Below are 214,582 nucleotides of genomic sequence, written 5' to 3' on the forward strand. Positions count from 1 at the left end.
ACATTGGTGAAAGAAATTTTAAGTTTTAGATAAATGGAATGATATCCCATGTTAATGGATTGGAAAACCAAATATTGTTAAGATGGCAATATCCCCTCAGCTAATCTACAGTTCAATGTGGTCTCTATAAAAATAGCAGTTGGGGGACTTTCCTGCTGGTCCAGTGGCTAAGGCTCTGCACTCCCAATGAAGAGGACCCGGGTTCGATCCCTGGTCAGGAAACTAGATCCCACATGCTGCAACTAGTGTTCCCACATGCCACGACTAAAAGATCCTGCACACGGCAATGAAGATCCCGTGGGCCGCAGCTAAGACCCGGCACAGCCAAATAAATAAATAGATAGATAGTTTTAAAAAAGATAAAATAGAAGTTGTATTCTTTGCAGAAACTGACAAACTGATTCAAAAATTCTTATGAAAATAGAAGGACTGAGAAAAATTTTTTAAATCTTGAAAAAGAACAAAGTTGGAAGACACACACATCAGGAAAGTGTTTTTAGGATGGAGGGAATATGCCCACATTTATAGGTGAAGGGGAAGAGCCACGTGAGAGGGAGGGATTAGATACCCTTAAGAGAGTCTTGGGATACCTTAAATGTAAATGGATTAAATGCTCCAACCAAAAGACATAGACTGGCTGAATGAATACAAAAACAAGATCCATATATATGTTGTCTACAAGAGACCCACTTCACACCTAGGGACACATACAGACTGAAAGTGAGGGGATGGAAAAAGATATTCCATGCAAATGGAAATCAAAAGAAAGCTGGAGTAGCAATTCTCATATCAGACAAAATAGACTTTAAAATAAAGACTATTACAAGAGACAAAGAAGGACACTACATAATGATCAAGGGATCATTCCAAGAAGAAGATATAACAATTGTAAATATTTATGCACCCAACATAGGAGCACCTCAATACAGAAGGCAGATGCTAACAGCCATAAAAGGGGAAATCAACAGTAGCACAATCATAGAAGGGGACTTTAACACCACACTTTCACCAATGACCAGATCATCCAAAAAGAAAATAAATAAGGAAACACAAGCTTTAAATGATACATTAAACAAGATGGACTTCATTGATATTTCCAGGACATTCCATCCAAAAGCTACAGAATACACTTTCTTTTCAAGTGCTCATGGAACATTCTCCAGGATACATCATATCTTGGGTCACAAATCAAGCCTTGGTAAATTTAAGAAAATTGAAATCATATCAAGTATCTTTTCTGACCACAACACTATAAGACTAGATATCAATTACAGGAAAAAATCTGTAAAAATACAAACACATGGAGGCTAAACAACACACTACTTAATAACCAAGAGATCACTGAAGAAATCAAAGAGGAAGTCAAAAAACACCTAGACACAAATGACAATGAAAACACGACGACCCAAAACATATGGGATGCAGCAAAAGCAGTTCTAAGAGGGAAGTTTATAGCAATACAATCTTACCTCAAGAAGCAAGAAACATCTCAAATAAACAACCTAAACTTACACCTAAAGCAATTAGAGAAAGAAGAACAAAAAAAACCCAAAGTTAGCAGAAAGGAAGAAATCATAAAGATCAGATCAGAAATAAATGAAAAAGAAATGAAGGAAACAATAGCAAAGATCAATAAAACCAAAAGCTGGTTCTTTGAGAAGATAAACAAAATTGATAAACCATTAGCCAGACTCATCAAGAAAAAAGGGAGAAGACTCAAATCAATAGAATTAGAAATGAAAAAGGAGAAGTAACAACTGACACTGCAGAAATACAAAGGATCATGAGATCCTTTGTATGCCAATTAAATGGACAACTTGGAAGAAATGGACAAATTCTTAGAAAAGCAGAACCTTCCGAGACTGAACCAGGAAGAAATAGAAAATATAAACAGACCAATCACTAGCACTGAAATTGAGACTGTGATTAAAAGTCTTCCAACAAACAAAAGGCCAGGACCAGATGGCTTCACAGGTGAATTCTATCAAACATTTAGAGAAGAGCTAACACCTATCCTTCTCAAACTCTTCCAAAATATAGCAAAGGGAGGAACACTCCCAAACTCATTCTATGAGGCCACCATCACCCTGATACCAAAACAAGACAAAGATGTCACAAAGAAAGAAAACAACAGGCCAATACCACTGATGAACATAGATGCAAAAATCCTCAACAAAATACTAGCAAACAGAATCCAACAGCACATTAAAAGGATCATACACCATGATCAAGTGGGGTTTATCCCAGGAATGCAAGGATTCTTCAATATATGCAAATCAATCAATGTGATACACCATATTAACAAACTGAAGGAGAAAAACCATATGATCATCTCAATACATGCAGAAAAAGCTTTTGACAAAATTCAACACCCATTTATGATAAAAACCCTCCAGAAAGTAGGCATAGAGAGAACTTACCTCAACATAATAAAGGCCATATATGACAAACCCACAGCCAACATGATTCTCAATGGTGAAAAACTGAAAGCATTTCCTCTAAGATCAGGAACAAGACAAGGTTGCCCACTCTCACCACTATTATTCAACACAGTTTTGGAAGTTTTTGCCACAGCAATCAGAGAAGAAAAAGAAATAAAGGGAATCCAAATTGGAAAAGAAGAAGTAAAACTGTCACTGTTTGCAGATGACATGATACTATACATAGAGAATCCTAAAGATGCCACCAGAAAACTACTAGAGCTAATCAATGAATTTGGTAGAGTTGCAGGATAAAAAATTAATGTACAGAAATCTCTTGCATTCCTATACACTAATGATGAAAAATCTGAAAGAGAAATTAAGGAAACACTCCCATTTACCACTGCAACAAAAGGAATAAAATACATAGGAATACACCTACCTAAGGAGACAAAAGACCTGTGTGCAGAAAACTATAAGACACTGATGAAAGAAATTAAAGACGATACAAACAGATGGAGAGATATACCATGTTCTTGGATTGGAAGAATGAACATTGTGAAAATGACTATACTACCCAAAGCAATGTATAGATTCAATGCAATCCCTATCAAACTACCAATGGCATTTTTCACAGAACTAGAACAAAAAATTTCACAATTTTGTATGGAAACACAAAAGACCCCGAATAGCCAAAGCAATCTTGAGAAAGAAAAATGGAGCTGGTGGAATCAGACTGCCTGACTTCAGACTATATTACAAAGCTACAGTAATCAAGACAGTATGGTACTAGCACAAAAACAGAAATATAGATCAATGGAACAAGATAGAAAGCCCAGAGATAAACCCACGCACCTATGGTCACCTTATTTTTGATAAAGGAGGCAAGAATATACAATGGAGAAAAGACAGCCTCTTCAGTGAGTGATGCTGGGAAAACTGGACAGCTACATGTAAAAGGATGAAATTAGAACACTCCCTAACACCATACACAAAAATAAACTCAGAATGGATTAAAGACCTAAATGTAAGGCCAGACATATAAAACTCTTAGAGGAAAACATAAGCAGAACACTTTATGAGATAAATCACAGCAAGATCCTTTTTGACCTACCTCCTAGAGAAATGTAAATAAAAACAAAAATAAACAATGAAACTTAAAAGCTTTTGCACAGCAAAGGAAACCATAAACAAGATGAAAAGACAGCCCTCAGAATGGGAGAAAATATTTGCAAATGAAGCAACTGACAAAGGATTAATCTCCAAAGTATACAAGCAGCTCATGCAGCTCAATATCAGAAAAACAAACAACCCAATCCAAAAATGGGCAGAAAACCTAAATAGACATTTCTCCAAAGAAGATATACAGATTGCCAACAAACACATGAAAGAATGCGCAACATCACTAATCATTAGAGAAATGCAAATCAAAACAACAATGAGGTATCATCTCACACCAGTCAGAATGGCCATCACCAAAAAATCTACAAACAATAAATGCTGGAGAGGGTGTGGAGAAAAGGGAACCCTCTTGCACTGTTGGTGGGAATGCAAATTGATACAGCCACTATGGAGAACAGTATGGAGGTTCCTTAAAAAACTAAAAATAGAACTACCATACGACCCAGCAATCCCACTACTGGACATATACCCTGAGAAAACCATAATTCAAAAAGAGTCATGTACCACAATGTTCATTGCAGCTCTATTTACAATAGCCAGGACATGGAAGCAACCTAAGTGTCCATCGACCGATGAATGGATAAAGAAGATGTGGCACATATATACAATGGAATATTACTCAGCCATAAAAAGATATGAAATTGAGTTATTTGTAGTGAGGTGGATGGACCTAGAGTCTGTCATACAGAGTGAAGTAAGTCACAAAGAAAAAAAGAAATACCATATGCTAACACATATATATGGAATCTAAAAAAAAAAATGGCTATGAAGAACCTAGGGGCAGGACAGGAATAAAGACGCAGACATAGAGAATGGACTTGAGGACATGGGGAGGGGGAAAGTTAAGCTGGGAGGAAGTGAGAGTGGCATGGACTTATATATACTACCAGATGTAAAATAGATAGCTAGTGGGAAGCAGCTGCATAGCACAGGGAGATCAGCTCAGTGTTTTGTGACCACCTAGAGGGGTGGGATAGGGAGTGTGGGAGAGAGTCCCAAGAGGGAGGAGATATGGGGATATATGTATATGTATAGCTGATTCACTTTGTTATAAAGCAGAAACTAACACAACCTTTGTGAAGCAATTATACTCCAATGAAGATGTTAAAAAAAAAAGTTAGCCTAGGTACCCAACTAACACACACACACACATACACACACACAAAACAGAGTCTTGGGAGTGGACAGAATAAAGAATAACAACTGGTAGAGTTAGGCTTGGAAATAAAGTGAGGAACTTCATCTGTGAAGCGGGGGGAGAATTATAGAACATAAAAAGATATTTTTTGGTGGAGAGAAGTTGAGCCTCCATCCAGGGGTGAAATATAAAATATTTAACAACCAGGGCTTGGTGGACACCAACTGTCCAGACACCGCTATGGAGGCCGTCTCCTTCCGTGTTAACTCTTTAGTTGCTAGTCAAGGCGAAGTCTCAGGGTAGAGGCTGGGGCAGACAGCAGAGTGAGACAACAAATACTCTAGGGCTGAAACAACATCTCCTAGCAAGAGCTTTAAAAGACTGAATACAAATGATCTAAATTCCTCAAAAACAGTCACCCGTGACAAAAAGAATATCATACCATAAAATGATTAATCTTTAGCTCTCTGATTTAGGAGGGCTTTTTCTTTCTGTTTTTTTATCAAATAAATAATGGATGCCTTTCATAAACACAGTGCATATTGGCAAAAGGTCCAAAGAGAGGAGATTAATTGAAATAAAAATTGTTCACACTCTTTTGGCTTATTCTCTTGTAGTAAAGGACAGTGTCGTAGTTCAAGGGGGGATAATGGGGTTACAGTGAATTTCAGAACACGGAATCTGGTATTTATTTGAGGTTCTTCCTCTGAGCACCAGCCACAGACCTCTTTCAGACTCTGCTTTCCCACTGGAGGAGGAGAGTGAGATGATAATACCTAGCACTCAAGAGAACACAGTGAAGGGTTCGGGGTTTCCCAGATCACAACTGCCAAGTGCATAATACGGAAACTGTCAGCAAGGAAATCATATCAACCTCAACCACACGTTGGTCTCCAAAGGAAGGCACCCCTTTACTTGTCCGTCTGCATTTCAGAAATATTTCTCCCTTATCACTGCAAAGCACTGCAGTCCTCTAGGACCAGATATGCTGGTCTGAGTGCTGCTGGCCCAGTGGAGCAGACCCTGAAGAATTCATTGGTCCCTGATCTAGGGCAGGCTGTATGTGCTGTAGCCTCTAGAAAATTCTAGAAAACCTAGAATTTTCTGACTAAAAGAGACCTTTTATCTAATCCCAGTCCCCTAGATGGGGAAACCACAGCAAAGATTAAACCAACATATAGATCCATTTGGAACTTTTAATCCAGTATTCTTTCTTCTTTCTTGTTGAGAAGCTTAAGTTATCATTTATTACACGTGAAGGGAGTTTCTTGACACATTTCACTTATTTGCAATTCAGGTAAGATGCCAGCTTGACACATCCCCAGAGGTTTTAAGGTATAATAGGGAATGCATTATATTTGAATATATAGCTGATATGTTGACCCGGCGGGACTCATGGTATAATCAGAAAACAGCTCTATACTCCTCTGTCATGCCTGTTCAAACCTGCTCTGTGGGGCTAGTTGTTTTCCCACCCCTTGAATAAATTAATGTGTAGGTGTTATGACTTTTGGGGTCACTCTGAAATAATAAAAAAGCCTCTGAGCAAGACAAATATCATACGATATCACTTATATGTGGAATCTAAAAAAATGATACAATGAACTTATTTACAAAACAGAAAGAGACTCACAGACATAGAAAACAAACTTATGGTTACCAAAGGGGAAAGGGGGAGAGGAGGGATAAATTAGGGGTTTGGGATTAACATCTACACACTACTATATATAAAATTGTATTACTGTATAACACAGGAAACTGTATTCAATATCTTGTAATGACCTATACTGGAAAAGAATCTGAAAAAGATTCATGTATATGTGTAACTGAAACTTTACTGTACACCTGAAGCATTTTGAATCAACTATACTTCAATTTCAAAAAGAAACACAAAACAAAACAAAAGGCCTCTGGTTATTGGTAGTCAAAAATAGTCTTATATCAGTGATTTATACGTCTAGTCTAGTGTAATAATAAAAAGCCCACACTTCAGTGGCAAAGGCGCGTAATGGTAGGCTCTCGCTGTATTTCTGCAGCCTGGCTTCTCTCCTCCTTGCACATCAGGAGGCTGTCTAACTCCTCCAGGACTGAAGTGGGAAAGAGAGACAGCTAAGGAGGCAGAAAGCTGGCTCTAGGTGGGCCTGGCTTCCTGCAGCCATGGAGCTGACACTTCCTCTCACCGGTGCTCTCATGGCTTTGCTGGAGCCACCAGCACCCTGCTGGGCAATCTCTCACCACCTTGGCCCACACAAGTTCATTTTGCCTCTGATGGTTGCCTTAGATTTTTCCGCCCCCAGGGCATCCAGAGGCTAACCTCTGGCTTCTATATGCTGAGGTCTCTTTGCCCTTCCAAGCAGTCCTCCTGGGTAGATCAAAGTCAAGCCCACACTGTCTGTCTCACTACCTTAGACTTGTCTTCCGTGGGAGTAAACTACTTCCCCTACTAGAGTCCCTACCCCGCTGTGTTCAGGCCACTTTTGCTAGCTCTGGCCCTTTAGATTTCTCAGGCATGAGCCAGACACTGGTCCATGGCATTTCCCAAACTGCAGGGGACACATCTCAAGCTCTCCAAGAGACCGGCCTGAAGTCCCTCTCATCAGACTCAAGGTGAGAGAAGAACACCCTTCGCCCTCGCCCTGGGGGCTGCATAGGAGGGGTCTCTTAGAACACCTACAACTTCCACAGAAACCCTTCTTCATCCACAGCACTTCCGGCAGCCTCCACTTCAACCCTTTTATACCTTCAAAGCAAGTGAAAGGTCAGGCAACACTCCTTTGCAAGCCCTACTTGGTGGTCCTGCAACTTGTTTGGAACGTGAGAGTGTTTGGCAACCATTATCTGGGGCCCCTGTCAAAATGGAAATAAAATAATAGCTCCCGTTTAACATCCTGTTAAATGTCCACTTTCCAATTACCCCGTGAGGTTTTCTTTAATAGGTAGATGTTGGTAGAGATCAAATGCCATTTCAATGAACTTTGTATGGTTTTGCTGCTCACCAGAGATGAATCATCAGTTGGGTTGGATAATTCAACCGATAAGGCTTGGTAATGATTGGATAAGGCTGGGAATGATTTTGTTATACAGAGATTATTATTACAAAGAGATTCACTGCAATTGGACCAGCAGCAGGGATTCCCAGAATCCCAGGAGTGTTATTTATGAGTTGTGCTTCTCAAGTCTGTTTTGCCAGCTGAACAAAGGAACTGACTTGAATCTTAAACAACAATAAAGTGGCCGCAGGGAGAAAGAAAATGAGAGAATATAGAATTTCTTTGTGATTCTAAATGTTCTGTAGTGGTTTCAGTTGGGTAACAAGTTCACTTATATCAGAAAAGCCACCACCCCTACTCAGATGGAGGGATACCTGTGCTGTGAGTTAGGTCAGTGGACTTGGTAGAGCACCATGGTGTCAGAATCATGGCCCCTCATCGTGGTCCTGTGGAATGATTCTATCCCTGCGTACTGATCACCATCCTACCCACCAAGTTTGTGGCTGGCCTTTCTTTCCAGGTCTTAAACCCTGTTTGATCTGTACTTGGCCCTTTCCTCAAAGCCTGAAGCATTTTGGAACATTGTCAACAGATCATTTTAGAATACAGGATAGATCTTTATATACATTTTTAAAGAAGAGAACCAGCTCCAGGATAGTCTTTTGCTCTTACATCCATACATGATTTAATATATCTAAGATTGTACTGAGTACATCGTGGATGAATTTTAATGGATGGGATACCAAGACCAATAAAAGCAAAATCAAAGCATGGATAAACTTATATTTAGTTTGTCTTCAGTTCTCTTGAAGCTTCACTAGAAGTCTCATGACATTAATGGAATCCGTTTATAACAACCAACTCTCCTTCATGGCTGGGATTTTAACATAATCTTTCAGCTGTCAATATCACTGTCAGGAATGTAATTTATTCCACTCTTTGAGTTTATTTGGATGGACGTTTTAGAGATGAAGGTGGCGATGATTTAGCGCTGCTGACAAATGGCACCGAGCCTGCTATCTTCACAAATTCAAGTTTGTTTCTTAAGCACAAGTGGGCCTGGCTCTGAGTGAAAATGAAAATGTTCAAATAAATTTAACATAGTGCAAGGGTTCTCAATCCTTCCATAAAGACAAGGAAAAGTAAGGACATTTTACAAATAGGGAACCCTTCTCCCAAGAAAGGCAGTGATTTAGTCATGGGCATGTCAGAATCACCTGTGGCTCTTTGTAAAAATACCCTTGTTTGGATCTCTCCTCTCTGCTCAACACTCCCTGCCCTCGGGTTCTGACTTAGGGGGTCTGAGGTAGATCCAGGCATTTGTATTTTTTAAAGCTCCCACTGGTGATTCAGATACGCAGACAGAGTTAAGAAGGACTACTAATTGTATGAATCCAGAAGTTTTAAAAGAATGAACTGGAAGCAGGTGTAGCTAGAGGGTGCCTTCAGTCATCACAGACAGAAATGAATGGTATAGAAGGGATGGAATGGGGGAGGGGGCGGTCCTCGCCTCAGAGCTGAGGTTCATTCACCGACTGGCCTCAAGCAATTCTTCACTCTGGGGAGTCACAGATCACTGAAGATCTGATGAAAGCAGTCGTCACTCTCCTCAGAAAGAATGGGCATAGGCTATCCTCCACAAAATTCAGCAGGGGATCTAGATTAAAGTTTTTGTTTTTGCTGTTTTAACCAGATGTTTGAACCTGAAGGGAAGGTAAACAGAAGAGGCCAGGTCCCTGGCCTCAAGAAGCTCGCAGTCTAGTAGCCAGGAGAAAGCAGTAAAAACATATCAATACACACATAATAGTGTATTATGGGGGAATAGTACATCGTGGGGGAAGGAAGAGTTCTGGAATGTTGAATTGGAGAATTTGAACCGTGTGCTTTGAGAGGCAGCAGATGAGAAGAGGCAGGTGTGGTACGGGGGGGGGGCCCTAAAAGAATGGAGGTCAGCCTAAGGCAGGTGGATAAAGGAGGTCCTCCCGTGAGAGCCCCGGAAGGCTGCGTTTGGAAGAGAAGTTAACGGTGAGCGTGAGATAAAAATAGCCTTGATCCACGCTGCTGCCAGAGGTCACTGACATGGTGCCACTGATAGGCTGCGGTCTGCGGTGCGGAAAGCTACTCAGATGCCGATGAATACAGTTTTATAACAGACTCAGACGAGACACTGGCAGGAAGAGAGCAACCTGGCGCTGGGAGGGCGGCCTTGGAGTCTCCGCTCATTGCCAGGGTCAGAAGTTGGCCCTGTGTTTGCTCTTCACGATGAAAGAAAACCGCGGGAGAGCGCTGAGCGGCGGAGAACTGCATTCAGCCAGTGGGCACGAAAATGAGTTTTAGCTGCTCTGTGCAAAAACCCTAGGTGTGTGGACAGAAGGGAGCCGACCAGAAGGTTACAACAGGTCAGGAATAAATAACCACCAGGCGGAGGATCCCAGATTCAGTCCTTCCTTTTGTTGAGTGAGGAGCGAGCGCCAGGCAATCGCGTTCACAAAGGCTTTGGAAAGAAGCGGTTCCACCGTCCCCGCTCGGCTCCAGCCCCGGGTAACTATGCGGGGCCCCGAGGGGTGGTGGAAGCCGGAGACCCGGGGTTGGGGGTGTGTGTGGAGGGGGGTCACTCTCCCCGGGAGGCCTGGAAGCCGGGACCCCAGAATAAGTCGGGGGCGGGCCGCGGCGCAGCGGGCGGGCAGATCCCACCCCTTCCTGAAGGAAGCGCCCTCCTCGCCGCGACTGCCGCCGCCGCCGCCGCTGCCGCCGCCGCAGGTCACGGCCCCGCCAGGCGACCGCGGCCCCGCCGCACCGGAGCAGGTAGGCGCGGCGCCCCCTCCTCCGCGCGGGGCCGCCGGGCAGCCAGGGGCATGGGGTTCGGCTCCGCGCCCAGCCCGGAGGCGGAGAACAGGGGACGGCGGGAGCCGCAGCGGGGCTCGGGCGGCGGGGTCCTCCCGGCCGCGGAGCCCTGCTCGGCGGCGGCCCCCGCCCCGGAGCGCCCCGGGCGCGGCGCCGCCTCCCGAGCCCCCGCGGGTGCACTGCCGGAGCGAGGCGCGGGGGCTGGCGGCGTTCGGGAGTCCCCGCCGCCGCCGCAGTGCCGTCAGCCGAACCCCTGCGCCTCCCGCCCGCTGCGGTTCGGATCCCGTCCTTTGACAGGTGTCACCCTCCCCCCTCGCCGCCCCATCCGATACCCAGGCCTTTTGTTGTCGCGGGACTCGGAAACAACCCCAAGTTTGGCCTCCCGGTCTCCCTGCCGTTCGCCGTTCACCGTTCACTTTCCCGTTAGCCGAGACAGGCTGGCGGGGGCAGCAGGGGAGCCGGGAGGGAGGCACTAACTTGCCTTGCCCTGTGCGCAGCCCTCCGCTCTAAATGAACAATCTCGCTTTCCTCTCCTGGGTGCACACTTGGGAAGAAATGGGATTTTCGGTTTCTCCGGCGAGATGCCGGTGAGTGGGCGACCGACCGAGGCTGTTTGACCACCCATTGCAATAAAAGAGTGATTAGCTTTGGGTTCTGGAGAGAGCCCTTGTCGAGTGATTTTCTCCTCCTTAAACGAATCAAATGGAGAACGAGAGGGTTTTTCCCATTCTAGATTCATATTCCTTTTCTCTCTACTCACCCCTCTCCTCCGTCCACCCCTACCTCCACAGCACTTTATTATATCCCAAACACTTCCCTGATTTTTTTGGTCAGGTTTATTCCGGTCAGACCGTCTTTCACGTTTGAGCCAAGGACTGTTGACTACAAATGTGAGAACACAGCCCAGTTGGGATGGAAACCCCTCTCCTGGAGTGAACCTGGTCCCACTTCCTGTGGGAGACCAGGAGAGGTCCTGTTAGGCAACCAGATATACTAATAACATGGGTTTTTTAAAAAAGTTCTTGGATCTATTACAATAACACAGCCTAAACGGTAATATTAGTTTCTGCTTCTTCATTTCTCTGCTTGAATCAAAGGCAGATTTTTAATAATTCAGGGTTGTAACTCCATTCCGGGCTGCAGTTCATCAAAAAGATAGGCAGATGTGGATGTGTAAACTCCATGGTAACAGTTAATAAGTTGACCTACTTAAAGTTTTCAAGGAAAAATTGTTAGGTTCATACGTGTGGTATTTGCAGATCATAGAATTTTACATTCTCAGCTCTCGTGCATTAAATAATCCCAAACTTTTTCTTCTGTGCGTCCCAGACGCACCATGTTTCTACGATTAACTATAGCTACCATCTCTTAATGAGCTAGAAATGTGAGTTTAATCTTCAAGGCATAAGCATAAGAATTTTAATGGTGTCTTTTATTTATACAGCATTTAATAAATATTTTGCAAGCTCTCAAAGTTGGAAGTTCAAAAACTGGACATGGTAAATAAAAGGATAAAGAAGTTTTGCTAACAATAATGACAGTTGGTAGATGTTACAACATTGAACAAACACATTAAAGTGTTTGGGAAACGCATGTTTATTATAATCTGCCATTAGCTGAAGGAAATTTGTTTGTATTATTTAAATTGACCTTAAAGTGTCCTTATAGCAATTACTTAACTCATGTGTTTCTCATCAAATGCCTTTTACAGGTTGCTTGCTTTTGGGGAGATAGTTTACTCCGTGGAGTAATTTTTTCTTTTTTTTTGTATGAACATAGTAATGCCTTATGTTTAGGCTTTGTTCTAGAGATACCACAGTCGTGCTTACTATGACCTTGCAAGGTTTTCTTGTACTCACTTTATCTGCTTTGTGGTCATCAAGAGTGACGACACTTGACTTTGCACTCCTGTGTGTCCTCCTGCTTTGTTTCCCCTGTGACCTAGACACACCTCTGCAGTACAGTGGCCAGATTAGCAGGGCAGCCTGGAGTCACGAAGAACGAAAAGCTAGCTGGCCCCTGCAATCCTAGCCATTTGGTTTCAACGTAATCCGGCCACTTAGGATCAGTTCAGTACACAATTAAGCAAGACAGACACTGACAAGATAACGTATTACCCCTCAATCTTCCCCTTCACAAGAAGAATCTACAGCATTCAGAATCCACGCTATAACAGTGATTAGGTGCTGTGAGGCTCAAATGATATATCTGCGAAATTTCTCAAAATGTGATACAAAGACCAAACGTTACAGAATCTGAGTCTAAGTTCATGAAAAAGCTAGGAAAAGACCCAGGTGTGTAATATACATTTTCTTTATCCTAAGGGCAACAACAGATGTGCATCCCGACTTATTTTAACTCTAAACTTTTATTCCCGGAGCCGATGGTGCCATATATCTTTATGTTGTTTTTTTCTTAATTTGCTCTAAGCACTAGCTCATAAATTAGCGGAGCTTAAGCAAGTTACTATTATCACCAAACATCATTTCCTAGCATGTTTGGATTTTGAAAGATAACTTGTGGCAACTGAAAGACTTAATGTAAAGAGATTTCACACTGGCCAACTGCAATGGTATTTTGAAATAATAATGAAATCTTTGGCAGTAGCCTTCAAATTCAACCCGGTGGTACTCTAAGTCAAACCAGCTCTGCTAGGTAGCGCTTGGAACTCTTCGATGAAGGGAGAAATGAACAATTTTCTTTTTAGCATCTGTGAATGGCCTTTCTCTAGATCAGTGCTGTCCAATGAAACGTTGCACAGTGATGGAAATGTTCTATAGTCGGCACAACACGGTAGCCATGAGCCACATGTGGCTCTTGAATCCTTGAAATATGTCTAGCATAATGGAGGAACTGAATTTGAAATTTTATTTAATTTTAATTAATTTAAATAGCCACATGGGGCTAGTGGCTACCATACTGGACTGTGCAGCTTTAAATTCTCTCCACCCATTTCCTGCAGAGATAGCACTTAATGGCAATTATCCTTAATTAGAAGAAAGTGGAGATTGGCATTGATAGAACTAGGAATTAAGATTTCACTTTGTAACCCTGTTGTTATGAAAAACTAGTTGCAATTACTGTGAAGAAGGTGTGTTATGCTGAAGTTCAACTCGATTCTAAAAATAGTTTCCCTTTTTAATTTCCATATGTCTGCTAGCCACAAAAATAAGCATCACCCAGAGTTGTTTAGATGCTTGGCCCCATGTGTCTGTGTTCTTGAACTTGTTTTATTATTTGCTCTTTTGCACATTATAGAATCATTCATTCTTAGAGTCAGTTTCTGCACTTTTCAGTATTTCAAAGGGAGGGAGATTTAGAGGGGCAGGAAGTTGATGATGAGGTACAAGCAGCCCCCCTACCTCTCCTGCACTCACAGAGACCCTATGAAAAGTCTGACAAGTGAGTGCCCCTCAAGGAGTGGCTGAAGCCTCTGCCTTCCTTGGGCCCTTCTTGTCTGGTTTCTTTCCCTTAGCCTTCAACCCAGACCCTCCCACCTAGCCCAGCCCCTATGGATGAACAAATCCACTTAAAAAATAACCTACCTTTATTATAGTAAAACCATTAGAATGGGATTTTATTTAACATCTACTATGTTGTTTCAATTTTTTAATTAAGTTGGCTTTCATTAAAGCCATCATTTTAACCATTGAGAGGGACACTTTTTTTTTTAACATCTTTATTGGAGTATACTTGCTTTACAATGGTGTGTTAGTTTCTGCTTTATAACAAAGTGAATCAGCTATACATATATATATCCCCATATCTCCTCCCTCTTGCGTCTCCCTCCCACCCTCCCTATCCCACCCCTCTAGGTGGTCACAAAGCACTGAGCTCATCTCCCTGTGCTATGCGGCTGCTTCCCACTAGCTATCTATTTTACATCTGGTAGTATATATAAGTCCATGCCACTCTCTCACTTCGTCCCAGCTTACCCTTCCCCCTCCCCGTGTCCTCAGGTCCATTCTCTACGTCTGCATCTTTATTCCTGTCCTGCCCCTAGGTTCTTCATAACCATTTTTTTTTTTTAGATTCCATATATATGTGTTAACATATGGTATTTGTTTTTCTCTTTCTGACTTACTTCACTCTGTATGACAGACTCTAACTCCATCCACCTCACTACAAATAACTCAATTTCGTTTCCTTTTATGGCTGAGTAATATTCCATTGTATATATGTGCCACATCTTCTTTATCCATTCATCTGTCGATGGACACTTAGGTTGCTTCCATGTCCTGGCTATTGTAAATAGAGCTGCGATGAACATTGTGGTACATGACTGTTTTTGAATTATGGTTTTCTCAGGGTATATGTCCAGTAGTGGGATTGCTGGGTGGTATGGTAGCTCTATAGTTTTTTAAGGAACCTCCATACTGTTCTCCATAGTGGCTGTATCAATTTGCATTCCCACCAACAGTGCAAGAGGGTTCCCTTTTCTCCACACCCTCTCCAGCATTTATTGTTTGTAGATTTTTTGATGATGGCCATTCTGACTGGTGTGAGGTGATACCTCATTGTAGTTTTGATTTGCATTTCTCTAATGATTAGTGATGTTGAGCATTCTTTCATGTGTTTGTTGGCTATCTGTATATCTTCTTTGGAGAAATGTCTATTTAAGTCTTCTGCCCATTTTTGGATTGGGTTGTTTGTTTTTCTGATATTGAGCTGCATGAGCTGCTTGTAAGAGGGACACATTTTTAATTAGACTTTTTCTCGAGACACTGTCTCTCATATTTCTTGGGTGAGTGACCCTCCTTCACCTACGTATCCCAGCCTAGGTACCTGGGATACCTCTCCCCAGGCCAGAGCTCACAGTCCTGGGCGTTCACCTTCTCCGGGAAGGAGTCTCCCTAAATCAGTTATTTGGAAATTTGTCAAAGGTGTTTGTGCATACTAAAATATAAATTAAATTAACCCCCAAATTGTCTCTGCCCTTAAGGTGTTAACACTGTAGGATAACATTTCCCAAATTAGTGTCCATTCCACGAGGGGATGGAGATGCTTGAGTAAATTTAGGAACTATTCCGTTTAACCACCCACCCCACCCCCCGCCTTCTTTTTTGAGATTTATGATGCACTATAGCATAGTAAAGTCTCTAAAATGAGATACGTATACTTATTTTGCTTTTATATTGTTGACGTTTTTCAAAAAATTTTTCGTACAACACTTATCATAATATTTTTCAAACCATGTGTCCTGAGTTATGAAATCAATTTAACAGGTTAGAATCAGCATTTTTTTTAATGAAATGGGATATATAATAGAATAGGAATTATTATCACTGTGAATCCCTCTTAGTGAGGGTTACTAGTGTTTGATGAAATGTTTGGTTCCCCCATGCATGCAAGTGCAAGGCCACGAGGCAGTGGCGAGTGGTGGTCAAGAGCACTGCAGAAACAGGACCCCTGGGTTCCAATTCTAACTCTCCATATACAATAAGCACTATATAAACTTGGTCATTATTCGTTTTTTGTTGTTTTTTTAAATTAATTAATTTATTTATGGCTGTGTTGGGTCTTCATTTCTGTGCGAGGGCCCTCTCCAGTTGCGGCAAGTGGGGGCCACTCTTCATCGCTGTGCGTGGGCCTCTCACTATCGCGGCCCCTCTTGTTGCGGAGCACAGGCTCCAGACGCACAGGCTCAGTAGTTGTGGCTCACGGGCTTAGGTGCTCCGCGGCATGTGGGATCTTCCCAGACCAGGGCTCGAACCCGCGTCCCCTGCATTGGCAGGCAGACTCTCAACCACTGCACCACCAGGGAAGCCCCCATTTTTTTATTATATAAATGTGTGTGTATACTGGATCATGATGTAAAATACTACCTCTGCAACTAGGCTTGAGAATCACTTTGGGAAACACCGATCTAAGACAGGACTCCATGCTAAATGCTTAACCTGGGAAATCTGCTGACCGAGCCCACAAGTTCAACAATTTCAGCTCCCATATTGCAATGCAATAGTGATACATAGATGGACATCTGCAGACCCATGAGACTCAAACATTGTACAGCATTGCAGAAGTGTGGAAATGAGCTGATGACAGTTGTTTTCTGTGTAAGATGAGGCCTGATGAGTGAGAGGGGAGTCATTGCACATTTAGGCTGGAAGAGACCTCACTGCTGCCAGCCTGTGGCCTCTGAAGGTTAATGCCCTTGGACAGGCAGCCTGGGGCCCAAAGAAACCCAAATATCCCAGAGGCTAAGAGCTCAGTCTTCCTTCCCTCCTGACCACTTCCTAACTTCTGCATACTGATTTCTAGCAAATAGTCACAAAAGTCTGAATAGATATGTCCATCGCATAAATCCCCCACTTTTTACTTCATTCTAAATTATTTGTTTTTCAAAATCACTTTCTGCCTGTTAGTGCTTCATGATCTATTTTCAATATGATAAGTGGAAAACAATGTTGCTTCGAGAATTTCATATAAAAGGAGATGTCTTAAAATTGAGGCTGGGAGTCTCCCTGCCCCGACCCAGTGCAATCTGGAAAGTAAAACTAATTTCATTTTGGAAGTAGAGTTCAGTTTTTCTTAAAGGTCAAACTAAACGTGAGCAACCACTTGTCCATAGACTTTGTCAGTTAGAATAAAAAAGGCAACAGCTTGTCATCATGGTTACAGAGGCTGTGTCTAACATACTAAAAATTCGTACGATATGCAGATTTTGTTCAAGGCTTCAGAATCATCCATATCCGAGGACAGTGATACAGACTCTATCTGTGAAATGCAAAGGAGTGAGATGAAGTGTCTTTGACAAAACATTGAAAGTCATGTAATACTTTTAGGCTAATGTAGACAAAGCTTAAAAAGTAAAAAAAAAGAAGAAGAAGAAGTAATTGTGATTAACTATGGCAGTAGAGGAAATTAGCCTGTAGTTTAAATGGTGTTATTTAACAATGAAGTAATTATAATGAATTATAATGGTTTTCAACTGAATGTAAACATAAATGTCTCCAAAAATAGCATAGCCTTATTATTCATCAAATATTTCATTTATTAACAAAGTAGATATCTTCCTGGGTTTTTTTACACTTATGATGACTTAGCTGCCCAAGAAATATTTTAAATGGTAATAATTGGAAGTTTTAAAGCATAAATTAAAACTGACTCTACATAGCTAAAATAAGTGATGTATTTTTTTAACTGGGCTGGTTAATAAAATAGTCTTCAAATTATTTTTTATTCTATTGATTTGTGAGTGAAAAGGTGTTAATTAAGAGATATTGATACCATTGTAAAGCAATCCAAATAGAAATATAATTTTTTACTTAACTTGGAGTGTTTGTGAATTATAATTAGAATTCTGTAATGTAATTGTCCTGGAGTTTCAATGGGACTATATCTCCTGGAATTTCTAAGTTCTACTTTTCACTAAAACTTAAAGTGTATTTACATAGAAACACTAGTAACTAAAATATATCTCCATGCAGTAGCAGGAATATTAACTTACGGGTGACAGTTTTTCTTCCTTGTGGTATTATGTTCCCGTGTAGCCTAGACTTCAAAAGTATGTCGTTTTGGGGCTTCCCTGGTGGCGCAGTGGTTGAGAATCTGCCTGCCAATGCAGGGGACACGGGTTCGAGCCCTGGTCTGGGAAGATCCCACATGCCACGGAGCAACTGGGCCCGTGAGCCACAATTGCTGAGCCTGTGCGTCTGGAGCCTGTGCTCCGCAACAAGAGAGGCCGCGACAGTGAGAGGCCCGCGCACCGCGATGAAGAGTGGCCCCCGCTCGCCGCAACTGGAGAAAGCCCTCGCACAGAAACGAAGACTCAACACAGTCATAAATAAATAAATAAAAGAACGTGAATTTCTTTAAAAAAACAAACAAACAAACAAAAAAAGTATGTCGTTTTGAAAAATTTGCCAGTCTTGTCAATGACAGCACAGTGTTTACAAGAACCATATTTATCTCCCTGTAATTTTAGCAGCTAATAGAATTGTTCTTGAGAAAGCTATCTTTTCTATGACATTTTGATTGGCATTTTTCCATTTTAATTTGAGCTTATATGTGACATAAAAATTGATTATATGAAAAAGAGTGGGTTGCCATTTGTATACCAAAATTTTGATTGTATAAATAAGAAAAATCTTAAGTAAACAACCTAACGTACCACCTAAAAGAATTAGAAAAAGAAGAATAAACAAAATTTTGATTGTATATGTATGCATGTAAAAATAAAGACAAAAATTTTCCAGTAACTGATTTGGGGGAAGGATACCGTTGTGGTCAAATAGTGGTACATCGTGTTTTTTTTAAGATCAGGCCACTGACCCAAGTGAGTGTTCACTTACAGAGCCATAAATTTGGCAATTCAGAAATGGTATTCTTTATTAGCTATTGGGCAATATTTGTGAAATCCCTAGAATGGTCCCTGGCCCAGGGTAACATTTTTTTCACTGTTACTTCCCCCTTATTCGTAACATAGGTTTTAACTCATGTCATCACATGGAAAATTAAAGAGGATTGTTTTGGATAACTGGTCCCCTACTGAGCATCTACGAGCTAGAAAAAGCCTTTGGAAGTCACATTATTTCGTAGAGTCTTGGCATGACCCCAGTCATCCCAGAGAGATGATGTGTGGACTCCATTCTACTTTTAGTCCATGAATATTTTACATTAGTTCTTGACATACTGTTTATCCAGGCTGACTTAACAGGACTCCGACATAGAACCTAGGCTCGCTTCAGTTTCATATAGCTCCTGGTTTGCTTGCTTGTTGCCTATTTACCTTGTTTTTCCAATTAAATCATTGGGTTTTCTGTGTGTAGAAATTACTATGCCATTTTTTTTTTTTTTGGTATCCCACTGGGCTATCTGAGAACAGGAGTTAGCAAACTATTTTGAAAATAAAGTTTTATTGGAACACAGCCATGCCCACTGGTTATGTATTACCTGTGACTGTTTCTGCACTCCCACCACAGAGCTGAGTAGCAACTAAAACAGAATCCATGTGGCCCATAAAGCTGAAAATCTCTACTCTTTGGCCCTTTATAGAAAAAGCTTGTCAACCCCTGTTCATTTGATACTCTTCCTATGGAATTCTTGAAGAAAATGTGAAAAGAAATGGTCTATTACAAATTATATATGGCTAATTGCTTTCTGTAGGGACAAATTTCAGACCTGAATGACTAAATGAATGACAGCTCTCTTCTCTCTTCCTATTTCACTGTCCATTGGCTATGAAAGAAGGTGGTATCAGCCTAGGCTTAGGTGTCATGTAGACCTGGGTCACTAGCTGTGTAACCTTAAATAAGTTACTTAATCCTCTTTAAGTCATTGTTTCCTCGTGTACAAAATGGGGATAAGCATGGCACCTACTGCTGGGGGACAGTTCTCCGTGCGCCCCATGCACTTCAACAGGTTTTTCAAAGAGAGGCACTGACTGCCCTTTCAGTCTCAACTGTCTTTTTAAGGATGTTTGTGTAGTAAATGGTCTTGGATGATAGACATAGTGTCGCCCTCAGAAGCCCAGAGCAGGCATGCTTATATCCAATATAATAGATTTAAGTTCTCGCAGTTGAGTTCCTCTCCAGTCATGCTACTCACTGCATGTGCAGGTGTTACATGGCCCTCTTTTGATGCCCTACAGGACTTGGAGTTGGGGAACTAGTGCAAGGAAATGCTGATACTCTGGCTACTGCTGTTGCTGTGATAAAGTCCTTTGTCTCCGACCCAGAAGTCTTGCATCTTCTGCCAACAGCCAGGAAACTGTGGTAGGCTAACTTGTGCAAGTAAAATCTCAGCCCTTTCATAGTTCCTGGACAACTATTTTATGGAGTTACTGTGAGAACTGAATAAGGCAGTGAATATAAAACATTTAACACAATGCCTGGCATATAGTAAGTGCCCAATAAATGTTAGCTATTAATTATTATCTAGCTGGCTATTAACTCTACAGTGTGAAATTGAGTCTCAGTTTTGTGTGGGCAACTTCTATCTTAAGGTAGTGGTTTTTCAAGCTATAGGCCACCAGAGCTATGAGAACAGTTAAGTAGGTTTATTTTTCTTTAAGGAAACAGAAAATAGAATATAATAGAATTATAAAATATCCAAGTGCAAAACATGTAGTAAGGATAAATATTGATGTGTAAAACTTGTAATTTCTGTTATATACATGTATATCTGTATACAAGGTTGTGATAGAAAATATATTTTTTACTGTCACACACAGTCAAAAAAGTCGGGAAGCCACTGATGCCCTAATACATAGATGGGACTTCTCAGAAAAACCTTTGTTCATGATAGCATAGAATTCCTTTCTTTGTTCTTTTTCCCGAAAAGGGGTAAAGAGTCACCATCAGTCATCTGAGAAAAAATGACCAGAGATTCAGTGTGTTCGCCCTCTGCATACCATGTGGCTCATTTTGCCCATGATTAGCAGAAAATGAATATAAGCACCCAGATTATTTTCAGAAGAAAAGGATATTTTTATATTAGCAGTGTCCAACGGAACTTTCTATGGTGATGGAAATGTTCTATGTCTGAACTGTTCAGTTCAGCAGCCACTAGCTACTGAGCACTTGAATGTGCAGCTGGGGAACTGGACTTTTAATTAAAACAATCTCAAATTTGGATTAGTTTAAGTTTAAATAGCCACGTGTGGTTATTGGACAGCGTGGCTTTTGCTTGAACACCCAGCTATGGTTTTCTCACAGCTAACTGCATGATTTGCCTTTTATTAAGTCCTAAGGGATAGCACCCTCCCCTTGGGGTGTTCAAACAACCGCTGACCTTTGCCCATGGAGGGCTTGGGCAGACATTGGGGTGAAGAAGTGCTTAATGAGCTGCTACCTTGGACAGCGCCACAAGTCAGGGGAAAATGGCAAAGAGCCAGAGGGCAGAGGTTCTCAACCCTAGCTGTGCAATAGAATCATCTGAAAATCTGTAAAAATCCAGGCTGCACCCCAGATCAGTTAAATCAGACATATTCACAAAGCTCACCGGGTATTCTATCATATTCTGGCAGCTGGGCAGCACCACAGGTGGGCAAGGCAACCCATGCACTTTGATGATGCACTACGAGAGTATCACAGACATGCCCAGGATCAGATGGACAGGGGAATGGGCACGTGAAAGACAGTGGACCCCTCTTATTTAAACAGAAAGACTCCAATTTACCTTTGGTTTTGGAAGCTGAGCTTTTTTGCCACCTGATTGCCGTGGCAACTGCGGCCCCCTTGTTCAGTGGTGCCAAAGTACAAATTCGTGTATGGCAGGGTTGAGCTTCAAAGAAGGAAAAGTACAGGCTTTTATTGACCAACTCACACGTCCAGTGTTCTCCATTTGTATATTCGGCACACGTGTATGGAGTCCCTACTGGGTGTTGGAGATACGCTGTTCTTGCTCTGTCCAGTTGGGGAGACCAACATGTAAACAGTCATCATACAGTAGGGTGTAAGCATAGTAATAGAAGAATCTTAGGGTGCCTTGAGAGCACTGCAGAGGAGACACTGGGGGGGCTTCCCAGAGGTGGTGACACCCAAGCTGAGTCTTGGAGAATCGGAAGGAGTAGTCACGGGAAGAGGGGGAAATGAAAAAAAAGAGCAGATACAGCTTGGGAGGAGGCCCTGACCGACATTTTCCATCCCTTCAGGACTGACCACTGTAGGATATCTGCCTCCTGGCGAAGACCCTCCCTGCCGTTTTAGCAAACCTCATGGGATATCCTTATCCTAACGGGCCTTTATCATTTATTCATTCACTCATTCATGCATTCATTCAACAAGTGTGATTTATTGAGCCATTGCTATGTGCAGACATGATGTAGGTGCTGGTGATAGAGCAGTGAACAAACAGACAACATTCCTGCCCTCAGGGAGCTTTATATTCTAGTGGAGAAGACCGACCAAAAATATACGGGGAAATAGTATAGTGTATGGCTAATGTGCTAAGGAGGAAAATAAGTTATGGTAAGGAATTTGGAGATACTGGAAAATGTACTCTGTGAACCAGAAGTCTCATTGTGTCCCTCTGCAAACTTAGTAGCAGTTCCTGACACTTTTCTAAGACTGGACTTGGGTTCCGCAGTCATTTTCCCTCCTTTGTTCAAGCCTGGCCATCCACCTATGTCCATAACCCCATGTCCTTCTGCCTCCTGTAGGACCATAACTTGTGCCGACACGACTTCCCATACCCACCTCCCCACCCACGTGTGTCATATCTTGTATTTTCACTCCCTCTTAGCGTTTTCACTTCCAGTCCTCTGTTGATTTTCCCCCACTCTTTTCTTCTTCACCCCAGGGGATCAATGGTTAATAAAGTTCTCGACCTTTTGGCTGATTGCTCTGTCACCCTCCTCTATGGGTCACTGCATGAAAAGGCTTGTCATCCTCAACTTTGAGGCTAAATGTGGTAAACCACCTCTCACCGTTTCTCATCACTACTCTCCATCCAGCTCCCAGTCACTTTCATTTGTTTCTTGAAGAACTGAAGACCTGGTCTTCCTGTACCTCCCTTTCCTGACTCTTGTCATCATAACCCTTGGTCAGATCATCTAGGTGGCATCCTAGATGATCTGACCATGAATCTGGCCTCGAAATCATTAGATACCTTCTCAGTGAGTTCTCTGGCACTAAACCACAGCTACTCACTCTCAACCCTCCACCCAGACCCTCGTCCAGCTGGTACTTTTTCACCTCAGAAATTTTAACCTCCGTGTCTTATTCTCTGAACATAGCTATGTATCCTTGCAACTCTTTCATACCCTACTTCTCTACCACTTTATCTTCATTAAGATGTCATCTCTTGACTTCTTCAATTTCCCAAAGTCTTCTTTACACATGCAAATCTATTCATACCCATCTTCATTTCCTTTCCTCAGAGGATGTGGTATCCATTTTTCCCCGTGTTTCAGGTTAGCCCATTACTTGAACCCCGAATGCCATCTCCTCATGCCTTCTTTGGAACCTTTGCTCTATTAATATCCCTCTCTCTTCTGTGGTCTTGCATCTCTCTCTGCTCTTTACTGGCTCCATGCCATCAGCCAAGTGTCACTGGCTCCTTCCTATCAGCCAAGTGTTTGCAGATTTCTTCCATCCTAAAAAGTAATTCTCCTGGGTTAAATAAATTAAGGTAGATCTCTGCAATAGAATACTATGCAGTTTTCTGAAATATTGATGGCGGAGTATGTATCTCGCGTGGAAAGGTGATCACAAAAATAAGAGGAAAAAGTATTAAAATAGCTTTATCAAGTGAATTTCTTTTTTATATTTTATTTACTTATATGTTTTATTTTAAGTGTGGTTAAAAAAAAACACACATAACATAAAATTTACCATCTTAGCTATTTTTAAGTATACAGTTCAGGGGTGTTAAGTATATTCACATTGTTGTACAGCCAATCTCCAAAATCTCATCATCTTACAAAACTGAAACTCTGCACCCATTAAACAATAGCTCCCTGTTTCCCCCTCCTCCCCCAGCACTTGGCCACTGCCATTGACTTATGTCTCTATGAATTTGGCTACTCTAGGTACGTTATATAAGTGGACTCATACAGTATTCGTCTTTTTATGATTGGCTTATTTCACTTAGCACAATGTCCTGATGGTTTATCCATGTTGTAGCATGTCAGAATTTTCTCTTTAAGGCTAAATAATATTCCATTGTGGGTATATATCACATTTTAAATGATTTCATTTTTGAAGAAAAATATATTTGTTAGCATAGGTACGTATATATAATATATAAATACACATACATATATATAAAAGATTGTACATCAAAATGTTAACAGTGGTTATCTCTAAACTGTGGGATTTTGCATACTTTTCATCTTCTTTTTCCTGATGTGTACCTTCTACGGTATTTGCAATGAGCACACTTCCCTGGTGTAAATGCCAAACAAGGAAACAGACATTCAGCGGCGCTGCATCAGCTACGGTGTAGCCATCCCTGTGCCAGGCACCTGCCCTCCCCCTCAGCCCATCACTCACCACTCACTGCCTTACCCACTGTGCTCTGAGCACCACAAAACTCTGGTTCCTGCACGCACAGGGGTTGGATGCCTTGGTTGCATGCCCCGCGCACGCCACCACAGCCGCATGGGAAACCTCCACGTCCCTGAAGACTCAGCCCAGGGTCATTTCCTCCTTGCTTGCCCTCCCCCTGCCTTCCATGCTGGGTTACCTTCCTCCCTTCAAAGCTCCCTAATCCCTGTACCAATCTGGTGCTGCGCTTGTTTCCTGATTGTCTGTGAGCTGCCTGGGGGCAGGGGACAGTGTAGTCATCCTTGTATTTGCAGCCCTTAGCGCAGAGCCTGGGTAACAGAGCTGGGCAGCTTGGGGAGCCACTGGTTGTTCAGAGGGGCTGGCTCACTGGATGCTCAGAAATGAGGCTGGAAGAGGACGTGGAAGACCTCCCCCAAGGCCCTTCATTCCACTACACCCTGCTGCCCCTTGCGCGAGCAGTGTGAAGATGTGAAAATACTTTACATTTTACTAAACATAAATTAGATATTAAAATTATTTAAAGCACTACGTTTCTATCTTAATGATACTGGTGAACTCTGGCCCCTATCCTTGGTCACATGGGCCATGCCTGGTCTCCTGTTGTGTTGGGCTCATAACACACATTTGGTAAATACCTGTTAACCTCCTTAATGACCCTAGTAGCTCCCTGTGATCAAACCTCTCTTCCGTAAATTTAGCTACTTTGACAGGCTGGGATAGGGTTTATTTAGGGGCATGGGAGGCCTTTATTGTCACCCTCCAAGTCATGTGATAGTGACTAGCTACCTACACTACATGTATGGTTGATCCCAGTCAGGACCCTTTTGAGAAATAAAAAAGAAGCAAAAAGATCTACTACTGGCATGGCTTGAGTGCTGTGTTTAAGCATCCTGTGGGTAAAAGCAACTAATGAATCCTTGCTGCACTTGATGTTGCCAGTTAAGCCTGGACCAAGAGGGGCTTAAAGTCATATGGTGAGTGATAGTAGTTCACTCTGAAAGCTGTAATGGGCCAAGTGTGGTAAAACAAGTTTTGCAGGCCAGTACAGTTAGGTAGTTTGGGACAATTCTCTTACATATAAAAAAAAGGATCCTAGGCCTCCTTTAGGGATCATTAAAAGAGCAGAAGGAAAAATGAAAAATAGTTTTAATTACTGTGGAACTGAGTTATTTGGGGTCATCTTCAGCATATCAGACCACAAGGATTTATCTTGGTTTTCCTTGAGGACAGTGGCCCAATGTAAGTGATTCACCCAAAGTATCTGAAATATTTTTAGCAAAAATTATTGATGACAGGACATTTAATGTTTGAAATGATAGGTTTTTCAGCTGTTGAAACGATATGTAGTTTATTGGCATAGGTGGTCTGTGCTGTTTGCATCAGAATCACAATAGCTTAGTTTAATGTTTCCTGCTTACCAAGATCAGACTCTTTTTGTAGAAGTTTGGTTAGACTAGATAGTCCTGGTTATGATACTGTTGTTTTGTTTTCTTTCTTGTTTTTTTAAATATTCATTTATTTATTTGGTTGCCCTGAGTCTTAGTTGCAGCAGGCAGGCTCCTTAGTTGTGGCTCTCGGACTCCTTAGTTGTGGCATGCGAACTCTTAGTTGCAGCATGCACGTGGGATCTAGTTCCCTAACCAGGGATCGAACCTGGGCCCCCTGCACTGGGAGTGCGGAGTCTTAACCACTGTGCCACCAGGGAAGTCCCTGTTTTGTTTTCTTTTGTTTTTCCCAGTAGGCCAGAAAAGGATGTAGCAACATTACTCAGAATAAGTATTAGACTTGGAGATGTAAATGGCAGCATTTAAGCCCTGGCCTGACCACCCTCTAGCTGGCTGTGTGCTTGAATAAGTTATTTAATTTATGGAAGCCTAGAGTTTCTGTTGTTCATCAGTAAAATGTGGGTTTGTCTGTCTTGCTCACTAGACTGTAAGCTTCTTCAGAGCAGGGGTGGTGTGGCTCATCCATCATTGGAAACTCGATACATGGGATGCGGCCCGGCAGGTAAGAACTCTATAAATATTTGTCAGGTAAAGCAGATTCATCTTACTTACTTTATAGGTTGTTTGAAAGAGCAGGTAGGATGAGCAGCAGTAGAGTATAGTGCTCAGAGCTCAGCCCCTGGGTCCCAATCCCGGCTCCAGCAAGTGACGGTGGGTGAGTAATTATTCTCTGGGCATCTGTGAAAGTGGATGGTGGTACCTACCTCCTAGGGTTGTATTAGATGCGCCTGTGCACAGTAATTGCTATATACATACCAGCTATTTTTTTTTTAATTCTGCTGCCTTCAGTAACATAATCGTCTGGTTTTTTTTTTTTACTTTATTTTTTATTTATTTATTTTTAATTAATTTACTTATTTATTTATTTTTGGCTGTGTTGGGTCTTCGTTTCTGTGCGAGGGCTTTCTCTAGTTGCGGCAAGAGGGGGCCACTCTTCATCGCAGTGCACGGGCCTCTCACTATCGCGGCTTCCCTTGTTGCGGAGCACAGGCTCCAGACGCGCAGGCTCAGTAGTTGTGGCTCACGGGCCTAGTTGCTCCGCGGCATGTGGGATCTTCCCAGACCAGGGCTCGAACCCATGTCCCCTGCATTAGCAGGCAGATTCTCAACCACTGCGCCACCAGGGAAGCCCCATACCAGCTATTGATGTAACGTGTGAATGGGTTTTAAAAAGTGCTATTCACATCAAGGTAGTACTTTTCAATGATGTCTTACCAAGTGTTGGACGCACTGTGAAATACTTCCAGTACTGGGTCTTTCCTTATCTTAACTAGTGGTAATTCAGTTGCATTTCACATTTTCTAAAGCCCTCTTACAGTGTCTTTCACCTGGGCCCTTTTAGTGACACCCATGACCACCTGAATGCAAAGTATAAGTTCAGAGAAGGCCTGACCTTGGCTGCCCTGGCCTGGCACTGCTGCCTGCTCTCTTTTTCCACTGTTTGCTATGTAGAAATAACTCTGGTCAGTTCCCAGGCAGTAAAGATTGTTAAGATTATGCTAAATAATTCTGACTTCATATGTGCAGACACTGTAGTAGTTTCCACTCTGGTTTCCCTGCCTCCTGCCTCTTGGCCACTAGAGCCTCATGTGCGCAGTGCTGTCTGCCTCATCTTGCCGTTATTTCACTCTCGTAAGGTCTCCCCAGCCCAGGAACCCTCTTGAGATAGTATCTTATTATAGGACCAAATCCAAGCTACCGGTGTTGCCTTTCAAGGCCATGCATAATCTGAGCCCTTTTTAAAAAAAATTTCTTTATTTTATTTATTTATTTTTGGCTGTGTTGGGTCTTCGTTGCTGTGCTCGGGCTTTCTCTAGTTGAGGCGAGCGGGGGCTACTCTTCGCTGTGGTGCAAGGGCTTATTGCAGTGGCTTCTCTTGTTGCGGAGCATGGGCCCTAGGCGCGTGGGCTCAGTAGTTGTGGCTCACGGGCTCTAGAGCGCAGGCTCAGTAGCTGTGGCGCATGAGCTTAGTTGCTCCGCGGCATGTGGGATCTTCCCGGACCAGGGCTCAAACCCATGTCCCCTGCATTGGCAGGCGGATTCTTAACCACTGCACCACCAGGGAAGTCCCCTCTGAGCCCATTTTATCTGTCCATGTTTTACTTCCAATTCCTCTCTAATGTAGACTTTTACTGCCCACTCACTGGGGTGTAGTCTTGTCTTTCTTTCATTTTCATGATTCCCCACACTGAACCTCCCTGCCCATTCTATTTATTTACATTTGCCCATGGATTTAAGGCCCCCCTTTTTCATAAACCCTATCTCTTCCTGAACATTAATTGGGCTCTCCTGTATTTTTACATTTGGTTATATTTAATATAGAGCTTTCTTAGGTGCCATTTTGAAAATTAGTATCTTCTCATTAATGACTCAGATGTTAACTTGATAGTATTAAAATTATTATAAGCTTACCAGTTACACATTCAGGAAAATTGTACTAGTTTCTTAGTAGTGTAAGTTTTAAAAAATTTAACTTTTTCCTCTTGGGAGCTGTAATTACACCGCACCGCCTATAAATAAAGCCCCGGAGTCCAGACCATATGCAGTAAAACAAAATAATATAGTTGAGCAAGGCAGGGCTACTATTCCTAGTATGGGACTCATAAGTCTCTATTTCTTGACTTTTATAATACATGAGACTTTGGCTGTTTCCGTATATCAACATTTCTTCACTATTAAGCCATGGATAGGTGATAGAATTAAGAGCCAGAACCCTGATATCATTTAAGTACATAGTAAGAATTCAATAACTGTTGTGGACAGATTAGTTTGTGGTTTATTTTTGGCTCCTCAATGATTTAGTCTGATTTGTACATGTCAATTCACTTTTCTATACTAATTTAGTAGATCCTCTAAAATATTACAATTTTATTAAACTTAAGATATAATGGACTTCCCTGGTGGTGCAGTGGTTTAGAATCCACGTGCCAATGCAGGGGACACGGGTTCGAGCCCTGGTCTGGGAAGACCCCACATGCCGTGGAGCAAGTAAGCCCGTGCACCACAACTACTGAGCCTGCGCTCTAGAGCCTGCGAGCCACGGCTACTGAGCCTGTGTGCCACAACTACTGAAGCCCACGCGCTTAGAGCCTGTGCCCCGCAACAAGGGAAGCCACCGCAATGAGAAGCCCGTGCACCACAACAAAGAGTAGCCCTCACTCGCTGCAACTAGAGAAAGCCTGCGTGCAGCAACGAAGACCCATTGCAGCCAAAAATAAATAAATAAATAATAAAATAAAAGATTTAATGAAATAAAATTTTATTGCTAGAGTACAAACATACTACATATGTCATGAGAATCAGCTTCATCTTCCTTCCTTTCTTCCTCCCTCTCTTCCTTCTTTTTCTTCTCTTCTTTCACATCAATGGGCATCTGAAATGCAGAGAACATTGGGCTAGAAGGAGCTGTGTGAACAAGTGGATGAGTAAAACATTGCCTTCTCCCACTAAGAAGTCACAGCCTAACACTGGAGACACATGTGAATAACTATGGTCTAACGATAATATGAGATTGAATTAAATAAGCATAAATAATTGCATACTCATACTGGGTAAATACAGAGAAAGAAGGCGAAGCTTAGAAAGTACAATGTATAAACACAGTAAATCACACTTACTAAGTTTCCAGTATGAGCTAAGCTCTGTGCTAGGTCATAATTATGTTACTGTATCCTCACAACAAATATTTGAGGTAGGTATTTTAATCTACTTTTCAGAAATAAATAAATGGGAGCACACTGTGAAAGAGGCAGAGCTGTGATTCAAATCTAGCCCACTATTTTACTATACCAGCCTGTCTTTATGCCAGTATAAAAATAAAGTTTAATATGTAAATATGAAGGTTTTGATGGGTACTTCAAAATAACCACAAAGCTTTGCAGAGGTTGGCATTTCCCCAGAGGAAATTAGCCAGGACAAAAGGGAATAAAGTACGTAACATATAATGTACAAGGGAAAAAAAAAACCCTTTAAAGAAAATACCCTTCAGTTTTGAAGCCTCCCAAGTAATGAATGGTAATCTCTTCTTTATTAATTTGACCACTAAAAGAACAGGTAGAGATATGGAATGATTATTTTGTGAATCTTCAAATAAAACTTTCTGTAGGGTTATTACGTAGATTGCAAAGGGGACTTAGGCACAATTTTTATATGTAGTTATGTATTACAGCAGTTATTCCAGATGAACGTTAAAAACACTGTCAAATTCCAAATTAATCCCCTTGAGTTTTTTCTGTTGAATTCTTTGATATCTCTAAATTAATTTGGCGAGAGTGGCTTTCTTCACAGCATTCTAATTACCCTCCAGGAGCATTTATTCAAGTTTTTTTGTGTCTCTCAGAGTTTTGTGGGTTTTTTTCATGTACATTTTTCATTACAGATAGTCCTAGATATTTCATGGGTTTTGTTGCTATTGTAAATCTATTATGTTTCTATTTTTTTCCTGTATAATTAAAAGCTGTTTGAATTTCCATCTTTTATCCAACCCTTTATATGAACACTCATTAATTCCAATAATATTTTAATCGTCTCTGGTCTTACTGTTGCAGATAATAATTCCATTTCTGTATTTCTTATAACTAGACCCCTTATTTCTGTTTCTTTTTTATTGAATTGGTAAAACCTGCCCGAACAGTGTTAATAGTTGTTAAAAAAAAAAAATTCAACTGAGTAAAATTTAAAGATCTTACTGGCTTTATTTAACGACTCGTGAATCGGGCAGCATCCCATCTAGCAGATAGAAAGGAGTTCCTAGAAGCTGTAGAAAATGGAAGACTTTTATAGGCAGAAGGAGGCGGGGCAAGGAATTTATTCTAGCAAAGAGTGGATTTTTTTCAGGCAGTATCCCCTTCCTTTAGGGGAAGACAGGGGTCTCTCAAGCAGATTACCTCATTAGTGCTGACCAAGTAGTTTCAGACCGACTGATTACATCCTGGGAGAGGCTAAAACAGCAGTTAGGTTAGGTATTAACTCTTGGTTTGGTGATATGGGCTTAGTACAAGTGACTCCATTTGGGGACTGTTGTCTCATTTAACATAATCATGGTAATCTATTCATTCATCTTGGTTTCGTTTAATCAGATAGCTCTCTTTTTACACCAAAAAAATGATATTGGCTGATGGTAATAATGAGAGGTACTTATTATAAAACCCTTCTATTCCTAGTTTCCCAGATATTTTGCAAGGAATGAGCACTGAATTTGGTCAAATGCCTTTTCAACATCCTCATAGGGTTTCCTTTATTTGACTTATTATTGTGTTATCTTCATAATAATAATTATATATTTCCTGGGATAAACTCTCCCATGCCATGGTTTATTTTTCTTTTAGTATGCTGTTGACTTTATGTGCTGTTTTCTATTTAGGACTTTTTACTCATGTTATTCGTCAGCATTATTCATACTCATAAGTATGCATATTATATGCAGTTGCATTTGGGGATCACATTGTACATATGCTTTTGTATCCTGAATTTTATACTTATATACCATAGCATTTTCCTATGGCATTAGAAATTCTTCAAAACATATTTCAATGGCTGTACAATATATTATGGGTTATTTTAACTTCCTTAATCTTCCTGTTTTTTTATTTGCTTTAAGTTTTTCTGATTTTTTACTGCTATAAATAATGCAGGGATGAACATCTTTATATATAAAAGTTTGTTCATATTGCTGATTGTTTCTGTAGTGTATTAGTTTCCAAGGGCTACCACAACAGATTACACAAACTTAGTAGCTTAACACAGCAGAAGTTTATTCTCTCATAGTTCTGGAGACCAGAAGTTCAAAACCAAGGTGTTGGCAGGGCCATGCTCCCTTTGAAGGCTCTATAGGGAGAGGGAGAATGATTCCTTGCTTCTTCCATCTTCTGGTGGCTCCTGGCATTCCTTGGATTGTGGCAACATCAATCTCTGCCTGTCTTCACATGGCCTTCTTCTCTATGTGTGGTCTCTCTGTGTCCTCTCCTTTTCTTATAAGGACACCAGTCATTGAATTTAGGGCCTACCTTAAACCCATGATTATTTGTTTTAAGATACTTTGTTAATTATATCTGCATAGGCCCTGTTTTCAAATATGGTTACGTTCACAGGTAACGAGGGGTCGGACTTGGACATATCTTACTTGAGAGGGACAATATTTAACCCACTACACTTTCTGTGAGTAGAAATACAAAGGGAAAGGACAGGAACCTTCTTAGCCTCTTGATACTTATTACCAGATTGTTTTCTGAAATGTGTAAAAGGCCCTGGTTCATCAGCCGTGTAAAGAGCACTCGTTTATCTACATCTTCACCTGCATTAAGTATTTTTTTTAATAAATGTTTATCAAGCTCTCACTTTGTGCCCACATTGTTTATCTAAAAATCGCCATGTGCGTCTTTTTTTTTTTTTTGGCCACTTCACATCATGTGGGATCTAGTTCCCCAACCAAGGATTGAACCTGCACCCCCCTGCATTGGAAGTGCGGAGTCTTAACCATTGGACCGCCAGAGAAGTCCCTAAGTATTACCATTAAAAAAAAACAAAACACTTTGTCTTTTGGATAGAGTAAAAATGGAAACTGATTTTTAAAATTTCATTTCATCAATTGCTCGTGAAGTTGACAATATTCTGTGTACTTAATATGAACATTTGTTTTTCTGTAAAATCTTTATTCATGTCTTTTGCCCATTTTTCTTCTGATGCATTTGTTGTTTTCTTATTGATACAGTCATTATAGATGAAGAATATTATCCCTTTGTTGTATTGCTTATAAATGTTTTCCCAGTTTGTCATTTACCTTTTAATTTTACAGAAGTTTAGCCTTATGTGGTCAAGGATATCAATATTTTCTTTGTGGTTTCTTCCTTTGTTTCTAAACTTCAGAAAATGCTTCCCTATCCAGACGTTAGCTGAATATTAGCTAATGTTTAATTAATATTAGCTAAGACTTCTAGCCATGTTATAGTTTCAAGTTTTATATTTTACTCTTTATTTCACCTGGATTACGTGTATGATATGAGATAAGGATCTAAATAGATGGAGTTTTTTCCCCCATTTTAAAGTTGATTTTCCCAGCACATGTATTAAATAATGTGTGTATTCCCCGTTAATTCCTTAAAAGCTGTGGTTCTCAGCCAGAGGTGATTTTTGCCTCCTAGGGACATTTGACAATGTTGGGAAACCTTTTTGGTTGTCATAGCAGGAATGGGAGTGCTACGGCCATCTAATGGGTGGAGGTAGGGATCATGCTAAACCTCTTAGGATGCATAGGGCAGCCCCCTCACAACGAAGATTTATCCAGCTCAAAATGTCAGTGGTGCCACTGTTGAGAAACTTTAACGTTTATCTTAGACTAGTAGACCTTCCCCATATTAGATATTCGATGTTGTTAAATATACAACTATGCTGCTACTCACTCCAGAACCTACTACACAGAGCTGCCCATGTGAGAAATAGCTCAGTCTCAGGTTGGTACTTACATTTCCTGGGGCTTTCCTTTTTTTTTCCCAACTCAGAGGCCCTTTCTGATTTTTTTACATGTTTTTACATATGGAACGCGTCACCTGACTGGGAATTGCATAGCCTCTCCCTGTTCTGGTTTCCTGGCACCTCTGAGGTGTACTGTATTTTAAATTTTTAAAACTTCCTATTTTCCTGATGCCTCAACATCCCCACAAACAGGCTGTGGACACCCTGCCCAGATGACCCTGTCAGTGTGATAGGCTGGTCCTGCCACAAGGTCCCCTCTGGACCTCCCCTGATTGTGATCTCATGACGGTCAAACATGCCAGTGAAATCCCCTGGCACATTTTGCATGTGCACCTTCCCCTGACCCCCCGTAAAGGCACTGCCCCGGGGCCGCTCACTTTCCCTGCTGCCACCTGCTTGGTTGAGCCGCTCCCAGGCGCTCCTCCCACGTGGTCCCCTACGCGTCCCGCAGCGCCTCCCTCTTCTAGGGCCCGTGCATATAATCAAGCTCTTTCACTTTCATACCCCTCTCCCCGGCGTTATTTCCGTGTCTGCTTCAGACCGATCATCCATAAACAAAAACCACCCCGAACAACATTTTAAGTCACATAATTACTCCTTGCAACACAACTGGCGAGGAGGATGGGGTGATCGAAGTCACGGACTGCGCGTGGCTGGTGAGTGGGCTGCGGCGCCTGGGCTTCAGCATTTGGGAGGCTCTGGGTCTTGGCATTCAAGCGCGCTGCCTTGTGTCGCCCCTCCGAGTGCCGCCAAGACTCCCCACCCTAAAGGGCGGACCTTGCCTCAAGCCCAGCAGAACTTCCCAGGATCCCATTTCCCAGCCGTGAGCCTCGCAGGAGGGGTCAGGTCGTCCTGGGGCTGCCCGGACACAGAGCCGCTGGGCAGCTTGCCTGTCACTTCGCCTGCGGTCCCGGAGCTTGGACTAACTAGGGAAGAACCCCTGTCTGTGTCTTGGTTAGGGCACCGCAGAGTGGCGCCAAGCGCTGCGTGTTAGCGCCCAAAACGGAGGGGTCGGTGTGACCCGGTCCACACCGCCCTTGTGACTTTGAGTGACACCGTGGAGGAGGAGTACTGATCCCTTCCCATTCAGTGTCGGGAGATCCCCGCCTCGGAGTGTCGGCCGTGGGGTCCTGTAAGGGTCAGTGCTGCTGGGGTTGGCGACCCCTTGTCTGCTACCTCCCTCTTGCAAATCCCAAGCCCCTGGGTTATCAGGGATCCCATCTATGCAGATGGGTGGCTCAATTAAAAAAAAAAAAAAAGATGGGGGGGTGGTGAGGGGGCGGAGCACATTAATCCTGCTCCCCCAAAACACCTCCCCCAAAACACCTGAGGCAGTTTCTCGGTTTGCGTGAGGTGACAAATCTCCCGGTCAATTTTAGCGCTACTGACAGGCTAATAGTCTCCTTAGAATTAAATTGTCACAAAACAAAGAATTTAGAAGACAAAGTTGAGGCCCTGTTGATCTCCTACTTGGAGACCCCAGCCCCTCTAGAGGGAGGTTGAAGGGGACCCTCTAGAGAGGGGGTCTCCTGCCCCCTCCCTCACAGCAGCCGTCACTGGGGACCACCAGGAATTTGTCCAAAGAAAGGAAAAAAATTTAGCTGCCTAGAGATACCAAACACTCAAACAGATTTTTAACAAAACAGAGAAAAAGAAGGGTTGGTGGGGGGCTGTCCCAGAGAGAGGCGTCTGCCTAGAGTTATGGTGGTCCTTCCTCTTTGCCCTTCCCTTTTATTAAAACTAAAGACCACTGCTTTCAGGTGGCTAAATGAATAAAGCCGTTGGGTAGAGAAACTGCCACTTTTGGTGGCTACAAGCCCAAGGATAAAGAAAGGAAGGAAGGGAGGGAGGGAGGAAGGAAGGAAGGAACTGTAAACCTTATGAACCCAGCAAAGACCAGGTGTAGCAAACATAATCCTAGTCCTGGATTACTTGCTGATTAAACCAACAATGACAACAAAAAAAACCCTAAATAGAGGACAAATAATAAATAACAGGTAATTAAATAAATTATATATGTATATGTGTATATATAACTAAGTTAAAACAAGGGTCCATATTTGATCCAATTGGAAATCCAAAATTTATGTACAATTTTTGTATACTGAAGAATATCTGTAACAAAAAGTTGAAAAGGGTGCTGATTGGCATTTGTGCCTCGGCAACCTAGAGGTTTAACTTTGCTAAAATGCACCAGCTGACAAAACTTCCTGAACCTAATGATAATACTGGGGCTCAAATTAGAGTTATACCTGGGCATCCCAGTAAATTTAAACATTGTGCCACCTATAACCTTAAAAAGGTAACTAAATATCCATATAAAAGAGAGGAAAATATAGGTATATGCCACACTTTAACTATAGCCTTTAACTGTAACCCATTGCACTTTAACTCAATTTAACTGTAATCCCTTGCCCTAAAATATTCCATGTTAGCCATAGTTGCTCTAATATCATGAATAATAAATTAAAATCAATGTAAGTTTCGGGCACTTACAAATTGGCTTGATAAATGGAACCCTATGTATCCCAGTTAAAATAGTTAATATGGCCCAAAATAAATTAAGACCTTCAAAGATGAAAACTTATTGTATAAAACCCAGTAAATAAAGGAATGATTATCCCCCCTGCTTCTCTATTTGACAGCCCAATTTTGTCTGTTCCTAAATCTGAAGAATAAATAAGTGAAGGTGCCTTGTGATGGAGTACTACAACCTTGATGCTGTGCTCCCATCCATCAAGGCCCCGATACCCAGTACCCAATGTTATTGAAATGACCGATTCTATTCAATTAATAACAAGTAAAAACTTTGCTCTTCTAGATTGGCTGTCATGTCCCACTCAGTGCCTATTTCAGCAGCCTCTCAGCTGCAGTTTGCCCCCACCTCCAAAGGGACACGATACACCTGTACCACGGGGTACCTCAGCTGTGCCATCACACACAGTCTTTGCAGACAAGATCGTGATTACCTTCGCCTTTCTGCAGGAGCACAGGTATGACAGTACATTGATAACCACCTCCTCCAAGGACATTCATAGGACGCACATTAGTGTGTGTTAATAACTAAACATCATTTAGTCCTTTTTGGATTCTGGTGACAGCATGTTTCTCATTTATGAATTTTACTTACAAATTGAAATCCACAGGCACTCCTGTTAGTGTCTTCAAAAACTTCACTATAGGGGCTTCCCTGGTGGCCCAGTGGTTGGGAATCCACCTGCCAATGCAGGGGACACAGGTTCGAGCCCTGGTCCGGGAGGATCCCACATGCTGCGGAGCGGCTAAGCCCGTGTGCCACAACTACTGAGCCTGCACTCTAGAGCCCGCGAGCCACAACTACTGAAGCCCGTGTACCTAGAGCCCGTGCTCTGCAACAAGAGAAGCCACTGCAATGAGAAGCCCGTGCACCGCAACAAAGACCCAACACAGCCAAAAATAAATTAAATAAATAAATAAATTTATAAAAAACAAAAACAAAAAAAACTTCACTATAGAGGCTTTGGCAACCTCTTCTCATGCCTCCTGGAGTCTCTGGACCACTTGTAATAGCCACTGGTTGCCCCAGGGCTTCTGATGCAAGAAACTGCCCCTTGGTCTCGTGCTATACACCATTAAAACAAGTGACTGGCTACTTACTGAGCTTTCCTGGAAATAGAGGTTCTCACACACCCTGAGCCTGTGACCCTCCACACCCAGCTGTCCCTTATGCTTTGGATCATGAAAATGACACCTCACAAGCTCAGCATGGTTACCAAGGCCTCCTTAAGACAAGATGGAGCCAAACCTGGACCCTCTGGTGTATTCCACCTGCAGGAGGGGGTGGCTTCCCTTGTCCTCAGTCCCTTGCAAGGTGCCAAGGTGCTGGAGGAGGTCACCTGTCCCCCAGAACACTTGGCTACCTGGGGAGCATCTTTGGATTGACTGAGTGAAGAGCAGTGGGAGTTCCTATACTGTTGCAGACAGCACTGCTAACCATCATGTGTGATGGAGCTCCGTGGAATGTTGCTACTTTCCATCCCTGAGCCACATTGTCCCCGGTAAAGGATGGGATCCCAGAAACAACATACTCAGCCAAATTCCAGGCAGTCATCTCAGTGTCTGGAAGCCCTGGCCAACAATGACCCCATTTCATATTGATTATAAACTGTTGGGCCATTGCCTAAACATTATCCCCTTCAAGGTAAAATGTTTTAGAACTCTCTTGCCTCACAGGTACCCAAAATATAAATCACAATTGCACATGCCTCTGCATATACTAAGGCCAGGTCACTCCTTATTCCCTTCAGACATTACTGGCAGTAACTAAGACACATATTTTCACTTTTCAAAATACACAAGACTGGACTCTAGGAAGAGGTAGCCAACAGAACTTTTATGTCCCTGATAGGTCCCAAATAACCAACTGAATTGAGAGACATACGGTCTCTCAAACAACCCCTTTTCAAATTCTAGTACAACAAATAGTAAACTCTAAAGTTCTCTATCTTGCCCCAAGCCTTAACTTATTTTTATAAATTTTCAATCTTACCTCTCATCCCTTAGGGCTGGGGATCAGGTCAAGGGCACATACTTTCCTAGGGCTCATTAACCACAGATTGTTCCACAGGCCGGGCAGCTGCTCATCTGATACAGGACCCATCTGAACCAAAACTTCCACCAAAACTAAAACAAGAACCTGTCAGGTGCAGCTGTACACCATTCTGTTGACTGTTGGTCTTATTACTACTGGTCTGGGTGTTTTCATTGGTTTACAATCTGGAAGCCCACAACAACTCGAGTGGGTACCAGTTTGGAAAGGATCCCCCAATCCCGCATCCCAGACCACATTGCCTGGCCCAGAATCTCACGGCTGGAGACGACATCGCTCCAACCCCAAGACCTTGCCATTGGAGATGGCTTCACCCCCTGTGCCTGAGGTGTCTTCACCTCTCACACTAAAACCTCCACCCAGGGACACTCATGGACCCCCTCTCCCATGGCACAAAGTGGACACGGGACATTCTTGCTTTTCTTCCTGAGCCTGCAGTCCACTTAGCCCACAATTCTAGTATACTCCTTGCTCTCTGCCAAAACATACACCCTATGCTTCCTTGCCTAAAGGGAAATCAGAGGTTGCTAAAATTAATGGAGATTATTGCTTTCTCCAGGAGGCACCCGTCTTATGTCAGCCAACCCTTTGACTTCCTGGGGAGAGGACCACCCACTCCCTGATGCCTTTTCCTGTACCGCCCACCACCCTCACCCAGTTTGCCACCACAGTCTCTTGCCTTTTGTCTCTGACCATGACCACCATGACCACTCTTCCCCCTTGGTTAAACACAACACCACATTCTCACCAGTACATTGTGCTCTCGAAAATGGCATCTTCAGGTACTATTGTGGCCCAGACTCATAGGCACAGCACCTTATATATTTTTTCTTGTTGGCTCGCCCATCTTTTCCCTAATGAAACCATACCCCAGGGTGCAACGCTTACACTAGGGTTTCCCAGTTCTTTATCTGCCAGGTGCTTCCCGCTTTCGTCAACCCAAGGACAATATTTATTCCTGTCCCAGTAAGACTTGCCATAGACCTCAGGAGCAGCCAGCATTGGCACCAGTATAGCCTTTCTCAAACAAAATCAAATCATAACTGCCAACCAGCGCCTCTCTGTGGCCCTTTCAGATCAATCAGAGGCTGGACAAAATATTGTCCCTTACGCAACAAGCCCATGAGTCTCTAACCCACATGGTGATGTATAACAGGCTGGCTCTTGACTACTTACTAGCCAGGGAGGGAGGGGTTTGTGCCGTTCAGGGTGTGTTCCCCCAAACCCTGGAGCTGGTGCATTACATTAAGAATATGCAGATCATGACCAGCTGAAAGAGGAGGCACGAGCCATCCACACTGGGTCGGCAGGTGGTTCCCTCAGCATCCGAGCTCCCACTTTGGGGAAGTGAAAACCTAGGTCCTTTTGTTTGAAGGCACAGTTTTAATACAATCACACAAAGAAAGTTAAGTTACAAGATTTATCGCTTACAGATCCCAGAAATGGGGGTGCGCAGTGAGCTGGGGGAAGGGCAGCCCTCCATCAGGGGGGAGCAGAAGATAGAGAGCAGGGTAGCAAGCACCTATGACCTATAAGGCAGTCGGGTCTGAGGTCACTAACTTTTCTGGGGCTCAACTCTAAATGGTTATTTTTAAAGGTGCCCCAGGAAAATCAAAGCAGGCACTTGAGGCAGGAATCCTAAGTTCAGGTCCTTGTCTGAATGTCCAGACTCTGGGTGTGAGCAGGGTTATACTGTAAAATGCCTAGGATATAAAATATACTATAAAATGCCTAGGCAGCAACTCAGAATAGCTGTTTTCTCATCACACAGGGTACTTCCTGCTGTACAACGTTATTAACTCTGCACAGGTACAGGCCAAACTACAAGGAATGGGCCAAGAGGTAAAGATCTCTCATACCAGCCAACATCTTCCAACAGATTCACTTAAAATCAGAGATGCTTGGCCTGTTCTCTTCTTGCCTATTGCCCACAAAGTGGGGTGCCTAGCTGTGCGACTGGGTTCCAAACTCTTGTCAGTTGCTTAATAGGACTCTTCCTAATTGTCACCTGTATCAAAGTTTCCCTTCCATGGCTAAGTCAAGCTGTCCCACTCACCTTTAACATCTCCACAACTAGGGAGCAAGTGTCATCTAACCCACTTGGTATTGTCAGTGATGTGGAGGCATCACAGGGCCAATTGTATTATAAATTTTTAAAACTTCATATTTTCCTATTGCCTCAACATCCCCACAAACAGACTGTGTGCACCCTGCCCAGGTGATCAAGTTAGTGTGATAAGCTAGTTCCTACCACAAGTTTCCCTTCTTGACCTCCCCTGATTGTGACCTAGTGACATTCAAAAGCACCAATGAAATCCCCTCCTGTCTTTTGCTTGTGTACACACCCCGACCCCCGTGAAGGCACCTGACTATGGATTCTTTCTCTCTTTCCCTCTCTCTGCTCCCCATCCTGCTTGATTGAACCCACTCAGTGACTGCTGGTCCCTCCTTCCATGTGGTCCCCTGCCATGCCTCTCCCTTCTAGGACCTGTGAGTCTAATCCATCTCTTTCACTTTCGTACACCTCCCCATGGTGTTAAACCAGGTCTGCACCAGACTGATCATCAACAAAAACCCATTTTAAGTGACGTAATTATTCCTTACAACACACGTACCTGTGGCGTCCCCAGCCAAATTACTTCTGGTGCACGTAGCCTCAGATCATTCCAAACAAAGCCTCCAAAGTGGGTGAAAAAAGATGCAGCAGTTTTCTGGTGATGTAATAATTAACACAGAGAAACAATTATACTTCTGTAACTTAATGTAGGAATTTCTCTTGGGACTACTGTTCAGTTGATTTGTTTGCTGTTATTTTGCAAAAGACCACATTATGTTTATTACTGAAGCTTTCGATGTTCCTTATGTGTATACTTTAAGTTTATAATATACTTTAACATACGTTAGGGCAGCCCCCTTCTTGGTTCTCATTCCAGATGAAGTTGGTATCTTATTGAAGTTTTATGAAACCTACATAAAACTGTGGTTGGTAAACTGTAATGTGTATTAGAATCACTTGGGGAACTTGGTAAGAAGACAGTTTCCTTCAAAACCTACCTTCCCCCTCTTGTGGTTCTGTGAAGTCTGGGCTCAGCCCAGGAATATGAATTTTAATAAGCATCTGAGGGGTTTTTAAGGCAGTAATCCCTAGACCCCATTTAGAGATACGTTGCTGTGAGTAATTTGCACAGAACTGACAACTTCTTACTGTCTCTCCATTTATTTAGGTCTTCTTTTTATCTTTTAGCAAAGTTTTCCCTCCACATATTACATGTTGCACATTGTGAATGGAGTATTTTTCCTGTTATATCTTGTAATTGCTATTGCTAGTGCACAGGAAAGCTATTGATTTTTAGATGTTTGTTTTGTATCCAGCCACTTTGCTGAGTTCTCTTGTTAAGTCTAATAGTTTTTCAGTTAAACCTTTTATGAGGATGAGGGGAAGGCGAGATTGGTAAACCAGCCCGGCACCTGGGAACGCTTGATTTTTACTTCCTCCCTTACAACAGTATATTTATTATAGCCCATTATATCTAGTTTATGTGTCACTACATTGTCCAGAGCTTCCAGAACACTGCTAAATAAACACTCATAGGATTCACCCTTAATTTATTCCTATTTTAAGGGGAATGCCTCTATTATGGTTTCATGGTTTAGGATAGTCATGGTTCTGACTATTGCTTTTCCATAAACCTTTTACAAATTATGTTAAGGAAATAGCGTTCTATTCCTACTCTTCTTAAAGCTGCCTTAAAAAAGAAAATAAGGAATGGGTGTAGAATATGTAGGAAGGAAAAATTCTTTTTCCTTCTACCCTCCTAGGTCTCCAGCTGGGGCCTTATAAATTGGACTGACAAAAGACAGATGAACAAGAGAAAACAAACAAGTTTATTAGCGTGTGCATCCTGCTTACACCTGGGAGCCCCCAGAGATGAGTAACTCAAAAGGGTGGTTAGGGACTTCCCTGGTGGCGCAGGGGTTGAGAATCCACCTGCCAATGCAGGGGACACAGGTTCGAGTCCTTGTCCGGGATGATCCCACATGCCTCAGAGCAACTAAGCTCCTGAGTCACAACTACTGAGCCTGCGCTCTAGAGCCCGCGAGCCACAACTACTGAAGCCCGCACGCCCAGAGACCGTGCTCCGCAGCAAGAGAAGCCGCCGCAATGAGAAGCCTGCACACCACAACGAAGAGTAGCCCCCGCTCGCCACAACTAGAGAAAGCCTGCACGCAGCAATGAAGACCCAACACAGCCAAAAATAAATAAATAAAATGAAATAAATTTTTTTTAAAAAGGTGGTTAGGATTTGGGGCCTAATATATTGTTGTATGTCAATTATACCTCAAATAATAAAAAGAATTCGGGATATATACATAACTTCCTAGGGGAGGGGGAGAAGGGGAACTTAGGGAAAAGCAAATGATTTTTCCTAAGGAAAAATCCTTAGGGAATGGGCCCTTCCTAGGGAGAACAGACGGTGTGACAATATCTGACTTTTCTTCTGTGCAAAGAGATTAGAGTTGCTCCTGAAGGGATTTAGAACAACTGAGTTCCTTTGGGGAAGCTCTTCTTTTAGGCAGATGAGGGATTTCAGGAACTACAACACCTTTACTTCAAAATAGTTCCGTATCAAAGGGGCATGTTTTGAGGTAGCATATCCTGATCCCCTCAAATCTCACACAGTGCCTTTTCAGTGTCTATTTAAGTGATAATTTTTTTTCCTTTTTTTTTAAATGTATGTTAATAAAATTCCCAACCCATCTTCACGCTTCTGAAATAATTCATATACCTAGTTGTAGCTTATTCTTTTCATGCACTCTGAATTTTATTCCTTACAAAAGCAATCTCTTCAACTGTGAGAATTTTAGTTCTAAAAAGTAGCTTGCCTGGCAAAACTACAGTTGTCAAAACCAAGGTTTTAAAGGAGACTGAGGTAAGGAACCAACTTCAGTTTCGAATATGGAACTGAATTCAGTAAAGGGAAAGTTCTAGGTGGTAACCTCTTCCAACAAAAACCAGATTTGATACTAAAACCTGTGTTGATAGGTAACTTTTTTTCTGATTCACATTCTTTAGTTGATCAGAAAACATTTCTGTGGTTTTCTAATTCATTGAGAGACTGAATATGCTTTGGACTTGAAGTCTCCCTTTTTTGTTTTTACAAATTTGGCTAAATACTCCTTAAACTCTTGTCATTTGAGGGGATTATTAGAGTACTTACTGGAATGTTCGGGGAGGTTCCCTAATGGTCAATCCATCAGGGAGTCAAAGAGATCTTTCTGATCCACTCAGGGGACTCACCCACAAGATCCAGGGACAGAAATGATTGCTGTCCTTTTTTTTTTTTTTTTTGTATAAGGGCATAAACTGTGGATATGTGAAAAAAATGAAGAATTTATAATTTTTGATAAAGAATTATAAAATTTCATCAAATCAAAACTGAGAGTTGGGGCTTCCCTGGTGGCGCAGTGGTTGAGAATCTGCCTGCCAATGCAGGGGACACGGGTTCGAGCCCTGGTCTGGGAAGATCCCACATGCCACGGAGCAACTGGGCCCGTGAGCCACAATTGCTGAGCCTGCGCGTCTGGAGCCTGTGCTCCGCACCAAGAGAGGCCGCAACGGTGAGAGGCCCGCGCACCGCGATGAAGAGTGGTCCCCACTTGCCACAACTAGAGAAAGCCCTCGCACAGAAACGAAGACTCAACACAGTCATAAATAAATAAATAAATAAATAAATAAAAGAACGTGAATTTCTTAAAAAAAAAAAAAAACTGAGAGTTGATGTCTTTTGTTTTTAATCAGAAATGAAATTGGTCTATAGTTTTTTTTTGGAGATAATGCTTTTCAGTTTTTGGTATCAGAAATATCCTATTTTCCAAAAACTTTGGGTAGCTTCCCATCTTTTTCATGTTCTAATATATTTAGCTTTAAAATTAGCTTTTCCTTAAAATTTTGAAACTGTTAAAAAATAACATTCAGAAAAAGGAAAATTCATGACTCTCACACAGATATAAAAATGAACATGTGTTATAGACTTTATTGTACTCAGTAGTCAGTGAGGGAAACAGGCAGATGTTATAACCAGTTCAAAGAGAATTTTTTAAATGGACACACTTACAGATCAACAATACTGAATTATAGATAAGCAATATTGAAATGAATGAATAAATGTGCAAATGAAAACAAAAGCTTTCACAGGGAAGAGGAGAATCAGTTGAACTTCTACCAGACAGAACAGAATTTGCATGTCTATTGATAAGAATTATTTTGCACTACTCTCAGTTACCTATAATTTACAATTGTAAAATAGCTTTCATAGAATCAGATAACCTGGAAAGTTGTCCTCTAGATGATACAGTTTTCCACTGCACACAACTTTTTTCCTACAAAAAAATGACACATTAGTAAAGCTAAAGAAATCATACATTTATTCAACAAAAGTTTGAATTTCTATCCAGTGTCAATTTCTTTCTGAATTTGATCCATTTGGATTGCCTATGTTTAGATTCAGTTTTGGAAATTCGAATATTTCCAGAATATAGTCTATTTCATTGCAATTTTCCAATGTATTAGCATTCAATTGCTTATAATATTCTCTTATGATTAAAAAAATCTGTATTTTCTAGAACTTTCTTTGAAATTATTTTTGAATTCCTATGATTCAAATATCAAAAATTAAGTTATATGGTGAAGTATATCTTTCCTATCTTTTCCCCTATCTGCCTAATTCCCACTCCTCCCAACAAGTAACTACTATTTGTTTTATATGTGTGTGTGTATATAAAACCGTACACATATGTGCATATATATATATTTAAAAAAACCCACACAACATGAGAGCTGTGAGTTCAGTTTTACTGGGGGCTGGCTGAGGACTGTGCCCGGGAGACAGCCCCCTTAATAGCTCCAAGCAACTGCTCTGAAGAGGTGCAGGTGGGGGGAGATCAGTATGCATGTGATTTTGGTGAAGGGGGCACGTGCGTCAAGCACACGTTTTGGCAGAGGCTTGCTGCTAGTCACGAGGAGCAGATGTCTCCGTTAATGATTTTAGTGCTTTTCTACGTGTGAGAAGGTGAAAGAATTTGTGTTCATAAAATTTCCTCCTGAAAATATCTAACTATCAGAAGGCCCGTTCTGCCACTTTTTCCCAGAACACAGAGTGCCTCCTTCCTCATCTCTGCCCTGAATTCCTTTCAGGGTGTGTTGGAGGTCAGAGCCTGCAGTGGTTAATGACCTAATCCTTGTAGAGCCAGATGGGAAGCACCGCTCTTTAGCTGGCAGCACCAATCAATGTAAATACACATGGTAGATATTTTCTAATAGTATTTTTGCATATTTTTATTTTTAAGATATTTGATTTATCAAATTTTCTGTGGTGGAGGTAGCTGGTTTAAGAACCAGCTCTTGGGTTTTTCTTTATGTTAATTTGCTCTTTTTTATAATTTGTCGATTGTTGCTCTTAACTTTATTATATTCTCCCTCTTAGTTCCCTTACATTTGTCCTTTTTTTTCCCCTAAATTCATGAAGAGAATTCTTCTTGTATTCTTCCTTCCTTTTTTTATTTTAATGAAAATATTTAAGGTCACCCATTTATTCCTGAGTGTAACCTGGGCTGCATCTTCCTACATACAATATTTGACAAATTCAGAAAGATTATGCCGATATGCGTTATCACCAGCACTAATTCTTGTCATTTTTATTAAAATTTTGCTGACTTCATAAGCAAACATGTTATCTCATTGTCTTACTCATACTCTTTTATAGGTTCTCCACTGGATTCTTATTCTCAGCCTATATAAACCATTGTGCTCAGTCTTGCCATAGTTCCCATCCCCAAAGATCTTTGATCCTGGCTCTTCTTGGAACTATTGCTCCATCTGTCTGTTTATAGCCAAAGCCCTTGAAAGAGTACCCGCTGCCTCACCGCTTTCTCAACCCAGTTGTACTCTAGCTTCTGAGCCATACTCTATGAATACCATTCATGCCAGTGTCACCAACGGTTTCTGAATTGTCAGATCCAATGATTCCATGTTGTTTCTGGTCTTTGCTGAGCTCTCAAAACATTTGATGTTGTTGACCATCTCTTTTCTAACAATATATTCTCTCCTTTTGCTCAACCTCCATGACCACTTTTTCAGCCTCCCTTCCTCCATTGCCCTCTAAACATGAGTGTTCTGCATCCTTTCTTCTGTAAAATAAAATTCATATTTTATGGCAAGACAAGAAAAAAAAATTTTTTTAATAAATTTATTTATTTATTTTTGGCTGCATTGGGTCTTTATTGCTGCATGCGGCCTTTCTCTAGTGGTGGCGAGCGGGGGCTGCTCTTCGTTGTGGTGCACAGGCTTCTCATTGGGTGGCTTCTCTTGTTGCAGAGCATGGGCTCTAGGTGCATGGGCTTCAGTAGTTGTACCTTGCGGGCTCTGGAACGCAGGCTCAGTAGTTGTGGCACGTGGGCTTAGTTGCTCCGCAGCATGTAGGATCTTCCCGGACCAGGGCTCGAACCCGTGTCTCCTGCATTGGCAGGCAGATTCTTAACCACTACACCACCAGGGAAATCCCCAAGACAAGAAAAATAAAAAATTTTCTCTGCCGTTTGGCCTCCTCTCTTCCCTCTACCATGCATTGTGTATCTGCATTATGCATGGACCAAACCTCCCCCATCAGCAGAAATACCTGCTCAACCATAAACAGCAACATTCTCCCAGCATCAACAAGACAACTCCTTAAAAGATAACATTCCTCCTTGATCTTGTAAGGGACCACAATGACGGTTAGGTCTGGATTGTGTAAAATGTCAATAATATGTCATCTAATGTACAGCCCTTGGTCTCAGAAAACTTATATAACTGTGTTTTGACTTCCAAGGGGCAGAACAGTTCTTGGAGCTTTCTGAGATGCTGTCCCCGGGTTATAATCCTCAAATAAAAATTTTCATTTCTTTCTTAGATTTCTTTCTTAATTTTCCGTCAACTCTTCTCATCCTACACAGTATGTCTGAGTTATTGCAATGGCTACCTTGGCTTGAATTTTCAATCTTGGCTTGACCCTCTATGCAGCTGACTCCCAAACCTCTGTCTTTAACTTCACCCTCACTTCTGAGATATGTACTTCTTTTCTGAATGTCCCAAAGGCATCTCAAATGCAGCTTGTCCAGACTATCAAATTTGTTTGCTTCCTTGGGCATCTTGATTCTCCCTTTGCTACTCCTGTCTTAGTTAATAAAACCTTACTTGTCACTAAGTCTTTGCCTTTGCTCCCTTGAGTTCTGCTGCAGCTGCCCTGCCTTGGATCCATCAGCTAGCCGGCTTTTATGCGTTTATATATTGTCTGATGATCACTGATGAAGAAAACTCTAAGGCAGCGGTCTCCAACCTTTTTGGCACCAGGGACTGGTTTTGTGGAAGACTGGACGGGGGTGGGGGATGGTTCAGGCAGTAATGCGAGCAATTGTGCAGGCGGTAATGCACACGAGCGATGGGGAGCGGCAGGTGAAGCTTCACTAGCTCACCCGCCGCTTACCTCCTGCTGTGCAGTGAGACAAATTCAGGATCTCCAGCCTAATTTAGGCCTTCAGGTGTGGAGTTGGATGGTTTTTATAAGTCTGCTCACTCTCCCAAAACCTCAAAGTGATTACCCTCTCCAGGCCCCTTATAGCCCACTGCCTTTTATTTTTTTTAAGTCTTTATTGAATTTGTTACAATATTGCTTCTGTTTTATGTTTTGGGTTTTTGTTTTTTTTTTTGGCCGCGAGGCCTGTGGGACCTTAGTTCCCCAACCAGGGATCGAACTGCACCCCCTGAGCTGGAAGGTGAAGTCTTAACCACTGGACCGCCAGGGCAGTCCTGCCCACTGCCTTCTCTTTCTGTCTCTCTCAAGAGATGTACTTTGCTTTGGCTTTCTACTTTCACAGGAAAAATAGTGGAAATTATCAGGCGTGAACTAACGGAGATGTTCACGTTCCTGTCTTTCACCACCTCCCTTCTGTGGCGGATCATCCTCACCGCACTCTTGAGCCAGTCCCGCCCCTGCAGGATCTGGAGCGACTGTATACTGCGTCTCTACCTCCGAGCGTTTTCAACCTTCTGTTTTATTCCCCATTGGCCATAAAATATGCTTGAATCTCTGTTTTTTTGAAAAACAAGCTTCTCTCTTGACCTTTATCTCGATCTGCTTTACTTATGGTCGCATACCTTTCCTTTCCTAGCCAAGCTTCTCTGCAAGGTAGTCCACGTCACTTTATCTATTTCTTCACTTTCCTTTCATTCTACATTGTTGCATTGAGACTTCTCCCTCCACAATTCTGCTGAAACTGCTCAGATAAAGACCATCACTGATCTACGAATTGGCAAATCCCTCGGCCTTTGTTCATCCCGCGACTTGACCTCCTTGCCTTTGAGAGAGTTGACCGTTCCCTTCTTCTCAAAACCTTTCCCTGGCTTCCATAACAAAACTCACTCTTGTTCTTCTGTATGGCTGATTATTCCCACTCACTCTCCTTTGTCCTCCCACTTGTGGTGTGCCTGGACCCTCTGTCCTTGGCCCTGCTGAGCTCTGCTCTGCTCTCTTCCCCTTCCCTCCCCACTCGCTCATCTCCTGCCCTTTGCGCACTCTCCTTGAGTGATATCTCCCCTGCACTTCATGGCTCCCCCCATCACCAGGACGTTTAACTCCCAAATCAATATGTCCAGCCTGACTGCTCTCCTGAACTCCAGCCCTGGATCATCTCTTGCCGTCATGCCTCAAAGACACCGTAAAACTTGACTCATCCAGAATAGTGGGCCAAGAGGGCAAAGAAAGTATTATAGAAATAGTAAGAGAGAAGGGAGAACAAGAGGGAGGGTCATGGGAAGGGGAAATAAATTGTCAATGAATTTTTATGTTTCTCCCACTGTGCTTCTGCTGTGTCAAGGATGCTCGCCACCCCATCCCCACTTTTCCACACTAGAGCCGTAGTTTTCAGAGTGTGGTCCCCAGGCCAGTAGTGGCAGCATCACTTGGAAACTTGTTAGAAATACAGATTCTCAGGCCCCTCCCCAGGCCTACTGAATCAGACACTCAGAGGTGAGGCCCAGAAATCTGTGTTTTAATGAGCTCTCCAGGTGATTCTTATGCCTGCACTAGTGAATTCCCTATTCATTCTTCATGGCCCAGCGTCAGTGTTGCCTCATCTGCAGAGCCCTCCCCAATCCTCTCAGACAAAATTAATGACTTCCTCCTCTGTTTTCCATTGTACTTTATCCATGCCAATTATATAGCACTTATTCTATTGTAGTTAGCTCTTTAAGAATCCTTCCTCCCCCACAGATTATAAGGTCCAGGGTTATTATTGATCTTTATATTTCTAGCACCAGGCATGGTGCCTGGTATGAAGTAGACATGTTACATTATCACAAATTACTTTTATTTTTTCTGCTCCCATGACCCCTTGTCACTCCATTCTTACCTGTTCTTTTTCTTCCTTTCCTTGAACCTGGCTTCTGGGTATGAATAAATCATCACAGTGAGATCTTACCATTTAAAGGCAATGTTTTCATTGGATTCAAGCACTCAACCCTTTCATATCTATCAGGCAGTGTTCAAAGAGAGAAGCAGAACCACAAATAGAGATATTTAAGGGTGTGTGTGTGTGTGTGTGTGTGTGTGTGTGTATGTGATTGGATGATTGGTTACAGGGATTTGAACTTAACACGATTATATGCTAGTGAAACTGTCTGTGCTTCTAAGTTGGAGCTTGAGTCCACTTGGTTAGACATTTGGGAAGGGAAAGATAGATGAAAAAAGGGGTGTGTGGGGAGAGCAAAGGAAAACTGGATCCCACAGCACCTAGTGGAGCTCATGAGCATGAACTAGAACCCAAGGACAGACTGGAACCAGTCAGTTCTGTCTCCAACCTTGGTGACATGGATGTCCCACCAGTGTAGCGAGTGCCTGTGTCACGGAGCTAAACACGCTCCCCACCCAGCAGTTGGAGGCGCTGACGGAGAATCCGGGAAAGGGGAGCGGCTGCAGGCCCAGCGGCTGCCCCTCACTGAAGAGGGAGCCAGCAGATAAACAACTGCGTGTGGGAGCCACAAAAGCGCCTGCCCCAACCTTCTGAGTGTGAAAACAAATGCTTCTGTGCACCTAAAAGTACTCCAAAATAAACTTTTTTTAAAAATGGCTGCTGCTTCACTTTCACCTCCAAATCTCATATGAAAATATCCCTGTGCCCCATTCTCACCAGGAACATATCGGGAAGGAAATTCTGGAAAACATAGTTCAGGCTAGCAAGTTGACACCTTACATAGCCACCACAATATCCATGAGTCTGATTCTGAAATACCTGAGATTTACTCTCTGAACTGTAAAATCTGAGATATGGGCAATATTTTGCAAGAAAACCCAACTATGGGCTGGGTGGTGGAGGAAAACTCTTCTTAGATTGGCTGGCAGTGGAACTGGTTCCAGAAAGATCGATAAGAATTACATGGGGGAAGACTAGGACATCCCAGGGGAGACAAATCATGATTCTCAACAGAAGACCCTCAGTCACCACTGAAAGGCATAATTATGCTGAGGACATTATCTTTACTGAGGTAAGATAGATTTTAGAAAGATTATCAGTAAGAATTAAAAGCAAAGCCATCTAAATTTAATTAATTAGAATATCCTTCATGCATTATAGTTTATTGAGGTCTTTTGTACTAGTGAGTGTAATAAAGGATAATAGAGTTTAGTAGAATGTAGTGGGCGAGAGCCTGGACTCCCCACTTACTACCTCTGTGACCCAGAGCAATGTATTATACTTCTGCAAGCCTGTGTATTCTCGTTTGTAAATGGGCACTAATAATAGTCTCTACCTCATAGAGTTATTGTGAGGACTTAATGAGAGAATCCATGTAAAGTACTTGGCAGAATACTAGGGACATAGTATGTTACTTGCTGCCATTGTCTCATCATCGGTGCTGTTGATGTTGTTACTGATAATGCTATTATTTCTCTAGGAAATACTTCCCAGGCAGGTTGGTTCCAAAGGTTCAGTCATACCTTTACCACTCTAACTATGAAGCCCATTTAGCAGACAGGATCCAGCATTGTTATCAGAAGAAATTTGCTCTCCTTCTATTTATCTTTTCTTTGGATTCAAATATAGTTGCTCTTATCTCCTCAGCCTCAACTTCAAAATGTATCCCTCCACTTTCCTGTAAAAGTTCTCTTTCCTTTGCCTAAGTAATGGGCTTTGCAGCTTTTCTCCACTACCTGTGCTACCAGGCCTTGGGCAAGGATGGTTTGAGAACCCAGGGTACAATGGCTGGAGCCCCAGCCTGCCTGCCTGTTCACGAGGGGGGTGGCTGTGTGCACACCACCCATGGTTGGTCACCTGACCCACCCTCAGGTGCTAGCAGGAAAGAATGGGATGTGGTTAAAGCAATGTTATGGTCTCCCTGTAGCAGAGTACAGAGACTTGTTTTGTGGGGACAGGGAGAAACAGGCTGAGTCCGCCCACAGCCATGGGTATCAATTTATAACCATAATCAGAAGCTGTTAAGCCTTTTTCTGCCTAAGGGAAAGTCCTGCATATCTCTTTATCTTTGTTAAACAATAAAAAACAATGAATGGAATGTTATCCTTTAATTAAAGCCTCTTTTTTAATCTTGATCATTTTTGAGTTTTCATAAATCTCTATCTCTGTCTGTAAATCTTCAGTCTCATCCTCTCCCCCCACCCCTCCCCATCTTTAATTAGATTTTCTGGTTTTTGGCCACTTTAACTGGAGAAAAATCATTGAAGTACAATTTGAAAATAATACAGTCCCTTCTGGTTTTATTACTCATTTTCAGTATTGGTTGGATCCCCAGAATGTACTTTCATTTACATACTTCTCTTTTAAAACAAAATCTATGGATCCTATCAAAGCAATACTTTTTTTCTTCTTTACCAAGCCCAAACTGACTTTACTCCAATTACAAAAATTCCCTCAGTAGAATAAATTAAAGGGTTCCTAGTCATTGAAATGTGTATTTTGCAGGCCCTGTCTCAGCTATGTTTCCAAGAATGAAATGCCTCGAGCATTGTTTCTGCTTTCACGTCCCACCTTCAAAGTATTTCTTGAGTTCATCTCTTTCATGATGTCTCAACTGCTACTGCTTTGGTTCAGGATATCAGTGTCTCTGCAGGACAGTGCAAGAACTCCCCCAGTACCTCAGCCATACTGAAATCCTCTTCATTGGTAAAACAGGTTCATAATCGAATCGTGTTTCCATGGCTTTGTTCAAGCTGTCCCTCTGCCCACCATGCCCTTTTAGCTTTGTCTGCCTGATGAATTCCTTCAAGACCATCTGAAATGTCACCTCCTCTATTTATCTCTCCCCAGCTTCCTCAGTCGGATTATGCATGCCTTACTTTGGGCTTGGTAGAGCTTCTTTGTATTACAAAAGTCATTACATTTGCGTTTGTAATTATTTGTGTCCATCTCCTCCTCTAGACACTTTGAGGGCAGAATCCTTGCCTTCTTCATAATTGTAACTTCCCCACTACCTAATATAATACCTGATCCAGGGAAGGCACTTGGTAAATAGTTGCTGAGAGAATGAAAATGCAATCTCCTTTTTTAAGGTTGGTATATAAAGAAGAAGAAAAAACATAATAAAGAAGACAATTACTTAGATATTTTTCTGAAGAAACTAGAGAAAGCCACAAGTAATTTGTTTGTAGTTTAAAAGAAATGGGCTATTCCTTCACAGCCAGAGGATAAAAGGCAGGGTTCCCAAGATAATCTTCTCTCTTTTTAGAAATGTATAGTATCTACCTAAATGTACAATGAATGTCTGTAGAAAGAAAAAAACAGATTTTTTTTAAATTTTTTAATTAATTTATTTATTTATGGCTGTGTTGGGTCTTCGTTTCTGTGCGAGGGCTTTCTCTAGTTGCGGCAAGCGGGGGCCACTCTTCATCGTGGTGCACGGGCCTCTCACTATCGCGGCCTCTCTTGTTGCAGAGCACAGGCTCCAGACGCGCAGGCTCAGCAGTTGTGGCTCACGGGCCCAGTTGCTCCGTGGCATGTGGGATCCTCCCAGACCAGGGCTCGAACCCGTGTCCCCTGCATTGGCAGGCAGACTCTCAACCACTGCGCCACCAGGGAAGCCCAAAACAGATTTTTTTATTCAAAAAAGATCAAAGAATAAAATGGTACATCTGAGATAATTTAGTCTCTGCAACTGAATTTTGTTTTTGTTTTTTAAATTAATTTATTTTTATTTTCGGCTGCGTTGGGTCTTCGTTGCTGCATGCAGGCTTTCTCTAGTTGCGGCGAGCGGGGGCTGCTCTTCGTTGCGGTGCACAGGCTTCTCATTGTGGTGGCCTCTCTTGTTGCAGAGCAGGGGCTCTAGGCTCACAGACTTCAGTAGTTGTGGCATGCGGGCTCAGTAGTTGTGGCTCATGGACTTCAGTAGTTGTGGCTTGCGGGCTCTAGAGCGCAGGTTCAGTAGTTGTGGCACACTGGCTTAGTTGTTCCGCAGCATGTGGGATCTTCCCGGACCAGGGCTCAAACCCGTGTCCCCTGCATTGGCAGGCAGATTCTTAACCACTGCGCCACCAGGAAAGTCCCCCAGTTTTGAAGTATGGTAATGTTTTTAGTTGTTGTGTTTTAATGAAGTAGGTTATTTTGACCCTACCTCGTCTTTCTTCTCACTTTTTTATTATCATATAGAGTGCTTCAGGACCCTACAGTTGGATATCTGATGCCTCTCAGAGCAGTACACTTTTTGATTTCATGCATTAAGGTGCCAAATTTTCTTTGCACCCCAAATAAACCTAGAAGCATCTCTTTATCTTTGTAAATCCACCATTTAACTCAACAGGAAATAAAATTTTGCATGCTACTGACCCCTAACTGATTTTCAGATTATGTTCTGTGATGTTTTGTTGGAGCTTACTTCCATCATGTCAAAACCATTTCAAGAATAGTCAACGTTTTGGTTTCTCCACATTGTTTCATTTGGTCAGTTGTGGATTTTGGTAACAAGGACGGGGCATGCCCAGGCTAGTTCACCATTCTTAACCAGAGAACTCCCAAGGCAGAGACGTGTGATTAGAACATGGAAATGGCAGGCAAAAAAAAAAAAAAAAAAAAAAATCCATATCCTCATGGAGCTTACATGTAGCCAAAGAAGAAAGACTGCTAATAAAATGGATAAAATACAGTGCTGGGTACTGTGGAGGAAAATAGAGCTAGGTGGTTCAGGGAATTCTGGAGGTGAGGCGTGAGGGTGATTTAAATTGGGTTTTCAGGGAGGGCCTCCCGAGGGAGGTCCCATTTGGGTGAAGATTTGCAGGGGTGAGGGGGCAGTCATGTGCATTTCTGGGGGGCAGCGTAGGGAGGTGCTGGGGGTATCCAAGGTCCGCCTGGAGGCCAGAGTGGCCAGAGCCAGGGGAAAGACATGGACAAAGTCAGAGAGGAGTTAGCCTTCGGAGGTAGGGGTTGGTGTTTACCCTTAGCAGGAGTTGAGCTAAAGAGTGATCTGATCTGACCTGTGTTTTAAAATGATCAGACCACTGTGGTGAGAAGTGGCTAGGCTTAGGATCTCTTTTGGAACGGGATTTCCTGGCACACTGAATGTAGGGTGTGTGAGAAATTGAGCCATTTAAGGCGACCCTAAGGATTTCAGCTTGAGAAACAGGAAGGATGGATCCACCATTAATGAGGAGTGGAGACTCCAGGTTTGGGGCAACAAGGTCAAGAGGACATCTGTGTCTAGTGATGTATAAAGCTGCCCATGGTGTGTTAAGTAAAAAATTTCACACTTATACGTATGGTGGGGAAAGCCTGGGAAGATGTATGTTTAAGTGCTAGCAGTTAACTGTTTAGGACGTGGCATTACTGGAGACTTCACCTTCTATTTTTCAAGTGTATACAATGCACAAGTCCAGGTGATATGAGGGGTACAAAAATGCATAAGACATGGGCCTGACTGCAGTGCATGTGAGAAGGCAAAGAGCAGAACTGGATAAGGTAGGGCGATCAGACCCGGTGAGTCTACCCAGGTCCAAGCTCTAAGCTCTCAGCTTTGCAGGTTTCCTTCATCATTCTCCAGAAGGTGCTCAAATTCTGAAGGCCAACTCACACCAACAAATTCATAAGACATTTCTAAATCAGAATAGAAATGTATTCACAATGGGTTTAAAGTAATATTAATTGTTTGCTTAGGAAAATCCTTTCTTGTGAGTAACTCCATTCAGAAAACCATATTATAAGCCAAAATGTGACTTGGTAAATATACATTTAGAACAATAGAAGTGAGGATATTTCTACCAAGCAAGACTACTTTGGCAAATTGCTATTCTTTTCTGTCGAGTTGTTTCTTTCCAGAAAACTAATCATCCTCAGAATCAAAGAAACTTTTCCCCAATCCAACACTATTCAGACACACTAAAAATTCTAACGCATCAACTTGCTCAGTTCACGAATCTGCCCTTAATTCACACCAGGCAAGGTACAATTCAAGATATTAAGGGGAGTGTAGCTGATTTGAGAATCTGAATAATATGCTAGAAATTAGTTATCTACAGAGAGAGAACAGGTTATCTATTTGCTGATGAGCTATTTCTAAAAGAAAACTATTTTCTCAATCTGTTTTTTGTAAGGGGACCAATTACTGCAGAGCCATTAAAGGAGAATTTTGCAGATGCCATAGCTGGAAGGAAAAGTAACACGGGCAGGTGGCAAGTCTTGAAAAGTAGAACAGTACTAGTCCAGAAACTGGGCAGCCAAATCACAGTCAGAAAGAGACTTGGTCTAGGTATGGTAGAGGGAACTGTCAAAAGTTTAGGAAGAAACAACAGAAGTAAAACCAGTGAATCACTGAAGTAATCATACTAGTTTAAGTTTATTGTGAACACACCAAAAAGATAGTTTGCAAGACAGGAACGCTGAAACCAAAACATGGTATGAGGCTCAGAGGTATATTGCTCTAAAGCAGCTGATATAGTACGGAGGCATTGGTTGTTTATTCTTCACAGTGATTGGTTACAATATTAGAATTTTCTTAAATGAAAGGAATTGGTTCGTGATGACCTCATATCAATTTGAGAGAACAATTTTAGTTTCACTTATGATTTTCAGAGGCATAAGCAAGAAGTGACCCAGGTCACGTTAGCATCGTTTGGCTTGCAAAATAAGCTAAATTAAGCTTTGCTTTTATAACTAAACTGGTTTTGTCTGCTCAAGGAATTTTCAAGTCTAGTCTCCATTTGTGTTTGATTTTAACAGTCCCCCCCCTTTGGTCATTCTCTCAGCAAGCTCAGAGTGTGAACAACTTGTATAGCGTTACTCTTGGTTACCGTTGTTGCTGTAGTCAGGCTGAAGAATCACATATTCGCTGTATCCAATATTTGTCAGGACAGAGGGTCACGCAATTGCTGTTGCCAACAGTTGCATCGTCATCATAGACCTGGGAGGTCAGATCACTGAGTTCCTCAAGTTGTCTAATCTTGATGGATATCACTGATGTGTGTATGGCTGCCAAAAGGTATTTAAAACCCTTAAGAGGAAACAGCACGCTGAAAAGGTTAATATGAGGACTATAAGGAAACTAATAGCCAAGGACTGAAAAATTCCCCCGAGCAGAGATTTCCAGAGGCCAAGATTTAACCAACCAAACAACTCAAATGGATTATAATCAGATTCAGACTTTACCTTTCTAAGTCCATCTACATTTCTATTTTGAATGATTTATGTAGCACAACATGATGTATTAACAATCACATATTCTCATGATTACTTAGGACAGGATGAATGTGAGGACGTTTTATTTCAGGAGGTGGTGCTGCAGGTGAGTTTTCACCTAAGTTAGGCCTCTATATGATGTGAGCAATCGGGTAATTTAGTAAGAGACATTTCTATGGAAAGAAAAGGAAAACAAAGGGTAATAGTTTCAGCAGATTATACATTCAGTTTCTGAATTTGGAGAACAGCTAGTTGAGAAAATTTCTAGTTTTGAGTTCGGAGCATCTCTAGCAGATGGAATGAGGATGGCAGTCTCAGTCTGATGGATTTCCCTGGTTTGCAGTTTGACTGTCTTTGATGAAGTCATCAGGTGTTCTATTGAACTTTCTTGAGTGGCCCATATAGCAACAGGCATGAAGTTTCCATATGTGATTTACTGTAGTAATTTCTCTGAAGTTTAAAGTAGATAACAAAACCTCAAAGATAATGAACTGGACCAGAATCTGAGAATAGGTATGCTACAGTTTTGTATTGAGGTACAATTTTTATAGTAACCCATTTTTATCAAAAATATTTACAGTGAAACTAATTTGTTTGTAAAACAAAATAATAAGTCTAGTCTTATTATTTACATAAATGTAGTAACAATAGTAATTCTATGCATATTCTCAAATATGACATTTCAGCCGAAGTTTTGGTAATATTCAAGGGGCTTTATTGATAAAGTCAACCGTAGGTCTTTAATGTTGTCTGGTAATAAGCAATCTCAGATTAGACCTTTAAAGTCTATTTAAGATAAGAAGCCAAGCTAAGGACTTGTCTAGTTGTGTCCTGTTACAAGGAGAACAGATTCTTATTGAGCTTATACAAATACATATATTGTCATGAAAAATAAAAATATTTAATAAGGGTTTCTGAATTCTGGGGGGATTGAATAGGGAGAAAAAGAGAAATGTTTCAACTTTTGTTTACAAAAGTATACTTTATCAAATTGCTGTAAGGTATAAATAGCTTTTTTAAAATAGAGGAGGGGGCTTCCCTGGTGGCGCAGTGGTGGAGAGTCTGCCTGCCAATGCAGGGGACACGGGTTCGAGCCCTGGTCTGGGAGGATCCCACATGCCGCGGAGCAACTGGGCCCGTGAGCCACAACTGCTGAGCCTGCGCGTCTGGAGCCTGTGCTCCGCAGCAAGAGAGGCCGCGATAGTGAGAGGCCCGTGCACCGCGATGAAGAGTGGCCCCCACTTGCCACAACTGGAGAAAGCCCTCGCACAGAAACAAAGACCCAACACAGCCAAAAATAAATAATAAATAATAAATAAATTCAAAAAAAATAAATAAATAAATTAAAAAAAATAAAAGGAGGAAAGAGGCTCTTTAAATCTGGAAAACAAAACATTAAAAAAGCAGCAATGTTTTCAATGAAGTCATAAAAATTGTAGTCATCTTCATCAGTTCATTCAGTCTCCTGTAATTAATTTTTGTTTTGCTTCATCTTGGGTTTGAAGCTTTATGAATCTATCAGTTTTCCATTAGCATTTAGAAATTCTTACTCAGTTCAGTAGTATGATGTTAAAGTTATCAGAAACCTGTACTTGTCAGCGTCTTGGCCTTGAATCTCTTTGAAGATGAAGAGATTTTTGCCTGTAGTTGATTGTAAATGCTTTCAGAGAAGAATGGAGAGTAAAACAATAACTAACTGTGAGTGACAAAAGACTTAAATAGCCATCGTTAAAGACCTGGTGAGAGAAAGTTCACCTAAAATGATGCAATTGAGAAGCAAATTATTTTTGTGATACACAAGATTGTAAAATAATAACTGGAATTATGACTGATAGCATTATACCAGGACACATCAGATTTTTAGGAATTTTGTATAATTTCTGGAGCACTTATATAACCATGTAAATATAATCTAAGAAGGTTAAACATTACTTTTTATTTGACCTTGTTTCCCATGTAATTTAACATATCAAATAAGCCTAAATAAATTAACATTTTTCTTTTATAAGGAGAGAGAGCAAATCTTTTGAGATCTTCCCTCGGCCCTCTGGAAAATCCCAAATTTAGTTTGAGGTCAAAAAGACTTCATTCAGAATTTGATTTGGGGAAGTTTGTCCAAAATGTCAAACAGTTTAAAACACTTGATCAAATAGGATCACAGGTCACTGTGAAACAATACCTAGTTATCCATTCAACCAAAGTGACAATTAAAAGATTTCAAAGGCTAATAGAGAAAGTTATATAGTTGTAAAAAACCTTAACTCTTTTAATACGGAAAACTCAGTTTTCTTAATCAAAGACATGATGAAGACAACGTGAAGCCCCAGAAATTATTTTGATAAAACACAGAGTCTTTGTTTTCTAGGCAGCTTACTTTAAGGGTAAAGAAAAAGCTTGCAGAAGCTTATCAAGAGCAGACCAATGGGGCTTCCCTGGTGGCGCAGTGCTTGAGAATCTGCCTGCCGATGCAGGGGACACGGGTTCGAGCCCTGGTCTGGGAAGATCCCACATGCCGCGGAGCAACTAGGCCCGTGAGCCACAACTACTGAGCCTGCGCGTCTGGAGCCTGTGCTCCGCAACAAGAGAGGCCACGATAGTGAGAGGCCCACGCACTGCAATGAAGAGAGGCCCACGCACTGCAATGAAGAGTGGCCCCTGCTCGCCGCAACTAGAGAAAGCCCTCTCACAGAAACGAAGACCCAGCACAGCCAAAATAAATAAATAAATTTTTTTAAAAAAAAGAGCAGACCAATGGTCCAATAAGTTTTAGTTTTACATAAGGACACTACTTATTAAAGCTTATTTTTTAAAATCCTTATAACAAAACCATTCAATTTTAGCCAGCTTTGACTTCACAACATAAAATTTCTTTTCCACAAACATGTAACTTTCTATATCCGTTTAGGTTTTGTCTTATTCTTTTCCTTTCTTAATCTAGAACAACTAGTTATTTTATTTTAGACAGCATTACTCTCTTTTTCCCTGACAAACTCATTCTATATTCCTTGCATACTCTGCATATAAAAATACATCCCATTTTCTTCCCATATTTTGTATGCAAAGTTGTTTCCCTTCACTCTTATTGTTTCTTATAGTTTTGTTTTTATGTATTGATTATAAATTTTAACCATTAGTAAATTTTACCTTCCAGTGAAAACTGGGAAGCAGGCAATTGTGGACTGTCTATCACATATTAGCATCCAGTAGTAGATTAGCAAATTTATAAATATATAATTATGAAAACATTCTTTTTAGAGACATGTTTTTCATAGTATAATTTTTAATGTGGTAAAAGATATTTATTAATAAACCTAAATATATTTGTCTCTCTGTAAAAATTAAAAAACCAAAAGTAGATAAACTTATGTTTAGCAATCAGTCTCAGTATATTATCTTATTTGAATATCTAGATATCAGTGAATATCCATTATTTAGTTTAACTTAGTATAAACTTTTATCTCGTTTGTTTATTTAAATTACTTTTAAAATTTACCTTTAACAATCATGCTTAGATTATACATCAAGCAGCTAAACATTATCTTAAGTTATTTTTCTTGTTGACAAATTTTGTAACATAGAGATAGCATGAGCTTACGTGACAAGCAAACCCAGGTAGGAAAAGTTGTGTTTGTATTACATTTAATGTTGACAATTCTGAAGACATGTCTGTTTTTATTAAACCAACAAACTTAAACTAGTTTTTTTTCCAAATTAGTTGTTCTTTTATTTAAAAATTTTTTTTAAGTTTTTATACAATTTTTCAAAGTTACTTTCCATTTACAGTTATTACAAAATATTGACTATAGTCCTCAAGTTGTACAATACATCCTTGAATCCATCTTACACCTAATAGTTTGTACCTCCCACTTCCCCACCCCTGTGTTGCCCCTCCCCTGCCCACTGGTAACCACTAGTTTGTTCTCTCTAACTGCGTCTCCTTTTTTTTGTTATATTCACTAGTTTGTTGTGTTTTTTAGATTCCACATATAAGTGATATCATACAGTATTTGTCTTATTCTGTCTGACTTATTTCACTTAGCATAATGCCCTCCAAGTCCAGCCATGTTGCTGCAGATGGTAATATTTCATTTTTTTATAGGTGAGTAGTATTACATTGTATATGTATACCACATCTTTTTTATCCATTCATCTGTTGATGGACAGTTAGGTTGCTTCCATATCTTGGCAATTGTAAATCATGCTGCTATGAACATTGGGGTGCATGTATCTTTTCAAGTTAGTGTTTATGGATTTTTTTGGATATATACCCAGGAGTGGAAATGCTGGGTCATATGGTAGCTCTATTTTTAGTTTTTTTGAGAAACCTCCATACTATTTTCCACATTTGCTGCAATAATTTACATTCCCACCCACAAATGTACGAGGGTTCCCTTTTTTCCACATCCTCGCCAGCATTTGTTATTTGCGTCCTTTTTGATGATAGTCATTCTGACAGGTGTGAGGTGATACCTCATTGTGGTTTTGATTTGAATTTCCCTAATAATTAGTGATGTTGAGCATCTTTTCACGTGTCTGCATTTCCTCTTTGGAAAAATGTCTATTCAGTTCTTATGCCCATTTTTTAATCTGGTTGTTTCTTTTTTTGTTGTAGAGTTGTGTGAGCTGTTTATACATGTTGGATATTAATCCCCTATCAGTCATATCATTTGCAAATATTTTTTCCCATTCAGTAGATTGTTTTTTTCGTTTCATCAATGGCTTCCTTTGCTATGCAAAAGCTTTTAAGTTTTATTAAGTCCGATTTATTTATTTTTTCTTTTATTTCCTTTAAGAGATGGATCCAAAAACATATTGCTGCGATTTATATCAAAGAGTCTTCTCCCAATGTTTACCTCTAGGAGTTAAACTAGTTTTTATTTATCAAATATTATCCCAGATCATGTGAACTTGAAAAACATTTGGGTTAGATTTTACATTTCTGAGAGATTTAGGAATCAATTTATATGAGCATTTATTTTTCTTTAAGTCAATTAATAGAACTCTTAAAAATATCACACGTACATAATATACATACATACATACATACATACATACTCATAAACATACAGACAGACAGGAAGAGAGATCTTGTAGCCTTCATTTAAAAATTTTAGCCACGTTGGGAATTCCCTGGCAGTCCAGTGTTTAGGACTCCAAGTTTTCACTGCCAAGGGCCCAGGTGCAATCCCTGGTCGGGGAACTAAGATCCAGCAAGCCACATGGCGCGGCCAAAAATAAATAAATAAAAATTTTAGCCATGTCTTAGGTACAAGACAAAAAAATAACTGGATCCAAATTGTGTTTTTGGCAGGTGGACTAAGTTAAGATAAACTGCTCAGTTGGACAAAGTTATTTACAAAAGATTTTTTTTTTGCATTCTGTAAGGATTCTTTTAGAGAAAATATTTTTGGAGTCATTTTGTCTTTTAGAAGCTCCTGCACGCCAGTCAAAGAATGCATTCCATTATCTCTGAGAGGTTTGGGATCCTCTCTTTTCCAGGGTGTCCCTTAAGGTGGACTTACCTAAGTTAAAATTTCCCCAAAGTGGCCACTGCAATTCCAAATTATTCAAAAGTTCACCCATTTTTCCATAAAGGCACAAGATCCTGGTCCATAGTGGGTATACATATAAGAAGCAGGAGTCTTTTAAGGGAGAAGGAGGAGCTTTAGATCAAGTAGACCCCCTCTCTGCCTTTAGATTCCCCGAAACAAATAATCTATGGGGGGCCAAATAATCCTACGGCTGCCTAAACCCCAGGGAATCACGGGTTTCTCCCCTTACAGACAGAAGGGTGACTTAGCGAGAAGCTTCAACAAACAGAAACAGAGAGCAAGTGTGCACAATAAGGTTGGAGAACTCAGAATGCAAAGAGAGGAAAGCTTAGACCCAAGAGAGACTTAACCCCCAAACTCCAGGGTCTGCGAGAAAGCAGTGAGTGCAGTGGGCTGTAGGTCCTGACTCCTGATTGCTCACCAGCCTTGGAGTCACTGGGGGAGTCTTCTTTGGATCCCACTTCTGAAGCTATGAACATGCTATGAACATGCTTTTCATGCTATGAAACATGCTATGAACATGCTTTTCATGCTATGAAAAGTTCGGAAAAAAGCAAAAGTAAAACCAATGAATCACTGAAGTAATCATACTAGTTTAAGTTTATTGTGCACACACCAAAAAAGACAGTTTGCAAGACAGGAGCTCTCAAACGAAAACATGGAATGAGGCACCGAGGTGTATTGCTGTCTTGCTCTAAAGCAGCTTATATAGTACGGAGGCATTGGTTGTTTATTCTTCACAGCGATTGGTTACAACATTAGAATTTTCTTAAATGAAAGGGAATTGGTTAGTGATGGCCTCATTATCAATTTGGGGGAACGATTAAGTTTCACTTTTGACTTTCCCAGAGGCAGAAGCAAGAAGTGACCCAGGTTGGCCTTGCTTGTCTTGCAAAATAAGCCGAATTAAGTTTTGCTTGTATAACTAAACTGATTTTGCTCAGGGAATTTTCAAGTCTGGTCTCCATTTGTGTTTGATTTTAATGAAACAAAAAAAGAGACACTTGGGAGAGACGGCATGTGTGTCCTAGGGGATGATTCCTCCGCCTCCACCCTGCCCCTCCCTTCCACTCTCGGGAACTGGGTATCATGTATGATCACGTACGATCCATCTTCACAGGGAAGCAGAGATGGGCCGCAGAAGGGAGCTAGCATCTGAGCTGTGAAAGGGGCAATTGGGAGAGCATTGACCTAAAGAAGTAACCCAGGACCAAGGCCAAAGCATCCTGGGTCTGGTGAAGGACACTTGAGCCTTTGGAGAACCACCAAGGGGCACAGCGGCTGGGCCCAGCACACTGAGTGGTTCAGAGTTCCAGTTTCACGCCAATCGCTACTTTCTGAGAGTTGGGAAGCATGCCAGTCTCTTAGCAGGATGCTTGTAAGTCGTTGTTCAGATGTGTTACTGCTCAAAGTGCTTAATTTCATTGGTTCACTATGGAGCCATCTTTGTTGGTGATTTTGCTGATTTTGCTCTTAATTCTGCAGGCACACCCTTATGTATACCCTGTAGCCTTCTAAGTGCTTAAAATTAACGTGCAGTGACATCATCTGTGGGAATGAGGATTTGAGGAAGACAGAAGAGGTTGATGATTTATGAGGTCTATTCCAGGTTGTTTTTTGTACAAGGGAACTGTATGAAATGAGAAACTGCATTAGGTCACCTTTCACAAGGCGTGTGGAACGCCAGCTGGGTGTGGAAGACCCAGCTGTGCATCAGGCAGTAAACTACATTTTATTAATCCCTGCTTTCACTGGTTTTTATTCTGGTGATGTAGTGGTTCTGAGTGTTCGGGGGAGTTCAGGTTCTGAGTTGCTGATTAGTTCCTCTGGCCTTGAGAAAGATGCAGGATGATGTACAACCTTCTTCAGTGCACATCTGAGCTCCACAAAGCAACCTCTGGTCTCATATATTTCATGTGGTTTTTTGGTCCTTCCAAAGAAGTCATCAGCATAATTTCTAGGAGACAGTTTGAAGGATTTTTGTACAAGGTCATACCCTGCTTCACCAAGAGAACATTAAAAGCCTACCTTACTTTCTCTTTCAGGTTCCTCACTGAATTCCTAAACTAAGCAGTCACTGTTAAGCTAGAATAAATCTGCACATTTCTACTTTCTTTTTCTGGACCACAGATGGGTGGGCACTAGTGATATTAAGACAGCAATTTATAATAATAGGCTTCCAATTATTGAGCTCTTGCCATATACTTATCAAAGAGCCTTACATGTTTTAACTTCCTTAATCCTCATGGCAGCCCTAGGAAGTAGGTATTATTATGATCCCATTCTATAGATGAGAAAATTGAGGCTTAGAGAGGTTAAGCGATTTGCACAGCATCAGCCAGCGACTCTGTGGCAGAGCCTGGATTTAAAACCAGAGACTCTGGATCCAGGACACATGCTCAGGGATCCAGCTCTATTCTGTGTTCCCACTGTAATGGAGAGTGGAAGAATTATCATTTTGACTCTCAGTTTTGGTATATCACATCCACTGAACAGCTGCCAGTTTGTTGGATGAGGAGATACAAGTTCAGTGCTTGGGGCCTGATGGTCATGTGCAGTAGTAGCCTAGCATTTTTCGGCCACATAAGATTCTACTGGAATTTCCTTCTCAGATCCCCATGTCTTGAACTTACCGAACTTACCTATCCTTTGGGGATTTCTTTTTTGCTCTTGTTTGCTTCACGTTTGTTTCAGGCCTGTGGAGTTGGTGTCAGAGCCCAGCAAGAGAGCGCCAGCATCATGAGGAGCCGTCGTTTGTTTTGGCACTTGGGGCTGTGACTGTGGGTCAAGAGGGGTTGTTGTGATGCTGTTTCAAAGCTCTGGATCTGGATCAGGGACTCCCGGGCACAAGGATTTCATTTCCAGTTAGCCTGTGGTCAGATGGCTTTATAGTCTTTTTTCGTGTTTGTTTTTTGCCTTGGGGATAGGAAGGCACATGAAATAATTGCATGTGGCAAAGAGTCTAGAAAAGATTCTTTAGAACTGGTGAATCAGGAATGTTAAAAGCAATGACTTCATTGTCATCTATAAAATAAAATTAATAATATTACCCAACTTTTTTATACCTCCCAGGATGCCCTGAGGATTCATTTGATTCCAGATCTATAAAATACAACTAGCTCTTTAGGAAAAACATATGTTTGTGTATTTGTAAAGTCTTTTTGAAAATTATATGTAAAATATTGGTCACTGCTAAGTGAGGAAGATGTCCCCTGGCCTTAATTATTCCGTGTACTTAGAGAAAACACCTAGTCACTTGGAATGCTTGGGTATCATCTGATTCATCAGGGCAGGATTCTCTTAAATTGTTGTCACCTAAGAATCCATGTACTTCTCCAATAACTCGTGGACAGAGTGACTTCATCATTTTTATGGGAAATGATGGCAGGTATCAGATAAGATATTTGGCCTGCGGTGAACAGAGTATCTGAATGTATTCGCTGTGGTAAAAGGTTCAGCTGCTGTAAAAAGAAACCCAACAATAGTGTGGCTTAAAAATGAAGTTTGTTTTCTCAAGTATCATTCCCGGGCGGGTGTCCCATATCAGCAGGAGAGGAGAGATTCATGACAGGCTGTGCTCAACGTAACTTCTTTCTTCTGGTCACCACCGTCTCAGCCCATAGGAAATGAGTGTTTGAGAGACGTGTGCGCCGGGACAGGAAGTGGCACCCATGTCTTCTACTCACATTTCATTGGCAGGAATTCAGTCCCAGTGCTACTTCACATGCAGAGGGGGCTGGGCAGCCAAATGATGCCTAGTTATTCTTTTAACACAGTGGAAGAAGGGGAAAGTGGATTTTCATAGACAGCTAGCTAACAATCTTTTGAAATTTTTATTGAAATATAGTTGATTTACAATGTTGTGTTAGTTTCAGGTGTACAGCAAAGTGACTCAGATATATATATAGATTCTTTTCCACTATAGGTTATTGTAAGATACTGAATATGGTTCCCTGAGCTATACAATAAGTTATTTATTTTATATACAGTAGTGTGTACATGTTAATCCCAAACTCTTAATTTATGCCTCCCCCACTTCCCCTTTGGTAACCATAAGTTTGTTTTATATGCCTGTGAGTCTCTTTCTGTTTTGTAAATAAGTTCATTTGTATCATTTATTTAGATTCCACATATAAGTGATATCATATGGTATTTGTCTTTCTCTGTCTTACTTCACTTAGTATAATAATCTCTAGGTCCATTCATGTTGCTGCAAATGGCATTGTTTCATTCTTTTTTATGGATGAATTAATATTCCATTGTATGTATATACCACATCTTCTTTATCCATTCATCTGTTGATGGACACTTAGGTTGACAGCTAACAGTCATACGATATTTGTCTCTGTCTGGCTTACTTCACTTAGTATGATAATCCCTAGGTCCCTCCATGTTGCTGCAATGGCAAATTTCATTCTTTTTTATGGCTGAGTAATATTTCATTGTATATATATATACCACATCTTCTTTATCCATTCCTCCGTTGATGGACATTTAGGTTGCTTCATGTCTTGACTATTGTAAATATTGCTGCAATGAACATTGGGGTGCATGTATCTTTTTGAATTATGGTTTTCTCTGAATATATGCCCAGGAATGGGATTGCAAGATCATGTGGTAACTCTATTTTTAGTTTTTTAAGGAACCTCCATACTGTTTTCCATAGTGGCTGCACCAGTTTATACTCCCACCAACAGTGCAAGAGGGTTCCCTTTTCTCCACACTCTCTCCAGAAGTTACTATTTGCAGACTTTTTAATGATGGCCATTTTGACCAGAGTGAGGTGATACCTCACTGTAGTTTTGATTTGCATTTCTCTAATAATTAGCAATGTTAAGTATCTTTTTTAGTGTGTGCTTTTTAAAATTTTTTTTTATTTTTAATAGATTTTTATTGGAGTGTAATTGCTTCACAATACTGTGTTAGTTTCTGTTGCACAACAAAGAGAATCAGCCATATGCATACACGTGTCCCCATATCCCCTCCCTTGTGAGCCTCCCCCCCATCCTCCCTACCCCACCCCTCTAGGTCACTGCAAAGCACTGAGCCGATCTCCCTGTGCTATGCTGCTGCTTCCCACCAGCCAACTATTTTATATTCGGTAGTACATGTCGATGCTACTCTCACTTCGCCCCAGCTTCCCCCTCCCACCCCATGTCCTCAAGTCCATTTTCTATGTCTACCTCTTTATTCCTGCCCTGCAACTAGTTCATCACTACCATTTTTTTTAAGATTCCATATATATGCGTTAGCATATGGTATTTTTTTTAACATCTTTATTGGAGTATAATTGCTTTACAGTGGTGTGTTAGTTTCTGCTGTATAACAAAGTGAATCAGCTATACATATACATATATCCCCATATCCCCTCCCTCTTGCATCTCCCTCCCACCCTCCCTATCCCACCCCTCTAGGTGGTCACAAAGCACTGAGCTGATCTCCCTGTGCTATGCGGCTGCTTCCCACTAGCTATCTGTTTTACATTTGGTAGTGTATATATGTCCATGCCACTCTCTCACTTCGTCCCACCTTACCCTGCCCCCTCCCCGTGTCCTCAAGTCCATTCTCTACATCTGTGTCTTTATTCCTATCCTGCCCCTAGGTTCTTCAGAACCGTTTTTTTTTTTTAGGTTCCATATTTATGTATTAACATACAGTATTTGTTTTTCTCTTTCTGACTTACTTAATTCTGTATCACAGTCTCTAGGTCCATCCACCTCACTACAAATAACTCAATTTCATTTCTTTTTATGGCTGAGTAATATTCCGTTGTATATTTGTGCCACATCTTTTTTATCCATTCATCTGTTGATAGACATTTAGGTTGCTTCTGTGTCCTGGCTATTGTAAATAGTGCTGCAATGAACATTGTGGTACATATCTCTTTTTCAATTATGGTTTTCTCAGGGTATATGCCCAGTAGTGGGATTGCTGGGTCATATGGTAGTTCTATTTTTAGTTTTTTAAGGAACCTCCATACTGTTTCCCATAGTGGTTGTATCAATTTACATTCCCACCAACAATGCAGGAGGGTTCCCTTTTCACCACACCCTTTCCAGCATTTATTGTTTCTAGACATTTTGATTATGGCCATTCTGACTGGCGTGAGGTGATACCTCATTGTAGTTTTGATTTGCATTTCTCTAAAGATTAGTGATGTTGAGCATCTTTTCATATGCCTCTTGGCCATCTGTATGTCTTCCTTGGTGAAATGCCTATTTAGGTCATCTGCCCATTTTTTAACTGGATTGTTTGTTTTTTTGATATTGAGCTCCATGAGCTGTTTGTACATTTTGGAGATTAATCCTTTGTCTGTTGTTTCATTTGCAAATATTTTCTCCCATTCTGAGGGTTGTCTTTTTGTCTTGTTTATGGTTTCCTTTGCTGTGCAAAAGCTTTTAAGTTTAATTAAGTCCCATTTGTTTATTTTTGTTTTTATTTCCATTACTCTAGGAGGTGGGTCAAAAAAGATCTTGCTGTGGTTTATGTCAAAGAGTGGTTTTTCCTGTGTTTTCCTCTAAGAGTTTTATAGTGTCTCGTCTTACATTTAAGTCTTTACTCCATTTGGAGTTTATTTTTGTGTATAGTGTTAGGTAGTGTTCTAATTTCATTCTTTTACATGTAGCTGTCCAGTTTTCCCAGCACCATTTATTGAAGAGGCTGTCTTTTCTCCATTGTATGTTCTTGCCTCCTTTGTCATAAATTAGGTGCCCATATGTGCATGGGTTTATCTCTGGGCATTCTATCTTGTACCATTGACTATATTTCTGTTTTTGTGTCAGTACCATACTGTCTTGATTACTGTAGCTTTGTGGTGTAGTTTGAAGTTGGGGAGCCTGATTTCTCCAACTCCGTTTTTCTTTCTCAAGATTGCTTTTGCTATTCGGGGTCTTTTGTGTTTCCATACGAATTGTAAAAATTTTTGTTCTAATTCTGTGAAGAATGCCATTGTAGTTTGATAGGGATTGCACTGAATCTGTAGATTGCTTTGGGTAGTATAGTCATTTTCACAATATTGATTCTTCCAATCCAAGAACATGGTATATTTCTCCATCTGTATATGTCATCTTTGATTTCTTTCATCAGTGTTTTATAGTTTTCTGAGTACAAGTCTTTCACCTCCTTAAGCAGGTTTATTCCAAGGTATTTTATTCTTTTTGTTGCAGTGGTAAATGGGAGTGTTTCCTTAATTTCTCTTTCTGATTTTTCATTGTTGGTGTATAGGAATGCCAGAGATTTCTGTGCAATAATTTTGTATCCTGAAACCTTACCAAATTCATTGATTAGTTCTAGTAGTTTTCTGGTGATATCTTTTCTGGTGATATCATAGTATTTTCTATACTATGTATAGTATCATGTCATCTGCAAACAGTGACAGTTTTACTTCTTCTTTTCCAATTTGTATTCCTTTTATTTCTTTTTCTTCTCTGATTGCTGTGGGTAGGACTTCCAAAACTATGTTGAATAAGAGTGGTGAGAATGGACATCCTTGTCTTGTTCCTGATCTTAGTGGAAATGCTTTCAGTTTTTCACCATTGAGTATGATGCGTGCTGTGGGTTTGTCATATATGGCCTTTATTATGTTGAGGTAGGTTCCCTCTATGCCCATATTCTGGAGAGTTTTTATCATAAATAGGTGTTGCATTTTGTCAAAAGCTTTTTCTGCATCTGTTGAGATGATCATATGGTTTTTATTACTTAATTTGTTAATGTGGTGTATCACATTGATTGATTTGCATATATTGAAGAATCCTTGCATCCCTAGGATAAATCCCACTTGATCATGGTGTACGATCCTTTTAATGTGCTGTTGGATTCTGTTTGCTAGTATTTTGTTGAGGATTTTTGCATCTATGTTCATCAGTGATATTGGTCTATGATTTTCTTTTTTTGTGATATCTTTTTCTCGTTTTGGTATCAGGGTGATGGTGGCTTTACAGAATGAATTTGGGAGTGTTTCTCCCTCTGCAATTTTTTGGAAGAGTTTGAGAAGGATTGGTGTTAGCTCTTCTCTAAATGTTTGATAGAGTTTGCCTGTGAAGCCATCTTGTCCTGGGCTTTTGTTTGTTGGGAGATTTTTAATCACGGTTTCAATTTCATTACTTGTGATAAGTCTGTTTATATTTTCTAATTCTTCTTGGTTCAGTCTTGGAAAATTGTACCTTTCCAAGAATTTATCCATTTCTTCGTGGTTGTCCATTTTATTGGCATATAGTTATTTGTAGTAGTCTCTTACAATCCTTTGTATTTCTGCTGTGTCAGTTGTTATTTCTCCTTTTTCATTTCTAATTTTATTGATTTGCGTCCTCTCACTTTTTTTCTTGATGAGTCTGGCTAAGGATTTATCAATTTTGTTTATCTTCTCAAAGAACCAGCTTTTAGTTTTATTGATCTTTGCTACTGTTTTCTTCGTTTCTATTTCATTTACTTCTGCTCTGATCTCTGATTTCTTTCCTTCTACTGACTTTGGGTTTTCTTTGTTCTTCTTTCTCTAGTTGTTTTAAGTTTAAGGTTAGATTGTTTATTTGAGTTTTTCTTGTTTCTTGAGGTGAGATTGTATTGCTGTAAACTTCCCTCTTAGAACTGCTTTTGCTGCGTCCCATGGGTTTTGGGTCATCGTGTTTTCATTGTCATTTGTTTCTATGTATTTTTTTATTTCTTCTTTGATTTCTTCAGTGATCTCTTGGTTATTTAGTAATGCACTGTTTAGCCTCCATATATTTGTGTTTTTTACAGTTTTTTTTCCTATAATTGATTTCCAGTCTCATAGCGTTGTAGTCAGAAAAGATGCTTGATACAATTTCAATTTTCTTAATTTTTCTGAGGCTTGATTTGTGACCCAAGATGTGATCTATCCTGGAGAATGTTCCATGTGCACTTGAGAAGAAAGTGTATTCTGCCACTTTTGGGTGGAATGTTCTATAAATATCAATTAGATCTATCTGGTCTATTGTATCATTTAAAGCTTGTGTTTCCTTATTTATTTTCTGTTTGGATGATCTGTCCATTGGTGTAAGTGGGGTGTTAAAGTCCCCTCCTATTATTGTGTTACTGTTGATTTCTCCTTTCATGGTTGTTAGCATTTGCCTTATGTATTAAGGTGCTCCTATGTTGGGTGCATAAACATTTATAATTGTTATATCTTCTTCTTGGATTGATCCTTTGATCATTATGTAGTGTCCTTCTTTGTCTCTTGTAACAGTCTTTATTTTAAAGTCTGTTTTATCTGATACAAGTCTTGCTACTCCAGCTTTCTTTTGATTTCCATTTGCATGGAATATCTTTTTCTATCCCTTCACTTTCAGTCTGTAAGTGTCCCTAGGTCTGAAGTGGGTCTCTTGTAGGTAGCATATATATGGGTCTTGTTTTTGTATCCATTCAGCCAGTCTGTGTCTTTTGGTTGGGGCATTTAATCCATTTACATTCAAGGTTATTATCGTATATATGTTTGTATTACCATTTTCTTAATTATTTTGGGTTTCTTTTTGTGGGTCTTTTTCTTCCTTTGTGTTTCCCACCTAGAGAACTTTCTTTAGCATTTGTTGTAAAGCTGGTTTGGTGGTGCTGAATTTCTCTTAGCTTTTGTTTGTCTGAAAAGCTTTTGACTTCTGCATCAGATCTGAATGAGATCCTTGCTGGGTAGAGTAATCTTGGCTGTAGATTTTTCTCTTTCATCACTTTAAGTATATCCTGCCACTCCCTTCTGACCTGCAGAGTTTCTGCTGAAAAATCAGCTGATAACCTTATGGGGATTCCTTTGTATGTTCTTTTTGGTTTTTCCCTTGCTGCTTTTAATATTTTTTCTTTGAATTTAATTTTTGTTAGTTTGATTAATATGTGTCTTGGTGTTTTTTTCCTAGGGTTTATCCTGTATGGGACTCTCTGTGCTTCTTGGACTTGGGTGACTATTTCCTTTCCCATGTTAGGAAAGTTTTCAACTATAATCTCTTCAAATGTTTTCTCAGACCCTTTCTTTTTCTCTTTTTCTTTTTGGACCCCTATAATTTGAATGTTGGTGCGTTTAGTGTTATCCCAGAGGTCTCTGAGATTTTCTTCAATTCTTTTCATTCTTTTTTCTTTATCCTGTTCCTCAGCAGTTATTTCCACCATTTTGTCTTCAAGCTCACTTATTCATTCTTCTGCTTCAGTTATTCTGTTATTGATCCCTTCTAGTGTATTTTTCATTTCAGTTATTGTGTTGTTCATCTCTGTTTGTTTGTTCTTTAGTTCTTCTAGATTTTAAAGTATCTTTTCATGTGCCTTTTGGCCTGTATGTCTTCTTTGGAGAAATGTCTGTTTAGATCTTCTGTGACATTTTTTTTGTGTCTGTTCTTTTTTTTAAAAATTGTGGTAAAATATCATGTAAAAGTTACCATTTTAAGTGTATAATTTAGTGGCATTAAGTACATTCACATTGTTTTGCAACCATCACCTTCATCCATCTCCAGAACTCTTCTCATCTAGCAAACTCTGTAGCCATTAAACACTAACTCCCTATCCCCTTTTTCCCCCAGCCCCTAACAACCACCATTCTACTTTCCAACTCAATAAAGTTGATTACTCTAGGTACCTCATATAAGTGGAATCACACAGTATTTGTCCTTCTGTGACTGGCTTATTTCACCTAGCATTATGTCCTCAAAATGTCCATGTTGTATAGTATGTCAGAATTTCCTTCCTCCTTAGGCTGAATAATACTCCATTGTATGTTTACACCACATTTTGTTTATCCATCCATTGATGGACACTGGTTGCTTCCACCTTTTAGCTACCTTGGAAAATGCTGCTGTGAACATGGGTGTGCAAATATCTCTGAGTCTCTGCTTTCAGTCCTTATGGGTGTGTATCCAGAAATGTGTTACTGGCCCGTATGGTAATTCTGTGTTTAATTTTTTGAGGAACTACCACACTGTTTTCCATCGCAGCTGCCCTATTTTACATTCCTGCCAATACTACACAAGGGTTCCAGTTTCTCTCCATCCTCACCAACATTTGTTATTTTCTGGGTTTTTTTGGTTTTGGTTTTGATTTTGGTAATAGACATCCTAATCAGTGTGATGTGGTGCACCTTTTCTTGATGATGTAGTTTTTAAAAATTATTTTTCTATTATGGTAAAATATATATAACATAAAATGTACCATTTTAACCATTTTTAAGTATACAATTCAGTGGCATTGATTAGATTGCCAATGTTTTATAACCATCACCACTCTATTTCTAAAATTCTTTCATCACCCCATGGATGAAGTTTTTAAAAGTGAATTTTAGACACTATGATAATTAATCCCCAAATACTTCAGTGTGCATCTCTAGAAAATAGATACCTTTTCCTATATAATACAATATTTTTATTGTAAGAGCCTTCACTCACATTCCATTGGACAGAACTTACACACAGGGCCACACTCACTTGAAAGGGAGGCTGCTAATTATAGTGTAGTTGAGCAGCCACTTGCCCAGTTATAATGGAAGAAGGGAGAGCGGATTTTGATGCTATACCAACCTACAGTAATAAAGCAAAGCAATGAAGACTTAATTGGTTCACATTACAAGAAGTTTGGGAGCTGGTGATATTGGGAATTTAGTACAGTGTCTAATGATATTATCAAGGAGTCACTTCTTTCCATCTGCTACTCTGCCATCCTTAGTATTTTGGCTTTGGGTCCTTGTGTTTGTTGTCTCATGGTTACATGATGGCTGCCATAGCACTAGGTATCATACTTTCACAACAGCATCCCAAGTGGGAAAGGAGAAGAGTGGGCAGAAAAGAGGCTTTCCATTGCATCTCATTGGCCAGGTGCAAGGGAGTCTGGAAAGATATTTGTCTAAGGAAAATGAGATAACTATGATTGACTTATACTGGCCATGACTTATACTCTTGGGCTGAACACTTTGCTGTCCTGGGTAAAACTAGATTCTGTTAGCTAAGAAAAAGAGGAGAAATGATTGTTGAGTTGGCAATTATATCTGCCATATGTGGGAAATATTTTTATTATTGAGGATATAAATGGACTCTGAGGAGGATCTCGGCATAGAAATTCTAAGAGGTTATTATTGAATTGAAATACTGGAAGAAGGGACTTCCTTCTGGGATTATTCCATGAATGGTGTGAGGACAGTATGTTCCATCTATTTCTGAGAAAAAGAATCATTTGGGCCACTAGCGTGAATGGATCCCTATAAGTCATTTGTCAACTGAATGAAAGTGATTGATTTTAGAAATCAAGAGCCCATTGAAGAAAAACCAGTCACCATTCGTTCTACATAGAAACTATCATATTCTTTTGGAGATGGCAATATTTTAAAGAATTCCGTTATTAATTAATATATTGTTTCTTTCCAGTGCTCGTGGAAATTATTTTGGCTCAAAATTGACCTCATAGCTTGAATAGTATTGTTTATATCTGTATGATTAAAGGAAGTCATATATTTTTATATGACACCAAGTCACTCAAGCTATCATGCTTTCCCAAACTTAGGATTTTGAAAGCAAAATTTTAACCATCAGCATATTGAGTTTGCTGTATTGCAGATCTCTATGCTGACTTACATCTGGGACCCTGTAAACATTTTAGGGATGAAACAAAACAAAACAAATAGTCCTTGTCATTACCATCTATAATTGTGATTGAATTACAAAATAACACACACTCTCCACATTTGTCTATGATACATGTGGAAAATAACTCGAGATTCCCAGAAGGTTAAAAAAATATCAAGGATGCTCTTGGTCCATAGACAGTGCAACAATCCTGGTCATTAGTGGGTGACTCGTTAATCTTTCCTGCTCCATGCCAGCTGGCCCTGGGAGCAGAATGAAAAATTGCTTTGGCAGAGAGCTTATTTCCTGATAAATTACAAAATTTTAAGAAAGATAACTGAAGACCCCGAAGATCACTTGCAGTGGCATATAGTTAAGACTTATTGAAAAGCCATCAAATGTTAGGCACTGTTATCAGAGCCTTAAATGTATTTTCAACCCTCATAAAAACCCGATGAGTAGGTACTATTATTGTTCCCACTTTACTGATGAAGAAACTGAGGCACAGAGAGGACTGAACAACCGAGATCACACAACCACTATAGTAAGTGGCAGAGCTGGGATTCCAAGCCCTGGTAAGCTGGCTCCTGAGCCCATGAACTCTAGCTGCCTCTCACCACTACCCTAGGTTATACAAAATCCTTCCAATTCATAACAAGCAAATCGTTTCCAGCCCCAAAAGATATTATCTTAACTTTTGAGACATTTCACTGTCATAAGTAGTTTCTTATTAATAAAGTTTTAAAATCTGTAGATCAAGATGATCCAATGGGCTTTCCTTTTCCATTTGTGGCTTGGATGAGTTTTACCACCACCTGAAAGAACGGAAAGTTTGTCTTCAAGGATTATCATTGGTAACAGTATGCTATATTCTTTGACTTGAGTAGCTTCATTAGATTATACTATAAGAATCATCTGTTTGGAATTTGGTGATTAAAATTATGAATATATGACCTCAACTTTATCAAGACCCGTTCATGTAGTTGGGGTCAAATCACGTTTTTCAAATCACGTTCATGTAGTTGGAGTCTTGGGTGCTGAGCAAATGTGGGCTTAAGTAACACTTTGTTTCTTTCCATGAGATTGTAAATTTTCAAATGACCGAGTGTTCTCTTGAGCATTAAAGCTAGAAGACTTACAGAGGAACAAAAGTGTCGACAGTAGAGCCACTGCAAACGTTTGACAGTTCATTTTTCTCTCTGAGGAAGAAGGAACGCTCAGGGAAGCAGGGAGCAGATCGAGATTTTCAGCCTTTGACTCTGAGTGCTCAGCAGTCCCCACTGTGCAGTCCCACTCCTACCACAGATTCCATGAAAGAGAGTGAAGATCGCTCAAACTTTGAGAATGTTATTTATTGGAAGAAAAGAACATGCAAGAGAAATGTACCAGGGATTAGCGGTACTGGCATTCGAGGAGGATTTGACCATCTGGATAACAGCTTTGCAAATCATTTGGGTACATGACACCATTTGGAGGGGAGTCTTCCAAACTGAGTCTAAATGCCAGAACCCTTTCGAGAAGGTTTATGCAATTCTGGCTCTTTTCCTCCTTTTGTCAGAAACGCATTAGGTGACATTGTTCCAGATATAGTTTACCATTTGGGACATGGAAGCAATTATCCTAAGTTTTTTCCTATGAGGTATTATTGGAAGATTAATATCAATGGAGTAAATATTACACAAAAATTTTAAAAAGTATAATTCAGAATGCACAGATAAAACTATCTTAGGAGTATAGAGTAGTCCTTCCTTCTTCTCCTCTTTCTTTAAAAAGGCAAGGAAAAATGTATCCTCATAGCTGGTAGGTACCATGTTGATGCAGCTCAGGGAAAGAGTGGAACTTGTCCTTGCTTGGAAATATAAGTAAAGTTTGTGTGACACTTTCTACTGTGATAGGAAGCATTGGGCCAGTTTATTTTAATGGTGTCTGGAAGGATGGGAGAAAGAGAACCACCACTCAGTTTTAACTTTTAATTCTTAGATAACATTGAGGCAATGAAGAGAGTTGATTGAATAGATCTATTCATTTTTTTCTTTTAGAAGTACTTCCAGTCAAACATCTGAACTTGTCAAGCCAGAACACCTTATGAACCAAACCAAATCAAACATTCATCTCCTGGCATCTCCAGAAATCCTCCTCCAGCACAGAAAGTAGAGAGCATATCAGTGTTTTTTCTATTGCAGGTTCTTTGGTTACATTATCAGCTGGGTATGTGCTAAGGAAAGACAAATAGATTATTTTGGACAAGAAAAGTATATGTAGCAGAGTCCCCTTCTTTGGTTAACACAGTCCCACCAGGGAGGGAGAAGGAAATAAAAGCATCAAGATATGTCAGATGGGGTATTGGTAGGTTAACAAAACCAGAAGCTGGTCCTGAAAGAGCATTTTACTTTGATTTTCTGGTCTCCATGATAACTCAAAGGTGGGTAGGGAGGTGAAGTAAGTAAGGGAACTTCCCCCATCAACACACATACACCTCACTGTTCTGTTCTTAACCTCATACTCGTCAGTTGACAAAAGAACCTGGCATGGTAGGGTGTATTATGGCTTAAATATATGTTCTTCATTATAAGAATCTTCTTTACTACTTATTACTAAGTCAGAAGACTGACTTAGCTCATCACCTATTTCCTGATCCTTGTTAAAGTGATTTATAAATGGTCTAGGGTCTAATCCAATTGAATAAGACAATAGAAATCTATTGTTTAAAAAGACATAACCAGATCACAGATTTAAATGTAAAATTATACATCTTTTAGGGAAAAAAATACAGACGGAAATCTTCGATATTAAGGGCTATGCAAAGAGCTCTTAGGCTTGACATCAAAATCATGATCCACAAGAGGAAAACTTGGTAAGTTAGAACTCATCAAAATTTAAAAAGACAGTCTTTTAAACAAATAGTTCTGGATACTATCAAGAAACCAGAAAATAGGGAATTCCCTGGTGGTCCAGTGGTTAGGACCCCACGCTTTCACTGCCAAAGGCCCGGGTTCAATCCCTGGTCAGGGAACTAACATTCCGCAAGCTGCACAATGTGGCCAAATAAATAAATAAATAAATAAATAAATAAATAAAATCTGACACAATCCCTGTTTAAATAAAAAAGAAAAAAAAGAAACCAGAAAATAACAAGTGTTGGTGAGGATGTAGAGAAACTGGAACCCTTGTACATCACTGGTGGGAATGTAAAATGGTGCGGCTACCATGGGGGTTCCTCAAAAAATTAAACATAAAATTACCATGTGACCACCAAGTACCAGCAATTTAATTCCTAGGTATATACCCAAAAGAACTGAAAGCAGGGACATGAATAGATATTTGTGTATGCTATATATATGTTTATAGCAGTATTATTCACAATAGCCAAAAGGTGGAAACAACCCAAGTGTCCATTTACAGATAAATGGGTAAACAAAATATGGCATATACATACAGTGGTATATTACCCACTACAGAAGAGAAAACCTGCAGGCCACAACTAGAGAGAAGCCCCCGCACTGCAAAGAAAGCTCCCGCATGCCTCAACAAATGTCCCGCGTGCCGCAGCTAAGACCCAACACAGCCAAAAATAAATTAAATAAATACATAATAAAGAAAGAAAGAAAGAAAAGAAAAGAAATGAAGTTCTGATACATGCTACATCATGGTTGAACCTCAAGAACTTTATAATAAATGAAATAAGCCAGACACAGAAAGACAAATACTGTATGATTCCACTTACATGAGGTAGCTAGAGTAGGCAAAATCATAGAAATAGAGAGTAGAATGGTGGATACCAGGGGCTGGGGGAGGAGGGAATAGAGTTATTGTTTAATGGGTATAGAGTTTCAGTTCGAGAAGATGAAAAGGTTCTGGAGATGAATAGTGGTGATGGTTGCCCAACAATATGAAGGTACTAAATGCCACTGAATTGTACACTTACAATGGTTAAAATGGTAAAAATTTTATGTTATGTATATTTTATCACACATACACAAAAATAATTTTTAAAAAGACCCTGTATAAGAGGATAGAGATGCTACAGACTTGAAGAAAATAATTTGCAAACTATATGTCCAAAAACAGACTAGTATCTAGAATATATGAAGAAATTTCAAACTGTTTTTTTATTCTCAACTGTAAAAAAAAAAAAAGAAAGAAATCCAAGTTGAAAATGGGTAAAAGACAAGAATAGACATTTCACTGAAGAGAGCATACAGATGGCAAATAAGCACAGGAAAAAATATTCAATATCACTAGCCACCAGGGAAATGCAAATTAAAACCACGATGAGATATCACTATATGACTATCAGAATAGCTAACATAAAAAATTGTGATAGCACCAATTAACACCAATTATTTAATGATAACACCAAATAGTGATATCGATAGTGATAATGATGTGAAGAAATTGCATCAATCATACATTGCTGGTAGGAAAATAAAATGGTACAGCTGCTCTGGAAACAGTTTGACCGAGTCTTTAAAAACTAAACATGTATTAGCTTTGCGCAGTGGCAGTATTGTAGCCAATGAGGTTTATCCAAGGCGTGATTATTGCTAACTGAAAACTTTTCCCAATACCCCACCATAACGACTTGAAATATAGTCTGCAATGGCAATTTTTGACAGTCTCTGTGGAGATTGAATAAAAAAAGAAAAAAACTAAACATGCATTAGCAAATGACCCAGCAATTGCAATCTTGGGTGTTTATTCCAGAGAAATAAAAACTTATGTTCCGGAACTTCCCTGGTGGCGCAGTGGTTAAGAATCCGCCTGCCAATGCAGGGGACACAGATTCGATCCCTGGTCCAGGAAGATCCCACATGCCATGGAGAAATGAGGCCCGTGCGCCACAACTACTGAGCCTGCGCTCTAGAGCCCACGAGCCACAACTACTGAGCCCACACACAGCAACTCTTAAAGCCCATGCGCCTAGAGCCTGTGCTCCACAACAAGAGAAGCCCCTGCTCGCCACAACTAGAGAAAGCCCGCACGCAGCAGCGGAGACCCAACACAGCCTAAATAAATAAATAAATATTTTTTAAAAAATAATAATCAATTAAAAAAAACTTATGTTCCCACAAAAACCTGTACACTAATGTTCATAGCTTCTTGATTTGTAATGGCCGAAATCTTGAAACAAACCAGATATCTTGTAAGAGGTAAATCAACACACTTGGTCCGTCCATACCATGGAATACCAGCCAACAATGAAAGGTACCAAACTATTGATCAACACAAACATTAGATGGTCTCCAGGGAATTATGATGAGTGAAAAAAGTCAATCCTAAAGGTTTCATACTACATGATTCCATTTGTATATCATTCTTGAAATGGTAAAATTATAGAAATGGAGAACAGATTAATGGGTGCTAGAGATCATTAAGGAGGGTGCAGGGGAGGGAAGTGGGTGTGGTTATAAAAGGGCGACATTAGGGATCTTTGAGGTGTTGGAACTGTCCTGTACCCTGACTGTAGTGGTGGCCACATGAATCTACACATGTAGTAAAATTGCATAAACTAAATACACGTGCACACACACACACACACACATACACACAGAAAGGAGAGCATGTAAAGCTGGTGGAATCTGAATAAAGTGAAAGGATTATATCAATGTCAGTATCTTGGTGTTGACATTGTACTGTGGTTATACAGGATGGGAAGACAGAGTGAAGGATGTACAGGATCTCTCTGTTTTCTTTCTTACAACTGCCCATGAATTTGCAGTTTTCTCTAAGGGAAAAAAAAAAGCATAACCAATGTAAACTTCCTGAAGAAGCACCAAAGTAGTTCCATTAGAAGCTAAATAATACAATTATCCATAGACTTATTCTTATCACCTCCCAAGGCATCCTTTTGGGTTAAAAAAGGGAAATTTCATCTATCATTAGGCAAGGGATACAGCATGGTTTTCTCATAATTTGGATATAAGGTTTCCCTATGAGAATTAAACTAGTAAAACTAAAATAATTTAGTAGGAGAGTAGCCATTAGCCACCTTAGCTGCTTCCAAAACAAAATAAGAAAAGCAATGCATACTTAATGATAACCAGAGGGTAGAAACTTAAGAAGGTGGGCCTTCAATACATGTGTAAGAAAAAGGTATTAATTAATTTTTTGGAGAGTCATCTGAAGAAAGAAACTATTATTAATACTATCAGGAAGGGAGTCTGCCTTGTTCTAGAAAAGCAGGAGCCCAGAGAAGAAAGTGTTAAGCTGTCGTGAGGCCCTGCCCTTGTCCTAACGGGTGTATTGATCTGCTTGGCAGTTAGAGTAGGCAGGGATGCCACTTACAGGACATGTATTTATGTGTGAGGTACTTTACCTGCCTTGTCAGTAATCCTCAGCACAACTCTACAAAATAGAAATTATCTCCATCATTAAACTAAGGCTTAAGAGATGAAATAACTTGCCAGAGATCACACAGCTAGTGAGTGGCAGAACTGGGCTTCAGTCCTAGCCTGGCCATACCATTTCCAGTCCTCCATACTGCCTCTCTGTAAAGGAAATTAGCACACAAAGCTATTGCGCTTGATGCCTTGCTCTTAGAATTATCATCTCATTAACTCTCTTCACTCTAATTTCCTGCTTCAAAATTTTGATTTTCCATATAGACATTCCTTAAAAGGGAAGCCCATGTGAATATTTAACCTTTTGGCAGTTGTGTTTTTCACTGTATATCAGTAAGTTGACACTGTGATTTACTCATCAGCCTAGAGTGAAAATGGTTCATAGGCATGAGTTCTTCTGCAGCTGATTACTCTGGGTATATGGGAGCATTCTGTTACTGTAAAAATATAAGATGCTGAACTTGGGTTAACTTCCAAGGTACCACCACCCTGTGAGGCCTCAGTCTTTGATGCCCTTCTCCCTCTCTTAGAATTCAGTCTTCATGCGGCAAGATGGGGAAATGGTGTTGCTGATTTAAGTAACTGGCTCAGGCTTACGGAGTCAGTTACAGGCAAAGCGAAAGTTGAGAACCAGGTCCCCTAACTCTTACTCCAGTGGAACCCTTTCGGCTGTACTCATCTTGTCAGAGCGCCCTATTTCAGGGGCAGATCCAGAAAAATTGGTTTACATGCTCAGTGAACATCCCTATTTTCTGTACTCCCTCTGCATCTTGGCTACTGGTGGAATTATTTTTGTTAGCATTATTGATAGCTCTATTATGAGCCCACAATTTTCTGGACATAAATAAATGAATAGACACTGAAAAGTCATATTGTATATGTTTAAAATGTTCATCATTTTCGACATCGTATAAACTGGGCAGCCATGCACCACTGGCTCAGATAATAGCTTTTATATATTGCATGGACCATTACATACAAAGAGTTATACTCATTAGACCTCAGTATTTCCACCGCCCGGTATAGTACCTGGCACAAGTAGGTTGTCAATACCTGTGAACTGGATCAGATTGGATTAGACTGAATTAAATTGATTGAAAGTAGTTCTAATGTGTTTCGACTCCTAGATCCTGTAATTTATTTAACACCCCTACCCAAGTAGGTGTTTACACTACAGCATGTCTGTTCAAAGACACATTATTAGGTCCAGTTGTCTGTCCCCTGATCTGAAAGATCTACCTAATCAGGTAGGTCAGTTCTGAGAACTAAGACCTTCCTGAGACCTCGCAGATTACCAGCCTGGAAGGGAAGGCTGTGTTCTCTCTCTGTTCTCAACACTCGGAAGGGCCAGGGAGTCTCAGCACATGAAAGCAGGTATTGCAGAGGTGCTCAGAAATGTGGCAGCGCTGATTCAAACCCAGTAAGCGACTTTTTGCAGTTAATTGTAAAACCCCAAATAATGAGCAGTGATATTTCCTTAGAGGTACCATTTAATCACTTTACCCTTCTCTTTGTCACCTGCGGAAGTCACTAGGGCACTTTATTTTCTTGAAACAGGTTTTTTCTTTTGCCTTAAGGATTGTTGGCACCCAGAGTCTCAAATAGATTTTGTCTGATGGCTTTGGGCAAAGAAGGAAAGTGATAATTAGTTGTTTCTTTCTGTTCTGTACCAATAACTTTCCACAGACACTTCTGAAGCTTCTGGTTTTCACTTCATTTTTGTGGAGAAATTTTTATTCATATGTTTTCCTTTTAAAATATAGTATACAAAATGCCTGACATCTGTATCCTTTTTGACTGTGTTGGTTGGAGCGAATTTAAAGTTATACACAGTACATTGTTTTCTAGAGCATTCGTCTTTAGAGTCTTCTGAGATTGTTGCTCGATAACATGTCATGAGGAAAGTTCAGATTTCCAAAGCATTTGTCATTTCTTCCTGCGCTGCTAATTTGTTTAGTAACCATTTGTTTCTCACACTCTTGTCTGCCAAGCTGTAGACATAGGTACATGCCAGATCCATGGATCCATAATCCATAAATGTTAATAATAGCACTAAAAGTAGGTTGGAGTATGCCTTTGATATCTAGCTTTTCTCCTGAAAGTCCTAAACCAAACTCTCTGGTCTTTTCTTAAATACACTGATGCTTGTATAATGATACACGTCTTCAGGAGAAATTTTCCATCAGTTCTCAACTAATACTCTGGAATATTTAAACTAATGATAGAAAACAGTCTTCCATGTTGCTTCCTCAAGGGATTTCCTACCTGTGTAGGTAACAGTAATGACACTGATTCGAATCACAGATTCATAAAATACACTTTTTTAGGTTAAAGTAAACTTCCATTCCATCTTGAAAGAGTGAGATCAATTTTTGCCTTGGTTATTAACACCTGTTCATTTTATTTCAGGGGTACAGGCATGGATGGGAAGAAATGCAGCATATGGATGTTTTTACCCCTTGTATTTACCTTGTTTACATCAGCTGGATTGTGGATAGTGTGAGTATTCTCTTATTTAAGGACTCAGGTGCAATGTAGATAAAAATGTCAAGTGTTGATAGTATGGTTGCCCCTTTGTGTCTGCAGACTGCACATCCTTGGAGTCAACCAACTGCAGATCAAAATTATTCGAGAAAAAAAAATTCCAGAAAGTTCCAAAAGGCAAAACTTGAATTTGCTGCTCACTGGCAACTATTTACATAGCATTTACATTGTATTTACAACTATTTATATTAGGTATCATAAATAACTTAGAGATGAAAGTATACAGGAGGATGTGCGTAGGTTACAGTTGACCCTTGAACAACAGGAGTTTGAACTGCGAGGGACTACTTATATGTGGATTTTTTTCGATAAATACTACAGTACTACATGATCCATGGTTGGTTGAGTTCGAGGATATGGACCCTTGGATGTGGAGCTGACTATGGGACTTGATTATCCACAGAATCTGGTGTCCACTGCTGGTCCTGGGACCAATCCCCCACAGATACAGAGGGACAACTGTTCATATTCATATGAATGTATTTGTAAATACTTTAAAATAATGTTTACTAGTTCAATCATGCTAAATTCCCCATTTCTCTTCCCTTCTTGTTTCACCCAAAGTAAATAATAAGAGCAAGTAATAAATTATGCAAAGCAGACGGTGAAGAATACTGGTGATGTGGACTCATTATTTGCAAGATTTGCTAATTTGACACTAACATGCTATAAAGATTCCATTCACAGCCCCGTTCATAGTCCAGTTTTTTGGTGTGTGTGACTGGGTCTGGTACGTTTATAAAATGGGTATCATTACATTAGAAGTCTTGCTTATCACAAAACATTCCCACACTTGCTTATTTCAAGTACTGTTTACTTCTAGAAAATTATTTTATTTCCTTGCAGTTCATTAAGAAAGGTGGACACGTATTCCTGAGAAATTAAAAACTTTGAATCCTAATTTTAGTTTGCCCAAAGTTGTATAGTCTTATTTCTTTGTTTCCCAGTTTCCAGATTATAATGATTACCATTAATTAATTGCCATTAATTTTCTTTTGAAAATTAAAGAAATACTATTAATGACATTTACGGTTCAGAGGGCTAGGTGAGCTATAGGTAAAGCATTGTAGTAAAACAACATTTTCCCAGTTAGAAAAAAATGAATATGATTTAATGTAGTTAGTCCAATAAAACTGGGAAACAAATGATTCTTGGGTTTTTTTTACATTACTTTGTTTTATAAATTTTTTTGTTTTTTCTTCATAGATACTTTATAGCTGTGGAAGATGACAAAATTTTCCCATTAAACTCAGCTGAAAGGTAAAATCTATCTCTGGGTAATTCTTTGTTCATCAGTAGATTTAACAAAAACTTTGCCACTGATGAAGTTAAACTATGCACAAGTGACCATGCTTTAACCTGAGATTCTGGGTTTTCTTTTGTTATCCAGGAAACCTGGTGTGAAGCATGCACCATATATAAGGTAACTTGATAATTCTCTTCTGATCTGTTGGATCTTAGGAAAATTTAGGGTGTATTAGTTCTGGCTACTAGGACAAAGTAGCATAGACTGGGTGGCTTATAAACATGAGAAACTTATTTCTTACATCTCTAGAGGCTGGAAGTCCAAGATCAGGGTGCCAGCATGGTCAGGTTCTGAAGAGAGCCTTCTTCCAGGTTGCAGACTGCCATCCTCTCATTGTGTCCTCACATGGCAGAAAGAGGGCAAGAGAGCTCTCTAGGGTCCCTTTTATAAGGGCACTAATTCCATTCACCAGGGCTCCACCCTCATGATCTAATCACCTCCCAAAGGCCCCACCTCCTAATGCCATCACATTGGGGGTTAGGATTTCAGCATATGAATTTTTAGGGGACACAGACATTCAGTCAATGGCAGAGAGTTATCGATTTTACTATAGTAATAATAAAACACTTCCTGTTTTTCAAGTATTGCAGGTGATGAACCTCCTGCAAGCTGTGTGTTTAGTCAAGTTATGAACATGGCAGCATTCCTAGGTAAGAAGAGCATAAAGAATGCTTTATGTGCTTTGGTATGTTTCTTTTTTATTGTAAATTCTCCCAAACCCATATCAAATGTATGGTGGGCTTAGTTGATAATTCGGTATCATATCATGTCAATATGCTGAAGAGGGCTTTTTGTTTTGAGGGTCTTTTTTTCTCATAAATCCTTTTACATTCACCTGCTTACCTTATGTTTTCTTTTCCCTTTACCATCTTTAATCATTTCAGCCAATTCTTGACTTCATTTCTTTTGCTGCATGAAATAATATATTTCATGAGCCATAAAATCCTGCATGAGAATGTAATATTGTGCAATATGTTTGCTTTAAAAAGAATGCCTTATTTTTTCCTTCACTGGCAAGGACGAAAAAATGCTTAGGCTCTGTGATAAATATTGATGTGTGTAGATATTGTCTTTAAATCTAAAGGTCAGCCTTAACATTAGGGTGATGCTCTCCCCTGCGCCTATACACATATCAAGCTGGCAAATGGAAACATAGGTTAAAAAAAGAAAGGAACCTTTTGTACTCATGTCTGGCCCCAATTCCCCACTTTTCCTTTAGGGACCAAGGCCCTCATTTAATATTCTGTCCCCTTTGTACTGTTCCCTGGGGATCGTGGGAACCAGCCATACTCTCTGCCTTCCTCCAAATTGACCTTATAGCCCATCTCCTCCAGGCCAGGACTCCTCGGTGTCTTTCAAAGGGTCAACCAGCTACCACCACTGGCATATTGTTGGGTCGGCCAGTGACAGCTAAATTTTTCAACAGTGGTTTTCTGGAAGTGGTTCTTTTGCATAGTGAGACTTTCACTCCAAGTAAGAGAGAATGATGATATTTTTACCGAGGGAGTATTGGCACCTGTCCCCCAGAGAGGTGCCCTGTTATTTCATCTATTTATAAACGCCCCACAAAGAAATTTCTATTCACTCTTACATGTTCCTTTTTAATGTTTGCTGTAGGAAAAGGGAAGACCTGTAGAATTCCCTGGAAAATCAAGGGAGACGGTTGGTCCAACATGCAACACAGGCAGAATCTTAGTTGGTTCAGAAGGCTGATAATGTGAGAAACATGGAGAATGTTCCCTGTGAGGCACCAGGGGACGTGCTAGTGGGTCCGGTTTTGTCCTCACTGCCTTTAGCCTCAAAGTTGCCAGGAGCTGTAGACTCACTCTTTTTTCCTAGTCTTGACACTACTCTTCTGAAGAGCTCTAATAAACATATTCATGCTAAGACATAAATGACCTCTAAGGAGATATTTGCATTTAATAGAACACAAAGTCCCAAGGGTGAATCTGGACTTGCAGGGTCAGGGACCCTTCCCAGCCCCTCTGCAGTCACACCACATAGGCCTGCAGGTTGGTATAGACTCATATGATCATCCCCACGGAGCACAATAATAACAATAATTAATGACAGTCACTTAATATTCCAGGCACAATGCTAAGTGCTTTGCAAATACTACCTCTTCTAATCATGATACACAGGAGACTGCCTTTACGAGGAAGCTGTCACAGGCTGTCAGTCCTCCACTGGGCTTTAAAGAAACCAATGAACATGTTGGAAACAATATATTATCCTTTATATTCTTAAGACAAATTGATATGTCCCAATAGTCTTTAGTGTAAAATCTAAAATATGCCAGTTTGCACAGCTCACAAATTTATCCAGTTATAAAGCTGATGATTAACTCATTATAAAAGCATTTCCAAAAACACAGTCATGAAAACAAGTTCCCCTCTTGCAGATGACATTCGTCATCATCTGACTCTCCAGTCCTCCCCTGCTCCACCAAGAAGCAATTAAGTTTTTACTAGCTTTTGCTCTAAGGTATTGCAGCATCCAATATTTATACTTTATTATCTTTCATCATTTTTAGTGCCATCTGGTAAACACAGAACTGATTAAGATTAGTGTTCAGTGGGAGTGAACCAACAATTATTTATCTGGGAATGAAAAAGAATCAGTTTACTAATGATTCTTGCTCTAAACTCTGGTTGCTTTTGTCTCCCCAGGCCTATCCCTCTTAGACCTCAGGCTGTTACTTTAGACGACATCACTGACTATAAGAAACAACATAGACCACCTATAAATCACTGCTTGTTGGCAGCTGTATAGGTTATAATTTACAACCTACAAATGAGTTGGTATAGCATTTATTAAAATCAGTTAGCAAAGATTTTATATCTTTTTGATGGACTGATCAAAGATCAAATGCTCAGTGATTTCCTTATAGAATTAGTTATGCTTTTTGTCCTGAATCCACACTTTCGTTTCTCCTGGGGGGTGGGGTGTAAAGACCTAAGACAAATTTCTTTTTTTTTTTAGGTAAGAAGTGGATTTATTTAGAGAGAAACACCCTCCACAGACAGAGTGTGGGCCAGCTCAGAAGTCAAAAGTCCCCAGATTACAGGGTGGTTAGTTTTTATGGGCTGGGTAATTTCTTTTTTTTTTTTACTTCCTAAATTTTATTTATTTATTTGTTTGTTTATTTCTTTTTATACAGCAGGTTCTTATTAGCTATCCACTTTATACATATTAGTGTGTATATGTCAATCCCAATCTGCCAATTCATCCCACCACCACCACCACCCCACTTTCCCCCCTTGGTGTCCATACGTTTGTTCTCTACATCGGTGTCTCTATTTCTGCCTTGCAAACTGGTTCATCTGTACCATTTTTCCAGATTCCACATATATGAGTTAATATACGATATTTGTTTTTCCCTTTCTGACTTACTTCACTCTGTATGACAGTCTCCAGATCTATCCACGTCTCTACAAATGACCCAATTTTGTTTCTTTTTATGGCTGAGTACTATTCCATTGTATACATGTACCACATCTTCTTTATCCATTCATCTGTCGATGGGCATTTAGGTTGCTTCCATGACCTGGCCATTGTAAATAGTGCTGCAATGCACATTGGGGTGCATGTGTCTTTGAATTATGGTTTTCTCAGGGTATATGCCCGGTAGTGGGATTGCTGGGTCATATGGTAATTCTGTCTTTAGTTTTTTAAGGAACCTCCATACTGTTCTCCATAGTGGCTGTATCAGTTTACATTCCCACCAACAGTGCAAGAGGATTCCCTTTTCTCCACACCCTCTCCAGCATTTGTTGTTTGTAGATTTTCTGATGATGCCCATTCTGAACGGTGTGAGGTGATACCTCATTGTAGTTTTGATTTGCATTTCTCTAATAATTAATGATGTTGAGCAGCTTTTCACGTGCCTCAGCCATCTGTATGTCCTCTTTGGAGACCAAGACAAATTTCTTTAAAGGAATATTATTTTCTGCCCTGGAGAGGTTGTGAGGATAAACTAATAGCTGAATGATTTTGGTTACCTAATAGCGGCGTCTTTCCCTCCTTCAGCCAAAACATATTGATTGTCATGTTCTACTGCTGTCATAAATAAGAATTATTGATGCATAAACAGTAAAACTAAACAAAATGAAAAAGAATTTGGCCAGACACCAGTCTAGAACTGCAGTGAAGAGCTGCTATTTTGAGTTTGAACTTTAAAAACCCTATCAGCTTCAAAATAGAAGAATTTAACAAAGAAAATAAGGAATTACTCTAATATTTATATTTTTTAACAGACAGATAAATTAAATAAGGGACACTTGTATAGCAAAGGACTGCTGGAAATATCAAAAACAGCAAAAGGGTGGGTTTTTAAAATCTTTTCTAAAACTGTAAGTAAAATTTTAAATTTTTAAATGAAACAAAAATATATCTATTGAGCAGAACGTTAATGTGGTAAAAATTGGTTGACGTATGTACAGATGGCTTTGAAATTGCCCTACTGCCCAAGAAAACTTTTTCAATAAGGTATAATTAAATCATTACTTGGTTGTAAATGGACTTCATAACAGATAGTCTGAATCTGTCTGTATTTAAACCTGTTAATAAAACTGTTAATGGATCAGAAGCTTTATTATTTCCACAACCGTAAAATTTCAACTAGACCCTATTTTGGAAAGAAAGTAGGCCTAGCCTCAGCTGATTAATAATGGAGTTAATAGGTTAAAAGGGCCAAGTGTGGTGTTTGGAATGCAGTTCTGGAAGTTGGGAATGTTGGGTTGGTTCCTGTCTTCAGGGAGGTTTCTGTTTCCTGCTTAATGTCATCATCTGTTCTTGATGAAGTGATTTACCATTCATATTACAAATGAGAAGCCTAGCAATGCTGGAGCCAGGAGAATGGTACACGTCCAGAGTTCACTGGCGAGAAATGAGTAACACAGACAGTGGCACTGACTGTGTCCTTTTGGGTAGAGTGGCACAAACTACCTGGATGGTCAATGTGAAGAGCCATTTCGGTGTCTGCTTTGGCAGTGGGTTAGGGCTTCGGCCAGAGTTCCAGCACCATCCTAGCCCTCCAAACTGGGTGACAACCAGAAAGTTCCCAGAGTCATACTCTCCACTAGTCGTTTTTAAAAGAAATTAAATGTGCTGCCTCGGTATTCTGTCATTATGTCCTGACTAATATCCACACACAATTAATTAGCAAATGTCTCCCCTGGTGCCTTGTGGGGAGATTTCTGGTCTAAATCTAATGGCTTCTTTATCTGAAGATCACTTTGTGTCAGGGCGCTTATGTTGAATTTCTCGTCTCCCCACTTCTTCCTCCTATTCGTATCCCCAAAAGTATTAGAAATTGTGCTTATTTTTTCATCCTCTAGGATAGTTATTGTCAACATTAATAGCCTTCTGATAATATGATAACTCCTAACTGGATCCCTCAAACCATTAGGTTGAAAAACTATTATCAAAAAAATGCTTCTGAAGAATCTAGGGGCAGGACAGGAATAAAGATGCAGATGTAGAGAATGGACTTGAGGGCACGGGGAGGGGAAGAGTGAGCTGGGACGAAGTGAGAGAGTGGCATGGACATATATACACTACCAAATGTAAAATAGCTAGTGGGAAGCAGCCGCATAGCACAGGGAGATCAGCTCGGTGCTTTGTGACCACCTAGAGAGGTGGGATAGAGAGGATGGGAGGCAGATGCAAGAGGGAGGAGATATAGAGATATATGTATATGTATAGCTGATTCACTTTGTTATAAAGCAGAAACTAACACACCACTGTAAAGCAATTATACTCCAATAAAGATGTTTTTAAAAAAAACTATTATCAACTCAAGTATAATCTATTAATTTGATGATGAATCATGGGCATTAGCTTTAACATAAATATACTGAAAGCTAAATCAGATCCAAACAACTTAAGATTTCATAGATTGCAGTTTATTTCTATTTTGTTTTCAAAATCCAACTATTAACCAAGTTGTATACCACTCTTTGACCAGAAGTACTTGGAACTGAAAGTCAACTCACTGAACTAACTTTGTAGCTTGAAACTATGAAATTCGTCATATTTGGGAAATGCAAACTTGTGAATGGGTTCCTTTGTTAACGGCTACTAATAATGGCCTGAAATCAAGGCAGACTTATAGCAAATAATTACCTACTAATTGCTGTATAAATAGGATAATTCTTGAATTCCTAATTGTCTTCCCTGCTAAACCTTAGTGTCAAAATAAATTGCCTTAGGAAGTAGTAAGTGCATTTCTTTATACTAGATATAACATATTAATTGCAAGTGCTTTTTAAAAATCATTTGTAGACTGACCTCTCCCAGCTTTTTGTATAAATATGAAAATATCCCTGCACTAAGCAATTAATAAAAGGGGATTCTTAGATTAGTGACTTGAGTATGGACTGGCCTCAAGGTTACTATTAGAAGTCAGATTTGAAATGTAAGTAACTTCCTTTTTCTCTCTGCAGATTCTCCGATGACAATTTGATTCAAAAGAGTGGGATTTTAAAATAAGTAATTAACATCATTTGGAAGAATTGAGCTTTCTTAATATAATCCATATGATTTTCAGTACATACCAAACCCCCAAATCTGCTATGTTAAAATACAGATTCCATGATTTGATTGCTGTAACTGCTCTAATTTGAATGAGCTGCCTTTGTCCTTTGACAATGAACACCTACAGGTAGAATCAGAAGGGAGAGGGAATAAACCAGTAATAAAGGGATTTGTACATCTGCCTTTATCTTCCTTCCTATCCCCGGGCATGATTCCTGGCACAGGGACCCGTAGGTTTGTCTAGATTGGTAACCTTGTCTTCTTCCCCGTGTTTTCTTGCCCTATCTGTTCTAACACGGTTCTAAACTAAAGGCTGATTGAATCAGTGAATTCCCGTGCCACGGGCTGTCTCTCTGTGTCTGATCTGTTGCGTGCCAAGCCTCTGTGATGTCCTCCTAAGCCAGTCTGTCTTGTGCTGACCTTGTTTTTGAAAACTCTGAGACCAACACTAGTTGTTACCAGTCTATCGTCTTGCGTCACCCAAATAACATATAGCACACTGCTTCAATTCCTCTCTGCTTTCCCCAGGTTAGCTAGAATAAAACATCTCAATAATCAGAAACATCACATGGAAAACTTCTTTTAAAAATGCATCTGTCGTTAGAGAGATTTAAAGGTGTACTGTGGCAAAAAGTTTACTTCTGCACATTGTGGCTTTAGAACGCTGCTTCCTAGTCTGACTGTGTGATTTAACTTTTTCAATTATAACATTTTGTTTTATTCCCAGCTCTGGTGGTAGCTGTTCTGCGCTTCATACAACTGAAACCAAAGGTTTTAAATCCGTGGCTGAATATTAGTGGATTGGTGGCGCTCTGTCTGGCTTCCTTCGGAATGACCTTACTTGGTAATTTTCAGGTACTTCATTTGGCCTTTTTCACCTCCATCTCACACTTCACCTATATGATGATCACAGCCACTGAGGTATAGTCACTACGTGGCCCATAGAGTTCTCCATGAATCTTTAAAAAAATGCTAACAGTGGTTCCTGATATGCACAGTTTCTCCAGCAGTCAGCCCATCTGTTCTTTGAGCCTCGCCTACGTAAGTCTGAATTAAACGTAAGAAACTCCTCCCTATGCATTGGAAATACAGCACAGCTATTGGGAAATGTATCTACTAAAATAGGGCTTTCAAACCGCTGTATACTTTTTTTCATAACAAATTGTATTCTAATGTACCTTTCTAGAAAATTAATAGGATCATTGCCTTTCTGTAATTAAACATTGAACATCCTTATTGGATGAAACTTTGCATTTTAGATGAGCAAGCTCACATGGGGGTCAGTTTGAAAACCCAGAATTTCTCTAGAACACCTGTGACTTGTATAAAGAGGTACTAACCCTAACTCTTCTTCCCAGAGATGTAGAAGCCCAAGGTCACTTAAGCATAATTTCCCTTGCCAATACCCTCACACAACTCTTGACCTAAATGACTTCATTTGTAAAATAGACATGGAGACCCTGCCCAGTTACAGTGGCTTTCTGTTTTCCCTGCCTCCATTCCCTCCCCAGCTTCCTCCGGCCTCTGCGACATACTGCTGCTAGAAACTTCCTCCTTGCAGTCAAACACCGATCCTGACACTTCTCCCCCATCTGCTGAGTGAAATCCAAATGGTGCAGGCATTCCAGACACTCAGCATTCTAGTGAGTGTTTAGGAATGTTCTTACTGAAAATATGGTAGTGGATTTTCTAAGACTGTCTCTCGTCCTTGACCCTCGGTGCTGATAATTCATTAAATTAGGATAACTCATTCCCCAAGACGTCCCCTGGCACACAGTAGCAACTCAATAAGTATTTTTTTAAATAAATGAATTTATTTATTTTTATTTTTGTGGCTGCATTGGGTCTTCGTTGCTGCGCGCGGGCTTTCTCTAGTTGCGGCGAGTAGGGGCTACTCTTCGTTGCGGTGTGCAGGCTTCTCATTGCGGTGTCGTCTCTTGTTGCGGAGCACGGGCTCTAGGCGCGTGGGCTTCAGTAGTTGTGGCTCGCGGGCTCAGTCGTTGTGGCACGCGGGCTTAGTTGCCCCGCGGCACGTGGGATCTTCCCAGACCAGGGCTTGAACCTGTGTCCCCTGCATTGGCAGATGGATTCTTAACCACTGCACCACCAGGGAAGCCCTCAATAAGTATTTTTTACGTAATGGGTTGTCTGACAGATAGGCAGGCAATCCCACCAATTCCTCTAACTATTCTAGATCTCATTCCATATCAACCTAGATAATGAGAAAGCTGCATTCTTAGAACATATTGGCTAGGACGATGAATTATCAGGAGAATAATTGAGAGTTTATCTGTTAAGCTCCAAAATGTTAAGGCACAGAGCATTTTTTATTGAGATTTCAGTGGTAGTCTTTCCTCCACTTATCCGTCTGTGCTACAGGGGCTGGCATGTTGTAAAATGCTCAGTAACCATCATTGCTCTCAACCAGGTCTTAGATGGAAGTTACTGAGTAGACAATTTGTTTTTCACTAAAGTTCCCCAAAGAATCCCAGTGATTGGGTTGTTTGGATGAACCACAGATATTCAGAACTGTAAATGATGACGCTATATATGAAGAACATTTTCTGGAATATCTACAGAGATTACACAGGAAACAAATAACACATTAGTTGCCTGTGGAGAAACCAGGTGGCTAGTATATGAGATAAGAGACAGATTTTTCAATCTATACTCTTTTTACAATTTTTTAAAGTTTGACCCATGTAACTGTATCATCTATTTTTAAAATTAGAATTAAAAAATAAATGAACAGACTATGTAGAGCATGGAAAACCAGTTTCCTAGAAGTAAAATTTGATTTGGGGAATCATTACTTAAAGTGTTTCAGGACTTCCCTGGCAGTCCAGTTGTTTAGACTCCACGCTTCCAATGCAGGGGGTGTGGGTTCGATCCCTGGTCAGGGAACTAAGATCCCACATGCTGCACAGCCAAAAAATAAATAAATAACAATAAAATAAAATAAAATGTTACAAAAATATGTGTTTTGAACTGTGAGGGGGGAAAATGGCTTCTTCAAAGAAGAAAAAAATCCTACAGCCTAAACAATAGAAAAAAATTGTAAAGGGAAAGTAATATTGATTTGATTCAACCATTATTCATAGCAACGCTAAACAATAAAACACCTGAAGGCAATGGCGGTTCAAAAGGATATTTTCACCATGTTTTTAAAGCCATCTCTTCAACAGTAGATTTTATTTCCTGTATGTTTCCTATATATATGGGGTACTATATGTGTAGTTAAAAATATATGCAATTAATAAAGGTGTTTTAAGTGACAGATATATTTTTTAAATCAGTGGGTAATGATTTGGGCAGTTTACATCTCTAACCCCCAATTGAAATAACCCAGATGGGTCTCCTTTAACCTATTAACTGTATAAAAGCCTTGACCAGGAATCTTCAAACACTGTTGCCCTTTAATGGGTCTCCAGATATGGCAAAAGCTCATAAGTGCAGTTTTCTTATTATAATAGGAAAACAAAACAAAAGCCCATTAACAATGAATTGGCCGCATTACATAGACTGGCCAGTTTTGTAAGAGTAAAGAACAGCTCAAGTGTTATTAGTTGTCCAGGCCAGTGAAATCTTGACCTGCTTAGAATTGGCCATCCTCAATCAGTAAATACACAGCCGGATTCTGGTCTCATTTCTTAGTCTAGAAAACAGAGTTTGGCGTTTATGTCTGTAGAAACTTTGACATTTCTCTTTTTTTGTGTAACTCTCCTGCTTTTTTCTTTTACTTTTCTACAAAGCTTTTCTGGAAAATAAATTCAAAGAATAAATTACCACTGCCTGTATGGTTCTTCCAAACGTTTTGAGGTGTGGGCATACTATTCATTTCTCTACTTCCCCTCAGAGTTGGAACCAATGGAGAATAGACACAAAGAGCCAGTGGAGATGAAGGATTCTACTCTTTCTACAACCTATCATCCCGTTATTGGGACATCTCTTTACCTATTTTTTTCTCCTTCACGTATTCCATTGGCTTGTATGTATTTTCTAAATGGGCCTCCACAGGTCATTATCTGTTCATCCCTTAGCTCACAAATGATGAAGAAATCCATAATGTCGGAACTTCCTTGACTTTTGGATTTGGCACGTTGGCCTGCTGGATCCAGGCTGCATTGACACTCAAAGTAAACATCAAGAATGAAGGACGGAAAGTTGGGATTCCACGAGTTATTCTCTCAGCATCTGTCACTCTCTGCGTGGTCCTCTGTATCCTTTGAATGTGAAAACATTCTTTGCCAGTGAGATTAAAACACAGATAAGTTGTCCATGTAGAAGATGAGAAGATTGCCATTCTCAGTTGGTTAGGATATACTGTCGTATCAACTCAGAATATTAGACAAAAAAGAAAAATAAATGGGTATAAAAACGAAAACTTTCAGACCTATTTTTCATGCCGAAGAGGAGATGGAGAGCTAAAGATAAAACAAGCTCTGCCGTCTCAAAACTGTTTCCATCTGTAGGAATGGTGCCATGCATTCTCCTTTTGATGTAAAGTTTCCTTGTGTGAAAAACACAGAATGCATAACCAAAAGAGAATTGTGGGGGTTTATCCCTTCCATCTTGAAAAATTTTTTTTCATTTGCGACTTTATTAGTGGCTCTGTTATTTCATTTAATCTATTAACTCTAAAATGAATCTCTAGGGACAAAAATACATTTATATCTTTCAGGAAAACAAGTAAGCTTTTCTGGAAAAGAAATTCAAGAACTAGATTACCACTGCATGTACTGTTGTCCTAAACAAATTAATTTTGAGGTGCTATTTATTTCCCTTCCTCCCTCGGAGTTTGAACCAATGGAGAACAGTCACAAGGAGCCAGATGGGGCTGAAGAAATCAGCCTTCATTCCTAGTAAACTTGGAAAGGAAAATCGTGCAGGCCTCCTATCTCACACCCTGGAATTCAATCTATCCACCCAGTAAGAAGCAGAGAAATCAGGGAAAGGCAGAGGAGAGCATTACACTCAGCTGAAGCCCAAACAGATGGCAGAGGGCCTGGTCTAAGGTAGAGCACAGTGACCCCACCTAGTGTAGCAGGGCCCAGTGGAAGTCGGCCAGGAACGAGCCCACCAATCAGATCAGTCACTCAGTCCTAAGTGTTCACTCCATTAGGTCTTCTGGAAACTGGAGAAGGGAGTTCCTAGACGGCAAACGGTATAACTAACACAGTTACAATCATCAATGTAATAGCCAATATTTATTGGGTCCTGATGATGTGCTAGGCAGTATTCTAAGCACTTTAAATGTGTCAACCCTTTTAATCCTCACTTAACAAGTAAGAATAGTGAAAAACGGAGGTTATTTACCCAAGATCACACATGGTATGTGTCGATTTGTTCTAAACTCAGGCTCAGTTCTTATACTCTTAACCACTATGCCATCCCTCCTTAGAGTGGCTTTAAAATACGAAAACATTTAGCGCTCAGAGACGTTCGTTAGTGGAGTATTTGGAGCCATTTATTTCTTCTTCCCTCACAAACTGCCATTCAGTCATTTTAGCGGTTTTCTTAAGTCACATTAGATTGAGAACATTTAAGGACTTGAAATTCAAGCCAAAAAACTTGCTTATCACTAGCAACCTGATAAAATATTTTATGAGTAAACGGGTCAGAATTCTGCCAGTGCGAGATTTGAAGATGTATCCCTCCCCTATAAGTTAATATTGCTTTGGCAACATTTTGAACCCTCAGTCAGAAGAGTATGTACAGATTTTAAATCATTCTGAGTTTTGAGCTTATACCAAACAATTCTGATCCATGATATTTCCGTAGACTTGGAACCATTTCGTGGTTCCCAGGTGAATGAATCCAGGCCTAGTCAGGAGAGCGAAGTTTGGCTGAAGTAGTTGTCACGGACTTTTTCACTCTCTGAAAATTTCCCAAGATTTTAAGGCTAAGTTCTGAAGGTAGAACTAATTCTAAGGGAGCATTTCTGATTTTTCTAAATAACTTTATTTAGTCCTTGGCCTCTTAGCTTTTCACTATAGAACGTTATGAAGCTTTCTCCTCCCCAGCTCCTACCTTCATATATACTGATGTGTGTGTGTGTGTGTGTGTGTGTGTGTGTGTGTGTCTGTGTACACATACATACACTCTGTGTATATTCAGGCATAGACGTCTCGTCTGTTCTTTGGTTTTTTAATTGCCTGCTTTCATTTGGCACAAGTTTAAACGCAACACCGGGAATGAAACCAGCCTATAGAATATTGTCTGAAAGGCAACAGTGAAAACTAGAGAGAAGAAGAGGGGCCACTTAGACCTTATTAGTAGCACTACAGAGACAAACACAGCTTATATGGAGGTAGTTAGCTATTTGATACGTTCACATTGTTCCATGGTCATTTGCAGTGTCTTTTAAAAATACAGCGTTATTTTCCTGGCCAACTAGTTACTTTGGAATTGTAATTCTTTAGCTAGTCTCACAGTTTATCAGGCAGCCGTAGAGTACAGCGGTCGAATGCGTGGCCAGGGAGTCAGAGTGCTTGTGTTTGAATCCCACTTCCACCAGTTAATACCCGTGTTACCCATTTGGCCTCCGTTTCCCTATTTTAAACGAACTGCTGATAACAGGGTGTTGTGATGAGTAAGTTAGGTTTTCCATGAAAGCACCTAGAAGCATGTCTGGCACAGAGTAAGGGCTCAGTAATGTTACCTTGGGTTATTTATGTAGATGGTGTTCAGCTGACTCCGTGACGCTCTTCCGCTGGTCAGGGGGGGAACCAGGCTTTTCCTGTAACCTGTCTCTGCCCAGAAAACAGCCCCGTCTTAATGTGGCCGATGGAGGAACTTGCCTTGACTACTTCCCCCCAGACTTCATCCTCATGGCCCAGGGCATCCACCTGTACGCAGCCAGGGTCCAGTGGGGCCTGGTCATGTGCTTCCTGTCTTATTTTGGCACCTTTGCTGTGGAGTTCCGGCATTATCGTTACGAGATCGTCTGTTCCGAACACCAGGAGACTTTCCTAAGCTTCTCAGAAAGCCTGTCTGAAGCTTCTGAATATCAAACCGACCAGGTGTAACCCATCAGTTTTTCCTTGCTGGCGAGGTGGGTGTAGCAGCAGGGGAGGGGCCAAGGCACACCCACAGGACTTGACACACAGCCTCATGACACATCGTAAACACAGGCACGTGCACACGCACACACACATTCATGGCCACGTTTGCCAAACGAGCGTTTCAGGGCGAGTTATTTAACGAAAAAGCACAAGCCCTATGTGTCGAAATACACGCTGTTAACACTGAAAATATAATGCACGACAGAGCAAGAAGCTTGTGCATGATCACCTCTCTTTTCCCCTCTCTCCCAACACCCCCTGCTCTTCTTGTCGTCTTCACATATTCCAGACATCCTGATCACCCTACCTTGGGCAGGCCAACTGTAACATGGGAATAACGCCAACTCCCAAAGTTGCCTTCAGATCCAGAGGGCTTGGAACCAGCTCATGAGGACATTGTGAATCTGGCACTAGGGCTCTTGAATGGACAGAGTATCATTTGGTTGGACGGAAACTGTACAGAGATGTGACCCCCGTGTAACCTGTGGATGATGTTGGATCAAGGATAGAACTTTCCCACAAAAACTCCCTTCATCATCGTTCAGTGGTTGGCTGAGCAGATTTGACAAAAGGAATATGCTACGAGCTGTGGGGGGAAAGCACACCACCATGATGTGGACTTTACTGTGACTGAGAAAATATTTCCAAATGTGAATATTTGTAGGGCCATGGTCTGCCAGGCATGGAGAGATGGGGGCAGCAAGGGTGTGGTTTCAGTTTTGCTTCCATAGAATGCTATGTTCAGTTTTTATTTTCTATTTCATAGTTTGCTTTGTTTTCTTTGTTCTTTTTTTTTAAGTAACTACCATGGTTCTCTTGAGGCCTCGTGGACAGAGAAGATGTAGGCCAAACGCAAGAACTGAGCTTGTTTGGGGTTCAACATGATAAAAGAAAAAAAAAAAAGAAAGGTCACCTGCAGGCTTAATTTGCTGCTTTTATGTTTGAAGCTAAGAAAATGTTCACAGAAAAGCACAAAGAAATACGTGTGGAGGTAATAAAAAGAGCTCCTGCTGGACATTTGTAAAAGAGAGGAGTTTCAGAGGATCATGTTGTAAATCCAAATCAAGGAGGAGTTTCTTAATATGTATCTATTGCTCAAATTTAGTATTTGGGGGGGCGGGGGGTTAAGGACTTTTCATACTCAGAATTTGTAGAAGCCAATTAAAAGATTACCCTCCCCCAAAAACAAATTGGTTCAGTTCGTCCCCTACAACCCATGATGTAGTTCCCTCCTGCAAAGAGTTTAGAACTCAAACTCTATTCCTGGGCTTTAGAGGCTGTGCTTCATAAAAAAGGGCAGAATTCTAAATCAAAATGCATTGGAGTGGGCCAAGCTGATAGACCCTCCATGAGTGCACTTTGTTTCAAGAAATCCCCAAACTTACTTCATAGGGGCTTGGGATTTCATAGAATATAATGTGAAAAACGTTTTTTTAATCCAACCCAAACTCTGAGCTTCTTGAGGAGGGGGTTCAATGACTTTTCATCTCTATATTTATCCCCACCTCTTAGCACAGTGCCTGGCACATAGTAGGTGCTCAACAAACATCTGTTGAAGAGAATTACTGGTAATTTACAGTAGGAAAAAGGAGTATCAGAGAAAGACTCAAAGATGTGTGAGAGAATAGAAGATGACCGTTTCATGCAAGACGGGAATGGAAGAAATCACGAGTAAGGGTTAGATGGGGGAGGCAGAACACCTCTACGGGACAAGTAAAATGTGAGAAAAAGAGACAAGCAGAGAGTGTTCTCTTATTAGAAAGTCATCTTACTGTAAATAGTCCAAGGTGACATTTATTATTTTTGAATACTGCTTTTGGGGATTTTTTTTCATTTTTATATTTTAAAAATTTTATCAAAGAACAAAGATTTATGAAGTTTTCTTTTACTCTACACAATCCAAATTCAATAGCTTTTGGTGATGCACCGTATACTTTCTTAAGAGTATATCTAATAGCGCATTTTAACAGAATCAAGCAATGACTGGCATTGTTCATCGGGATCTGACCACTAAATAAAATTCTTTTGTGCAGAATTGTGATTTTTCTTTTGTCTCTTACAAGAACATTTCTTCTCTAATATTAAAGCATGTGTAAACTGACTCAGACGTTATGTTGAAAACTTCAGTGTTACATTGGCAGCATATTTCTAGGGTGTTTTCCAACACTAACAACCAATTCTCTGATTCTCTGGACACCATCTGGGTGTCCTACAATTCAGTTCAATTCTGACACTACCCAAAGTTATCCTCAGACCCCATGGGTTTAAAGGCTTGGTCCCGCAAGACCTCCTTCGCTTCAAATGCAGGTCGCAAGTATCATGTCCCCAGATTACCCACACTTTGGTCCAACCTGGTCATAAAATTGGAGGGTTCCCACAATTCCCTTCCCTTCTGGGTTCAATAATTTCCTAGAACAGCTCACAGAACTTGGGAAAACACTTTACTTCCATTTGCTGGTTTATTATAAAAGATATAATGAGAGCAGCCAAATGGAAGAGATGCATGGGGCAAGGAAGGGGAGGGATGCAGGGGCACAGCATCTTCCCGGGGTTCAATGTGCTCACCAACCCAGGAGCTCTCTGAATCTCACTGTTGCTGAGTTTATAGCGCTTCCTCTCCAGCCCCCTCTGCCACCCATGCCTGGAGGTCAGTCAGGAGGTCTAGTCACTTGGTCTTTCTGGTGACCAGCTCCATCCTGAGGCCATCTAGTGGCCTCACCCTTAGTGATCTCATTAGCATAAACTCAAGTGTGATCAAAGGGGCTCATTACAAAAAACAAAAGCCATTCCTATCACTCAGAAAATTCCAAGAGTTTTAGCAGCTCTTGGCAGGAACCGGAAGACGAAGACCAAATAAATTTTTGTATTAGGCCACACAGACACATAAAGATCAAGATTACAGAACCTCCTAGGAGTTAAGGACCACAGCATTCATCTAGGAGGACAGGACCAGGGAATCTGCATTTGGAGTGAGCATACCTGGAGGAGCGAACGCAGACGACCCAGAGAACAAAATAGTAAATATACTACACTATGTTTCTGGTAGTCTAGCTAAGTCTCTTGAAGAAAAGTCGCCTTCCTGGTTAGGAGAGAAATATTTTAAGAACAATGTTAACATTTTCAAGGTTCAATATTTTTGATTTAATGGCGAACTGACAGTGAGGTCAAGTTTTATTACCTGTGTTATTTATTGGGTTTTCTTTGCCCCTGGTATGGGAAAGTAAAACTTGCGTACCCTGAAATTTGCAATCTGCTGCTTATTGTGGAGACTGGTACATCACTGTTTATTTTGGTCCTTAGGCATTGTGTCAGGATGGATTGGGTTTTGCTATCCCAAAATAAAACTAAAGAAACTAAAGTTTATTACTCATACTAGGTGTCTATCCCGGCTCAGCAAAGGGGTTCTGCTCATCACTATGGCCCAGACCCTGGCTGGTAGATGCTTCGTCTTAACACTGCTTCCACAGTTGCTGTCAGCCAAGGCAATGTGGGAGACTGCTCACTGGTCTTAAAGCTGCTATGAAGTGACAAACAAAACCACACGGCCATACCCAAGAGTGGCTCTCCTGCCATGTGCCCAGAATGGGAGAAACATTTGTGAACAGCCTAGTAACTTACTGGCCACAGTAAGTGGACTCCTGGCCACATGTGTTATGTCCCCCAAAGTAGTGGGAAGTTGGGGAAAGAGAATTCCACATGTGAAATAAGTTGATTTTCACAATCCTCAGTTCCATATCAGTTCAGATTCCCTATTAACAATCCTCAAAGTGAGGGTTCCAAGAAACAGCAAATATCCAAATCTGAAGTCCAAGGAAGGGAGGGTGGGTGAGAAAGCTAGGTTCCTCACTGGAAAAGCAAAGATTTTTCCATTAGCATAACTATTTTTTTATTTCTTCTATCTTAAAAAAAAAAAAGTCCATATTTGCTCTCTCCAGCCCCTCTCTCCCAAATCATTCTTCTTTTTTTTTTTAAATTTATTTATTATTTATTTTTTTGGTTGCATTGGGTCTTTGTTGCTGCGCACGGGCTTTCTCTAGTTGCAGCGAGCAGGGGCTACTCTTTGTTGCAGTGCGTGGGCTTCTCATTGCGGTGGCTTCTCTTGTTGTGGAGCACGGGCTCTAGGTGAACGGGCTTCAGTAGTTGTGGCAGGTGGGCTCAGTAGTTGTGGCTCGCGGGCTCTAGAGCGCAGGCTCAGTAGTTGTGGCGCATGGGCTTAATTGCTCTGCGGCATGTGGGATCTTCCCAGACCAGGGCTCGAACCTGTATCCCCTGTATTGGCAGGCAGGTTCTCAACCACTGTGTCACCAGGGAAGCCCCCAATTCTTTCTTTTTTTAAAAATTTTGTTGAAGTATAGTTGATTTACAATGTTGTGTTAATTTCTGCTGTACAGCAAAGTGACTCAGTTACACATATATTTTTTTCATTTTCTTTTCCATTATGGTTTATCACAGGATATTGAATATGTTCCTTGTGCTATACAGTAGGATCAAATCTTTCTTGAACCCACTCCAGTCTTGCTTGTACCACTTCACTGGACCTGCTCTACTAAAGTTCTCCAAAGACCTTGTCATGGTATATACACAGTTCATTCTTTTCATACCTTACCTAGCAACACTTCACAACTGGATCACCTACCTGCTTAAACATTTTCTTCACGTGGCTTCCAGAACACCGTGCTCTTTTAGTTTTCCTCCTGCTTCTGTCCCCTCCTCAGTCTCCTTTGCTGGGCCTTCTTCTCCCTGACATCTTTGAATGTTGAAGTCCCCCATGGCTCAGGCCTTGGAACTCTTCCTTCCCATCTACACTCACTCTCTTGGTGACCTCATACAGTCTTCTAGTTTGAACAATTGCCATATGCTGACCTCTCCCAACTTCTCCAGCCCAGACCTCTATCCTAAATGCCAGACCTCTATCCTAAATGCCAGACCTGTATATTCAACTACCGTTGTGACATCTCCCTTTGAAGGGCACCTAAAGTTTAACAGTCCTGATCTGATCTCTTTAAACTCACCCCTCCAGGAGTCTTCCCATCTAAGTTAAGGGCAACTCATCTTTCAGTTACCAGACAGAAACCTTAAAGTAATCCTTATCTCTTCTTTCTATCACACCCCACCCACATCTGTCAGCAAATTTGGTTTGCTCTATCTTCAAATTATAATAGAATTCGTCCACTGCTACCATCTAATCCAAGCCACTTCCATCTCTCCTGGACTTTTATAATAGCCTACAAAAACTAGTTTCTCTGCTTTTTCATTTGCTCCCTTCAGACTGTCCTCAACACAGCAGTCACAATGATCTCAGATCATCACTCCTCTGCTTAAAATCCTCCAATGGCTTCTCTTGTACTCCTACTAAAAAACCCCATTCACTAAAATGCCCTACAAGCCCCAACAGGACCTGCCTCACCACCTTTCATTTCGCCTGGTCCACTCCCTCTGCCTCCTTGTGTTCCTCCAACAGCCAGCCATGCTCTGACCTCAGGACTTTTGCACTTGCTAAAACCTGTGGCTTGGACAATCTTCCCCCGGATATTTAAATCTCTCACCTTCTTCACCTACTCAAGTGTTACCTTCTCACTAAGGCCTCCTTGGCCTCTAAAATTTACCCTCCTCAAGCCCATCCCAACACTGTCACTCTTTCCAGCTTTATTTTGCTCCATAGCATTTTTAAAAACATGGTCCTGGGCTTCCCTGGTGGCGCAGTGGTTAAGAATCCACCTGCCAATGCAGGGGACACGGGTTCGAGCCCTGGTCCGGGAAGATCCCACGCAGAGCAACTAAGCCCATGCACCACAACTACTGAGCCTGCGCTGTAGAGCCCACGAGCCACAACTACTGAGCCCACCTGCCACAACTACTGAAGCCCGTGCGCCTAGAGCCCGTGCTCTGCAACAAGAGAAACCACTGCAGTGAAAAGCCCGAGCACCACAACAGAGTAGCCCCTGCTCGTCACAACTAGAGAGTCTGCGCACAGCAACAAAGACCCAACGCAGCCAAAAATAAATTAATTAATTAAAAAAAAAACATGGTCCTGTGATTACTTAAAAGTCTGACGTGCGTAACACTCTCTAACACCTTTTACTTATTTTATTATCTCATCCTCTCTACCCCTAAAATGCAAGCTCCACGAGGGCAGGGATTTTTGTCTGCCATATACCTGGCACCTAGAACAGTGCCCAGCACATAGTTAAGTGCTTAGTAAATTTTTTTTTTAAACATCTTTCCTGGAGTATAATTGCTTTACAATGGTGTGGTAGTTTCTGCTGTATAACAAAGTGAATCAGCTATACATATACATATATCCCCATATCTCCTCCCTCTTGCATCTCCCTCCCACCCTCCCTATCCCACCCCTCTAGGTGGTCACAAAGCACCGAGCTGATCTCCCTGTGCTATGCGACTGCTTCCCACTATCTGTTTTACATTTGGTAGTGTATATATAAGTCCGTGACACTCTCTCACTTCGCCCCAGCTTACCCTTTCCCCTCCCCGTGTCCTCAAGTCCATTCTCTACATCTGCGTCTTTATTCCTGTCCTGCCCCTAGGTTCTTCAGAACCATTTTTTTTTTTTTTTTTTTTAGATTCCATATATATGTGTTAGCATACAGTATTTTTCTCTTTCTGACTTTGGTAAATATTTTTTAAAATAAATGAATGACTGGTAGCTACTATCCCCCTCTTTTTCTTTTTCTTTTCTTTTCTTTTTTAAAATTTAGTCTCTTAGGGCTTCCCTGGTGGCACAGTGGTTAAGAATCCACCTGCCAATGCAGGGGACACGGGTTTGAGCCCTGGTCTGGGAAGATCCCACATGCCGCGGAGCAACAAAGCCTGTGAGCCACAACTACTGAGCCTGCGCTCTAGAGCTGCGAGCCACAGCTACTGAGCCCGTGTGCCACAACTACTGAAGCCTGTGCGCCTAGAGCCTGTGCTCCGCAACAAGAGAGACCACCGCAATGAAAAGCCCTGACACCACAATGAAGAATAGCCCCCACTCGCGGCAACTGGAGAAAGCCCATACACAGCAACGAACACCCAATGCAGCCAAAAATAAATAAATAAAATAAACATAAAATAAAAAAGTTATTAAAAAAAAAATTTAGTCTCTTAAATATGAGCTGCTCAGTGTTCAAGACACTTAGGAAACAATGGTTGACAGGGTCAGATTTCAGAGGATGCAACTGTCCCCCTGCTTCTCATAGCAAACAGCTTTCTGGGTCTTAAAGAGGAAATTCTAGATTATAAAAAGGGTTTTTTCTTATGATGTCTGCAGCAACTAGTACACGTTAAATACCCAAGTTCTAAATAGGACCTGAAATAATCCTTATGCAAACTCTGTGTCAGTAACTGATTTTCTCTCATGGAGCTTCAAAAATAAAATCATTATTTTTGGATAACTGGGTCCTCACCTGAGGAAAACTGCATCTATTTTATAGTTTTAAGACAGGAAGCTGAGATGACTCTGCAGGTCATACTCAGATTTTTTAAATTTAACTTGTCAAAAACTCTCCTTACAAATACTGTTTGGATTAGGATAAAGAAAATGGTGTAAGTTATTGAATGACTATTTTTGTAGAAAGTAGAACTAAGGGATTTATTTAACAGTCAATATTGGAATAACATCTAACACCTCTAGATTTTTGTAAACCAAGTTTAGATTTGTAGCCCGGGATCGTTCAGAGGGGCGGAGCAAAAGAGCTTTGACTAAACACAGGAACAAAGTGGATCCAAGGATTAGAAGCACTCCAGGGAATTCCCTGGCGGTCCAGTGGTTAGGACACCGCACTTCCACTGCAGGGGGTCAGGGTTCGATCCCTGGTCGGGAGGCTAAAATCCCACAAGCCGTGCAGTGCGGCCAAAAAAAATTAAAATAAATTTTTAAAAAAACAACAACAAAAATAAAATAAAAAATAAAGAAGTACTCCAGAGACTACCCAGTGATTTGCTTCTTGAATGGCCCTGGAGGCGCCTTCTCAAAATACAGCAGACTTCCATCTCATATCTATAAGCATTATCATTTCTTGCCCTTGGAAAGCTTTAAATGCTTCCTTTTGCTAGTATGAAACCTGAGAGCATGATGCCTATTATTACTGGCAGTCTTTTTCTACCCCATTGCATTGTATTCTGTAAGTAATAATGAATTCCTAGAATTTCAAGTACAGGCTGTTAGGAATGGGAAGTAAAGAACAAATTTGTGAGACTGTGAAAAAGACAGTGGGTGTCACTTGCTACCCACGTGAGGAGGGTGAAGGGGAAGGAAAAAGCAGAGACATTCTGAGGTTTCAAGCCTGGATGATTGGGAAGGTGGAGACACTCACAAAATCTAGGAAGACAAGAGAAGCCACTGTTTGGAGGGAGGAAAAGGGAGCACATGAGACAATCTTGATGCTCCTCACTTGCTCTCTCCAGCACGGGCCCTTTAAATCCATCTGTGCTGAAAGGGATGAGAAGTCTGTCCACTGCTTGGTACCATATGACACACTTGGTGACTTTCCAGTTACTGTGGCTGCCTAGCAAATTACCACAAAATATAGCAGCATAAAAACAACTATGCAATATGCTCACAGATCCTGTGAGTCAGGAATTCAGACAGGGCACAGCAGGGACAACTTATTTCTGCTCCACGATGTCTGAGGTCTCAGCTGGAAGACTTGAGGGCTGGAGGCTGGAAGCATCTGAAGGCTAGTTTATTCACATGTCTGCAGATGGAGGCCGGCGTCAGCTTGGGGCCTCCTTTCCTCTCCCCAGGGGCCTCTCCAGCTGGTCTCTCCACATGGGCTAATTTGGGCCCTCACAGCATGGTAGCTGGCTTCCCCAGGGCAAGTGTCCGAAGCCTAGCTCCTGAAAAAAAGGATATAGAAGCTGTATCCTTTTCATAACCTACCCTGGAAAGTCACAGAGCATCACTTCTGTGGGCCTCTTTTGGTCGGAGCAGTCATAAGCTCCCACCTAGATTCAAGGGACGGGAACAAAGGCCCCCACCTCTTAGTGGGAGGAGTGTCAGTGTCACAATGTTAAAAGAGCACGTGGGGTGACATCAGTGAAAGTGGAGGAATAAGGAACATCAAAAGTCCTTCCCTCCAAAAAAGCAACAAAGAGACTGGCAAAAACTGTCAGAATCAACTTTTTCAAAATTCTGGAAAATAAGTAAAAGCTTACAGCAGCCCGGGGGAATGCTTAATCAAGGCAAAAACAGCTGAATCTCGGTAAAGACAGAGAGCTTGGTGGTGTTTTAACTCATCTTGGTCCCATCCCTGCTCCCCAGCTCAGGGGTAGCCTAGACAATAACAGCCTGTATTTCTGGAATGGGTAAGAGCGCCAGAGGGAGCAGAACAATGGACCTCATTTGCCAAGAACTGTGGTTGTTTGTTTTGAGCTGTGTATTAGCTCAAGCTGCAGTCACAAAATACCACAGTCTGGTTGTTTGAAACAGCAGAAGTTTACTTTCTCACAGTTCTGGAGGCTGGGAAGTCCAAGATCAAGGTTCTGGCCGATTCAGTTTTTGGTGAGCGCTCTCTGGTGTCTCTTCCTCCTCCTGTGAGGACCTCAATCCCATCGGATTAGGGCCCCACCCTGATGACTTGCTTTAACCTTAACTATCTCCTGAAGGTCCTATCTCCAAGTAGAGTCACACTGGAGGTCAGGACTTCAATATATGAATCTGAGAGGGGCCGGGGAGGGGTGGGGGGGCGAGCCCTAGAAACACAATTCAGTCCATAACCATCTGCCTGGCGGCTCCTTGGAGGACTGGCTCAAAGTGTTTACCTTTATCTTGCCGAACTAAGAATTCTGCCATTGTTGAGGCAGCTGCCCAGGGGCATTTGTCAAAAAACGTTTAAAGGCAATGTATTAGTCACAGCTACCGGGAGCACTGGATAACAAAAGGGACAAACGACAGACTAACCAAAAAGCTTGAGAGGAAAGAGTGGAGAATGAGATGCTTCAGCAAATAAGGGCTTTGAAAAGCTCTGACATATTCCTGGTGTTACGGGTTCAATTGTGTCTCCTCAAAAAGATTTGTTGAAGTCCTAATCTCCAATAGCTCAGAATGTGACCTTATCTGGAAATAGAATTGTTGCAGATGCAGTTGGTTAAGATGAGGTCATGCTGGAGTAAGGTAGGCCCCTAATCCAATACTACTGGTGTGCTTGTAAGACAGCATGTGAAGACACAGACACACAGGGAGAATGCCATGTGAGATGGAGATGGAGATTAGAGTAATACATCTGCACGCCAAGCACTGCTAAGGGTTGTCAGCTGTCATGAGAAGCTAGGAGGCAAGGGACAGATTCTCCTTTGGTGCTTCCAGAAGGAACCAGCTCTGCTGACACCTTCATTTCAGATTTTTGGCATCCAGAACTGTGAGAGAATAAATTTCTATTGCTTTAAGCCACCCAATTTGTGGTACTTTGCAGCCCTAGGAAACTAATACAACAGGTAAATATTAAAAGAAAATATAAATATGTTTGTTGTTTGTCACTCCTTTTTCTTCTCCTATCTGGTTTAGAAGACAACTGCATAAAGAAATAATTATAAATCTATGTTGATAGGCACACAATAAAGATGTAATTTGTGACAACAACATAAGTGTGGGGGGGGATGGAGTTACATATGAGCCAAGTTTTATATCCTATTAAAATTAAGGTAGTAATAATTAGAACTGGATTGGTATAAACTAAGATGTTAATTATAACCCCCAGAGAAACCACTAGGAAAATAACTCAAGAATATAGTGTAAAAGAAACAACAAGCAAACTAAAACAGTGTACTAGAAAATACCTCTTTAACACAAAAGAAGTCAGTAATGGAAGACTGAGGAACAAAAAAGATATAAGAAATATAGAAATCAATTTTGAAGTATATAATGCAGTATTGTTGAGTATAATCACAATGTTGTGCATTAGATCTCCAGAACTTATTCATCTTCTAGTTACAAGTTTGTACCCAATAGCAAAATGACAGAAGTAGGTCCTTATCAGTAATTACGTGAAATGTGGTGGATTAATCTTCAATTAAAAGGCAGAGGGGCATCCCTGGTGGCACAGTGGTTGAGAATCTGCCTGCCAATGCAGGGGACACGGGTTCGAGTCCTGGTCTGGGAAGATCCCACATGCCACGGAGCAACTAGGCCCGTGAGCCACAACTACTGAGCCTGCACGTCTGGATCCCGTGCTCTGCAACAAGAGAGGCCGTGATAGTGAGAGGCCCGCGCACCGCGATGAAGAGTGGCCCCTGCTTGCCACAACTAGAGAAAGCCCTCGCACAGAAACGAAGACCCAACACAGCCAAAAATAAATAAATAATTAATTACTTAATTAAAAAATAATAATAATAAAAAATAAAAGGCAGCGACTGACAGAATGGATTTTTAAAACATAATCCGCTATACACTGTCTCCATGAAACACATTTTCAATTTAAAGGTAAAAATAGGTTGAAAATAAAAAAACGAAAAAAGATATGCCATGTAAATAGTAACCAAAACAGGGCTGGAGTGGTCATATTAACATTAGGCAAAATAGACTTTTAAGACAGAAACTGTTACAAGACACAAAAAAGTTTATTCATGATAATGTTAAAGAGCCAATCCATCAAGAAGATATGACAATTATAGACATATATACACCTAAAACAAAGCACCAAAGTAAATGAAGCAAAAACAGACAAGAATTAAAGGGAGAAATAGTTCAACAATAATAGATTGAGAATTCAGTACTCCACGTTTAACAATGGAAAAAACAACTAGACAGAAGACTCAATACTATAAACCAACTACACCTAGTGAACATCTACAGAGCACTCCACCTAACAGCAGAATACAATGTTCTTCTCCATGGCATAGAGGACATTCTCCAGGACAGACCATATGTTAGGCCACAAAACAGGTCTCAAAAATTTTTTAAAAATCAAAATCATACAAAATATGTTCTCCAAGTACAATGGAATGAAATTAGAAACTGATAACAGAAGGAAATTTAGAAAATTCACAAATATGTGGAAACTCAACAACACACTCTTAAACAACCAATTGGTCAAAGAAGAAATCACAAAGAAACTAGGAAATACTTCAAGATGAATGAAAATGAAAACACAAGATACCAAAATCTACAGGATGCAGTGAAAGCAGTACTCAGAGGGAAATTCACAGCTATAAATGACCATATTTAAAAAAATAAGAAAGATCTCGAAGCAATAACCTAACCACCCACCTTAAGGAACTAGAAAAAGAAGAGCAAACTAAACCCAACACACGCAGGAGGAAGGAAAGAATGAAGATTAGAGACAAATAAAATAGAGAACCTTAAGGAACTAGAAAAAGAAGAGCAAACTAAACCCAACACAAGCCGAAGGAAGGAAATAATGAAGATTAGAGACAAGTAAAATAGAGAAGCAAAAAAACCCAAACATTACTTCTTTGAAAAGATCCACAAAATTGATAAATCTTTAGTTAGACCTCACGTTGTCTCAACTTAAACTAATCTTACTTTTGTTCCCACCACTCCACTGAGACTGCATGTGTCCAATCCAAGGGCTACTGCTATTCTCAAATGACTTGAATTCTTACCAGCACTTGACACATTTGAGCACCCCCTTCTTCATTTGGCTCTCATGCTTCTCTCCTGATTTTCCTTCCTCCAGGCCCAGTCCTCTTCCATCTCCTTTGCTGGCTTCTCTCCTTAGCTTGATCTCTAACGTTGGAGCCTAAGGGCTCTGTCTAGGCTTTCTATCAACAGTCTCTTCTTATGTGCCCACATTCCATGGCTTCTAATAGCATCTCCAGGCCAATGAACTCACAAATCTGATCTCCAGCCAGGGCAAGACCCTCAGCTCTAGACTTAAGTTCAACTGCTTGTTGGTCACGTTTACACTGGCCTTTCACGCTTTACGTGCTATGTCACTGGCACCACCTATCCAACTACTCAAGCTAAAAGTCTAGAAGTTATCCTTCCAAATCCAATCAATAAACAAGTGCTATCATTGTCACCTCTAAAACATACTCTGAATGTGTCCACTTCCGTATATTTCCACTTCTGCCACCCGAAGCCAAGCCACCACCATCCTTTACCTTTATTACTGCAATAGCCTTCTATCTTCGATGTAGCAAACTGTCTCTCTGAAGCACCATTTTATTCATGAACTGGAGATGTTATAAACCTAAAAACATGTCCCAGACACCCTAACATGTAGAGTTCTGGGTTAGAATCAGATACTGCCAGTTAAAAGCACTAGCACAATATCTGTAAAGAGAAGCAAGACAGAGGCAATCTTCCTATTGGTATTGCTGTTGGAGAGCGAGGTCACAGAGTACCAGGGCTTGGAGGAAGTTGTAAGGGTTAACTTGGTATTCCAGTATCTGGCCAGCTTTGTGGATACAAGGAGCAGTGTCAGGGGTGGCAGGATTCCTGAACTCTGGATTCAACTACTGTGGGAGCCCTTCAGCTCCGTAGTCCAGCAGTAGCCCCCCCACTACTACTACTCCAGTCCTTCCCATCGATTTTGTAAATGTCTCGCTCTTTGTTTTAAATCCCTCTCTGAATAAAATACCTAAAGCGGTTTCTGCCTTGGCATTCAACCCTGATATATCTAACTGGTTTTCCTGCATCCACTCTTGCCCACCTACAATCCATTCTCCATCCAACGGAGAATTCCCTGAAAAATGTAAATCACATCACGCCATCTTCCATTTAAAATTCTCCAGTGGCTTCCCACCACACCTAGAAAACAACCCAAACTCCTTACTGCAGTACCAAGCCCTAGCGATCTGGCTCTGCCTACCTCTCTGATAGCATCCAGCCACTGGCCTTCTCTCAATTCCTGGAATAGGCCAAGCTTTGCCCTAGATCTTTACTACATGCTGTTCCATCTTCATGGAATGCTCTTCCTTCTAGTTTCTCAAATATCTAGTCTTTCATGTTCAGATTAGATGTCACCTTCTGGCATCCCCTTTGTAAAAAGCCACTCTACCCTAGTTTCTCTGCAGAGCACTTACTGGTGTCTAATTTTCTGTTGCTGTTTATTATTGACTGCTCCCTCCAAAAATGGATGTACCATGAGAGTAGGGAGGGACTTTGTCCCCTTATAGCATACTGTAGATGCTTAATAAATATTTGCATGAATAACTTAGGTAAAAATCTGCAAGCAGAGTGAATTTTACTTCTGTTAGAGTTACTCCAATGTTTCAACAAAAACTACAAATTATTCTTAAATATTAAGTTGAGGATAACCGCAGTTTACCATCTAGGCTTGGGTGCTGGGAATGACAAATTCTTTTGGCACACGTTACATTCAACTTTGTACTCCAATGGGTTTTTTTTTAAACCCCAAAACAAGTCCATTTTAACACTGCAGCTGGAAAAACCAGCTATCTAAAAATCACTGATTTTTTAAAAATGTGACTTAGGGAACAAGGGAGGGAAAGAGAAATATTAGTGGGTAGATTTCATTCAGGATTACTGCCATTTTTTCAAAACTACTCTGACTTTTGCAATATCATGTTATGGTTTTTTTTTTTTTTTTGGCTGCATTGGGTCTTTGTTGCTGCATGCGGGCTTTCTCTAGTTGCAGCGAGTGGGGCTACTCTTCGTTGCGGTGCGCGGGCTTCTCATTGCGGTGGCTTCTCTTGTTGTGGAGCACGGGCTCTAGACACGCAGGCTTCGGTAGTTGTGGCATGGGGGCTCAGTAGCTGTGGCGCACAGGCTTAGTTGCTCCGCGGCATGTAGGATCTTCCTGGAGCAGGGCTTGAACCCGTGTCCCCTGCATTGGCAGGAAGATTCTTAACCACTGCGCCACCGGAGAAGCCCCATGTTATGGTTTTTAAGAATAAATATACTCATTTTCCTCTCTTAATGCTACCTCCTAGCTCCCATCTGCTGTGTCTGGGGAGGCCTCACACTTGCTAGTCTCTAGAGAAACAGCACCATCTGCTGGGCAAAGACTGCTGTGCACCTGTCTTGGTGATAAACGCTGGGCTCCCGACTTCTTGTGCCACCATAACCTGGACACCAGTTAGGCTTAGCAACTCAAGCCAGCCTTGCAGAAGGCCAGACAGGAAGCCCTGCTACCCCAGAAGTGCTGATAAGATTAGAGACTCCTGAGGCTTCTCTTCTAAGAAACCAACTTGGGTTTTGACACAACATTGGAAATCAGTGCCCCTGAGGGAAAGAGCACAAGTAAGGCAGACCTGGATTAACAAATAGGAATAAAAAGAGCCACAACTTTAAGGGGCCTTTGTCCCCTGCATTCTCTGCGGACAAGATGCTGAGCAAATTTGGTAACTTTGTCTGTTTCTGGAAATTGCAGAGGTGAGAATTTCTTCCCCTTTCCCTTACTAAGGCTCATGATTTGATCTGGACTCACCTCCTAGCTCACTACCCACTCTCTAGGCACTTTTCCCTTCCTCATGACCAGCCTACTTTATGACTCAAGTTCTTCCTAAGATCCTTTTCCATCACGTTAATTATGAATGCGTTTCCTAAGACCTCAGAAATATTCCACTCACCTTCTTTTTTCCCTTCCTTCACACCCCACTCTGAGAAACTGAATCTGATATTACAACTTTCCCTTAATTTTTTAATCTATTTCCATCTTCAGCTACTCAGTATAAACTACACAGTTTTTCTGGTACCCTTTGTATCATGGATAGTAAATGTCTCTTGCTGTAGACTGAATGTTAGTGCCCCCCCCCAAGGTGATGTATGGGTGGTGGGGCCTTTTGGGGGCCATGAATGGGATTAGTGTCCGTATAAAAGAGGCCCACGAACGCTGCTTTACCCCTTCTGCCATGTGAGGTTACTGTGAAAAAGACAGCCATGTGTGAGGAAACAGGCTCTCACCAGACACTGAATCTGCCAGCACCTTGATCTTGGACTTCCTGGCCTCCAGGACTGTGAAAAATAAAGTTTTGTTGTTTGTAAGCCACCCGGTGTCTGGAATTCTGTTACAGCAGCCTAGATGGACTAAGATACTCCTCCAGCTCAATTCTCTGCTGGCCAGATACTGAGCATGCTCCTTTTCCTTTAATTCCTTTCTCATCTAGTCCCCGGTGCATAATTTTCTTTCTTTCCTTCCTTAATTTTCCAATTGTTCATTTACTATCAATCATTAAGAGACCCCTTTTCTTTCGCCTTCTCATAAACTTTTTCAGAAACTACATGAAGTTCATCCTTTAATTACCATTTGTGGCTTTCCCATCACTTACAAATTACTCCCATTTCTAAGATTTACTTAAATTCATTCCCCTTTCACTACTCTTCTGTATCTTCATAGTCCTTAGATTTCTTAATTAGCTACTAGAAGATGAAAACTGTCAACATAAAATCTTTTATATTCCCTGTCCTCTCATAGTTGCAAGGCTACTTCCTTTTCCTTATTCAAAGCATCCCCAAAATTATTCCTCCAGGATTCATTAGTTTTTCTTGATTAATTAGGAGAATAATTGCCTCCTTCAAGCATTATCTTATATACCTCAAATATAAGATTCTCAAAAATCTAAGAAATCTACTCATATCTTAAATGTTTACTATCCAAATGAAATAATAACCACTAAGGTTAGCCATATATGTATATATAACTCAAATGATAGTCAGTGATTTTCTACTGGCATTCCATTAAAACACACACATGCATATTCACACATATCACAAACACACACAAGATTAAGGCAAAAAACTAAACTAAAATTCTTATTTGTCCAATCTCTCTTCAGTTTCTCTTCTGCTTATGGCAGTAAGCAAACCTACATAAAACTGAGAGAAGGAACTTCCCTGGGGAAGCAGTGGTTAAGAATCCGCCTGCCAATGCAGGGGACACAGGTTCCAACCCTGGCCCGGGAAGATCCCACATGCTGCAGAGCAGCTAAGCCCGTGCGCCACAACTACTGAGCCTGCGCTCTAGAGCCCTCGAGCCACAACTACTGAGCCCGCGAGCCACAACTACTGAAGCCCACGTGCTGCAACGAGAGGCCACCGCAATGTGAAGCCTGCACACCGCAACAAAGAGTAGACCCCACTCGCCGCAACTAGAGAAAGCCCGCGTGCAGCAAAAGACCCTACGCAGCCAAAAATAAATAAATATAATAAATTTATTTTTAAAAAAAACAACTGAGTAAAGAAGAAAACGTTTTTATTAATTACCACATGAAATTGACATGACATCCTATTAGGCTGAACTAGGATAAATAACGCTGTTATAAAATTTACATTTCTCACATCCATTTCAGAAGAAAATATTAGATATTAGGGCTCTTCTAGGTCTTATGGACAAATTTCAGCAAACCTTTTGTTTTTTAATAGTAAACAGCAATTAACGTATGTTCTCAAACTGTGCTAAGAAGTAGTTAGCAAGGTTAACTCTGAAATCTATGATAACTGTCAGGATTAGGACTGTTTTGTTAAACATTAGGAAGCACATTTCTATTTTAGCTGTTACATTAGTGCATCTTTTTCACTGGTAAGGCAACTGCTTGCTGCGGGTACCACAATGATTAGCAAGTTTCTTAAGTAACAGATATATGATTAATCAAGACTCAAATGAGTTTCCTTTCCCAACTTTGCTCTCTTTCGGAGCAGAAACAAATAGCTTTGTCATTTGTAAACAGGGAGGTTAATAGCTTGAAATTCAGTTGCTGTAATCTTCTAACTCACAATTTAAAAGGGGAGTAGATTATTACTAGGAATGTCTTTGAAATACTTCTAGTTTTTAAAATAACCAGGCTTCTGAGTAACTTCTCAAACCTACCTTTCTATTTTGGTACATGACTTGATAAACATAACACATTTGACCTGTATAGTAGTAATTTCTTCTATCAACTATATTTCGCCCTCAATAATGGTTATAGAGCTGTGGTTTCAAACAATTTCTACATATAAAGCATCATCTTTAAATAAGTTTCCTTTTCACTGAACTGAGATTCTTTTTCCCACTTACGCGCTTGTGAAAGGTCATTTGAACATACACACACTTACATACCTTATGTATGTGTATATATGTATTTTTTAAGTAAGTTACTTTACCATTAGAATAAAACTAGACTACAGGGGACAACTCTGTGAAGACAGTTTGGTCTTCCTTGGAACTCCTCCTCTAGGTTGAGGAAGGCAGGTACAGTTCACTGAAGGATGTGATGAGGCTGAAGTAAGTCTTCTCATCATCTGTTAACCCCGCATTGCCAGGTCTCACCACCACAGCTACGTGCACGTCAGCTTCCTCAGCAGCGCTGGCCTCTGCGAAAATCCAAATATGTGTCAGAAATGGCAGAACATGATGTTTGGGATTTGCTTCAAAATAATCAGAGGGATGTGGGAATGTAATAAATAAGTCTGGTCCAGATTTGATAACTGTGGAAGCTAAAAGACAAGCACAGGGGGTGGACTTATTATTCTTTTATATAATTTTTAATTTTTCCATAAAGATTTTTTTCAAATGCGTAACTAACTGTACTGACAGACTAGGAGGACAGTGTGTCCTGGACTTCTAAGCTTTATTAAGTACTTACGAATGCACAAAGACAGAGCCTTGTCCACAGCTTTCCTCCATTCCCGCCCATCAGTCCTACAGAGAACTGAGCTGTTTCCCAAATGACAGGCTGTCAGGAATAATACCAATTAAGTAGATATGGGGCAAATGGAATCCCAGGATCTAACCAGGCTGAAATACCTACTCTCACACCTGGAGCCCAAACATGTCACAACCCTTGGCTAGACTGCCCATCTTTCTTGCCTGGCAAATTCCTACTCTTCAAAATTCAGCTCAAATATTCTATCTTCTAGAGCTACTACCAGCTGTATTAGAGCATCCTATGTGCTCCACTAACCCCCTGTATTTAGTCCTATCAAGACAATATGATTTGACACGTTATTACCTGTTGTCTCTCTCCTCATTGGACTAAGAGTGTTTTAAGATCAGTGATTGCATGGAAGTAAAAACAGGACTAGTCAAATGAAACTAAGTAAGCTATGTATTTGAGGGGATATCTCTAATATGTCTTGGGTTACGTACCCCTCCTCATTTTGTGTCCATCTGAAAGATAATAGCTAATACCTTGTATTAATTTAGCACCTACTATGTGCCAGGTACTATTCTAGGACCAGAGATACGTGAACAAAACAAAGTTCCTGCTTTCCTGGAACTTCCATTCCCATCTAAATCTTCACAACAACCCTGAGGTTGTTAGTATTACTATCTCCATTCTACAGACACAGAAACTGAGAGCTAGCAAGTGGTAGAGCTGAAATTTGAAATCGTGTGTCAGACTCTGTGGTCTGTGCTCTAGAACGAGGGTCAGCAAATTATGGCCCACCACCTGTTTTTGTAAACATGGTCTTATTGGAACACAGTCACACACACTCACTTATGTGCTATCTGTGGCTGCTTTTGCATTACAAGGACCAGAGTTGAACAGTTACTATCTGGCCCTTTACAGCAGTGGTCCCCAACCTTTTTGGCACCAGGGACTGATTTCATGGACGACCATTTTTCCACGGACCGGGGTAGTGGCGGGGGGACGGTTTAGGTGGTAACGGGAGCGATGGGGGGTGGTAGATGACGTTTCGCTCGCTCGCCCACCGCTCGCCTCCTGCTGTGCGGCCCGCCCCCTAACAGAGGGTTGGGGACCCCTGCTTTACCGAACAATTTTGCCAACTCCTGCTCTAGAGCATTGCTGCTCTGAGTGTAGTCCCTGGACCAGAAGTGTGGAAATCACGTGCAAGCTTGTTACAAATACAGAATGTCAGGTTCCCCAATGTGCAACTACTGAATTAGGACTTGCAACTTAACAAATGACTCCTCTGCACAGAGAGTAAGTTTTGATCAGAAACTTCAAGGAAGGAAAACTGGCAAGAGAGGAGGAATTGTAGGCAGACATAAAGTACATGTGCAAACAGTAGGAGAATGGACACAGGACACAGGTCTGTGGTCACAGAGATGGGGCATACGTGGGCAGATAGAGCAAAACTGGGGAAGAATCTGAAACACATTCTTTGCAATTCAGACCTGGTGCAATAAGAAACCCCAGTAGTTTCTCAACCTGTGGAAAACAGCCAGAGCAACGGAATGCATTAATTAAAGGGCAGCAGTACTAAGAAAGAGTAAATGGGGCAGAGCTGTCTCTTCCACCTACCCACCTCCTATGAAAGGACTGTCACCTCCCAGAGCAAAAACAGTGCTCCACAATGCCCTCCTCAGGCAAATTCTGCAGATGCCATTCACTCCAGCAGCAAAGGCACTGCCTTCCATGCACCCCAAGTTCCCGGCCTGGCTGCCTCAAGCAGAGTTCTCTGGACCAGCAACCCAGGATCTCAACCAAGTTGAGTCATCACGATCCATGTGGGACTTACTAGTTAGTGACCGTTCCACATTCAGCCTCTTACCAAGATCACCACGGGGCAAGATTTTGTCCTTAAGCATCTATTTGCTCTTTTCATGTATTATTGAGACACTTACCTAATAATACTTGTTGACTTCAAACCCTGGACCTCTTTTTTCTTTTCCTCCAAAGGGAAAAAGTCTTTCAGTTCTCTCTTTTATATTTGAGTATTATTTGGGATATCAACTTAGTCTTCCACTCTGCCTTGGCAAAGGAAGTCTGGACACGTGCTACTAAAACACAGGATCAGAGACAATAGAAAAGAGCAAGGCAGGCAGCCAGGTGCCTGGCCCTGTCCCAGCTACAGGTGAGCCCAGGTCTGGTCCTACTGCCCAAGCAGGAGTGGGGCTGGCAGAAGATGAGGGGCAGGAATAAAACCTCCTTGCAGAGGACTCAAGGGAGAGACAACTTGGAGATTACCTCTAGTCTCTAAAGAGAATAGGAATAATTTCTAGGACTGCAACCTAAGGATATGGCTTAAGTGAAAAGAGAAAGACGTGAAATTATAGATGTACTATGATGGCAACTAGAAAAAAAATGTGGCTAAAGACAAGAATACGAAGAAACTATAAGTGGTCTTCGGGCAGGGGTTACAATTATTAGCAGTAACCAAAAAGCAGGGAATAAGGCGAGGGTCTGAATTGAATGAATCATGCATTCAATCCCAGAATGCTTGGGACAGGCTGACTTTGTGGGGAGCTCCAGCCACAAAGCAGGTGTCTAACTCTAAGCCTGCAGACACTCACCGTTCAAAATGCCAGCGGAGGGGCTTCCCTGGTGGCGCAGTGGTTAAGAATCCGCCTGTCAATGCAGGGGACCCAGGTTCGAGCCCTGGTCTGGGAAGATCCCACATGCCGCAGAGCAACTAGGCCCGTGCGCCACAACTACTGAGCCTGCGCGTCTGGAGCCTGTGCTCCGCAACAAGAGAGGCCGCGACAGTGAGAGGCCCGCGCACTGCGATGAAGAGTAGCCCCCGCTCGCCACAACTAGAGAAAGCCCTCGCACAGAAACGAAGACCCAACACAGCCAAAAATAAATTAAATAAATAAATTTATTTTAAAAAAAAATGCTAGCGGAGTTAAATATAAGTCAAACCATGGATTTTCATCTCCAACAGCCCTGTTTACGTGAATGATTAAAGAAAAGCAATTCACAGGTTAAACCAGCTAAACTCACCAGAAAGAGGCCTATTTCCTTTGCATAAGGAGCAAAACAAAGCAAAAGGTCTTCAAATTACCATTCCTCACACCTTTATCTACACAGATAGTAAAGCGACCTCCCCGGCCCACCACTCAAAGCCTCAAAAAGCCATTCAAGGAAGAGGGTAAAATGTAGCTTTGAATCAGTAAATGGTTTATACACAGAAATATGACAGGCAAACATTTACAGTATGCTGACAGTTCAAAGCAGAGGCCAGGTGAAATGGCTGTTGGTACATAGGTGTAGCCTGGCCAGCTGGTTACACAGTGAACCTTGAAGCTGTGTGTCCACGCATCTGTCTCTCACCTTCAGTGCAGTTAGACACGCAAATGCAAAGCTTTCCAGGATGCAGAAAAATAAGATGACAGTTTGTAGAACCCTTGCACTTTGAGGCTGACCCAAACCAGGACGTGCAGCAGGGGCAGGTCGCCACTAAATCTACTGAGCTTTCAAAACTCAAAACAACAAATGGCTGTGATTTGCTACCATCTCCCTAGATCAAAAATTCCAGTCTAGATTCACCGAGGATTGAAATTTAACAAAGATATTGGCGGTTACTGAATGTCAACTGTACGTCAGGTAAAATTAAGCCTGTCTACCACTCTTTCTCTGGAAAACACATTATGACTTCTTGAAGGCATTAGATGACCTATGCTGGTTAAGATTTTTTTTTAAACTGCTTCACAAATTAGTATATATTTGCTTATATGCCTACAGATCATACCTAACATGATAAACCAAAGCAGCAGACAAAGAATATACTCACACACGCTAGCACAGATAAGATGCCTTTGCCAGCAGCCTGGGTTTGCCTTTGGGCGACATCTCTGAAAAGCCCCAGTGAGTGGGAGTGACTCTAGTTCTGCGACAACGAACAGGAGGGCTGGAGGGAGGAATGTCAACTACAGACTGCCGAAGCTGCTTCCACGGGGGCCCAGGGGTCCCTCGGAGCTACCAGATAGGAGAGCGCCCCTGCCCTCCGCCCCTTTTCCCTAATTCCCTTCTTGAGCCTGGTGAATTAGATGTAGTGTATCAGAGCGGCTGCACAGTACACAAAGCCCTGTTCTATGGGTAAACGAAGGGTAAAACTTACGATCCAAGATGAGTGGAAGAAACACAAATAAGTAAAACTATCCTCCAACACAAGTGCAATTACAAATACACCAAAGTAGGACCCGGAGAGATGCACAGACTCTAAGGAAAATGACCACAAGATCAAAGGCTGCAGCCAGCTGGGGGAGTGTGGAAAAGCCTCGCCAGCCAGGGGCAGAGACCCCCCACCTCCCCCAGCACCCCCCGATCTCTTCGCCTGCTGCTGCGTGCTTCCTTCTTCACTACCGGTTCCTTCTGTAATTCTCTGGAGGACTCATATTCTTTTTTTTTTTTTTTTTTTTGGAGGACTCATATTCTCACACAGATGCTTGAGCGTATGCTTTACGTTTGGTCAAAACTGCTCTCGAGGGGCTTCCCTGGTGGCGCAGTGGTTGGGAGTCTGCCTGCCGATGCAGGGAACACGTGTTCGAGCCCTGGTCTGGGAGGATCCCACATGCCGCGGAGCGACCGGGCCCGTGAGCCACAATTGCTGAGCCTGCGCGTCTGGAGCCTGTGCTCCGCAACGAGAGGGGCCGCGATGGTGAGAGGCCTGCGCGCGCACCGCGATGAAGAGTGGCCCCCGCTTGCCGCAACTGGAGAAAGCCCTCGCACAGAAACGAAGACCCAACACAGCCAAAAATAAATAAATAAATGATAATTAAAAAAAAAAAAAAAAACTGCTCTCGAAATCACTTAAATTGCCAATAAAGTAGAGTATGTGCTGTTTCATACATTCACCCCTTACAGTGATAATGCATGGGCTAATGCACTGTATATAATATAAAGAGGGCCATGCTGGGTAAAAAAAGACGCCAATCTTTAAACGTGAGATCCGTGTGCAGTGAGGCTGAGGTTCACAACGTGAGGGGCGCCTGGGGACTGAGCCCATCTGAGGGAAGGGAGAAATGAGGCTCCTCCTCGCCGAGGGGCAGCGCGCATCAGTCAGCAGGACAATGAGGCAAAATCGCTCCAACTACACACTTCTCTCTCTCACTTTTTTTTGCTGAGGGTGCAGAGCTGATCTCACTGCTGTTAAGTACATTTGATGCAGGTCCACTGTGGCTTGACTGTCCTGGGCAAGCCACGCCCCTACCCTCATACCCCTGGCTGCATGCTCCCTCCCACCCTTAGGGCTGGCTGCCTTCTGTTGTTTCCCCACTTCATGTTAAAAGGAGAAGAATTCATCTTTCCAGTGCCACTTCCCCCAAGGATGGGTAGATGGAGAGGAAGGTGGGTTGGCCGGTCCACTGTTTCCTTTTATAAACCTGCTTCATTTTCCAGGGCTACCCACATAAACTTTCTTTACGGAGGCAAAGCGTTTGCAGTGCCAGGCTCGGCTCCCACCCTGGAGTGTACAGTGCAAGAAGTCAGATTACTCACCTCGGGTAACGTCCGTCAGAAACAAGATGTTGTTGGTGGAGCACCCAATGCTGCTGGCGATCTTTCGATAACTCTCACTCTCCACTTTGTGTCCAATCTTGGTATCAAAGTGACCGTCCACAAGCTGGACACAGAGGAGGGGAAAGAACGATGCTACAAACACACATGTAACCCAGCCCCTCTGTCTCCCATCCCTTTTCTCTGAACTACTCGACAATCATAGCGACTTCATCCACTCAACAAATATTCCCTGTAAGTCTACTTCATAGAGGACTTTATGGAAGCTACAAAAAGTAAATATAAACTAAGGTTTTTATAGAAATAAACATTTGGAAAAAGAAAACTACCGGGCTTCCCGGGTGGCGCAGTGGTTGAGAATCCGCCTGCCAATGCAGGGGACACGGGTTCGAGCCCTGGTCTGGGAAGATCCCACATGCCGCGGAGCAACTGGGCCCGTGAGCCACAACTACTGAGCCTGCGCGTCTGGAGCCTGTGCTCCGCAACAAGAGAGGCCACGATAGTGAGAGGCCAGCGCACCGCGATGAAGAGCGGCCCCCGCTTGCCGCAACTAGAGAAAGCCCTCGCACAGAAATGAAGACCCAACACAGCCATAAATAAATAAATAAATAAATAATAAAAATAAAGGAATTCCTTTAAAAACAAAAAAAAGAAAACTACCAATTCAATGTATATAAGATCATTTTATAATCTTGGTTTTCTTTCATTAGCATTAATTTTATATCCAAAATCTTTTAAAATATATATGCCCTACTTCCTATCCCTAAAACACTATATTCACTCAAACTACTTATTAGACTGGGTTTCACCCGATGAAAGGTTCTCAACTTTGTCCTTTTGATCCCAGAATGACCAGATTTCTCTAACCTGCCTAATTAGTAAGCTATTACTTTACTTTCAAGAAACCTTCATTTTCTAATTAAAACATTTTAAAATTCTACCCAAGAGCTTGTATATACCCTTGACATCTTAGAAATAAATAATTGGGGTCAAATACATAACTTACTAATTTAACCAACAGTCATTAAAATAAGTTCACATTTAGGATCAGCTATTACGATGTGATCTTTCGAATATTTTCAGAACTTTTCACAAACTAAAAATAAGCCTAACAAAGATAAATTAAGGTAATATTAATATTGTGATTTTTAAAGTTAAGAATTGTTTTGCATATTTTCTTTCTCTCTCAAGTCTGCCTCACACTAAGCAAGTGTAGGATAAAGTTTTATTACTGAACTCGGAGGGTAATTACTGTGTCCTGTCTACTATCACCTTATTGTTTATTTCATCAGAGCAGAAAAGAAGCTTATTCAGAGGAGAATAGTTAACAAGCAATTAAAGGGTTTTACTACTGATTTAATATTTGACTTAGAACTAAGATGAAAAGCAGGAAAGTAAAAATGAGACTATGGCAATCTCCAAAGTCAAAGTGTTCTCTGCACATGGTAGAGGGTCAATAAATATTTATTTTAAAAAAATAGTTGGCTGAGTAAACTATTGTGTATCACTAATTTCAGCCTGTATTCAGTTAGTCAGCATTTCTTTTTAAAGTCCTAAATGTAGTCCCTTTTTCCAATGACTACCCTGTCTTCCAGGGGACGTAGGGACTGTGGGACAGAAAAGCTAGCAGGCCTTTTCTCAGGTACAAGGAATGTTAATAGGAGGCCTTAAGTAATCACCGTGTAATAACATGCCCAGTTCTCTTACAGAAGAATGCTGATTCTGCTAAAATAAAATCTGTCTCTCTCCAAAGTACCAGAAACAAATGAATCCACCATGTACTCTCCTGCATTCAAGAAGTCTGTGTGCCCTTTTGTGAGGGATAGTGGCATGTGCCACTCTTTCACATCTTACCTGATACTTTAAACAACCAAAAGAAGCCATTAGTTTCCTTTCCTTTGGGTTCATGATTTTCTAATACTGACAAGATAGCTGATTTACAAGCTAGCTTAGGTCTTATTTATCTGTGAGATATATATATATGGTTCTAATACTACTGTCATCAGAATCACTTAGGGTAGATATTTGAAAACGCAGATTCCCAACCGTAGCCCAGACCTGCCGATATAGATTTGCCAGGAAACAGGGCCCAGGGAATCTACATCTTTAACAAACTCCCCAGGTGATCCTTATGCACAGCAAAGTTTAAGAACCTCTGATGCAAAGACTGGTACCACAGCTACATTTCACCCTTCCACAATGTATTCCCCAGTTTTTCCACTTCTTTTTTACAACCTGCATAGCATATGTAAATGCAATTATCTGAATGCTGCTTAGCTTATAACTGTAGCACTCACATTCACTGTTTTATGCTTTGATGGTGTCAAAAAAACAAAGTAATCGGGTAACCTACCTCATGAATATCTCCCTCTGTAGAATGCCCGAATAACAGTTTCTGTGCCTCTACACTCCCTGAAGAATAGATATACACCTTCATTCCAGCCTCTCTCCATTTCCTGACTGCTGGAATCACATCTTCAAAGAACCTAGAGGGAAGACCGCCAAGTTGAAATGAAGGAACACGTTACCCAGCCAAATGAAAACCAGTCAGCTAGCTGCCACAAGTTTCTCTATTTGTGTCCAAATGGTCGCCAGGAAAAGCACCTCCATGAGACTGTGAGCTCCTGCAGATCTAATGAGCGTGTCCCCAGAGTTCCAGGGTCACAGTAGATTAGCAGCAGTAATTTAGGTCGAGGGGAGAAGAGTTTTTGACACATAGCCACACTAAGGACAGTAAAAAGTGATTACAGATAAAGAGATAAAATAAGAAAGGGATTTTTTTTTTTCAATTGAAGTATAGTTGATTTACAATGTTGTGTTAGTTTCTGGTGTACAGGAAAGTGATTCAGTCATATATATATATATATATTTTTATATATACATATATATATATATACACACACACACACATATATATATATATATATATTCTTTTTCAGATTCTTTTCCATTATAGTTTATCACAAGATATTGAACACAGTTCCCTGAGAAAGGGATTTTTTGAATTCCCAAGAAATTCAAAAAAGCAAACAACAATACTAGTGTACTGTTGTGTGCCTTTGATATAATTCATGACGAGAAAAGGTTCAATTATGTCCAGTGTGCCTTAAGAGAGCACGGAAATGCTTTTAGAAAGATCTACACCCAAACAATTAAAAAAATGTTTGGAGGCTCAAATCTTTGATTAGCTAGAAAACAGAACTACATTTCTTGAGAACTAAGAAAACCTTAGGTTTTACTATACAGAAAAAAAATTATGTAACAAATCAGTTAACAGACATGTACCGTTTCACATTAGCTAATCAGCAATGATTCCTGACAGTCTTGTTCACCAATTCTACAGTGGACAACATCACAGGAGATGCGTGAAAAGAGAAGTACAAGAAACGGGATGTGGAACCAGTCATCTATAAAAGATTAACTGGAAAATGTCAGAGACGTCTTCTACTGGATGAAACAATATTGAACAAATTGAAGAAAAGGGATTAGCTACTAGTTCAAAACCAGCAGTAACTGTGAGTTACTTTGTATGTTACTTTGCACTCAGAGACAGGATTAGTCTATGTTGAATTTGCAGATTGTTATTGCTCCAAAGCAGGGCTTAGAAGCCAAAGATGATTTATTTCAAGTCCTTGGTTTTATAATTAAGGAACTAAGACCAGGAGAAGGATGGGCTAACTCCTGTGAGCACCATCTCCTGACTCCAGTACTTTGAGTGTTTTACCAAGTGAACTAACTGGTATTTATTTCCACATCACTGGCTTATCCTGAAATTCTAAAGCATCCTTAAAAGGTGGAAGCCCCTTGTAAAGTACATAAAGGAATGGCATCTCGGTTGACAGAAAAACAAAAGAAATATAGGCAGCTAGTAACAGTCTTGGATCTCAGGGTTTACATCAGGCAATGCCCTGAAATCCTTAGTGGCAGCAACTTATTAAGATTTCTTAATATAGCAATATGGGACTCACGAGTCTCCTTCGGCAGGAGTGCTCTTAGGAAGCCCACAATCAAGACTCCGAGGTCTGGAAGCTGCTGTAAGAGCACAGAACAGAGTGGCACTGCTGACACTGAGTAACCCCACGGTGACGGGGTGCATAATTTTATAGCATTCTTACTTCTCTAACAGAGCAGAAAACAGGTAATCTAACTAACAATCCTGGGAAGCAGCCCAACCGTGCTGTCACTCATACGCCAAGGATCAGACATGACTTAGTTCAAGGAAGTCGCCATTTTCTAAGAAGCTGGTTTTTTTGTGTGTGGGTTTTTTTTTTTTTGCTTTTTCATTGGAGTATAGTTGATTTACATCTAGGAAGCTGTTTTAGACTTGGGTTAAAAGTCTCCAACCATCACACAAAGCCAGACACAGGCCTGGGGGATTTATCTGGGTGAAATGCTTTATCCCAGCTTTGAAAAAACAAAACACTCCCTTGTTGGAATAAAAAGAATGTTGATCTTATCTACTTTGCAAATCATGCAACTTACACTGGAGAGAGAGGGCTAGTGGAAAATGTATTTGCTTTGGTGGCTAGTGAAGTGTTTAGAGTCACTTGAGGAGCTACATACTCTGCTTTCATGCTCCCAGCTTTGAATGCCGCCCTCCACATGTGGCCCTGCAGCTGTTTCAGCGCCGTGGTCTTCCGGTCCAGAGACATCTGCCAGCACACGTTATCCACCACGGCCTGGATCACCCGCTGCAGGTCATCTGCCCCATTCCCGGATGCTGCTGGGATCGGAACAGCCCCATCCAGGTGGGAGTCCTCTTCAGCCTTTAAATCAGAAACAATACAAAATTTGTTTCTTACTCATTTTTAAAAAGATCCTTTAAATGATACCTGAAAACTAGCAGACCAACTTTCTCCAACTACCATTAGCACCGAGCCCTGTTAAAAATTAAAGTATCCTACGCTTTGGGACTGATATGAATGATTCCTAAAAAAAACTGGATTATAATTAATAAATTTACAACACCTTTCCTGTATCACTAAAGCTGAAACTTAAACCAAGAGGCATGTTGTGTGTGAGAAAAGAGATAGCACAAAATGATAAAATGTTATAATAAGACCTGGTTTGTTGATTCACTTACTAGGATCAACAAACCAGGACTTCAATTAAATCGGATCATTTTCTCTGTACTATAACTAACTGAGGAAGAAATAAAGAAAATCTCAGTGAAATTAGTTTATGCCTGGAATTCAATGAAAAGAAGCTAGTGAAGCAATGTCTGGGGTTGGTTTACATTCAGTCTCCTGCAATCTCCCACATCCTGCAAAACCCTAATAGCTATTTAGAAGCTGTTTAGCCTGTGACAAGGCGTATGTCCAATCCCTAAAGACTCAATGATTTATATGCTACAATGAGGGAATATGTATGTATGTTTCAACAACAGGCATTGAGACAACAAAAAAAGGTGAAGAAGGGAGTGTTTCAGACTAACCCTGAGTTATCTAGAAAATTCAACAAACCCAAATGCCCCACGCCTCAAAGGATATGACTCTCTTTCCAATCCTAACTCCTAACATTACAGAATTTACAGAAAGCCTTCCACGTTGCCCAATGTAGAAAATTAACTCAAAAAGAGCCAGAGAGTTAGCTCTGCACAGCATTTAAGACCTTTGCCAATGAAGCAATTTTAATAAGAAGAACAACAGATCGGGAGTTCCACAGCACACAATGTGGAAGGAGAAAGACTGAAAACTGGGGAGGGATCAAAGCAGAACAAAGTACACATAATGAAGGCGAAGGCGGGTATGAAGGCTGGGCTGAATGTGAGCTGGGGAGAGAGGTGTGTGAGGGCCCAGGGACTCTGTGAAGGGGCAGCAGGGGCTCACGCCATGAAGAGGAGAGAGTGGAGAATGAGGTAATGAGGTGTTATCACTTGGAGACATTAATGAAAAATGTGATGAGATGGCACAAGACCCTCTTGCATTCCACCCAGAAATGACTTAGTTTTATAAATACATGATATTTTATGCAACCGAAATAGCTCCAGAAAGAGGCAATTGTAGAGACAACAAACTGCCATTTATGTCATTATTTCTGGCCTTTTAATTATGTACTGTGAACTCCTAAGCAGGCAAGTCACTACAACGTCCGTGCCCTGTGAATCCAGAGCACTTATTTTAAAATATGCTCAGAGAATATTCTAAGTCTTTAGGCATCCTCAGTTCTAACACCCTTGGGAATGTAGAAGCAATGGAATAGAAATATCCCAACCTGTTTCCTCAAAAGATTGACATCCTGCTGGCACTCCTCTTCTTCCCAATGTGTCTGCAGATACTCTTTAACATTTTCTTTGATGTAAGGAAATAAAATGTCCTGGATAAAAGCGCAAAAGAAAAAAACAAGAATTAGCTTTAGTGGTTTGCATGAGATCAAGTTCTTCAACAATCTCACCTTAGCTAATTCTAGCAAATAAGACAATGAAAATTTCATTGAAAATATGAAAATTGGTGCTCTGGATATAGGAGTTGGACGGAGACTGAGAAACAAACGAACTAGATCAAGAGTCAGCACCTACAGCCCGTGGGCTAAATCCAATCTTCTCCCATTTTTGTAAATGAAGTTTTATTGGAATGTGTCCACACTCATTTGTTTACAGGGTGTCTATGGCCACTTTGGGGCCACAATGCAGAGCTGAGTACTTGTAACCAAGACCATATAGCCCTCAAAGTCTCAACATTTAGTATTCAGTCCTTTACAGAAAAAGTTTGCTGACTCAAACCAGATGGCTAGACTATACATCCTTGAGGGTTGGGATCAAGTACACCCTGCTCACAGCTACATCCCCACTGCACACCACAGTACTTGCGACATGAACGTAACTCAAATATCTGCTGACAGAATGATGTCCACGTATGACAAATTTTTTGTTGTTGTTGTTGTTTTTTAAATTAATTTATTTCTTTATTTTTGGCTGTGTTGGGTCTTCGCTGCTGCATGTGGGCTTTCTCTAGTTGTGGTGACCGGGGGCTGCTCTTCGTTGCGGTGCGCAGGCTTCTCATTGTGGTGGCTTCTCTTGCTGCGGAGCACGGGCTCTAGGTGCGTGGGCTTCCGTAGTTGTGGCATGCGGGCTCAGTAGTTGTGGCTCACAGGATCTAGAGCACAGGCTCAGTAGTTGTGGCACATGGGCTTTGTTGCTCGGCGGCACGTGGGATCTTCCTGGACCAGGGCTCGAACCCGTGTCCCCTGCATTGGCAGGTGGATTCTTAACCACTGAGCCACCAGGGAAGTCCACAAATGTTTTTAAAAAAACACCTGATCACCATGATTCTTTCTTGGAAATCAGAATACCTACATAATTACCCTATATATTCTGATGGGCAAAACAATTCAGAAATAAATAACCTGTCAGTAATCCATGCATTGGGAACATGATTTTTCTTAGGTCAAAATTTTTACATTTACTTGCAATTGTAGTGTATGTAGTTGTAATTGTAATTGTAATTGTAGTTGTAGTTGTAATTACATACAATTGTATGTAATGCAATTGTAGTGTATGTATCTTTTCAAATCCAATTTGACACATTCAGGAAAATATTAGTGTCTACCATATACTAAGATATGCTAATGCGGCATGGAGAAGGGGATTGAAAAGATAAACAAGTCACAATCCCTTTTCTCAAAAAGCTTCTGAAGAATCCAGTGGGGGGGGGGGGGGGGAATGGGGGATGGAAGGTAAACAAAGAATTGTAACGTGGTGCAAGGGGTGAGGCAGAGTATGAGCAGAATGCTGCACAGATGCAGGGTGTAATGGCCCTGCAACAGTCTTAGCAATACTCAGTCTGAAAAAACAGAAAATAAATATATGCTATGAATATAGACACCAGGTATACAATTCAGAGAAGGACTTACACTTTAAGGAAAAGTCTATAATCAAGTGGAATCCAAGAAGTCTGTTTATTTAAATTGATTCACTCATTTATTTATTCAAATATGCACCAAATGCCCAGTACAGGGCAGGCCCTTGTGGCAAGGGCTGAGGATGTAATTGTGAGCAAAACCCATATGTGATCCTTAATCTCAAGGAGCCAAGTAGCAGAAACAGACATTAAAGTTAAGGTGGTACTTTAATAAATGGTACAGACGAGAGGTACATAGTACTACTAGGGCATAAAATAGGAAAGTTTGACCTAGTGAGGGAGGTCAGGGAAGGCTTCGCTGGAGAAGTGACAACAGAACTGAGATCTAAAGCAATGATTCTGAAAGTGAGATTCAGGACCCCCTAGGTCCTGAGACCCTTTTAGAGGGCTCCACGAGGTCAAACTATTTTCAAAAAAATACTAAGATGTTATTTGCCTTTTTCACTTTCATTCTTTCAGGAGTGTACAATAGTTTTCCAGAGGTACACAGGTGTGATATCACAACAGACCCAATGCAGATATGAGAATCCAGCCATCTTCCTAGCCCGTTTATAAAATGTAAAACATTGTCTAAAACAGTCTTCTAACCATGTTTTCCAAAACAAACAAAATATTCTTCATAAAAATATATTATTTATTAATGTTAACAAAGTAATAGGGTTTATTGTTTAAAATGAATAAATATTTTTAAATTTCTCAGTTTTAATTGCTAATGTGGTAAATGTTGATCAATATAACCCACATAGGGCTTCCCTGGTGGCGCAGTGGTTAAGAACCTGCCTGCCAATGCAGGAGACACGGGTTCGAGCCCTGATCCAGGAAGATCCCACATGCCGTGGAGCAACTAAGCCTGTGCGCCACGACTACTGAGCCTGCGCTCTAGAGCCCGCGAGCCACAACTACTGAGCCCGTGTGCCACAACTACTGAAGCCCTCGTGCTTAGAGCCCAAGCTCCGCAACAAGAGAAGCCACCGCAATGAGAAGCCCGCGTACCACAACGAAGAGTAGCCCCCACTCGCCGCAACTAGAGAAAGCCCGTTCGCAGCAACGAAGACCCAACGCAGCCAAAAATAAATAAATAAATTTATTAAAGAAAAAAAAAAAAAATATATATATATATATAATCCACATAAACAAAAGTTCTTTGGGTCCTCAGAAATTTTTAAGCGTGTAAAGGAATCCTGAGAATAAGAAGTCTGAGAACCACCAAAGGTGGAAAGGACTAACCTGAAGAAGACTAGCAGAGAGAATGTTCCACACAGAGAGAACAGTGTGGGTAGGGAAAGACTCCTGTAGTGTGCAAAAGGCCCTGGAGACAAGCAATCCTCCTCCCTGCAGAGAGGGCTCACCAAATGTAAAACTAAGAATGGGCTCCAATTCACGAAACGCCAGCATGTGCTACCGCAGGGTCATTTGTGCCAAACAGCACACCCGGCTTCTTCTGATTAGTACTAACCAGTAGCAGCCCACCACCCAGCCTTGCGCTGAAAACCACTGATCTGTGTCTTCTCCCTCTCTTCCCTTTCCGCTTCCTCCTTATTACAAGCTTCTGCATCGTAAGATTTTCTTAACTACTACTACCAGAGAGTGAACAAGGGCAAAGAGAGAAGAAAGAAGCTGGCAGAGGGGAGGGGGTGGGGGGGATGGGCCAAATAGGTGAAGGGGGTTAAGAGGTACAAACTTCCAGTTATAAAATAAATAAGTCATAGGGATGCAATGTACAGCATAGGGAATATAGTCAATAATGCTGTAATAACTTTGTCCGGTGACAGATGGAAACTAGACTTATCCTGGTGATCATTTTGTAGTGTATAAAAATGTCAAATCACTATGTTGTATACCTGAAACTAATTGAATATTTTAAGTCAGCGATTCTTCAATTTAAAAAAAAAAAAAAAAAGAGGAAGCTGACAGAAAACTTTTTATTTTATTTCCTGCTAACAGGCCTGAGGGATGACATGGTTAGGACATAGTTAATAGATCATTATGAATAAAACCATGTTTTTTAGTGTGCATAGAATTTCCCTGACTGGAACAAAGGTTTGGCTCCATAATTAGAATTTTTTAACACTTCGGAAGACCCAATTCTAAGTTCAACTTAAATTGCACTCCCAAATGAAAATATACAACACAAGAAAGATATTACGGATTTTTTTGAAATGGTAGGACTGAAGTGTTTACCTCTCTTCACAATACGTTTTTCAAATTTTCACCTGCCCCAGTAAAAATAAAGAAGTCATTCAATTTTGCTTGTTCTCATGGTGCATTCCAGTAAGTAATGGATCACTCAGCAGATTCAGAACAGTGTGATCAGGCAAAATTTTCAGCATACTTGACACAAAAGCTTTGTTTAAGCTCAATAAAAAACTCATTTTTTACCTTAAAGAAGGAAAATGAAGAGCTAAGATTGACAGCTTTCCTTTTCTGCAAGAGATTGCTTTTACTGGGCTGATATACTTCTGATTTTCTTGAAATACTCGGTTTTCTCAGCATGCCCCTCCTCATTCCTGCTTTCTCCCACTTAGCATCTCTCCTGCACTCATGCACTGTGGCAGGACTGCAAACCCACCCCCACTTGAGAGTGCTATCTGAGAAGATGCAGCAGAACCGAAGGCGCACATACACAGCGCTTCTTCTCCTAGGCAGACACACATGTGCAGAGAAGAAAGTAAAAAAAAAGTTTACTGTCCCACTGGGTATGCTGCAAAATAATTGGAAACAACCTAAATTGTCATCAGCTAGAGAATAAATGGGTATATTCATACTCTAAAACATTACATAGCAGTTAAAAATGAATGTACTAAAATTATATTTATCAACATGAATATAAACTCTAACATATGAATAAAACTCTAATACAAAATGGGATGTGCTCAGGGCCTCGGTTATAGCTGTAATGTTCTATTTCTTTAAGATCTGAAACAAACATAATATGAAGGTTTAATTAGTTTTGTGGTCGGTGCATAGTCATTACATTAATCTTTATCCTTGCTTGTTTTAAATGGGTTACAATTAAAAAACAAACAAGCCAACTTTGATCCCTCGTCCTACACCTTTCTCATTTGGTCCTTCTCCTCCAGCGTCCAGCCTCCATTACTCCCCAACTCCTAAGCAACTGGAATATTCCCCAGGGAAAACTTTTGGTCAGATCCAGGGCCACCCAGTAACTGAAGAGCTAAAGTACTCAAAAAATTTATAAACGCATGCAGTGCTGTATTATTTACTTTGTGCTTCACAAAGTCGAATTTCCTATATCCAGCTTTATTGGTACCAAGAACAATTCATGCAGAGCCTGTTAATCCTGAGAGCCCAGGTCCTTAATCTCTGTGGGAGAGCAGATAAAGAGGACAGACTACAGGCAGCATGCCAGGCTGGGGTCCCTACCTCTGTCTTTTACTAGTTGTGTTCAAGTAACTTATCCTCTTTGAGGCTGTTTTCTCATCTGCTAAACGGTAATGACAATACCACGCAAAGTCACTGCAGTCATTAGAGATAATCAGATGAAAGCATCCAGTACCTTACCACTAATTATATACTCCAGCACAAACATTTAAACTGGGCAAGGATCACCTTTACCCCAATTTAGTGATAAATAATTGCAGAGAAGTCCCCAGAGGATAAATCACAAAGACAACCAACTCATTCATTCAACATTTACTGAGGACCTATTGAGTGCCAGACATTTCTGATAACAGAGTTATAAACCAGAGACCCTCTCCTCAGAGAACACACAGAAATAAAAGGTCAAGATTTCAAACAATTCTAAACTTTTAGGAAAAGCTTTAGAAATTAGAAATTACTTTAGAACTCCTGGTCATCCAATTTGCCTCTTTCCTCTATCCATAAAACTCCCCTCTGCACTAATACACAAAGGCAGGCAATGAAGCTTGAACTTAGTATAACTGGAATTGGCATGCTAGCAGATCGAACAGTCTATTTTAGTGCACAATTGTTACTGCATAACATAAAAGTACATGGGGCAAATAACTAAATTGTGAAGATTTTATCCATTCTTTCAACATACTTACTGAGCATCTATCATGCAAAACAAATAAAATGCCTTCAAGTTGCTTATTTTTAAAAGCCAATAATTATATCATAGCCTGATATGTACTGATACCAGATAAGAATGCTCTAAAAATAGACTTTTTAAAGTTAGTACTTATTGCCCAAACCTGCCCATTGAAAATTTTCAGGCTTTAAAATTAATTCCAGAAATAACTGTGATGATAAATACTTTAACTTCAGATATAGTTATAATCCATTTATAGATAATTTCAGAATTCTATAGTATGTAAAAATGCTACAATAAACCCAGGATTCTATAAGCGTGCAAATATTTTTAGTTCACCAGTCACCTACGGGGTTGTTACAGTAGTACATATAACAAAAGGCTACAGAACTAAATGAGAGTACTTGTCTTTCAGGGGACTAGGATTAAATTCCACTAAACGTTAGATGGGATACTGTGCAAGCAGAAATTTATATTATTCTACACAGCTCAACGATAGCATTCTGAAAAAGCTCCATTAGGGCTACAATATTTCTGACGATCTAATGAAAGAAGTTGCCTCATAAATGTTCAGAAGTCCAAATATGGATTTGTTTATGGTCAAGTGGCTGTTTTAATGAAAATGTCATAGAATCAATAAAGATAAAATTGTTGCTATAATATTTACTCAAGTCTCCTTTGAAGAAAATGGGTAATAAAAAAGTAATGGGTAATACTACAGCTATTTAAAGAAACTATTTTAAAAGGCTTCCAAAGGAAACCACACAGTGCAAATGATTTATAGTATTTGAGAACTTAATATTTTTCCAGCCAGAAAATTAAACAACACAAAGGCAATACTGGTGGGCTATTATTCCTGTATTAACCTCAGAGGATAAAAAGCAAAGGAAGGGACTTCCCTGGTGGCACAGTGGTTAAGAATCCACCTGCCAATGCAGGGGACATGGGTTCGATCCCTGGTCCGGGAAGATCCCACATGCCACGGAGCAACTAAGCCAGTGAGCCGCAACTACTGAGCCCATGCACCACAACTACTGAAGCCCGTGTGCCTAGAGCCTGTGCTCCACAACAAGAGAAGCCACCACAATGAGAAGCCCGTGCTCGCTGCAACTAGAGAAAGCCCACGCGCAGCAACGAAGACCCAACGCAGCCAAAAATTAATTAATTTTTTAAAAAAGCAAAGGAAAATCAAGTAGCTTGATGGATCTTAAGAACAAATCACAATTCTTGGGACTTCCCTGGTGGTCCAGTGGTTAAGACTCCACGCCCCTGATTCAGGGGGCCCAGGTTCGATCCCAGGTTGGGGAACTAAGATCCCACGTACCGCAACTAAGCCCGCACGCCGCAATGAAGACCCAGCGCAGCCAAAATTAATTAATTGATTGATTAAAAAAAAAAAAGAACAAATCACATTCTCTAAATAAGAAATAAAAAATAGAGCATAATCGTATTTTCAGAAATGTCTAACGGATAAAACAAAATCTAAGAGAATATGGACATAAAGGTTTACAAAGGTTTTCTCTGGGTAATGAGATACCTAGGGGAAAAAACCCTTTTTTTTTGACATATCTATTTCTACAATGAAAGTGTATAGTCTTTATTTTTAAGATTTAAAAAAAATTTTTATTGTAGTATAGTTGATTTACAGTGTTGTGTTAGTTTCTCCTGTACAGCAAAGTTATACATATACATATAACCACTTTTTTTTAGATTCTTTTCCCATATACGCCATTACAGAGTATTAAGTAGAGCCCCCTGTGCTATACAATAGGTCCTTATTAGTTATCTACTTTATGTACAGTAGTGTGTATATGTCAATCTCAATCTCGCAATTTATCCCTTCCCCACCTTCCCCCGCTGGTAACCATAAGTTTGTTTTCTACATCTGTGACTCTATTTCTGTTTTGTAAATAAGTTCATTTTTTTAGATTCCACATATAAGTGATAATTATATGATGTCTTTCTCTGTCTGACTTACTTCACTTAGTATAATCATCTCCAGGTCCATCCATGTTGCTGCAAATGGCATTATTTCACTCTATTTTATGGCTGGGTAATATTCTATTGCATATATATACCACATCTTTTTTTTTTTTTTTAAACATCTTTATTGGAGTATAATTGCTTTACAATGGTGTGTTAGTTTCTGCTTTATAACAAAATGAATCAGTTATACATATACATATGTTCCCATATCTCTTCCCTCTTGCATCTCCCTCCCTCCCACCCTCCCTATCCCACCCCTCTAGGTGGTCACAAAGCACAGAGCTGATCTCCCTGTGCTATGCGGCTGCTTCCCACTAGCTATCTATTTTACGTTTGGTAGTGTATATATGTCCATGCCACTCTCTCACTTTGTCACAGCTTACCCTTCCCCCTCCCCATATCCTCAAGTCCATTCTCTAGTAGGTCTGTGTCTTTATTCCCATCTTGCCACTAGGTTCTTCATGACCTCTTTTTTTTTTTCCCTTAGATTCCATATATATGTGTTAGCATACTGTATTTGTTTTTCTCTTTCTGACTTACTTCACTCTGTATTGACAGACTCTAACTCCATCCACCTCACTACAGATAACTCAATTTCATATCTCTTTACGGCTGAGTAATATTCCATTGTATATATGTGCCACATCTTCTTTATCCATTCATCTGTCGATGGACACTTAGGTTGCTTCCATGTCCTGGCTATTGTAAATAGTGCTGCAATAACATTTTGGTACATGACTCTTTCTGAATTATGGTTTTCTCACGGTATATGCCCAGTAGTGGGATTGCTGGGTCGTATGGTAGTTCTATTTTTAGTTTTTTAAGGAACCTCCATACTGTTCTCCATAGTACCACATCTTCTTTATCCATTCACCTGTTGATGGACATTCAGGTTGCTTCCATGTCTTGGCTATTGTAAACAGTGCTGCTATGAACATTGGGGTGCATGTATCTTTTCAAAATAGAGTTTCCTCCGGATATATGCCCAGGAGTGGGATTACTGGATCATATGGTAGTTCTATTTTTAGTTTTTTAAGGAACCTCCACACTGTTCTCCATAATGGTTGTACCAATTTACATTCCCACCAACAGTGTAGGAGGGTTCCCTTTTCTCCACACACTAACATTTATTGCTTGTAGACTTCTTTTTCTTTTTTTTTGGCTGTGCCACACAGCACGTTGGATCTTAGTTCCCCGACCAGGGATCAAACCCATCCCCCCTGCAGTGGAAGCGCAGGGTCCTAACCACTGGACTGCCAGGGAATGCCCTGTAGACTTTTTGATGATGGCCATTCTGACTAGTGTGAGGTGATACCTCATTGTAGCTCTGATTTGCATTTCTCTGATAATTAGTGATGTTGCGCATCTTTTCATGTGCTTTTTTCAGCCACCTATATGTCTTCTTTGGAGAAATGTCTATTTAGATCTTCTGCCCATTTTTTTTTTTTTAATTTTTTTTTTAAATTTATTTTATTTTTATTTACTTATTTATTTTTGGGTGTGTTGGGTCTTCGTTTCTGTGCGAGGGCTTTCTCTAGTTGCGGCAAGTGGGGGCCACTCTTCATCGCGGTGCGCGGGCCTCTCACTATCGTGGCCTCTCTTGTTGCGGAGCACAGGCTGCAGATGCGCAGGCTCAGTAGTTGTCTTCTGCCCATTTTTTGATTGGGTTGTTTTTTGTTTTTTGTTTTGACATAGAGGTGCATGAGCTGTTTGTATATTTTGGAGATTAATCCCTTGTTGGTAGCTTCATTTGCAAATATTTCCTCCCATTCTGTGGGTTGTTTTTTCATTTTGTTTATGGTTTCCTTTGCTGTGCAGAAGCTTTTAAGTTTAATTAATATAGTCTTTTTTAAAATTGAGATATAACTGACATATAACACTATATTTGTCTCAGGTGTACAACATATTGGTTCAGTATTTGTATATATTGTGAAATGATCACAATAAGTCTAGTTGACATCAATCACAACACAGTTAAAACAAAGATTTTCTCTTGTGATGAGAACTTTTAAGATTGACTCTCTTCGCAACCTTCAGATATACAATACAGTATCATTAACTCTAGTCACTGTGTTGTATATTACATCTCCATGACTTATTTGTTTTATAAGTGGAAATCTGTACCTGCTTGAACATGTCTAACAATGGAAAATTTACTACTTCTTGGAGTGGCTCATGCCATCCATCAGAGTGCTTCAGCAGTTGTGGTATTAGAATTACTCCTTAAATATCCTTCCTGAAGACCACACTAGGAACTACCAAAAGAAGTTTCGGTGCTCTGGCTGCTACAAAGGGCCACAGGGGCTCAGAAATTATAACTTTGCTGTCCCTATTTTCAGAGGGTAAGCAGAGACATAACCGTTCCCCTTTGAAAGCTGAAGCCTTTAGGAATGAACATTAGATTTCATCATCTGCATTCAAAAAGAATTAATAAAATGTGTTGCTCATAAGACAAGTGTCTTCTAAATCCCATTAGGAAGATTAAACTGTAATTAAGGAAAGATAAACTATAATCTAATTAATTGCAATTAATCACATCTCACAAAGGAAGGTTATCATTACAAGGGGCTAGTAGTTGGGATAAGGTTTTAAAAAGCACAGAGACAGAAAGAATATCAGTATCTCATGAGTTGCATAGAGGGAACCCTGACTGGCTCTAGGATGGAGTCCTAGTCCCTATGAGCAGAGAAGACAGGGAAGGAACCGACATTTACTTCCTTGAATCCACCTATCATCTGTGCAAGGTGACCCCTTTGAATAGGTGAAGAAACTGAGGTTCAAAAAGGTTTCACTCTATACTGAATAGTGTCAACTTCAGAAAATATACATGTAGAATACATATACTGGGACAAAATACACTAAACTGTTGAGCAATTATCGAATGGTTAAGATATGGTGATCTCTATTTTCCTTTTTATATGTTCGTCTTCCAGATTGCATCTTAGTCTATTGTACTTTTTTAAAGTACGTACTTTTTTAAAGTATTAAATCATGATGCTATTTAATAGAAGTGAAGAGGCTGATCTGAAAAATCAAAAATCTAAAATCCAATGAAATAAATGTACGTGGTTTGCCCATGAAAAAAAAAAGATCTCTTGAAAGTTTTTATTTATCATTCATATTGTTTAAAAATAATTAAACTTGAAAAAAAGCACCTCTTACATAGTGTTGTATTAAGTTTCTTATGGCTGCTGTAACAAATGACTTCAAACTGTGAGGCGGAAAACAACAGATGTTTATTCTCTTGCAGTTCTGGGGGCCAAAAATCTGAAATCATAATGTTGACAGGGCCTGATTCCCTTCAAAGACTCTAGGAGAGGTTCCATTCCTCGCCGCTTCCGTTTTCTGGTCTTGTAGCTGCATCGCTCCGATCTCTGACTTTGTGCTCACACTGCCTCCTCCTTCTCTGTGCATCTATCTTCCCTGTGTCTCTTATAGGACACTTGGCATTGAACTTAGGGCTCACCAGATAATCAAGGGTGATTTCTCCATATCTGTCAATACTCCTTTTTTTCAGTAAGTTAACATTCATAGGTTCCAGGGATTAGGAAATGGAAATCTTTTGGGGGGCTATCATTCAGCCCACTACAGCTGGCTTATTTTATCATCGTATAATCAATATTATATTTCCTATTAGGAACAACACCGTTTTTGAAAGCAGATTCTAATAAGACATGACAGATTAAGTGACTATGATGTGTATTTGAAGACTATATAATAATGCCACATGTTTTAATATTGAGGATGAATGCTAATATGAAGTATGTTACTGGGTTACATTAAATTCCTTGAATGCTGTTTTATTTTAACAGAATATTGCTTGATAAAATAAAATCATTTTATTGTCAAAAAAAAAAAAAAAAGGTTTCACTGCTGGTACAAAGTAAAGCCAAGACTCAAACCCAGGTCTATTGAATTCTAATGCCTGAGCCTATCCAGCTCTGTGGGTGAATGACTTCGGGGAGCACAACTCATTAGGATCACCCAAATCCCTGGATCCTGATATTATATTCTCTATAGAAACTTCTAATACCACTTTTCTCAAAGAGATCTGTACTAAAAAGAATGAGAGATTTTGGTTCACCTGGCAGTTCTGTAACAGTTCTAATAAGTAGGAATAATATGAGTAATCGTAGTAATAGTGGGAATAACTGCCAACACTGACTAAGCCCTCACTATTCCAGGCACTTCTCATTCTACAGTCAATCCTTAGTGATCTCATCTAATCCATGATTTTAAATACCATCTGTTGCTGATGACCCCCAAATCCATAGCTTTAGCCTGGACCTCTTCCCTGAACTCCAGACTGATTTTTTCCAGCTGCCTACCCCAGATCTCCACTTGGGTGTCTGAAACCAAACTCTTGCTTCTAGCCCTTAATCCTACTCCTCCCACATCTCCCCCATCTCAGTAAGTGGCAGCTCCATCCTGCCAAGATGCTCAGGCCAAAAGCCTTAGAGTCGTGTTTTACTCCTTTTTCTCTCACATGCCACATCCAACCAATTCATCAGCAAATGAGTCAGCCCTACCTACAAAATACATCCAGAATCTTATCACTTCTCACCACCTGCCACTGTTCCCAAGGCACTCCAAATTTACTCAATGAATTGATTAATGAATGGCCTGAATTATGTCATTTCAATCCTCATAATAGCTCTATGAAACAAGTGCCCTTATTTCCTCCATTTCACAAAGGCACATAAAGGTTAAGTATAAATTAAGAAACTATGGTTATAGTTTATCAAACAGGTCTTTTTTTTTTAGTTTGAAGAGTCAGATCCCCAGAACCCGATCATCCCAGGAGAAGGGATCGAATTAGCTTACTGGACCCACACAAGGCCCAGGGCAGGAGTCAGCCAGCCTCTCGGAGCACACCAGGTTAGCTGCCAAATGCCGATCTAACCACGAGCTCCTCTCTGAAGTCCCACCCAGGTCCCACTGCCAGGATTACCATTAGTTTCCACACCACATGTGCTAGTCTCTCTCTACTCAGTAAAGGGTATCAGCTCCACACTTTTTAGACTTAAGAAAAGGAACTTGTTAGAAGGTCACATAATGAATCATTGAAAAGAAAGTCAAGTTAAGAAATGAACCGCTCACGTACATACCCAGAAGACAAAGAACCCTTTTCTGTATTAAAGAATTCTGTTTGAAAAGAAATCCATGGTTCTGAAATGGAGTCCCCTGGGAAGGGTCCAATGAGTTTCCAGTAGGGCCTCTGAGGACAGAGCTACCAACTTTCCACACAATGCAGAAAGGTGATGGAGAACCAGATGCAAGAGGATCAGGGTGGGTTGGCTTCCATCCCTCTTATGACCGCTACCTCCACCGAAACCAATTTTGAAAATTAAGTGAGTTAATAAGTGTGAAAATCTAAAGTTTTATACAAAAATAAGCTTTTACTGTAAAAAGAATACTTTTTTTTTTTTTTTTTTTTAGTGAAGGGGTGACATGGGGTGAGCTGTAAGGATGGAAAATTTTAAGAACCATCAGACAAGGTACGACTTTTCAGAGCTAAACACAGGATATCCTTTAAAAGTTTATCTGAGCGAGATGAAGGCCTATCTATGTATTTTCAAAACAGGGGTTATTTATTAGAATTGGTACCTTTTTGGGGGTCAATGTGACTACATTCCTTTCAAGGATCTAAGTGACTTTACTGTATGCATAGGGAAAAAAATCAGGAGGAATATTCACCAAACTCTTAATGACTATTGCTGGGTGGTAGGAGCAGAAAGGGCATTCATTCTCTACATTATACTCTTCTGTAATGTTTGCAATTCATAACAAGTGTGAATTAATTTTTGAGGAAAAATTTTGGGGAAAAAACACTTTCCTCTATCCTCACATTAACAGATACAAGTTTCCACAGAATAATGTATTTAGCTCTTTAAATACTTAAATTTAATTGTTAATCAAAATTTTTTATGGTTTTTAATTTCCGTTGTTAACTGATTTCTTTCTCTAAAACTCAGAGGTTTTAGAAATCTTGGGTCAATGACTATTCTAATGAGACTCTAGATATACATCAGTTAAATTGCATACTGTGCAAATAAGATAAAGTATCACCTTGAGGAAATCTGAAATAGCAAGGATAGCAGAAGTGGGAGAAGCAATACCAACCCCTCCCAGGCCCATTCTAGAATGCATCATATCACCATCAACAAGCATTTGCTGAATGCCTTATGTGCAAGTACTATGCCAGGCTCTGCTTTCTGCCCTGAAGGAGCTCTCCGCATTGCTGGAAGACAGCACACACAGACACCACCACAAGGCAGCATCTGCTACAGTGGCAAATACATGGCCCTGCAAAGGAGGGAGAGAGAGGATTTTGAAATTCCTGCTTAAACAGAAGTCCTTTGAAAGCAGAAGCAGGTCTTACCTGTGTATTCCCATAACCTAACACGATAAATACGTTTTAAATTAATAAGTACATGGAACCAACCTGCACTTGGAGAGGAAAAAGTATGACATCCCAAGCTGGAGGAATGGTGGTGGCATGAAAGTGTGGCATGACCCAAATGGGCATGTCCAGCTATAAAAAAAAAAGTGTAAAGAAACAGAGGAATAGAAAGTTGGAAAACCCAATTCACTGAAGTTGAGGAGTTGAAACTATCTTTGAGCCAACAGGAAACCACAAAGGATTCTGATGGTGCAAAGACAACCTGTTAAGGTACCTGTCTTCCTTACAAGGTTCCTTATGGGTGGCAGCAGCAGCTTTAAGGATTTTGGTTGCCTAGCAGAGCCTGGCACATGACAGGTATTCAAATAAATGTGGGTGAAAGGAAGGGAAGATTGATTAGGCTGGAAAGATTATGCAAGTGCCATGATATGGAAGGCGGTAGACAAATAAGAGACCAGAAATTAAGGCCGGAGGTGTTTTCTAATCCACCTCATGATATACTCAGACCCAATACAGTGATTCTCCAAAGGCTCCTCCCCTTGTCTCAAGTTGAATCAACAAAATTCCTCTCACATACCACCATGGGTATATCTCCCTTTAGGAATCCTGAGCAACTGGGAAGGTTTGGGGAATGTTAATCAACCCATCAACAGCTACTAATCAAGGCAGTCCTGCCATTCCAGTGCCGCCTCAAGTTCTTTGAGGTTAGCCAAGTTCTGCATCTCGTTCTTAACTTATTTCTGGCCAGGGCCATAAGGAGCAGAGGCGGAGGTAATCACAGTGGGTTTCAGTAAATGTTACTTCCCCCTTTTCCACACTGACCCTTCATAAGCGCTTTCTGTCTCCACCAAACAGTCTGATATTTCCTGCATGATAATCAGTGTTTCTACAGGGCTTTATATTTTTCAAAGGTTTTTGCACTCTATCTCAATCTTCATCACTACCTTATAAGCATGACAGATCCTACTACCCCATTCTTGAAGATGAAAAAGCCTAAATCCCTAGACTGAATGAAGCCAGGGAAAATGACACAATTACAGTTACTAGCATCAATAATAAACAGCACAGGTGGAAGCAAGCTCCTGGTTGCTGTTCCTTGTGGGTAGTCTTCTAGCCGTTTCATACTGAGAGCAGAATGATAAAACTTACCAAATGGATATTTAACTAAAGTTGGGAGATACTATCAGAACAACACAAGCTCTCTTCTTAGAAAGACTATAAAATTAACATAACCATTTTCATGAGAAAAAAATGTCAATTTCAACATTTCCTGATTATTATCTTCCAAAATATATTGTTAGAATATGAGAACATAAAAGAGTAAATTACAAGTATTGTTAAACAATCAAGAATGTATTAGCTATTTCTAAAAGTGCTTTAACATAAAATATCAAGAGTCCAAAGAAATTCATTAAACAAACGTCAGAAAAGCATACAAACATGATTCTGCTGTTAATTGAATGAATATCTTTATCATTTTGATTTTCAATTAAATGAGTATCTGCTACTTCAAATAAATATTATTTATAGGATCAAGGATTTGTCTGCTTAATTCATATTTTCTAACACAGAACGTTCAGTTTGAGATCTCTTCTTTTCCCTTAGTCTTGTTCGAACCTTGCCAAATATCTTGTTCTTTAAGGTAAAACTCCAGTCCCTTAAACACTGTCTTTACCAACCTCCACACCACCACAATCCTTAAGAGAAACACAATCTTTAAAAAAAAAAAAAAAAAAACTGTCAATTTTTAAAAAAATTTATAGATCCTATCCAGTACCATAAATAATAAATTTCAAAACAAAATTGGAGCTACTATAAAGCCGAACTCTGATGTAGCCAAGAACCTGTAAAGGGATCTATTAGTCAGAAATGTTGGTGCTAGCCAAGTGTGGTAGAGAGGAAACTGCCGCCTACCCTCAAATGTACATGTTCCTAATCCCCAAAACCTATGACTATGTTACTTTACTCAGCAAAAGGGGCTTTGCAGACATGATTTAAATTAAGGATCTCAAGATGGGGAGATTACCCTGGATTATCTGGTTGGGCCTGATATAATCAAAGTCCTTGCAAGTGACAGAGGGAAGTAGGAGTGTCAAAGTCAGAGAGTGAAGGATCAATCTGAAGATGTTACCCTGCTGGCTTTAAAGACAGAGGAAGGGGCCAAGAGCCAGGGAATGTGGGTAGCCTCTAGAAGCTGGAAAAGCAAGGAAGAGTTTTCCCCTAGTCTCCAGAAGGGACACACCGTGCCAACACCTTCCTTTTACCTCACTGAGACCTATTTCAGAGTTGTGACCCTCCAGAACTGTAAGATGATAAATCTGTACTGTTTTAAACCACTAAACTTATGGCAATTAGTTACAGCAGCCACAGGAACTAATACAGCAGGTTAAAGCAAGGCACTACTCACCCGCCCATCTGCCAGGACACTTAAAGCCTTATTCTTCAGGTCCCCGTTGTACAGATATTCAGTGAAATGTTTCTACTAACAAATTATCTAGAAAACAACATAAGATGGTGGTAGTGAGGGAGAAGAGGGAGCTGCAGAGGAATTTTGGAGATCTGTCAGGAATTTTCAGGCCTGTTATCCTGCTTCCCTATAAGTACACATAACTCCTTTCTATTTCTATTATTAAGAAAATTGTTTTTACAGTTCAGTTTCTGGAAGACAATTTGCAAAAGCTGGGGAAGTGGCCACTTGCTTAATGCTTTGTTGTCTACCAGCTTATTTCATCATCTTGCTCTCCTTTGTCAATTTACTTGACTTTTGAGAGGTTTTGGTTCTGTTAATGATGACAGACCTCCCCTAATTCACCTACACCCTTGGTCTGCTCTATCACCTCCTCTGAGCCATTGGAAAAGAGGAGTGCTAACAGACCTCGGCACAGGTAGAACTTACGAATTTGTATAAAGCCTAACTACAGAGACTTCCCTGGTGGCACAGTGGTTAAGAATCCCCCTGCCAATGCAGGGGACACAGGTTCGATCCCTGGTCTGGGAAAATCCCACATGCCGCGGAGCAACTAAGCCCGTGCGCCACAACTACTGAGCCTGTACTCCAGAGCCCGAAAGCCACAACTACTGAGCCCATGAGCCACAACTACTGAAGCCCATGCGCCTAGAGCCCGTGCTCTGCAACAAGAGAAGCCACCACAATGAGAAGCCCATGCACCGCAACAAAGAGTAGCCCCCGCTCGCCACAACTAGAGAAAGCCCATGTGCAGCAACGAAGACCCAACACAGCCAAAACATAAATAAAATAGATTTATTAAAAAAAAAAAAAAAAAGCCTAACTAGAGTTCAGTCCATGGACCACAGTATCACCTGGGAACCTGTTCGAAATTCAGCATCAAGTTCCATTCCACATTATTCGGCCATAAAAAAGAATGAAATCTTGCCATTTGTGAAATGGACGGACCTAGAGGGTATTATGCTAAATGAAGTAAGTCAGGCAGAGAAAGACAAATACCATCTGATTTCACATATCTAAAAAAACAAATGAACAAACATAACAAAACAGAACAGAGTCATAGATACAGAGAAGAAATAGGTGGTTGCCAGAGGGGAGGAGGTTGGGGGATTACTGAAATAGGTGAGGGAGATTAAGAGGTACAAACTTCCAGTTCCAAAATAAATGAGGATGAAATGTACAGCATGAGGAATATAGTCAATTATATTGTAATATCTTTGTATGGTGACAGATGGTAACTAGACATACCATGGTGATCATTTTGTAATGTACAGAAATATCTAATCACTATGTTGTGCACCTGGAACTAACATAATATTGTAGGTCAATTATACTTTCATTAAAAAAAATATGTAGACACTGGGAGGAAATGCATCAAAATGCAAACAGTGGTTATCTCTGGGGGGTGGAGATTATGGGTGATTGTTAATTTTTACTTTATGCGTTTACGTATTTCTAATTGTCTGCATTGAACATATATTGCTTGTAAAATTAGAAAGAAAACAATAAATGTCATTAAAAATGAAAAAATAAAGTTCCATTCCAGATCTTCTGAATCAGAAACTACATTTTAGACAGATCTCTAGATGATTTGTAAACACATTCAAGTCTGAGAAGCACAGATATAAAGAGCCATTGGCAAGGGTAATCACCATGACCCACTTACTATATTTTAGGGACAAATATTCTAATCAGATTCATACTTTCAGTTAATGAGAGGTTCTTAATTATTACAAAGATTTTATTTCCAAGCACAAAAAGTTTTCCTAAGGCATAAGTGAAAAACATGCCCTCACCCCTGCCCACTACTCCCTGACAAGATTTGTTGAGATGGTGGATGAAATATTGATGGAAATATATTTATTTTTATAAAGTTTTTTCAAGGGCTAAACATTCATTAAATGTTCACAGTAGCCTTATGAGGTTGATATCCCCAAAGTACAGCTGAGGGAATATGTACCTAGACTCAGAGACATTAACTAACTTTCCATAAATCATTTAGGGAAGAGCCAGAATACTAATCAAAACTTGCACAGTCTCCAAGCCCATCATTATAAACACTACTCTACGAAGCCAATCTTCATTATTTAAAAATTCTGTATTTGCAAATTCTCCTACTCACTAAAATTTATTTGTAACCCCAAAATCATTACTCACTGCACTTTCCCAATTTTTTGAGGACAGGTACATACATGAGCAGAACGGCTAAGACTGTGAAAAACCAGATGCACACGTTCCCAGTATGTGATGCTTTGCCTTCTTACTTACCTCTCATATTTTAAACAAGTATCCTTTTCAAGGTCTACTTAGCGCCACATTTTCACATTGTGTGCTTTTTGTTGGTGAGTGTGCAGTTTAAAATGGTCCCCAAGCAAAGTGCTGTCTGGTGTTCCTAAAGGCAAGAAAGCTGCCTTACGGTGAAAACACATGTGTTACATAAGCTTCGCTAAAGCATAAGCTATAGCGCTACTGGCAGTGAGTTCAATGTTAATGGATCAACGATATATATTAAATAAGGCAAACAGAAACACACAGAAAACAAGGTTATGTACTGATCAGTTGACAAATATACTGTGACCAGAGGCTCACAGGAACCAAACCCTGCATTTTCCCTAGGGGCAATGATTCAGTGTTTGCTGAGATGGCATTCACGGTAACTTCACAGAACATAACTTCCACAACTGTTGTTACATGTACTAACTTGACATGTAATGGCAGGAAAGGCACCAAATTATAGAGCATTTTCAGAAACAAGACACCATTTTCTCCAGCTCAAGAACAATAGTTGAAGGTTCTTGACAGGATAACCATAAGGACTGGTAATGGTGTTATTTCATAGCTTACAGACTAAAAACACTGTTATAATACACTACACAAGGTTAGAAAATGAATATCACATCACACGGACAAAGATGAAGCAGTGGCTCTGTGAGGTGCATGCAAGATGATTCAAGGGGAGAAGGGAAGTGAATGCAATAACATTCATTTACACTTATCATTTAAATCTCATCTTTAAATTCCAATTTACTTTACAACTTAATAATAGTACAGTAATATGTGTACACAATAAATTCTATTGGTAGTGCCTGCCCCAATTCTGCTGATGATGTACATGACCAAAAAATGTTGGGAGATCACCACTGTAGAGAATCAAAGTTAGCGCTTGAAAAGGAAAGAAACTCCAGAGGCACACGTCCTGCAGTGGGCTGGTGGCTTTGAGGACTCACATGCACTGGGAACCATCTATTGCTGCTCTGTCCCCAACACATTGTGATGATCCATCCTCACAAAGACATCCCTCCAGGCATCAGTTGATTCATATGAGAAATTAATTAGCTGGTTGTGACATGGACTAGATGATCCAAGCTAGGAACCCTTCCCTCTCTAGAAATTGGACCAAAGAAAATAAGACATAATAGCAGGAAGTAAAAACATTGTTTATTGTTGCCAGGAGCCCAAAGGCTGAAGGCATGCCCTGATAGAGCAACAGCCTTGTCCTCAGAGCACCCAAACTGGGAGGATTCTATGGAATCCCATAAGATATCCAGGACTGTCAGTGTCATCTTATATAGTTAAGTTGCATTATATACACATTCAACTCTAAGTGCTCAGCAAAAAAAAAAAAAAGAGAGAGAGAGAGAGAAAGGGAAAAAAAAACATAACCAGTGCTGGCAATCTGTCTGCCATTCTACTCAATGAAGGTGTTCTGTGCCCTTGGACAGCCTCAGTTCCTCAGGGTCTCTTACAGCATGAATGGTTCATTGTGAGGCTAAAGTTTGACACAATATATTTTTCATCTACATCACCTAATCCCAAACCAACTTCCTCTGATACCCAAAGGAAGAAGCAGGGATACGTTTCAACCCTGAAGGAAAAATGGCTGCATATGACTTACTGAAAGACAGAATCAATCTCCAAAGAGAACTGACTTCCTAAGGGTAATTCAAGGGCAATTTTTGAAAATACTCAACTTTCACAGTGTACGCTGACTGTAGAAGCAACCCCCCAGATAAAGTGAGACTCAACTATAGTTATTCTGTTCCAAGGGCTCACTCTTATACCTACCACCTAGAGGTGGTGTATATTGAAATTTGCTGCCATATACTTTTATGGTACTTCTTACTGATTAAAGTGCTCTCATACCAGTTGTGTCATTTAACACCCACAGGGCCAGGCAAAGAAAATGGAACGAGCACTGTGGTTCCCATTTCAGAGATCGAGTGCAATAATGGAAAGAGTAAGAGTTGTTGAGTCAGACAATTTGGTTTCAAATCCCAGGCATACTGTTCAATTTTTCAGAGCCTTAGTTTCCTATCAGTAAAATGCAAACCGTGCACACACCTCACCAAGTTTTTGAGGATGAGTCAAGTATACAAGTTGCAGGTATACATTACTCAGTGTTTCCTTACACCATTCCACAGGAAGGAGGGCTACAAGTTCACACACCTAATGTGACCAATAAAGCCCAAGTAGAACAAACATCTCCCAACTCCCAGCTCCATGCTCAGAGGTCCAAGAAGGATATAACTTAGCATCTCTTTAAAACGTGTTCAAAAAGATAGAGATACTCTGCTAAAAGTTTTTCTGGTTCAAGTAAATTTGTGACATGCTAGTCTCTTGAAGGCTCACAATGCGTGTGTGTGTGCAAGTGTGTGCATGATATAAAGGCTCTGAGAAGGCGTGCAATAAAGAAACCTGGTTGAATACATATAGAACATTTCCCCAAACTGGATTTAATAATGGAAACCTTTTCTGCATAATTACTATAAACAGCCACACAAACCTAATGTTCTTCTGAACATACTTTCAGAAACACTGGTTTTGATAAATTAGTGTATAACAAACAGACGATTATATTGTAATAGATTAATATTAATAAAAATAATAACAGATTATAGAACAAGGCACAAGAAACTACCGTTTAAACAAGACCCCGAATCATTTTTTGGCAGTCTGGTGTCAAATCCAAAAAAAAATCTATTTGGGAATTCCCTGGCGGTCCAATGGTTAGGGCTCCACGCTTCCACTGCAGGGGTCTGGGTTCGATCCCTGGTCGGGGAACTAAGATTCCGCAAGCCGCGCAGCGCGGCCAAAAGGAAAAACAAAACAAAAGAAACGAAACAAAAACAAAAAAATCTATTTAGATCATCAAGGCATTTTTATTCTCAGAAAGATCTCAGGATAAGTCTTTCACAAACAAAGACTCCAAGAAGTGGCTCATGTCATCTTACAGAAGACATAGTGGGTAAAAAAGGTGAAAGAGACACATAATGTTTTGTTACAAAATTGATTTGCATGAGGTATCTTACTCCCTAAATCAACTTTCCAAGAACGCTACATATGCCATATAACAACTACCTGTCCTGTCATTATCCCTGGTCTCCTGATAACAGTGACAAGCAAGACAAAGCCAGAATGGAGATAGTGACTTGTAAACTATAAACCACAAAGATGAGGAATTCTTTTTTTCTTTGAAAACTACAAGAAAGCAGTTATTATTTTTCCTACTTTGTACTTTCCCTCCTTTCTGTTTATTACTGCATGCAAGCACTTCTAGAGAATACTTTTATCTTAAACCTCTATAAGTCAAATAAAGAGAAGACGAAGCCCGAGTAATTCTTTAAAAAATTATATTAATATTTGATATTTACTTATCCTGGCAAGTACAATATATATAAAAAAAGGAACCTGCTCTAATGCAAAGTTTTAAGTTTGTGAACTAGATGTAGACAAGTGTTGGTTAGCACTGACATCCTAGGAGGAAGGCTTTGCGTAAGAACTTTAAGCTTCCATGGTTTTTTGAAGAAAATGAACGGAATCTAGACGTTTGCTAGCCTAGTCCAGTAACATACAGTGTGCATTTCGGCCACTAACAGCAGGAGTGGGAAAGGGCCAAGAGCAACCATTACCGCCTATCACCAGGGGTACCTGAAAAATCATCTTCACCCTTCAGTCTTCCCATTTTACGACTAGACGCCTCAAGGACCACCAGATCGCGGCCGCCGCCTCGCCACGTCCAACCCGGCACAAGGCGGAAGCTCACCAGCTGGGCGACGGGGCGCACACCTGCCCGGCGGGCGGCGCCCACAACGCTTCACCTTGCCGCGGCAGACCTGCCCTCCTCGGCCCTTCTTCACCACCACCTCCATCCCTTCCCACCTGCAAAAAACCGAGGGCAGGGACGCGGGAAGGTGAAGATGGAGAGGAAAATCATCCCCGCAATCCACCGCAGACTACCTCCTCCCATCCCTGAGCCGCTGCAAAGCCCCACCGTTTCTCCCACGCCTCGTGTCTCTAGTGCAAGGTCTGCAATAGTTTAAAATTTTTGTTTTAAAGCACAAGTAACTTCCCCGCTCCCTTCCGCCCCTCACCTTCACGAAAGCAATCGGGGTTGTGGTACCTTCGATATCTAACAGGATCACAGTGACTTCGGCGGGCACCGAAAGCACAACCATTTCCCCACCGGCTGCTACTACGAGAATTGGCCTACTGGTAGGGAGGGCGGAGGGCGGTGCCGGCTGCGCCCAGCAACCTGCTGGGCTTCCGACAGCCCCGAAAAGAGTCCCGGAGCGCACAACCGCGCGCAGCCTGACGCGCAAGGCGGAGAGGACACGTCGGCGCCCCTGAAAATAGAGAAACCCGCAGCACAGGGACCTTGAACCCGCAAGCTGCCCAGGCCTCCAGGCCTAGACCACGTGGGCAGGGAAAGGGGGCGGTCCTCGCGAGGTTCCGATGGGGCGGGGAGAGGTAATGGCGCCGACGTCGATTGGCCGCTAGAGGGCCTCTAACCCGATCCGTCAAAATGGGCCTCGCGTGGGCGGGAACAAAGAAGCGAACGCGGGAGCCCGGTGCGCGGGCGCGCGCTCTCCGCAGACTGGTTGAGCGAGCGGGAGAGGCTCGGGGCACGTGCAGACGGGAGCCCCGCGAGTGGCGCGCCGGGGATGTGAGTGCCCCTTGCCCTCTACGGCACCTAGCCCCCTCCCCGCCCACTGCCTCCGCTTTTGCATTTTTACAGTAATCCGACCGGGCGCGCGCCCCTCCTCCCGTCAGCCAGCGAAAGAGGCCGTTTGGATCCCGGTCAGCCTGACTGCGTTGGCCCCGTTTCCGGCCTATCGGTTAGAGAGGCCCGCCGCGCCCCCTCGGCCCGCGCGCCTGTAGCGGCAGCGGAAGAGGCGCCCGCGCCGCGCAGTTTTCCGGAGGGGCCGCCGCGCGCCCGCTTCCTGTTCGGCTGCGCCCAGCCAGCTCGAGGACAAAACACGCGTGCGCGCGCCGGACGGCAGGGCGCGCTCGCCGCCTCAGCCACCCGCGCTGGGCGCAGTCCGCCTTTTTCCGGAGCAGCGCGGCCCCGGTGCCAATCGATAGCAGCAGCTCCGCACTGGGGGACCGAGGGCGGAAAAAGGCGGGGTTGACGGCTCTTTGCTGGGAGTGGGCTGGACCGGACGCCAGAGACAAAGGCTCTCAAGGCAAGAGGGGCTGTGACGCTGCTCGGGATTTTTGGCCCAGGACTTTTCGCCCCTTCGTTTTTCTCTTCTGACGCTCTTTTCCCAAGCCCCCGTCCCCTCACCCGCGACCTCGCTCCTCAGCGGAAGGGCCGCGATGGAGGTCCCACCCCGGCTTTCCCATGTGCCGCCGCCATTGTTCCCCTCCGCTCCCGCTACTTTAGCCTCCCGCAGCCTCTCCCATTGGCGGCCGAGGGCGCCGCGGCAGCTCGCCCCGCTCCTCCCTTCGCTCGCTCCCAGCTCCGCCCGGCAGGGGACGCGCCGGGCCCAGCGCCACGTCACCGCCCAGCAGCCCTCCCGATTGGCGGGCGGGGCGGCTATAAAGGGAGGGCGCAGGCGGCGTCCGGATCTCTTCCGCCGCCATTTTAAATCCAGCTCCATACAACGTTCTGCCGCCGCTGCTTCCGCGACACGGATTGCGCGCCAGCGCCTCCCGGCCGACAACTCAGCCGCTATGGAAGACATGAACGAGTACAGCAACATAGAGGAATTCGCAGAGGGATCCAAGATCAACGCGAGCAAGAATCAGCAGGATGACGGGTACCGCACGCTTCTCTTCTTCCCCCCCTCCCCCAGCGCTCCGCATGCGCTCCTTCGTCCCTCGGGGGCCGCGCGCTGCCCGTGTTCTTTCCCCAAGTCGATTCCCCGCGTGCCCGCTGGGCCCCAGTAGGTTGGAGGGAAGAGGAAAGTAGGAGACGGAGGGGGGGGGGGTGGTGACTCGAGAGGCCCGCGGAAGGTGGGGGAAGGGCAGAGGGGTTGGAGGCGGAGGGCGGCGGCGTCTGTGTCCCGAGTGCGCAGGCGCGCGTGGGGCCCGAGGGGGAGGGGCCGGCCTCGCTGTGCCCCATGCTGCAGCTGCAGCCGCCTCTTCATTGTGTCTGTGTTACGGTTCCGCGCAGTTTTCAGGGGGAGGATTTAGGGAACTCCTGGTTTGGGAACCTGTAGGCGACTGGTACCCAGATCCCCAGTACGTGTGATGATGAGTTCTTTAGGTGGAACGTTGGCTTGATAGCTGAGGAAGACGGTGAGCCTAAGTTGTGTGGGATCAGTTTAGAAAGTTGGATTTTCTAGTCGGGAACAATCTTTACTATGTATTGTTAGCCTCGTTTAAACTTAGCATTGTGCAGTGAGGAGAGCAAGGTGTCCACCGTTTTGAATAAGTGAGGAACTTGGGGATTTTTGTGGTCTTTTGTTCGTGTGTGTCTGTAAACGGGTTAAATTATTTGTACATCAGGATGTATTTCCCTGTGCTTATTTTATAGTTTTATTTCGTAAACGTAATTTCAGAATTTTAAGTAATCGTTGTAGTTGTTGCTAACCTTAAAAAAACAACTTTTATTTCTAGTAAAATGTTTATTGGAGGCTTGAGCTGGGATACAAGCAAGAAAGATCTGACTGAATATTTGTCTCGATTTGGGGAAGTTGTAGACTGCACAATTAAAACAGATCCAGTCACTGGAAGATCAAGAGGATTTGGATTTGTGCTTTTCAAAGATGCTGCTAGTGTTGATAAGGTAGGAACATGTTTCGCATTGTGGTGCTTTTGTGTGTTTCTTGCAAATTGTTCAGAGGGTTGCTTGTATGTTGTCAGATTAAATAAATCTGTTTTCTAGGTTTTGGAAATGAAAGAACACAAGCTGGATGGCAAATTGATAGACCCTAAAAGAGCCAAAGCTTTAAAAGGGAAGGAGCCCCCTAAAAAGGTTTTTGTGGGTGGATTGAGCCCAGATACTTCAGAAGAACAAATTAAAGAATATTTTGGAGCCTTTGGAGAGGTGCGCTTTGCTTTTACGTTTACGTGTATTTTCATTTGATATGTTTATATAATGTTTATCTCTGGTCCAGTTCTTACAGAGCAAACTCAATGTTGGATGAGGGTGGGATTAAATTATTGCAAGTCCCTTCCAGTCACTGTACCTTAATCAGTGCTTTCTGTGTTATAATGGAAACTAGTGTCTAATGGAAACTAATTCAACAAAAAGATGGATGCTTTGGCGTGGTTAGGGTTTGGATTTATTAACTAGTGGCATCTGTGGGGTAAGAAATGGTATTAAATAAGGTTTTACTCTCCCTTCTCAATGCTCCATAGATGAAACAGATCACTTTAGTTTGATGTGGATAATAAAGCAGTAGTTTATACAGAAGTTATTTCGTTAGAATGACATGTTGAAGCTTGAAAAGGACTTGTGGTATTCTAAAACATCTTGGTAGCTTTTTACCATTAGTGGGTGACCTTGAGTGTGTATCTTGATTTCAGATTGAAAATATTGAACTTCCCATGGATACAAAAACAAATGAAAGAAGAGGATTTTGTTTTATTACATATACAGACGAAGAGCCAGTAAAGAAATTGTTAGAAAGCAGATATCATCAAATTGGTTCTGGGAAGGTAAAGCCATTTTGATTATAGTAAATGAACAGTATGCTTTTTTCTTTCTTAAAGTGAAATTTCTCAACTTGTTTTGAGAAGAGAAGAAATGGCTTGACATTAGAATATTGGTAACAATTCTGTTTGCTTTTTAAATTTTGTTTTTAGTGTGAAATCAAAGTTGCACAACCCAAAGAGGTATATAGGCAGCAACAGCAACAACAAAAAGGAGGAAGAGGTGCTGTAGCTGGTGGACGAGGTGGTACTAGGGGTCGTGGCCGAGGTGAGACTTAATTCCTGGAAAATGACTCAATGCTGTAAGCTATAAACTGCTAAATATGAATAAGCCCATAGGAAAGTAAAGCCAAATTTAAACTGTTACAACATGGAAACTGCTCAGCTTAGTGTGGGTGGGCTTTTGTTTTTATTGGTTTCACCTCTTCAAAAAATGGCCACTCTGACAGTGTCATTACTGATGGGGAAAAAACACCATTAAACGTAATTAAGATTACATGGAACACTTTGGTGTGATAGGTTTTCTAGGGCAGGAGTCCTTGTTTTAAAGATAAACACTCTGTCTTCTCCTTTGTCCTGATTTTTCATTGAATTTAGGAAGCCTGATACTGGCACAATTGGACTTTCTGCCCCCTTTTTTATGCCAACTGTAATAATACTTTCTTGGTCAGATAGCAATATAAGTATCCATTCTGCCTTTTTAAGATTTGCAGAGTGAGGGACAGGAACGCATCATTTTATGTTAGGATTGGGGGTCAGAAGTTGTTTCCTAACAATCATTGTGCATTGTTTCAGGTCAGGGCCAAAACTGGAACCAAGGATTTAATAACTATTATGATCAAGGATATGGAAATTACAATAGTGCCTATGGTGGTGATCAAAACTATAGTGGCTATGGCGGCTATGATTATACTGGGTATAACTATGGGAACTATGGATATGGACAGGGATATACAGACTACAGTGGTAAGAATATTTAACTTAATTTCATAAACCAATGGTACTAAAATTCAGTGTTTAAAGTACAGTCCCATTCTGAGACTCTGTGTGTGGGTGTTTTCTATTTCTTGAACTGTTTGTGGAGTTAAATTTTTGAGACATTTAATAGTCATAGGGGCTTATACTGATATAGAGAATTCGGTCATTACAAACATTCTAGAATGTGATATGTGACTAGTTTATAATGAGTTTTTAAATATCTGGTTATTTTAATTGCCATGGAGGATTTTGCATATTTAATAGTTTTTAAATATACAGTGAAACCATTTCATTAAAAGCTAAGCATAATTTTTTGTTTTTTTCAAAATAGGCCAACAGAGCACTTACGGCAAGGCATCTCGAGGGGGTGGCAATCACCAAAATAATTACCAGCCATACTAAAAGGGGACGTTGGAGAAAACAGGTGTGTATACGAGTTCAAGACACCAGTGGAAATTCTAATTTAATTTAAAGATCAATAGACAAATGAAAAATAAGTGAAAACAAAATATCATGTAGCCTGTTTTTACTAAATTGTTAACTTTTTACTTGCTTTATGAACCTGTTTTGCCTAAAGTGTCTATAGATCTTTAACTTTAAAGTTTTATCTCACTTTCTTTAGTATTACAGAAAAACTTAAGAGTTTTTCTGTTTGCTTTGTGTACCAGGTGGTCTAGAGGAATAATTAAACTTTTTTAGAACTATTAACAGGTAAAGTACTGAAATGGGTACAACTTAAGGAAAACAGGAATGTTGTCTTCTAACTCTGACATTATACCTTGTTTGTACCCGCCAGCGGGAACTTCATTGCAGGCCGTGTGTCACCCTGACCACGTCTATCTCTGGGGGTCGCACGTTGCGGGCAGAGCGCAAGGCATACACCAGAAAACGCTGTCCTGTGGTATGGTCTCTTCCAACTTCATGTACCAGCGTAAAGATTAAAGTGGAAAACTTCAGACTTTGGCTTCTTTTTTAATCTTTTTGAAGATTAAGTGTCTAAACTTAACTTAAATGGTTTTTTACAGGAGTTAAAGTACATAAATGCCTTTTTACAGCTTAATCATTTTGGTCTTCTGTTTAGTGTTGTATTTCAATTGTGGAGCCTCATTTTAAGTGTTCATTCTTTAAGATTTAATGCTTGCTTTTTCTTTTTATAGCTAATAGTGAAATCTACAAACCAAAACAAGAACTTTAAAATCTGGGATATAAATTAAAGATCATATGCACACAGAAATTTGTTTTCTTGCAATACAAGCCTATTAGAAATTCATGTTTGTAATAGCATTTTACGTGGCTTACTAGAGATGTTTCTAGTAGACCTTGAACCTAGCACAGTTCAACCTGTGAATATGGGAAGACTGCATTCCCAGATTTTCTCAGTAAATTTTACTTTAATATCATTTGGGAACTCCAGGGTGAATTTATTAATTACCCAAACTGCGTTTTGCCAATGAATTTGCATGTGATCTTTAATTATTGAAGAAAAGAATAAAGTGAGAACTTAAAACAATTCATGAAAGTGGACCTTTGAAAGCTTGTCAGAGTTTCACAAATCTAATTGCCATTTTGTTTTTGTTTTTAGGAAGAGATTGCTAAAGTAACCCATCTTGCAGGACGACAGTGAAGATTGGTCTTCTGTTGATCTAAGATGATTATTTTGTAAAAGACTTTCTAGTGTACAAGACACAACTGTGTCCAACTGTATATAGCCGCCAATTAGTTTTTGTTTTTACTTTGTCTTTTGCTATCTGTGTTACGACTCGACGTGGATTTGTGTTTATACAAATTTTATTTGTATGATTTCATGTTAAACCTCAAATAAATGCTTCCTTATGTGATTGTTTTTCTGCGTCAGGTACTAAATAGCTCTGTAAAAGTGTAATTTTAAATAAGCAATAATTAAGGCACAGTTTATTTTGTAGGGAGTGTTGATCCATAGGGAGAAACTGGTCCTTTACGAATAGCCAGCTACAGTGTCTACTCTGTTCTCTTTTTGTTAGATGTATTCTGTGTTCTAAGGCTTCATTTCCCTGTTAACTGAGGCTTCCACATACCTTTAAGTAATGTTGTTTTCTCTCTATATCTGGAGACTTTGTCATGAAAGTTTCTGTGGCGTAGTTATAGTGTTGTGATGAGTGGAAGCTTTCTAGTAGACCGTAAGTCTTCTGGTTATATTTTGAAAAGTAACTTTTTAATGGCACAAAGCATGCTGGTAGCTCCTTTTATGAATAGAAAATATTTTGCTTTGTTCTTGTCTCTGGAAAGGCATTTGTTATGACTTGCTGTATTCAGTGGTCTGCTAGAAAAGAGCTTTGGCTAATCATAATACCATAACTTTGTTTTCTTGATTAAACTGTCTAAATATACCCAGGGGAAAAAACACTTGAACTGTGTTATAGGAGCCACAGTTTAAGAATATCAGATGTAGTTACATTTAACACAAGGATTTTGGCAAATAGGTATGAAGTTACTAAAGTTTGAACAAAAGATTAAAATATTCGACGTAGTGGATGGGTAAATTAATTGTATACTATTATGTTGGTATTATGTCACAGCAAGCACCAAACTGAAAAAAATGTTTTCTGTTGGGGCATTTTTAGGAAGCTGTATTGGGTGTTAACTGTTACGTGGTGTGAGTTCTTAGAAAAAATCATGGTAGTAAGTTTCATCATTTTTAGCGCAGTTAGTGCATGAGCTGAATAGTTAAGCATATCCATGTTCAAACGTAAAAGGAATAGTGGGGAAAGGTATCCCTTAAATCTTATGTAAATGCAAATCTAAGTGTGACCAAGTCATGTCATTACAACAGATCTTCTGGTGCATTAAAAAAAAAAATAGCTTTAGCTCTAGACTTTGGAGGATGTCCTGGGTAAATTCAAGTTTTGAATTTTACATTCAGCGTAGTTACTGAATTTAAGGTTTTTGTTGTTGTTTCTGTGGTTCCATGTCAGCCATTAGGATTGGCGTACATGTCACGTGTGGAATAGCTGACCTCACCTCCAACCAAGTGTAAAGTTTTTTACGCTAATGAACCTGCCTTGTTTTATTTGGTGCCTGCAACTTTCTTTGTTCCGATGATGTTTGTACTTGCTGGGCTATGAAGTTACAATGCTTTTGGCGTTTTGCTCCTGTTTTGCTATTTGACCTTACACCTAGGCCAAGTACCAATGTTGGCTATTGCAAGGGATTGTTTGATTCTTTCAACATGCAACCTTAGGGAACAGAAAGGAGATTTTCATTTTAAGTTATGTTGTCAAAGTCAGGTGCAGTGTCTTTAGGGCAGTGAATCCTGTAAGTTCAAATTTATGATTAGGTGACAAGTTGACATTGAGATTGTCCTTTCCCTGATCAAAAATGAATAAAGGCTTTTTAAACAAAATCCAAACTCTTCAGTCAAGTCTTGATATATATGACTTTGAAGAAATACACTACATCTAGAGATTATTGTCTGAGATCTTTTAGAAAAACTGAAGTACTTACAACAAACATAATTAACCTGTATATTCTTAAATATGCTTCCTGAGTTGTTTTGAGCAAGTTCTATGTGTTGCTACTTACCTTGAAAGAAACCTAATTAGCAGTTTTGTTGATTAACACGTTAGTATTCTGTAGTCTGATGGCTGCATTTACAAGATTAGGGATTAAGAGTTAAAATGTCATTGGGATACTAACGTGGATAAGCAGAGCATTTATTTCATTCTCTTCCATGCATCTTTTTCATGAATGATGACAGTAACTGGACCCCTTTGCTAATCTTATAAATTTCAATACAAAGAAACCTGAGAAATTAATTGCTATAGGTTGCAAGTATTTGATAGGATGTCCACCACAGGATACTACGTTTCACTGATTAAAAAGGTGATTCAAGGACACTGCAATTATAATTGAATTTTTAAATGTCATTTTATATAAACTGCAATTTTTAGTTACAGATGTTGTGTGTATGTGCATTTCTACCATTTGAATTGCTCCTAGTGTTAAGCGAAGTCAGGAAATGTCATTCTGTAAAAATCTCTCAAACTTTCCAATTTAATAGAATTGCTATCTACTGTGGTCTCAACTTTCTGAGCAAAAGCAATACAACTTTGTTTTCATGTAAAGTCGTTCAAAAGTGTATTGCCAGAAAAATGTGGGCTGTTCTTTAGGATTGGTTGAGGTTTTATATTTTTCTTTGTCTTGAAATAGTCAGATGTGGGATTTCAGTGAGTTTTGGTTGAATAGAAAAAAGTTGAAACTTTGACTTAACCACTGTGTTTTATAAACTGTAGGAAAGAATACAGTGGTATTCTATGGATTAGAGGGTAATGCTGAACATCCTAAAGATTGTTACTTTAAGTGGCAGTTTAATTCCTGATCTTATTCTTTGGTCTACTCATACAAGAGGAGTACCCCCATTTGAGGAGGTATATCATGATCTCAGTGTGGTTGGGGAAGGGATATTCAACAGTCTCTGATTTGTTAAAATTAAAAATTTCAAATAACAATGCTTAAGATTTTGGTTTATCAAAGACCAGCATGTGTTATAAATATGTGAGAAGCACTGTACTGCAGACAGGTTTTCTCATACTGTTCCAATGGTTATCTCCTTTTGAGAATCTGAGTTTTCTTTATAGACAAAAAAATTCATGTCTATACATAAATGTAGTCTCAAGGAAGTGATAAACTACTTTGAAAGCTATCTAGTTTAAAGGACTCGAAGTTGGCTTTTATGGTGCAAGATTGATTAGAATTCATTCATTTAGGCCACATCATGCAGTTTGCGGGGTGTTAGTTCCCCCACCAAGAATCAAACCCGGCCCCCTGGCAGTAAAAAGCACCAAGTCCTAACCACTGGACTGTCAGGGAATTTCCAAAATTTATTGAATTTGCTTTCATTGATGTGGTTACCCAAAGGGAGTTTTCTTCAAATGTTCTCAAATTTGTGTGCTGGCTGGTGAACACTTACATAGGGTGATTGTTTTATTGATGAGACAGGAAGGGCCAACCCCATAAAAGGACTTCTGGAAAACCATAATTAATCCCCTGATATTTCAAGTCGAGGAAGTTAGCTAATTGGAAGTAACTCATTACGTTTTGGACTCTTATCTAGCATCTCTGAGGACTAGATTCAGTGTTTACCACTTCTGGGAGGGATCTCTAAGCATTAACATTGGTCAGCAGTCTTTAATTTGTGAGTGCTGAAGTCTTTTGTAGGAAAGTAGCATTTTATTACAATTCAATCATTCTTGGGACTTCACTGGTGGTGCAGTGGTTAAGACTGCGAGCTCCCAATGCAGGGTGCCCGGGTTTGATCCCTAGTCAGGGAACTAGATCCCACATGCCTGCTGCAACTAAGGAGCCCACCTGCCGCAGCTAAGACCCAGTGCAACCAAATAAGTATTAAAAAACAAAAAACAATTGATTCATTCTTTTTCCTCTGATGAAACTGGAGCCTAGATAATCTGGAGCAACTACTCATTCCCATGAGAGAGCCTTTCTATGGTATTTATTTTAATTATTTGGCTGTGCCGGGTCTTAGTTGCAGCATGCGGGATCTTCGTTGCAGCATATGGGTTTCTTTGTTTTAGTTGTGGCTTGCAGGATCTTTTAGTTGCAGCATGTGAGATCTAGTTCCCTGACCCCGGATCGAACCCGGGCCCCCTGCATTGGGAGCGTGGAGTCTCAGCCACTGGACCACCAGGGAATTCCCTGTCCTATGGAATTGAGTGATTACTTTGGTTACCCTTGAACCATGAGACGTATGGGACATAAAAGTTCTTTAGACCACCATACAGGCAGATGGGTGAAGGGAGGGTGTGACAGTGGGTACTAAAATATTTTAGGGTACTTCCAGTATTTTTCATTACCAGGAAACCCTTTAAGTATTTTCTCCCCATAAACTGTATGTTTTGAATGGCTGTACACGTTACATATATTGCTCTCATTATGTAGCGACATTTCTATTAATCAAAGGCATATACCTGTCAATCAGGACGTCTACAGTGATAATCAGCATTGTACCATCAACTTAATGATGCCAGCTAAAATCTAAGAATATTTTCATTAGCTTGTACAGATTTTTTTTAATGTGTGATTTCTATATGACTTAAAATACAGAAAAAAAGTCCAAGAATTTTTATTACTTCTTCCTAGGAGTTTAGAACTATACCTAGCACATCATTTGGAGATAAGGAAAAACAAAAGGCATTTTTGAGTGTGTGTTACTTTCATAATCTGGAAAAAAAGTGATTTTTAAAATATTTTTATGGATATAATTTTTAAATTATGCATTTGAATGACTTCATCAGAAATAAAGAGCCCCAAATTACACCTTTGATCTCATCTAAAATATGTCTATTTTTTCATGTATTTATTCGTTAGTTACAATCCATGTAAAAATAGGACTTAGAGCCTGTCATAACTAAGAATAACTCCACTTTGACCCATCGTCGCCTCTCACCCAGCTTGTGGGATCTTAATTCCCCGACCACCAGGGATTGAACCAGGGCCCTCTGCAGTGAAAGCAAGGAGTCCTAACTACTGGACCGCCAGGAAATTCTCTTCCCTTTTTCCTTTAATTAAAGTTATTTTAATTGCTATTAACGTGATGCTTTAGAACACCAAGATATAGACATAGCAAAAGGGTTTTTATTTTCCCTTGATTCTCCATCCAAGATAATAACATTCAGACATAACATTCCATTACCAATTCACTGATGGTGGAGTTTGGTGTTTTTGTTTATATGTTTGTTTTTCCCATACATCCCAGACCCCAGGAGAGGAGGGTCTTGGTGTTGGTGGCAGGTACAGGGATTTTTCACCAACCCAAAGCCAAGATTCATGGTACTACCATGGTAGGGTTTTGGTTTTGTATTTAACTTGAATCTTTTAAAATTCTCCTGGTGTTAAATATTTGCCACTTGGTGAAATGAAATCATTCTTCTCTTCATTAAAGACCAAGGAACAAATTTCTCTCTCTGCCTTTAATAGAAAAAAATCAAGCAGACACTCTTAACCAGGAAATATACAGGCATTAACTACTGTTCTCTTGACAATTCTCCTGGGAAAGGTATGCAGACTTTTTTTTTTTTATATAAGATATCTTTTTTATTTTTTTAATTTTCATTTATTTATTTATGGCTGTGTTGGGTCTTTGTTTCTGTGCGAGGGCTTTCTCTAGTTGTGGCAAGCGGGGGCCTCTTACTATTGCGGTCTCTCGTTGCGGAGCGCAGGCTCAGTAATTACGGCTCATGGGCCCAGCCGCTCCGCGGCCTGTGAGATCCTCCCAGACCAGGGTTCGAACCCGTGTCGCCTGCATTGGCAGGCGGATTCTCAACCACTGCGCCACCAGGGAAGCCCGGTATGCAGACTCTTAGTATAACTTGATTAAGAACAACGGTCACAGTTTATTAACTCCATTTATTGCATAAGAAAGGAAAAACATTACATGAAGATGTCAAAGGTTCTCAGAATTACTCACTCCATACATCACTGCTAAGATCATGCCCTGTTTTTTAAATTTGCATTACATATTTACATTTCCATGCATTAGTGCAGTCCTACATACAGTGTAAGAGTATTCAGGTGTATGTATATACCTAATAAGAAAAGGCATACAGGCATACTTTAAAAATATTGCAGGTAAAGTTCCAGACCATTGCAATAAAGCAATAAGGTGAGTCACAGAAATTTTTTTTTGTTTCCCGGTACATATAGGTTATGCTTACACTATACTGTAGTCTATTAAGTATGCAATAGCATTATGTCTAAAAAAATGTATACACCTTAATTTAAAAATAGTTTATTGCTAAATAATGCTAAGCACCATCTGAGCCTTCAGTGAGCCATAATCTTTTTGCCGGTGGAGGTCTTGCCCTGATGTTGGTGCTGCTGACTGATCAGGGTGGTGGTTGCTGAAGGTGGGGTGGCTGAGGCAGTCTCTTGAATAAGACAGCAAGGAGGTCTGCCACATCGACTGTCTCTTCTTTCATGAGGGATTTCTCTGTAGCACGCAAGGCTGTTTGATAGCACTTCACCCTGCTCAGTAGAACTTCTTTCAGAATTGGAGTCAACCCTCTCAAACTCTGCAACTGCTTTACCAACTACGTTTATGTAATATTCTAAATTCTTGACACAACTAGGGCACCTCCCAGGTTCTGGTGGGGGACCTCAGACACCTAAACGGACAGGAAAAGTACCCACACAACCAGGTAGGACGTGGCAGGGAAGGAGGGGGGAGAGAAAGTGGAGGCGGCAGGGGACCGGCACCTGTGAGGGGCGGCTGGGGGAGGAGAGGGGTTCCATGACCAGAGGGGGAGCCCACCCATGGTGCAGGGATCAGTGGGGACAGAGAGAGACGAGGGGACTGGGGGATCAGAGGGGAACACAGCTAGCATCTCCCCTGACTGCTCGGGCCCGGCAAGCCTGCTGGGGTCCCAGGCCTCTACCTCCACTCTCCAGGGCCCCCACTGTCTAGGCTGAGCCTAAGCCACGACCCCAACCCCACAAGGCCTTTCCTGGCCACGAGGGTCCTGAGCCTAGGCCCCGCCCCCCCACCTAAGACCCACCCCCAAGGCTTCTTCTGGCCTTTTTTTTTTTTTTTTTTTTGCTGTTGTGGTTCTGTTTTGCCTGGTTGTCATTTCATTTGTATTTTTATTTTTTCTAATATATTTTTTATTTTTCTAATTTTATTTTTTATTCTTTGTTATTGTTCTGCTCTCTTTTTCTTTTTTCCACACCACATGGCTTGCAGAACCGTGGTTCCCAGGCTGGGGGTCAGGCCTGAGCTCCTGTGGTGGGAGCACTGAGTCCAAACCACTGGACTAACTGAACCTCAGGCCCCAGGGAATATCAAATGGAGCGAGGTCTCCCAAGGTCCTCATCTCAGCACCAAGACCCAGCTCTACCCAAGTGCCTGTAAACTCCAGTACTGGACGCCTCAGGCCAAACAGCCAGTAAGACAGGAACACAGCCCCACCCATCAAAACAAATGAGATGACAAAAAAATATGTTACAGATGGAAGAGCAAGGTAAAAACCTGCAAGACCAAATAAATGAGGAGGAAATAGGAAACCTACCTAAAAAAGAATTCAGAGTAATGATAGTAAAGATGATCCAAAATCTCGGAAATAGAGTGGAGGCAAGGATTGAGAAAATACAAGAAATGTTTAACAAAGACCTAGAAGAACTAAAGAACAAACAAACAGTGATGAACAAAACAATAACTGAAATGAAAAATACACTAGAAAGAATCAATAGCAGAATAACTGAGGCAGAAGAATAGTTAAGTGAGCTGGAAGATAGAATGGTGGGAATAACTGCCGAGAAGAATAAAGAAGACAGAACAAAAAGAAATGAGGACAGGCTCAGAGATTTCTGGGACAACATTAAACACACCAACATTCAAAATATAGGGGTCCCAGAAGAAGAAGAGAAAGAGAAAAGGTCTGAGAAAGTATTTGAAGAGATTATAGTTGGGAACTTCCCTAACATGGAAAAGGAAATAGCCACCCAAGTCCAGGAAGTGCAGAGAGTCCCAGGCAGGATAAACCCAAGGAGAAACACACCAAGACACATATTAATCAAACTAACAAAAATTAAATTCAAAGAAAAAATGTTAAAAGCAGCAAGGGAAAAGCAACAAATAACATACAAGAGAATCCCCATAAGGTTAACAGCTGATTTTTCAGCAGAAACTCTGCAGGCCAGAAGGGAATGGCACGGTATATTTAAAGTGATGAAAGGGAAAAACCTACAACCAAGATTACTCTACCCAGCAAGGATCTCATTCAGATTCAACGGAGAAATCAAAAGCTTTACTGACAAGCAAAAGCTAAGAGAATTCAGCTCCACCAAACCAGCTTTACAGCAAATGCTAAAGGAACTTCTCTAGGCGGGAAACACAAGAGAGGAAAAAGACCCACAAAAACAAACCCAAAACAATTGAGAAAATGGTAATAGGAACATACATATTGATAATTACCTTGAATGTAAATGGATTAAATGCTCCAACTAAAAGACTGGATAAATGGATACAAAAGCAAGACCCATATATGTGCTGTCTACAAGAGACCCACTTCAGACCTAGGGACACATACAGACTGAAAGTGAGTGGATGGGAAAAGATATACCATGCAAATGGAAATCAAAGGAAAGCTGGAGTAGCAATACTCATATCAGATAAAATAAACTTTAAAATAAAGACTTATAAGAGATAAGGAAGGACACTACATAATGATCAAGGGATCAATCCAAGAAGAAGATACAACAATTATAAATATTTATGCACCCAACATAGGAGCACCTCAGTACATTAAGCAAATGCTAACAGCCATAAAAGGGGAAATCGACAGTAACACAATAATAGTGGGGGGACTTTAACACCCCACTTACACCAATGGACAGATCATCCAGACAGAAAATAAGAAACACAAGCTTTAAATGACACAATAAACCAGATAGATTTAATTGATATTCATAAGACGTTCCCCCCAAAAGCAGCAGAATACATTTTCTTCTCGAGTGCACACAGAGCATTCTCCAGGATAAATCACATCTTGGGTCACAAATCAAGCCTTGGAAAATTTTTAAAAATTGAAATTGTATCCAGCATATTTTCCAACCACAGTGCTATGAGATTAGAAATCAATTACAGGAAAAAAAACACAAACACATGGAGGCTAAACAATATGATACTAAATAACCAAGAGATCACTGAAGAAGTCAAAGAGGAAATTTTAAAAATACATAGAAACAAATAACAAAAACATGACAACCCAAAACCTATGGGATGTAGCAAAAGCAGTTCTAAGAGGGAAGTTTATAGCAATTCTATCTCCCCTCAAGAAACAAGAAAAATCTCAAATGAACAATTTAACCTTACACCTAAAGCAACTAGAGAAAGAACAAAAAACAAAAAAGTTAGTAGAAGGAAAGAAATCATAAAGATGAGAGCAGAAATAAATGAAATAGAAATGAAGAAAACAATAGATAGCAAAGATTAATAAAACTAAAAGTTGGTTCTTTGAGAAGATAAACAAAATTGATAACACCTTTAGCCAGACTCATCAAGAAAAAAGGGAGAGGATTCAAATCAATAGAATTATAAATGAAAAAGGAGAAATTACAATGACATTGCAGCAATATAAAGGATCATAAGAGACTACTACAAGCAATCATATGCCAATAAAATAGACAACCTGGAAGAAATGGACAGATTCTTAGAAAGGTACAACTTTCCAAGACTGAATGAGGAAGAATTAGAAAACATAAACAGACCAATCACAAGTAATATGAAAAGATGCTTAACATCACTAATTACTAGAGAAATGCAAATCAAGACTACACTGAAGTATCACCTCACACCAGTCAGAATGGCCATCAACAAAAAAATCTACAAACAATAAATGCTGGAGAGGGTATGGAGAAAAGGGAACCCTCTTGCACTGTTGGTGAGAATGTGAATTGATACAGCCACTATGGAGAAGAGTGTGGAGGTTCCTTAAAAAACTAAAAATAGAACTACCGTATGACCCAGCACTCCCACTACTGGGCATATACCCTGAGAAAACCATAATTCAAAAAGACATGTGTACCCCAGTGTTCATTGCAGCACTATTTACAATACCCAGGACATGGAAACAACCTAAATGTCCATCTACAGATGAATGGATAAAGAAGATGTGGTACACATATACAGTGGAATATTGCTCAGCCATAAAAAGGAACAAAACTGGGATTAACATTTATACACTGCCATGTTAAAATAACTAGCTAGTGGGAACCTGCTGTATAGCACAGGGAGCTCAGCTCGGTGCTCTGTGATGACCTAGATGGGTGGGATGGAGGTGGGGGTGGGAGGGAGGTCCAAGAGGGAGGGGATATATTTATACATATAGCTGATTCACTTCATTGTACAGCAGAAACTAACACAACATTGTAAAACAACTATACTCCAATAAAAAATAATAAAATTTTAAAAATAAATATTTGTTGTCATTTTGGCAATCCTCACAGAATCTTCAACAGGAGTAGGTTCCATCTCAAGAAACCACTTTCTTTGCTCATCCATAAGAAGCAATTCCTCATCCATTAAAGTTTTATCATGAGATTGCAGCAATTCAGACACATAGAAAAAAATAACAGACTTCACTTCTAATTCTAAATCTCTTGCCATTTCCACCACATCTCCCAACTGAAGTCTTGAACCCCCCAAAGTCATCCATGAGAGTTGGAATCAACTTCTTCCAAACTGGTATTTGATATTTTGACCTCTTGTCACAAATCACAAATGTTCCTAATGGCATCTAGAATGGTGGATCCTTTCCAGAAGGTTTTCAGTTGACTTTGCCCAGATGCATCAAAGGAATCACAATGTATGGCAGCTATAGCCTTACGAAATGTATTTCTTTGCTAAGACTTGACAGTCAAAATTATTCCTTGATCCATGGGCTGCAGAATGGGCATTGTGTTAGCAGGCATGAAAATAACATAAATCTCATTGTATATCTCCATCAGAGCTCTTGGGTGACCAGGCACATTTTCAATGAGCAGTAATATTTTGAAAGGAATCTTTTTTTCTGAGGAGTAGTTCTCAAAGTGGGCTTAAAATATTCAGCAAATCATGTTGTAAACAGATGTGCTGTCATCCAGGCTTTGTGCCACTTATAGAGCACAAGTGGAGTAGATTTAGCATAGTTTTTAAGGGCCCTAGAATTTTTGGAATGGGAAATGAGCATTGGCTTCAACTTCAAGTCACCAGCTGCATTAGCCCCTAACAAGAGAGTCAGCCTGTCCTTTGTAGCTTTGAATCCAGGCATTAACATCTCTCTAGTTATGAAAGCCTAGATGGCATCTTCCAATAGAAGGCTGTTTCATCCACACTGAAAATCTGTTGTTTACTGTAGCCACCTTCATTAATTACCTTAGCTAGATCTTCTGGATAACTTGCTGCAGCTTCTACATCAGCACTTGCTGCTTCACCTTGCACTTTTATGTTTTGGAGAGGGCTTCTTTTCTGAAACCTCAAGAATGAGCCTCTGCTAGCTTCAAACTTTTCTGCTGTGGCTTCCTCACCTCTCTCAGCCTTCATAGAATTGAAGGAAGTTAGGGCCTTGCTCTGGATTAGGCTTTGGCTTGAGAGGATGTTGTGGCTGGTTTGATCATCTATCCAGACCACTAAAACTTTCTCCATATCAGCAATAAGGCTGTTTCACTTTATCATTCATATGTTCACTGGAGGAGCACTTTTAATTTCCTTCAAGAACTTTTCTGTTGCATTCACAACTTGGCTAACTATCTGGTGCAAGAGGCCCAGCTTTCAGCCTATCTCAGCTTTGGACATGCCTTCCTCACTAAGCTTAATCATGTTTAGCTTTTGATTTAAAGTGAGACATATGTGACTCTTTCACCTGAAAACTGAGAGACAATTGTAGAGTTATTAATTAGCCTAATTTCAATATTGTTGTGTCTCAAGGAGCAAAAAGGCCTGAGGAGAGGGAGAGAGACAGCGGAGCAGTCAGAACACACACATTTATCGATTAAGTTTGCCTTCTTAAGTGGGCATGGTTCACGGTGCCCCAAAACAATTACAGTAGTCAATCAAAGATCACTGATTACAGATCACCATAACAAATATAATAATAACTTAAAAGTTTGATATATTTTGAGAATTACCAAAATGTGTTGCAGAGACATTAAGTGAGCAAATGCTATTGGAAAAATGGTGCCAATAGACTTGCTCAATGCAGGGTTGCCACAGACTATCAATTTGTAAAAAAAGTAACATGTGGGAAGCACAATAAACTGAAGTGCAATAAAATGAGGTATTCCTGTATAATGTTTCAAAAAATATTTACTTGCTTCTGCATTCAGCAACTATGGCCTAAATAATTCAAACCAATCCTTCTGAAGAAAATTAAGCAGGATGAAATATTATTTAAAATCTTCCTAAAAGAACTGAAAGAGTTTAAAAGATAATGAGAAATTTACCTGGCTAAAATCTAAGAGGAGGGGCTTCCCTGGTGGCGCAGTGGTTGAGAATCTGCCTGCCAATGCAGGGGACACGGGTTCGAGCCCTGGTCTGGGAAGATCCCACATGCCACAGAGCAGCTAGGCCCGTGAGCCACAACTACTGAGCCTGCGCGTCTGGAGCCTGTGCTCCGCAACGAGAGAGGACGCGATAGTGAGAGGCCCGCGCACCGCGATGAAGAGTGGCCCCTGCTTGCCGCAACTGGAGAAAGCCCTCGCACAGAAACGAAGACCCAACACAGCCAAAAATAAATAAATTAATTAATTAATTAAAAAAAAAAAAATCTAAGAGAAGGTCAAAACCTGGAGAAGCAAACCTAGCTGGGTTTAATGGCCTTACTGGACAAAGGGCACAGAAGCCAAAAACGTAGGTCCAACCCCAGGCGGAGACTCTCATACCTCATTACTCCATTAAACTAAGGTCTTCCAAAGGGCTACACTCTCAAGACAAGAGATAACCCAGATTCCTCACCTGGGCGGTTAAGGCAACTTCAGTCTCAGAATTTAGGTTAAGATAGTCCTAGAAGGGTAAAGGGCCTCAAGTGCCTGGAAGAATCAAATGAAAATCATTATTTCATCTTAGGTTTCTGATTGTTTCTACAGATATTTTTTAAAACATGATGACCAGCACATAAATAAATTAGAGCCAGCACAAGTGAGAATCAACACACACGATGAACAGTTCCAGGAGATATCAGGCCTCCATGCTTATTATGTTTTGGGGGTTTTTTTTGGCTGCCTTGGGTCTTTGTTGCTGCACACAGGCTTTCTCTAGTTGCGGCGAGCAGGGGCCACTCTTCGTTGCGGTGTGCAGGCTTCTCATTGCGGTGGCTTCTCTTGTTGTGGAGCACGGGCTTTAGGCACGAAGGCTTCAGTAGTTGTAGCTCTCAGCTTAGTTACTCCATGGCATGTGGGATCTTCCTGGACCAGGGATCGAACCCATGTCCCCTGCATTGGCAGGTGGATTATTAACCACTGTGCCACCAGGGAAGTCCCCATGCTTATTATGTTGAAATAATATATAAGCTTGAAAATATATCCAGGGAAGAGGAAACTATAAAAGCAACATAGCAGATCTGATAAAGAATCAAACAGAACTTATACAAATAAAACAATACAATAAATGAAATTAAAAACAAAAGATAGGTGGGTCTAACAACAGATTGGACACAACTTAAGAATTGCAGAACTGAAGGAAAAATGAGAAGAAACTATCCAAAATGTATCATGAAAAGATAAAAACATGAAAATTGCCATAGAGAACCAGTGACATATAGGATACAGTGGGTAGATATAACATGTTTAATTGGAGGTTTAGAAGAAGAGGCAGAATAAGAGACAATATTTGAAGAGATAATGGCTGAAATTTTTTCAGAAGTGATGGAAGACAATCTACAGATTCAATATACCAACAAACTACAAGTAGGAAAAATACAGAGAAATCTTTACAAAGATACATCATGGTGAAACCAAAATATTCAACCACAAAGACAAAATCTTAAAAGGAGCTAAATCTAGATATCCAACCACAGGTAAGCAGGAAATACAAGAAATAGAGGCATATGTTAAACTACCATGAGAATGCAACAATCGAAATCTAGAATGTGGAAAATTCAACTATTAGAATGTCCCACTTCTTCAAAAAATAAATGACATGAAATAAGTGGGGAGTGGAGGTGGTTTAAGATTAAAGACTTATGGTAAGCAACATGTATTATGGTAAGCCAGCATTTAAAGTGCAAATCACTATTCTTTCTTTAATTATGACACAGCAAGTATTTTATGGAAAATGGAGACTACCATCCCATGTTTGGGGAATTCCCATCATACGAGTCTTGGTAAGAAGCAAAGAGTACCACCCAACGTAATATTTTAAAAATCAACTTACCCAGCCTCTCTTACAGCCAGAGCACAGATATATGACCACAGATCTATCAATCAGAATTCTCCTACATTAGACTTTGAGACAAACACTAGTGAATCAAATTGATTTAGTGGAATCAATGCTAGGGCAGGTGGCAGCCATGGTGGTAGCTACTTTTCCAAAGGAGCAGTGATGTTCTAGCGGCAGCATCCAGTAACTAGCATTGATGGCGTCAGTGTTGAAAGCAGCAGGATCTGTGGATAGCCGGAGAAGCAGCAGTAGAAACAGGGTGGCTTTATGGAGCCAGTTCTGCGGTGTGATTTTGGAAATGGTTCCTGGATGAGAGTTCCCAAGTGTGGCTTTCCAACTCTCCTGGAGAGGCTAAGGTACTAAAATAGTCTTTATTAAATTCATTTTTAGCTCAAAAAAAAAACCTCAAGAGAGTGAGGAATGGATATATAATAGATGAATTAATCAGAATAAGTGCCAGAATAGCAGAGTGAGGACATCCAAAATTTCACAACTCCATAAAAGGAATGAGAACAATGGCAAAAAATTGTCAAAATCAACTTTTTCATAACTCTGGAAATAAAGTTTTGCAACAGTCCAAGGAGCTTTTTTTTTTTTTTTAATGACTGAATCCCAGAACAGTAAGCTTTGTGACATTGTAACTTCCCAATGAGGGAATACGATGAACAAATTAGATAACCTAGTTGAAACAGGCAAATTCCTGGAAAGACAAAAACTACTGAAACTACCTCAAGAGGAAATAGAAAAACTGAACAAGTAAAGCCATTGAATTAATAATTTAAAAAAACAACTTTCCATGAAGAAAACCCTAGAACTATAGGCTTCACTGGTGAATTTTACCAAACATTTAAAGAATTAACACTAATCCTTCACAAAATCTTCCAAAAAACAAGAGAAGGGAACACGTTCTAACTCATTCTATGAGGCCAATATTACCCTGATATCAAAACCTGACAAAGATATAACAAGAAAACTACAGACCAATAATTCTTATAAATATATACACACACATTCTTTATTTTATGGGTTTTTTTGTTTGTTCGTTTTTTGGCCACACAACGCAGCTTGTGGGATCTTAGTTTCCTGACCAGGGATTGAATCCGGGCCCTCAGCAGTGACAGCATGGAGTCCTAACCACTGGAATGCCAGGGAATTCCCCACACACATTCTTTCAAAAAGAAAAAAAAAAAATCAAAACCCTAGGAAACAGAACCCAGTAACGTGTAAAAAGGATTATACACTATGACTAAGTGGGATTTATCCTAGGAATGTAAGGTTGGTTTGACAGCTAAAAATCAATCCCAATGTAACGCACCTTATTAATATACAAAAGAACAAAAACTAGATAATAACCTCAATGCACCAGAAAAAGCACTTGACAAAATCCAATACACTTTCATGATTAAAAAAAAAAAAATTAGGGGCTTCCCTGGTGGCGCAGTGGTTGAGAATCTGCCTGCCAATGCAGGGGACACGGGTTTGAGCCCTGGTCTGGGAAGATCCCACATGCCACGGAGCAACTAGGCCCGTGAGCCACAACTACTGAGCCTGCGCGTCTGGAGCCTGTGCTCCACAACAAGAGAGGCTGCGATAGTGAGAGGCCCGCGCACCGCGATGAAGAGTGGCCCCCGCTTACCGCAACTAGAGAAAGCCCTCGCACAGAAACGAAGACCCAACACAGCCAAAAATAAAAATATAAAAATAAATAAATAAATAAAAGATTACTTTAAAAATAAATAAATAAATAAAAATACTTTTAAAAAAAATTAAACAAACTAGGAATAATAGGTGTTATGGACTAAACTGTGTCCCCTCCCACCAAAAAAAATTTTCATGTTGAAGCCCTAACACCCAATGTGACTGTATTTGGAAATAGGGCCTTTAAGGAGGTAACTAATGTTAAATGAAGTCATAGGGTAGTACCCTAATCTGATGTCTTTATAAGAAAAGGAAGAGACACCAGAGATCAATCTCTCCCTCCCTCTAAATGCACATACACACACACACACACACACACACACACACAAACACAGAAATGGCCATGTCAGGACACAGCAAGAAGGAGGTCACCTGCAAGCCAGGAAAAGAGGCCTCACCAGAACCCAATCCTGCTGGCACCTTGATCTTAGGTTTCTAGCCTCCAGAAATATGAGAAAATAAATGCCTATTGTTTATTTTTTTAATATTTATTTATTTATTTTGGCTGCACCACATCTTAGTTGGGGCACACAAGAACTTTGTTGCAGCATACAAGATCTTTTAGTTGTAGCATGCAGACTTCTTAGTTATGGCATGTGGACTCTTAGTTGCAGAATGCATGCGGGATCTAGTTCCCTGACCAGGGATCTAACCCAGGTCCCCTACATCAGAGGCACAGAGTCTTACCCACTGGACGGCCAGGGAAGTCCCTAAATGCCTAATGTTTAAACCACCCAGTCTATAGTATTTTGTTATGGCAGCCTAAGCAGGCTAATTTAGAGGGGAACTTCCTCAACCTGATAGACTGTCTAAAACACCCCATAGCTAATATCATACTTAATGGTAAGAGACTGAATGCTTTCCACCTGAGATGAAGTACTAGACAAGGATGTCAGCTCTTGTTACTCCTATTCAATCTTGTACTGAAGATTCTAGCCAGGCCAGCTAGGCAAGAAAGAGAAATAAAATTTATCCAGGTTGAAAAGGAAAAAGTATCAATAAAACTATATTTGCAGATGACATGATCTTGTATATGGAAAATCCACAAAAATATTAGAATAAATTAGTTCAGCAGGGTTGCAGGATACAAGATCAATGTATAAAAGTCAGTTTTATTTCTATTCACTAGCAATGAACCATCCAAAACTGAAATTAAGACAACATTCTTTTTGCAATAGCATCAAAACAGAATGAAATGCTTAGGAATAAATTTAACAAAAGAAATGTAAGACTTGTAAATAGCTAACTATAAGACATTGATAAAAGTAATTTAAAAAAAAAGTAATTAAAGAAGACTTAAATAAATGGAAATTAGCCCATGTTCATGGATTTGGCTTAATATCATTAAAATGGCAATAGTCTCCAAACTGATCTAGAAATTTAATGTAATCACTATCAAAATTTCAGCTGGACACTTTGCAGATATTGGCAAGCTGAGCTTAAAATTTTTATGGAAATTTAAGGGACCCAGAATAGCCCAACTATCTTGGGGAAAAAAGAAGAAAGTTGGAGGATTCACACTTCCTGATTTCAAAATTTCCTACAAGCTGCAGTAATCAGGGCAGTGTTGTACTGGCATAAAGATAGACATAGATCCATGGTATAGAGTTGAGTGTCCAGAAATAAATTATTAAATTTATGATCAATTGAGTTTCTTTTTTTTTAATTAATAGCTACTCTATTTATTTATTTATTTATTTATTTATTTTTAGCTGTGTTGGGTCTTCGTTTCGTGCAAGGGCTTTCTCTAGTTGTGGTGAGCGGGGGCCACTCTTCATCGCGGTGCGCGGGCCTCTCACTATCACGGCTGCTCTTGTTGCGGAGCACAGGCTCCAGACGCGCAGGCTCAGTAGTTGTGGCTCACGGGCCTAGTTGCTCCGCGGCATGTGGGATCTTCCCAGACCAGGGCTCGAATCCGTGTGCCCTGCATTAGCAGGCAGATTCTCAACCACTGTGCCACCAGGGAAGCCCTCAATTGAGTTTTGATAAGGTTGCCAACACAATGCAATGGGGAAAGAGTAGAATTTCAACAAACAGTATTGGGACAATTTGATATCTACATGCAAAAAAATGAAGTTGGACACCTACTTCATAACATATACAAAAATTGTATGCAAATATGCAAATGGTGAAAGATCTATGTATCTAATGTAATAGCTAAAACTAAAATTCTTAGAAGAAAATATAGGAGCATTGGAGTAAATCTTTACCATCTTGGATTAGGCAATGTTTTCCAAAAGCACAAGTGCAAAAAAAAAAACAAACAAACAAAAAGCAGATAAATTGGATTTCATCAAAATTAAAAACATTTGTGCTTCGAAGTACACCATCAAGTAAGTGAAGACAATCCACAGAATGGGAGAAAATATTGGAAAACATATATCTGATGAAAGACCTGTAACTAGAATATAAAAGAAACACAACTAAGAAAAAAAAAGACAAAAAGACAAAAAAAGACAAATTATAAAATGGGCAAAGAATCCAAATAGACATTTCTCCAAAAAAGATATACAAATGGTCAAAAGGTACATGAGGGAATTCCCTGGTGGTCCAGTGGTTAGGACTCCATGCATCCATTGCCAAGGGCCTGGGTTCAATCCTTGGTCAGGGAACTAAGATCCTGCAAGTCACCCGGAGTGGCCAAAAAAAAAAAAAAAGTACATGAAAAGATGCTGAATATCAGTGGTCATTAGGGAAATGCAAATATCAAAAGTGCAATGAGATACTGCTTTGAACATACTAGTATGGCCAAATCAAAAAGACAGACAATAACAAGTTTTGGTGAGAATGTGGAGAAATCAATCCTCACACTTTGCTGGTTGGAATGTAAAATTGTGGCGCCACTTTAGAAAACAATGTGACATTTCCTCAAAAAGTTAAACATAGAGTTACCTTATGACCCAGCAATTTTACTCTTAGGTAAATACCAAGAAAAATGAAAATATGTCCACACAAAAACTTGTACACAAATGTTCATAGCAACATTATTTATAATAGCTGAAAAATGGAAACAATCCAAATGTTCAACAACTGATGAATGGATAAACAAAATGTTGTATATCTGTGCAATAGAATATTATTTAGCCACAAAAGTAATAAAGTACTGACACAGAATACAACATGGATGATATTTGAAAACATGCCAAGTGAAAGTAGCTAGACACAAAAGGTCACATGTTATATAAATATTATATATGAAAATGCTATATGATATTATATGCCCAGTTATATGACGTTATATGCCCAGTTATATGAATGTCCAAAATATGTAAATCCATAAAGACAGAAAATAGATTAATACTTGCCCAGGGGCTAGAAGAAGACACAGTAGGAAATGACTGCTGATGTGTATGAGATTCCTTTTTTGAAGAAAAAATTCTAAAGTTGTGATGACTACACAGCTCTGTAAACTTACTACAAACCACTAAATTGTACATTTAAAAAATGAATTTTATGTTATGTGAATTATATCTCTTTAAAGTTGTGACTAAAAAAAGGTACATCAATCCAATACAAAGTATACACCTTTACTGAAAACAGATTTGAACTATCAACTCTGACAAGACAGTTTTTAAACACATTAAGGGAAATTTAAACATGGACATCACAATGGTATTTAGTTATCTTTTAAAGAAAGTTCTTACCTGTTAGAGATACATACAAAAATATTTATGCTAAAATGATATGGTATATGGTATTTACAGCATAAAAAGAAAGAGGTAGAATAAAACAAGTTTGGAATGACACTGATAATTTTTTAATTGGGTAGTGGGTACATGAATTCATAATACGATTATTTCTAATTTAGTGCATGTTGGAAATTTCCACTTAAAAGTATGAAAAATAACTAATAAGAGAGTAAGATAACAGGCAGCTGGGGAGAGAAGCATTATTTCCAAAGGTGTAGTAAGCCTTAATGCTGACTTCTGAATAGAAACAATGGAAGTGGGCTTCCCCGTTGGTGCAGTAGTTAAGAATCTGCCAGGACATGTGTTCGAGCCCTGGTCCAGGTAGATCCCACATGCCGCGGAGCAACTAAGCCCGTGCGCCACAACTACTGAGCCTGCGCTCTAGAGCCCGAGAGCCACAGCTACTGAGCCCATGTGCCTAGAGCCCATGCTCCGCAACAAGAGAAGCCACCGCAATGAGAAGCCCGCGCACCACAACGAAGAGTAGCCCACACTCGCGGCAACTAGAGAAAGGCCACGCGCAGCAACGAAGACCCAATGCAGCCAAAAAATTTAAAAAAAAAAGAGCTTTGTAGTTTCCAAGGAAACAAGAGCCTGTTCAATTTGGCAGGCCGGATCTGATGTTGCCACCTTTACATACAACACTTCTTTGTTTTGATCCTATTAAAACATTTGAATTTCATTTAAATTTCACCTACATGTCAGCATTCCCTCCAATCCTGTAACTCTTATCTTGTCCTCTGTTCAGTGAGACACCCCATAGTTTCTCCAGTGTGCAGTCCCTCTTGTTTCAACATGTGTATTCGAATACAGGTTTGTCCCTGATGGTCGTTGGCTGATTGGACTAAAACAATTGCCATCGAGGTATGGCTAAGCTCTTCGCTGCCACGAACCAGGACCTCGACTCAGTAACAATATGCACATCTGAGACCCCTTGAGTTTCCCCTGCTGCGGCCTCTCTGTCCTCGATTGTGCGGCTTTTGTGCTGAATCTGGACTTTTATTATCTCTTTGGCCTTCAGAGTCTTGCTGGTTTCTTGAGTAAGTAGGCAGGGCACCTAATCCTTGGGGTTAGGGCCTAAAACTCTTATAAGTGCTATTTTCATTTTTGACCAACTATCAGTCAACTTCTCATGGGTTGCCTGCTAATAAACTTGCACTACTTCCTGACATAGCTTCATAGTAGATGGTTTGGAATTGTACTGGCTACTCTGAAGAACTTTGACATAAATGAGATTGTTCATTCTAGAGACACCTTAGAATGAAAAAGAAAAAGAAAAAAACAACCCTCTCTTGGAACTTCCCTGGTGGCGCAGTAGTTAAGACTCTGTGCTCTCAATACAGGGGACTCGGGTTCGATCCCTGGTCAGGGAACTAGATCCCGCATGCAGCAACTAAGACCTGGCCCAACCCAATAAATAAATGAATATTAAAAAACCCTCAAAAGTCTCTTGAGGGGATTGTCTATCTTATTTGTGTGAAAGATCATTTAGTTTAAAGAAAAACTCCCTCCCTCCTCAAACGTCCTTAATTTCCATTCTGAGGGGATTAATAAATATTGGCTGTTTTATTCTGTGACTTGATAAAATTGTCAAGAGTCTGAGTTACTGTTTAAACCAGTTAAAAGGACTCGTGTGTGTGTGTGTGTGTGTGTGTGTGTGCATGTGTTTTGAAATGGGTTTCTGTAAATCTAAATATTTTTCCTCTTCTTGCAGCAGAAAGATTATTAGGCTTTCTCCAATGATAGTTTTATATTTGTCTAAAGCTGGTTCCCTTTCACTTTTTTTTCCTTCTGTCTCCTCTCTCTTCCCCCCCTCTCTTGAGAAATCTTAAAGGTGAATTGACCAGAAAAAAATCATTTTGTTGGGACTTCCCTGGTGGCCCAATGGTAAATAATCCACCTTCCAATGCAGGGTACACAGGTTCGATCCCTGGTCGGGGAATTAAGATGCCACAGGCCACGGGGCAACTAAGCCCGCGTGCCACAACTATTGAGCTCGCACGCCTCAACAAGAGAGCCCGTGTGCCCGAAACTACAGAGCCCACGTGCTCTGGACACCGAGCACTCCTGAGTTTGTATCCAGTAAGTCAGAAGATTGAGTGGCCTGAGGACCTTTGAACTTGCATCTGGTGTCTGAAGTTCAGGCAGTCTTGTTAGGGCTTGTGCTTTTAACCTTCGGAGTCTAACACTAATTCTGAGTGGTTCATCTGAATTGTATTTCAGTACACAAGGTAGATACCTAACAAGGAAATTCCTGGGCCACATGATTTCTATTCATTTTGTTTGGGGTTTTTCCTGAAAAGATTTTGATAAGATAAACTTATCAAGTCATATTTAATAGATATTCCAAACATTTTTTTTCTCTTCAGAGACTCCAGAAATAAACTATTCCAACCCTAATTTTTTCAGATGATGGAAACAAGACCAGGAAAGTTAAAAATATAAAAGCAAATGGGAGTTCCCTGGTGGCCTAGTGGTTAGGATTCTGGGCTTTCCTTGTCACTGCCCAGGGTCAGTCCCTGGTTGGGGAACTGATCCTGTAAACCGCGTGGTGCAGCCAAAATATAGAAATAAACTGCATTAAAAATATATACATATATATGCAGAGCTGTACTTTTTATTTTTCACACACACACACACACACTGTATTTTATTTTTACAAGAGATAAATAGACTGACACCAAGCATTGTAAATGGATGACCACAACAAAAGCAACAATGATTGCAATTACCAAACACGAAACACACTCATACTATGTCATAATATTGACACTCAGTCCAGTAATCCTCCACTGTAACAGCTCCTTTACTTTGCAGTGAAAATTGATTTGTATATTCTTTGCCTCTGAGTCCTTGTGGGATTTTTTTTTTAATTCAAACAGAAAGTCACAAAAATTATAATCATCCTCATCAGTTCACTCAGTCCCATGTAATTAATTTTTTTTTCATCTTGATCTTTTGTTAGCACTTTTATGAGTTCATCAGTTTTTCATTAGAGTTCTGAAAATGCTTATTCATTCAGTTCAGCAGTACAATCAGTTACCAGAAAGCTGTACTTGTCAGAGTCTTTTCCATGAATTCCTTGAAGATGAAACCCTTTTATAGGAACATATTTGCAAAAGCATCAGAGTACACCCAGAACTGTCTGTAAATGACAAAAGACTTAAAAATGACCACGGTTAAAGATTTGATGAAAGTTCATAATAATGCAATTGACAAGGAAATTTAGTTATTTCTGAGATATGCGTTTTAAAGTAATAACTAGAATTATGACTTATAACATTATACCAGAACATATAAGATTTTTAGAGATTTCATGTAATGTCTGAAACATTTATATTAACATATTTCCATACAAATAACCCAATGAAACTCTAGTATTAGTTGTTTTGTTTGTTTGTTTCTTTATACTGCAGGTTCTTATTAGTCATCACTTTTATACACATCAGTGTATACATGTCAATCCCAATCGCCCAATTCAGCACACCACCATCCCCACCGCACCGCAGTTTTCCCCCCTTGGTGTCCATATGTCTGTTCTCTACATCTGTGTCTCAACTTCTGCCCTGCAAACTGGCTCATCTGTACCATTTTTCTAGGTTCCACATACATGCGTTAATATACGATATTTGTTTTTCTCTTTCTGACTTACTTCACTCTGTATGACAGTCTCTAGATCCATCCACGTCTCAACAAATGACTCAATTTCGTTCCTTTTAATGGCTGAGTAATATTCCATTGTATATATGTACCACAACTTCTTTGTCCATTCGTCTGTCGATGGGCATTTAGGTTGCTTCCATGACCTGGTTATTGTAAATAGTGCAGAGCTGTACTTTTGATTGGTAGTTCAGAACCCACTACTTTTAGGGGATTCCCTGCTGCCTGTCCAAGTGGTTAGGACTCTTTTCTTTCACTGCCAGGGCCTGGGTTCAGTCCCTGGTCGGGGAACTAAGATCTCACAAGCCACACGGTTTGGCGAAAAAAAAAAAAAAGAACCCACTGCTTTTACTGCTACTGTTTGAAAAATAGCAAACAACACTAAACTTAAATAAATTTAATCAGAAATTGACATATTTAAAAAAATTTTGCCAGCTATTTCAACTCTTCTATTGACAGACAAGAAAAGCAGGACATAGCAGAATAAAGTGTCAAGTTTACAATGGTAAACTTGGGTCTATATTTAGAAAACTTTATGAAAAACCATATTAATGTAAATAATAAAAAATACAAAAAGAGAGATGTTTAAAGTGTGATGTGTGTGTGTGAGGGAGAGAGAGAGAGAAAGAGAGAGAGGTGGGTTGGTTTGGGACACTCCAAATCTGTGATTACAGAGTGAATTTCTCATAGATTTCTGTCTTTGATCTTCATACACAGCATACAGCATGTATGAAGGATCCAATGGATCCAAAAATATTTGCAAGCCACACAAAAGAAAAAGGACTAGTATTTAGAATATATAAAGACTATAAAGACCACAGTTCAGTCATAAAAAATAAAGAACTAGGGAGTTCCCTGGTGGTCCAGTGGTTAGGACTTTGCACTTTCACTGCCGTGGCCCAAGTTCAATCCCTGGTTGCAGAACTGAGATCCTGCAAGCCACGTGGCATTGTCAAAAAAAAAAAAAATTAAATTAGAATATGTCATAAAAGACATCATGATATTGTGATTTATAATACTAAATACATATTTGTCCCTTTCTGACACATGATTCCCAAAACCCTTATAATATCCTAAGTGATTAGAGTAATAGGGGCATCTTTTGTTATAATAATTACTATTTTGTCCTCAGTTTCTGAAATAGCTTTAGAACAATAAAGGTGAACTGTGTATCTTTTGTTATTCATAAAAACTCCCTTTTACCCACCTGTGTGAATAAGGTGATTTTTTTTTGGAAAGCCCCTAGATAACCACGTGATGGGAGCTGGTTGTCAGGGGAAACAACCATGTGATTAGAGGGTTGGAACTTTTGCCCACTGCCTGATCTCCAAGGAGGGGAGAGGGGCTGGAGGTTGAATTTATCATAAATGATTGATACTTTAATCCATCATGCCTACAAGAGAAGGCCTCCATAAAAACACAAAAGGACAAGGTTTGGGGAGGTTCTGGGTTGGTGAAAACATAGAGAAACTGGGAGAGTGATACATTCAGAGAGGATATGGAAGCTCTGTGCCCCTTCCTTCATTGTCCTACACATCTCTTCTATCTGGTTTTCCTGAGCTGTGTCCTTTTATAATAAACTGGTGATCTAGTAAGTAAACTGTTATCCTGAGTTCTGTGAGCCACCCTAGCGGCTTAATGGAACCTGAAGAGGGAGTTGTGGGAAACTCTGATTTACAGCTGGTTGGTCAGAAGAGAGGTAAAGACCTGCACTTGTAGTTGGCATCTGAAGTGGGGGAGGCGGGGGCAGTCCTGTGGGTCTGAACCCTTAACCTGTGGATTTGAAGCTACCTCCAGGTAGACAGTGTCAGAATTGAGTTAAATTGTAGGACACCCATCTGGTGTCAGGAGGATCTGAGGATTGCTTGGTGTTGAGGAAAAACTCACACACCTCTGGTCACAGAAGTGTTGTGAATGTGAGTAAAAGAGGAAACAGAGTTTTGTTCCATTAGGCTTGGTGTCAGAACTGTTGTGAAGTGGAGTGTTTAAATGTGAGTGTAGTAGTAGTAGAGCAGAGGAAAAACACAAGGAGTACTTTCCCTGTAAACATGCATAGACATTTCACCGAAACAGGTGAAATATGCAGATGGCAAATAATCACATGAAGAGTTGTATGACATCACTAATCCTCAGGAAATGCAAATTAAAACCACAATGAGATATCACTACACACCTATCAGAATGGCCGAAATAAAAAATAGTGATAATACCAAATACTGGTGAGGATGCAGAAAAAGTACATCATCAGACAGTGTTGGTGAGAATGTAAAATGGTACAGCCACCCTGAAAACATTTAGGCAGTTTTTTATAAAACAAAACATGCAAGTACTGTTGGACCCAGCAATTACACTTTTGAGCATTTATTCTAAAGAAATGAACATTTATGTTCGTACAAAAACCTGTACATGGATGTTCATAGCAGCTTTACTTGTAATAGCCCCAAACTGGAAACTGCTCAGATGTACTTCAACAGCTGAATGGCTTAAACAAACTGTCGTCCATTCATATCATGGGATACCATGCAAAAATAAAAAGAAATAAGCTACTGATACACGCCACAATCTGAAGATGGAACTCCAGAGCATTATACTGAGTGAAAAATAACCAATCCCAAAAGGTTACAGACAGTGTTATTCCTTTATGTCATATTTTGAAATGATAAAATTTAGAAATGGAGAACAGCATAGTGCTTTGGGGGTCAGGGATTAGCACAAGGTTCTGGAACTCTTTACCATGGTGGTGGGTACACCACCAGTACCTGTCCATGGCCCGTTAGGAACCGGGCCGTACAGCAGGAGGCGAGCAGCGAGTGACTGGGCGAAGCTTCATCTGTATTTACGCCCGCTTCCCATCGCTTGCATTACCGCCTGAGCTCCGCCTCCTGCCAGATCAGCGGCAGCATTAGATGCTCGTAGGAGTGTGAATCCTACTGTGAACCCAGCATGCGAGGGATCTAGGTTGCGCGCTCCTTATGAGAATCTAATGCCTGATGATCTGAGGTGGAGCTGAGGCGGTGATGCGAGCGCTGGGGAGAAGCTGCAAATACAGATTATCATTCGCAGAGAGGTTTGACGGCACAGAGACCATAATAAATCAATTGCTTGCAGACTCATATCAAAACCCTATCAGTGGGCTTCCCTGGTGGCACAGTGGTTGAGAATCTGCCTGCCAATGCAGGAGACACGGGTTCGAGCCCTGGTCATGGGGATCCCCCACATGCCGCGGAGCAACTGGGCCCGCGAGCCACAATTGCTCAGCCTGCGCGTCTGGAGCCTGTGCTCCACAAGAGAGGCCGTGACAGTGAGAGGCCCGCGCACCGTGATAAAGAGTGGCCCCCGCTTGCCACAACTAGAGAAAGCCCTCGCACAGAAACGAAGACCCAACACAGCCAAAAATAAATAAATTAATAAAAAAATTGGGGCACAAACTCTAAAAAAAAAAAAACCCTATCAGCGAGTGGCAAGTGCCAATTAAGCTGCATCTGGTGGCAGGCTTTATAGTGGCAAGTGAGTTGATGTACTTCAATTGTACAGCTGCGTCTGGTGGCAGGCTTTAAGTCAGAATCCGACACTTATTTTAGTCTGCGCGTGGCCCGCCCATTAGTTTATTTACCACTTCCGTCTGCGCATCTTTCCCCAACTACGCACTTGTCTCAGTCACAGTTTTGGTAAGCCCACAAGCTAACCTTAGCCAAAATGAGTTAAAAACAAACATCGCTGGAGAGCCTCTTTGAAAAGGGCGAAAGACCCAATGATGAGACAGCAAAAGACTCTAAGACTGCCAACAGAAAGAAAGCTGCATTTAGGGGGCTTCCCTGGTAGCGCAGTGGTTAAGAATCGGCCTGCCAACGCAGGAGACATGGGTTTGAGCCCTGGTCTGAGAAGATCCCACATGCCGTGGAGCCACTAAGCCCAAGAACCGCAACTGCTGAGCCTGCGCTCTAGAGTCCGTGAGCCACAACTACTGAAGCCTGTGTGCCTAGAGCTCGCGCTCCACAAGAGAAGCCAAGTTCCCGCACCACAACGAAGAGTAAATCCTGCTAACAGCAACTAGAGAAAGCCCGCGTGCAGCAACAAAGGACCCAATGCAGCCAAAAATAAATAAATAAATAAATAAATAAATAAATAAATAAATAAATAAATAAATAAATAAATAAAATCTAAAGAAAGAAAGAAAGCTGCATTTAAAGGAAAATACCAAGAGTCCTACTTAAATTACGGGTTCATTGCAACAGGTGATTCACATTCTCCAAGCCTGCTTTGTATAATATGTGGTGACTGGCTATCCAACGAAGCCATGAAACCTTCAAAACTACTTCACCACATGGAGACCAATCACCCTGCATTAAAAGACAAGTCTTTGGAGTTTTTCAAAAGAAAAAGCTGTGAACACGAAGGAAAGAAGCAATTATTGAAGGCCACAACTTCATGAAATGTGCCTGCAGTGAGGGCATCATTCTTGGTGGCTAACCGCATTGCTAAAGCTAAGAAGCCCTTTACTATTGGTGAAGAGTTGATCCTGCCTGCTGCTAAGGACATTTGTTGTGAACCTTTAGGAGAGGCTGCAGTTCAAAAGGTGGCACACGTTCCTCTTTCGTCTAGCTCCATAACTGGACGAATTGATGAAATAGCAAAGGATATTGAGGCACAATTGTTAGAGAGGATTACTGAGTCACCATGGTACACAATCCAGGTTGACGAGTCTACCGATGTTGACAACAATGCAACAACGCTTGTTTTTTTTCGATATATTTTTCAGGAGGATGTGCATGAGAATATGTTATGTGCACTTTTATTGTGAACCAACACCACAGCTGCAGAACTATTCAAGTCTTTGAATGATTACGTATCAGGAAAACTGAACTGGTCATTTTGTGTTGGTATATGCACAGACAGAGCGGCTGCCACGACTGCACGACTTTCTGGTTTCAGTACTCAGGTCAAAGAGGTTGCTTCAGAATGTGAGTCTACGCACTTTGTCATCCATAGAGAAATGCTGGCTAGCTGAAAAATGTCATCTGAACTTAACAACGTTTTGCAGGATGTGATTAAAATTATCAACCACAGTAAAGTACATGCCCTTAACTCATGTCTGTTTGTGCAGCTCTGTGAGGAGATGGACACAGAGCAACACATCTTCTCTTATACACAGAAGTGAGATGGCTTCCTAAAGGAAGATCACTGGCCAGATTTTTTGAGTTACAAGAGCCACTCCAGAGATTTCTTTAGAAAAACAGTCACCACTGGCAGCACATTTCAGTGACACAGAATGGGTCGCAAAACTTGCTTACTTGTGTGACATATTCAACCTTTCAACGAACTCAGTCTGTCACTTCAGGGGAAAACGACAACTGTGTTCAAGTCTGCAGATAAAGTGGCTGCATTCAAAGCCAAACTGGAATTATGGGGGCGACGAGTGAACACTGGGAATTTTGACATGTTTCAAACATTGGCAGAGATTTTGAAAGAGACTGAGCCAGGGCCTTCTTTCTCCCAGCTGGTGCATGATCCCCTATCTCAGCTTTCAAAAGAGTTTGAGCATTACTTCCCAACCACAAAAGACCCCCGAACTGGGAAGGAATGGACCCGGGACCCATTTGTGAATAAGCCAGGTGAATCGACTTTGTCCGTGCTAAAAAGAGAATCAACTGCTTGAGATCGCAAATGACAGTGGCCTTAAAAGTATGTTTGAGACAACTTCAAATCTCCATACGTTCTGGATTAAAGTCATGGAGGAATATCCTGAGATTGCCACAAAAGCACTGAAAAGCCTGCTTCCATTTCCAACATCCTATCCTTGTGAAGCAGGGTTTTCTGTAGTGACAGCAACCAAAATGAGATTACAGAGTAGGGTGGACATAAGCAACACACTTCGGGGGTCACTGTCTCCCATCATCCCCAGATGGGACCATCTAGTTGCAGGAAAACAAGCTCAGGGCTCCCACTGGATTCTGCATTACGGTGAGTTTTATAATTATTTCATTATATATTACAATGTAATAATAATAGAAATAAAGTGCACAATAAATGTAATGCGCTTGAATCATCCTGAAACCATCCCCCCACCCCGATCCGTGGAAAAATTGTCTTCCACGAAACCAGTCCCTGGTGCCAAAAAGGTTGGGGACTGCTAACGTACACAGAGTAAAACTGAGGAAATGTGAAGATCTGTGGATTGTATTCATGGCAATTTCCTGGTTCTGATTTATATTGTAGTTTTGCAAAATGTTGCCATTGGAGGAAAATGGTTGAAATGTACATGGGATCCTTCTATGTTATTTCTTACAATTGCATGTGAATCTAAAATTATCTCAATAAAAATTCAAATAAAGAAAAATAGTTTGATGGAATTGCTTTTACAGTTCTCATGGTGCAAAGGTATTGAAATAGGACATGAATCTAAAAAAATCTACTACTCTTATGTGGCAAATAAATAAATTTATCTTATACATTCAGCCTTTCAGCTTTCAATTCTTTACACGATTTTGGACATTCAATCACCTGGGCTCAGAGCTGTGATTATGGGAAAATTTACAAAATATCCTAGAACATTCTCTGTTAGAGAGATCAAGAAGTCACTGAAGAAACTTTTCCAGTATAGGTAAAGAAGAGTGAAGACTGAAAAAGGTGGAAGGATGTGAGCAATTTTCAAAAATTAAAAACAAAATTTCTTTTTTGATCAATTTAGATGTTTGCTTCTAAAGACGAATAGCCTAGCAGCTTGTGGGCCACTGTGAAACTGATCATACACTGCACTGAGTGATCATAAATCACACTGATTAAAAAAAGTTATCAGGGGCTTCCCTGGTGGCGCAGTGGTTGAGAATCTGCCTGCTAATGCAGGGGACACGGGTTCACGCCCTGGTCTGGGAAGATCCCACATGCTGCGGAGCAACTAGGCCTGTGAGCCACAACCACTGAGCCTGCGCGTCTGGAGCCTGTGCTCTGCAACAAGAGAGGCCGCGATAGAGGCCCGCGCACCGCGATGAAGAGTGGCCCCCACTTGCCACAACTAGAGAAAGCCCTCGCACAGAAACGAAGACCCAACACAGCCAAAAATAAATATAAAAAAAATAAAAATAAAAATAAATGCCCCAGCCCACTGTGCTTTCCTTTAAAAAAAAAAAAAAAGTTATCAAAGTGAGATAGTATTTGAAGTTATGAGTATACCTCATCTGCAGATGAAGTCACTAAGCAAGGGATCTGTAGTAAGAAGAGAAGAGGACCAAGGAGAAAATTCTGGAGAATAACAGAGTTTAAAGAGAGGACCTACCAGAAAATATCTTAGTGGCAAAATTCAAGAATGGTGGTACCACTCAAGTTTGTATGTCTATTTTTAGAGAGTGGAAGTGGGTTAGCGGTAGAGTGAAGAGGACTTTTTTTACTCTATATTCTTCTGTTTGTCTGGATGTTTAGGGTGAAACTGTATTCATTTATTACTTGTGTACTTTAATACTACTTTAAAGTAAGTAGTACAAAATAAAATTAAAAAGCTTCACAAATAGTAGACAGTGTAAGGGTACTGGTTCCTAGACCCAGAAAGAAGAGTGGTTAGACTGTTTTAGATTCTGTGCTGGGCCTATCAGGCTGCTTGCCAAACAAGAGGCCACAATGAAGTGTTTGTTAACAGAATGATGTTTGGCAACTTCCTGAGGAAGAGTGCAGAGGCAGCCTTGGTCCCTGCTGTGGCCCATGGAGAGGTATGTGGTCTTCCTGGAGTACCTTGTTGGAAGGTGATATATGGTCTATTGTCTCATCAAACTTGAAAGTCACTAGCTGCTTTTATAAATTTGTGGGAAAGGTCATCCATCCCTTGCAGAAGAGACCTAGGATGTACATTAAAGGATTCAGAAGTGCTGGGCCAGAAGATGAAGTACTTAGGAGTAAAAACAGCATTCTGGACAGTGTTTTCAATAGAAAATTGGCAATGGAAAGGAAGAATGATATGGTATGTAGATGCTTAGCTGCATAGAATTTGGTTTCCTGAATGACATCTTTGGACAATAAAAACTAGTATCTTGGCTAGGGATAGAGTGCATCCCTAAAGGGCTAGGGGAAAACAGACTTTTTTCCAGAAATATGGCAAACTGATCAAGAGGACTTTGTTGAAGGAGGGGGGAAAAATCCAGATAATGCTAAATCTATATAAGACAGAAGGCACTTGAAATGACATAGAAAATCAATGAACAGAAATCCGAAGACTTAAAGTTATCATGAGGTGGTATTTGAAGCTGAGTATAGATGAGATCACTCTATTCTCTTCTTGGCTACTTCCTGCCAATTACTGTGCGATTGCCTTGCTGGTTTTTGTAAGTTTCAGGTTTGAGGTCTTCCATAGTCAGTTAAGGCCAAAGCTCAGCAAATGGAGATGGGAATGAAGGGGGCTGGCAGGCTTCCTCAAAAGAGCCCACAGGGTGGCGGTACTTTAGTATGCCCACCACAGACCAAGGTCTGGTTCTCAGATCTCTAGGTACTGATTCTGCCAGTATAAACACACAAGATGCCGCTGCAAAAACCAAAATGCCAATTTATTAATTTATTAATGTACAATTTTAGGGGCAAGGGACGTTTCCTTTCCAGTGTCCTGAACATTTATGGCTGCCATGAAGGATAACACCTTCCCCATATGAGGGTAACCATGAGGCTGAATTATTATTATTTTTACAAATATTTATTTATTTATTTATTTGGCTGCGCCGGGTCTTAGTTGAGGCATGCAGGATCTTTTAGTTGCGGCATGTGGGATCATTATTTGCAGCATGCGAACTCTTAGCTGCAGCATGTGAGATCTAGTTCCCTGACCAGGAATCGAACCCAGACCCCCTGCATTGGGAGCACGGAGTATTTATTTATTTATTTATTTATTTATTTAAATTTTGGCTGCGTTGGGTCCTCGTTGCAGTGCCCAGGCTTTGTTTTAGTTGCGGCGAGGGATGCTACTCTTCGTTGTGGTGTGCGGGCTTCTCATTGCGATGGCTTCTCTTGTTGTAGAGCCCGGGCTCTAGGCACGCTGGCTTCGGTAGTTGTGGCTCGTGGGCTCTAGAGTGCAGGCTCAGTAGCTGTGGCACACGGGCTTAGTTGCTCCACGGCATGTGGGATCTTCCCGGACCAGGACTCGAACCCATGTCCCCTGCATTGGCAGGTGGATTCTTAACCACTCTGCCGCCAGGGAAGCCCGGGAGCACGGAGTCTTAGCCGCTGGACCACCACCAGTGAAGTCTCCTGAATTTTTTTTTTTTGTTAATTTATTCTTTATTGAAGTATAGTTGAATTACAATATTGTGTTAATTATTGCTGTACAGCAAAATGACTCAGTTATACATATATACACTCTTTTTCGTATTCTTTTCTTTTTTTAATTGAAGTGTAGTTGATGTACAATGTTGTGCCCATCTCTGCTGTACAGCAAAGTGACTCAGTTATACACATATATACATTCTTTTTTTTATATTCTTTTCCATTATGGTTTATCACAGGATACTGAATATATTTCTCTGTGCTATACATTAGGACCTTGTTGTTTATCCATTCTATATATATACCAGTTTGCATCTGCTAACCCCAAACTCCCACTCCTACCTTCTCCCACTCCCCTCCCCCTTGGCAACCACCAGTCTATTCAAATGTCCCTGATTTTGTTTCTGTTTCATAGATAGGTTCATTTGTGTCATATTTTAGATTCCACATATGTGATATCATATGGTATTTGTATTTCTGACTTACTTCACTTAGTATGATAATCTCTAGTTGCATCCATGTTGCTGCAAATGGCATTATTCATTCTTTTTTATGGCTGAGTAGCATTCCACTGTATATATGTACCACATCTTCTTTATCTATTCATCTGTTGATGGACATTTAGGTTGTTTCCATGTCTTGGCTATTGTGAATAGTGCTGCTATGAACATAGGGGTGCGTGCATGTTTTTTGAATTATAGTTTCGTCTGGATATATGCCCAGGAGTGGAATTGCTGGATCATACAGTAGTTCTGATTTTAGTTTTCTGAGGAACCTCCATACTATTTTCCACAGTGGCTGCACCAACTTACTTTCCTCCCAACAGTGTAGGAGGGTTCCTTTTTCTATGAGGCTGAATTATTCATCAAAGGGTAATTGACCCAGAATAGATACCCCCAAAAAGGTGAACATTAATCTTGAGGGTGCAAAATGGTAAAGTCTGATTATTTCCAACCCTACAAAAGAGAACCTCTTTTTTATGATAAAAATAGCTATATTTACTAAGTTAGGAATTTCTTTTTGGAATTTCAAAAGAGCACTAGATAATCACTGTGATGTTATTTTTACAGTATATCTATTCAGTAGAATATTAGGCAGCCATTACAATTCTAGCTATGAAGATTATGCAGCAGCATAGGAAATATGTATGGCATAATAGCTGATGAAAAAAGTAGGATATGCAATTTCACTGTTTAAAAGCAAACACAGAAGGGAAAAAAAACTGACATGAAGCACATCAAAATGCTCAGAGTGGTTATATTTGGAAGGTTGTCTTAGGGGTGATTTTTTTCTTTGCTTTTCAAATTGAATAAGATATTTATTCCCCCTGCAGTGGAAGTGCTGAGTCTTAACCATTGGACCACCAGGGAAATCCCTGAATAAGATTATTTTAAATGATTTAAAAAAAAATTACAGCTGGATTGTATGTAGTGACTATTGCTTTTTTCTTCCCACCTCTCTCAAGAATTTGCATGTGGTCCCTAAATAATCATCCAGCCTCAGGTCACTTCCTTTCTTTCATTTTTTTTTTTTCTGACAGAAGTATGTGACCAAAATGCTATCGACACAGTATAGCCTGATTTCAGCATTTGATATATCTTTGCTCTTGATCAAGGTTCTTTGGGTTACAGTAACAAAAATGTACTCAGATTTGCTCATGTAAAGTGTGAATCTTGGGGAACAGGAGCATTGCGTATAACCCAAGGGAAGAAGTTCAGCTGAGGACAGAAGTCAGTGACGGGTATGTCATGAAGAACCAAGGCAGATACCATCTGCATCTTGTCAGGACCACGTGGCCTCTGGTCTCTGGTTCTTTCTATACAACTGCTCATTCTTTCTCTCTCTCCCCCTTCACACTCAAAACCTATGTTCTCAGCTTCTATGATCCACATTGTGCAAAAAGGCTGCTCAATCCTCCAATCAGATTTCCTCCTAGCTCTAGCCCTCTGACCAAATGCTTAGAGACCAAGTATCCTAATTTAAATTCAATTTCAATTCCAAGGAGAGAAAATACAATTGATCAGTGTGGGTCAGGTGTCTACCCTGGCTGTGGTTTGGCAATGGAGGTAGGGGTGGAGCCATAGAATATAAATTTGGCTGCAAAGGGACCACTCTTGGTTGATGGGAGAGTTCAGAGAAAGAAGTCATGGCTTGGAAGACAACTCAAAAGGTATTTACTACCTGGGTTTCTCATGAGTCCTCGGCATCAAGGTGGAGACACGGGAGTTGGTCGAATAGACAAGAAGGTATATCATAACTGGTTATATGACCACACCCACAGGAGATAAATCAGTGACACCCTGCCTAAGGTTTCTGGAGGGAGTGGCTTTCAGATCTTATGAGTAGATCTCTGGTAACTTCCAGTAAGGCTCTAGGTGGGTTCTGTCCTGATCAACAGTTTTTTTTTTTTTTTTTTTTTAATTTATTTGTTTATTTATTTTTGGCTGTGTTGGGTCTTCGTTTCTGTGCGAGGGCTTTCTCTAGTTGTGGCAAGCGGGGGCCACTCCTCATCGCGGTGCACGGGCCTCCCACCGTTGCGGCCTCTCTTGTTGCGGAGCACAGGCTCCAGACGCGCAGGCTCAGCAGCTGTGGCTCACGGGCTCAGCTGCTCCGCGGCATGTGGGATCCTCCCAGACCAGGGCTCGAACCCGCGTCCCCTGCACTGGCAGGCAGACTCTCAACCACTGCGCCACCAGGGAAGTCCCCTGATCAACAGTTTTTAATAAAGTCTTGGATTCCCTGGGCCTGGGGAATTTATGTTTCCACTTTCCTTAATATTCTTAAATCTTCTCTACCTCCACCCCTGTCCACACTCTCTGCTAATGAAAGACTTCTTTTCTATTTTATTTTACTATTTATTTTTTTAAATTGAAGTATAGTTGATTTACAATGTTGTGGTAATTACTGCTGTACAGCAAAGTGATTCAGTTATACATGTATGTGTATATACATTCTTTTTTTTCTTAAAGATTGATTGATTGATTGCTATGTTGGGTCTTCGTTTCTGTGCTAGGGCTTCCTCTAGTTGCGGCAAGTGGGGGCCACTCTTCATCGCGGTGCGCGGGTCTCTCACTATCGCAGCCTCTCTTGTTGCGGAGCACAGGCTCCAGACGCGCAGGCTCAGTAGTTGTGGCTCACGGGCCTAGTTGCTCCGCGGCATGTGGGATCTTCCCAGACCAGGGCTCGAACCCGTGTCCCCTGCATTAGCAGGCAGATTCTCAACCACTGTGCCACCAGGGAAGCCCCATACATTCTTTTTTAAATATGTTCTTTTCCATTATGGTTTATCATAGGATATTGAATATAGTTCTCTGTGTTATACAGTAGGACCTTGTTGTTTCTCCATTCTCTGTATAAAGCTTGCATCTGCTAATCCCACCCTCCCACTGCACTGCTCTCTCAACCCCCTTCCCCTTGGCAACCACCGGTCTGTTCTCTATGCTAGTGACAGACTTCTTAACCAGCTGAGAAAAATAGAAGGAATCAGAACTAATTATCTGTTTATCACCAAACATTGATTTACCTACATCTGTACTCATATAATCTTTCTTCCCTCCCATACAACAGATGAATCATCTCTACTCCACCTTGTGTATTGGATCCCATCTTCTCTCACCTACTTAAGAACTTGGCTTCTTCAATTATCCCATTTCTATTCTACATCACCAGTTTTTGTCTTTCTACTGGAGCATTACCATCATTTTACAACTATGGTGTAACACTGAAAAAAAAAATGAGCCCCCCCAAAATAGAGCTATAAGTCATCTAGACTGCTGGTTAGCCATAAAGTTAAACTATCAGCAGACCAAAAAATCTTTTACACTCTGGTCCTCTTGAACAAATGCTGTATCCCCTTTGAGAAACGTTTTAGCAATTTTTACAAATAGCTTTCCAAATTTGTTAAACTATGGTCATCACCATAGAATAATATGCAATGTACCTGTTCCATTGGCATCTTCCAGGATTTGAGTCTAGTTATTAGTCTAGAAGCAATGAAATTAGAAGCGATAGGTATGGGTCTTGAGGAGAATCAACATTCCTCTGCAAAACACCTACTTCAGGATAGGTCATTACAGGTTCTTCAGGCAAGGGGAGGCTAATCTCCAGACAGTAGATGGACTCGATTCCTATTGCTGCTGTAATAAATTACCACAAATCTAGAGGCTTAAAACAACACAAATTTATTATTTCACAGTTCTGGAAGTCTCATTGGGCTAAATAAGGAGGAATGCAGGTCTGGGAGATGCAGCCAAAGGGTTATAGAACACTCACTATTGACTTTGAAGTATTGAAGCAGATGAAGAAGCTGGAACTCATAGAGAAATATAAGAAGACAGAGCTTGTGGAGGAGTCTGAGAAGCTGCCATTTATGGTCACCTTGACTGCAAAGCAGGAGTGTGCACAGAAGTTTGAGATGCCATTGTGTTTGGCTGCCACAACTGCAAAGTGAGAGCTTGTGGCGAGATCTGAGGATTTTGAAACTGCCGGTCTCCTGGAAGAAGCTGCCGCAACCTCCTGAGAAGGAAAGCTTCTTTTCTCTGCCTTTCCTATATGCTGTGAGTACCTCTCATGGGCAACTCTAACTTGGAACCATAAAGGGAGGGGAATTCTGGGAAATGTTCTTGGCTTCTCCTCTGCAATGGAGAGATGGTACATGTGGGTGGCAGTAATGCAAAGTTGACAACCAACAATTCAGCATAGTTAGAAAACTTCTGATTTTGAGAAATTAACTGGTAAGTCAAACTGTGCTTAAATGATAAAGGGCATGTACTGAGTCATGAGACTAAGTCTAGAGGTAGGGATAGCTGTAGTGGAAATTGATCTGGTAGCTCAAAAACTGTGAGCAGGACCTGCTATCCTGTCTTCCATGTCTCGGTTACTCTTCATTGCTCCTTGATTCCTATCTTCATAGGCATTTTTTGTTGCAAAACAGCTGCCAGTGGTTCCCTCAGCTACATGCTTCTCAGCTTATGATTGACCAGTGGGTAGGAGAGGATTTCTTCACTCAGATGTCAAAGAGAATTTCTTGAATGTGATTGGTTGATTTAGCCTCTGTGCCTTTCCCAAACCAAACTATGTGACCAGGGGTGATGAGTTCATTCTGATTAGTCGACTCGAGAAGGGAAAACCGATGTTTGGCTCCAACCCCAAATGTCTACTATAGTAGCCAAAACATCAAGGACACGAACAAGTTAAATAGAACAAACCCCTCCTACTATGGCCAGATGGACTGTTGATTATGTGTCACTACTTTTAAAGTGTGACTTTTGAGCAACTGTATTGAGTCTGAGTGTCTGAGAACTCCCAGCCCTGGTGTAAGGAAGTGATTATTCTCAAGCAGCTTGTACTGGATGAGGAATACCAAATAACTCAGAGCCACTGCAATAAAGGAAACGCTCCAAATAGCCCCAGGACAAGAAACACATTCCTAAACTTTTTCTGAGGCTTTCAATGTTTGTTAGTTGAACCTTAATCTGAAAACGCCAACTTTTCAATATTATGTCCTCTTTCAATAATTATTCTCTTGAACTGTAGCTCCTAAAAACTATGCAGGACAACTATAAAATTAGCAGCTAAAAGAAACTTACAGGTTGATTATGAAACAAAACCTGATATTATTTGGCTTCAGCCTTGGTCCCTGGGAAGAAAAAGGTGTCTGGAGGATCCAAGATGCCAGAACTCAGTTCAAGTCAAAATATTGTATTGCAGTGCCTGAGGCAGGATTATGAAAAGGCTCTGGATAAGCCCTAGCTGCAGCAGTTAACCGAAATTTCATCCCAGAGCTTCAGAAAAGGGGAGGGAAAAAAGGAAAAAATACTGAATTTAACGATAATGTTAGTCTTACTCTCTATTGGAAATATTATTAATAATATTAATCCAATTCTTGTTTTATTTTTAATAATCCCTTGCTGTCATCAGAGCATGTTTTTCTTTGTAGAAAATGTCATTCTAGAAAAAATACACTCATGTGACCACATATAAATAACACTTTATTTGGAGATTAGCCTCTCGTCAGAAGAAATCAACCATGAGAGGCCTCATGACAAAGGCCTTCTGACTCATCTTCCTGATACCCTCCCATGGTCCACTGTCCATACAACATCCAGAATGATCTGGATTATTCGAATCCAGATTATAATCATCTGGATTATTCCAGCCACTTAAAGTTTAATTCAGATCATATCCTTCCCCTGCTCAAGATCCTCCCATAGTTTCTCATCACATTTATTTTTAAATTTTATTTATTTTTTAATTAAAAAAATTTTGTTTTATTTATTTATTTTTGGCTGCGTTGGGTCTTCGTTGCTACATGTGGGCTTTCTCTAGTTGCGGTGCACGGGCTTCTCACTGTCGTGGCTTCTCTTGTTGTGGAGCACGGGCTCTAGGCGCAGGCTTTAGTAGTTGTGGCACGTGGGCTCAGCAGCTGTGGCTCGTAGGCTCTAGAGCGCAGGCTCAGTAGTTGTGGCGCACGGGCTTAGCTGCTCTGCGGCATGTGGGATCTTCCCAGACCAGGGCTCGAACCCATGTCCCCTGCATTGGCAGGCGGATTCTTAACCACTGCGCTACCAGGGAAGCCCCTCTCTTCACATTTATAATAAAAGCAAAGTGCTAACTGCAGCTTACAAGGCCCTGGGGGACCTGGTTTCTGGATACCTCTCAGGTATGATCTATTATGCTTTCTTGCCTTCACTCTATTCAGTCACATTGGCATCTATCATTCACTGAAAGTGCCAAGAACAGTCCTGTCTTTGCTTTGTAAAGTCTTCCCTGAGCTATGTGTATGGCTTTCTCCCTCATCTCCTTCAGGGCTCTACTCAGAAAGGCACCTCCTTCAAGGGTCTTCTCTGACCGCTGTATCTAAAATAGCACATTATCTATCTCTAGCACCTTACCAATTTTTCTTCCTATCACTATTTAAAATTATATTACATTATTACATTATTTCGTCTATTGTTTGTCTCTTCCACTAGAATGTCAGCTCCATGAGATCAGACCTGCTTTGGTCACTGTTACATTCCCAGCGCCGGAAATGTACCTGTGTCATGTGTTGCATGGTTGAATGAGAATAAATCTAACTAGAAATAACCCACTATTTATGTTCTAAGAAGCATCTGGATGAATGAAGACATATTTTGGAGGTAGAAGTTAGTGACTGATTGGATATGGGGGGTGAAGGTGCGGGGTGCTATCAAGGATTCCCTGATTTTTGCCAGGAGCACACGGGTGGGTGGAGGTGTCATTTATGGAGAAGAGGAAGACCAAAGAAGCTGATTTGTAGGGAAGGTGAGCTCAGTTTTGGACATCTAAAGCTTGAGATGCCTGTGGGACAACCAAGTGGAGAAGTTAAGCAGGCAGTTGGATATGTAGGTCTGGAGTGAGATAAATTTTTTTATTGTTTGAATCTTTTTTGAGCTAGGGTTTCTTTAATTGAATCTAAAGGCACCCTATTGACATCTCTGTGGTCAAGCATAACTGACTCTATGATAGACTTGCTAAAGTAAAATCTGACAGTTCACAGTGATAGGGCCTTTCTCTTCTCTAAGTGAAAAGGGAGCTTCCTAACAACCAAGAATGATGATAGAGAATGTTCACTTTTTGCGCAGTTGGTCACTTCACTTAAAATCACAAGCTAATTCTTCAACAAAAAGCTTAAATCCTACTGAAGGTGTTCTGCAAGTGAGTAAATGGCTGTTAAACATTGTTGTAGAAGAGTCTCAAGTATGTGTACCTTGCATAGGAAATGAATTCTCTCTGCTGTTTCTTCTGGACACTGTTTATTCTAGGTTGCTGAATGAAATACATATTCCACTTAAAAATTTTTGAGCATAGATTTGCTTGCTCCATTTGTAGAGTATATTTATTTTTTATTTTTTGGCCATGCCACACAGCTTGCGGGGTCTCAGTTCTCTGACTAGGGGCTGAACTCAGGCCACAGCAGTGAAAGTCCGGAATCCTAATCACTAGGCTACCAGGGAACTCCTTGTAGAGTGCATTTAGCAGATAAACTGTGACTTCTTGACTTAGGTGTGTACATCTTGTCCTGGGTAAAGGTGGTTCCAGTTTAAAGTCTCAAATGAATTCTGCCTTTTGTAAGTGCTCTAGTTTTTTCTGCAGTTTTTTCTTCATAAATGCTGAATTCAATGAGGATGTAACATTTCAGTGTTATCTGAATCACTGGGAACCTCCTGAAGCATGGCATTTCTGATGTCATGGACACTGAAAGGGGACACGACGTCCCTGCAGTGGATTGGGCCAGTCTAACATAGTGCCAATATACAATCTTCAGCCCCTTAAACAGTAAATTCTTATCTATGACTACGGAATACAAGTTTGGTTCTCCCTCTTAAGGAACTTCACACACCAGCAAGTGGTTTGAGGGAGTTTTTATGCCAGAGATGAAGTGGGATGGTGGGAAGAGACTTTTAAGTCCCTGGAAGCATAGCTAGTTTGCCTGAAAGATCCTAAACCTAACAAGTTGTCATTCAATAATTCAACCAGCAATTAGTCTATTATGTGTGTTATGTGTACGTGTGTGCATGAGGAAGGAAGGATACATAGAACACATTAACTTTACTCTCCAGGAACTCATGGTCTAGTAAAATTATATATTTAGAAAAACAGAAGTAAAGATAAAGACTGTAAGAATGTATGATTAATTCTGCCTCAGGGAGTCTGGGAAGGCTTCACAGAAGTAGGAACATTTAATTGGGGTTTTGAAGGATGAATAGGAGTTTACCAGGCAGATGAAGAATGTGAAAAGAACTAGGGTTGAAGTTGAATGGGTTCTCAGAAGAATGCTGGGTGGATGCTAGAGCATAGGATGCAGAGATTTGGACCATAATATGCAGGGATATGAGTGGTAAGGCATCATACATACTCACATAACACATAATAAAGGTGTTAGCTTTAAAATCATTCCTAGGTTTCCTGGAATTTTTAATATAAACTCCAAGAAAGTCCAGAAGTTACTGGGCTACGTGTGAATTAAAATAAACCTTTTGGGAAAGTCTATTACTAGAAGGCAGGCATGTCTAAAGCTGTCTTAAAAGCAAAAGTGGCGGGGCGGGGGGTGGTGGTGGTGGGATGAATTGGGAGATTGGGATTGACATGTATACACCAATATGTATAAAATGGATGACTAATAAGAACCTGCTGTATAAAAAAATAAATAAAATTTAAAAAATTTTTAAAAAAGCAAAAGAATCATCTTTTGAAGACAGAAGAGATTCAAAAGGCACCCCCTTCAGGTGAGCTGCTTCTTAGTTGTCTCTAAGTTGGAATATTTGGTTTGAGCACAATACCCACTTTCTTCTTCGCTACTGTTCCTTTTTTTGGGGGGGTCCGTGCCACGCTGCATGAGGGACCTTAGTTCTCCCAACAGGGATCCAACCCCGAGCCCCCTGCAGTGGAAGGGTGTCGTCTTAACCACTGGACCGCCAGGAAAGTCCCTTGGCTACTATTTTGACAGGTGGAAACATACCTGAAGTCACTACCACTTGATCTGAGATACACATTCTTGGCACTGCCTCTGTGTGATTTACGTAATACAGGAGTTCAGTAAGATTATATTTTTAAGACGTTTTCAGAATTTGATTTGTATTCGTGGGTTTTAATTATTCTGTCACGCAAATTCTGCTAACTTGACTAATTATAAAAAATTAAGTGTTTTCAGTCTTCCTTTGAGATTTTTGGATAGTGTTAATACAAATTCATTTAATTACATAGTGGAAAACAAACATTTAAACTCTGCAGAGTTCTTTTCGATATTTCATACTAGTCTTCGCTTCCTCAGTGCCTGGGCACACGCTAAACAGGCAAATAATCATTCGTTGACTAAAGAAGTACCTAAAAACTTCATTTTCTTCAAGATGTAATTGCAGGAAGCAGCAAATCCCAAAGCCTGAATAATCCAGTTTCCAGCCAAGGCGCTTGGGATTTCTAATAGGTCTATTAAAGAACTTGACTGTTAGCCTGCATAAAATTCCGAGCGGTGTTTAACAACAGAAAACTCCCCTAACCCACAACACAACAAACTGAGAAACCTTGTAAAGAAGATTCGCAGCATCTATATATTTTATTTAGTACAAGGGCTAAAAAACATTAACTTAAGTGAACTCTTGGTTGATCTAACACCCTTCCTAACTCCTAGTATTTTCAAAGAATCGTGGTAGGTTTCAGGATCCTCAAATACAGCAAGCAATGCAAAACAATCCCTGTTCCTTAAAATACGCAAGTTACCTGCTTCTTCTGACGAAAAATTTCAGGAGAAAAGCAGGCAAGCAGAAGTCTTACTTGGAAAGCAACTCTTAAAAGAAAAGCAGCCCTAATCGTCAACGGCCTCAGCCTGCCCGCCAGGGGTTGGGAAGCGCGGCAGCTGCAGCCGGGGAAACCTCAATGTCACCCGGTCGCGGGCGACTACGGCGGCCGGAGGAGCTGCCGCAGTCCGTGCACGCACGCGGCCAGGCGCGGCGCCTCGCTCAGGCTACCGCGAGCCAGGCGTCCCCCGGAGTCTGTGGGACAAGGCCGACACCTCAGGCTAGCCTCCCTTCTCGGGCTGGCACCGCTAACACGCGGGGAGCAGCCGGCTGTGCGCCTCCCCTCCCCCACTCCAAATCCGCAGGCGCACAGGGCACGGCCGCCTTTCGGGAGGTGCTACCACACCCCTGCCCGACGCCGCTGCTCCCGCCCGCTGCTGGGGGTGGGGGTGGGGATGGGGGTGAGCCGACCAGGAACCCTCGGAAAAGCTGCGGCGGACGAAGGGGCCCTTCTAGCCGCGCCTTCGAAACAGCGCTCCTTGTTCTCGATGGTCTCCGCGCGGCCGTCTTATAGAACGCCATTTCCGGTTCCCTTTAAAGGCCCCACGCTGTGCGGCGCAGCGCGTGCGAGGAAGGTATAAAAGGGAGCGAGGGGGTGGGACCGAGGAGGAAGGGGAAAAAAACTAGCGGTAGAGGGGGCGGGGGAGGTGCAAAGGGCGCTCTCGCGCGCCACGTGACCGGGACGCGCCGTTCTTCCGTCGGCCATTTTAGGTGGTCCGCGGCGGCGCCATTAAAGCGAGGAGGAGGCGAGAGCGGCCGCCGCTGCTTGTTCTTTTTTAGTGCGGCGGACCAGAGTGGGAGTGCGCGCCGCGCGAGAGTGGGAGGCAAGGGGGGCAGGCCGGGGAGAGGCGCAGGAGCCTTTGCAGCCACGCGCGCCTTCTCTGTCTTGTTGTGTGCTTCGCGCGGTAGAGCGGGCGCGCGGCAGCGGCGGGGATTACTTTGCTGCTAGTTTCGATTCGCGGCAGCGGCGGGTGTAGTCTCGGCGGCGGCGGAGGCAGTAGCACTATGTCGGAGGAGCAGTTCGGCGGGGACGGGGCGGCGGCGGCGGCAGCAACAACGGCGGCGGTAGGCGGCTCGGCGGGCGAACAGGAGGGAGCCATGGTGGTGGCGGCGCAGGGGGCAGCGGCGGCGGCGGGAAGCGGAGCCGGGACCGGGGGCGGAACCGCGGCCGGAGGCACCGAAGGAGGCAGCGCCGAGTCGGAGGGGGCGAAGATCGATGCCAGTAAGAACGAGGAGGATGAAGGGTGAGTAAGGGGCGGCCCGGGATAGTCAGGCCCAACTATCCCCCCTCCCCCTCCTTCTCCCCCGCCATTAGGCCTCGTTCCCGCTCTCCGCCCGTGCTCCAGGCTCTCGTGCAGCCTCTTTGCACTGTTATCCCCTTCTCTACGCCGGGCTCCCCCGGGCTTTCATTTCCTTCTTCCCCTGCTGCTAATCGCCCCTTCCCCCATCACACACGTTTCCACCTTTAGCCGTCACCATGCTGCTCCCCGGCCCGCCCTTCTTCCCTCCCTCGCCTTGGGTCTCCTCCCACCGACTTGGCCGCCAGGATTTTTTCCCGCCTGTCGAGGGGTACCTTTTTTCTTTTCCCGCTGTCTTCTCTCTCCCCAGTTTTCTAAAGTCCTGGGCATAAAAACGCAATTAGATACAAAAAGCCTTTATGCCTGGATAACTAAGGTTTATTTGGTGCTTCTCACTGCAGCATCCCTAGACGATGCCATTCTTTGTAAGCACATGTTTCGGGGAACGTGTAGGTTGTCCAGCTCTGCTCCTCCCGTCTTGGCTTCAGGCCGAATGTTTTTCAGTATTTTGAGTAAGTTTCGCTTCAGCCTTTTCGTTTTTCTACTGTACACCATCGTACAACGACTTGCTTGCATAGTCCCCACATTCTAGCCTACGGAACCAACTGGGCCTGGTGAAATTCCCCGACTCGCCTGTTGGTACGTTGGTTTTGCTCCAAGGGCTTTCCTTAAGTTCCTTGTCGGCGGGGCCTGCGCTTGGCTGGAGCTGGTCTACCTCCGGCTTGCTGCCCGCCCTTCCCCCACCCCGCAGAGTTATTCTAACCGCGCACCTTTTTCGCGCCCTCAGCTATTGGGTTCCTCAACTGTTAGTACAGATAGCGTATCCTTACCTTACTTTTTCTGTGCAATTTTCATTTTTTACAACCCACGCCGTGCCCAGAATCCTTTTTTTGGTCTCTCTTGATTTCTCCTTCCCGCTCTCACCTACTTAAGTTACAGGAGGCCCACCAGCCTTCTTTCATAAAATGAACAAATTCTTATTTTTTTTGCAGGTTTTTATTCTTTTTGCAGGTTTTAAAGTAGTTACTTGTTTCCTCCGATTGGAATACGTTGTATATGTTATTTAAAGCTGCATAAAATTTTTTAGAACGCAGCATTTGGGAGCCGGGAACGTAATATAGGAGTTAGCAGGAGGGACTAAGTCAGGGGTTCTTGGTTGGGTTTTCTTCTTATTCCCGTTACTGATCGCTGATGTTGGGTTAACGCTTCCATTACTTTTTGTAATTGGGGGGTGTGTGTGTGTAATTTTTTTCGCTGTAACAAGGAGAAAGGTGTTGGCTGGAAGGTAAAAGCAATAAAATGTCGCTTTAACTCAATATTGGAAAACATTCCCTTTATTAGGAAAAAGCACAAGCTTTGGAGGGGGGAGAGAGAAGCCCTTTGGAATATAGGATTTAATATTCTCAGCCTAGGCAGACTCTTGTCGGGCTGTTTTGCTGATTGTGCTGGCTTTGGGAGAGTGGAGGCGGGATGGGAAATAAGCCTTTCTTAATTTATCTGGAATTATATATCGCTTAGTTTAAGAAAGGGATATGTTAAATATTTGGAAACTTAAGCCTTTTAACATTTTGGTTTTTTTCTGAATTCTGTTCTTCGGACAGAGGCACCCAAATGATTGTGTAACTTACTGTTTGGGGCGGGCTTTCTGTTCTGATTTTTCAAGTCACAAAGCAGCTGCCTTTGTAGTTATCTACTGTTGAACCGAAGTGTAAATGAATTAAAGTTTTTAACCCTAACAATGTCAAAAACTAAAACTAGAATTTTGATTGGTTGCTGTACCGGTTGTTAATTCCCTAGCCATTCAAACTCCTCCCCACGACACTCTGAAGCAGCGACGGCACAGCGGGAAGAATGGTAAAACTTTTAAATTTTATTTCTGTAATATAAAGGTTTCAGTAGTCATAACATGTGGAGGCTGTGTATTGGTTAGTTGCCCATTGATCCCCAGGAAATTCTAGACTTGAGTACAGTAGGATATTTTGTACCTGGGATATAAAACCTTTTTAGGCATCATGTGTGATCTTTGGGCAGAATTGATGCCATTACATGGTTTTTGGTCTGTGGTAATGCATGTAATTGTGGTTTGGCCAATTAAAGCTTAATATAATAAGTAATGATATTTTTATATTTGGGCAAGAAAGTATTTAATTTTAAATTTGATTTGTTTTAAGACAAAAAAAATTTTCTTGTAATTCTAAGTTTAATGTTATACGTGAAGGTTATCTGCTACAATAAATTGTGTTTAAAATGTATTGCATGCTATACTGAAATATTCTGGAAATGTCAGTAGTAAAACAATTTTTAAAGTAGTGATGTATATGCAAAAATGACTTTTTTTTTTAATCACCAACCGTATTTGTAAATAGAACTTTAATAAGAATTGCACATGTACTATTAAAGGCGTGCTGATGTGGCTTTCCACTACAGCTTAAATCAGATTTTTAGATTTTCAGTGTGATTTGGTTGGAATGTTAATTACAGTTGGTTGGTTGACGTATTCACAATTGCATGACTTTTTGGAAGGCTGGTAGATTGAGTATTGTTCTTTTTATCCCTCCTGTTCCCCTAAATGTCAGTATTTCTGCCTTCAGGATTATGTTTGAGTTTTCCAGGAGTTTGTATCTACCACCACTGGAGTTTAGAGGGCCAGTAACTTGCAGATAGTTGACTTAACATCTGTACAAACAACATTCTAAGAGCCCAGTTGGGACAGTATTTACATTTTACAGGAGCTTATTATTTTCCTTAACTGAAATCTGTCCAGTTTTATATTGGAGATAAAGTGTGACATACAGAATAAAAGTTGCTTGGGTTTTTGTTTGTTTGTTTGTTTTAGTTTTTTTTTTTGGCTGCGCCACTCGGGATCTTCCCCGAGACCAGGGATTGAACCCGTGCCCCTTGTATTGGGAGCGTGGAGTCTTAACCACTGGACTGCGAGGGAAGTCCCCAGAATAAAAGTTTTTTGATGGAAATTATTCTATTTGGTCCTGTGATAGTTCAATTTCACTGTTAGGTAATAGTGGCAAAGTAAATAAGAACAAATTAATAACTGTACTTGACTTTATTACTCCATTACGTATTTCAAATATGTAAGCAATTATTTTCAGTAATTTGAAAGGATCATAAACTTATGTTTAAAGGTTGTTGCTTTGACTCTTGCAGAAATTATATGTGGTCTGTTAATACTATAACTTTGCAAGTTTTTTGACCTCTTAGGAAAAGTGGACAATTAAATATTTATAGTTAATGAACATTTTCGATTATGAGGTTTACTTTGAGTTTACATTTAACAAATATTTTCATTTTTAAAGTTTAATACTTGACTTTTAAAATAACGTACCCCCGCGTGCCACAACAAAAGTTCCAGCGTGCCGCAGCTAAGACCTGGCGCAGCCAAATAAATAAATAAATATTTAAAAAAAATTACTGTCCGGTCAGATAGCCTCATCTGTTACACATATTCTTGTTTTTCTTTTTGAACAAAAAGCCCTCAAGACTTAATCTTTTTGGTGTCTGCACTTGCCACCCTATCTGTTCTCTTGTCTCCCAGTTTGAGGGAAATTGGGCAGAAGTGTCATAATAGTGGTGAGGGTAAGACTGGTTACTAGATATAAAATCTAAATTTAATTTCTTAAACACATTTCTGTGTGTGTATCTTTTTACAATTCTAACTTGAGACTGAAGTGAGTTACAATTTCATCCTAAAACTTTTAAAAATCAATTTGTTGCAGACTTAAGTGGTTTTTTTTTTCCCTTTGTACAAGAATAAACAGCTATTTTGAGGAGGACATGCCTGTTATACCTCTAGTGGAGTAAAGCGTTTCCACAATTTACTATGGACCTTTAGAGTAATTATTCACTTCCATAGTAAAATGCCTTCCTGAGCTCACCTCATTATAATTTTTCCAACTTTAACATCCCTAGTTTTTACTTAAAAGCAGTTGCACTGATATTTCCCATTTTGGTGTGAACTCATTACGTTTTCTATAGGGCTATGATCCTTTCAGTGTGTAGGTACTTTAAAATTAGTGTCTGGCAAAATATGCATGCCATGTATAGTAAGCTACCTGGAGACAGAGTTTTTACTTTCTCATGATTATTGGGGAACTATAATACTGTTGTAGCTTTCAATTTTACAAGGTAGGTACATTGACTTGCCTGCATTGGGTTAGGCAAGAAGCAGAATAATCCCGTTCATTTATGAGCCAAAGTACAGCAATACTTTTCTAATAACAGGACTGTTGATCTAGTTCTGTAACCATTAGTGTATAAACTCAAGTGTGATTCTTCCTGTTTGAGGATTTTGTGAATTAATTGTGCTGTAGGTTGTCTCCTGTCTAATTTTTAAGAAATGGGTTTACCTAACACTTTGTTGTTTTAAATATTTGAGATTATAGTCTATACCCTAGTGCTTCTGGGGCATCTTGAACGTTGTTTGCTTCGTAGAAGAGCAGTTACTTTTAGATACAAAAGCAGTCTTATGCCAAATTTACGGGCCTTTGATTCCATAAGTTGGATTTACTGTAAAGTTGAGACCCTGAGTACATGGGTCTGAATTTTAGCATTCTTCGGAACCTTTGACAAGTTTCCTGGGTTAATTGTAGTAATGGATGCCCCCAGATTTGAGATGATTAACACCTAAGGAAGGAGTACTAAATTCTTTTCATTTCAAATTCTTATTTATCATGAAGGATACTAAAAATCACCTGACCTTTTGGGTTTGGAATTGGAGACTATCATTGAAGTTTTTGAGTGCTGCTTTTTGAGATAAATATACTTGTGGCCCCTTCTATAAATTAAGTGTATACTTACTGTGTATTTTTTTTTTTTTAAACATTGCTTGGGTATTGTTATCTGTAAGGGTGCACTTAATATAAGAAGGTTTTGAATCTGCTGTTGTGTGTGATTCATGGCCAACATGGAGAATGATTAGTTTTAGCTTGAAAGCATTTAAAAAGTAATAGAATAATAACTTTTTCCATATTCCAATTAAACCTGTGCACCTCGAGTGTGTGCATATTCACAAATGGAGTGAAACAACTTTAGTTCTGCTTCAACGTTTTAGTAGATAGGGCACTGAACTGGATGCTGGAAGCGTGGGATCTGTTTCTGTTACTTCACTTCCAACAGTGTGGTCTCAGGTAATATAACATGTTCGTTACTTGGTTTGCTGATTTGTGTGTTGGAAACAATGCTCACCACAGGAAGATTGACTACATAGCCTGCTTTCATAGCTTGTGTGTATTTATCCTGTGCCTTAATAGTTGATACTGCCAGTGGTTTACTCCTGTGGTGTAAAGGTAAGCATGTTTCAGTTTCTGGAGTATTACATATTGTACATTGGAGCTAGACATTTAAGACTGTTTGGGGGTGGAGTGGGGAGACACGTATTATTACTAGCAGTGTTTGGCCAATAATCAAGGTGGTAGTTTTTAAGTATTGGGTCCTATTCTGTAAGCTCCTGCTTATCTAGACTTGAAACTACCATAAAGTCCAAACAGCCAGGAGACTCAACTCTAGTTTCCCTACCCCAAGTCTTGTGAGAAAGATAGATGAAAAACTATCAGCTAATATACTCAAAAAGTAACCAATGATGTCATGGAATGAATCTTACATGATTTTCCTCTTATATTATTAAAAAGTAATGTGATTTTAAAGCATTGCAAGATTCTGAAATTCCATCAAGGTAAAAATCATTTTCTGAGTTTAGTGTTGCTATTTAAATTGGTTTCTAATAAAAAAAACTTTATAGAATTGTGAATGTGTAGTAATCTCAGTTAACCAGAACCTTAACCTCTAGGTTAAGGAAACCCCATTCCTTAACCTCTAGGTAGAGGAGAGTTTACCTTATAAAGCTGATTGAGAGTTTATTTTAAAAGTAAAAATACAAGATGTCATTCCTGCTTGGGAATGAAATGAAGAAAAGGGGAGATTTTGGGTTAAACATTTAAAGTTTATTCAAAAACAGTCATGTTTAATTTATTAGCTATTATGTTTCAACTCACTTATCTTTTTTAGTCATTTAAGTTCATTCAAAGTATGAAGAAATGAGATCTAATATGTTACCTAGAGGAATTAATCTTTTTTATTGACTTGTTAAAAGTTTGTCAGACTGTTTCCAAGGGTATTTTTTATACAGATTCTAAAATGATACCATGTGATACTACCTAGTTGCAAAAAGTAAACCCCTCCCCATTTTAGGTTAACTACTGACTTAATTTTAAACTAAATCTATATTTTATAAGGAAAATAAATACTCATTTCTTATCTATTGGTGAGATTTCACTATACTTAATGTCATTTTAGGATTGTAAAGGAATAATTTTAAGGATAAAATACCAGAAGTTTTATTTAAATAAGGATTAGTGGTAGGTTTGAGTAACATTACTCTAAAAGGTGACAGTGATTGGCCAGTTATGTTGTGTACTTGAAATATATATCAGATCGACATGCTGTTGTAGTTTTTAAACTGTCAGAATTTGTTATGAAACCACATATGGAAGGCCATGAGTTGTTAGGAAGTGTTTAAAAGTTACAGAATCCTTTTTTTCCCTTTCCAAAATAGGGAAAAAGTGTAATGATGTGTTTGTCATTTACCTTGAATAAGGTAGTAGGCCAAGTATCTTTATATAAAAAATACTTACTGTTGAGTAGAGTGTTAAACCTAGAAACCTCAGTAGTATTGAGAGTAAAGTTCTTAGATGGGAAAAAATAGTATTAGAGCAGTTTCCACCAGCCAGCACTGCTCCATATATATTGCTGTTTATATTTTGAAATTATTCCTTACTGAAGTTACTGGCATTTATGTAGAGTACAGACAAGTCATCAGTGTGATTTTGGAACTACATTTTATTTAAGAGCTTAGAAAACCTAATTTCCAGTCTGTAGTTTTTACATGGGATATTTAAAATTTCTGGGTTAAAACGTCTTTAGCATTAAAACTAATCTTAGGATCCATTTATATAAAACTCATCCTGGCCTTTTCCCTTTAATGTTGGAAACTTCATATAGCTCATGCAGATTAAAAAAAAATTTAAGCCATTGAGTAAGTGAAAAAATTGCTTTATTTAGATTGTGCTCTATCCCTACTAAATAGTAATTTATTTCTATTGAGCACTTGGGATATGTCAGACCATGTTCTGTGCCATTTAAATCCTCACTGCAGATAGAGGTAAGCTCTTAGTTCTGGAGGAAGGATTTAAACCCCAAGCAGTTTGGCTTACTGCCTTTAAATGTACTTCCTCTCGAAGAGAGAGTCCCACAAAGCAACCTAAATTCTCATTTGGAGAGTTATCTGCACTGAGTTGTATAACTTTGTGCCTGTCATTTAATGTTATAATATGGTATAATGTCAGTATCTATAAGGCAGGAATATTTCAATTGTTGAGTAGGTGTTTTAAGTTGAATACTATTGCCTTTGGGGTGCTAAATAACTTTACAGATAGGATTAAGAAATTAAACTTGATACTGTAGGTAAAGTCCTACACTTTAATTGGGATTATTGATTCACTTACAAGTAAGGATCAAATTTTAAGCTTGTATTGCAGTATTAGGGGCCCATTTCTGCTACTTGAACAAGTCCTGTGCTGTAGTTTTAACTTTCGCTGCTCAGGATTTTTCTGAAGTTCCAGCTCTCCTTCATTGTAAAGTGTTTTGCACATCTCTGCAGGGGTGAAAGCAACTTGAAAGTCAGTCTTTGTGTTCAAGGCAGCAAAGGTAATCTGGACAGACACTAGGTATTGTGTTTTAAGCAAGATACAGTAATATAAAATATAGAAAGTTTAAATTGATACCATCTTATATATACCATCCTATAATTTGAGGCAGAGCAGAATGCTGGTGTTTTAGAGAGGCTAAAATAAGTTCCCATTTATCCAGAATTAAGATAACAGACTTTCTCTTATGTGTTACACATGTATATTTTGGTGTGTCTACTGAGTAAAAATGGGGTGAATTTATTTAATATGCTAGATTTAGTCAACATAGAATGGATTTGATACAGTATGTGTGCATTGTAGTATATCCACCTGTCTGGTTAGGTTATCAGTTGTGCAGCACCCTTCCTTATTAGAGCAGAAGAAAACGAGTGCTTTTGGGCTGCCAAAACGTAATGAATTTGCCTCAAAAAAGAGCTAGTTAGGCTCTTGCTCAGAGCCTGTTTACTTTATTTTACCCCAAATTTGAAAAGTTTGAGTGCCGGCTAACTTCCTAAAAAAAATGGAAGGCGGGGGAAGCATTTTAGAATAGCAGCTGCTGATTAATCTGGCAAAAATGAAAACTAGAATTTGTTAAAAGAGCTAAGAAATAAGATGCACTTAGTGTATTAATAAATAGTTCTCTAAGTTCAGAAGACCCTACGGGCATGCTATAGTAGCATAGTGTGTTAGTGGTGACTGACTCAATGTTAAATCATGATTACTCCATTTGATTAGGAAGGCAGAAGAGTGTGTGTGATATGCCGTAGGAAAAAAAAAATCATTCCAAGTAATTGAAGGTTAAAAACAATTGGGGAGAGAGATTAGGAAGGCAGGCAATGCTTGAAGGAAGGTAGACTATTTGGCTTCTCATTCTCTAAAGGTGCTGGATAGCTGAAGTTTTACTACATATTTTGCTCTAATTTTTTGAGAAACAGTAATCGTTCTATGGATGTATAAATTACAGTTGACTAGGACATTTAATATTCTGGATAAATGGGATTTGATTGTTTAAGAAGGATAGCCTCTTCGGTGACCTTTTTTAACTCTAAGGTAGACACGTTTAACAATGTCTTTACTCAAGACTATATTAAACGTGGAAAGTTTCTTTAGAGAACACTTACTGGGCCAGTTGATGAATTAAGTATGCTTATCTAGTATTTAAGAAAACTGACTCCCAATGTTGAGAAAAAGTTTGGGGTTTGTGAATTAAAGAACGTGCCTCATTCTTGATTTATTTCTTTGTAATTATTTTTTGTTAATTTTAAATTGAGGACACAACCCAATATAAATATTGCCTTGGTTAAATAAAATCAAAACTAGTTCTGTCTCTGAGGAACAGACCGGACAGACACAGAATTTTCTTGCCTTTCAATTTTAGTTTTTTTTTTTTAAAAGACTTTTGTTATTCTCTTCAGCTTGAAGTAATTTCAGACTGTTAAATTATCGATGGAAAGTTTCTGTAATAATCACAGAAGTGGTAATTTAATAGTTAAATTTCAATTTAATTGAAGTTTCTATCTAGAACTTTCCATGAATATCTGAGCAAGAGGTCATTACCTTGAAGTCCGTTTCTTTCTCATCCTTAAAAAGATAGCAGTGTTCTCTTCACCTTGAAAGAGTAAATGTTGGTAATGTACTTTCATCTATGAAGGAAGTGCTCTGGATCTTTAGGTTAAAAATAAAGGTGCTTGAGGCAATTTAAGTAACTTGGACTGGATATTATTTCACTGGATATGAAAGAAAATGTAATTGAGAAAATACCTCAACTTTTTTTCCCCATGGAATTGGCAGTAAACATCAATAATACCTGTACAACAGTGTGGGTGTTTTGTTATGCTCATTTGATTATAAAATATAAAAAGAGTTAATAAAAGTTACTTAAAGCATGGAAATTTTATTAGCCGAAGTCCTGAATGTAAAGCATATAAATAGTCCAGCTCTAGAATATAGGTACAAGTTGAAAACCTAACCTAAATGGGAAGTACACTATATGCCTAAAAATAAGACTTCTTTTGCGTTAACTTTATTAGAAGTAAGAACAAGTCTGATAAAATAGTAAGATCAGTAACACCTCAGTTAATCTGGCATCTGTAGGTTAAGTAGAAGCAAGATCTTATTCTAGGGATAGACTTTGTCCTCTTGCTGCAGTTGCAAAGATAGAACTCATTGACCAAGCATGATTTTATTCTGATGGTGAAATTGATTTTTAGCCCTCACATAACAAATTCTGACAGTTTATCCTTAAAATAATAATCTCTAGTCCTGTCTCTTTAAAGGGTAGGAGGGAGGTATATGTTAGCTCTTTTGTGGGAGTGGGTAAAGGGGGCAGATATAAAAGGGATCACAGAGCTGCCAGATCGGAGCTTTATGGCCTTTTGCTGTAATAAAAGTAAGATTTCACTTTACAGTTTTTTTTTTGGGGGGGGGATGCATTTTTGGTTTTAAAGTGCCTTGGTGGTTTCCACTTACCACCTGTCACTTTTAGCATTTTAAAGGTTTAAATATTTTATTGCTGGTTAACTGAGGTTCTACTGGAAATAAATAATCTAGGTTAATTAGTGGATTGTGCTTCACTGGGTAATTTTTTTGTTCATTAAATTGCTTACTTTTGTCTTTATTAAGGATTCTTAGCACATCGAAAAACTTGGTTTACAACTTAATTGTGAGACTTTCCCATTTTATGTGCTAAGAGTTTTGTTAATGAGAGAACAGTTAAGAAAGGAGCTTCAGCATAGACACATGCTAGTTACTGTGATTAATGGGGACCTCATAGCCTTTTCATAAGTTCAATAAAGATTTGGAAGAGAAATTTCAAGGTGAAATTCTGTTTTGCTGTTACCAGTATTTAACTTGTAATTTAAGAAAGACAGTGTATACTATTTTTACTTTGGGGATACATTTCTCTTTTTGGCAAGTCAAAAGACTTAATCTGCTGCTTGCTCCCTATTTTGTAATTATGCAGGCGCAGTAGTGACAAACAAAACTTTCCAAAACTGTAATAGGGTGTTCTTGATATGTGGTTATGTAGGAAGAGTGACATTTTAATACACTGCCCAGTAAATTGGTGCAGTTTGGGGGAAGGTATTATTGATGTGGATACTTAAGGCAAAATTAAAAATTTTTTTTTAGCATTTTAATATTGCTTTTTGTCTTTACAGGAAAATGTTTATAGGAGGCCTTAGCTGGGACACTACAAAGAAAGATCTGAAGGACTACTTCTCCAAATTTGGTGAAGTCGTAGACTGCACTCTGAAGTTAGATCCTATCACAGGGCGATCAAGGGGTTTTGGCTTTGTGCTATTTAAAGAGTCGGAGAGTGTAGATAAGGTAGTGTGCCATGTGTTCTAATCAGTTAATAATACAAAATATGTGAATAGTTTGATACAATTAATCTGCCTATTATTTGTGATTTCCCCTTTTGCAGTTATACGAAGGAAGAGATAACAGCTCTTGCCAATACGTTTTATGAAGAGAGTCAGATTCAAGAATTTTTTACTGAAAACTTCTGTGTGCCAGGCTCTACTGTATTAAAATTAATTTTAAAAACCTTAAAGATGCCTAATTAGAAGGATATGCTGTGATAAGTTCACAGAAATACAGATTTTGAAATTTGCTAGGCAAGAAACTTCTGACTGAATCATTTTACATTTTAGTCTTTAGGCTACAGGGAAGTAGCAATCATGCTTATATTGCCAATAGTTAAAGGCATGGTGGTTGTCTAGTAATTGATTAACTCCTCATTCTTACTGACCTTTAGGTTTTTAAACATTGTTATATATTAGCTGATATCACATCACCACAATTGACAGTTTAATTGTGAGCTGGTCAACATATGCCTGGCATTAGCTATATTTATTTAACTATAATTATTTTTAAGTAAGTTAATAATCTCTGAACTTTAGTTAAGATATATATCTTTCAAATGAAAAATTTCCATTTCCTTAGGTCATGGATCAGAAAGAACATAAATTGAATGGGAAGGTGATTGATCCTAAGAGGGCCAAAGCCATGAAAACAAAAGAGCCTGTTAAAAAAATTTTTGTTGGTGGCCTTTCTCCAGATACACCTGAAGAGAAAATAAGGGAGTACTTTGGTGGTTTTGGTGAGGTATGTGATAATATTTTGACCTAGTTTTTGTTAAAATTAGTGTGAATATAATTGTCACATTATAGGTTTTTCACTGGGTTTTCCAAAGTTGTTTTGAAGTTTGGACAGATTATGCGATTTGTTTTGAAATAAGGATAGTATAAATACTTCATTAGCAGGTCTTTGAAGGTTAGATGATTGCATTTTCTAGTTTATTGAGGAACTATTGTATGTATAGCATCCTTGGGCATACCGTACACAAAGATGAAGTAGACATTTTCTTACTGTGGAATTTACTGGATTAGTAGAAAGCTATAAACAAGAGGAAGAAATTCAGGTTGGATTACCTGAGATGTAGAAGGAAATGGTTCAGTTGAGAATAGGGAAGAAATAAACTAACAATAGGGTGTAATGCCTTCTCAGTTTAAGCACATGTATATGTGCAAATTTTATGAGGCTAATTATAGACTTAGATTCCTTTTATGAATTAATGATTTAAAGCTAAGTTGAGAAATTTGTGGCTTTTGGACCCAGATACAGCCTGTAGACATCCTTGGTTTGATTCAAGCAGAACATATTGCATGTTTAGTTGTTAGTATTTAGGAATTGAGATATTTCCCACAAAAATCTGTCTATTTAGCTTTTCTTCAGTATTTGTAAGAGCAGGTGACATTGGAACTGCCTTCTT

General features: G+C 40.5%; 4 protein-coding genes and 1 non-coding gene across 20 annotated transcripts in view; 4 read left to right on the top strand and 1 right to left on the bottom strand.

Moving 5' to 3' along the window:
• The first annotated feature begins 9,846 nt into the window (after positions 1 to 9,846).
• TMEM150C (transmembrane protein 150C) lies at positions 9,847 to 99,096 on the top strand. 5 transcript variants are annotated; one of them, XM_007165623.2, is made up of 9 exons: positions 9,847 to 10,271; positions 83,639 to 83,728; positions 84,980 to 85,033; positions 85,164 to 85,196; positions 85,662 to 85,729; positions 92,344 to 92,471; positions 95,657 to 95,834; positions 98,436 to 98,670; positions 98,970 to 99,096. In XM_007165623.2, the coding sequence occupies exons 2-8, from the start codon at positions 83,649 to 83,651 to the stop codon at positions 98,642 to 98,644; spliced, it is 750 nt and encodes a 249-aa protein (XP_007165685.1). In that variant the 5' UTR covers positions 9,847 to 10,271; positions 83,639 to 83,648; the 3' UTR covers positions 98,645 to 98,670; positions 98,970 to 99,096. The 5 variants fall into 5 exon arrangements, with proteins under 5 accessions (XP_007165685.1, XP_007165684.1, XP_007165687.1 ...); XM_007165625.3 differs by adding an exon at positions 20,167 to 20,290 and having other exon boundaries at positions 10,165 to 10,271; positions 98,436 to 99,096; XM_007165624.2 differs by lacking the exon at positions 9,847 to 10,271 and adding exons at positions 34,079 to 34,157; positions 36,323 to 36,494 and having other exon boundaries at positions 98,436 to 99,096.
• Positions 79,376 to 79,516, top strand: LOC114237881 (U4 spliceosomal RNA). Its single transcript, XR_003623349.1, has one exon. It is a non-coding gene; the product is annotated as a U4 spliceosomal RNA (small nuclear RNA).
• A 16,684-nt stretch (positions 99,097 to 115,780) lies between the features above and the next one.
• On the bottom strand, positions 115,781 to 152,175 carry ENOPH1 (enolase-phosphatase 1). Of its 2 annotated transcripts, none has more exons than XM_007165620.2 (6): positions 151,827 to 152,175; positions 128,942 to 129,043; positions 127,292 to 127,494; positions 125,082 to 125,214; positions 122,711 to 122,834; positions 115,781 to 116,897 (listed from the first exon to the last, which is right to left on the bottom strand). In XM_007165620.2, the coding sequence occupies exons 1-6, from the start codon at positions 151,908 to 151,910 to the stop codon at positions 116,758 to 116,760; spliced, it is 786 nt and encodes a 261-aa protein (XP_007165682.1). In that variant the 5' UTR covers positions 151,911 to 152,175; the 3' UTR covers positions 115,781 to 116,757. The 2 variants fall into 2 exon arrangements, with proteins under 2 accessions (XP_007165682.1, XP_007165683.1); XM_007165621.3 differs by lacking the exon at positions 151,827 to 152,175 and adding an exon at positions 151,384 to 151,410.
• A 151-nt stretch (positions 152,176 to 152,326) lies between these two features.
• HNRNPDL (heterogeneous nuclear ribonucleoprotein D like) lies at positions 152,327 to 158,155 on the top strand. 6 transcript variants are annotated; one of them, XR_009008300.1, is made up of 9 exons: positions 152,332 to 153,494; positions 154,297 to 154,465; positions 154,565 to 154,726; positions 155,209 to 155,340; positions 155,488 to 155,602; positions 156,130 to 156,300; positions 156,644 to 156,736; positions 157,109 to 157,213; positions 157,895 to 158,155. XR_009008300.1 is itself a non-coding variant. In XM_057546296.1 (8 exons), the coding sequence occupies exons 1-7, from the start codon at positions 153,052 to 153,054 to the stop codon at positions 156,712 to 156,714; spliced, it is 1,263 nt and encodes a 420-aa protein (XP_057402279.1). In that variant the 5' UTR covers positions 152,332 to 153,051; the 3' UTR covers positions 156,715 to 156,736; positions 157,109 to 158,155. The 6 variants fall into 6 exon arrangements, 4 of the variants coding, with proteins under 4 accessions (XP_057402282.1, XP_057402281.1, XP_057402279.1 ...); XR_009008299.1 differs by having other exon boundaries at positions 156,644 to 157,213; XM_057546296.1 differs by having other exon boundaries at positions 157,109 to 158,155.
• Positions 158,156 to 201,547: 43,392 nt separating this feature from the next.
• Positions 201,548 to 214,582, top strand: part of HNRNPD (heterogeneous nuclear ribonucleoprotein D) — a 17,118-nt gene continuing 4,083 nt past the window's right edge. For 3 of the 6 annotated variants that reach the window (XR_009008313.1, XM_007198732.3, XM_057546408.1), the window contains exons 1-4: positions 201,552 to 202,057; positions 203,909 to 203,965; positions 212,967 to 213,135; positions 213,754 to 213,915. Coding sequence is in view for 4 of the 6 variants with exons in the window: in XM_007198732.3 (XP_007198794.2) it covers positions 201,819 to 202,057; positions 203,909 to 203,965; positions 212,967 to 213,135; positions 213,754 to 213,915 (627 nt within the window). In the remaining 2 variants the exon portion in view is untranslated. Of the gene's footprint in view, positions 202,058 to 203,908; positions 203,966 to 212,966; positions 213,136 to 213,753; positions 213,916 to 214,582 lie in introns of all 6 variants that reach the window. The other 3 variants (XR_009008312.1, XM_057546407.1, XM_057546409.1) reach the window with 3 other exon arrangements.

The sequence above is a fragment of the Balaenoptera acutorostrata genome, chromosome 5 (genome assembly GCF_949987535.1).
Source record: "Balaenoptera acutorostrata chromosome 5, mBalAcu1.1, whole genome shotgun sequence".
NCBI classification, from domain to species: domain Eukaryota; kingdom Metazoa; phylum Chordata; class Mammalia; order Artiodactyla; family Balaenopteridae; genus Balaenoptera; species Balaenoptera acutorostrata.

Coding starts and splice junctions, on each gene's coding strand:
- TMEM150C (XM_007165622.2), top strand. CDS start 83,649: ATGGATGGGAAGAAATGCAGCATATGGATGTTTTTACCCCTTGTATTT. Junction 83,729..84,979: donor TCAGCTGGATTGTGGATAGT/GTGAGTATTCTC, acceptor TTTTCTTCATAG/ATACTTTATAGCTGTGGAAG. Junction 92,472..95,656: donor CCTTACTTGGTAATTTTCAG/GTACTTCATTTG, acceptor TTCATCCCTTAG/CTCACAAATGATGAAGAAAT.
- ENOPH1 (XM_007165620.2), bottom strand. CDS start 151,910: ATGGTTGTGCTTTCGGTGCCCGCCGAAGTCACTGTGATCCTGTTAGAT. Junction 122,835..125,081: donor CAGAGGGAGATATTCATGAG/GTAGGTTACCCG, acceptor CTCTGTGTCCAG/CTTGTGGACGGTCACTTTGA. Junction 116,898..122,710: donor TCTGACGGACGTTACCCGAG/GTGAGTAATCTG, acceptor GGATTTTCGCAG/AGGCCAGCGCTGCTGAGGAA.
- HNRNPDL (XM_057546296.1), top strand. CDS start 153,052: ATGGAGGTCCCACCCCGGCTTTCCCATGTGCCGCCGCCATTGTTCCCC. Junction 154,466..154,564: donor ATGCTGCTAGTGTTGATAAG/GTAGGAACATGT, acceptor TCTGTTTTCTAG/GTTTTGGAAATGAAAGAACA. Junction 155,603..156,129: donor TACTAGGGGTCGTGGCCGAG/GTGAGACTTAAT, acceptor GCATTGTTTCAG/GTCAGGGCCAAAACTGGAAC.